The sequence below is a fragment of the Pelobates fuscus genome, chromosome 9 (assembly GCF_036172605.1).
Source record: "Pelobates fuscus isolate aPelFus1 chromosome 9, aPelFus1.pri, whole genome shotgun sequence".
NCBI classification, from domain to species: Eukaryota; Metazoa; Chordata; class Amphibia; order Anura; family Pelobatidae; genus Pelobates; species Pelobates fuscus.
Genome location: NC_086325.1, coordinates 84,309,786 through 84,598,143, shown reverse-complemented (window position 1 = coordinate 84,598,143; position 288,358 = coordinate 84,309,786). Strand labels below are relative to the sequence as shown.

At 43.4% G+C, this 288,358-nt stretch overlaps 1 protein-coding gene and 1 pseudogene across 1 annotated transcript; one reads left to right on the top strand and one right to left on the bottom strand.

Moving 5' to 3' along the window:
- Positions 1-144,264: 144,264 nt before the first annotated feature.
- GAB3 (GRB2 associated binding protein 3) lies at positions 144,265-265,059 on the bottom strand. Its single transcript, XM_063432116.1, has 11 exons — positions 264,860-265,059; positions 189,810-190,113; positions 179,167-179,380; positions 174,574-175,010; positions 173,390-173,445; positions 164,456-164,708; positions 162,101-162,182; positions 153,493-153,595; positions 150,874-150,981; positions 147,669-149,798; positions 144,265-146,818 (listed from the first exon to the last, which is right to left on the bottom strand). The coding sequence occupies exons 1-10, from the start codon at positions 264,929-264,931 to the stop codon at positions 149,682-149,684; spliced, it is 1,746 nt and encodes a 581-aa protein (XP_063288186.1). The 5' UTR covers positions 264,932-265,059; the 3' UTR covers positions 144,265-146,818; positions 147,669-149,681.
- Positions 246,195-259,762, top strand: LOC134572958 (glutamate dehydrogenase 1, mitochondrial-like; annotated as a pseudogene).
- Positions 265,060-288,358: the final 23,299 nt, after the last annotated feature.

Below are 288,358 nucleotides of genomic sequence, written 5' to 3'. Positions count from 1 at the left end.
GGTGTAGTGTTTGTTCCTCTCTGAGATTATACAGTGAATGGTAATATTCCACCGTAGCGTCATTGATTTCCTGGGGTTGGTATATTTTTTGTCCTGTGGTCGTGAAGATGTGTGGTATTTTGGAGTGTGAGTATTTATTTCTCAACATATTGGCCAGTAATTTCCCCACTTTGTTGCCCTGTGTATACGTGCAGATTTTTAGTTTCTGGAGCACATATGAGGATTTCGCTAATTGTATATCATTTAAACGATGGGTGGCCTGTTCCATGGGATTTCTGTTATTGACATTTGTGGTGTCTCTTAGTAATCTAAGTAGTTCCAGGTATTCCTTTTTGGATTTGCGTTTGAGGTATGAGGCTCTACTGATTGTCAGGCCCCTAATTTGTGCGCATGCCAGATAGACAATGGTGTGACATCTGTGGTATCATTTATAGTAAAGTATGTAGAGATTTCATCTTCTAGTGTTTACGCAAAGTGGTTGTCGTGTAAGACCGTATCATTGAAGCGCCACGGTGTCAGTCCTCTGAATGGAAAGTTATTCCTCAAGGTGAGTGTCACCGGCGCATAATCTGACCACAGAATGTCTCCTATCACGCATTGCATGACTTGTGGCAACAGGGTACCCGACACTAGTAATAGGTCAATTCTAGAATGTGATTTATGGACTGCTGAGTAATATGTCAAATCCGGTTGGAGGGTTCGCCATGCGTCATGGAGCCCATATTCTGTGAATAACTTGGTGATAGTTTTACTTTGCTTTAAGATTGTGGTGTGCCGTGGAGATTTGCGCGGTATTGTGGTGTCTATTCTCGAGTCCAGCACATGATTAAAATCACTGCAGACAATCACGGAGGTGATTTCTTGGATATTAGTTATCTTTTGTGCGGTGTGTTTGCACCGCGTATATTATGTGTTACTATTTTCATATTTTATATGGATGGTCATATGTACTGCTGGAAGTTCTGTGTATAGTGTGTCTCCCTCACGGTCGTCTTTAAAGCGGGGCAAACGGGGCAGCTGCCCTGGGCCCAGTTACTCCTGGGGGGGCCCAAAGCAGCTACCACGTGGGCCCCGCTGTCCACAATTTTTTTTTTATTTGCCGTGGCTGCACCGGGAGCCCACACACTAAAGGGCGCTGTGGCCCTTTAACAGCGCGACAGGGCCCCCTTGTTTTGCCGTGAGTCACTTCCTCCCAGATAGAATGAAGCTTTGCGGGATGGAGGAGAAGGCCATCAGGAGGGGGCTGGAGTGCCAGAGCCTCACACTCTCAACTACCTCAGCCTGACACTGAACCCCAGGGAACTCATAAGGTAGGGCTGAGGGGGTGGCTTTATAAATGTAAACTTTACATGTGTGTCAGTATGTATGTGTGTGTGTGTGTGTGTGTGTGTGTCAGTATTTGTGTGAGTCAGTATGTCTGTGTGTGTGTCTTAGTATGTGTGTATGTGTGTGAGTATGTTTGTCAGGGTGTCTGTGTGTCACCATTTCTGTGTCAGTGTGTCAGTGTGTCTGTCTGTGTGTGTCAGTATGTCTGTCAGGGTGTCTGTGTGTGTGTGAGTGTCAGAATGTCTGTCAGGGTGTCTGTGTGTGTGTGTCACCATTTCTGTGTGTCAGTATGTCTGTCAGGGTGTCTGTGTGTGTGTGTGTCACCATTTCTGTGTGGCAGTATGTATTTTAGGGTGTCTGTGTGTGTGTGTGTCACTATTTCTGTGTGTCAGTATGTCTGTCAGTGTGCAAGTATGTCTGTCACGATGTCTGTGTGTGTGTCACCATTTCTGTGTGGCAGTATGTCTGTTAGGGTGTCTGTGTGTGTCTTAGTATGTCTGTCAGGGCATGTGTGTGTCAGTATGTCTCTGTGCATCTTTGTCTGTGCGTGTCAGTTTGTCTGTCTGTGTGTGTGTCCGTATGTCAGTGTCAGTATGTCTGTCAGTGTGTAAAAATTTAAACTTTGCGTGTGTGTCAGTATAACTCTATGTGTCTTAGTATGTCTGTGTGCGAGTATGTCTGTCAGGATGTCTGTGTGTGTGTGTCACTATTTCTGTGTGTGTATCAGTATGTCTGTCAGTGTGTGTCACTATGACAGTGTGTCAGTATGTCTATCAGTGTGTATCTCTATGTTGTCAGTATGTATATCTGTGTGTGTCAGTGTGTATATCTGTGTATCTGTATTTAGTATATCTATGTTTCTCTATGTGTATCTGTATCTGCATGTGTGTCAGGTTGTGTATCTGTGTGTCTGTATGTGTGTCAGTGTGTGTATCTGTATGTTGTCAGTGTGTACCTGCGTGTGTATATCTGTGTGTGCATCTGTATATATTTAGTGTTTTTATCTGTGTATCTGCATGTGTGTCAGTATATGCATCAATGTGTCTGAGTATCCATATGTGTCAGTGTTTGTATATATGTCTCTGCATGTGGGTCAGGTTGTGTATCTGTGTGTCTGTATGTGTTAGTGTGTGTATCTGTGTCAGTCTGTATCTGCGTGTGTGTTAGTGTTTATATCTGTGTATCTGCATGTGTTTCAGTGTGTGTGTGTATGTGTGTATGTGTGGCAGTGTATGTGTACATGTGCATACATCTCATCATTCAAATCGTCAACACTACACACAAGTACACCCCTGCATTCAACCTTCAACACTACATACAAACACAGTCCTGCATTGAAACGTCAACAATACATACAAATACACCTTTGTGTTAAATACCAAAAATATACATAAACACACCCCGTTTAGGCTCGTTGACAGTTCCGCTTAGCTGTGGTTCGCAGCGGCCTTTACTATGTGCCATTCCGGAGAGATTTTCCATCTCAGCTTAGGAACTTGCACAGGTTGGTGGCTCACCAGGCCCCACTCTGCCATCTTGGGGATGCCTTCCTCAGGCATCTTTAGGGCTTTTAGGCTGCCTTCCAGTGTGACAAGGAACTTGGTAGGGAATCTTCATCTATATTGGATGAAGTTGTTCTTGAGGATATCGAGCACCGGTTGGAACAATTTGGGCATCTGAAGCGTGGCTGTGGACAGATCTGCAAATATTTTCACTGATGTATATTTCTCTGGCAGCTGGGTCCTGTTTCTGCTGGCTCTGAGCACTATTTGAGCACTCTGAGCACTATATGTGGAAATAGTGTGCCCTCAGTAATACTTCTCGTGGCACTGTGTCTGGCAGATGTCTGGGTTTAGGTACCCTATGTACTCGGTCAATATTACATTGAGCTTTTCCCTCCCCTCATCTCCACCCCCCTTATGCTGAGCTAAAGCATCTCCATTTTCTAGATTGCTTTGACCCTCCCCCCTACTACTCCCATCTCACCTTATCAGATCTCTATCCACTTATCTTGTGCCTTCCTTAATGCACATCTTCAACTGCTCTCTCTCTTCTGGTGTTGTCCCTGCTGACCTTAAACATGCCACTGTAGTACCTGTCCTGAAAGAACCATCTCTTGACCCGTCCTCCCCCTCTAACTATCGTCCAATTCCCTGCTCTCTTTTTCCTCAAAGCTTCTGGAAAGACTGCTCTTTACCTGTTTGTCTCACTTCCTCAATTCCAACTCTGTCCTTGACCCTCTTCAATCTGGCTTCCGCCCTCTGCACTCTATTGAGACTGCGCTTATCAAAGTTACTAACAACCTAATCGCAGCTATTTCTTCTTGACCTCTCTGCTGCCTTTGACACCGTTTATCATGCTCTCCTTCTTCAAACTCTTCAATCACTCGGTTTCTGTAACTCTGTCCTCACGTGGTTTTCCTCTTATCTTTCCCAACGCTCATTCAGTGTCTCCTTTTCTAATGATACCTTCTCCCCTCGTCCTGTCTCAGTTGGAGTCCCCCAAGGCTCTGTCCTTGGTCCCCTTCTATTTTCTTTTTATTCTGCCTCTCTTGGCAAACTTATTACCTCTTTTTGATTCCACTACCACCTGTATGCTGATGACACCCAGATATATCTCTCCTCCCCAGACCTCTCTCCTGCCGTCCTGCAACGTGTCACTGCTTGCCTTTCTTCCATCCCTGATTGGATGTCCTCCTGCTTTCTGAAACTCAATCTCTCTAAAACTGAGCTCCTTGTCTTTCCTCCTCCTAATTCTGATCCTCCTCTTTTGCTCTCCCTTCAAATTAGTGGTATTCACATAAGTCCATCGTTGCTAATGCGCTGTATTGGCGTCATTCTTGATTCTGGCCTCACCTTTGAGCCTCACATCAAGGCTCAAAGGTGAAGCCTGCCTACCGCCATCAGACTCTCCCCTAGTCTTCAATCGTTCAAGTGCCTAAAAACCCATCTCTTTAGGAAAGCTTATGGCCTCCCAGAGTAACCTCTGACTTACATACCTGTCTCTTGCTCTCTCCTAAAGGGCAGCACTCTACTCTCTCCTCCAGCTCTGCTTCACTCCCACCTTATTTGATTGCTATTTCCTGTCCTATTGTGTTTTACACCCCACCTCCCATAGAATGTAAGCTCGTTTGAGCAGGTTCCTCTTCAACCTATCGTTGCTGTAAGTTTTATTGTAACTGTCCTATTTATAGTTAAATCCCCCCTCTCATAATATTGTAAAGTGCTACGGAATCTGTCGGCGCTCTATAAATGGCGATAATAATAATAATAATAAAAACTTGTTTAACCCCTTAACACCGCAGCCAAATGTACAAGTTGTGAACGAAACAAAACGTAAACAAAACCTGGCATTTGCGCTATATGTCTGTCCAACCGTAATTCACCTCTTTCATATTAAATGCACCCCCCCCTTATTATATATCATTTTATTCCGGGGAAGCAGGGCTTTCATTTAATATCAAATATTTAGCTATGAAACATAAGTTAATATGAAAAAAATGGGAGAAAATAAGATTTTTTTTATTTGTTTAGTTCTACATGACATTTTAACTGTCAATGTCATAATACTGTTTGCTTTTACTGCAATAAAATACACATATTTGTATTCAGCAAAGTCTTACGTGTAAAACAGTACCCCCTATGTACAGGTTTTATGGTGTTTTGGGAAGTTACAGGGTCAAATATAGCGTGTTACATTTGAAATTGAAATTCGCCAGATTGGTTACGTTGCCTTTGAGACTGTATAGTAGCCCAGGAAATAAATGTACACCCATAATGGCATACCATTTGCAATAGTAGACGACCCAAGGTATTGCAAATAAGGGATGTCCAGTCTTTTTTAGTAGCCATTTGGTCACAAACACTGGCCAAAGTTAGCGTTAGTATTTGTTTGTGTGTGAAAAATGCAAAAAACGCCAATTTTGGCCAGTGTTTGTGACTAAGTGGCTACTAAAAAAGACTGGACATACCCCATTTGCAATACCTTTGGTTGTCTACTATTGCAAATGGTATGCCATCATAGGGGTAATTTTCATTCTTGGGCTACCATAGGGTCATAAAGGCAACTGTTGCGGTCACCGGCCCGCCGAGCCTCACGGCCGTGCCTGACCGGCACGACCGCACCGACTACACGAGCTTACCTGCTCGTCGGCGAGCCGGGAACCGCGCACTCAGTTCTTCCGGGCATCACGCCCGAATCCAATATGGCGCCGACCACGTGGTCGCGTCTATGGATAGCCCCGCCCCCGAGAGATATACCAACGTGTGTGTGACGTCACGACGTCAACGCACACGCACGTTTTGGGGTCAGAGGTCGCCCTCTGACCAATCATAGCCTAGAGAGGGGTATTTAAACCCCTAGCTTTTCCCAGAACTTTGCCCTGTCGTGGTTTCAGTTTCCTGGTTTCCCGAGAGTGCTATTTCCGTGTTTCTGATTTCCTGGTATCCTGATCCTTGGCGTTTCCCTGGTTATTCTGATCTCTGGTTTCCCTGACTTGGCTTGTTTTATCGGTATTGAGTATTTTCTGGCTTCCTTGACCTCGGCTTTCCCTTTGACCATTCTCTGTCTCTAGCGTATTAGTCCGGCCATTCTAAGGTCCGGTTTACGCTCTATCCTGTTATTTTCCTTTTCTTACTTATGTATATGTTTACATAGTTTCTGCGTGCTGGACCGCATTACTAGCCGTGACAGCAACGTAAGCAATCTGTCGAATTTTAATGTGAAAAAAATGAAACACAAGCCTTATATTTTACGCTGTAATTTTTGAAAACACCATAAAACCTGTACATGAGGGGTACTGTTGTACTCGGGAGACTTCGCTGAACACAAATATTTGTGTTTCAAAACAGTAAAAAGTACTGCAGCAATAATATCGTCCGTGTACGTGCTGTTTGTGCGTGAAAAATGCAAAAAACGTCACTTTTACTGGCGATATCATGGTTGTAATACATTTTACTGTTTTGAAACACTAATATTTGTGTTCAGCGAAGTCTCCCAAGTAAAACAGTACCCCCCATGTACAGGTTTTATGGTGTCTTGGAAAGTTATAGGGTTAAATATAGTGTTAGCAAATTAAATTCCCTATACTTTCGGCATGGGTGGTCAGGCAGGTCCCGCTAATTGTAATTAATTAGGATACCTAATTATGTAAAATTATTACATAAATATATGTGTAGAATTAATATATGTATATATATATATACATATGTGTATATATACGTATATATATATATATATTTTTTAATATTTTTATTTATATATAGGTATATATATAGTGATATATACGTATATATTTATGTATATCGATATATATATTATTTCGTTCTGTGTATTTTGATATAAATATATATATATTAATATCACAATACAGTTAGAACGAAATAAAACACATCTATATATTTTTTAATATTTTATTTTTAATTATTTTTTTTATTTTATTTTTTTACGTATTTACATATTTATTTTTTTATATTATTTATAAATATATATATAACAATAATTATATATATATTTAATCAGTATCAGTCTACGTGTAATTTGATATTAATATATATATATATAATTATATACATATTAATATTAAAATACACCTAGACGGTGTATGTGTGTGTGTGTGTGTATATGTGTATATATATACTTAGATCATATATATATAACATATATATATATATATATGATCTAAGTATATATTTTTTTTTCACACTTGTTTAAGTTATTTAAATTTTATTTCCAGACAGCAGGGGGACCAACTGTCATTACAGTTGGTCCCCCTGCTGGCAATACAGAAGCCAGCTATACCGGCCATGTGATTGTGAGGTCCTCGCAAGAACCTCACTCTGACATGACCGGGAGGGACCGGAGGAGGAAGATCTGCCGCGGGGGGGCTCCCTGGGAGTCCCCCCAACCGCGATCGCCGGCGTGGGACCGCCGGCGACCGGGTAAGTTACTAAAAACCGGAGGGCGTACTATAGTACGTAATAGTACGCCCTCCGGTCATAAGGGGTTAAAATCTCATCCAACCTAGCCATCCTATCCCCGAGCACAGCAGACCCTCTTCTGTTTAGGTGCAATCCATCACGACTATACAGGTTGTACCCAAGCGCAAAATTGGCCCAGTGCTCTAAAACCCCAAACCATCTTTCCTGCACCAAGACTTGTATTGTATTGGCAATACAAACCCCACACAGGTGGAAATTAACCCCTTAAGACCGCAGCCAAATGTACAAGTTGTGATCCAAAAAAAACGTAAACAAAACCTGGCATTTGCGCTACATGTCTGTCCAACCGTAATTCACCTCTTTCATATTAAATGCACCCACACTTATTATATATCATTTTATTCAGGGGAAACAGGGCTTTCGTTTAACATCAAATATTTAGGTATGGAACATAATTTAATATGAAAAAAATATTACAAAAATGGGAGAAAATAAGATTTTTTTTAATTTTTTTAGTTCCAAGTGACATTCTAACTGTGAATGTCATAATACTGTTTGCTTTTACTGCAATACAATACACATATTTGTATTCAGTGATGTCTCACGTGTAAAACAGTACCCGCTATGTACAGGTTTTATGGTGTTTTGGGAAGTTACAGAGTCAAATATAGCATGTTACATATTTCAGTTTTTTCACATTGAAATTCGCCAGATTGGTTACGTTGCCTTTGAGACCATATGGTAGCCCAGTAATAAGAATTACCCCCATGATGGCATACCATTTGCAAAAGTAGACAACCCAAGGTATTGCAAATGGAGTATGTCCAGTCTTTTTTAGTAGCCACTTGGTCACAAACACTGGCCAAAGTTAGTGTTAATATTTGAAAATGCAAAAAACTAATTTGAACGCAAATTTTGGCCAGTGTTTGTGACTAAGTGGCTACTAAAATAAAACATACCCTATTTGCAATACCCTGGGTTGTCTACTATTGCAAATTGTATGCCATCATGGGGATAATTTTCATGCCTGGGCTACCATACGGTCTCAAAGGCAACCTGGCGAATTTTAATGTGAAAAAACTGAAACGCAAACCTTATATTTGACTCTGTAACTTTTGAAAACACCATAAAACCTGTACATGAGTGGTACTGTTATACTCAGGAGACTTCGCTGAACACAAATATTAGTGTTTCAAAACAGTAAACCGTATCACAACAATTATATCGTCAGTGTAAGTGCCATTTGTGTGTGAAAAATTCAAAAAATGTCACTGTCACTGACGATATCGTCGTTGTAATATATTTTACTGTTTTGAAACACTAATATTTGTGTTCAGCGAAGTCTTCCGGGTAAAACAGTACCCCCCATGTACAGGTTTTATGGTGTCTTGGAAAGTTACAGGGTTAAATATAGTGCTAGCAAATTAAATTCCCTATAGTTTCAACATGGGTTGTCAGGCAGGTCCCGCTAATTGTAATTAATAAAATGACCTAATTATGTAAAATTATTACATAAATATATGCGTAGAATTATTATATATATAGGTGTGTGTATATATATATGTGTGCATATATATGTATATAATTTTTTTTATTATTTTTATTTATATATAGGTATATATTTAGTGATATATACGTATATACTTATGTATATAGATATATATTATTTCGTTCTACATGTATTTTGATATCAATATATATATATTAATTTTAAAATACAGTTAGAACGAAATTTCGCATGTTTATATATTTTTTATCTATTTATTTTGTATTATTTTTTTTATTTTATTTTTTAACGTATTTATATATTTATTTATTTTTTATTATATATAAATATATATATAATAAAAATTATATATATATATTTAATCAATATCATTGTACGTGTATTTTGATATTAATATATATATATAATTATGTATATATTAATATTAAAATACATGTAGACAGTGTATGTATATTTATGTGTATATGTGTATATGTGTATATATATACTTAGATCATATATATAATAAATATATATATGATCTAAGTATATATAATCTTATTTTTACAATGTTTTACAGATTTTATTTGAATTTCAGACAGCAGGGGGAGTACCTGTCATTACAGGCACTCCCCCTGCTGGCACTGCCTTGGACGGCACTGCCTTGGACCTCGCGATCACATGGCCCTGGGGGGCCGAAGAGGACGGAGGGGGACTCCCTGGGCTCCCAGGTAAGTCCCCCATACCGCGATCGCCGGCGTGGGATCGCCGGCGACCGGGTAAGTACATAAGATCGCAGGACGTTCTATGCCGCCCTGCGGATTTTAGAGCCATCTAAATAAGGACGGCATAGAACGTCCTGCAGTCTTAAGGGGTTAAGGGGTACTCCCCCTAATTGGCTCAGCAGCAACAGCAGCACCCACAAGTCTATGATTGAGTTCTCTGTAATCTACACAAGGCCTTAGGCTACCATGTTTTTTCCCCACAAAGAATATACCAACCACTGCAGGAGAAGTAGAAGGATGGATAAATCCTTTTTTTAGGTTTTCTTGTATACCGTATATACTCGAGTATAAGACGAGTTTTTCAGCACGAGTCTTCCAAAAGGAATAGTTGCTCCTGGCAGCAAGTCAATTTGGCAATCATATATCCGACGGGTGGTAATGTCTCTACTCCTTTTTTATAAAACACATCTTGATATTCCTTATAAGCTTCTTGCTCCTTTTTCACGTTGTTCTCTAATATGGAATGAATGAAACCCTTTTGGGTAGTGTTTAAACATGACTTAGAGCAATCATGTGAAGAGATTGATACAGTACCAGTAAACCAGGAAATAGTAGAATCATGTTGTCATAGCCAAGGAATACACAAAACATCAGGGAACAATGGGGAAGGAACCAAATCAAAAGCCAAAGTCTCAGAATGTTTCCCTATTAACACTAATATTGGTTTAGTTTGCTTGGTGTAAGTGGACCAGATTGCAAAAAGAACCCATCCACAGGTTGTCAATGGGGTGCTTTTTTGTGTACAGGAATGAAAAGTAAATGTGCAAGATTAACATCTAAGAAACAGCCACTGGCCCCAGAGTCAATGAGAGCTTGACATACGTAGCTGTTTTTATTCCACTGCAAGGAAATGGAAACAGATAAGGAGGGAGTAGCGGTGACCAAAGCGGAAGTTATAGTAGCTAGGCTGATCCGCTTACCCATGTTTTTTTTAGGACAGGTTCTCACTGTATGATGAGGATGCTGTCACGATTACCAGGAGAACCCAAACACGCAGACAGATCACAGAAACACATTATTGCAATACCGTTCCTTAGAATGGCCGGGCTATGCAAAAGAGATAGAGTAGTCAGGGTACAAGCCAAGATCAAGGATTACAGAAAACAGAGTAAATGAGAAACAAGTTGAAGTCAGTAACCAGAGAATGAACCACAATACAAACACGCTATTGACCTATGAAAGACCACAACAGGGCACCGAGGCATGGGTGGAGGTAAACTTATATACACAGGGTATGTCTGATTGGCTAACTTTCAATTAGTGTTAATTACAACACGTGGGAGGTGTCTTTTCCCTCTCTTGTTATCAGTGAGGTCATCACTATGTGCTGGGTCACATGACCGGGTTTGACACACATATAAGGAAGCTGCCTTGGAGCGAGCAGCATCAGAAACACTGTCAGATTGGGGATCGGCGGCAGGGACAGCCGCAAGCCGTGGACAGAAACTGGAAGACACCGCTCGTGGTGATGGGGTAAGCAAGGACGCCGCGAGCAGCGCAGGGGCAGGGGACCTGACAGGTGCCCACAATAGAGACACAGGTTTTCTCTTCTTCTTCTTTGTAGTTCAGCCAGGGGTAACTCTCCTTGTATTAGGCCTACTTGCATAGGTTCTTCTGTTGAGGGTGCAGAGACCATGGTTGAAGAAGTAGGTGAATAGCCTGAGGAGGGGATTTTAGAAGCTGGAACATTTTCTTGTCTCCGTTCTCTGAGATGTCGGTCTAGTTGGATAGCCTGTTGCAAAAAGGAAATTGAGCAAAGTAATATTTTAATGATTCAAACAAACCTAGGCAAAATTGATTAATCAGCTCGACCTCATTCCAGCGTGTGTCTGTGGCATATCACTTGAATTCTATTATGAAGTCCTTGACAGGTCTGCGGCCTTGACGTAGTGCTCTAATAGCAGTTTAAGCAGTATTTTGTCTATATGGATGAAACATAGCAGACATGGTGGTATTCTAGGTTTATATATATAAATCTTTATTTTCATTTTTAGAAAAAATCCATTCAAGTACAGATACAGCTTTCAACAACTATAAATTTTAAACACAGTACAAAAAGTTACTTTACAATAGTAATACAGTAGTTAATACCGTATTTATCGGCGTATAACACGCACCGGCGTATAACACGCACCTCATTTTTAGAAAGAAATTCCAGGAAATTTCCCCCCCTCCCATAGTATTCCCCCCCCTCATCCCATAGTATTCCCCCCTCATCCCATAGTGTTCCCCCCTCATCCCATAGTGTCCCCCCCTTTCCATAGTATTCCCCCCTCCCATAATATTCCCCCCCCACCCCTCCCATAGTATTCTCCCCCCCTCCCATAGTATTCTCCCCCCTCCCCTCCCATAGTATTCTCCCCCTCCCCTCCCATAGTATTCTCCCCCCTCCCCTCCCATAGTATTCTCCCCCCCTCCCCTCCCATAGTATTCTCCCCCCTCCCCTCCCATAGTATTCTCCCCCTCCACTCCCATAGTATTCTACCCCCTCCCCTCCCATAGTATTCTCCCCCTCCCCTCCCATAGTATTCTCCCCCCTCCCCTCCCATAGTATTCTCCCCCCTCCCCTCCCATAGTATTCTCCCCCCCTCCCCTCCCCTAGTATTCTCCCCTCCTCCCCTCCCATAGTATTCTCCCCCCTCCCCTCCCATAGTATTCTCCCCCCTCCCCTCCCATAGTATTCTCCCCCCTCCCCTCCCATAGTATTCTCCCCTCCCATAGTGTATTCACCCCCCCTCCCATAGTGTACTTCCCCCCCTCCCCTCCCATAGTGTACTCCCCCCCTCCCCTCCCATAGTGTACTTCCCCCCCTCCCATAGTGTACTTCCCCCACTCCCATAGTGTACTTCCCCCCCCTCCCCTCCCATAGTGTACTTCGCCCCCCTCCCCTCCCATAGTGTACTTCGCCCCCCTCCCCTCCCATAGTGTACTTCCCCCCCCCTCCCCTCCCATAGTGTACTTCCCCCCCCTTCCCCTCCCCTCCCATAGTGTACTTCCCCCCCCCTTCCCCTCCCATAGTGTACTTCCCCTCCCATAATTACTTACCTGTCCTGAAGCGTGGGCCGGCTTCACAGCGCGCACCGCGGTACAGGAACTTTAATTTCATGTTCCGGTTTCCGGCGGGACTGAAAGGAAGTGTGCACACTATTGTGCACACTTCCTTTCAGTCCCGCCAGAAACCGGAACATGAAATTAAAGTTCCTGTACCGCGGTACGCGCTGTGAAGCCGGCCCACGCTTCAGGACAGGTAAGTAATTATGGGATATCGGCGTATAACACGCACCCACGATTTTCCCCCTATTTTCAGGGGAAAAAAGTGCGTGTTATACGCCGATAAATACGGTAATTATAAATAACAGTAGGGCCGTGCTTCTAATAGACATCTGCCAGTATTCTGCTGTATCTACAGCCATACAAACATACCATGCATTACATCTTATCCATACATCCCATTTTCTCTATTGCCTGCGGGTAGCTATCTATATAGGGGGGGGGGGGCGGGGGGGGGGGGGGGGGGGGTTGAGTTTTTATGGTTAATAAATCTAACCCAAGGAACCCAAACTTCATTATATTTTTCTCTAGATATCTTGTTTAGGGCTATCCCAGCTTCCATGCTGCGTTGGTAATCAATCTGTGTACATATATCCTGCCAATTTAACGCACCCATATTTCTCCAATTTCTGGCCATAACTATTTTTATTGCCATACAGATGTGAATCATAAGAATTTTTAGTTTTATGTTGCTTTTTGGTAAATCTAAATGAAACAAAAACATTTGAGGCGTGATCGCAGTCCGAACCTCGAACATAAAGTCTACCAATTCCGCTAGGATTAGTTTCATAGGTTTCAGCTCCTCACAGTCCCACCATGCTGTCAAAGTGCACACTATTATCACCCTTCTCTCAGGACCACCGCAAGAATGGGCCCATGACCTCCTGTGCATTAATGATCCCAACGTTTAAACCTAGAAGCATTCTAGGTTTAAACGCTGGCATCATTAATGCACAGGAGGTCATGGGCCCATTCTTGCGGTGGTCCTGAGAGAAGGGTGATAATAGTGTGCACTTTGACAGCATCACAATAATAAGTCCTTGGTTTTAAATCAAATACACCCTGTTCCAAATTATTATGCAAATAATATTGTTCTCATTTACATAAATAATTAAATAATGTAATGTAACAGTCAGCATAATTCTCATGTTATCAACTATTAAACAATTCAAATTTTATTGAACAAACCTCTTAATGATAACAGTATTTTTTTTTAAACATAAAAAACTTACAATGCACTGTTCCAAATTATTACGCACAGTAAGTTTCAAAACACTTTATAGGATGTAAAGAACTGAAAATTGTCATTTGTTGTGTTTGCAGCATATTTACTGAAATCAAAAGCTATTTCAATCAAACTTATAACAACATTTTAACTTTTTAAACATTTTAAAGGTCACGTTACATTTTAACATAGGACCCCTTATTTGATAGCAGCTTCACAAATCTTGCATCCATTGAACTTGTGAGTTTTTGGACAGTTTCTGCTTGAATTTGTTTGCAAGATGTCAGAATAGCCTCCCAGAGCTGCTGTTTGGATGTAAACTGCCTCCCACCCTCATAGATATTTTGCTTGAGGATGCTCCAAAGGTTCTCAATAGGATTGAGGTCAGGGGAGGATGGAGGCCACACCATGACTTTCTCTCCTTTTATCCCCATAGCAGCCATTGATGCAGAGGTATTTTTTGCAGCATGAGATGGTGCATTGTCATGCATGAAGATGATTTTATTAGAGAAAGCATAGTTCTTCCTTCTGTACCAGGGAAGAAAGTGGTCAGTCAGAAACTCCACATACTTTGCAGAGGTCATCTTTACACCTTCGGGGACCCTAAAGGGGCCGACCAGCTCCCTTCCCATGATTCCGGCCCAAAACATGACTCCACCACCGCCTTGCTGACGTTGCAGCCTTGTTGGAACAGGGAGTCAGTCCACCAACCATCCACTACTCCATCCATCTGGACCATCCAGGGTTGCACGGCATTCATCAGTGAACAGGACTGTTTGAAAATTAGTCTTCATGTATTTTTCTGCCCAATGCAGCCATTTCTGCTTGTGAGCATTGGTTAGTGGTGGCCGAATAGAAGGTTTACGGACAGTTGCAAGACTCTGGAGGACTCTACACCTTGATGTCCGTGGGACTCCACAGGCACCAGCAGCTTCAAATATCTGTTTGCTGCTATGTAATGGTATTTTAGCAGCTGCTCTCTTGATCCGATTCATGGATCTGGTAGAAATCTTCCTCAATGAGCCTTTATCTGCACGAACCCGTCTGTGCTCTGAATCAGCCACAAATCTCTTAATAGTGCGATGATTACGCTTAAGTTTTCGTGAAATATCTAATGTTTTCATACCTCATCCAAGGCATTGAACTATTTCACTCTTTTCGGTCCTTTTTCTTCCCCATATTGCATGAAAATGGTGCTCTGCTTAATAATGTGGAGCACCCTCCTTTAGTAGTTTTTCCTTAAATTGGGCTCAACTGGCAATCAAATTATCACAGGTGTCCGAGATTGTTTTCAGTGATCAAAAGAGCCCTGAGACACAATGCCATCCGTGAGTTAAACTGAAAAACAAAATATTTAATCTTTAAATAGAATTTGCATAATAATTTGGAACAGGGTGTAATAATACACAAGCCATGATGAAGCAACGATATTTGGAACTGTCATCTGAGAAGCATTCTGGCAAAGACACTTGTGGTTCTGGTGCCACGACGTGATCTTCTGGCAGAGGTATAAGGTGGGCTGCAGGCAGAGCTTGCAGATATCCAATAACAAGGGAAGAAGCACTTGTCTGTAATTCTTGTACAGCTTGCATTAGTGTAGATACTTGTCTGGTCAGAGCGTTTAGCGTTTCAGCTAACTCTGCGGGCTCCATGTTGTGCTCAGTTATTCTGTTGGGATCTATTAAGTGGAACCCAGGAGACAGTAGTGAGCCAAAAGCGAGGTACAAAACAGGGATAAGACGATCTCGTAGTCAGGGTAAGCCAAGGTCGGGTACAGGTTCAGGAATGGTATAACAGGCAGAAAGGTCAAGGGTCAGATAAAGACAAGATTCACGGAGGCAGGGCTTGACTGCCAAAACGGCCGGACATGCTCTAATGGCTCCAGCATACTCTGGCACAAATCGAACTATTAATGCCATAATCTGCGCTGAAAGCAACTCCACACAACTTGCGACCTGATCTATACCAAGAGGGTACGCTGCACATCAGAAGACATGTATACTTGGTGTAGTGGTACACTTTGATGCCTGAATCGTACCACTACACCAAGTATACACGCCGTCCGACGTGCAGCCTACCGCAATGACCGGGGAAAGCAGCCGATCTCCCGGCATGAGGTATGCATCACATGGAGACTCCCTTCAAGCCCCGTGACCCCCCCTTTGGGGAACTCACCTCACTACTACAGCAGATTCCCCTTCCAAGCCAACATCCATATGACGCGCCAAAGATGGCGGCCACGCCACAGTCTCCTCAGTGTTAGATGGTTCTAGCCATCCAGCAATGGAGGGATAGCTTTGAAGCTCGATTTGATAAGCTCTGTCCCAGTTTTTCGGAGCGCATCCAGGGCATACCACACAGTGATACCCTGTCTGAAGAGCCAGAAACACAGGGCTCAGAGCTATGCCAGTGCAACCCACATGTAGCCCCATGGAGCAAAAGCACAGCTTAGCGGAAAAGGGCCCTGACAGGGGTTAGGAGGCGGGCTTAGGAGGAAGGAAGATAGGAATGGAGTTATGGGTAAGTGGGCTGTCTATTTAAATAGGCAGCCATTTTACAACAGTCACTTTTAATTCCTACCTGGCTAAGTTTGTGTGCACTCCTGTGCTCATAGATTTGGCCTGGTGGGGTTTTCTCTTTTTTCTCCTTCTGCAGGGCCATGGACGAGGTGGAGAGACTGCTGGCGGGGATCCGGTCGGCGGCCCAGAACCAGGGAGCGGATTGGTTGCGGGCCCAACTTGGACCGGCCCTGGCGTTGGTGGCGGATCTGGAGAGAGGACGTCCTGTGCGGGCCAGGAGGCCACCGAGGAGGTTGAGCCCGGGCGCTGGGCATGGTGAAGACACCCCTGGGACCAGCAGAGCGGCTGTATCGGGCCGAGGTGGGACCGGCGGCCGCATGATTGAGGCGCTGCCTCCCGGCGCGCCGCGGGGGCCCGGGAGGATCATCGCCCCTGACCGGGGCTCCAAGGCAAGCTGCAGCAGGTCCGGCAGCCGCATGGTCGAGGCTCGGCCTCCCTGCGCACTGCCGGAACCTCGGATTGCCACCACGCGGCGGGCGGCCGCCAGGACTGGTGCCGGCGCGGCTCCCTCGTTAGGTGAGGCCGCGCCTGGAGCGGGGACTGCGGCTGAGGTCGGGCGGTCCCCCGGAGTACATGGAGGCGTGGGCTCGCGGCCCAGGAGGGCGCCCCCTCCAACGGGAGCCGTGGATGTCGGTAGCGGAGCGGGGCCGTCGCACACTGGACCCCTGGACATGCAGGCGAGTACAGGGGGCTCCGGCAGGGGCCCTCTCGGAGGGCACGATAAAGGGGGTGCCCAGCAGGGGAGCCATAGGCGGGGGGAGGGGAGAGGGGGTAATGGGGGGCCTACTGGGGTTGTAGAAAGGGGGGGTGGTGGGAGTAATAAGGCACTAGGGAATTTAAGGGGACAGGTGGCTGGGCAGACCACTCAGGAGCACGTAAAGGGGATGAGTGAGGGGTTGCAGGGTAGGGGGGGGGGTCCTCTTTGGGGGTGGGGGATGGGCCAGTAAGTCACAGTCTGTCGGGTTCGCATGGGGTGGGTAGGTCAACTTATAGGGCAGGGGCGTCGGGTCGGGGTGGGTCCGTTGGCCACGGGAGGAGTTCATCTTGTAGCAGTGGGCAGTTAGGGGGGCATGGTCTGAGGGGTGATCCGGAGTCTAGCGGGGGTAGTATTTCTCCCGTTAGGGCTAGGGGGTCCGCGGGGGCGGGGGGTAGGCCACGGGTCAGCCGGTCCACTTCAGATAGCTCAAGCGGGGGCAGGGGAGGAGCTCCCAGGCGAGGCAAACGGGGGCAGTCATCAGGTATGGATCGTAGGAGTCGTAGTCCCCGCGGCGGGGCTGCCCGGGCCCATAAGGCGCGCGGCAGGAGAACTAGGCAGCGGGAGGCTTTGGTGTCCAGCAGGCGCTCCCTGGGGCGGGACGGGAGGGTGGCGCAAGGACAGTTCACCCTTCCCAGGACTTCTTCTCCTCGTTGCAGGTCTCGGAGTCGCTCCTCCTCAGTGTTGGCGAGGCACCGGGTTGGCTCCCCAGTCGGCGGGACATCGGCGGATGTCGCTCATCCTGGTCCAATGGCGGTGGACACTGCAGCCCCAGGGGATCCCGGTACGAGGGGCTTGGCCGGTGAGTCCTGTGAATCATTACACTCCTGCACGTTAGTTAACACACTACAAACACTTCTCCACTCACTGGGAGCGGGGGGTGGTACGGGTGGGAACGTAGGTCAGGTGTGGGCGCAAGGGGCTGTGGTCGCGGGTTCGGGGGCCGGGGTGGCTGCCGGAACCGGTTCGGGTGCGGACGTGGGGGAGGTGGCTGGATCGTCGGTCGCGGTGAGCGAGCGGGCTGAGTTGATCGGAGGTGGGGTCTCCGAGGCGGCCCGGCAACACGCCTACGTGTCGTTTGCGGGTCCTCTGGGGGTGCACCTCAAATCGGAGGTGAAGGAAAAGATCTGGAAGGGTGAATTCTGCGAGATCTTTTCCCTCCTCCCTCTGGAGGAATTTATCGACCTCAAAGAGGAAGATAAAAAAGATGAAAAGAAGGAGGAGGAGGAGAAAAGGAAACGGTATCGGAAGATACCAAAATCCTTTGGGAACTGGTTACGGGCGTTTTGCGTGCTGGCCAGTGTCTTGGGCGAGAAATCCCCCAGTTTATGCTCATCCTTATTTTGCTACCTGGATGGGATCTGGGAAGCGTACCGCACCTATGGCGGATTGGCATGGTGGCGGTACGACGAGCAGTTTCGGCAGAGACTGGCGGCAAATCCGGGTATGAGGTGGGACCAAATGGACCTGCCTCTATGGATGAAACTCATGATGGCGCAAAAAGCGCAGCCCTTTCAGCAAACGGCCGGCGGAAAAGGGCAGTCCGCCTCGTCGGCCGCCTTGCAAAAGGGCTTCTGCTGGCTCTACAATGAGGGCCAGTGTAAATGGGGGGCGACATGCCGCTTCAAACACGAGTGTTCGGGTTGTGGCGGCGCCCACGGGCTCCACCGATGCTTTAAGAAGGGGAAGTCAGGGAACGCCGGAGTCCCCACTACGGCCGGTGGTGGGGGGGCGTCCCCTGCCTTGGGGCTTCACTCCGGTGCAGCTCGACGCGATGGGGCCGTGGCTAAACCGCTACGGTAACAGGGCGGATGCCGCGGTGCTCAGGGACGGTTTCGAGCACGGGTTCTTCATCCCGTTCCGGGACAGGGTTGGGATGGGGGGACTGCGCAACCTAAAGTCGGTGGCGGAGTTTCCGGGGGTGGTGCGGGAGAAATTGATGAAGGAAGTGCGGTTAGGTAGGATGGCGGGACCGTTCACGGCACCGCCGTTGGAGGGTCTCAGGGTTTCCCCCTTAGGGGTGGTGCCCAAGAAGGAGCCGGGGAAGTTTAGGCTCATTCACCACCTCTCCTATCCAAAAGGAGCGTCGGTGAATGACGACATCGACAGGGAACTGTGCTCGGTCTCTTATGCATCATTCGACCGGGCGGTCGACCTGGTAAGGAGAGCTGGGCGCGGGGCACTGATGGCTAAGGTGGACATTGAAGCCGCATTTCGGCTTCTTTTCCGGTCCACCCGGTTTGTCATCACCTGTTGGGGTGTTTCTTTGAAGGGGGTTATTACGTGGACCTATGTCTTCCGATGGGGTGTTCCATCTCCTGTGCTTACTTCGAGAAATTCAGTTCCTTTCTCGAATGGGTAGTGCGGATTGAGTCGGGTAACGGTGCATTGGTGCACTACCTGGATGACTTTCTCTGCGTGGGGCCGGCGGACTCCCCGGCGTGCCTGCACATGCTCAGAACGGTCGAATGGGTGGCGGGTCATTTTGGTGTACCGCTGGCAAGGGAGAAGACGGAAGGCCCGGCAGCTTGCCTTAGTTTCCTGGGTCTTGAGATAGATTCGAGGCTCGGGGAATGTCGGCTGCCGGCTGCGAAGTTGGAAGGTTTACGGGCGTGGTGGCTGCGGTGGCGCAGGCTCGCAAGGTGACCCTGCGGCAGCTGCAATCTCTGGTGGGAATGCTCAACTTTGCATGCCGGGTGATCCCGATGGGTCGGGTGTTTAGCCGCAGCCTATCGGCTGCGACGGCCGGGGTGCGCTCCCCACATCATTTCATCCGGGTGTCAATGGCCATGCGGGCCGACCTGGCGGTGTGGGACACCTTCCTGCGGGACTTTAATGGGACAGTGTTTTTTCGGCAGGAGGGTGTATCGGCGTCAGAGCTGGAATTGTTTACTGACGCGTCGGGTAGCGTTGGCTTTGGGGCCTATTTTGCGGGTCGGTGGTGTGCGGAGCAATGGCCAGAGGCATGGAGGTCGAGCCCCCTCATGCGTAATATGGCTTTCTTGGAACTCTTCCCGCTGGTTGTCGCCATGGCGCTGTGGGGAGAGGGGCTGCGAGATCGTAAGGTGATCTTCTTCTCGGACAACATGTCCGTGGTGCACGCGGTCAATAACCAGTCCGCAGCGTCGAAACCGGTGGTTCGGCTGTTGCGGCGTCTTGTGTTGATGTGTATGTCACTAAACGTAGTCTTTCGCGCGCGCCATGTGCCGGGGTATTTGAATGAGGTGGCTGACGCTCTGTCTCGTTTTCAGTGGTCCCGATTCCGGATGGCGGCCCCGGAAGCGCTGGAAGTGGGCCAGACGTGCCCAGACGAGATGTGGAATCTAGGAGCGTCTTGCTTGGGGGATTAGTGAAAGCTTCGCTGGCGCCGGCCACTTGGGCCGCCTACGATAAGGTTTGGAAATCCTGGGAACAGTCGCTACGAGGGCTGGATCAGGCGCGGGTGAGAGAGTCGCGCTTGGACGCCTTTTTGTGGTTTGCCTTTCGGCTACTAGCGAAAGAAGCGTCTCCCGCGGTGGTGGATAGGGCCATGGCGGCAATGGCATTCTGGTTCAAACTCCGGGGGGAGGAGGATCTGACCAAGTCCTTCGTAATTAGGCAAGCACTCAAAGGGTACCGGAAGGGCCGGAGATCTCCTGATACCAGGCGCCCGGTGTCGGTGCGGGCGCTTGGGGACCTAATACGGGTCCTGCCGGAGATTTGTTTCGACGGGTTTGAGGTTTCCCTGTTTCGGGCCGCTTTCCTCCTGGCCTTTTTCGGGGCCTTCCGGGTTGGGGAGCTGGTGAGCTCCAACCGAGTGGTTTCCGGGGGGTTGCAGTTTTCGGGCATCCGGGTACTGGAGAACAAGTTGGTGGTGCACCTGGCCAGGTCCAAGACGGACGTCTTGGGAAAAGGTCGGGATGTGACGCTGGGTGCCCTGCCGGGCTCCGCGCTATGCCCGCTAGCCGCAGTGGCGGGGTACTTGGCTAGGAGGCCCGCGGGGGGGGCTCGTTGTTGGTACACGCGGACGGGTCTTCACTGTCCCGGTTCCAATTTACCAAAGTCTTTCGGTCGGGCCTGGGTAAGCTGGGCCTGCAAGCGGACAGGTTTGGGACACATTCCTTCCGTATCGGGGCGGCCACGGAGGCCACACGCTTGGGGTTTGGCGACGATTTAGTGAAGCGGATTGGGAGGTGGGAGTCGGTGAGGTTCCGATCTTATGTTCGCTTGGGTTTATTGGATTGAGATTTGTGGTCCCGGATGGGGACGGGGTTGTCTGACAGTCTGTTTATTTCTTCCCCAGGCCGGGACGCATGGATCGTGGGACACTCTTTTGTCGTTGGGGCTGAAAGGAGGGCCGCAGCTCGAGCTCAAGGCCAGCAGCTGGGCTTTCCGAGGGAACACCTGTTAGTGCGATGGTTTGGGTACCGGGGAGGTTGCTGGGGGGATGTCTGCGGGGCCGTGTTCAGGATGGTGGCTGGTGGGCGGAGGCCCGATCTGCTGGTCATACATGCCGGGGGCAACGACTTGGGTCTGACGCCGCAGCTACGACTGGTAAAATGGATGAAACAGGACCTCAACAAGTTGAGGGACCTGCTTCCGGAGGTGATGCTGGTCTGGTCGGAGATGGTCCCGAGGCGGCGGTGGCGCCACGCTCGGGACCCAGGGGCCATAGATAGGTGCAGGAAGAAAGTGAACAGCTTGATGGCGAGCTTTATTCGGAAGTTGGGGGGGGTAGTGGTGCGGCACAGTGAGTTGGAGGAGGGGCTGCTAGGCTACTACCACCCAGACGGTGTTCATCTCTCGGCTGTGGGCTGGGATCTGCTGAACCTGGGGTTGGCAGGAGGGGATGCAGAAAGTACTTTTTCTTCGGGGTGGCGGAGCTCAGACGGCTTAAGGGGTCAAGGTCTGAGCTAGTGGCGGGATGGGGAGCTGAAGGAGAAGAAATAGGCTCCCCAGGAGGAACCGGATGGAATTGGAAAATGGTGGACATTGGTGGTTGGTAGGTTTCGAGTCCTGTCGGTGGCTCAGAACCTGGTGGGGTAGGGGTATCCGGGTATACCCCTGCCGTGGTTAATTAATAGTTTGGCACTTTAAATTGGTTCATGTTGGAATAATTTGATATGTTATGTATTTGTATATGCGTGTTATTTATATTGGGGTCATTGCCTTTTATATTGACAGAAGGATACGGGTGCAAGGGCAGAGTATGGGGGGCAATGACCCATGTTTACATGTTAAATTATTTGGTTATGTTATATTATGATATTATTATAATGGTTATTAGTTGAAATTGTTAATAAAGCTGTGGACAATTTTTCCCATATATCTCTAGTGTCAGTGCATTATTGGGTAAGGTATGTGGGTTGGTTGTCCTGGATTCCGACTGCCCATATGGCGACTATACACCGGTCATGTAGCCCCATGGAGCAAAAGCACAGCTTAGCGGAAAAGGGCCCTAACAGGGGTTAGGAGGCGGGCTTAGGAGGAAGGAAGATAGGAATGGAGTTATGGGTAAGTGGGCTGTCTATTTAAATAGGCAGCCATTTTATAACAGTCACTTTTAATTCCTACCTGGCTAAGTTTGTCCCGCCCACCCTCCCTGTGGTTTTGTTTTTAAGGGTATCCCGTTTTGTCACAGTGGCGGGATGGGGAGCTGAAGGAGAAGAAATAGGCTCCCCAGGAGGAACCGGATGGAATTGGAAAATGGTGGACATTGGTGGTTGGTAGGTTTCGAGTCCTGTCGGTGGCTCAGAACCTGGTGGGGTAGGGGTATCCGGGTATACCCCTGCCGTGGTTAATTAATGGTTTGGCACTTTAAATTGGTTCATGTTGGAATAATTTGATATGTTATGTATTTGTATATACGTGTTATTTATATTGGGGTCATTGCGTTTATATTGACAGAAGGATACGGGTGCAAGGGCAGAGTATGGGGGGCAATGACCCATGTTTACATGTTAAATTATTTGGTTATGTTATATTATGATATTATTATAATGGTTATTAGTTGAAATTGTTAATAAAGCTGTGGACAATTTTTCCCATATATCTCTAGTGTCAGTGCATTATTGGGTAAGGTATGTGGGTTGGTTGTCCTGGATTCCGACTGCCCATATGGCGACTATACACCGGTCATGGTCTACAATGCCACACCTTGCCCCAGCCGAAGGCTCTGCCTGACCACTCATGGAATATGTTGAACGAGAGCAGAGGGCCAATTAGCCAAATTCCTCCCTGCGGGGTGAGGCCTGCAAGACCCTTCACAGGCGAGTCAACTGTGAAGGCCACTGTCACTTACAGAGCATGAAAATCTAAGCGGAGCCCCACAAAATGCCAGCAACAATATTCCAGTGAGAATCACCTGACCATCTGCGCTTTCCCGGGGAGGAAGGGGCCAGGGCCCAGGGCCGGCGCCACCTGTAAGGCGACCTAGGCAGCCGCCTAGGGCGCTACTTACCAGGGGGCGCCGGATCCCTGTGCCCGGTGTGGCTCCTCATGCTGCGCCGCCTGAGCGCTTTAACAAGCCCCAGGCGGCGCAGCACTGCTGTGTGAGGGCGGCCGGGTTTGTCTGTCCATGTAGCGTGGCCGGGCGGCGCGGAACGCGGGACAGGAACCTCTGTTTCCTGTACCCGGCCGCCGGCGGAATGACAGGAAGTGCTCACTGCTCGAGTGAGCACTTCCTGTCATTCCGCCGGCGGCCGGATACAGGAAACAGAGGTTCCTGTCCCGCGTTCCGCGCCGCCCGGCCACGCTACATGGGCAGAGGGGAGGGTAAGGACCACCATGGGAGGGAGGGAGGAGGGGGGGGGGGGGGTAAGGACCACCATGGGAGGGAGGGGGTAAGGACCACCATGGGAGGGAGGGGGTAAGGACCACCATGGGAGGGAGGGGGGGGGGGAGGACCACCATGGGAGGGAGGGAGGGGGTAAGGACCACCATGGGAGGGAGGGGGGGGGGAAGGACCACCATGGGAGGGAGGGGGGGATAAGGACCACCAGGGGAGGGGGGGATAAGGACCACCAGGGGAGGGGGGGGGATAAGGACCACCAGGGGAGGGAGGGGGGATAAGGACCACCAGGGGAGGGAGGGGGGATAAGGACCACTATGGGAGGGAGGGGGGGGGGGTAAGGACCACTATGGGAGGGAGGGGGGGTGTAAGGACCACTATGGGAGGGAGGGGGGGATAAGGACCACTATGGGAGGGAGGGGGGGATAAGAACCACTAGGGGAGGGGGGGATAAGGACCACTAGGGGAGGGAGGGGGGGATAAGGACCACGAGGGGGGGGTAAGGACCACGAGGGGAGGGGAGGGTAAGGAACATGAGGGGAGGGTAAGGACCACTAGGGGAGGGGAGGGTAAGGACCACTAGGGGAGGGGAGGGAGGAGTAAGGACCACTAGGGGATGGGAAGGTAAGGACCAGGAGGGGAGGGGGGAGCAAGGACCACTAGGGGAGGGGAGTGTAAGGACCACTAGGGGAGGGGAGGGGGAAGTAAGGACCACTAGGGGAGGGGAGGGTAAGGACCACTTGGGGAGGCGTGAGTCAGGACCACTGGGGGAGGGGGATGAAGGAACACAGGGGGAACGGGGGGGAGGTAAGGGGAGGTAAGGACCACTGAGGGAGGAGGAGGGGAGGTCCACTAGGGGTTTGGGAGAGGGAGGACCACTAAGGGGGGGGAAGGACCATCAAAGGGGGGTAAGGAGGGAGGACTACTAAGGAGAGGGGAGGAGGGTAAGGACCACTAAGGGGGGGAGATTACCACTAAGGGGGTGGGGGGAGTAGGGGAAGGTCTACTAAGGGGTTTGGGAGAGGGAGGACCACTGAGGGGGGAGGGGGGAGTGAGAAGACCACTAAGGGGGGACTGCAGGGGGACAGGGGGCCAAGGGAGAGCACTAAGTGACAGAAGGGGAGAACACAGAGGACAGAAGGGAGGGGGAAATCAATAATTGACCGGAGGGGAGAGCACTATGAATTTAAAAAAAAATAAAAATAAAGAGCTGTTCCCCTCTCAGTCCCTATCCTACCCCACAAACCCTCTCTTTTACACTACACACATACACAATGCATCCCCCCCCCACACACACACACAGAAACATACAATGCATTCCTACTCACACACAGACACACCCAAAACACACAATGCATCCCTTACGTTCTCTTACATAATTAATGCCCCCCTTACAGACACACACTGCATTAAATTACATACACAGAAACAAACCTTGCACCCCTTACACACGCACACAGAAACATACAATGCATTCCTTACACGCAAACACACACTACATCCCCTATAAACACACTACATCCCTTACACAAATTGCACACATAAAACATCCCCAACTCATGGATGGGCCATGTAGGTGGATTTATGGGTGGGCATTGTAGGCGTATGCCCCCTGGGGGCCCAGACCTTGAGCTGTGTAAGGGGCCCTAAAAAATGGAGCTGCTTCCTGTTCGTTAATTGTTGTGAGCACTGTTAAAAACAGTCTCCAGAGAGCCTCTTCTACACCAGACCTGTGGAGCCAGACTGAGCCCATCATCAGCCTCTTGTCCTCATCTGGTGGTAAGTAGGCAATCCAATATATTATTAGTGGCACTAATTTCTAATTTACCTCACATTAAATGGATACTATAGTCACCAGAAGCACTACAGCATAATGTAGTGGTTCTGGTGTCTATAGCCTGTGCCTGTAGGCTTTTTAATGTAAACACACTGTCTTTTCAGATAAAAGACCCTTTGTGAAGACTGGCGTTGGCCCATATGGCAGAGCATATGGGCGGGGCATTGTGATGTCACATGGTGGGCAGGACATATGGGGGGGCGGCAAAATTTTTTTGCCTAGGGCGGCAAAAATCCTTGCACCGGCCCTGGGAAGGGCTTGGCCTTAGCGATCTTCCATGTTCGAGGCTTCATGGCTTTGGCCCTAGAATGGGCCCAGGGCACATTGCTTTGGCTCTCTGGTGCTACTTACCATAGTAGACCGAGCCAATGATCCCAACATAAGCCCTCTCGGGGCATTGACTGACTGTCACTTTTTACAGTTTGAAAGTTGCCTTATTATGTGGCTACCATACCCCTGCACCTCTTGATATTTAAAAACTCCCACAAGTGACCTTCACCCAGTGGCACACGAGCGACTTCTCATCAAAGTCACACATTCTGATTGCTATTTTTCATTGCCTGTTATATTGTTTCTGGTTACACTGTCAGTCAGTTTAGCATGACTTTGTTATAGCTCTATGTCGCCTCTCCCCTGACATGCTTCAACTTAGCTCAGTACTTACAAATGTGTGGGACTGCGCCAGTTAACAAAGTAAATAAATAAAAGTCCTAGCTAGGGTAAATTGTAGTTTGTACAGAGTCCAGAAAAGTGGAACTTGGGTCCTATGCTGGTCTCTGGAGTTGTGAGTTTCCGCTCCTTGCAGTGTTCAGATATATAGGAGAGGGCGATAAAAGATGAAAAGGAATGATGGTGCAGGACGTTCCAAGAGGTGTCAAATATACAGGAAGTAGTAGAAGTCTTACTTACATTTGGTAGAGCTTAATACAGCTCTGGTGTGTATAGCTTGCAGCAGTATAATCCCCGCTTATAGGATATGCAGTGAGTATCGTCTTCGGTGCAGTGACAGAGAACCAAAGGGGAGATAAAAATGGAAACAATAATGGTGCAGTATGTTCCACAGTGGGTAAAAGATGATAAAATATAGTAAATACACTCACATTTGGTAGAGCTTATACTAGCTCTAGTGTGGTAGGCATACAGTGATACAATCCCCGCCTCTTGGATATATGGTGAGTGTTCTTTAAGATGGTATCAGGAGCCCGGAGGGAAGATAATAAAAACAGCAATAGTGCTCTCAATAAAATATTACTGTTATATAAAATATACTTATACAGTATGTAGAGCAGGCTAACTGCTCTATGACAATAGCAAAGGTGGTATGATCCCCACCTAGGATTCTTTGGAGTAATGAAGAAAAGTAAAATGCCAGGTAGTAGTAAAAAATAATACAAATGTAAATAATCAATCCCATTGATAAAGCCTTTTTGGTAAAACGCGTTTGGATATTGTACTGTTTTTTAAATATTGTTAATAAATAGATTTTGGTCCATTTTATTCTCTTGTACCATCATCTTTTATTTACAGCTGAAGTAGTCTGGGTGCCTATAGTGGTCCTTTAATGTGAGGCAAAGATAATGTATATAAGGAGGGATTACAGTTACCCAATGAGATTGGCCAAATGAGCTTCTTAAGGATAGGTATTTTGTTGATAACATGAAGTATAATGGGGTAGTATGCAACCCCTGTAAGACAGATGTAATGCAAATTAAATGCCCGAATGCGGTGCCGAATTAGGACGTGGCATGTTGCCCACTGTGGGGCATATGACCGCACATTGTAAAGGCCTTGTGAGGGCTATGAGTAGGAAATTTCATATAATACCAGAAGGTGTCCCAATATGGTTCCTGAGTTACAGGATGGCTGTGCAGCTGTGTTGGGATTAATGCAGGTGAAGGTAGGATGTGAATCAGAGAATTGTTGTGGAGAAGTTGTATGTTGGTGATGAGATTGTAGAGAAGCTGATAGAGTGACGAATAATCATCTAGTTATGAAATGGCAAACAGAATAGCAACCGTATGTAAACACTTTTAAAGCATCATAGAATACATACCCATGGAGCCAAATAAAACGGGGTGTCAGCAGACAGAATCAAAAACGGGAACAGAGGCCCATGCCTCTAGAATGCTACAATGGCTGAACAGGCTAGCGGCCGTGACAGCCGTACACAATATATAGGAAGAGACAGGAGATATAAGATATACGTTAAAAAGACCTACATGCAGAATGCTTAGGAGTATGATAACCACTTATGCATACACAACTGGCATGGAAGAATAGGGTTGAAGGGTTGAAAGCAACAGCAAATGCTAGAACAATGGTAGAATATCTCAGTAATATCAGCATCAGCCATAACTTCATGCCTAAACTGAACATGACTGAATGAGGTTAACTGAGTGCATTATTTGTAGACCCTACAAAAAAGACAATAAAAGTAATCAAAATACCTGAGCCGGCCTAATATGACTAAATATGATTGACAAGTGATCGTGTAACCGATAAAACAAGCGGCCTAAGTGGGCTGTAATGTTAACCATGTCTAAAAAGTGGATGAGGTTGTACTGTATAAGGAAAACCTGCGCAGTTGAATGCGGACCAAATTTATGGAAGGTGGAAAATTGATGTGCTTGAGTGGTCGAATGAGGACATAGCAGATAATCGAATTGAAAGCCCATACCAGGTGGTAGAGGCCCTGTAGGGCAGGTTAAGTCACTCGTAATGTAGGGCTTATTAAGACTCACTTGTAAATTGCTTATGACAGGAGAAAACTAATTTAATGGGGAAAACTCACTCGAAGGGGCACTCCAGACCCCCAAAGCACTTTAGTGTGTATTTTTTTTTTTTAAGTGCAGTTTTCAGTACAAATTGACACCTCCATAAATCAACCCCCTCCAAACAGCCCAACGGAGCCCAGGAGGCAGCAACTGCCCACACACACACACACACATTCACACACACACAAATTATTATTTTTTTAATTAAAAAAATGTCCACCCAGCCTCCCTACCTGGAGTGCTGGCGTGGACTTGTCCCTGGGGTCCAGTGGGTCGGGCGGCTCTCTCAATATCAGCCGCGGCGAGGGAGCAGAAAGCTCACAGCTCCCTCGCCGCGGCTGATATTGAGAGAGCCGACCGGGGGGGGGGGGGGGGTCGGGTCCATCACCTCTTGCCCCCCCCTCCCATCCATGACAGGGGGGACATGGGGGGAGGAAGGGGGGCGCTGAGTGCCTGCAGGAACGGCGTTCCTGCACAAAAAAAGTGCAGTAACTCCGTTCCTGCAGGACTCAATCCATAGGCGTACCCGGCACACCCCGTGCGCACGCCTATGACTAAGCCCTCAGTGAATACTATCGTACTTTGCTACCCCTACTTTTACCTTTCGTCTCACTATACTCCACTCCCTCTAGCATGTAAGCTCATTGAGCAGGGCCCTTTAACCCTTCTGTTCCTGTGCATCCAAGTTGCCTAGTTACATTTATGTGTCTGTTAGTCCACCCATTGTGCAGCGCTATGGAATTTGTTGGCACTTTACAAATAATAATAATAATATTGAACAAGAAAATAAAATAAAGAATATGTATTTATAACGTCATTCTAAATGTATTTTGAATTTAATATAATATAAATATCAAAATATAGTTAGAACAAATTAAAACCGGTATATATATTTTTTTATTCAAGAATATAGCTAGTCCCATCTACTAAGTTAACAGGATGGTCTCATAGAAATAGTTACACTTATCACACACTCAGACTCAATAGTATTACAACACAATTAAATATATCATTCTTTTTTTTATTTATTATTATTTATTTTATATATCAGTACAAAGAGTTTGCATAAAAACATACATTAAAAATTCAACGTATTTGATTATCGTATTATGTGTTTATATTATAGACCCATTCTATATTTGTTTCTAATAAAGCTAGACAAATACATTAGACATAAACTATGACATAAACAGGTTCTCGTGAGCGCGGGGTCCAACGCCATTAGTAGAGCAACTTAAGTTTTACATGCCTCAAGAAATTAGCTCAAGGTATATTCTCAGAAGCCTTTGGTCAGTTTGATAAGTCTTGTATAGGTAGTTAGGTATTTACGTTTGGAGTATGTATTAAATAGGATTGTGCCTCTCTCCATCTTTAGTTGATGTAACAATTGTTTTTTAAGATATTCTTTTGTCGGGGTGAGAATTTGTTTCCAATGTCTTGCAATTAAGACCTTAACTGCCATAATGCAGTGTGTAATCAAAATATCACATGTTTTAGTTTCTGCATCCGAATTTATGTGTAGTAGGACTATTTCTGTTTTTTTATTTTGATTATCACTCCTCCTCCTACTTTTATTAGTTTAAAAGCGATGTTCCATAACACCATTATTCTTGGGTAACTCTACCAAATATGTATCATGGATCCCTCTTGTTGGAAACATCTCCAACAAATCGCAGGGTTTGTGGGAGATATCCTTGCAAATCTCGTTGGGACCATATACCATCTATAGATAATCTTTATTTGTGTCTCTAGGATGTTTAAGCAATAAATATATTTTTTAACGCTCATAATCGAGCTGCACCATTCTCTATATTGTATATCTACTGATAGATCATTTTCCCATTTTTTTCAGAGACATAGGAGTTGTTAATCCTCCAGTCAATTTCAATCCAGCCTTCAAAACCAAAGTGTGTCAAAATGCCTCTTAAAAATCCCCAACCGACCCTATAGAAGTCCTTTTCTGCATCCACCGACACTGATAGATCCTTTTCCCATTTTTTTTTTGATGTTGCAAGTTACTATTTTATTTTAACAATCAGCTTTATTTAGTATATATATATATATATATATATATATAATATATATATATATTCTATTTTCAGTTCTGCTTGGTTAGATCTATAGCAGAGTTATGTTTTTTTTTAATTCTTTATTTTTGTGTCACACTGCACATTTAACACAGTTAGAGTGCAAAACATATGTTGTATAAACATCAGCTTCTCATGCGTTGCAAAACAGTATTAGGAGAACATTATGCAGTGTGAACTTTTTTGTGTTTTTGAAAAGTAAGGTACAGACAGGAAAATAGCACGAGTAGCCTCAGTGGCGTCACAGTGGTCGGCTGTCTAGTGGCAGTTTGTGTGTGGTCCACTGAGAGGGGGTCATCCCCGTTGCTGCTGTCGCCTAGTGATGTGTCTCTGGTCAGTAGTGGGGATGGAGAGGGGGGGTGGATTACAAGAGTGAGCCTGTTGCTCCTTTGGAAGCCTGTTCTCACAGGTTGGGCCGTACGTGTTCTATCCATGTGTAGTGTCTGGTGAGGTTGGTTGGGTGACTAGTTGCTGCTTGGGAGCCGTGTGTATTGTGCGAGTGCTAGGGTGTAGGTTGGGTATTTGCGTGATGTGTCTAACTACCAAGTATGTCGATAGAGTGTAGCGGTGGAAAGTCATTCCCCAGGCGGGGGTAGATGGTGTATCACCCTCTGGGTATGTCCCTCAAGGTGGTGCAGTGGGACCCTGCACTCCCCGTGCTTGTCTGGGTGCAAACTCTGGTACTTCAGCCAGATTCAGTTGCGACAGGTCCAGACTTCTCTGGTGTGGTGGTGTCAGGATGCCCAGTGTGGTAAGCAGTGATCCGATCTCCTGTGCGCTGTGTACTCTGTGTGTGGTCCCTCCGTGGGAGAAGATGTCCGCTCTTGGTGTTCCCCACTTGTAGGGGATATCTTTATTCCTTAGGTGTTGTAGGCTCGGTTGCATCTCCTTCCTCCATGCCAGAGTGTTCCTGGTTAGATCCGAGAAGATGGACAGTGTCGATTCTTCAAAGGGTACAGGGGTTTTTCCCTGGAGCGCCATAAGGGTCAGTGCCTTGTGTTGGAGCGATTGGAATCTCACTATAAGATCCATGGATGCAGTTGCAGGAGCTCTGGGCGATTTTGGCAGCCGGAACATACCGTCTAGCTGTACGGCTTTCGCCTGTTTGGGCGGTAATATGGTGTTAAGAAGGCGTCTAATAAAATGTGGTACCTCTGTGGTCCCTACTGAGTCAGGTATTCCCCTGATCTTTAAGTTATATCTCCTGCTTTGGTTCTCCAAGGCATCCAATCTGTCTGTGGAGGCCTTTTGATTACGCTGGAGGTCAGCAACTTGTTTTTCAACCGCTGTCAGCCGTGTATCTTGGGCGCAGGAGAGTTCCTCCAGCCTGGAGGCCTTAGTAGCTACCGTGTCTATGGCCGTTTTGTAGTGGGCCATGTCGGCCGCGATATTCTTCCTTAGCTCGCCCAGCATGAATTGGAGCAGGTCCGCCGTTACCGGTTCTCCCGGCTTTGACGCAGCCTTTGCGGGGTCCGGTGCTTTGTTAGCAGTGGCTTCTATATCCAGGTCGTCAGTAAAGTCCTCCGAGGAGTAGGAGTAAAAGTCATCTGCCGTCGCCATTTTGTCCCATGCGGCCTTGTTCGTGCCGCACAGCAGTTCTGCGATATCCCGGCTCGTGGGGGCTTTGTCTGCCCTCTTTTTTTTCGCCTTTTTGCCCATGGTGTTTCTGTGTGCCATTGGCAAGAGGGTTGTTGAAGTTTGGAGTTCCTCTCCACCTTTTAGAGGTCAATTTCTCTAGTCGAGATACGGAGCTCAGGATTATGCGTCCGACCGGTTCCCTAGCTGGCTCCGCCCCCCCTTTTCCCATTTTTTTTTTCAGAGACATAGGAGAAGTTAATCCTCCAGTCAATTTCAATAGCTCCATTGCAATAGAGTATATAACTTTTTGTCTACCACCCGAAAATAAACATTTTTTAAGTATGTTCTCAGTTTCCTTATCTGTTCTCAGCAGATATTCTTTTAAAAAAGCTCTGAATATGAATATAGTTAAAGATCTTGCAGTGGGGGAGGCCCAATTTTTGTTTTATTTCTTCTAAAGGACTAATCTGGGTGCCATTATACAGCTCCCCTATAGTATAGTCTCCTTTTTCAGACCAGTTTTTCAGATCAATATCAGACATAATTAGTGCTTGGGTCTTGATTAGAGTTGAGCGGAAACCTGGATGTTCGGGTCCAGTGGGTTCAGCCGAACTTGACCCCGAACCCAAACCCCATTGAAGTCAATGAGGACCCGAACTTTTGGCCACAAAAATGGCTCTAAAAAACTCCTGGAAAGGGCTAAAGGGCTGCAAAAGGAAGTAAAAGGGGGGTAAGAGTAGGACAAGTGTCCTGCAAACAAATGTGGATAGGGAAATCACTTAAAAATAACATAAAATAAGCAGCCGCTTAGTAGATAACTCCCTAATTCCCACAGTATTAGGGAGCTATCTACCAAAAGGCTGAAAGACCTAAATTGGTCACCTAAATTGGTATTTCAGCCACATTTACTAATACTAAGTAAAGATTACTTAGTATTAGTAAATTTAGCCCCTACTCGCTATACTGCGAGTAGGGGCGTGTCTTAAACACAGAGAGCAGCCACTGGCTGCTCACTGTAAAAAAACAAAAAAAAATCTATTGCCCCCACCCCTGTGCGATGGGTGGGGACCCTAAATAAGAATGTGTAGGGGGGGACCTACTGTCCTCCCCCCTGTCCCCCACCCCTGCGCGGTGGGTGGGGGCCATAAATAAAAAATGGGGGGGACCTAATGTTCTCCCCCCTGGCCCACACCCCTGCACGCCAGGTGAGGGCCCTAAATAACAATAAGGGGGGGGCCTAATGTCCTCCCCCCGGCCCCCACCCCTGTGCGGTAGGTGGGGGCCATAAATAAAAAATGGCGGGGGATCTAATTCCTCCCCCCCGGGCCCACACCCCTGTGAGGCGGGTGGGGGCCCTAAATAACAATCAGGGGGGACCTAATGTCCTCTCCCCTGGCCCCCACCCCTGCGTGGCGGGTGGGGGTCCTAAATAACAATAAGGGGGGGGACCTAAGGTCCTCCCCCCGGCCCTCACCTCTGCGCGGCAGGTAGGGGCCCTAAATAACAATAAGGGGGGGACCTAATGTCCTCCCCCCATCCTCCACCCCTGAGTGGTGAGTGGGGGCCATAAATAAAAATCCCCCCCAGGTGACTAGGGGTCCCCAAACCTCTAGTCACCCCCCTCCCCACAAAAAAAATACCCCTACCTACCCTCCTCATCCTAAAAATAATGAGGGGGAACCCTTTTCTAAATACCTGTAAAAAAAAAAAATAGACTTACCATTTGATGTCTTTCAGCCCCAAAAAGGCCAAATAAAAATCCCAAATAACCGACACACTTTAAAAAAAAAAAAAAAACCAGCGCAAAAAGAAAATAAAACTTCTTCACCCATGGAGGGCTCCACGCAGACTGAGCTCTGCAGGGCAGGGGAAGGCTTATAAAGCCTTGCCCCGCCCTGCAATTAGGCTCAGAGCACTCTGATTGGTGGGTTTAAGCCATCCAATCAGAGTGCTCTGACTGGTAAATGAAGAGACTGACACGAATCAGAGTGCTCTGTGTCATTTTACACAGTGTGGGAAAGTTCTTTGGAATTTTCCCACGCTGTGGAAAATGACACAGAAAACTCTGATTGGTGGATTAAGTAATCAGAGTGCTCTGTGCCCAATTTTTATTTATGGCCCCCACCCACCGCTCAGGAGTGGGGGCCAGGGGGGAGGACATTAGGTCCCCCCCTTATTGTTATTTAAGGCCCCCACCCGCCGCACAGGGGTGGGGGCCGGGGGGAGGACATTAGGCCCCCCCCCAATTTTTATTTATGGCCCCCACCCACCGCTCAGTGGTGGGGGCCGGGGGGAGGACATTAGGTCCCCCCCTTTATTGTTATTTAGAGCCCTCACCCGCCGCGCAGGGGTGGGGGCAGGGGGGTAGGACATTAGGTCCCCCCAATTTTTATTTATGGCCCCCACCCACCGCTCAGGGGTGGGGACCAGGGATGAGGACAATATGTCCCCCCCTTATTGTTATTTAGGGCCCCCACCCCCCGCACAGGCCCCTCCCCTCCCGGGCCCCACCTCTGAGCAGCGTGAGGGGGCCCTAAATAACAATAAGGGGGGGGACCTACTGTCCTCCCCCCGGCCCCCACCCCCTTATTGTTATTTAGGGCCCCCACACGCTGCTCAGGGGTGGGGCCGGGAGGGGACAATAGGTTCCCCCCCTTATTGGTATTTAGGGCCCCCACCTGCTGCTCAGGGGTGGGGGAAGGGGGGGTAATAGGCCCCCCCTTTAGTTTAAAAGCCCCCACTCGCGCTTCACGGGTGGGAGCTCAGGAGGGGGGAATTTTGTTTTTTTTAACAGTGAGCAGCCACAGGCACAGGCTGCTCACTGTTTAATAGACACTCCCCTACTCGCAGTATAGTGAGTAGGGACATAATTTCCTAATACTAAGTGTGCATAGCTTCTATAGAGGCTGGGTCACTTGCTACACTGGCCAATCACAGCCATGCCATTAGTAGGCATGGCTATGATGGCTTCTAAGGGCACACAAGTCAAACGCTTGTTGATTGCCTGCCCTGCAGCCTTTCAAAACGTGTCATTAAATCGTCGAACTCCAACCTGAACATACAGTGATATGTCCGTGTACGGGTCTTGGGGTCCAAAAAACTTAATGTTCGGTACGAACCCGAACTTTTCAGTTCGGGTTCACTCAACTCTAGTCTTGATACTAGCGCTTTTGTGAATTTTATTGTTAATTTTTAATTCTTTCTTAATAGTTTTTCATTCTTGTAATGTCTGATAAAGTACTAAAGAAGTATGTTCAGAGATAATGGGATTTGTTTTATTATTACTTATATCACTCCAAAGCAGAGCTGCTAAGTTATCCAAACCTGTTCTTTTTTATTACAGTTTGCACCCTGGTTGTTCATTTGATTCAATTAGTTGTAATTTGTGTATGTGAACAATCATGTTGGCCTGGAATGTTTCTTTAATTAATGGATACCCCACTCCGCCATGATATCCTTTCCTAGACAAGATGCAAGTATTTATTTGGAGCCTTTTACCTCTCCATATATAGTTTCTGATGCTGTTTTGTATCATATCCAACCAATATTTGGAGATCGATTGAGGAAGCATGCTAAATAAATATTCCCATTTGGGTATCACATATGCTTTTATCGTATTTATTCTGCCACCACGGAATCTCGTAATATTTCCATTCTTTCAAAGATTTATCACTCGCTTTAAGAAGTCTTAGAAGATTAACCTACATAGCTCGTCTGGGATCAGCGGTAATTACAATACCTAGGTAGGGAATTTCTTTAGTTGTCCAGATAAAGTCACAATCTCTTTTCAACATCTGAGAGAGTATTTCTTTCTATGTTTTTAATGAGAACGATAGATTTATTCATATTAAGTTTGTAGTTTGCTATAATGCTATATTTCCCAAACTCCCTTATTAAGTTAGGTAGAGAAACTTCTGGGTTTGTGATGGATATTAATATATCATCTGCATTAACCCCTAAGGACACAGGACATGTGTGACATGTCATGATTCCCTTTTATTCCAGAAGTTTGGTCCTTAAGGGGTTAAGGCAGATCTTTAATTCTCTTTCAGACAATTCAACGCCCTTGATTAGAGAATTATTTCTAATATTATTTGCGAGTGGTTCAATGGACATAACATGCAATAGAGGAGATAGTGGGCAATCCTGTCTGGTTCCATTTGTTATACTAAACCAATCAGAGCAATTGGCCAACGATCCATGCTGAGGGAACTGAGTATAGAGCTCCTATTGCTTCTGCAATCCAACCTTCAAAACCAAAGTGTGTCAAAATGCCTCTTAAAAATCCCCAACCAACCCTGTAGAAGGCCTTTTCTGCATCCACCGACAGGGTCAGAAGGGGAGCTTCCTGATTCTGGGCCCAGTCCAAGCTGTCTACCATTCTTCGGATTTTGTTTTTTTACATGACTGCCTACCCATTAAGAACCCTATCTGGTCTGGGTGCATAATTGAAGGCAGGACTTTTAAAATTTGTTCTGCCAGTATAGCAGCATATTTTTTAACATCTATATTCACTAGTGATATTGGGCAGTAGTTAAATAGATCTGTGGAAAGTTTATCTTGTTTCAGGATTGGATTGATATGTGCTCTTAACATATTCACCGAAGCTCGGCCTAGTCGTGCAATCTCATTAAAAGTAGCCGTAAGCGTTGGGAGGATGTTCTTCCTAAATATTTTATAGAATGTGTTAGTATAACCATCTGGTCCTGGCGCTTTTCTATTTTCTAGTTCAGTAGTTGCAAAATCTATCTCGTCTTGCGTAATATCTAGATTCAGAAGTTCTCTCTGGTTTATCGTAATTTTAGGAATGGCAGAGCTGTTTAAATAGTTATCTATTTCACTAATTGAGGGTTTAAGATTTAGATTATATAACTTGGTATAATATGTTCTGAATAATCTTGCAATCTCGTCTGGTTTAAAATAAGATTTGCCTCTTTCAATTATATTATAGATTTTATTTACCGATATTGATTTCTCTATTTTATTTGTTAGCCAGAGTGTCAACTCTATTGTTCCTATAATAAAATTTTATGTTTAGCTTATGTATCTTATATTCTATTCTTTCTGAGATTTTCCTATTTATCTTTTCTCGATATTCTTTAATTTGGTTAGCTCTGTCAGGCGAGAAATTGATCTTATTCTCTGCAGATAAATTATAAAATTCTATATACATGTCAGATAACTGTGGGTCTCAATTTTTTTTCTGTTGACTTGTCAACTTAATCCAATATCCTCTTATGACTGTTTTATATGAGCACCAAAGACATTCATTAGAAATTTCATCTGATGTATTTTCTTTAAAGAATAGCTCAGACATTTTATCAATATAATCTATATTATCCTTGGATTTTATTAATGTGTCTCCATGGTGGAGGTGTTCTCTTAGATAAATATTTAACTTCAGCTAATACCATATCCGACCATGTATTTTCTTTAATTATGATTGTGTTTATAGCATTTACAAAACTTAAATCTCCCAACATCATGTTAATTCTCTCGGCCGAGTTATGGGGAATAGATCTATGTGTAAAGTTTTGATCGTTTAGGTGAAACAATCTCCAACAACCGTAGAATTCGTGCTTTTTATTCAGTCTATTCAATGTGGCTGCCTGTTTTTTTTAGCTTACTATCAAATCAACTGGACAGACCTAGGAATTTGTCCATACCAGGGTCTGCCACACAGTTGAATCTCCCGCTATCAAGATTCTACCCTTTTTAACTGGTTCTACTAACTTTAACATTTTTGTTAGCAGTTTGATCCTTATTAGGCAGATAGATATTTACTAATGTATAATCTAGCCCATTTAACTGTCCATTCAAAATAATGAACCTCCCACCAGGATCTAATGTTTGTTATTGGCACTGTCACTAGATAAAATTATAGCTACACCACACTTCTTTTTCCCCAGTGAAGCAGAGTATATTGTTGGATATTTCCTATATTTCCATAATAGTCAAGCCTCAGTAATCCAGTGGGTCTCCTGTATGAAACATATTTGAAAGATCTCCTTTATCAATGTATCATACGAGAAACCCCTTTTAAGAGGGGAATTGAGACCCTGAACATTAATTAATATTATTCTAACCATATCATCATTAACCACCCATTGGACTCCGCGACCTCAAGAACATTACAAAAATTAACAAAAATACACAAAACATCACCATACAGCCAATACATAACATATATAATCTAATACATATTGGATAATCTTTTGATCTCCAAGTCCTGAGCACACTGAGATGTACCCACAGGTAGCGGAGAGCTTCTTTAGGAAAAGGGAAAATATAATTATTTTATCTTATGGGTGAGTGGGGTCTGAGGCAGAGGGTAGGGCAGAACTCCCAGACCCCCTCCTTATCCCATTCAACCCTCCCAGTTTCTCTGTATATATGATCCAGTTTGAAGTCCATGCTTTTTCCTTACTTTTCTCTCTACACCCTTCATTATCACACCCTGTCTATAATTAGCTCGATATTCCATCCTATCTCGCTCTCTGAAATGGAAAAATTATGCCATTAATCTATAAACATCATCATCTATACTACCTTCCTCAAGGGAGAGGAGGAGAAAGACAACATCGACCTACATTTTTAATGATTATTATTCTCATTTGCTGGTATTAATCATATGCATCTGTATTTCTATCCCTTCTTTTACACCTTAGTTTTAGCCCCCAGGTTATAACCCTTAAGATTTATAACTTTTGTTTCTCCTACGTGTTTTTCTCTAATTCTTAACTTATCTTGAATAATATCTTATTTTCTTCGGCGCTATACTGTGTATATAACAATGTAACCCTAAAAGACTCTAGAGAGGGGGGTGTATACAGACAATAAATAAATAAATTTAAAAAAATAAACCTCTATACCTATACATGCCCATGTATAACTATATACATGCATGCATGCATGCATGCTTCTTAATAGCTACACACGTTCCCGTGTCATACCAAATTTCATCCCGATGTATCTCAATTGTCCTTCTCTTAAACTCAAGTTCGTGTATATCTACCTATTCAATAATTCTTACAAAAAACTCCTGTGATATAAAAAATACTCCTGTCTTATGTGCCATTATTTTTTCTTCTCTCTTTCTATATAACTCATGTATCAAGGTATTATCCTTGTTGTGCAGTCGAACAGCAACCTTAACATCTTCGAGTGTGTCCAAATTAATTTTATGTGATATTTATGAGGTGTAATATAGTAAATCGAATACAATCATCTAGTACTATTCTTTGGGATTTTTATCTTAAATTTGTCTTCGTGTCTTATCCAATACCTTTTAATTTTAAACCCCCAAAAAAGAAAAACTTCTACAAACATGCAATTTCTTTATTTAGCTGTGGCATCTTATCTTTATTTGCATTTATTTAGTGCCGATTCACATGTATTAAATATCTTAAATCATAATAGCTAGGTGAATACCTTATTAATTTATTACCTTAAAAAATCCTAATATAATCTCTCTCCTATTTATGTACATCCGTGTTTCTATACTTTATTTCAAAAAGAAATAATACAAAATAAATAAAAAAAAACTTTAAATAAAACCTTCTTTCTCCTCCCTTCACATAAGATCCAACCAAAGACAAAGTTTGTGAGGATTAGATGAGACATAAACAATTAAATAAAATAAAATTAAAATACCTCTTTCTCACTTAGTGGTCAGCTGCATATTATCTTTAAGCCAGTCTCTCGCTTGGTCAAATGAATTGAAAGATCGCCAGCTGTTATTGAAGACAATTTGCACTGTTGACTGATAGCCACAGTTAAATTTCAAATTCTATTGTTTTAAAATGGTAAGATAAGAGAAAATGATCTTCTTCTTGTCCTTGTACGATAGGAAACATCTGTTAAGATTTTAATTAGTTTGAATTTATAATCCGTAATATTCTTCTTTTTAAATGTTTGGAAGATCTGGGTCTTAAATTCATGTGAATGGAATGCTACTATTACATGCTGTGGAAGGTTATTTTGGTCTGTTCTTCATCTGTATAGCCTATGACAGTGATGGCGGACCTTTTTGATCCCGAGTGCCTAAACCACAATACATACCAACTTTTTTTCCCTCAAAGTGCCAACACGGCAATTAAACCTGAACACTGAGGTTTAAGTTTAGAAAAATCAACTCATACAGTTGTCTGAACTAATTCTCCACTTCTCTCCCCCCAGCATCTTCCCTTCTCTACCCACAGCATATCCCCGTCCCCCCAGCATCTCCTCCTCCTCCTCCTCTCCCCTTCTCCCCCCAGCATCTCCTTCTCCCAGATTCTCCTCCTCCTCTCCCCCAGATTCTCCTCTTCTCTCCCCCAGATTTACATCTCCCTCTCCCCAGATTCTCCTCTTCCTCTTCTTCCCCAGATTCTCCACTTCCTCTCCCCTTCTTCCCCCAGCATCTCCTCCTTCTCTTCTCCCCCATATTCTCCTCTTCCTCTCTCCCAGATTCTCCTCTTCTCTCCACCCAGCATCTCCTCTTCTCTCCCCCCAGCATCTCTGTGATGGACCGCCTGGCACTCCGACTGGGTACCTCCGCCAATTGATGCTTCTATAGGAATTGCGACCACCCAGACGAACAATTAGAACACTGCGGCGAGTAATGTTCCAAGTTGTTAATAGGTGTTAACAAGCTCTGGTTCATGCGGTTGTTCGGTAATTCAAGGCTATCTACTAGGGAGCCTTTTAGTAGATAGCTCCCTAATACCGTGGGAATTAGGGAGTTATCTACTTATTCATTCCTGTCATTACACTGACTGGCTAAGTAACTTACATTTTATATGAATGTATGTTACTTGATTGTTGTAAGTGTTGCAAATGCTTACAGCTGAATCCTGGCTATGTTTGTATACTTTTTATTTATACTTGTATACAATGTAACATTCTTCTTCTTTCACTGGGTAAGTATATTAGTACTTAGGTAATACTGTGCTTCGGAACTTCGGCACTTCGGCAATTCAGACATTCGGAAGTACCCGAATGTCCGAATTGCCCGAAATTCGGCCGAATTCATATTCGGACCGAAACGAATTGCACATGTCTACACCTTAACAGTTATAAAAACGTACAGTATTACCTACGATAATACTACATTACACACTCTACACGCTGGTAGAATGGGACTACAACTACTGCACACTGGCAGAGTCTCACTACACCTTAACAGTTATAAAAACCTACAGTATTATCTATGATAATACTACATTACACACTCTACACACTGGTAGAATGTGACCACAACCACTGCATGCTGGCAGTGTCTCATTACACCTTAACAGTTATAAAAACCTACAGTATTATCTATGATAATACTACATTACACACTCTACACGCTGGTAGAATGGGACTACAACTACTGCACACTGGCAGTGTCTCACTACACCTTAACAGTTATACAAACCTACAGTATTATCTATGATAATGCTACATTACACACTCTACACGCTGGTAGAATGGGACTACAACTACTGCACACTGGCAGTGTCTCACTACACCTTAACAGTTATAAAAACCTACAGTATTATATATGATAATACTACATTACACACTGTACACGCTGGTAGAATGGGACTAGAACTACTGCACACTGGGAGAGCCTCACTACTTCACTGTCTTATTTACAATAATAACAGGTTCAAAATCAACAGGGGGACAGGGCACAGCTGGGGGTATATAAGCAGACAGAAAATAAATTCTGTTTACTCACCAGCATATAGCGCTATCTCATTGTTGACTCCGCACGAGCACCCAAAGTTGTAAGATTAAAATCAAGACCTCTTTAATTGATCACGTCTTTGCCATGGACTTCTATGTAATTTTGCTATCTCTGGTTTGTCTTGCAATCTTTTTGCAGCGCTGGGAAGAGGTTACCATGACACAGACACATGTTGTTCACAGTAACATCTCCAAAGATTTAATTGCATATCACAGGTTATATTGTGTTGTTTTACTTTTTATCCAATCAGATAGTTACACCAGGTCTTAATGTATAGAGAGGGTAGTAAAATGGGGTTGAGAAGTTTTGGACTTTCCTGCTGTTATTAGCTAGATCAGCCGTACGGAGGGTGTATCTTAAGTGAGTGCAATATAGCTGGACATGTCGTCTGAACCGTCGGTCTATGTTCTTTAGGGATCCAGATCAGGAATTGGGGTAAATCTGCCCCCGTAAGGGAGGTTTCCAGATCTACCCACCTTCTCTCCTCCGGGGGAGAGTGCTAGAACGCTATCTGGGCTAGTTGCGCTGCAATGTAATAATAGTATAGATTCGGGAGTCTCTAGGTTGTTTGTTCTGCCAGACAAATGTGCCTATAGCCTGTTGAAGTGACCCTAACTGAGATTTAGTCATGCGGACCGGGAGGGCCTGAAATAGAAAAAGCATTCTAGGAAGAATATTAATTTTGACGGAGTGGATTCTCCCAATCCATGAGATAGGTTTGTCCAGCCATCGCTCCATATCATTCATTAAATTACGGATCAGTGGGGTGTAATTATGTTGGTATAATTGAGTCGGGTCGGCCGTCAGTCGAATGCCTAAATATTTGATGGAGTCCCGAGCTACGTTTGTGGTAGGTCGATCCTATATAGGTTGCGTCAGCATCAGTCATGCCTATGGGAAGCGCGCTAGATTTGTTCAGGTTTACTTTGTAACCAGCTATATCGCTATATGTCTGTAATTTGTTTGTCAATGCCACCATCGAGTCTTTAGGGTCCGTTATTGTTAGGAGTACGTTGTCTGCAAATCCGGAGACCACGTATCGCTGTCCACCCACTGTAACTCCCTTAACACCCGGGGAAGCGCGTATCATCTGTAGCAAGGGTTCCAGAAATAAAGCGAATAGTAAGGGTGATAGGGGGCAGCCCTGTCTAGTACCGTTGCTCAAGTGAAACGGGGTGACCTTCGCGCCTCAAAGACTTTCTGTGGCTGTCCAATCACATACTCCTCAATGCAGTTAAATGAGAAGTATTTGAAATGCAGGTGCTTTGAGCAATTGCATACATTAAGTTTAGCTCCACCTCCACCAATTTAATCCAGAAAGTAACAGGACTGGTTGTCTAATGGACATCTGTGGGGGAGGATATAACAAAGTTAAATTATAAAAGTACCAATTTCTATTAATATCTGTACTTTTTGTAAAATGAAAAAGAGGGCACACTCTTCAATCATAAAGCACTTCATCAATACAAAATGCTCTTGTGGCCTGGAGTGTGGGTGAGAGCAAAACACATCTTGAAGTAATTTGGGGGCATATATGCTGCCTGTCTGAGGTCCAGTTTCAATTTGAAATCCCATATCCCCTGGGAACTATGAGATTGCTATGCAGGTGGGTGAGCACTGGGTGATGTTGCAATGCTGAGAAGCATTTAATTAGACAAAAGTCATCAATCATAATGACTTCAGCTAGGGAGGGTCAGGCTGCTGAGTCTGACTCAGTGGTGGATTATTGGTAAGTCTCTTTTTTACACGGTGATATAATGATATTTTCCCCATTCCCTTCCAAAGTTCACAAAAATAGAGAAATTGCAAAACAGAAGATAAATAAAGCTTCTAGTTTGGTTGCATTCCTCCATCAGAGTGATATGTTTTAAGGGACACCATAGTCACCAGAACAACTCCCCCCTAAAGGGACACTACCACCAAAACAACTTTAGCTTAATGAAGCAGTTTTGGTGCCTAGATCATGCCCCTGCAGTCTAGAGTGGACTTTAATGCATTTAGGGTGTACTGACACATCCTGCAGTTTTAGTGTGATCCCTGCTCACACCAGAAAACCCACATATCAATCTACCTGCAGCTCCCTTCTGTCAGCTTGGGCCACTTTTAGTGGCCCACACATTTTGACTAGCTGGATGCAGCACTGAAAGTCAGCGCTGCAAGCTGCTCTTTAAATAGAGATTTAAACGCCTATGAATAAATAGTGGTGTGAGCAGGGCTAAATTCCAAGTTACACTTCTCTTTAAAGGCCCATAAAATGGCCACAGGCTCACCAATGGGGCTCTATGCAGAACTGCATTGAGACCTTTAATTCCCTTCATAAGAAAAGGTGTGTGCAATCACACTTAGCTGTGATGTTTCTGGGCACCAGACTTGATAAGGGAGACCCCCTCGGATTTCAGTAGACCAGCCTCATAGGGTTTCTTTACCTGTCCTTAAACTGACTTTAATCAGTGCTGGGCTTTTCCAGCTACCCAGCACCAATCACAGTGAAATTGACCCGGAACCAGGCTCCATTCATAATTGCACAGAAGAAGAAAAAGGGTCCAGGCACTCCAAGGCTTAGGTAGGCAAATTTATTGGAACTAAAGTGTCCAGACGCAACTTTCTCAATCTTTTGGTCAAAATGTTGCTGCTGGACACTTTAGTTCTAATAAATGTGCCTGTCTAAGCCTTGGAGTGCCTGGATATTTTTCTTTCTTCTGTGACTAGAAACTACCTCTTGGGCCTTGGTGCTGGCCCCAGTTTTGGTTGTACCCAGGTTTTTATCTATGGATCAATGCAGTTCCTTGTTTGCCATTTATAATTACAAACTGTAATCCACTATCCACTGTTTTAACTAGGAACATCAGAATTAATATTAGCCACTGTTTTCCTTAGGGTTAGTGGTGGGGTTAGGGTTAGGCTTAGGAAAGAGTTTGGGTTAGATTTAGGGATAAGTGTAGGGTTAGAGTTGGTGTTAGCTGTAGGGTTAGTGTTAAGGTAATGGTTAATGCTGGGCTTGGGTTAATGCTATTAGGGCTGGTTCAGGGTTAAGGGTGAGGGTAGGGTAGATATACAATTAGCATTAGTTTAAGCATAGGGTTAGAATTGGTATTAGGTTGTGTGTTGGTAAAGGATTAAAAATAACTACTAAATATAAATTTTTGATGTTAGACATATGAACCATTTAACAATCAAGTCCGATATAGGAATTTCTTTTGCGTTCTTTTTTTGCAGTTGCACTGGAGGTGCAACTACTGTAGTTCCAGCGAATAAAGGGTTTTAGAACTAACCTTATTCCAGTGCTGAGGTCCTTTGCTCTACGATTGGGGTATCATGCGTGGCAAGCTCTGTGAATTAAGTAGGCATTTCCCATAAGAAAGCATTGACTCAATGCATTTCTATTGGCATTTTAGAGATTCTGGACATTCTCATGCAAAGTGTGAGGACATCCAGCATCGTGTCACAGAGTTAAACTCTGTGAAAGGAAAGGAAGCCCTTTATTGCATACTATGTCTCTACCGCAGTTCATGACAAAATAAATTAATATGCAGACAAAGGCACCAAGGGCAAAAACACTGCATTGCTAAAATATACCACCCTCATTTCACTCTCAAAATAAGGTAGTCGTTAGTTAAGTGTAAAATGTACTATGCACTACTTTGGTCAGACATGTATTACAAACGTCCTGATTAACTTGCCTCTGCGCAGGCAATAAATGGCATTCCTACTCATGTACTGATAACAGCGCCTCTGCGTAGGCGATTACCCGCTTAAAAACAAAACTACGTTTGAAATGGAAGTTATGATGTGATAACAATAAACACAGGCCCGTCGGTACCCGACAGGCAAACCAAGCAACTGCTTGGGGCCCCGAGCTGGCCCGGGGCCCCAAGCAGAGCCGGCAGGGTCGCCATCAGGGCATGCGGTCCTGGTGGGCCCGGACTGCTCAGGTCGTCCGGGCCCCACATTCAGTGGGTACATACCAGGTCGCAGGGGGCCCTGCGACCCCGGTATGTACCCACTGGGCCAGCCTCTTCTCCTGGGGGGCCCAGCAGCCGGTCACCTCAGGGCCCCCCAGAGGCTGGCCCAGCTGACACCCGGCGGGCGCGCGAGGGAGCACTCTCCTCTGAGTGCTTCCTCTTCAGCTCCCTCGCGCACCGTACTGATGCCGGAGCCGGAAGATGACGTCATCTTCCGGCTCCGGCATCAGTACGCGGCGCGCGAGGGAGCTGAAGAGGAAGCACTCAGAGGAGAGTGCTCCCTCGCGTGCCCGCCGGGTGTCAGGGTCCAGGGACAGAGAGAAAATTTAAGTGAGTGGGGGTGGGTGGGGAGAAAATTTAAGTGAGTGGGGGGGAATTTAAGTGAGTGGGGGTGGGTGGGGGGGAGAAAATTTAAGTGAGTGGGGGTAGGGGGGAGGGAGAACATTTAAGTGAGTGGGGGTGGGGGGGAGGGAGGGAGAACATTTAAGTGAGTGGGGGTGGGGGGAGGGAGGGAGAACATTTAAGTGAGTGGGGGTGAGGGGGAGGGAGGGAGAACATTTAAGTGAGTGGGGGTGGGGGGGAGGGAGGGAGAAAATTTAAGTGGTTGGGGGTGGGTGGGGGGAAGAAAATTTAAGTGAGTGGGGGTGGGTGGGGGGGAGAAAATTTAAGTGAGTGGGGGTGGGTGGGGGGGAGAAAATTTAAGTGAGTGGGGGTGGGTGGGGGGGAGAAAATTTAAGTGAGTGGGGGTGGGTGGGGGGGAGAGAAAATTTAAGTGAGTGGGGGTAGGGGGGAGGGAGGGAGAACATTTAAGTGAGTGGGGGTGGGGGGGAGGGAGGGAGAACATTTAAGTGAGTGGGGGTGGGGGGAGGGAGAACATTTAAGTGAGTGGGGGTGGGGGGGAGAACATTTAAGTGAGTGTGGGTGAGGGGGAGGGAGGGAGAACATTTAAGTGAGTGGGGGTGAGGGGGAGGGAGAACATTTAAGTGAGTGGGGGTGGGGGGGAGGGAGGGAGAAAATTTAAGTGGGTGGGGGGGAGGGAGGGAGAAAATTTAAGTGAGTGGGGGTGGGGGGGAGGGGGGGAGAAAATTTAAGTGAGTGGGGGTGGGGGGGAGGGAGAAAATTTAAGTGGGTGGGGGTGGGGGTGGGGGGGAGGGAGGGAGAAAATTTAAGTGGTGGGGGAGGGAGGGAGAAAATTTAAGTGAGTGGGGGTGGGGGGGAGGGAGGGAGGGAGAAAATTTAAGTGAGTGGGGGTGGGGGGGAGGGGGGAGGGAGGGAGAAAATGTAAGTGAGTGGGGGTGGGGGGGAGGGAGGGAGAAAATTTGAGTGAGTGGGGGGAGAGGGAGGACATTTGAGTGGGTGGGGGGAGAGGGAGGGAGGAAATTTGAGAAGTGGGGGGGAGGGAGGAAATTTGAGTGGGTGGGGGGGAGAGGGAGGGAGGACATTTGAGTGGGTGGGGGGGAGAGGGAGGGAGGAAATTTTAGTGAGTGGGGGGGGAGAGGGAGGACATTTGAGTGAGTGGGGGGGGAGAGGGAGGCTATTTGAGTGAGTGGGGGGGAGAGGGAGGACATTTGAGTGGGTGGGGGGAGAGGGAGGGAGGAAATTTGAGAAGTGGGGGGGAGGGAGGAAATTTGAGTGGGTGGGGGGGAGAGGGAGGGAGGAAATTTGAGTGAGTGGGGGGGAGAGGGAGGACATTTGAGTGGGAGGGGAGAAGAGGGAGGAAATTTGAGTGGGTGGGGGGAGAGGGAGGGAGGAAATTTGAGAAGTGGGGGGGAGGGAGGAAATTTGAGTGGGTGGGGGGAGAGGGAGGGAGGCAATTTGAAGGGGGGAGAGGAAGGAAATTTTGGGGGGGAGGAAGGGAGGGAATTTGAAGGGGGAGAGGAAGGAAATTGGGGGGAGAGGAAGGGAGGAAATTTGAAGGGGGGAGAGGAAGGAAATTTGAGGGAGGGAGAGGTAGGAATTTGAGGGGGGAGAGGAAGGGAGGAAATTTGAGGGAGAGAGGAAGGGAGGACATTTGAGGGAGGGGGGAGAGGAAGGGGAGAAATTTGAGGGGGGAGAGGAAGGGGAGAAATTTGAGGGGGGAGAGGAAGGGGAGAAATTTGAGGGGGGAGAGGAAGGGGGGAAATTTGAGGGGGGAGAGGAAGGAAATTGGAGGGGGGAGGAAGGAAATTGGAGGGGGGAGAAGGAAGGAAATGAGAGGGAGGGGGAGAAGAAGGAAATGAGAGGGAGCGGAGAAAAAGGAAATTGACGGGGGTAGAGGGAGAGATTGACATCCATCACACACACACACAGAATGCACCCCTTGCACACAGAAAAACACACAATGCATTACACACAGACACACATACACAAGCAATGCATCCCTTCCACACAGCAACACACAATGCACCTCTTCCACACACTCAGTGCATCCCTTACAGCCAGGGCCGGTGCAAGGATTTTTGGCTACACAGGCGAAGATGAATTTTGCCGCCCCCCCACACACAAATAAGATGTATCTTTAGCGGTGTCTCATATCTAGCCTTTTGAAATCCCCATGTAGTGTATTGTACCCCCCTAGTGTGTCTTACACCCCCTTGTATGTCTCTTACAACCCCCATGTGTATCTCCTTTCCCCCCCCCCAGCCCCTTTGTGTGTCTTTCTTTCCCACAGCCCTTTTCTGTGGGTCTCTCCCCTCAGCCTGTTTTTTGTGTGTCCCTCTTCCCCTCAGGCTCCTTTGTGTAACTTTTCCCTCCCAAGCCATATAGACATAGATATATAGCTACACACACACATACAGGCACATAGTCACAGAAATATGCAGGCACACAATCAAACAAACACAGCCATACAGGCACACAGTCATACAATCAACACATACAGGTACACAGACATACAGTCATACAGACACACACACACACACACAGACATGCAGACACTGACATATAGATAAATAAAAACACAGTTATACAAACACAGACATACAGAGACATGAAGATGCAGGCATACAGAGACATAACGAACAATGCATACAGAGACATATATACACAGACAGTCACACAAAGATATACAGAACAAGGCATACAGAGACATATGGATACAGTCATACAGCGACATACAGGCATACAGGGACATTCAGAAACACACGGACACAGTCATATAGAGACATACAGACACAGACAGACAGTCATACAGAGACATGCAGACAGGTATACAGAGCAGGGGCAGATCCAGAACCTAATCTTGGGTGGGGGTGGGGGGGTGGTAGTGAGTTTTAGTGGGGTAATAGGGGCTCTAATTAAGGAGTTAAGGGCTGTAGTAGAGGGACAGGGGCTGTAGTTGAGAGTTAGGGGCTGTAATTGGGGGCTTAGGAAATGTAGTGGGGAATTGGGGCTGTAGTAGGGGGTTAGGGACTGAAGTAGGTTGATGGCTGCAAGTGGGAACAGGGGCTGTAGTGTGGGGGATATGGGCAGCAATTTGGGGGAGAGGGGCTGTAGTGGGGGTAAGGACTGTAGTAAGGGAATAGGGGCTGTACTGGAGCTATGGGGTAAAAGTGAGTGGAAGGGATGTGAAGTAAGGGAGTTAGAGGCTGTAGAAGGGAGTATAGGGGCTGTGGTGGGAGCAAAGGGGCAATGTGGTTGGAAATGGGCAGTAGAGGGGGGACACAGGGGCAGTAGAGGGGGACACAGGGGCAGTATGGTGTGGGCACAGGCTGTAACGAGGGACACTGAGGCAATAAAGTGGTGTCACAGGGACAGTATGTTTGGGGGTAAATGGGAAGTAGAGGGGGGGACAGGGGCTGTTGAGGCGGGTAGAGGAAGTAGAGGGGGGAGACAGGGGCAGTAGAGGCGTGTGAAAGGGGGGCAGAGGCAGGGGGCAGGGGCTGTAGAGGGAAATAGAAGTGCTGTAGAGGGGCACATGGGGCAGTAGAGGGGGCAGGGGCTATTGAGGGGCTGTAAAGGGGGCAGGGGTAGTATGGTGGGGGCAGGGGCTATAGAGGTGGCAGGGGTAGTATGGTGGGGGCAGGGGCTATAGAGGTGGCAGGGGTAGTATGGTGGGGGCAGGGGGGAGTATGGTGGGGCAGGGGGGAGTATGGTGGGGCAGGGGGGAGTATGGTGGGGGCAGGGGGGAGTATGGTGGGGCAGGGGGGAGTATGGTGGGGCAGGGGGGAGTATGGTGGGGGCAGGGGGGAGTATGGTGGGGCAGGGGGGAGTATGGTGGGGGCAGGGGGGAGTATGGTGGGGGCAGGGGGGAGTATGGTGGGGGCAGGGGGGAGTATGGTGGGGGCAGGGGGAGTATGGTGGGGGCAGGGGGGAGTATGGTGGGGGCAGGGGGAGTATAGTGGGGGCAGGGGGAGTATAGTGGGGGCAGGGGGAGTATAGTGGGGGTAGGGGCTGTAAAGGGGGCAGTATGGTGGGGGCAGGGTCTATAGAGGGAAATAGAAGTGCTGTAGAGGGGCACATGGGGCAGTAGAGGGGGCAGAGGCACTATGGTGGGGCAGGGGCTATAGAGGGGCTGTAAAGGGGGCAGGGGTAGTATGGTGGGGCAGTTTGGAGGGGTAGGGGCTGTAGAGGGGGCAGGGGCTATAGAGGTGTCAGGGGTAGTATGGTGGGGCAGGGGCTATAGAGGTGGCAGGGGAGTATAGTGGGGGCAGGGGCTATAGAGGTGGCAGGGGAGTATAGTGGGGGCAGGGGGAGTATAGTGGGGCAGGGGGAGTATAGTGGGGGCAGGGGCCGTATAGTGGGGGCAGGGGCCGTATAGTGGGGGCAGGGGCCGTATAGTGGGGGCAGGGGCCGTATAGTGGGGGCAGGGGCCGTATAGTGGGGGCAGGGATAGTATGGTGGGGGCAGGGATAGTATGGTGGGGGCAGGGGGAGTATAGTGGGGGCAGGGGGAGCAGGGGGAGTATAGTGGGGGCAGGGGCAGTATAGTGGGGGCAGGGGCAGTATAGTGGGGGCAGGGATAGTATAGTGGGGGCAGGGATAGTATGGTGGGGGGCAGGGGGAGTATGGTGGGGGGCAGGGGGAGTATGGTGGGGGGCAGGGGGAGTATGGTGGGGGGCAGGGGCTAGTATGGTGGGGCAGGGGCTAGTATGGTGGGGGCAGGGGCTAGTATGGTGGGGGGCAGGGGGAGTATGGTGGGGGGCAGGGGGAGTATGGTGGGGGCAGGGGGGAGTATGGTGGGGGCAGGGGCTGAAGAAAGGGGCTGAAAAAAAAAAAACATTTTGATTAAAAAAAAAAAAAAAAAAAATCTTCCCCCACCCCCTCCCAGAGACTTACCTTGGTCCAGGAGGGAGAACCTTACCCCTGGTGGTCGGATGGGATGGGATGGGCTGCACTGGAGGCTGGAGCTGCAATCAGGACCGCTGGGGAGTCTGGGAGCAGTAGAAGTCCCGCCCCCTTCTGACATCATCAGAGGAGGACGGCTGACTTCACTGCCAGGCTCCTGTGTGCTGGCTGCAGGGAGAGAGGTGAGATAAAAATCCGAGTCTCCAGCCAGAGGCAGGGGATTCGGATTTTTGCGCCCCCCTTCTCTGGCGCCCTAAGGCGGCCGCCTGTGCCGCCTTATGGACGCGCCGGCCCTGCTTACAGCAGTGTTTCCCAACCCAATCCTCAAGGCACACCTACCAGTCCAGGATTTAGGGGTGACCCAGTTGTGTCTAAGGTGTTTTTTTCTTTTTTTTCTAAAAACACCTTAGACAAAACTGGGTAATCCTTAAATCCTGGACTGGTAGGTGTGCCTTGAGGACTGGGTTGGGAAACACTGCCTTACAGACACACACACTGCATCCCATACATACACAAACTCACCTTGCAGCCCTTACACATACAAACACAGATTCACACAATGCATTCCTTACACACATCAGGACATCCCCCCACACACACACCCCTGTGAACAAACTCATTGGTGGAACATGAAGGTGGACCCTGGGACCCAGACCTTGAGCTGTGTAAATGGCCCTCAAAAAATGGAGCTGCTTCCCGTTCTCCCAGAACATTGATTTTTGTGACCACAGTTACAAACCGCCTCCAGAGAGCCTGTTCTACACCAGACCAGTGGAGCCAGACGGCAGCTGAAGCCCATCATCATCCTCATCTGGTTGTAAGTAGGCAATCTAGTATATTATTCGTGGCACTAATCTCTAATTAACCTCACATTAAAGGGACACTATAGTCCCCAGAACCACTGCAGCTTAATGTAGTGGTTCTGGTGTCTATAGCCTGTCCCTGCAGGCCTTTTATTGTAAACACGGCGGCACTGCAGCACTGTGTTAGTTAACATGGCAGATCATATGGGTGGGGCACTGTGATGTCACATGGGGGCGGCAAACTTTACTTTTGCCTAGGGTGGCAAAAATCCTTGCACCGGCCCTGCAGACACTGCATCCCTGTGGGCGGAGTCGGGGGGGGGGGACCCGGGTGCAGGTGCCGTGGGGCCCATACCTTGAGCGTGCATGTGGGGGGTGGGGTTGGAGTTTGGGGGGGGCCTCCATGTCTGTTTTGCTTGGGGCCCCCAAATTCCTTCAAACGGCCCTGAATAAACATATTCAAAACAAAATATGTTGTCTACTGCTCACATTAATTCCAGTAGAATGATTGTGTATTGAAGTTGCTCTGCCCCTATGTAATTTGAATGCTGGTCTGTTTTAGAGGGACGTTATCGTGGCTTCTGGCTTCATTCATTCTGTTCCCAGTTTGACTTTGTAGACAGAATCAAACACCAAACATGTTATCATTTCTTCACAGAAACCCCTGGTAGAGCAACCATTCTAAATGTTGCATTTTTGTCATTTAATTGAAATGCATTTCAAAATGTTCATTACCATATGTCACCGCTATCTTATTTCACGTCACTAATGGATTCTATTTTAAGTGAGAAGCACCACATAGAGCATCTAAATGTTTAACTGATTATTAACCCATTGTCTCCAAATTACTGCAAATGGAAAATAGAATAAAAGTATGCTAAGTTAAAAACTAATATCCAGGAGTTTTTCTACTGTTTGCTCAGCTTTGATGCATTCATTTTGGATTGTCACATACACCAAGTACATTGTAGACATTTTTATTCAGGCACACAGGGGGACTGGTGACAGAGTGAATGTTTATTGCAAGGGAAAATGTTCATACTGTCTATAGAGTGTGTTGTGATAGTTGTCTGCTTTTCTTATGGATCTGTCTTCCTATAAATATTTTATAATCCTTTACTAATTTCAACCATTTTCAGAGAAACTGCTATGTTTACACTGCAGAGTTAATCCAGCCTCTAGTGGCTGTCTCACTGACAGCCACTAGAGGCCGCTTCCGCGATTCTCACTGTGAAAATCACAGTGAGAAGACGCTGACGTCCATAGGAAAGCATTGAGTAATGCTTTCCTATGGGCGTTTTTAATGCGCGCGTGGCTATGGCCGCGCATGCGCATTCGGCTCCACTCGAGAGCCAGCGTCGGAGGGGGAGGAGAGGTCACCAGCCCCGAGGGAGCCCAGCACTGGATAAAGGTAAGTGGCTGAAGGAGTTTTAACCCCTTCAGCCCAGTGGGAGGGGGGCCATGAGGGTGGGGGGGACCTAAGGACTACATAGTGCCAGGAAAACGAGTTTGTTTTCCTGGCACTATAGTGGTCCTTTAAGCCCTGAACAGTACTAGTGCAATAGGCACTTCTGGCAATAGGCACACAACTTTAGGTCAGTGAACCTTTTCTTTATTTTTAAAAATAGAGAATGACCTGTAATTATATATGTATAGGTATCCATTATAAAGCACAAATAGCTGATCTGTAAAATTTCTTCAACTCTCCTTAGTAGATTAATTTAGTGAACATATATGGTTATTTTTCCATTTCAGAATGGGGAATTTATGATGGTATGCCTATCGTGGCGTTTAGTGAGTATTTTATGTTATTTAAAGAAAGAACACAATGCTGGTATAAAATATTTCGGAGAGAGAGAGAGAGAGAGAGAGAGAGAGAGAGAGAGAGAGAGAGAGAGAGAGAGAGAGAGAGAGAGAGAGAGAGAGAGAGAGAGAGAGAGAGAGTTGTGCATGCAGTATGTTTGTGTAGTTGATGCAGTGTATATGTGGGGTTGTATAGATACTGCATTCTGTGAGGAAAAGTTTTAATGCAAAAATACCAGAGTATTTAGGCATGCAATGATACCTTTTTTATTGGACTAACATAATATTTCAAAGACAAGCTTTCAAGAGTTTTCTCTCTTCCTCAGGTCTGAAGCAGTGCTGATCAATCTGATAGAATTAGATACTTAAAACAACTGATCTTGGAAAAAGGGAAGGAAGGGGATTGGGGGGGGGGGGGTGCCATAAATAGCAGAAGATGTGCCTGAAAGTGAAAGATTCAGGTTGGCTGAGGATAGCCAGAAAAAGTAAATAAACAGAGAAGAGTCAATAAGCTAGTTAAAAAAAATAAAAAAAACAAGAAAACAGCAGAGCAGGGCATGCAAGTAAATAGCTGCATATAATTATGTATATAAATTGATCCAATAAAGAGACGCGAATATTGAAAAAGAACTATATAAAACATTAAGATGTGTGTTTATAAAAAGTTTTGGTAGTGTGTTAGAAAGCCAGTCATTAAGTCCTTCATTTCTGGTGTTGAAATGTGTGATAATTTTCATCTCAAATGTCTTTTGTTCATGAGAGTCTTTGAAATTCCCTTTAAGAACTTTAATCCTGAGGTTTTGGATGGAGTGACCAGTCTGGGTGAAGTGATGACCAACAGGGGTACAATATCCATTTTCCTTGTGGTTCTTGATTGAGTGTCTGTGTATATTCATTCTGAGATGCAGCTTAAGGCCAGTTTCTCCAATGTAGCAACCTTTGTTACACACTGTACACTGTATCATGTACATCACATTCGCAGATGTGCACAAATATGATCCCTTAATGCTGTATGATTTGTTTTTGCGTCTGGCTGTGTTATTGCCACATATATGTTGACATAGTTTGAAGAGTAATTTGCTGCATCGTACAGTGCCATGACTGCTGATACCTCCGTGATAATATATGTACATAAACCCCATTGACTTTATCCCCAATAAAGAACGCAACACCATAGTAGTGGGTAAGGGCAACGGCCACAGCTTTATTTCCATTACAACCAGCAACTTTACTGTCATCTGTCAGCTACACTCATGTTATCCGTCCAGAACAGGACCTGAGTATTAGCGAAAACCGGACCCCACAGTTCCACTGCTATAATGATAGGGAATAACTCCAAGAAGGTTAAGTTACGGAGCAAAGTCCCATCACACCAATCCGCGGGCCATCGACCCGCACACCAGTGACCCTGGGATTTGCACCGAAACCGATAGACCCTGAAGCATCCGTAAAGAGCTTGAGGGACGAGTTAGAGACAGATTCGCTACGCCAATATGTGTGACCATTGTACCCTGCTAGAAATTCCCTCCACACGCTCAAATCAGCTTTTAAACTACGCGTTATGCGTATGAAGTGGAAAGGAAGCCAAATACTCACCGTTGCCAAAGAGAGACGACGACTAAAGACCCGGCCCATCGCCATGACCCGACATGGAAAATTTAAATGTCCCAGAAGAGATTGAAGCTGTTTAAGCTGGACTTTACGAGAACCCTTAACCAAGTTCACCATGGATGACAATATCCTTACCTTGCTTACTGGAAGACGAAATTTGCGTAGAACAGAGTCGATCTCGAGACCCAAAAAGGAAATAACTGTGCTAGGGCCCTCCGTTTTATCTTCCGCAACCGGAACTCCCAAATCCCTCATGACATACCGAAAGTGACCTAACAGGGAGAGGCAGGCCGTAGAGTCCGCAGGACCAACAAACAAGAAATCGTCTAGGTAATGAAGAAGGGAGATACTATCCGACACCCGGGACACCACCCATTTCAGAAAAGAACTAAACAACTCAAAGTAATAACAGGAAATAGCACAACCCATGGGCAGAAACATGTCATAGAAGAAATCACCTTGAAACTGGCAACCTAGAAGGTGGAAACAATCCGGATGAACGGGTAACAGACGAAAAGCAGACTGGATATCAGATTTCGCCAGCAGGGCCCCTTGCCCAGCTAGACAAACCAATTCTAATGCTTTATCAAAGGAGGCATATTGAACTCGACAATCAGCCTTGGATATGCCATCATTGACTGAGGACCCCATGGGGAAGGAGAGGTGATGAATCAACTGTAAGAGCCCAGATCTTTTTTAGGAACTAACCCCAAAGGCGACATCCTTAAATTATGAAAAGGAGGAACAGAAAACGGGCCGGCCATCCGACCTAAACTAACTTCTTTATATAATTTTTCTGCTAAAATATCCTCTTTTCCTCTAACCGACACTAAATTAGGCGCAAACGCAGCCTCCGAAGATTCGGTAAATAGAATAATAAAACCTACTGTGAAACTCTCCCAAAGAATCTCTGCTTCTCTGTGTTTATGATACCGCACGAGCCATGGACGGAGTCTTTCCACCTTCACCGGGGTCCTCACGCCTAGGAACGTCATCCTTGGGCGCCACTCTAGGCAATGGTTTTCCCCGCCTGAAACAGCGCACTGCTGGATGTGCTCCTCCACACTGGGAGCGCTCGTGCCTAAAACGGCAGCTACTGTACCATCTGCAATGGCTCTCGTTGAAGAGCCAGCAAATGCCTTTCTTATGTCCCGCCGACCCTCCAGCAGGAGCGCCGGCGGGTCCAGGAAATGTCGCAGGTCTACATGGCGTCATCAACAAAAGCCATAGGTTGCCAACCTGCACACTAAAATCCATTGCAGGCCTAATTGCCATTTTTTGCCTGAATTGTTGGTCATATTTTAACCAACATTGACCCCCGTATATCTTATAGGCCCCCCATATTTAATCCAAATGAGCAAATAAAGAAGGGGCCTTTTCTGGGAATTTACTGGACAAAATGCTAGCAAAGGTAGCAAAGCCCTGAAGCCAATTACCAAAAGAACGGGGGAGCTGCTTACCCTTATCGCCCTCTACTAAATCGCGGCAACGCGGTCTGTCCACTGTTTCCTTATCCAAAGGAACCAGGGACAGAAGGTCAACAAATTCACCCTTAATTATTTTCTCCTTAACCTCTGCTGCAACATGAAAGCCTAACGGAGACACCTTGCAAACTGAACCGAGCGAAGGGGGATTAACAGGTGCCTCCGAGCCTAAAGAACACAAATTAGTATGAGTCAGTAATGATCCGCTGCTAACTGCCTGCGCTGAGCCAGAGGACAATCTATCTAGTACAGCTTTAAGCAAATCTAAGACTTCGCTTTCCAACCCTGGCTGTGGCTGCGTTGATTGCCAAGTGCGAGCGCAATCATACTCACGCGCCTGAAGCAGCGAGCTAGGCCCATCCATCCTCTGAATCACCGACCTGAGCGTAGTATTCCTTTCACCTGGCTGACTTGCACTTGTCGCAGACATTCGGCGGATTTCCTAATCCGAAACCTGGGGTCTAAGTTGATCTGGACGTAAATCTGTTGGTGAATCCTGTTGGTGAGGAGTAGCCAACCCAGTGCACTCCTGTAGATCTTCCCCGTACGGCCCCCGATTGGGCCCCATCAAGCAAATCCCTATCTGATTCACCGAAGTTCGTCAAACGAACAGAATCCAGGTCACAAATGCCATCCATTCGTCTGCGTTCGGCATGAACCAACTCACGAACACCTTCTGTTCGGCTCCGTTCGCCACTGACACTCTCCCGAACCTCCTGACGACCAGCTCGTTCGGGACTTTGAAACTCCCGAACACGTTCCGACCTTACCCGTTCGGGAACCTCCAACGCCCGAACACCATCAGTTCATCTACTTGCGTCTACAACCAGGGTCTGTGACGTACATGAAGACTCCTGAACGGACGCCACGTACGCGACCTGTTGATTTTGACGAACTGCAGTTCGCCGATTAGAGTGTGCAGCCGCACACCCCTCCGTCACTTCCTGTGAAACCGGAAGAGAAGAGCGCGGGCTGCGAGACCTCTCCAGCCCTCCAGCGCCATCTTGCTGATTGGGACAGCCATCTTGGGAAGGAATCACCTGCCTGGAACCTCGACGCCTGTAAACTCTACCGGCTTTTCTTCTGCCACAGGAATTAATGGAATCATGCCGCAAACCAGCATCGCTCGGTTATGCATTCCTGGGAGCCACAGGTGCAGCCCTAGGACGCCTCACAGGACTTGGAGACAGTCTGGAAGGAGGCCTGGAACAACGTGTACGCCTACCAGCACGAGGGGAATCCACTTCAGTCACCGGTACCATGGGTTCAGGATCGGGAAGGACCCCCTCCAGCAAAGAGGCATAGGAATCAGCTCCATGGGTCCTAAGGAAGGACTGCAGTAGGGTAAGTAGAGTCTCCCTAGACATATTAGCTTTACCAGCCATTGCAGAGTGGTACAATAACTAGGAATAATGTAAAATGAGAATTAACTAATAAATCTTTCTGACAGGAAGTGTTGATGGAAGGCTGTGCAAGTCACATGCAGGGAGGTGTGACTAGGGTTCATAAACAAAGGGATTTAACTCCTAAATGGCAGAGGATTGACACAGAAAAAGCACCACCAGGATCCCTCGGCTGTGCTATAGCAGAATGGTGAGTACCCCCAGAGTTTCTTGCACTTAGCTCCTGTAACATAACTTGTAACAATTTGTGTTACCATGACAACTACTCCGGCCAGCAGTCATTTTCCTCCCTCCTTATTCAGTCCGTGGGTTGGCCTTTCTGTGTGAGCTACTGTTCTGTGGTCAATTTGCTGCAGACCAATCTCTATCTCAGGTTAGGCGGTTGTTTGAATGCTAGTATGGAGTTTCAGGAAATATTTTTTTGTGTGTGGGGTCCTCTGAAATTAATGGTTCTAGCTCTTTAATAAGTTGACTTACCCCTAGAGTTGGGTTGTATGTAACTACTAAAGGGATTCTTGTTTTGTTTTGTTTTCCTTTTCTTTGTATTGTAGGAGCCTTTCCCGTGGTGTTTTTAGGGCAGATTTTATTTTTTTAGATATTGGCCTTTCCTTGTAGCCCTTTTGCCTAAATGACTCTGACAGTGTACTCAGGTGCTGATCTCTTTCATTTGTGTCAAAGCAAATGCGGTGATATCTGATAGCCTGGCTGTAGATAATACCTTGTTTGGTGTGATTGGGATGGAAGCTGGAATTGTGGAGGTAACTGTATGCATTTGGTTTGTGGGGCTGTGTACATAAAAATCTGTTTTCTAGGTCATTCTGGGCAATTATTGCGCTATCATATTTGTGTGTTGGTTCGTGGGATGAGAGAAATTGAATGCAAGCCTCCATAGCATCCTTATGTGGGATGTTACTGTATAAATATTCCACATCCATTGTTACTAGTATAGTTTTTTCAGGTAGTCCATTTATCTGGTTAAGTTTATTGGGGAAGTCTGTAGTATCCTGTATAAAGCTCTAAGTCTTAATAACTAGAGGCTTAAGAATGTTTTCTATTAGGCCAGATATTTGTTCAGTGAGTGTTCCCATACCTGTTATAATGGGCCGTCCTGGGTTTCCTGGCTTGTGGATTTTGGGAAGCATGTAGAAGGCTCCCATCTGAGGATTGGAAGGCATCAGATTTTCTAATTCTTGCTGTATGTGTTTAGGAAATGATTTTGCGAGTTTAGCTGTATATCCCTTGGGGTCCTGGTCCAGTTTTTTGTAGTAGTTTACATCGGACAACTGTCTGTTCTCTTCTGTAATGTAGTCCTGGGTGTTCATGACCCACCCTTGTCTGCTAGCTTGATGATGTTTTTATTATTCATCAAGTTATCCAAGGCACTTCTTTCCATAGGTGTGAGGTTGTATGTGATTTTTTTTTCTCTTGTGTGGTAACAAGGGATGCCACTCTCAGGCGAAAACTTTCAATGTCGCTGTCCAATTTGATGTTACGTCCTGCTGTCGGTGTAAAATCTTTTTTTCTTTTTCCTACCATTATTAAACTGATCGAGAGTGGTGTTTTGTCATAGAAGAATTCCTTGAGTCTCATTCTTCTGAAGAAAAAAAAAAATATATGATTTCATATTTACACACAACTATTTCAGTTTAAATAACAATAACTACCTACAAATGACAGGGACAGGGACAGGGACTACCAAAACCGGAACCTTTCACTTTCAGGCACATCTTCTGCAATTTATGAGACCCCACTCACCTCCTCTCTCCCCTTCTCTAACATGGGTTGTTTTAAGTATTTAACGCTATCAGATTGATAGTATTGCTTCAGACCCGAGGAAGATAGGAAAACTCTTGAAAGCTTGTCTTTGAAATATTATGTTAGTCCAATAAAAAGGTATCATTGCATACTGCAATACTCTGGTATTTTGGCATCTTGTCTACTGGACTAATAAGGCTTATCCAATCTACACGATAGATAGATAGATAGATAGAACTGAAACGTTGATCTACTACTGGCAGATGCCTGAATAAAATCTAAGTTTTTTCACAATATATTTCTTTGAAGTCCTTAAAGTGCTATCATTACTACATTTCTATTATTTGGCTGTTAAGCACCGGGCTCTAACTCCCTATCCTGGAGTGCAAGCAATTCAAACTTTATATATATATATATATATATATATATATATATATATATATATATATATATACACACACACACACGATTTCTACACAAAGCTACTGTTAACTGAACATGTTTATTATTTATTTATTTTGTTTGCAATTTTTTTTTTTTTTTATTAACCCCTTAAGGACCGGACTTTTTTTGCGATGTTGTACATTTGCGACCAGGCCTCTTTTTGACACTTTTGTGGTGTTTGTGTTTAGCTGTAATTTTCCGCTCTCTCATTTACTGTTCCCATACAAATTATATATTGTTTTTTTCAGGACAAAAGGGGCTTTCTTTACATACCATTATTTATATAATCTCATGTAATTTAATTTAAAAAAAATGAAAAAATATGATGAAAAATTGAAAAAAATACATGTTTTTTGACTTTTATGTAAAAAATCTTTTACTCATCTACAAAAGCGAATGAAAAAAACTGCTAAATGGGGGGCGGGGCCTGGCCGCCGGCCGGATCAGACACGCTTTGTCTGAGCTCCTGCCTCGGAGCCGGTAAATCGGCGCAAACTGCGGGCCATGGGCACACACCAGCCCGAAAAAGCAATCCCGACATCACCCAGGCGATGGCGATTCGAGGGGTACCCGACAGGACCCCCAACGGCTTCCAAGTCGCCCGATCGAGGCCTGAGGCCTATGGGCTTGAGCTCGGGTGGGACGGCCGCTCACCCAGTTCTCTGGCCGGAGATCCGCCACCCCCCCCCCCCCTCTGGGCCGGGGGGGTCATCCCGGTCCCCACGGGAGACCACCACCGCACACAGCTAATTCTATACTTGGGTCGAGCACTGTGAAACGGATGGCGAGCACTGTGAAACGGATGGCGCACACCAAGATGGCCGACCCCCACCTAAACGGCATAACCACAAGCAGCGCACTAACGAGTCTACAACCTCGTGGCGAAGAACTGCTGCGGCCTCCCCACCAAGCCCATCTAGTGCCATCCGGGCTAACGACCTCCCTGGGCACTCCTCTTCAGGCAAGGATGCAGACACACAGGAGGATGTATACCGACCGGATGAATATCAATCTGCCCACATAAAGCAGCGGACACAGCACACAGGCAGCGCTCTGCACCCAAAGCTGAGGCTGGAAGAAGCATGTAAGACCATGGCTAGCAAGTCCCAAAGCGATCAAGCACCAAGCGGGAAATTATAAAGGACTTGACGATGCCCAGGATGCCAGCCGAACCAGCGCAGCAGCAAGAGTGGCTAAGCGGCTGAATATATATCTCAATATATGCATGTAACTATTATTCTAGCAGAGCACTGTTTCTTATTGAGTCTGGCATACCCCTCTTATTATTATCCCTATTGTAAATGCAATACTTAGTACTACTGCTACTCTGCATAGATATCACCTAAATTGCCTGAACCTTGTATAACATCCAAACCTAGCTAGCCCAGTGACTCGCTGCCCCCTGGTGGTCAACCCTAAGCAATGCGAAGAAACTAGCACCCAACTCAAATTTATGTTAGCCTGTAACCTACTACTGGTAGCACCCCTACTTAAACAAGCATGTAATAGCTCAGTTGTTAAATTTCATCAAAGTACACCAAAGCGTTTTGTTATATATACAAGTTAAATGAGCTGCCTCTTATACCATAACTTTGTATGACGCTATTGTTTAACACTGATCGCCTTAAAAAAAAAAAAAAAATGTATGCATGCCCAACTTGTCACAATATTGATATCGTATGTCTATGATAATCGAGCCTGTCAATGCTATTGTTGTAACTACCTGCATACCAAAAATAAAGAATTTAAAAAAAAAAACAAAAAAAAAACTGCTAAATAGATTCAAAATTTTGTCCTGAGTTTAAAAATACCCAGTGTTTACATGCTTTTTGCTATTTTTTTGCATGTTATAGGGCTATAGGTACAAGTAAGATATTGCGGTTTCAAAACCTATATTTTTAAAATGCATCAATAGTGACATTGTAACACTATTATCTGTCATAAATCGCTAAATAACACCCCACATGTACATATTTTTTTTAAAGTAGACAACCCAGGGTATTCAATATGGGGTATGTCCAGACTTTTTTAGTAGCCACTTAGTCGCAAACACTGGCCAAAGTTAGCGTTCATATTTGTTTGTGTGTGAAAAAAGTAAAAAACTAAATTGAACGCTAATTTTGGCCAGTGTTTGTGACTAAGTGGTTACTAAAAAAGACTGGACATACCCCATTTGCAATACCTTTGGTTGTCTACTTTTGCAAATGGTATGCCATCATGGGGGTAATTCTCATTCCTGGGCTACCATACGCTGTCAAAGCAACGTAACCAACCTGGCCATTTTCAATGTAAAAATATGACCCATATATTTGACCCTGTAACTTTCAAAAACGCTATAAAACCTGTACATGGGGGGTACTGTTATACCCAGGAGACTTTGCTGAACACAAATATTAGTGTTTCAAAACTGGAAAATGTATCACAACAATTATATCATCAGTAAAAGTGCTGTTTGTGTGTGAAAAATGCAAAAAAAGTCACTTTCACTGACAATATCATCGCTGTGATATGTTTTACTGTTTTGAATCACTAATATTTGTGTTCAGCGAAGTCTCCCGAGTAAAACAGTACCCCCCATGTACAGGTTTTAGGGTGTCGTAGAACGTTACAGGGTAAAATACAGTGATAGCAAATTAAATTCTCTGGACTTTCGCCTGGGTTGGCAGGCAGGTCCCTTAAATTGCAATCAATAAAATAACTTAATTATGTAAAAATATTACATAAATACGCACGTAGATTTTAAATATATATGCATATTTATATATTTGAAGTCTACGTGTATATTTATATAATTATTTATGTAATTTTGTATATGGACATATGAATAGTTCGTATTCTTTTTATTTATTTATATATACATAGATATATATACAATTTCATTCTAAGTGTATTTTGATATAAATATATATATATTAATATCAAAAAACAGTTAGAATAAAATTTCGTATAGATATATAATTTTTTTTTAAATTTTTATTATTATTTTTAATTTTTTTAGTTTAATTTAAATTACTTATTATTTGTAGTTTATAATAATATATATACAATATATATAGTTATTATATATATTATATATATACACGTGTGTAATTTAATTATAAGTGTATTTTTATATTAATATATGTACATATTAATATAAAAATACACTTAGTATGACATTATATATATGATATTTAGACGTATATTATATATATATATATATAATATACGTCTATATATCATATATATATATATATATACACACATATATAATTATTATTTTTATTTATTAACTTTAAACTTTATTTTTTTTATGATTTTACACTAAGCAGGGAGACTGCCTGTCAGCACAGACAGTCCCCCTGCAGGCAGAGACTAGGACACCTATTGTGACCATGTGGTCGCCCTGTTGGGCGATCACATGGCCACAGGGGTCCTAATTCGCCATGGGGAGACTGTCTGGGCTGCAGGCAGTCTCCCCACAACGGGAGCACCGCCGATCGCCGCCGGGGGAACGACGGCGATCGGGTAAGTACATTGGACCGTTAGGACGGTTCAGGACCGTCCTCGGTCGGCAATGCAAAAATGCCGATGACGGTCCAGAACCGTCCTCGGTCCTTAAGGGGTTAAGGTAAATGCACAAAATATAAATGCCTGTCAGAATTTTTTATGTTTTCAAGAATATATGTGTGTGTGTAGTGGATGCAGTGAGAGTATTTGATTAGTGAATGCAGTGTGTGTGTGTTTGTGTAGTGGATGCAGTGTGTGTGTTTGTGTACTCTCTGTGTATAGTGAATGCAGAGGGTGTGTTTGTATATAATGAATGCAGAGTGTGAGTTTGTGTAGTGTGTGTATAGTGAGTGCAGTATGTTTGTATAATGTGTATATAGTGAATGCATTGTGTGTTTGTGTAGTGTGTGTATATATTATATGCAGAGTGTGTGTGGTGTGTGTATAGTGAATTCAGTGTGTTTGTGTCTATATAATAAATGCAGAGTGTGTGTGTGTTTGTGTAGTGTGTATAGTGAATGGTGAATGCAGTGTGTAGTGTGTGTATAATGAATGCAGAGTGTGTTTGTGTAGTGTGTATAGTGAATGCAGTGTGTAATGTGTGTGTGTGTGTAGTGTGTGTATAGTGAATGCAGTGTGTAGTGTGTGTATATAATGAATGCAGAGTGTGTGTAGTTATGTAATGTGTGTAAAATGGGGGGGTCATTTTTATTTTTGTAACTTTAAAAAAAATAAAAAATTGTTTTTTTTTACATTTTGTTTTAGTGCTTCTTACCTGGTCAGGGAGGGGGGATGTGGCATTCCCTGGGGCCCGCAGCAGTCGAAGGGGGCCCAGCACACTCGTACTTACCTTCCCAGCAGCTCCCTCCAGCTCCCCTGCCTAACTCTTCTGGGACTCGCAAGAGTTAGACAGGACCCCCGCGGGCCCCCCAGGACCCTGATGGCGGCCCTGGTCTGCATTATCGTCAATATCGGTATCTTTATTGGCCGATACCGATATTTCTGAAAATACAGAATGTCGGCCGATAATATCGGACACACCGATAATTGTTCGATGCCTAATATATAAATAGTTAATACAATGTTAAACAAAAATCTTCTCCCCAGTCAAGCCATAAAACTTGCTTTTCCCACAGAAATCCCAAATCTGCAGTGATGTTACTAGCGCAAAGGATTCTGGGTGGGCATTTCCAAATTAGTTTAACAAAGAATCACATTTTTGCCTCATTCCTTTTTAAACATGGATTCCTTTCAGTCTGTGTTTGCTGTATGCAACAGCTTTGAAACACAACTTGGGAAAAGATGGAAAGCCAGTGAACCAATCTATTGAGTGAAGTTTTTCCTTCCCAAGCACTACCAAGCCTCAATAAGCAAACCAGCAACCAACCTCACGCTGTTGATTTGCATTAGCAATGTAACAGCTGTCCATGAGATGTTCACTGGCTTTGCATCTTTTCCTAAGTTGTGTTTCAAAGCTGTTGTATACAGCAAACACAGACTCATATTTTTATTTTTTTTGGGATAAGAACTTTTTGAAGATAGTGCTTTTTTGGAGGTCAGACAAATTTTAGTGCAGATGAGGAATTCTGATGTTGGTGTCTCATATTCAATAAAACACAAAGGAAACCACCAATAGTGTAAGCCGGTATATACAATGTCTTCGGTAAAATTAAGATAAAAGACACTCACAAGGAAAGAGCTTCCAATCAGCTCTTAGGGCGCTGAGCGGTACAATTCCCGCTCAAGGATAAATTTGGAGCTGTCCTCTTTTGATGTTCACAATGTAAACGGCATATGAAAGGAATAAAACAAGATAAAGTGCTAACTGGTTTAAACAATAGTACTTTTAAAAATATATATATATAAAATCTACTCACAATTTTAAGAGCACCTTTTGCTCAATATCAGCTTAGGTGGTATGATCCCCACCAAGGATATATGTTGGTAGATGTGGAGGGTCCTTTAGATTAATAAAATAAAATGCAGGATAAAAAATACATAAAAAAGAAACTACATTTTGAGGGTAAAAACAATGTTTACTGTAATATACCACGCAAAATAAAAACAGATTTAAAAAAAGTCCTATATAATCACAACTCGTGTTACCCATAGGCTTATTCAACTGATTTTTTTTTTTTTAGCAAAAATTGAAATTGTGAGTAGATTTTATATATTTTTTAAAAAGTACTATTGTTTAAAACAGTGAGCACTATATCTTGTTTTATTCCTTTCATATGCAGTTTCTAAATCCCTGTCTCGATCCCAGCTAGCAGCACCCCCAGTACCTGTCTACCTACCAGCTAGCTGTATTCTTAGTCCCTGTCACACTCCCAGCTAGCAACACTAGACATGTACAATTTGCTTCGGTACAAATGTAAATTCGGATGAATTTCAGCAATTCGGACATTCGGATGCTTCCGAATGTCCAAATTGCCGAATTTTGGAAGTGCCGAAGTGCTTCAGATTTCTGACAAGTGGTAAAACAGGGAAAATTAAGGGAATGATGACAGAAATCTAATCCTAATCTTAACCCTAGTCCTAACTAGGACTAGTAGGTGTAGGGTTAGAGTTATGGCTAGGGTTAGGGGTAGGCTTAGGGGTAGGGGTCAGGTTAGGGAATTGCTGAAGTCCCGTAGTACAGAATTTCGGAAATGCTGAACCGAAGTGCCGAAGTCCCGAATTTTGGAAGTGCAGAACCGAAGTGCCGAATTGCCGAAGTTCCAAATTTAGGAAGTGCTGAACTGAACCGAATTTTTTTGCCCATGCACATCTCTAAGAAACACTGTCTGTCCCAGTCTCCCTTGCAGATACCAGCTCCATCACCCTCAAACCTGGCAGCACTCCTAGGTAGCTAACTCTCTCTCTGTCTCCCCCCTAGGTAGGTGTCTACCTCTCATTTTCCATCGCTTCAGGGTCCGTTTTCCTCCCAGTTAGCAACACAACTAGGCCTTAATCTCTTCAGCTCTCAGCATTTCTTATACCATTTCCCTCTAGGATTGCAGCACAACCTGACAACAAAACATTTACACCATAACTACAATTGGCTGTAGTGGTTATGGTGCTTAGAGTGCCCTTTTAGCTCTATTTCCTCAGGGATATCACAATGACCTGAAGATTTGTTTAGAAAAAAAGTTATCTACAATTAGAGATCCTTACCAGAACTATTCAAAGTTTGGAAGTAATAAATAACATACATACATTATGATATAAAGCCCTGCTTTGAAATCCGTGAAATGTTTTTGCTTACGCTGTCCTAAACAAAAATATTTATAAGTATACTTTCCACCTTAAAACAGTTTGGGTGTTAACTGGCAAACTACTGAGAAACACATGAAATTCTTGGTAACTATGTTGTAAGCTGGGTCTGGTGCAGAGTACAATGAATTCTATGGCAGCTGAGCAGAGTGAGATATTGCTCAATGACTTATCATTCAAAAACACAGTATTAAAGGCAACTGTCAACAGTAAAAAAGGAGATGATTATATGTGGTTTAGCAGGTTTACTCCAATGAGTGGCAGTCATGTCACACTGTCTGGAATTGACAAAGTGGGGGCCTTTTTAACCCCTTCACTACCATTACGTTTTGTTCGAAAACATTAGTAGAACATTTATTTCAGCGGTGGAACTTATGCAATTAGAGGCCTGGTGCAAGAAGTTTTTCTGGCCCCCATCTAGCGTAAGGGTGGCTAAAAGGTAGACCAACATCATACAACACCCATAATGCAAGAGTATTTATCGTTTTCCCATTCTTGCATGGTTGCATTGGTGAGCAGTGTTTGTGCGTTTGAATGTAATTATGTTTTTTGTATGGAGTATGTTTGAGTGCTTGGTGTATTTTTTCAAGTAACATTGCGACTGGAATTCTATGTGATATTAGATATTGAATGCAGGCATGCATTTGTAGGTAGTGTTAGCGTTTAAACATTTAATGTAATTTTGTGTATAGTGTTGGTCTTTGAATGAAGCATGTGTGTAGATAATGTTGTCATTTTAATAGAGGGGTGTGTTTGTAATGTTTGTGTTAAAATTCATTGGTGTGTTTGCATGTATTGGTGGCTTATTAATGCAACCGCACCGCACACTTTACTTAGGGCCACCAAATGGGTACGTGTACTGATGGCACCGTGGCACATTAATAGCCCGACCTGGCCCCTGTTATATCGGCTGTCAGCGATGAAGTGACAGACACTGAGAGAGTGCATTATTCTAAGGGAGGAGGCACAGTACAGGCAGCAGCGTGGGGAGAAAGATGGACGGCGTGAGCTGCTGCTGCAGGGCCCACACACATCAGCTTTCTCTAGTAGCAACCCAAGCAAGTCACCCTCTGATAGAAAAAAGGTATGACAGGAGGGTAGCTACAAGTATAAAAATTATGACATTTTATCTGTATATGTCAGTGTGTACATGTTAGTGTGTGTATCTGTGCATTTGTGTGTACATGTGTGTATATGCCATTGTGTGTCAGTGTTTGTATGTGCCAGTATCTGTATGTTCCAGTGTGCGTATCTGTGTGTGTGTGTGTGTGTGTGTGTGTGTGTGTGGCTCTTGATCAGGTCAGGTAGAAGACGATTGCCAGAGTTACCTAAAGTGGCTTTATTTGCAGGTTGTGGCATATCACCAGTATAATGTATATAATGAAATAATAAGGGGAAGGAAAGGGAGAAATAAACATTAAAGCAATATGCCCTATGTAGATAATAAACAGGGTTGCAAATAATAAGACAGCTAGAGATTAAAGGATAGAATAGTGAGGCAGGTATAAGGAACAATAAAGTTTCAAGTTTCATGTTATGAAAATAACACCTTGTAAATCCGAGTGAGCAGTAATGTCCAGATAGCGGTTATGCTGGTTTGCATTAATCAGGTAGGTTAGGAAAATGCAGAGTTGAAAGTAATCCAGGATGGTATGTAGCAGGGTTGGTATGTAGCAGGGTTGGAAGTATAACAGGTTTGCAGGATAAAGTAGTGTTGCAGGCAATCCAAGTTGTTATGGAGCAGGGTTGGACTTGGAAGTATAACAGGTTGGCAGGATAAAGTAGTGTTGCAGGCAATCCAAGTTGGTAAGGAGCAGGGTTTGTAGCAAATCAGGTTGGAAGCATTGAAGGCAAGTCAAAGGCTGTTTCAGGAGCGGGCATCTGAAGTCTTCAGTATTAACATCAACTTCAATGTAAAGGCCACTTTCTTTGTTGGGTGTGTCCATAGCAGAACTTTATTTCATGTGATACAGGTGAGAGTCGGAGGAGACTAGTGGCTAGGGAGGCCACTAGAGGCGAGAAACAGGTACTGTATTTAAAGGAACAGAAATAAACGGAAAAAGTCTTGCTAGTCAGGATAGGAACCTGACCGTGTGTGTGTCAGTGTATACACCACATACAAATGCACACCTGAATTTAAAAGCCAACATTCACACACACATACTCCATACAAAAACATGCTTTCATTCAAACACACAAACACTGCTCAGTGCTAAGTACAACCCTGCAAGCCTTGCGGCTAAGTGACATGCTGGGCTGGCGGGCGGCTGGCAAAGGGAGCATTTCCTCTGAGCTGTCTGCTCAGCTCCCTCGCGCGCCGCAGAGTGAGGCTGGGAGCCTCTACCCCCTACCAGTCTAGAATTTAGGGATTACCCTGTTGTGTCTAGTGTTTTTTTAAAAAACTTTTTTTAAACAACTTAGATACAATTGGGTAATCCCTAAATCCAGGACTGTTAGGGGGTACTTAAGGACTGGGTTGGGAACCACTGCTCTAAACAACCACACACAAGGCATCCACAACACAAACAGTGCATTTGCTACATACACACTCTGCCTCCACTCTACACATACACGCTGCATCTTTGTGGACGGATTCAGTGGTGGGCTTTGTGAGCGGACTTAGGAGTAGGCCCCAGGCAGCCCTGTATAATAAAATACTTTTAATACTTTTATATTTTGTATTTTATCTTTATAGTTCCTTTATTAATTTTGTAGCTTTGTTGTAAATCTATCACCCAGTTCATGATGATAAATTTGTATTATTCATACATGAAAATGATAAATGTTGCTCGATAGTTAAATAAGAACAATTTCCTTATTTGCAACAATATCTTGTTAATTCCCCATAGGAAAGCATTTAAAAGCATTTTCAATGCTTTCCTATGGAGAGCTCTTGCCACGCATTAGGTCTCCTCAGCCGGCGAGCGGGATCAGTCTCGCCCACCGGCTGACGTAATGACTGGGAGGAGCGGCGGCGACCCGAAACCACCCTCGAGGGACATCCGTGGGGTCTCAGGTAAGTGACCTTAAGGGGTTTTCACCCCTTCAGCAACCGGGGAAGGGAGGTGTGAGGGAGAGGGGACTGGCAGTGCCAGGAAAACGGAGTGTCCCTTTAACAACAATACACATCGTGCACCTATAATGGACACAGGGTGCCTTATACACACGAGTCATCCTGGGACCTACATAAAGTGTCTGTCTTATGTTCCTGGTGATGTTGGCTACCGTCACAACATTATTCTGTAAAAATTTGTAATAGAATTTCAATTCACTGTTTCCTTTTTGACAGTGAGCTGTGAAGACCCCAAGGCAAAATAATAGTCCCACATCGTGATCTCTCCACCAATGTGCCTCTCCTTGCAGGGTTGTATTTAGCATTGAGCAGTATTTGTGTGTTTAAATGTAAGCATATTTTTGTATGGAGATAGAGAGAGAGAGAGAGAGAGAGAGAGAGAGTGTGTGTGTGTGTGTGAATTTAGCAATGTATTTGTGTGTTGTATTGGCATTGGAATGCAGTTGTGTGTTTTTATGTACTTTTGCCATTTGAAGCAGTGGTGTACTTGTATGTAGTGTTTGTTTTTGAATGATACACACAATGACACATGTGCCGATACACAGACACACAGACACAAATACTCAGACACACAGATCAACACACACACTGACACACATGCAGATACACAAACACACAGATACAACCACTAACACATATACAGATACAGAAACACACAATGGCACACATACAGACACACATGTTGGTCAAAACTGACACATTTTAGCCACCCTCATTTTTCCTACGTTTTTGGTGCAGGAGGGTGGTTCTCTGAGGTCCTGTTTAATATGCTGAAAATGAGTCAGATGCTGGCTCTCATAGTTTGCACCTCCATCTCCTCTCTGTTGTCCTCTCTCTGCCATGCGGCTCAGTCTCTGTTATCTAGGAGAAAGTGACATATGATAGTGGCATATGACCGGATATGAGGTGACATATGACAGGGGCCTAGTCACGCTGTTAAAGGGCTGCATTGCACTACTGGCCACTGATCACACATCCCCAGCGGGTACCCTCCGCATGCGGGCACTGGTGCAGCTGCACCGGCTGCAGTTCCTCCACTCCATCTAGCTATAGTGATTTGTTCCAGACCATCGTGAAATAGCTATATGGTCTTTTGCAAACATGAAAAATCAAGACGGACAATGTTTCCACCAAATCACCCATTAACACAACTATAGTCCAGCATATTACTTTACAAGAAAAAATATATATATATATAACACACGTGCGCCCCAGTGGGTAAAACAAAATATAAAATAAGATTTACCCTAAATAAGATTGTAAGAAGATCCCTTCAGTCTTCTACTTCAGTATACATACAAATGCAATCTATAAAACAATATAACAAAAGGATGGTGTAGAATGTTTAAAACACCATAAAGTGTGCAGATATATAATGCACTCACAGAATGGAGTTAAATTGCAGACGGAAAAAGGTTTCTTTAAAATTCAATGAAGGTCAAAATCTTCTTTTAAACCTTAAATATAAAGGAGAGACACAAGGACATAGTGCACCAATCTGACAGATGACAAAATAATTTATTCAAGTTTCCACTCACAAGATACGAAGTAAAATGCCAGCATGTCACAAATCTCAAAAGAAGTTCAGCTCCAAAGGTGACCTCCTGGATATGCAGATTGGATGCAGCAATCAAAATAAATAAAAACTAAAAAACGAAAACCATACATATAAACATAAACTATAAAACAAACAAAAAAAAAACAATAAAATAGTCTTTACAGCCTTGGTCTCTCCGCCCAACGCGTTTCGTCCTGAATAAGGACTTCCTCAGGGGCAAAATCAAATATGTTGTGTCCTCTCCTTCGTCTGCTTTTTAAATGTTTGAGAAAGTAGATTCCCGCCATAAACGGACGCCAATCCTGTCGGATCTCCGACATCTGTGCTCGTTAATTGACTTCCGGGTTCCAAGCCTCGTTTTCAGATTTGCGTTCCGGCAGTGAAAAAGTTCCGGTATTGTGTGGAATATTACTTGTTAGTATATTACTAGCATATTACTTGTAGTGAAAAAATAAGTAAAGGCTCTGTCTGTTTCTTTCGTCTCTTTCCAAGATCCTACAACTGCCCATTTGTTATGTGCACTCTTCGAAATTTGGCATATTTTCTTGCCGAAGTGGTTCTGGTGCTTGAAATGTTCCTTTAATACAAGCAATACGTGATTGTCAATGTTTTATTGAATGGAATAAAATAGAGTGAAGTGACAGTTCCCCTTTAAGAGTCTTCACTGTGCTGTAGATTAATGATTTCATAGTGCATCCTGAGGCAAGTGTCTATCCTCCAAGGCTTAAATGGTGATGTCTGATTTAAACCAGCTTGTTACTGTTGGTGTCAAAAAATAAATAAAATTAAACTTCCAATAAGTACTTCAATCCTAAAGTGTGATAATTGCTCAGTTATTAAACAGAATGTTTCTAACATGCAATGCTTTCAATTTCTTCATTTACACCAGTGATTACCGTATATTCATTGCTCACGGTGAACCTTGTATCTAGGTACACAGTCCTATAGTTACAATATCAGTTGTGGTTGAAAGAGTATTTTATCACTTGTTTACAGGCAATTAGTCATCAGTCCAGTTATCTGGTTAGATTTATTTTATGTTTCTTATCAGTCTTGTATGTAATGTGAAACATCAAGAACCTGGTTATCATTAGAATTACTCACTGAGCTGATGGGTTTAATTACATTTTATGTGCTTTATCTATACTTAACAGGAAGTAAAAATATGTTTAGTATGAACATGTTTTACCACGGAGCAGTGTTTTAATTGACTTCCATATGATATTATCTTGGAGCATTGTTTTAAATGACTTGTATGTGGTATTAGTTTGCTTACAGGAAATTTCCTGAAGATAAAAGCCAAATGGCTTATGTAGAATGTAAAATTAATTTATTACCCACGAGAATTTTACTCTTCCTATCATGGCTGTCTTTAATAATGGTTGGACCCTGGGCAAGCATTTGCTTGGGCCCCTTGGACCCTGCCTCCCCACTCCCTGGCATGCAATCACGCCCTCCACTGCAACACAATGGCTGAATTAAAGTAGAAAGGGCTCTGGTGCAAGACTTTTTTTGGGCCCCGCCATTGCAAGGGTGGCCAAAAGGTAGATCCTCATCTGTCATGCAACTCCAACAATGCTTTGACAGCTGGGACTCTACCATTTCCCCATGCTTGCAAGGATGTATTTAGCACTGAGCAGTGTTTGCGTGTTTGAATGTAAGCATGTTTTTGTATAGTTTGTGTGAATGTAGGGATGTGGTGTTGCTGTTTGAATGCAAGTATGCGTTTATGTGTAGTGTCTGTTTTTTGAAGGGTGCAGGGGTGTGTTTATATTTAATTTTGGTGTTTAACACCGAGGTGTGTTGGACTTAGAGTTAACATTTCAATGCAGAAGTGTGTTTGTATGTAATGTTGAAGTTTGAATGCAGGGGTCTATTTATGTGTAGTGTTGGTGTTTGAATGCTGATAAATATACACATACACTGCCACACACACACTGTGATACACACACACACACACACACACACTGGTACAAATCTTGATATACAGACACACTGACTGATACATACACACAGATACACAACTTGACACTCATGCAGTTACACAGACACAAATATACACACATGCAGATACACACAATGACAACATACAGATACACTGACACACAGATACACAACTTGACGCACATGCAGACACATGTAGATATACAGATACACACACTGACACACATACAGACACATACACTAACTACATATAGATACATACAATGACAACATACAGATACACACTGACAAATACAGATACAAACAGTGACACACATGTAGATATACAGACAGATAAACACACTGACTATATACAGATGCACAGATATACACTGACACCTACACACAGATACACACACATCAACTACATACAGATACAGACACACACAGCAACATACATGCAAATACACAGACACAAAGCTACACACACTGACACATACACAGAGATACACCCACTGGTACTTACACACATTGACACACAAACATCTGTTGGGTAAGTGGCATAGGGTTTGGGGAGTAGGTGTGAGGGTGGGTGAGCATACCACAGTTAGGGAGTAAGCGTGACAGGGTTAGGGGGTGATAGTGAGATAGGATAAGGGGTTAGTAAGACAGGATTAGGGGGGTTAGAGAGACAGCTTTAGGGGGCTAGAGAGACAGGGTTAGGAGGGCTAGAAAGACAGGGTTAGAAGGGCTAGTGAGACAAAGTTAGGGGAGATAATAAGACATGGTTAGGGGGGATAATAAGACAAGGTTAAGGGGGATAATAAGACAAGGTTAGAAGGGCTAGTGAGATAAGGTTAGAAGGGCTAGTGAGACAAGGTTAGAAGGGCTAGTGAGACAAGGTTAGAAGGGCTATTGAGACAGGGTAAGGGGGTTAGAGGGTTAGTGTGACAGAGTGAGGGGAAAACACACAGAATTAAAATATATTTTGCTTTGCCCCCTCCTGCTTACCTTCTGTGCAGGCAGGGGAGGCAATAAATAATTTCAGGGTGGTCCAGTGGGTCCCTGGTGGTCCAGTGTGCTGCTGGATTGCTCGCTGGCGGTCCAGTGTGCTGCTAGTGAACTCCCTGGTGGTCCAGTGTGCTGCTGGGGCTGCCTCACTGTTACGGTGCTCTGTGATGTCAGAGTACAGGCTGGGAACCCGGCGCCTGTGTTCTGACACTCACAGTGTGCTTGAAACGCGTGGGAGTGCAACTGGACCTCCAGGGAGTTCACTAGACCCCCCCACAATTTAATTGTTGGGGATTGAGGGCAAATGGGTCAGCTGCTTTGGGCGCCCCAGGAGTAACTGGGCCTGGGCAGCTGCCCTATTTGCCCCACGTTAAAGACGGCCCTGCTTCCTGTGGTAAGTAGAGTCAGCTGGCTCTGACAGAATGTTCGAGTTAGGGATCAAAGTTGAAAAGTGTCATAGGCACTTCCTATTTTTGTCTCTCCTCTGACTATTCATTTTCTCAAGCTCTAGTTCCTCAATGAATTAAGCAAAACAAATACCAGTGGAATAGCTAGGGTCAAATACACCTGGGGCTGGAGTCCAAAAATAATTAGTTGATCGCGTCCAAAGCCCATGCCCATTATTCCATTTAACATGCCTCTTGGCACACTCACAGTTTTTACAGACACGCACACTTATAGATGCAGACACAAACATGCACACACAGATACAGACACACACAAACCCAGGCACAGACACCCAAAGATTTTGACACACAAACATATACAGGCACACATAGGTACACTCGGACACAGACTGATACAGACAAACATACTCATACAGAAAGGCACACACAGACAAACACAGATAGGTACACACAGACACAGAAAAATAACCACACACATACATACATATACACAAAAAAGATGGCTCTGTAGTACCTTGGTTGAGGGAAAGGAAGGCAACCAGTCATTATTTCAGCATGGGCAGCAGCTGCAAGCCTTCTGTAGGGAGAGCTCTCAGGCAGCATGCTGATGGCCAAGCACTACATTAGTCTCTCACTCTCCTCGATCTCCTCTGCTGCCAATTCGATACTGCTCCTGAGCCAGTCTACCGAGCGTAGTGATGGCGACGCAAACAGAGAACATGACACTCTATCATATTCCCTGTGTATCTTTATCATGATGCAGCTAACACCGGCTGACATCTAGACTCACAGAGGAGACCAGGACATGGCAAGGAGAGCAGAGAAGGACCAAAATATGCATGGGTTTAGGGGGCACACATTCTGGGCTCATCACGCCCCAACCTCTTCCGTTGATGCCCCAGGAGCTGGAAATCCAAGTAATTCTTTGCACATGACTACCAAAAGGTTGCCTATCCCGGTTTTAATTTAATTGGAGGAATGTGATGGCTTGCAAGGAGGCAATTGACTCCCCCCCTCCAGGACCCCTAGTATATAGGGACTGAGGGATTAAAATAGCAGGAGGTGTGTTGGGATGTCTGTTGGCAGAATACTACAGGAATGAGACCGCAGGTTTAAATTGTACATATCCTTTGCTGGTTCAGTATTGCATGTGATTGCAGGACGGCAGGCCGTTCTCAATCTCAATATTGTCAAGGCCTGGACTGGCTGGCTGTGGATTGTATTATCTTGGGAATGACGAGGCTGCCAGACTATGATAAATATGTATTATGGAGGTGTTTACAAGTGACAATAGGACGAGATGTGACAGGGCTCATGACATTCATCTCACATGCCAGTTTTCGTTAAATGTTCTATCATGTTGCACAAGTCATTCTAGTCACATTTCACAACTACAAGAATCTCCACAGGTCAAACCCATATATCCCATGTATGTACGTAGCGGGGAATGTGGTGCAACTAAGAGTAAGGAGACTACCCCAATTCTTCCCCCAATAATGACAAACAACGAATATTGGATGAAACAGGCCACAGCATTTATTAAACTTACAACTGTAGAACTCATCCGAACTTTATTATTTTTCTTTAATTCAAATATAAATAAACACATAAATATATATATATATATATATATATATATATATACATACCATAATTAACATCTAAATTACACTTATTGCCCTACAGCCTCCAACTTAAATAACCGTCCTTGCCAACAAACTTAACCAGGTGCCTATGCACCAAAACTTTACCCACTGGTGTCTCGCCTCCCCCCTCGTCCAAACCAAAAATTCCCATCATCTTAAATGCTCTACCGCCAGACGGCTTTTTGCTCGGTGGGCACGTCCAATTCGGTAACTTAAAAGTTTACCTTCCAGAGCAGGGGAGGTTGAGACCCACCATGTCCATCTCCTGACATTCCATCTGCTCCCCAACCCTGTTGGAAAGGACACAAGGCACTGAGGTAAGATGATCCCTGCCCCACTACAAACCCATAACCACTCCCCTAAACACATATAGCCAATCACTAGCACCATCCCCACACTCATACATGTACCCTTGTCCGTTTAGCTGTGCTGACTCCCCAGGGCCTTGATCAGCATAAGTAGGGTCGAACCACATTCCACTGTATACCTATGTATATAACACTCTCGCGAATGGCATTGTACTCTGGAAATAATAGATGGGACCTAATGGTACCTGAATCAAAAATATATATGACCCTTGCTACCTGCCCTTTATGTCTAACTAAAGCAGCAGTTTAGGCAGGACATATAAGTGATAAATGCTTTTAAAGTGTTCTGCACAATGAATGCATGGAGAAATCTGCCCCCACCCATTTTCATGTAAGAGTAAGGCTGACTAAAGCAATATTTTGCTCTTTTTACTCTTCTCACGTAATATTTTGGCCAATTCTGTGTTGCCAACCTACGGGTCCTGGTTGTAGAAAAGAAAACCAGAAACTACATTTTCTTTGTTGAGTGAAAATCTACAGTGTTTGTGAATATGTAGCTTTGTCAGTTCCATAATCCAGCCCTGCTGCATGAATATTGGGTCACACAAGTACACCACGCATTGAATTGAATTGGTAGGAGTAGTTTGGAGGCAGTGAAATGCAATTCTAATTGCATAATATTCACACATAAGATTCTTTTTTTCGTTTGCAGATTATCCCTAATGTTTTTTTTGATAATGTCACTGTGTTGAAATATGGCCAAGGCAGAAAAATAGACCAGCACAAGAATGTTGTGTAAACATCTCTTACATAATAATTGTTATATGCAACAGATTGCCTCGACTTATATGTTTGATATTTGATATATAAAAAAATATATATATTCTCCCCCCCCCCCTTTTTCTGCACTTTTTTTTTAAAATTTCTTCTTTTTTTTAAATAAATTCTTTATTTTTAGCGTGCAAGGTAAAACAAACAGGCTGGATATGCCATAACAGTATAAACAAGATTTGATGTAAGTACATATGGTTACATTTTCATGGCACATAAGAAAAACTGCACATTTTATATTTAGGGTAATCAAGCTAAACAAAGTGTTTTTTTTTTCATTTTTGAGTGATAAACATGCTAAGACAAAGGATGTCAGTTGCCGATGAGTCAGTAAGCTTATAGAGAACGTCTTGTACAGGCTGACAATATTTCCAAGCTGGGAAGAAAACAGAGCATGCTAGACTATGTGGGGTTAATTTTAGGGCTTGGTAGCCACTGGGTACTTAGGTTTACGGCATCGGGAGGTAGCCCTTGGGGAGCTAGAAACAAAAATTGCTTCATAACATGGTACCTAACACATATAGGGAGTTTGTCTGGCCTAGAGGCTTATTGCCGGTTATAATGGGTATCTCTGAGTAGCTGGTTGGGCAAAGGGAGTGGTGGGGGTAAGCTGTTCCTTAGGCGGTCAATAACCATTCCTCGAGGCTGCTAAACCTACCTGGGAAACCATAGTCCATCGTGCTGCGGGGGAGGGCACCGCTGGTCCCAAGTGCTTGTGTGGTCTTGTTCTTTACCAACCGCTGCGCTGCTTAGTCCAATGGCCGGGTCATGGCCTCGAGGCCGATTTAGTACCCTTGATTTATGGTGCCATATGTGAGCTCTCTGATTGTGTGGAGTTGGCTTCTTTGTGCAGGTGGCACAGTGCTTGGTTTGTGATGTTGTGCTGCTGTGCGGCTCGGTACTTGTAGGGTCCGCTGATGGACACGCTTCTTCACGTGGGCGCTGGATCAATAGTCAGCTGCTTCAAGGTCTTTCCCCTGTGTGGTAAGTATAGCGGGGTGAGTGACCTTATACTCTATGCGCCTCCAGAAGTCCTGGCAGATGCGGTCAAACTGAGCTTCAAAGTGCTCCCTCCACATCTGTATTTCTGGGCTTTCTCCGGACTGCAGGGCCAGACATGCAGTCTGCGGTCCGACCAAGGAGTTTCAGGTTTTAAGCCCGTTGGTGTCCCCAGCGGGGACCGGGATAACTCCATAGGGGGGGATGCAGGTCGCCAGGAGAGCTGCTGCTTCTTGCGGTTCCTATGGCGGGAGATTGGCTGCCTCCTTCCATGCTAGGCCGCATATGTAGAGTCAGGATTTTTGCTTCTGATTTCCACTAGGTAGGTATCCCCGGGTTTCCATTCGTTCCAGCACTTCTTTTTAGTTGAGCTGAGTTGCTTATAAACGAGAATGTGGCATACATTAGCCTATAGTTTATGCCGGAGCTCTCTTCAGGCACGTCTGGCTAGCTCCGCTGTCAGACCCTGCCCCCCTTTTCTGCACTTTTAACATGTATTTCAACCTATTTTTTAAAAGCTAACTGTTGTAAACAAAGGGGAGGTGTCATGGGAGGCCTATCAGCCAAGTGTGGACATGAAGGGATTTGCCCAAAGCACCTGCCTTGCAAATATTTCTGATTGAGCTGCACTGGAAAGTCTGTGATTGGACAGTCACTAAAAGTCTGGGCTGGGGAAGAAGAGGGTGTAGCAAAGTTTTAGATATATCCCCCAAACTACATAATTAAACGCATGCATGTTTGTTATTGCTATTGTTATATTAAGCCATGGAAAAGTTTGTGAATCCAGATACTACAGAGAGAATTATGTTATTAATAACTTAATAACAAAAATACAATTAAATGTTACACAATGCCAAAAGTACATAAAACAAAAATACTGTATATACAAAAACAAAACAGAAAAATAAAACAACCAGGTCTTCAAATAAAAAGGGACATTAACAAACCACAGAGCCTACACTAATGCAAATATCACTGTGTATCTTACAGTAGGCAAAGGGAACTAGTACTATTTGTTCTGATGTTGATCCAATAAAGTCCAAGAGAAGTTCAATTTAATCTGGGCTGGCATTCAGTTATACCTCTCAGCAGGGCTGCCATCAGGGCATGACAACCATAACGTTTGTCATGGGTCCGGCGGTCCTTTTTGGCCCCGACTGCTCTGGGAGTCCCTTGCCCCATGTTTAATTTGTGCACATATGTAGCGATTATCGCTATATAAATGTGCACCTTAGGGCCACTGCCACAGGCTACCTGTATAATGTAGAAAGGACCCTGCCTGCACCAGCTTAACTTTCCAGCAGCTCCTGTGTCTGTAATTCTCGCAACGCTGCGCGCGGCACGCAGGCAAAGCTCGCGAGACTTACAGACACAGGAGCTGCTGGAAAGTTAAGCTGGTGCTGGCAGGGTTCCTTCTACATTATACAGCAGCTGGCTCCCTCTACCATAACACCGGACCACCAAGGATGCAATCTCCCCCGTCCTTGGCCAGGTAAGAAGCAGGGAGGGGGGAATAAAATAGTGTGTTAAATAAATGTAAATACCACTAAAAAGGCTTCCCTTCCCCCAAATGCAGCCCCTATTTTACACATTTACACACAATAAAATCGCAACACAAACACACCATATACACACTACATCCACAACACAAACACACACTGCATCCACCATGCACACACTACATCCACTACACAAACACACACTGCATCCACCATGCACACACTACATCCACTACACAAACAATCACTCTGCATCCACCATACACACAATACACAAACGCACACTGCATCCACCATAGACACACTACATCCACCATATACACACTACATCCACTACACAAACACATACTGCATCCACCATACACACTACATCCACTACACAAACACACACTGCATCCATCATACACACACTACATCCACTGCACAAACAAACACGCCATTTACCATACACACACTACATCCACTACACAAACACACACGCCATTCACCATACACACACTACATCCACTACACAAACACACACACCATTTACCATTCACACACTACATCCACTACACAAACACACACTCTGCATTCACTACAAAAACATACACCCATTACACAAATGTGCAATCAGTATCCACTATACACACCACGTCCACTACACACACACACGGCATCCTTGTTGGCGGACCCAGAATGGGCCCTGTGGGCGGACTCGGGGGTGGGCGCTGGGGGCCCACTGTGTCAGGGTCCCCAAAATTTCTGATGGCAGCCCTGCCACTCAGGCTTCTTTATGTTTCCAACAATGCCAACATGACCAATTTAGAACACCTGATTCACTCAGATTGCTGATGTGGACCCATCTCTTTGATCCAAAGATGGAGCTCATGTAAGATCCTGATCTGTTAGGTACCTATATTTCCTGGCTAATCATGGCAGCATCACTTATGGATAGCTCCGTCCCCAAAGAGGAACAGGACAGGAATTTGTTTTTAAACCAATCGGAACAAGTCTGTCGGCCTAAAAGGTCCCTCCTCCTTCTACCCCACATTCTTTTTTTCTGTCCTTTCAGGACATACAGGAAAATTTTATTTTGTGGCCACCTTCCAATGTGTACCATGGGCTTCCAGATGAAGTTCAGCCTCTCTTCATCTGAAGAACTCAGTAGTCAACCTGCATGGGCAGGACTAACTGAGTTAGGAACAGATTAGTATCTGTACTGCAACGTGGGAATTTGGATACATCCTTTATAACAAATTTGGGCTAATTATAATTAATTCTGGATGTTGGGTTGGCTGTTGCCTTAAAAAATCCCCTTGCTCTATCAATATCCTCCCTGATCTGATTGCAGAGCTTTTGCAGAAGCCATGGTAAGTTGCTCTTATCTTTTTTTTTTTTTCTCTTGTTTTCCCCTTCTTTTCTTTTACAATAGGTAGCTTTTTCTCTTACCTGGGAGTTCTCCCTGCTTTCATCGGCTCGGCGCTTTTCTCGAAGCTGTGTTCATAACCGGCGGTGGTGTTCATCTGCTCTTGGGTTTCCGGCGGCCGAAATTTCGTCTGCATATACGCAAACTAACTTTTGTGCTTAAAAAAACATTGCACCAAAAATTTGAAATTCCAAAAATCTTAAAAGACAGTACTTCTAAGCTGTAAGGATATTCCGATAAGCTGCCTTATCCTGTCTGAATTCTTCTAAAAGTAATTTTAACTTCTTTTTAAGAATTTTTAAAAAGAGAATTTCCTGTTTCTTTTTAATATTCTTAGTATAATTTCTTTCTCAGATGGCTTCTCCCTCTGCCTCAACATCACTCTTTAGAAGACATAGGTGAGCCTCTAACTCTATATATAAATTTTGTATGGTGGGGGAAAAATAATTCACTATAGGCCTATAATATATTATATATTGGCCTCTCTTAAAGATAGCAAGACGATTCTCGAAGGAAGTATAAAGAAAAGTCAAACAGATGTACAAATTGCAACCAAGTGGCACCTAATGGAAGGAATCTGTGCAGAATATGCCTGGTGGAGGCGGCAGAAGAATGGGAGAAAAAAACGTACACCTCACGATGATCTAAAAAAGTGGATCTCAGAAGCTATTAAGGGAAGGCTTTAAGTCTCCGTCGGAGAGAATTGTGTCATTGAAACGTCCTAGAGTTGAAAGAAGTTATGCAGACTCCAATGAAGACTCTGAATTGTTAGAGGATTTATCAGAAGAAGATGAAGAGATTACCTCTATATCCCTGTATTCCAGGGCAGTGGATAAGTTGGTTTATCTGATCAGAGACACCTTGAGAAATCCAGAGGAAAGAACAGATAAAAGAGTCTGACAGATATTTTGAGGATCTAAAAACTAACAGACCTACGTTTCCGGTACACTCTGCTATCAAGGGTGTTATCCATGAGGAGTGGAATAGTGAAAAGCAACTCTAAAAATCAAGACATCCAAACTATAACCTTATGCTCATGAGGACTGCAAGTCATGGATCTCAGTTCCAAAAATTGACACAGCAGTTATTCACATGGTGTAAAGAACAACTCTTCCCATAGACTCCATGGCTTATTTGATAGAGCCGATGGAAAAGCGCTTGGACGTCTAGAGCTCTAAAATGCTCAAGAAGAGCATTATGGCTACACTTTCGGGGAGCAGATTATGCTTAAAAGGCTTCCCTATGAGCTCTCCTTTTTAAAGGAGACTTACTTTTTGACAAAGTGCTAGATGATGCCATTCACCAAGCGGCTGATGGGAAAAAGGCCTTTCTCCCACAAGGCACAAGAAGATTCGGTTCATCTTTCTGGAAAGACAAAAATTCAGAGACCGATCCTTTCGGGACAGTAGAGCTTATAGGCCTGGAAGGGAATATTCCAGGAATACTAACTTTAGGAATTATCAATCAAGCTCATCTAAACCAGTTAGAGCAAGAGAATCTAGGCCTACAAATAAAAGCTTCTGAACGTTTGCAGGTCCAGCCAGGTGTTATAGGAGGCATACTTCACCTCTTCTACCCGGTTTGGGCCAAAAACATTCCAGATTCCAGATTCCTGGGTTCTCAATTCTAAAGGAAGGTTACAAGATCAAATTCAACTATTTCCCTACAAAGAGAGTCTTCACTCGGTCACGGATAGCCAAAGGAGTAAAATAAATAGCTATGAGGAACTGTATTTCACAGCTCCTGGTGAATCAGGTTATAGCGGAGAACGTTTCAGCTGCCATTATTCTACAATCTTTCTGGCACCAAAGCCTCAGGGGAAATGGAGGCTAATCTTGGATCTAAAGACGTTGAATACAAAGTTAAAATCAAGAACCTTCAAGATGGATTCTATCGCTACTATTCTTCCAAATCTAAAGACGAAATACTGGATGACGTCTATCGATCTAAAATATTTTCAGATATTATCAGATCCCTATTCATGACAGTCATTGCAGGTTCCTGAGATTTTGGATCCCAGTGAAGCATGACCAATTCAAGGGTCTTCCTTTCGGATTGAGCTTAGCTCCGAGGACATTCTCAAAAATTCTCATTGCCCTCGTGGCTTTTATAAGGAAAAAGAACATTGAGATATACCACTATCTGGATGACTTTCTGATCATAGGCTCATCCAGTCAAATAGTGAGTCTACATACCAATACTGCTATCAATTGTCTCTGGGAACATGGTTGGATAATAAATATGGAGAAGAGTTCCAGCCCAGAGAATTAATTTCTTAGACCCAAACATAGATACGGTAAAAGGAACCGCAACTCTGTCTACAGAAAGAGTGGGAAGAATTATGACTAGGGGCGGAGCCTGACAGCGAAGCAGAGCAGTCGCCATATTCCTCAGCTCCGACAGACCGGGAATAAATCCACCAAATAACGGGCACATCGAGCCAATACCACTCACAGGCGGGCCAGACCTCGACGGCATCTTCCTGAACCCGCTGATGCCTTTCTTTCACACTGAAAGGGAGGCCTTCCAATTGATGTGGACTGGGCTCCCCAGGTGTCGTTAAGGAGGGGAAGACATACAAGGCCTCAGACCTGACGGACCGCACAGCCTTACTGGCAGCAATGGGTCTTACTACACAGGGACTACCCACACCGGGACTATCCAGCACACACCCAAGAAATGCCGAGGAGATCCCCACTTTCGTGTCCAGGGAGAGTAGCAGCCCTGCACCCTGAACCCAAACAAGCAAACCGCAGGCCACAATATTTGTTTCTTTTACTATGCCAAGTTACCCACACTTTATTTCAATTTAGTTTATAGTCCCTTCTGTTGGAACAGGTTAATATAACCCGAGTCAGTATGGCGGTTGTCCCACGCTCCCATTGCAAACCCCCCCCATGCCCCGGGGTCAAAGGGCATTGTAAACAATGGGGCACTACACTCAACACCACAAGTCTAGCTTATAAAGGACACATAGCCTCACTAAGCAGCCAATATGGGCCAAGTCCTGCAACTGCACAGACACTCATGCTCCGAATTGCACTCCACCCTCGCATAGACGACTTCCCGATAACTAGCCCTATTTCCATTACTTAATCTAATCCAAACGCATCACTGCGGCACTGAAATACGTGTCCTACACGACTCAAAAAGAATATTCCTAGACCTGCTGACACACAGTGCTGACAGGCAAGCTTTATTGCGACTCAGATTCATAGAATAACCTACGCCACTTAACGGGACAGGTGGCTTACAAGCGCAAACCCTGTACCAGTGCTACGCCACCACTTATGTGTCGAACCAATGCATCATTATCTATATATAAAGGAGGTTTTCTTATTTCATTATCTCTGGGGTGGTGTCTCTATTTAGAACGGAGGATTCTTATTACAAGATTGTAATCTGTACACGTTGTGGAAACTTTTTCTACAATTTAGTTTCCTTTTTCCTCTACTAAATCCACTTTTGTTGCTAATATATTAAAGGCAATTTAGCCTGCATGCCACCAAACCAAACGGTCTACCATACAGCCTCATATTGTTTTTTATCCTTCAATACTTTTGACACTTGTTTTAATGTTTTCTATTAAAAGGTATATTTTAATATAATTTGCACTACTTATGTAGTCTCATGGGTTGCCACAATGGTACCAGTTCCAGACAGGGGGTTGAGAATGAGATATTTCCTTTGGCATTCCTTCTCCTCCTTTCTGGTTAACTAGTACATCTTTCTACTATTTCTACTTCCCATAGGGGTTACCCCCCAATAAGTTTATGGCAACCTGACAATCTCTCTCTACTCAAATTTTTCGTCTATTTCTCATCATTATCTATAGCCTCCGCATTCACCACTGGTAAACGCGGCCAACTCGTTATAACTACCCAGCCCAATATAACTAAAAATGTGCAATGTTTGTTTCAGCCTAATCTAAAGATTGACATGTTCATTGTTATATCTCATGCATATGCTGTTGCGGCGTATCCAAATGTGTCTGTACCACTGATATTGTACTGAAAAATAAAGAATTAAAAAAAAAAAAAAAAACACATACAAGAGACCAATATAAAAAAAAAATAATTTACAAGAATTATGACAAAAATCGAGAGTCTCCATCTCAAGCATTACATCTCTGCAAGGGAGTTCATGAGCCTTTTGGGATCTCTCACATCCACGATACGTCTAGGTGAAGTGGGCCATTTGGAAGATACGCCCTATTCAGATGCAGTTTCTTCACCAGTTGAAGACGAAAATGGGCAATTGGGATCAGAGAATTTATCTTCTTCCGTGCCTTTCAGACAATCTGATTTTGATGGACCAGAGAGGAGAACCTGTCTCTAGGGTTTCTACTAGAAGAACCAAGTTGGATAACTATAACCACAGATGTCAGCCTTCTAGGTTGGGGAGCGCACTTAAACAACATATGGATTCAGGGAACATGGTCTATAAAGGAGAAAAAGCTTAATTCGAATCTGAGAGAACTAAGAGCAGTTTTCAAGGCTCTGCTGGGGTTTCGTCGTCATCTGAGGAATGCTTGGGTAAGAATCCAGACAGACAACAGGGCTGTGGCCTTGTATGTAAATCACCAGGGTGGTACCCGAAGCAAGTCTCTTCTTAAAGAGTTGAGTCTTCTAATGAATTTTGCCATTCCAATTTACAAGGCCAGTATACATTCCGGGACTAGAAAATGTGTTGTCGGACTACCTCAGCAGAATGATGGTTCGACAAAGAGAATGGAAGCTCAATCAAGAGGTTTTTCAGTTGATTTCTCAGGGGTGGGGAAGACCTCAGATTGACTTGATAACTTCATACAGGAATGCTCAGGTTCCCAGGTTTTACTCTCTTCATGCGGACCATCTAGCAGCAGGACAAGATGCCTTGCCCCTCCCATGGGAGTTCGATCTGAGGTACATATTCCCTCCCCTACCGATGATTCACAGACTACTGAGAAAGATCTGGGAAGAGGGACAGAAAGTGATTGCTATCATCCCTATTTGGCCAAGGAGGCCTTGGTTTCCTCTCCTCAACAGAATGAGCCTGGAACATCCTTGGCCACTTCCTCAGAGACCATATGTACTAACTCAGGGACCGGCAGTTCATCCCAATCCCTACTAGCTGAACTTGGGGGCATGGCTCTTGAAAAGGAGAAACTCCTAGCCCAAGGGATACCTGAGTCGGTGATTGATACACTCCTGAAATCTATCAGCTTGCTATCATAGGATATGGGAAACTTTTCGTTCCTGGTCTAAAGATAATGCTATTGATTTTCATCATCCTAACAGCATTCACATGTTAAATTTCCTTCATTCAGGTCTAGATAAAGGGCTGAGTCTAAGTACTTTAAGAGTTCAATCATCAGCATTGTCAGCCCTATGCAACTTTTCATGGACATCAGATCCACTGATTGCTAGATTTTTTAAAGCAGCCATCCGTATCAGACCACGAACAGGAATTATTCTCCTCCTTGGGATTTGCCTATGGTGCTCGATGTTTTATCTGAATCCCCTTTTGCTCCATTAGATGAGCTGGGTATTGTCTTGCTGACTTGTAAGACTCTGTTTCTAGTGGCTATAACCACAGCAAAATGTATGTCTGAAATTCATGCCTTTTCATGTGATGAGAACCATATTCAATTTTTCCACGACCGGGTAGTCTTGAGACCTAGGCAAGAATTTCTACCTAAGGTGGTTTCTAATTTCCACATTCTCCTGGAAATTATTCTTCCTTCATTTTATCCATCTCCTTCTCCATCAGAAGAAAAACTTCATCAGTTGGATGTCAGACTATGCCTGATAAAGTACCTGGAAGTGTCTCAACGGAACTTCCAACACCTATTTTTTCTTCCGATAGGAGACAGAAAAGGAGAAGTAGCCGCTACTTCCACTATGAGGCGTTGGATTTCAAATCTTATAATCAAGGCTTAGCAATTAAAAAAAACTTACTCCTCAGAGTAGAATTAAGACTCACTCCACGAGGGCTTTGGCAACCTCCTGGGCTAACTTGGCAGAGGTTTCAATTGAAGACATCTGTAGGGCAGCTACCTGGTCTTCCCCAATGACTTTCATCAAGCATTATAAATTGGATCTGGCTACACCTTCTATGACCTTTGGTAGAGGTCTACTATCCTCTGTTGTGTCTCACTAATACATTTTGTTGAAGCATCATCAGGCATTATAAATTGGATCTGGCTACACCTTCTACGACCTTTGGTAGAGGTCTACTATCCTCTGTTGTGTCTCACTAATACATTTTGTTGAAGCATCATCAGGTGTATGGAGTATCAATTTACCAACCCTACAGTTGAGCTTGGGTATTACCCATAGGTGATGCTGCTATGATTAGCCAGGAATATAGAATTTTTTATCATACTAACCGCAATTTTCTTTTCCTGGCTATTATTCATGGCAGCATCAGCATTCCTCCCTTGTTTTGTTTTACAGCTTTTAAACTAGACTGTGGGGTAGAAGGAGGAGGAACATTTTATGCCTACAGTCTTGTCCCTATTGGTTGATTTATTTTCCTGTCCTGTTTGGGGGCGGAGCTACCCATAAGTGATACTGCCATGAATAATTTTTTTGGTGCTAAATAGTACATTAGTGGAGTGCACTTCATATCTGACAGTCAAATAGAAGTGTCAAATACTGCTGTCACATTGCAGTTTTAAAACTTACAATTTTTGGGGTGCTAAAAAGTACATTAGTGGGGTGCACTTCATATCTAAGAGTCAAATAGAAGCGTCAAATACTGCGCTTACAGCGCAGTTTGAAACATTCTTATTTTCTGGGTGCTAATCTGCTAAATAGTAAATTTGGGGCGTGCTCTTCATATCTGAGAGTCAAATAGAAGCGTCAAATAGTGCGGTTACAGCGCAATTGAAAACATTCTTATTTTCTGGTTGCTTATGTGCTTAATAGTAAATTTGGGGCGTGTTCTTCATATCTGAGAGTCAAATAGAAGCGTCAAATACTGCGCTTACAGCGCAGTTTGAAACATTCTTATTTTCTGGGTGCTAAACTGCTAAATAGTAAATTTGGGGCGTGCTCTTCATATCTGAGAGTCAAATAGAAGCATCAAATAGTGCGGTTACAGCACAATTGAAAACATTCTTATTTTCTGGGTGCTTATGTGCTTAATAGTAAATTTGGGGCGTGTTCTTCATATCTGAGAGTCAAATAGAAGCGTCAAATACTGCGCTTACAGCGCAGTTTGAAACATTCTTATTTTCTGGGTGCTAAACTGCTAAATAGTAAATTTGGGGCGTGCTCTTCATATCTGAGAGTCAAATAGAAGCATCAAATAGTGCGGTTACAGCACAATTGAAAACATTCTTATTTTCTGGGTGCTTATGTGCTTAATAGTAAATTTGGGGCGTGTTCTTCATATCTGAGAGTCAAATAGAAGCGTCAAATACTGTGCTTACAGCGCAGTTTGAAACATTCTTATTTTCTGGGTGCTAAACTGCTAAATAGTAAATTTGAGGCGTGCTCTTCATATCTGAGAGTCAAATAGAACCGTCAAATACTGTGGTTACAGCGCAGTTTGACCAATTCAATTTTTTTTTGGTGCTAAATAGTACATTTGCGGCCTGCACTTCATATCTGACAGTCAAATAGAACCGTCAAATACCAATATAACAATATTGCAATTTGACAAATTCCCATTTTTTTGATCCTAAGAAGTAAATTTGGGGTGTGCACTTCATATCTGACAGTCAAATAGAAGAGTCAAATACTGTGGTTACAGCGCAGTTTGACCTATTCAAATTTTTTTGGGTGCTAAATAGTACATTTGCGGCCTGCACTTCATATCTGACAGTCAAATGGAACCATCAAATACCAATATAACAATATTGTAATTCGGGGGCAATAGCCTCAGAAGTCAAACTGAGAGGTCAGTTTATAGGAAAACTGTTGCCTGCAGGGCCGGACTGGCCCACCGGGATACCGGGAAATTTCCCGGTGGGCCGTCGGCACCTGGGGCCGGGTTGACCTGCGGCCGCAGGGAGAACTTGAAAGGCGGCCGCAGAGGAAGCTCTTCATGAGGCCGGGAGCAGGCTCTTCTGGGGGAGCAGGCTGTTCTGTCTCTGCTCCCCCTCCCTCGCGCGCTAGAAAGAGACCGGGACCGGAATATGACGTCATATTGCGGCTCCGGTCTCATTAAGTTGCGCGTGAGGGAGGGGGAGCAGAGACAGAACAGCCTGCTCCCCCAGAAGAGCCTGCTCCCGGCCTCATGAAGAGCTTCCCCTGCGGCCGCCTTTCAAGTTCTCCCTGCGGCCGCCAGTACAGCAATCAGTCTGCCCACCCACAGGTACTAAAAAATATGTATGTCAGTGGGAGTGTGTGTGTGTGTGTGTCATGCTGTGTGTGTGTGTCTGTCTGTGTCATGCTGTGTGTCTGTCTGTGTCATGCAGTGTGTGTGTGTCTGTCTGTGTCATGCTGTGTGTCTGTCTGTGTCATGCTGTGTGTGTGTCTGTGTCATGCTGTGTGTGTGTCTGTCTGTGTTACGCTGTGTGTGTCTGTATGTGTCATGCTGTGTGTCTGTCTGTGTCGTCTGTGTCACGGTGTGTCTGTATCATGGTGTGTGTGTGTGTCTGTCATGGTGTGTGTGTGTGTGTGTGTCTGTGTCTGTCATGGGGTGTGTGTGTGTGTCAGTCGTGGTGTCTGTGTGTGTTTTTAAAAATAGTGTTTTACTAACCTTTTTTTTTTCCAATGTCGTGCTGGTCTCTGCCTCTATGACTGAGATCATCAAGCTTGATGATCTCAGCCAATCCGCACTGACACAGGAAGCGCCTCTAGTGACCGTCTGAGTGTCTGTCACTAGAGGTGTCACTAGGAAGCAATGTAAGCACTGCCTTTTCTCTGCAAAGTCAGTGTTTACATTCAAAAGCCTGCAGGGACAGGCTACAGACACCAGAACCACTACATTAAGCTGTGTGTGTGTGTGTGCCTGCTAGTGAGCTTGCTTGCTTGCATGTGTATGTGTGTGTGTGTGTGCCTGCTAGTGAGTGAGCTTGTGTTTTTATGTCAATGAGCTTATGTATATTAGTGACATTGTTTGTCTATGAGGCTGTGTATCAATGAGCTTGTGTGTGTCAGTGAGATTGTCTGTGTCTGCATGTGAGTATGCTTACTGTATAATTAAATGTTTTACTCTGAAAGGACCAATATATTATATTAGAAAAAGCAATATATATATATATATATATATATATATATATATATATATATAAATTGCGACAATATATGGCGCAATGACTTATGGGGCTGGCATAGATTTATTTTTTTCCAGGGCTGCTTTGTATCCCCAGTCCGGCCCTGGTTGCCTGTATACAATTCTAAAACAATTTCCATATGTCCTTTGCAGACTTTACATGCTGGAAAAACACAGGTGCCAACTGCTGTGGCTTTCTGCAGTGTGCATACCGGCAAGGAGGGAAGGGTTGAGGAGTGGGTGGAAGATGATGTGGAGGATGATGAGGTCCTTGACCCCACATGGAATCAAGGTCATGCGAGTGACGTGTACAGTTTGGAGGAAGAGGCGCTGGTCGCACAGAGGCACCAGCACAGCATAAGAGGGAGCAGGGTGCAAAAGCGGAGCGGCCCTCCCCTAGCACTCGTCGGCATGTATTATCTTTAGAATTCCCACAGTTATCAAAGTAACAGTTGAAGTGATAAAAAGAACCATAATAGTTTTAACAAGCCATTCGCAGTTTCGCAGTGCGGTGACTGGAACCCAGACACTGTCTGGGCGGTGGTCGAACGACCTTGACCCAGTATGCCTGATGTTGAAGTTAGGAGTCACAGTGTGGAATGGATTAGCAGGGTCCGGTGCAGGGTAACCGCACACCCCCTGGTGTTGAGCACCAGCGTTTGTGCGGTCACATACCAGGACCCTGATGCAGCTTCAGTAAAAAGAGTACTGGATACCAGAAGCCATCACCAGACTGATCCGCAACTTGGAACAGGATGTGACATTCACTGTAGCGGCTGTGCGCGCTTTCGGCGTTCTCACCCTGCTTCTGCTCGCCTGTCTGCGCTGCAGCGTAACTTTGGCCTTACCGCTCACCGCCTCATATGCGACGTGCCCACAAGGTGGAACTCCACCTTGCACATGCTGGAGAAACTGTGCGAGCAGCAGCAGGCGATAGTGGAGTTTTAACAAAAAAGGCTGCGCCAGGGGAAGTCAGTATATAAACGACAATTAGTCCAAGTAAAAAGAGAAAGTCTTATCTAGAGTATGATCCTGTGGGGAATGGAGGGTCTGTAGATCCACGGTCAGGGGAAAGTTCCTCGTTGGTCTCCTTCTTAGGAATTCACTCGTATTTATAAGAGCTATAACTCGCTCTAGTGTTGAAGGCGTACAGCAGTACAATCCCCGCTTATGGGATATAGGGAAAATTTCCTCCGTCAGTGATATGTTCCACGCTCAAAGATAAAAGAGAAACAACCAATAGTGCTCACTGGGTAAAATAGTGATAAAAAATATTTTTGTATAAAATGGTACTCACAAGGGAGGAGCAGACCGACTGCTCCTTGAAGATAGCGCTGGTGGTATGATCCCCACCTCGGATTACTTGGAGTCCAGGGAAATAAAAATAAAAATAAAAATGCCAGATAACAAATAAATATACAGTGTAAAAAAGATAAATGGCACTAAATAAAAAGTGTCCAAAAAATCTTTAATATTAAAATACACAGTAAAATTCCATAAACGCGTTTCACCAATGTGGCTTTATCAATATGGATTAAGCCATATTGATAAAGCCACATTGGCGAAACGCGTTTATGGAATTTTACTGTGTATTTTAATATTAAAGATTTTTTGGACACTTTTTATTTAGTGCCATTTATCTTTTTTACACTGTATATTTATTTGTTATCTGGCATTTTTATTTTTATTTTTATTTTTATTTCCCTGGACTCCAAGTAATCCGAGGTGGGGATCATACCACCAGCGCTATCTTCAAGGAGCAGTCGGTCTGCTCCTCCCTTGTGAGTACCATTTTATACAAAAATATTTTTTATCACTATTTTACCCAGTGAGCACTATTGGTTGTTTCTCTTTTATCTTTGAGCGTGGAACATATCACTGACGGAGGAAATTTTCCCTATATCCCATAAGCGGGGATTGTACCGCTGTACGCCTTCAACACTAGAGCGAGTTATAGCTCTTATAAATACGAGTGAATTCCTAAGAAGGAGACCAACGAGGAACTTTCCCCTGACCGTGGATCTACAGACCCTCCATTCCCCACAGGAGCATACTCTAGATAAGACTTTCTCTTTTTACTTGGACTAATTGTCGTTTATATACTGACTTCCCCTGGCGCAGCCTTTTTTGTTTTTTCTTTTGTCTCATCTTTTAAGGGTATTTGAGGGATTCCCTTATTAGGTTGCTGCCTTTTTGTTACTTAGCGCTTACTCTCTCTCCTTGATAGTGGAGTTTTAGCTGCAGCACGCACGGGTCAGTCGCTCTGCACCAGACTTGAAATCCTTCAGCTCTGATAAATTGGAGGGCAAGTGGACTCATTACAATTACAGGGCCTCTATAGAGTCCTGTATTGTTATTTGTCGTCACTACCTTCTCGCGTCAGGAGTGGGTCATTTACGCGCCCGCTGCCTTCCTTGCATGTGGTAGCCTCTCTGGAATCGAACCCTGATTCCCCGTTACCCATGGTCACCATGGTAGGCGCAGTAAATGGCATCGAAAGTTGATATGGATGACATACGAATGCGTTGTCGCCTTGTCGTGGGGGGGCCCATTGAAAAAGTGCTCTAGCATGACGAGCTGGGTGATCTCCTCTGGGAACTTGGCTTGATGGGAGTTGAGCCAGTTCTGTGTGGCCCTTGTGATGCGGCATGCCCACTCCGCATGGGAGTCCTTCTCCCCTTTCCGGGTCTCCCTAAACTTTCGGCAGTATTCCTCGGGGATGACCGCATACCGGGACAGGAGGATTTGGGTAATAAAGGGATAGTCTCTGATCTGCTGTTCTGGTACAGCCCAGTAAATATCCGCTACCTTCCCCACTAGTTTGCTGGCCAGGATGGTGACCCAGTCGCTGGGGTCCACGTCTTGGAGTAGGCACTGGCGCTCAAAGTCTTGTAAAAAGTAATCGATGCCTTCTTCTGCTTCCTTGAAGTCTTTGAAGGCATTGTATGGTAGCTTGTGGGTCAGGGTGGTTGTGCTTCCCGGAGCCTTCTGCTCCCTTCTTCCTTCATCTGGGTTCATGGAGGTTGCCCTCTGTCTATTGGCAAGGACATAGGCTTGCACCTCTAAAATTGTACTGCTGACAATCTACTCTGAGGGTAGCTCTCGGTAATATGCTGTCAGGGTACCTGCGGTCTCTACCTCCGAAAGAGGTAGAGACTTAGCTGTTCCTCCATCCAGACGGCCTGATGGCTCCCTTTCCCACGGTCTATCCGGTCATGCAAGGCCGGCCGCGAGGGAGTGACTGCCTTTTACAGCATCTAGGCAGGAAGTTGTCATCAGGACACTCCTCCGGAACGACCTGTCACTCAATTGCTGCAGGACCAATCAGGACGCCTCGGAGGCGTGGTTACTGCTCTGAACAGGGTATTTAACAGAGCTTCTTTCATTAGCTCATTGCCCTGTCGTGGTTCTAGCTTGTTCTAGTCACTCAGTGCTTGTGTATTCTATTATCCCTTTTGGTTTTGACCCGGCTTGTTTACCTTACTCTGCTTATCTCTGTTACCCTTGATTCGGCTTGTCTCTCGCTTACCTGTCTTCTGTTACCCTCGACCTCGGCTTGTCTTTGACCATTCTATACTGTACTACTTACGTTAGTCCGGCCATTCTAAGGTCCGGTATACGTATCTGGCTACTGTTTGTACTCTGCGTGTTGGATCCCTGTCCCGATCCTGACATTACGACAGGGCCAATGGATCCTGCAAGTACAAACAGTCAGCTTGCCTCTCCTGATCCTAGGTTTGAAGCCATGGATCACAGAATAGATCAGATGGCGCTTGCGCTACAGGCTCTATTATCTCGTGCCAATAACCCACCAGAGGAGATACGTAATACCCCTGTTTCTCCTGTCGGTTCAGGTCTAGAGGTAGCCACAGTGGGTGCTTCTTCTCGCATTACCCCCCCAGTACGCTATGGTGGGGCTCCTGAGAAGTGTCGTGGTTTCTTAAACCAAATTAGTATCCATTTTGAATTGCAACCTCGCTCTTATCCTACAGATAGGGCAAAGGTAGGATTTATTATCACCCTACTTATTGAGAAAGCTCTGAGATGGGCCAACCCATTATGGGAGAACGATAACCCATTAGTTTATAACTATAACGCCTTTGTAGCTGCTTTTAGAAGAACATTTGACCCTCCAGGTAGAAAGGTTAATGCAGCCAGATTACTGTTGCGTCTGAGACAGGAGAACCAAACACTGGTGGATTATGCACTAGAGTTCAGGTCTCTGGCGTCAGAGGTCAAGTGGAATGAGCAGGCGTATATGGATGTATTTTTGAATGGCTTATCTGAAGTAATCCTTGATGAGGTTGCTACCAGAGAACTCCCTGAGAATTTAGAGGATTTAATTTCGTTCATCTCTCGTATAGATGAACGTTTAAGAGAGAGACAGAACACTCGAGAGAGGAACCGGAGACCTTCTTTTAGGTTAGCCCCCGCTTTTCCAAGTCCTGACTCCACGGTATCTTTGCTTCCTAAACCTATGCAGATAGGGTATACCCGCCTCTCTGAGGAGGAAAGACAGTACAGGAGAAGAGAGGGTTTGTGTATGTATTGTGGAGCTAAGGGTCATTTACTCTCGAACTGTTCTAACCGCCCGGGAAACGCTCGCACCTAAGTCTCTCTAGAGGACAGGCCTTGGGTGTTTCTATTTTGTCCTCTACTCCTAATTATAAAGATCACAGGCTTCCGCTACCAGTTTCCTTAACTTGCGGGAGGGAAGTAGTAAGGGCTATGGCATTGATAGATTCCGGTGCTGCTGAGAATTTTATCGACCAAGCCTTTGCTAGTAAAAACAATTTCCCATCCCAGCTAAGGGAGACACCCTTGGCCGTTGAGGCCATAGATGGTAGACCACTACTAGACCCTGTTATCTTTCGTGAGACCATACCCATTGAGTTAAATGTTGGTATCCTACACGTGGAGAATTTATCTCTTCTGCTCATTTCGTCTCCTTCCGTTCCCATAGTTCTGGGGTACCCATGGTTGAAAGAACATAACCCTATTATTGATTGGGAGTTAGGGGAGATACTCTCGTGGGGCCAGGGCTGCCAGGATCGGTGTTTGTGCAAGGTTTCTCCATTAGCTAATATTAACATACAGGAGAATCCTACTCAGTCCACAGAAAGACAAATACCAGACCTTTACCTAGACTTAAGGGCAGTGTTTGACAAGAAGAATGCCGATTCTTTGCCGCCACACAGGTCATTTGACTGTAAAATTAAGCTTCTACCCGGGACTATGCCTCCGAGGGGCCATGTATATCCTTTGTCTGTTCAGGAAAACTCGGTTCTAGAGGAGTATATTCAGGAGAATTTAGAAAAGGGATTCATCAGGAGGTCTTCTTCTCCGGCCGGGGCGGGGTTCTTTTTCATTAAGAAGAAGGATGGCACGCTGAGACCTTGTATCGATTACCGAGGCTTGAATAAAATAACTGTCAGAAATGCCTATCCTATCCCACTGATTACCGAGTTATTTGATCGTCTAAAGGGCTCCAAAATCTTCACCAAGTTAGATCTCAGAGGGGCTTACAATTTGGTGAGAATCCAGCAAGGTCACGAGTGGATGACGGCATTCAATACCCGGTATGGCCATTACGAATACACTGTTATGCCATTTGGACTATGCAATGCTCCTGCAGTATTTCAAGAGTTGATTAATGAGGTACTTAGGGAGTTTCAGCATGATTGTGTTATTGTTTACCTGGACGACATACTAATACACTCTAAGGAGATTGAGACTCACCATAGACAGGTCAGAAAGGTGTTACACAAACTTCTGCAACATGGTCTATACTGCAAATTGGAAAAGTGCAGTTTTGATCAGTCTCAGGTAGACTTTCTTGGGTACGTGATTTCTGGGGAAGGTTTTAAAATGGATCCTGGTAAACTCCAATCTATTTTAGACTGGCCTTTGCCCAAAGGACTCAAGGCTATCCAAAGGTTTATTGGTTTTTCCAACTACTATAGGCGCTTCATTAAGGGTTACTCCTCTATCATTGCGCCTATTACCAATATGACCAAACAAGGGGCTGATACTAAGTTCTGGTCTGAGGAAGCTCTTGGTGCTTTTAAGACTCTCAAGGACCTTTTTGCCTCAGCTCCCATTCTAGTTCATCCTGATATGACTCTGCCTTTCTTGCTCGAGGTCGATGCTTCTGAGACAGGAGTTGGGGCTGTTCTGTCTCAAAGGTTAGGGGTGGATAAACCGTTACACCCTTGTGGTTTCTTCTCTAAAAAAATTTCTGGGCCTGAGAGCAGATATGACATCGGGGAGAGGGAACTGTTAGCGGTCATTAAGGCTTTAAAGGAGTGGAGACATTTACTGGAAGGGACACTACACCCTGTTACTATCCTAACGGATCATAAGAACTTGTCTTATATTGGGGAGGCTAAGCGCTTGTCCGCCAGGCAGGCTCGCTGGGCTTTGTTCCTCACTCACTTTAATTATGTACTTACGTATAGACCTGGTTCTAAGAACTCTAAAGCCGATGCTTTGTCTCGTCAATATGAACCATCCACTATAACTGAACCACTTCTGTCCTCCATAGTTCCTAAGGGGAATATCATCGCGAACACGAATCTCAGGATTCACTCTCCATTGCTTTCTGAGATCATGAAGTTTCAGCATTTGGCACCCAAACAGACTCCTGGGGATCGACACTTCGTTCCTGCCGCTCTCCAACTGGAGGTGCTACGCTGTCTCCATAACAGCAAGGTGGCTGGGCATCCTGGCATCCGCAAGACCTATGCGCTGGTCTCTAAAGATTTTTGGTGGCCTGACTTACGCAAGGATATTAAAGAATTCATCGGGGCATGTGAAGTTTGTACCAAGACCAAGCTACCCCATTCGCTTCCATGCGGATTTCTGCACCCTTTAGAGGTTCCTGAAAAGCCTTGGTCCTGCCTGGCAATGGACTTCATTGTTGATTTGCCTATCTCTAAAAAGCAGACTGTCATCCTCACTGTGGTAGACAGATTTACTAAAATGGCTCACTTCATTCCCTTACCTAAACTCCCATCTTCGCCCGAATTAGCGGAGATATTCGCCAGGGAGATTTTCCGTTTGCATGGGATACCTTCCCAAATTGTCTCTGACAGAGGCTCCCAATTTGTTTCCCGTTTTTGGAGATCATTCTGCTCCCAACTAGGCATCAAATTGAATTTCTCCTCTGCCTATCATCCTCAGTCCAATGGAGCTGCTGAACGCACTAACCAAAAAGTTGAACAATATTTACGTTGTTTCGTTTCAGAACACCAGGACGATTGGGTCGGTTTGATTCCATGGGCGGAGTTTGCACATAACAATCTCATTTGTGATTCTACGCATTCTAGCCCTTTTTTCTTGAATTCTGGCTTTCATCCTTCCATCCTTCCTTCGGAGTCTTCTTCTCAAGGGATACCGTCGGTGGATGTTCATGTTGCCAATTTAAGAGAGTTGTGGGATCAAACTCGACAAATCCTTCTGCACAATTCTACGCTGGTTAAAAAACACGCTGACAAACGTAGAAGGGCAGCACCGGTGTTTGTTCCAGGCGATAGAGTATGGTTAAGTACTAGAAACATTCGGTTAAAAGTGCCGTCCATGAAGTTTGCTCCTCGATATATTGGACCTTACAGGGTACTGTCTCAAATTAACCCAGTTGCGTATCGTTTAGCGTTGCCTAATGCCTTACGCATTCCTAATTCATTTCATGTTTCCTTGCTAAAACCATTAATATGTAACAGGTTCTCCTCCACGATCGCCCCTCCCCGCTCAGTTCAGGTGGAGGGTCAGGAGAAGTATGAGGTCAATTCCATCGTTGATTCTCGAATCTCCCGGGGGAAACTGCAATATCTGGTCGATTGGAAGGGTTATGGTCCTGAGGAGAGAAGTTGGGTACCTTAGGAGGAGGTGCATGCTCCCCGTCTCCGCAGGGCGTTTCACTCTCGATTCCCTTCTCGCCCTGGTGTATTCCTCCCGGTGGGCGTATCTGAGAGGGGGGGGTACTGTCAGGGTACCTGCGGTCTCTACCTCCGAAAGAGGTAGAGACTTAGCTGTTCCTCCATCCAGACGGCCTGATGGCTCCCTTTCCCACGGTCTATCCGGTCATGCAAGGCCGGCCGCGAGGGAGTGACTGCCTTTTACAGCATCTAGGCAGGAAGTTGTCATCAGGACACTCCTCCGGAACGACCTGTCACTCAATTGCTGCAGGACCAATCAGGACGCCTCGGAGGCATGGTTACTGCTCTGAACAGGGTATTTAACAGAGCTTCTTTCATTAGCTCATTGCCCTGTCGTGGTTCTAGCTTGTTCTAGTCACTCAGTGCTTGTGTATTCTATTATCCCTTTTGGTTTTGACCCGGCTTGTTTACCTTACTCTGCTTATCTCTGTTACCCTTGATTCGGCTTGTCTCTCGCTTACCTGTCTTCTGTTACCCTCGACCTCGGCTTGTCTTTGACCATTCTATACTGTACTACTTACGTTAGTCCGGCCATTCTAAGGTCCGGTATACGTATCTGGCTACTGTTTGTACTCTGCGTGTTGGATCCCTGTCCCGATCCTGACATATGCCAGGCGCCGTTCCACCTCCTTGCGCACTTTCTCCTCATCTCCAGCCCCTGGCTGGGGTTCGTTGCCTCACTGCGTGCCTGGTTGTCCTCCATGAGCGCAGCAGTCAATTCGGCCTTGTTACGCCCACCAGGTGTTATTCCTCTGGCTCCACACAAGTCCTGCAGTGTAGGTCACTTTAAAGCACTGTAGTCCATGGGCCTGTTGGCAGGGACATGGGATCCCGCCGCTTGCCACCAATTGAAGCGGGACCTGGGTAACCGATGGTTATCCTCTTTGATTAGAATAGGTCAGACCCATTTCCCCAGTAACCGGATGGGACACAGTTCCAGGATACAACGTTTGACAATCTTTATTTGGGTACACAGCTTTGCCTCCTGTTGCCTCCTACTCCGCTTCCTCCTCCTCTACCACCTCCTCATCCGGTCAGCATAACACCTTCACCACCAACTTCAGCACAGCCAGGGGTAAACGACAGCAGGCTGTTTTAAAACTCATATGTTTGGGTGAAAAACCCCACACCGTGCAGGAGATGTGGACAGGTATGGAACAACAGACCGATGAGTGGTTGTTGCCCCTGAGCCTCAAGCCCGGCCTGGTGGTGTGCGATAATGGGCAAAATCTCGTAGCAGCTCTGGGCCTCGCATGTGCTGAATTTGGTGGTGCAGAAATTCCTGAAAAACTACCCAGATATATCAGAGCTGCTGCAGAAAGTGTGGGCCGTCTGTGCGCGCTTTTGGCGTTCTCACCCTGCTGCTGCTCGCCTGTCTGGGCTGCAGCGTAACTTCGGCCTTCCCGCTCACTGCCTCATGACACTGTGCGAGCAGCAGCAGGCAATAGTGGAGTTTCAGCTGCAGCACGCACGGGTCAGTCGCTCTGCGGAACAGAGTTTTCTTTTTTTTTATGTCCCAATATTTTGGGGGCTACCCCAATTAAAAATATATATATATATATATATAAAACAGTGTTGGCTACCTCCTCCTCCTCCTCCACCGCCGCGTCTACCTACACCGCCACGGTCACCGCCTCCTCAACCTGTGGGTCACTTAGTATAAACTATGTACACCATAGCAGAGGCTTGTAAAAGCCTTTTCTCCATGCATCAGGAGTTGAGCATTTCTCCATGCATCAGGACTGCAAGAAATGCATCGCAGGCCGCAAATGTTTCTTTTTTTATATGTCCCAATATTTTGGGGTCTACCCCCAATTCAAAAAAAATATATGTATAAAAAACAGTGTTGGCTACCTCCTCCTCCTCCACCGCCGCTTCCACCTACACTGCCACGGTCACCGCCTCCTCAACCTATGGGTCACTTAGTATAAACTATGTACACAATAGTACAAAAAATCAAGTAAAAAAATGGCGCTATACAATTAATGAAAATAATTAAAATATCACAACAAAGGCTAGCAAGCACTAATAGAAGTGAAAATAACTCTAAAACCACTCAAATAGTAGTCTGTACATAAATTTAATAAAAGGATAATGAATAAAGTGCAAATACAATAGGTTATATACTTAAAGTGCAAATATATTAATTCCAACGTTATATATTGAGTGAATTTGTGCTTTAGTGAAATATAACCAAAGGAACAAATTACTCCTCACAATATTGAAACAGCTGCAGATGAAGGAGTAATTTTTAAAACGCTCCACATATAAATAAAGGGAATAAAAAGACAATATAGTGTAAATCCATATGATGAATATAAATCAAAATAACAAATAGATTGGCAACTCACAATGGTAGAGCAGAAGAAAGTCTGCTCTAGCTTATGATGCTTTGAAATCCTTTCTGTAGGATTCTGTAGAAGTCGGATGGTGTGCTTTAAAACAAGCAGGACGGCACCAAAATAAAAAAAAAAAAGCCCTTTATTGGTTCAAAACAATATAAAATTAATCACCCCTCTCCCTGGAAAGCTTCGATAGATCTCCACACACTTTGGACTCGCGGCATGCACTTGCGGTCTTTCCAGTGTTAGAATGCTTCCGGGAATGGGAGGTGCTAGTAGCACGTACTGACGTCGTGCGTCCAAAAAACGTGATGACGCGTTTCGCCTTGGCGGCTTCCTCAGATCACGTTCAGGTGGTTGCCGTCACTCACATAATATACCCATCACTGTGGGCGTGGTTTCTTTTTAAATGCACATAATTAGTCCCAATAATAAAAACAAGTCCATGAACTCAAGGGCATATCGCCTAAATGTCTCTTTATGCAAATGTCTCTTAATGCAAAAACGTCCACTATATGAAATGTAAACTGATAATATCATTGGATCAAAAGAAAATAATGGGTTCAAATATGCATATACAGATAAAAATATCCTACTTCAAGAGGGATAAAAAAAGAGAGATATAAATGTTACTTAATAGAGAATTACAAAACAAACACATAATAATATAGACCAAAAATGAAAAAATGTATATTTAAAATCTATTTAAAAAACAGAAGAAACATTAGAATAGTACCAGACAGAAAGGACTCATCATAAGAAATTATATAAATCAAATTCTATGTACACAATAGCAGAGGCTTGTGAAGGCCTTTTCTCCATGCATCAGGAGTTGAGCATTTCTCCATGCATCAGAACTGCAAGAAATGCACCGCAGGCTGCAAATGTTTCTTTTTTTTATATGTCCCAATATTTTGGGGCTACCCCCAGGGCCGGCGCTACCTTGGGAAGGGGCGCCGCCAGGAGCACCGGCCCCCCTAATGCTGCAGCTGCCTGAGCGCTCTGCAGAGCGCGGCTGCATCTTTGCCTGGGCTGGTGCGTCCATGAGGGCGCACCGCCCGGGCGCAGCCAGAAGAGAGGGGCTGACAGGAGGGAAGCGCTCAGCGCTCCTTCCTGTCACTCCCTCACTGTAGCGTGGCCGAGCCCTGTATGGTCCGCGGGTACAGGGAGCATCTGTCTCCTGTACCTGACCGGACTTACAAGAACTGCACACTGAGTGTGCACTTCCTTTTAGTCCGTCCGGGTACAGGAAACAAAAGCTCCCTGTACCCGCGGACCATACAGGGCTTGGCCACGCTACAATAAAGGTAGGGGAGGGTGGGGGGATAAACTGAAAGGGGGGGGGGATAAATGGAAAGGGGAGGGGGGAATAAATTGACAGCGGGGGGAATAAATGGATAGGGAGGGGGTAATAAATTGGCAGGGAGGGGGGGTGATAAATTGAAAGGGGGGGTAATAAATTGAAAGGGGGGAATAAATGGAAAGGGGGGGAAATTGACAGGGGGGTATTAAATTGACAGGGAGTGAGGGGGGATATATTGACAGGGAGGGGACTAAATTGACAGGGAGGGGGGAATAAATTGACAGAGAGGGGGGGAATAAATTGACAGAGAAGGGGGTGGAAGTAAATTGACAGGGAGGGTGGGGGGGAATAAATTGAAAGGGAGGGGGGGGATAAATGGACAGGGAGGGGGGGAATAAATGGACAGGGAGGGGGGGGATAAATTGACAGGCAGGGTGGGGGGAATAAATTGACAGGGAGGGTGGGGGGGAAGAAATTGACAGGGAGGGGAATTGATGGGAATGGGAGGGGAGAAGAGAGTGACAACGGGGGAGACGAGAGTGACAAGGGAGGGGGGAGAAGAGAGGGACAAGCAGGGGAGAAGAGAGTGACAAGGGAGGGGGGAGAAGAGAGGGACACGGGGGGGGGAGAAGAGAGTGACAAGGGAGGGAGAGGGGGAGAATAGAGTGACAAGGGAGGGGGGAGAGATTGACATCCATCACACACACACAATGCACCCCTTACACACAAAGACAATGCACCCCTTGCACACAGAAAAACACACAATGCATTACACACACAGACACACACACACAAGCAATGCAACCCTTACACACAATGCATTCCTTACACACACTCAATGCACTCCTTACACACGCTCATTGCACCGCTTACAGACGCACACACTGCATCCCGTACATACACAGAAACACACCTTGCAGCCCTTACACATACAAACACAGATTCACACAATGCCTTCCTTACACACATATCAGGACATCCCCTACTCCACCTCCTGTGAACAAACTCATTGGTGGAACATGAAGGTGGACCCTGGGACCCAGACCTTGAGCTGTGTAAAGGGCGTTAAAAAAATGGAGCTGCTTCCCGTTCTCCCAGAACATTGATTTTTGTGGCCACAGTTACAAACAGCCTCCAGAGAGCCTGTTCTTCACCAGACCAGTGGAGCCAGACTACAGCTAGAGCCCATCATCATCCTCATCTGGTTGTAAGTAGGCAATCTAGTATATTATTCGTGGCACTAATCTCTAATTTATCTCATATTAAAGAAACACTATAGTCCCCATAACCACTTCAGCTTAATGTAGTGGTTCTGGTGTCTATAGCCTGTCCCTGCAGGCCTTTTAATGTAAACACGGCGGCACTGCAGCACTTGCGTTAGTTAACGGCAGATCATATGGGTGGGGCATTGTGATGTCATAGGGGGGGCGGCAAACTTTACTTTTGCCTAGGGCGGCAAAAATCCTTGCACCGGCCTTGGCTACCCCAAATCAAAATATATATGCTCCATACATATTTCTCCATGCATCAGGAGTTGAGCATTTCTCCATGCATCAGAACTGCAAGAAATGCACCGCAGGCTGCAAATGTTTCTTTTTTTATATGTCCCAATATTTTGGGGGCTACCCAAATTTAAAAAAACAAACAAAAAAACAAATAAAAAACAGTGTTGGCTACCTCCTCCGCCTCCACCGCCGCTTCCACCTACACCGCCACAGTTACCGCCTCCTCAACCTATGGGTCACTTAGTATAAACTATGTACACAATAGCTGAGGCTCGTGAAGGGCTTTTCTCCATGCATCAGGAGTTGAGCTCAGTTTGAACAATGAAAGAGAATACCCTGCACTCCAACCCTCTCTCAAATGGATAATTCTGGTGATCCTCCTGACAGCCATGCTTTAGATTTTGATTTATGTTCTTCCAAAGCTAAAATCAAAGATTCTATCTAGTGCTATTTTATGGCTCAGCTGTATTTGAATTTATTTATTTATTTATTTATTTTTTTAATTAAAATTCTTTATTTTTGCATGTGCATATAAGTAACAGACAAGCGTGCAGGGCCACGACAGCAGCTGCAGGCATATTCATGGCATTTCAATGAGTGGCATTTGATACAGCACATTTTTTTTTTACATGAAATAGCAAGTTTTGTTTCATTCTAGACATGCATATGACATTCCTAGGTACTTCTAGGGTTAATAATATGTTTAGTGGATTATCAGTTAATTTTCAAGCTAGGACAACAACATTACTATCATTTTATTATGATTAGGTAGTCGCTATGAAACAGTGTTAGATTAGATTAACCATGCAAGTGAGGCTGTCGCTTATAAACATGTTATGCAGTATAGTAGTAGATGGAAAATGTGTGGTTGTCACCCTGGTGGATCGGGGCTCCCCGAGCTGCCTCCGTGGGAGAGAGTCGGCATCCTAGTGAGTCCAAGACTTTTCATAGAGGGGCAGTCCAGTTTTACCCCGATACCTGCTCTGTGGTGTCTGTGTAGTGGAAAGCAAGCGTCCTTCAGAGCAGGGCTCGGAGCACGGGTTGTCGGAGTGTAATACTGCGTTGTTCACTGTGGTCCTCCGAGGTGTAGCCTGAGCATGGTGGGCTTGTCGCTTTCGGTCATCTGCAGGTTGGTGTCCGCCATGATTAGGCTCTGGGGGGTATCCATGGAGATCTGTAGCTCTCCGGGGTATCCTGTCAAAGGCTGAGTAGTAAGCGGGTACAGGGTTGGTCTGGTAGCAGAGGTGTCTTGCTGGGTAGATGGCACCCCGGACGGGAATGGTCGCTGCTTGATAACCTATCTCCTCGGTGCCGCTGCTGTCACCCGCACCCTCAAAGCGCCTGTTGCTTGCGTTGGTGGTTTGTGTGGCTGCGGGGATTAGCATGAACATTGCTGCTTCCCTGTGTGTCGGGATCTTCTATCAGAAGCTGTTTTGTGGGTAGTGGACACTAGGAGGGAGGTTTTTCCTTCATGCAGTCGGCGCACGTGGCGCCCGCCATCTTGGAGGCAGCGATCAGGTTCCCCGGCCTCAAATGCAGAATCCCGCTTATGGCCACTGGGTGAGGACTGGGATCACCGGGGGTCCATAGGGGGGGGGGGGGGCGGAGCCGTGCCTGCGCTGATCAGTGCTTTTGGCCGGGCTCTGTGGTGCAGGATAGCAAGGCAGCGACCGTCTGCCTCGCTCACCGCCGGAGAAGGCCCGGGTTAGGGCACCACGATCCTCTCCCCTAGGGGACTGTAGCGAGGCAGCCTCTCCCCAGGTCCAGCTGTACCCCGGCACTGGGCATCTGAGCTGTCGGTCCGCTTTAGGTGAAAAATACATGTTTTTAGCATGTTTTCAGTGGTGTTTTGCCGGAGCCGCTCTGACTTGCGACCGTCCAGCTCGGCGGCCCGGCCCCGCCCCATAATTTTTTATTTTATTTTAAGTGATTTCCCTATCCACATTTATTTGCAGGGCACTTGTCCTACTCTTACCCCCATTTTACTTCCTTTTTCAGCCCTCTAGCCCTTTCCAGGACTTTTTTAGAGGCATTTTTGTGGCCAAAGGTTCGAGTGCCCATTGACTTCAATGGGGTTCGGGTTCGGGGTCAAGTTTGAACCCGAACCCGGACTTTTTTTCAAAGTTCGGCCGAACCCACCGGACCCGAACATCCAGGTGTTCGCTCAACTCTATATATAATCAATCATGACACGTGCATTCTGTTTTGAGGTATGAAGAGAGGGATCTCTTAAAGGACTTTAGGCTTCGGGAAGATTTGAAAGTGTTCGGGAGGTTGTTCCATAATTGCGGTGCTCTGTAGGAAAAGGAGGACCGGGCTGCTTTCTTTTTATATTGAGGTAGACTAAATAAAGTGCTGTTATTTTCTCCCAAAATTGCCATTTTACATCTTGATTGGCCCAAAATGTTGCAAAAAGATGGATAAATAGCCACTCATATCCTGATAGTAGCAAAAAAATGTATTGTTAAATTGTGGAAGCAGAGAGAGTCCCCAACATGGACAATACTAAAAACACAAATCTACTTCCAATTAAAGATGGAGAGAGAGACCGCCCATAACTAAATATAGATGGAGAATATGGAACAATTTTATCCAGGAAGCCTAGATATATACCCTAAAATAAAAGCTGAGAGAATTCCCTGAATGATTGTATATTATTATCTATTTAGTATCTTTAGACTGACCAATGTTGACTGGATCAATGCGTATATTGGTATTGTTAGTGGTATTGCAATGTCTAACTTTGTACTTTTGATGATATGTGATTGTATGTCTTTTTTCTTTATATCTGAATTTTGTTTATATATATTTATATTTAAAAAAAAAAAAAAGTGCTGGTACTGGATCGGAGGTTATAGGAGGTGGGAACAGCCGGGGAAAAGCATTCTGCTCAAATAGGGTGGGAGCTTCCCAGAAAAGCTCTTAAACACAAGGCTGGAAAGAAGAATGGTGCGTCTGGATTCCAGCGACAATCAGTTTAGTTCTTTTAGCATGTCACAATGGTGGGTCCTGTAATTACATTGTAGCACAAATCGGCAGAACGAGTTATACAATGTTTATTATGGTGGGTTTGTGGTGCAGGTGCATATACTACATCCCCATAATCAATGATTGGCATCAATCTTTTCCTTTACTGTACGGCTTAGGCAGGGTATTGTTTCTGTACAGGGTGCATATACTACATCCCCCATAGGCGTGCGCAGCCTGTTGCATTAGGGTGTGCACCTTAAAGCACAAACACGCCGCGTGTATATGTATTTTTATATACACATTCATATACATATACATACATTCACACACACACACACATATATATATATATATATATATATATATATATATATATAAATAGGTGCAGTGTGTGTGATTGTGAGCGGTGCAGCGTGTAAGGGGTGCAGTGTGTGTGATTGTGAGGGGTACAGTGTGTGTGTGTAATTGTAAAAGGTACAGTGTGGTGTAATTGTGAAGGGTGCAGTGTGTGTAATTGTAAGGGGTACAGTGTGTGTAATTGTGAGGAATGCAGTGTGTGTGGGGCACAGTGTGTATGATTGTGAGGGGTGCAGTGTGTGGGGGGTAAAGTGTGTGTAATTGTAAGGGGTACAGTGTGTGCAATTGTGAGGGGTACAGTGTGTGTGTGATTGTGAGGGATGCAGTGTGTGTGGGGTACAGTGTGTATGATTGTGAGGGGTGCACTGTGTGGGCGACAGGGGTTAGGGGGGTGGAGGGGCAGTGACCGGGGTTAGGGGGGTGGAGGGGCAGTGATAGGGGGTAGGGGGGTGGAGGGGCAGTGACAGGGGGTAAGGGGTTGGAGGGGCAGCGACAGGGGTTAGGGGGTGGAGGGGCAGTGACAGGGGTTAGGGGGGTAGAGGGGTAGTGACAGGGGATAGGGGTGTGGAGGAGCAGCGACAGGGAGTAGGGGGGTGGAGGGGCAGCGACAGGGGGTAGCGGGGGTAGACGGTTAGGGACAGGGGTTAGGAGGGTAGAGGGGCAGTGACAGGGGTTAGGGGGTAGAGACAGGGGTTGGGGGGGTAGAGGGGTAGTGACAGGGGTTGGGGGTAGATGGGCAGTGACAGGGGGTGAGGGGAGTGAAGGGGCAGTGACAGTGGTTGGGGGTAGAGGGGTAGTGACAGGGGTTGGGGGGTAGAGGGGTAGTGACATGGGTTAGTGACAGCGGTTAGGGGGGTAGATGGGCAGTGACAGGGGGTGAGGGGAATGGAGGGTCAGTGACAGGGGTTAGGGGGTAGGGGGGTAGAGGGGCAGTGGCAGAGGGTAGGGGGCAGTAACAGGGGGTTGGGTGGGGGGCAGTGAGTGACAGGGGGTAGAAGAGGGTGGGGGCAGTAAGTGACAGGGGGTAATAAGGGGGTTTAAATACCTTCCCTGGTGGTCCAGTGGGCGCCCTCTCTCTTCAGTCTGCAGCTCCGCCGGGAGTGAGCTGCAGACCACATGGTGAGTCTCGCGATCTCCAGGCAGAGCGTTGCCGCGGCAACGCTCTGACAGTCTGGAGATCGCGAGACACCTCAGTCTGCAGCTCACTCCCGGCGGAGCTGCAGACTGAGGCTGGATTTCCGTCAGGGCAGACGGACAGGAGGGGCCTCGCACCCGGCAGCACTGTGGGCAAGCCGCCGGCCCCCTCCTGTGTCGGGTCCTTGGACCCGACATGTTAGTCTGCCCTAAGGCGGTGCAGCACGGAGGTGTGATTAGGGTGTGCGCAGGCACACCCGGCACACCCCGTGCGCACGCCTATGACATCCCCATAATCAATGATTGGCATCAATCTTTTCCTTTACTGTACGGCTTAGGCAGGGTATTGTTTCTGTACAGGGCACCTAGTTTTGGATAAAGTTAAGATGCAAGTGGAGGCCAAAAGATAGATTGTGGTCTAACAACATATCCAAGTATTTAAAAGAGTGGACTGCAGTGTTATTTGACTCTTGTGTTATTTGAGTGGACTCTTGTGTTATTTGAATTTGTTTTGATGGATAGGTGGGAATTGTGTAATTTGTGAACACCAGAGCAGGTTCATGCTCTGGAAAATGTAAGTAGGATACCTACTTTTTAATCTATGTTACTGTTTGTTGTTTTATTGTAACATTGGATATCTCCACTTTTTGTCTCCACATTATCCAACCCTATGGAGTTATGCCATCACTGCTGCATTATATCCTTAGACGGGGATTATACCGTCCACGCTGAAAATAGCAGAGCTCTTAGTAGCTCTACAAAGTGTGAGTGTATCCCTGTTACACTATTATATTTTAGTCTATTGTTAAAACGTATTACACTATTTTATGTATTTTGTTTCCTCTCTCCCTGGCACTACAAGCAAATAGTGTATGTATATATATCCATTGTCGTCATATTGCACTTAGAGGTTATTGATTTTTTTAGGCGCAGTCTACTTTCTGTTTGTTTGATTTGTATGCTTTCACAAGTTCAGGGAATCTTTGTAAGACTTGCTGCCTTCTTACTGTATTTAGTGAGCACCTAACTTTTGCACGTTTTTATTATTTCCCCAAACCTCCCCAATGTAGCAAGGAGACATGGACAACAGATTGGAAGGGAAAACCATCGCTGGTTGCTTTAATAAACAATTATTAAAATGCATCTAACAGTAAACTCACAAATAAATATCATATTAAGTTGACTAAGGTGGCGGCACTGAGGCCCTAACTTTATGCCTCAGACCACAAAAACATGCGGCTCCCACCTAGTCCTGCAGCGGACCCCCTGTGTTTCCACCTAAGCAGAGGCATAATGGACCACAGGGAAGATCTTAGGCCCAGCCCCTCAACCAAGATGGTCTGGAAGGGCTTCCCACATCTCCCAATAACATGGGTGAGAAACAGCCCAACCGAAACTTGCCGGCACTCCCATCCTCCATCTCTGCATCACCCTGGAGTTGCACCCTCTCGCAGGAGAGGGAAATAGAGCAAAAGTCTCACTCAGCAGAGCAGTGGCGATGCCAGGCTGAAGAAACAGACAGCTACCACAGGAGAGTCAAAAATTAAAACCAGGCAGAGCAGCGGGCTTGAATAAGCAGGCCTCGCACCGGGCAACTAACCACTCCAACTAAGGAGAGGTGAAACTCAGTGCCGCACCCACAAAAAACTCAGTGCCGCACCCACAGAAAACTCAGTGCCGCACCCAAAATCCATGGCGGGAAAATCTGCAGAGGAGAAAGCAGAGAGAGACTGGCAGGCTGGAAGGGCCCTCAAATAAGGTATGAAGAGGTCCCTCCCTCATGCCACATAAAGTATCTACTCTTTAAGTTCAGCCTTCCTAAGTTTAGGTAATACCCATTGTATCTTTCCTACTATGCCATTTTGGTTAGGTTGCAGTTTGTACTTTAATGAAGGATGCTCATCATGACAGAGGGCTAGATATATAAAATAGTCTATTACAGAATATGTTTTCAAGACTTTCATAAACAATCCATGTGTTCAATCCACCTATAATGACAAGCGTTGCTGGCACAAGGAACACAATGCTCAGAGGTTTATAATTGTGTTGACAGAAAGAGCACTTGAGTTAATGAGTTTTTTTAAGTTAATGAACCAGCGGGTGGTCAGTGTTTGGGAGGAATAAAAAGGGGAGATGAATCTTTTGTTCAGGAAACGAACAAGGGGTATACGAGCAACCGAACAGAGAGAGGACCAAGTCTGCTACAATGATGTCATTGCCACACCAACTCACAATTTGGGCCCATATATATATATATATATATATATATATATTTGTGCTCGGAATCTCTATTATGTTAATGGATGTAGAGAAGGAGCAAAGCTGGTTGAGGTGTGCCGAAACCAACGTACGAGTAGGCCTGTAAAAAAGAGGGCCCACAAAGAGAAATGTGTAAAGGAGGGTGTAGGTGGTGGGGTCAAAACAGCTTGAACGGCAAAGGTAAGTAGGGGGGTAGAGTTTATATAGGGTCATAACTCCTCTCACAAATTCAGGCCAATTGGCCTTTCAACTTGTGCTCGGAATCTCTATTATGTTAATGGAATGTAGAGAAGGAGCAAAGTTGGTTGAGGTGTGCCGAAACCAACGTACAAGTAGGCCTGTAAAAAAGAAGGCAAAAAGGAATTCAAAGTAAACACACTTTATTACAAGTTTAAATTGCGAGATTTCTGAAAGCCTGCCTGAGCTCCCTTTCTGGTTGAGGGATGTAGAAGTTATATATTGAGGATTTCCAGCATCCCAGCCTCTTAATGATGTGTACCGGGGTGTTAGTGCTAGAGGCTGATGATGCTGCGCCGATGCGAAATGAGGGACCAGAGAAGGAAGCTGGGTTGTAGCCTAACCTAGACAATAGAATTCTGATGTGTGACATAAATGTAGCTGTGGTGAGTGGGTGTCCTTGGAGTAGAAGTAGTGGAGTATCTGGTGAGTGCGTGAGGTGAGAAACCAGGAGCATATCCAGAACATGTACAGGGCACCACAAATTCTCGGTAGGGAAGAGGGGAATGATAGTGGGATAGGCAGAGTGATTAGTCTTGGTAGAAGGCAAAGAGAGTACAAAATGGTCGTCTACTCTCTTTAAGTAAGAAAGTTTGAGGCATCGTGCTGTGTCTCCTTGACGTACCACGGTAAACTCTCTAGGTCTGAAGAACCCATAAAAGGCCAAAAAAATGGCAGATTTCATAACTAAATTGGTATTGTGGTCAAACGGAGATTTGTCCAATAAGTCACTTAGGAGCCGGAATATTGGACCGTCTATTGGTAGCCTAGTCATACTAGGAGGGACTGAGACCTTGAAAATACCTTTGAGGATTTTCTTAATGGGGTAGGAAGACAGAAAAGGAGCGTGGTTAGGGAAGTTAGTGAGGATGTGGTGTTGTACTCCAGTGAGGTAGAGTTTGATGGTATTATGAGAGAGTTTAAGGTGTAAATGGCAAAAGGAGGCAAAAGCCACCATGGTTTTGATGGAAAGGTCACCTTGTAAGCAAAACTCGGCTGTGAATTTGTTAAAGATAGTCAGTGCCCTAGCGTAAGAGATAGTGGTGTTGGGAGACAGTGCTTGGTGCGTGAGTGTTTGTGCGTGGAGTAATAGTTTGTTTAAACCAGGGTTAGCCGTAGGAACGATGGCGTCCTGGCTGATTGAAGGTGTGCCGGAGGGGGAGCCCGGCCGGAGCCCTGTAATTTAAGAGCATAAAGAGTGTTAGCAGCTGAGTAGAGGAGGTGTAGAGAATGAGGTATAAGATATATCTATATTGCTTAAGAATGTAGGCAAATTACAACAAAATGTATACATTGGTATGACTGAAACTATTCCATGAACTGGAGGAAAAGAAGAAGGATACAAAAATGTCAAATCACACTTTATTACTTGGAGTGCAAGTAAGCAGCCCCCCGAGATGAGTAAGGTTGCGAAGAGAATGTGCCATTAACTGGACGTGGTGTAGTCGTATAATTAAATGAGTGCTGAACCAGCTTATTTGTTAGGTGTCAGACGGGTTGGGCACATAGACTTGGTGTGGGCTCTGAAGCATATGGAGCAGATGTGCAACAACCTGCATGCTCTGTAGCTGCATATGCCTGTGTTAAAGTTATTGCACACCTGCGCCTTGCCCAAGAAGGTGATGGGTCTGCCCAGCTTGTCTCTCTGGACACCTCACTGTCTAGGGAGTGGGGTGAGGGAGTGGTGGGGTGAAAAAGTGGACGTGGAAGGGTGAAGTAGAACCACAAGAGGCACAAGATGGGGGCCTCAGACCAGAAAATGACGGCAGAATAACTCGGTATCTGACACCAATCGATTCTAATATTGAATTGTGTCAGATGAGTAGCTGCCTTGGCCGAAACAGATTTGTGGTAATCGTAAAATGAGGACCCTCCATGGATTGCAGATTGGCCAGTATAGCCGCCAGAGTTTCCTGGGTGGAATCAGAAAAGCCAACTGAAGGCACTTGTGAACTGGTGCCGGGCCTTGGTTCGTTGGCCTGAGTCGTCACCAGTTTATAAAGTTCTGCTTTCCTGGCGGTGGCTGTAAAGGGGATTCCCCTGAGCCTAAGTTCAGCCGATACTTTTGGAATGGTCCAATATCTGGGAGTAGAAGGAGTGAGGGATTCCACCGGAAACCCAGGCCTGGCTGGCATGCTGGGTATATCGTCTGATGGGGGATCGATGGTTGGTTCTTGCGACATCCTGAAAGGAATAATGATATGGCTAAGCAGAGTATAGTGGAGGTGGGATGAAACCTCCGGAGAACTGGCCTGCTAGCTAATGCCGAAGCGAAGAATTCAAATTAGAACCAAGTGACAGATGAGGCCCTGCTATTGCCAAGCGGCGGTGAGAGGCTCTACCTATGATTTGGGCCGAGGGGATTTTGTGGCCAGCAGAAGGAGGTGGCAGGATGTCGGCCTCTCGGTGACTGTAAGAGATTCAAAACGTGTGGCCGTGACATGGGAAGCCCTGACTGTAGCCCTAAAGAAGAGCGAGCGAGGTGGCTAGCTATGATTTGGTCGTGGGGCTGAACCTCTGTGTATGAAGTAGGGGTGTAGACCTCGCGGACCGTAGTATTATTGGGGGAAGCTAGGGCCAGCACCTGACCCTGAAAGCCAGTTCTCTACCCTGACGGGGGCTTGTCTCTTGCAGGAAGTATGTAACGTATGTGGATACTGACCTTTAGTGTTAGTTCTGTATATTGGAAATTGCTCAGGTGACTTCAATATATATGTCAAAATATACTTTGTATAATCAGGTCCAGTCCAGGAACCTAGGGGTAATAAAGATGCTAGTAGGCCAGAGGCGTGCAATTGGTAATCCAAGTGTAAAAATGTAGAACGTATGGAATGGTGTGTAACAGAAAAACTGTATCATAAACGCTCGTGTAATGAGAGAGACCTGAACGTAGGTCCCAAAAAAATTTTTTGGAGACAAGCCCCTGGGATCCCATAACTGAGCAATATTATTTGACAGATATGAAGGCGAAGTGAGGCCTTAGAAGGACGTAATAGTAGTGAGTAAGATTAGGGATACGTACTAATGGTAGACTGATGGACGTTGAAGGCGTAGTGAATCTACGCAATGGTGCAGGTCTACGTAAAGATAGGTAGAAATTAAAACAGAATTTAACATTTAATATAATAGTAACCTGGAGAGTGAGGCATCTTTCAACCTGATGTGTTTAACCCCTTAAGGACCAAACTTCTGGAATAAAAGGGAATCATGACGTGTCAGACACGTCATGTGTCCTTAAGGGGTTAAAGTTTTGAGCCCACTTTGGGAGGTGGGAAGGTATTGTAAAAAGGCCGTGGAGGCTGAAATGAGGCCTCAGGAGAAACGTTAATTTTTTTAACCTTATTTACCTGATACCGTGGTACTGGATACTGGAACCACCTCCTGGAGTCTTCTTGACAAAATAAGTAGTACAACCTAAAACATTTTTTTAAATTAAGGAACCTGAGTATAGTATTTATAATTAACAGATATTTAAAAAATAAGAACTACTAGAAAAAGTGAGCGTGGAGTTTGATAACTTTAAGAGTTTTTTTTGTGGGGCTAAGCCCTTTAACCGTAAAGGGGAAACTGTTCCTTTAAGAGAAAAACGCCTGGGATATATACATAGATTAAATGTGACAGTGTGGTGAAATAATGACATTAAGAATAAGGAAAAAATGTAGGTAGTGTCGTGAACATAAATAAAATCATACATAGAGGAACATACTTCAATATAAAAATTTTTATAAAATGCATAGAACCTTATGCATTCATCTACCGAACGTGTGAGAGAGATATAATATGACCGGTGGGTTTAGATTAATGAAAAAGAAATGTTTAGTGACCTAGCCATTCATATGTGTTTCGTCTAACGAAAGTGAGAAACAGGCGAACGTAAGGTGAGTATAAGCGTATGGTAAAATTTTATAACGTAAGCAAGAACGGAATTCGTGTGTACTCTGCGGTCGGCTAAAAATGGCCCAAACGCAGAAGTACATGAACGGCGGATTAAACGAACGGGTAAGTTATATATCTAGGGAGCCTATCCCCGCGTTTCCCTACGTTGAAGCTTACGTTTGCGTGCCGGTCTCGTGACCGGAAGCTCGACAGCCGGGTAGCGAGTCGGGAAAGCCGTGGGGCAGCCGGTGGACGAGCCCTGAAGTCTGCGGTAGGTGCTGCTGGAGGGAGACTGCTTGCTTGCTGCAGAATTTGGGCGGGAACGGCTTACAGGAAATGCAGGTAACTATGGTGACAGTCAAAACAGCTTGAACGGCAAAGGTAAGTAGGGGGGTAGGGTTTATATAGGGTCATAACTCCTCTCACAAATTCAGGCCAATTGGCCTTCCAACATATGAATTTAACAGGCACTTAAGCACGTTATTTTATCTGTATTCCTGATATTCTTTTAGCCTTACCAGGTTAGCTCTTGTCTCCAGCCTGTAGATGCATGATGTGGGCCTTCCTTTGTTTTCTATTTGGCCCTGGGCTTTAAAAAAAAGAAAAAAAAAAAAGGTGTGTGGGGGCATAATATAATAATATAATTATAATATTTTTTTTTGTTATATCCTGGAATCTAATGGACCACAGACATGTATTATAAACAACATTATAATAATTTTCTTAATGTTACTCATTAGTCAACATAGAGTGCCTAACGAGTTGTAAACTAACATTTTCACTCGGGAGCTTTTAATATGAAGGGGAAAAAAATTCTTGCATTCTACTGCCTACAATACAGAGAAATTAACACAAAGCCCTATCATGAGGATGAGATAAGATTAAAGCTGCAAACGGAAACTTAAAATTCCAGTTTGCAGAATTCCTAAAGAGAGAAAAAATAGTAGTTCAGCAAAGTACGGTAGTCTTAAAACGGAAAAATATGCAATACTGTGCATTGTTAACATCTAATAAAAGCATTGATAATAATTATAATATGTGGTTAATCAAACTATAAAATGTAGTAAATTATGCAGAAGTCTACAAGCATTTTGAAAAGAAGGTTGCTCCCTCCAATAAGAGGGTTAGGAATCCTAGTGAAGAGGAAGAGATTAAAGGAACATTATAGTGTTAGAATAGCAAAATTGTAGTTCTGACACTATAGTGTCCCTCTGTCCCCGCTCCTTCGTGCCCACCACCCCTGTGGCAATTAAAGGGTTAAAAACCCTTTAAAACACTCACCTTATTCCAGTGCCAAAGTCTATCCCTCTTCCAGCATCGAGGGGGGACATAATGTGCATGCACTGTGAGAAATCAATGCTTTCCTATGGGGGATTTGAAGAAGCAGAATGTCCACATGCATAGCTTGACGATGACCAGCTTTGTTTTCACAGAGTTGGTAGAAAGAAACTAGAGGCAGTCTTATTACTGCAATATAAACATTGTAGCTTCTCTGAAACTTCAATGTTTTAGATCGAAGGGTTAAGGGAACAGGGGCTATGCACCCAGACAGTAGTCACCATCATTGGGAGCATAAGACGGACAAGTTGGACAAGTCTTACCAGGCCTTACGTGAATGTGGTCAATCAATACCCATGGCTAGTCTATGACGACCCTCTGGAGGTTACGGAATATGATGGCCCTGGCCTATTGTGGAAGTTTGCAAATCCTGAAGAGGAGAAGTTTTGACTCTGGAACATCCAGGGTAATAGGGAAGACCTACTGGATCTTGCAGAAACAAAGGACTTGGAGCCTCATTTGACCCACCTGGCCACCATGGAATGGGAGCTTGAATTGTATTACATGCAATTGTTTGACTCTGTACAGCAGTGGGTCCCAGAGACTGGGGATTTAATTGACTTTACACCCCTGGATATTGGTCAGGTAGATGTGGAGGGAACCATAATCTCCACACCTGAATCACCAGATCCCCAACCTCCTGGCATGGGGACACTAATCACCCCGCTAGCTTCTCAGCAGTAGATAATTCTCCTGGGAGAGTGCGATCCAGGGAGAAAAGGTAGCTGGCCTCCTTGGCCAGTGGCTTATCACAACCAAGGGAGAGGAGGTAGCTGGCCTCCCTCCCCAGCGGCAGACTGTAACCCAGCGAGACGAGGTAGAGGTAGCCAGCCTTCCTCCTCAGTGGCAAATTGAAACCCAGCAAGAGGAGGTAGAAGTAGCTGGCAGATTGGGCTCCAGGGAGCAGAGATAGTTGGCCACTATACCCAGTGGCAGATCACAACCAAAAAAGCGAAGGTAGAGGAGTTAGTCGACCTCCCTCCTCAGCAGCAAATTGCAACACTGCAAGAGGAGGTAGCTGTAGCTGGTCTCTCTCCCGGCAGCAGATCACAACAGAGGAGCTAGTCGGCCTCCCTCTCCAGTGTCAGATTGTTACACTGCAAGATGAAGTAAAGCTAGCAGGCGCTCCTCACCAGCAACACTTTGGGTTCCAGGGAGTGGAGGTAGCTAGCCTCCCCAACCAGCGGCAGAAGGAACCTCAGGAGGTTGGGGGGCGGGATGCAGTCAGCTTCCCTCCCCAACAGCACAACAATATTTAATGCTACAACAAGAGGCTGCCAGGATGAATTGACTTTTTGGGGCTGGCTACCCGCCTGTCATGTATTCATCCTCACCTTGTGATATTTGCACTGAAAATCGCCTTCCTAGCGGTAATGGAGGTGCCACTCAGCGGTTCTGGGCCAGTATGCCTGACTGCTGCAACATGTCTGTGGACGATGTCACGCAAAAGACGCACGATTTGGGCGGAGCCAGCGCCCAAACGAGCCGGACGTGTTTCAGAGCTGCTCCGCAAACGGGCCCGAGAACGGAGGCATACAAGCCGACACTGCCCTCGGAAAAAGCCCAAGCAAGCTCCTGCCCGATCCCCAGAGACATGGGGAAGAAAAATAAGAAGCTGCGACCGCACCCGGGCTCGGGTTCCCAGGATATCGGCACCTATATGCGCGCAGCCACGCGACCTGCACCAGCCAAGATGGCGCCCGCAGCAGCATACGGAACACTGTCCTCGGAGGAAGACAGCAGCTCAGCTGATATCTCACCTCAACCGAGGCGGAGATTGGGACCACCAACGACCACAGCACAGGGGGACTCAGCACCAGCAACAAGGGCAGATATTAAAGCCCTAGTGACAGAGATCCAGTCCATATTTACAGCAGACCTAGCCCCAATACGGGACGCAGTGTCCTCTCTCACTACACGCGTACACAAAATGGAAGACGGCATGGCAGGATATGAACTGGCACAGTCGGCCACAGAAGCAGCCATGGGAGCGCTGCAGAAACAGTGTGCTGAACAGCAAGCCCAATTAGCCAACCTGGAAGATAAAGCCAGGGCACGCAACCTGAGGATCAGGGGAGTGCCAGAAACAGTCTTGGGAGCAGAACTCCCTCATTACTGCAGGAGGCTCTTTGCCACTCTCCTCGTGCCCAAACAGGCCAAACAGATGGCAGTGGATACCTGCTTCAGAATCAACAAGGCGACCAATGCAGCCCAAGAGGTACCCAGGGATGTCCTACTAAAACTAGTGCGGGACTCCGACCGTGGAGTTATAATGGGGGCGTCAGAGACACCCCGCTGGTGTCCTTTGAAGGAGCACAACTAGCATTTTTTCGGGACTTCTCCAGACATACCTTATCCTGGCAGAAATCCCTCAAGCCTATAACCCAGCTTCTCCAAGACAACTCCATTGTATACAAGTGGGGCCCCCGCCGTCTGCTTGCCGAAAAAGCGGGGAAGACACACACCATATCACACCCTGGTGAAGCGCCATCTTTCCTAAAAGCTTTAGGCCTGCCAGTGGCACAGACAAGGGCAGCGGAACACCCAACCTGGAACGTAGCAAACGTTATCCCATTTGTACCCAGAGAGGGAGCACCTGCGGCGGCAGAACCACCACCCTGAACTTTGGGACTATACTCACATGTCTGCTACCAAAACTGTTAATTGTTACCTTTCTTCACTGTTTGATTATATACCATACCTCTGTAGTAATACTGCTGGCTCCGTAAGCTTAAGACACAGCGCTAACGTAGAGTAACCATGTCCCCCCCCCCAACAGCACAGGGTCCACAAGCGACACCAACGCACAACACAGCAGACCTCTGAATACACTGCACACGACTTCAGCCACCTATACCAGCACCAACATTCAAACATATAGTATAGCCGTGGGAAGCTACAGGCCCGCTTAAACCTTAAAATAAACACCTTATTAAAGATTACATATCAGGGCGCACCGCGACATAGCCACAGGGCACGAAAAGCCTTTTACCAGCACCCCCCCACACTACAAGCTGTAGGTCCATTTACCGATGAGCCTGGGCGCACTAGCATCCAACTAATAAAAAATTGAGTAGGTCCGGCTATGTGATGTATATATAACTGCAATGTCTAAATCTTATACCTGCTACTTACAAAATATGTTGTATTACATGCCGTTACTCGCAAAAATAAAGAATTAAAAAAAAAAAAAGACGCACGATTTGGGGTCAAAGGCCGGTTGCGGCCAATCGGACTGCAAGAGGGTTATTTAAACTAATTTCTCCTTGTACTCATTGCCCTGTCGTTTCCCTTAGCTGGTTATGCGAGAGAGTGATCCTGTAGTATTTCTGTTATTTGACTTTGGCTTCATTTGATGTCCCTGGTTTCTAGTATCCTTGACTTTTGGCTTTCCCTCTTCGTTGTGTCTCGGTCTGTATCCCTGACCTCGGCAAGTATTCTGACTATTCTTGGATACGTTAAGTCTGGCCATTCTAAGGTCCGGTTACACGTTATCCTTAGTCCTAGGTGTGATATTATTCTGCATGCTGGATCAACTAGTAATCCTGACACCGACTAACTCAGGCACAGACTGGTTGGAGGTCTGGTACCTGGTTAGTTAGTATACTCTGGTGACAGTAGTCACCATCAATGGGAGCAAAAGACAGACACACTTTAAGTAGGTCCCATGATTACTCTTATGTTCAAGACACCCTATGACCATTGTAGGTGTATAGTGTGTATTTTGTGCTATCCTGTCCTGCTGATGCGCTCTTCCAAGGTAGAGGTGGATTTAGCTGTGGAGCCTGTGCAGTGCCATCTGTTGGTTGGGAAGATCTTTAAACTGCTATATGCACTACTTGCATAGCAAGGCTTGTTAGTTTGCATATTCAACTAGATTTGCATATTATAATTTCTGCAGACAGGAAAAATGTTTTGTTAAATATTAGGTATGTGCATGGGGAAAATTTTCGGTTCGGTTCGGCATTCCGAAATTCGGAATTTTCGCAATTCAGCACTTCGGAACTTCGGCACTTCGGCAGTTCGACACTTCGGAAATTCGGCAGCTTCGGAAATTCGGCACTTCAGCACTTCGGAACTTCAGCACTTTGGAACTTCAGAACTTCGGAATTTCGGGGATTCGGCACTTTGGGACTTCTATTGCAGCCGCTTAGTAGATAACTCCCTAATTCCCACAGTATTAGGGAGTTATCTACCAAAAGGCTGAAGACCTAAATTGGTCTTTCAGACAAATTTACTAATACTAAGTAAAAATGACTTAGTATTAGTAAATTTTGCCCCTGCTCGCTATACCGCGAGTAGGGGAATGTCCTGTGGCTGCTCACTGTTAAAAAAAAAAAAAAAGGGTACCCCTTCCCGAGCCCCCACACGCGCTTTTAAGCTAAAGGGGGGACCAATTGCCCCGCCCCCACCCCTGAGCGGCGGGTGGGGGCCCTAAATTATAATAAGGGGGGACGACCTAATGTGGCCTGTGGCTGCTCACTGTTTAAAAAATAAATAGAAAATAGGCCCCCCCGGCGGGTGGGGGCCCTTAAGTAAAATGATGGGGGGACCTATTGTCCCCCCCGCCCCCACCCCTGAGCGGTGGGTGGGGGCCCTAATTTGGTATAAGGGGGGGACATAATGTCCTCCCCCCTGGCCCCCACCCCTGAGCGTTGGGTGGGGGACCTAAATACTACTAAGGGGGGGACCTAATGTCCTCCCCGCTGGCCCCCACCCCTGAGCGGCGGGTGGGGGCCCTAAATATTAATAAGGGGGACCTAATGTCCTCCCCCCTGGCCCCCACCCCTGAGCGGCGGGTGGGGGCCCTAAATACTAATAAGGGGGGGACCTAATGTCCTCCCCCCTGGCCCCCACCCCTGAGTGGCGGGTGGGGGCCCTAAATATTAATAAGGTGGGGACCTAATGTCCTCCCCCCTGGCCCCCACCCCTGAGCGGCAGGTGGGGGCCCTAAATACTAATAAGGGGGGGACCTAATGTCCTCCCCCCTGGCCCCCACCCCTGAGCGGCGGGTGGGGGCCCTAAATACTAATAAGGGGGGTAACCTAATGTCCTCCCCCTGGCCCCCACCCCTGAGCGGCGGGTGGGGGCCCTAAATTGGTATAAGAGGGGGACCTAATGTCCTCCCCCATGGCCCCCACCCCTGAGCGGCGGTTGGGGGCCCTAAATACTAATAATGGGTCCTCCCCCCTTACCCCCACCCCTGAGCGGCGGGTGGGGGCCCTACATTTGACTCATAACAACACTCTGATTGGTTACTTAATCCACCAATCAGAGAGTTATGAGTCAAATTACACAGCGTGGGAAAATTCCAAAGAACTTTCCCACGCTGTGTAAAATGACACAGAGCACTCTGATTGGTGGATTTCAAACCAACCAATCACCTGTCAGTCTCTTCATTTACTTGTCAGAGCACTCTGATTGGATGGCTTAAACCCACCAATCAGAGTGCTCTGAGCCTAATTGCAGGGCGGGGCAAGGCTTTATAAGCCTGCAGAGCTCAGTCTGCGCTCAGTCTGCGCAGAGCCCTCCATGGGTGAAGAAGGATATTTATTTTTATTTTTTTTATTGCGTCGGTTATTATGGTTTTTTATTTGGCCTTTTTTGGGGCTGAAAAAAGAAGATTTTAGAAGAAAGAAAACATCGAATGGTAAGTTATTTATTTTTTTACAGGTTCTTAGTTAAAGGTCCCCCCCTCATTATTTTTAGGGTGAGGGGGTAGGTAGGGGGTCATTTTTTTGGGGGGGTGAGGACGTGACTAAGGGTTTGGGGACCCCCTACTCACCTGGGGGACACACACATTTTTTAGGGCCCCCACCCGCTGCTCAGGGGTGGGGGCCGGGGGGGAGGACAATAGGTCCCCCCATATTAGTATTTAGGGCCCCCACCAACCGCTCAGGGGTGGGGGGCCAGGGGTGGGGGGCCAGGGGGGGAGGACCTTAGGTCCCCCCCTTTTTTAGTATTTAGGGCCCCCACCCACCGCTCAGGGGTGGGGGCCAGGGGGGAGGACATAAGGTCCCCCCCTTATTTTACTGTAGGGCCCGCACCCACTGCTCAGGGGTGGGGGCCAGGGGGGAGGACATTAGGTCCCCCCCTTATTAGTATTTAGGGCCCCCACCCACCGCTCAGGGGTGGGGGCCAAGGGGGAGGACATTAGGTCCCCCCCTTATTTTACTGTAGGGCCCCCACCCACCCCTCAGGGGTGGGGGCCAGGGGGGCGGACATTAGGTCCCCCCCTTATACCAATTTAGGGCCCACACCCGCCGCTCAGGGGTGGGGGCCAGGGGGGAGGACATTAGGTCACCCCCCTTATTAGTATTTAGGGCCCCCACCCGCCGCTCAGAGGTGGGGGTCAGGGGGGAGGACATTAGGTCCCCCCCTTATTAGTATTTAGGGCCCCCACCCGCCGCTCAGGGGTGGGTGCCAGAGGGGAGGACATTAGGTCGTCCCCCCCTTATAATTTAGGGCCCCCATCCGCCGTTCAGGGGTGGGGGCGGGGCAATTGTTTTTTTTTTAACAGTGAGCAGCCACAGGACATTCCCCTACTGGCGATATAGCGAGTAGGGGCATAATTTACTAATACTAAGTAATCTTTACTTAGTATTAGTAAATTTGTCTGAAAGACCAATTTAGGTCTTTCAGCCTTTTAGTAGATAGCTCCCTAATACCGTGGGAATTAGGGAGTTATCTACTTATTCATTCCTGTCATTACACTGACTGGCCAAGTAACTTACATTTTATATGAATGTGTGTTACTTGATTGTTGTAAGTGTTGCAAATGCTTACAGCTGAATCCTGGCTACGTTTGTATACTTTTTATTTAAAATTGTATACAATGTAACATTCTTCTTCTTTCACTGGGTAAGTATATTAGTACTTAGGCAATACTGTGCTTCGGAACTTCGGCACTTCGACACTTCGGAAATTCAGTAATTTCGGAACTTCGGGACCTCGGCAATACGGCAATTCGGAAGTACCCGAATTTCCGGATTGCCGAAATTCGTCCAAATTCATATTCGGACCGAAACTAATTGCACATGTCTATTAAATATTGTCATCCCCACTACTTTATAAATATGTAATTGTGTTGTTATGTGTTCCTGTATGTTTCCTCATATGATTTGGCTATATGTATTATACTGAGTGTGTCACCATAAGTTGAAGGGATCCTATAGTGTAAGACCAGGGTGCCCAAAAGGTAGATCACTAGATATTGTAGAACTACAACTCTCATGATGCTTTGCATGCATCTAGAATGTATTTGATATGTCAAAGCATCACAAGAGCTGTAGTTTTAAAACATCTGGAGATCTGCCCTTTGGGCACCCCTGGCATAAGGAATACAAAGTTGTATTCCCTATACTATAGTTTCCTCAACCCACCCTCCTCAACACTGCCCCTCTTCCTCCCTCCCCCAGCACAGAAAGGATTAAAAAACCTTTAATTACTCACCCAATTTCTGCACAGATCTCCCACGGCGCTCGGCCGGTGCTCCGCCTCTACCGATCAGTGAGCGTAATGCGCACGCGCTGTGAACGCATTTGGCCTTCCCCACAGGAAAGCATTAATTCAATGCTTTCCCATGTGGGTTCCTGGATGTTCTCATGCAGTGAGCAAAAGTCTCTTAGGATCAAGGACGTGTCTCTAGTCTGACTGGCCCTAAAGGCAGTTTTAGTCCTGCAATGTAACCATTCCAGTTTCTCTAAAACTGCAATGATTTACATTGCCGGACTAAGGGGGACAGGGACACTGCACCCAGATTACTTCAATGAGTGTAGTGGTCTGAGTGCCTATAGTGTCCCTTTAAATGTAATGCAGATAGAGGCCAGTCTTGAGTGAAAATAAATGTGTATTAGTTCCATAGGGAACTGCATGTCCTGTGTGTTTTGTTCAGGGATCTCAGCAACAGAGTCTTCAGACCTGTTGGCTGGCTGCTTTGGTCCCTGATTCCCTGCACAAGTTAAAAAACACTAGAGCTGAGGGCCACAAGTACCTTTATATAGGCAGTATCTGAAAAGGCAAAGGCAGAGGGGACGAAGGAGAGAGCTGTATCCTGGTGGGAGAGGTCATAAGAGACCCCAGTCAAGCTTTGACGACTCAATCTAAAATGCCCCATGGCCCAGAATACCAGCTAGGAAGCTGACCTGGTGGAGGTACTCGATCAGAGTACGGAAGCTTGGTCACAGAGATGAAGTAGTCTGGTTGCCTATAGTATGCCTGTAAAATTTAGGTTTGTCGAAACAACCAAAATCCTCTTGCTAAATGGCTGAATAGTCTAAAAACTCATGTCATATGGCCCTTTCCTGTATTGTGTTTGGTCACTAATAGCAACCCAGCACTGAATGGGACTTGCAAGAGGCTTTCTTGTAGAATTCCCATTTTGATTCAGTATATTTCCCCAGATTTAGCAAGCAGCAGAACCGTACATTTGAGTGGTCATATCATACGCTAAATACAGTGGGGCCTCGGTTTACGAATGTGGCGAAACCAACCTCGCCACTGTGAACTGGAGAAGCCTGGTTGCCCGCCTGCTCCCTTTGGACTATGGACCAGACTTTAAAAAGGTTTATTTTCCCTGCAGAAAGGCTTATTCGTGCCTTTCTGCCAGGGTGTTCGGTAGATTTTATCTACCGAACAAACTACCGTACGAGGGACCACCTAGGAGCTGGAGTGTGCCATCAATTGACCGCCCAGAAGCTGCGGTTAACCGCAGCTTAATTGACGAACGCTGGGTGGCCTTTTTAACTCCCGAGCGGCCAGCGGTTCAGCGCTCAAACTATGGTACTGAAAATGGACGCTTTATTGCGCGAACACCGCTGAGCTGCCAGCCTCCTTACCTCTGCATTCGGTAATGGAACCAACTGGCTGTTCATTCGGTAGTTTGACCATATGAACAGCCTCACCCCAGATAGCCATGCCATGGAGCCTATTCGTGTAACGAAAGACTATGGGAAAGCCTTTGGCTCCATGGCGATTGAACTGTATGTATATGATCTGAGCACCATTCGGTAATAATGTGCGCTCAGATTCAAGCTATCTGGGGATATGTAGAATGTATATGTTTTATGTCCTAAATGTATCAGTAGGTAATTTTATGTCTTTTACTGTCTTTTGTCTGCCATGTGTGTAATGGAGTTTGCCTCTGTCCTAGGAGATAATTGGATTTCTTCCCCAATTATCTCCAGGCCAGAGGGGAGGGATTGGGAGGCCTTGTGGGAGGTAACTCCTGTGTGATTGGTGTATTATGTAATCGTTGTAAATCCCTCCCTTGCATGGGAGAATCCTTTATAAGACAGTTGTGTGAATAAATCAGTGTTGTTCCTGCTTAACCCTCAAAGTGAAGTGTTGTCTCATTCTTGGGGGGGAATTTGACTGTATGCCGATTGCCAGGAGTGTAAGCTGTTCATAGGGCTTTTCCTGTTTGGCTGCTTCCAGGGTTCGTGTGTCTCTGGTTCGGAAGTTGGTGACTTCATGCAGTTTGCAGTTTAGGAGATTGGTGATTGCAGTAGCTGTTAGTTTATATGGAAGGGGATTATTGCCTAAACGGTTTTTATCCTCTTGTGGGCGAAACGGTCCGTTACAACGAATTTAATGCGTTCTCCGGGGCGTTTCATATAGCGAAAAATTTGTAAACCGAAACGTGCTTTCCCATAGGAATGCATTAAAAACCAATTAATCCGTTCTGGAGGTCAGAAAAAAAGTCAAAATGAGCTGGCATGGAAACCAACCCACAATGCAGAACACACAATAAAAGGCATGCAAATGACAAAGCTCAGCTCCCTACCTTTCCACAGCTTGAAAAATGCACCAAAAAGTCCCAAAACAACTGCAAACAATTTCCAGAATGGCTTCAAAACTCGATGCCGGGGGCGGGGCCGGCCGCCGTGCTGAACGGACGCACAGAGGGAGAGCTCCTGAAACTTTGCTAACTTTAAGCTCCTAAAAGCCCGCAAAATTACCACCCGACAACCGACAGCTGAGCACCGGTGCAAGAAGCAGCCCTGGTCCCGAGGAGAGGCTTGCCGCGAGGTTCTAGTCCCTCGGTGGGGTGATCCATGTCCCGTAAGATGGGGATCGCTCGGGCGGTGAGTGGGGTGGACGGCCGCTGCCCAGCTATCCTGCCCACCAGCGGTACCGCGGAACCGGGAAGTTAGGGGGTCCGGCCCTGTCCCCCCCCCCCGGGCCGGTGGGGGTGATCCCGGCCCCCACCCTATGCTCCGTCGAGCACCCGCTCCCAAAATGGCGGAGACCGCATGGCAAACAACCCTGGCGAGAAAGCAACCGGACGTACCTTCCTCTCCTGATGCTGCACTCTGCATTGATTTAATGCCAAAGGCTCGCACACGAGGGAAGGGCAGCACCAACCCCCGCAGTGCCAGAGGGGAATGACCCTGAAACGGGACAGTGCTACCAGGCCCTGGTATACCCTACCATGCCGCTCCACCTCTTATAGGAGGGTAGAAACGACAAGCCTTACACCCTAAAGTCAACATGCAGGGACTCTAAATTCTGAGAGAAGATGGCACTAAGGGAGCAGTAAGCTCAGACAGCCAAACTACTAACTACATTCCCACAACGGGGCTGGCAAGCACCCGACATGGGCGCACACTCCCTCCGGCGGACAGAGTCCACCAATGGCGATGAAAGAGACGAGGCCAAGTAAGAGGCCGCAACCCAGCGCGCAAGATCCAGTTACAAGCGGTATCCCACCGCATCAGAGACCCTGCAACACTCAGCCTGCCACCTAGGCAAGAGCCAAAGACCCTCCGGAATAGACACTCTACCCCACGGTGGGACCAGGCGTTGCCAAGGGAGCCAAGACAGCACACACCGCACAGCACTCCCCACCACCACCCAGAAGCGGGTCCCCGAGATCAGCAGGACAACCACACCAGCATACTGACACCTAGAGACTGTCCCAGAGCACAGAGCCGTGGCATCGGCTGAAGTCACCATATTACACAAGGTGTGGCACCCGCAATATTTAGGACATATCTTTAGGACATATCAGGTGCTGCACTCCTGGATCAGAGCAGGACGCTCCAACCTTACCTGCACCCCCCGCACGCAGCACACCACGCCAGAGATGGGGTCTAAGCACCATGTCCCCTCCGACACCCCGGACACTCTACGCAGCTGCCTTGGACGCTCACTGTCACATAACCTGTCGGTAACCACCAGGGATGTAAATATGTTAGTTACTGCACTAGCGAGTCTGATAGCATTCCTACTGTTATCTTGCCAAGCATAGTCATAAATGCAACTAGTTTAGCAATCTATAGCCAGAAGCAACTTGCCTAGATTAACTAATGACATAAGTATAGACACAAGAGCCTGGACTGGGCCAGACAAGCCTCATTCTAAACCTGTGTGCCTAGCTTTACTCACTCTTACGCCCCTAGGGAGCACTGCATGATTCGCGATTAAGGGTGGACACCTCAACGAGAACCATTATAATAGACGGCATTAATCAGTTTGAACTTAGTTTGTTTTATAACTTTGATGCAACTGTTCATAATCAACCTCGTATGTGACTAGGCTTGAAATATCACTATCATAACCTATAGTTCAGCATATATTCTCTAGTATGTTAATAATTTAACGGCACAGTGCATAATCTGTATATTAATCACTCTTCTCTAAGATATCTCACAATTGCCGATATAATTCTTTAATTCGCAACGACCTCACTAATGTCTACAACCTGCTTTATATAAAATTGTGCAACTGTATATTGTCGCGACCTTGTCTGCATTAACCCGCCTGTGTCTGCTGTTGTGGCACCATAGGCTTGCTTGTAAAATCTATTGCACCAAAAATAAAGAATTTAAAAAAAAAAAAAAACTCGATGCCAAAGCCGCTCCAACACCTCCACACTCAACGCCACGTGCTACCCACAGGCTCCAGCATGCATGGGGCGGTGCTATATATCTCCCCGGTGCAATGCATCCTGGGGAAACTCCCTTTGTATTGCGAAAAAAAATTGTAAACCGATGCATTATTTTCAATGGATTTTCATTTGTAAACCAAAAATTATGTTAACCGAGGCGTTTGTAAACCGAGGTCCCACTGTACATTTATTGTTGACTAGTGGTATAAAATGTTTTTCATGTGCAGTTTTTGCAACACATACTAATATTTAATGCTTCAACTCATCTGAGCTTTGGTAATTGAGGCTGTTTTCTTTGCCCATCCCTACATTCAGTCTCCTATTATGAAAATAAAGTCATTAACTTTGTGTGCGTACCAAACAGGTTCTTATTGAGTCAGACAATTTTGTGTTTACTCAGAATATTAAGGTAAGACAGGTTGTACGTATAGGTGTAGTGCAGTGCGTGCTTTGTTAAGCTATGTGCATATCTTTCATCTTCACTAGGAAATGAATCCATACAATAACCCTTTACATATAGTCTGTTTGCAACACAAGATGGTGTTTGCTTCCACAGCGTTTGAAGTTCTATACACCTTCAGTGACAGATCACACACAAGAAAATACATAACAGCTGTTTGCTTTAAAATATAAAAACAAATAATATATATGATGAGTAATGTAAATGTGCATTGTATAGCACAGATGCTGAGTGACACGAGATGCTACTAATTAAAGGAACATTCAAAGCAATATAACCATCGCTTGTTGTGTTGACAAGAGTGTCTTAGTTCCACCTGTCAGTTTAATGTCAAATATAGGGGACAGAAGAGAAAGGTAAAAAGGAGAAAGATGGGGTAAAACCTTGAACCCAAGGGAAAACGTTTTTTTGTTGTTGTTTTTTTTAATACAAATAATTTGAAAATGGTCTGACAAGGCACTTTACACATATCCTCCTGGTGGCACCATAACCACTACAATAAGCCATAGTGGATCTGCTGCTTGGAATGTCCATTTTTAAAATTGTAGAGGGGGTGTACCAATAGATAACTCTGCCCTGAGTGCCAAAAACTCATTGCTGTTTTACATTGCAGGACTAAGGGGGTCATGGACACTGCACCCAGACCACTTCAATGAGTGTAGTGGTCTCAGTGCCTATAGTGTCCCTTTAAATGTAATGCAAATAGAGGCCAGTGTTGAGTGAAAATAAATGTGTATTAGTTCCATTGGGAACTGCATGTCCTGTGTGTTTTGTTCAGGGATCCTAGAGTCTCTAGTACGGTGTAACATTCAAGGAACCTTAAGCCAGGGGCGTTTTAGCCGCAAGGCAAACAAGGCATTTGCAAAAAAACGCCGCCCCCAAATGCCCAGGGCAAGTGCCTTGTTAGCCTTGCGGCTAACTGGGCTGCCGGTCGGGCTGATGGGCTGGGCGGGCGGGCGGCTGGCGAGGGAGCTCTTCCTCTGAGCTCTCTGCTCAGCTCCCTCGCGCGACGCAGAGTGAGGCTGGGAGCCGGAATATGACGTCATCTTCCGGCTCCCAGCCTCACTCTGCGGCGCGCGAGGGAGCTGAGCAGAGAGCTCAGAGGAAGAGCTCCCTCGCCAGCCGCCCGCCCAGCAACCAGCCCAGCAGCCCGACCCGCAGCCCCACTAGACCCCAGGGAGATAGAGAAACCCCCCCCAGCATTCCCAAAGGTAAGGAGGCTGGGGGGTAGGTTAAATTAATTATATATTATTATATTATATATATATTATATTATATTAATTATATATATATTATATATTATATTATATATTATATATTATTATATATTATATATTATATTATATATTATATATTATTATATTATATTATATTACATTATATTATATATTATATTATAATATAGTATATATCAGAGAGTGTGTGTGTCTGACAGAGAGTGTGTGTGTCTGACAGTGAGTGTGTGTGTCTGACAGAGAGTGTGTGTGTCTGACAGAGAGTGTGTGTGTCTGACAGGGAGTGTGTGTGTCTGTTAGTGAGTGTGTGTGTCTGCTAGTGAGTGTGTGTGTGTCTGCTAGTGAGTGTGTGTGTGTCTGCTAGTGAGTGTGTGTGTCTGCTAGTGAGTGTGTGTGTCTGACTGTGTGTGTCTGTTAGCTAGTGTATGCGTATCTGTCAGTGAATTTGTGTGTGTGTGTGTGTGTGTGTATTTAGAAGGCGGGACGGGGGGGAAGGGTTGGGTGGGGGTGTCGCGGGGGGGACGGGGGAGAGGGGCGCCTGAGTTTTGTCCTGCCTAGGGCAGCACAAAACCAGGATACACCACTGCCTTAAGCCCATTTATCTGTAGAACTCATTGTCTTCCAGAATGTATATAAGAAAGACAGACTTTGGCCCAAATTGGTATTCTATTAGGAATAAGCCTTGGACTTGATAAAGGCTCAATAGCTGAGCCAAAACATTGTTATAGATCTTGAGTCCTAATAATCTCTGTGCACAGGTACTGCTTTGAATGTTTCCAAATACTTTGCTGGGGACTCACCCTCCCTTACTGGCTGCACCTGAGCGCAGGAATCGTTTCTGTCTAGTGACGTGTTGAACCTCCTATGGATTTCTTGTTTTCCAGATTGTAAGGTACCTGTTCTTACAGAGAAGTAGATTCTGTCTTAAGAGATAATTCATGATATTTAACTCTGGTAAATGAATGGACATTATAGTATGGATATCAATGTGACAATGTTCTACCAAATTATCTTTAGGGACTTCAACACAAAAAGCTGCCACTTTAATGACACCTCTAGTCTTTTTGAATATATTATCCCACAGTGATTTGCCACTGTAACTAATTGTTAAATTAATGATGTTGGAGACTGTCTTAGGAAGTGGGGTATGCAACTGCTATGTTGTATGATGCACTTGCTCTGCACTTTCTGGGGGTTATAACATTTAAAGGGATACTATAGGCACCAAGACCACTTCATTTCATTGAAGTGGTATGGGTGCAGTATCAATGTCTCCCTTAGTCCTCCACTGTAAGACATTGCAGTTTTGGAGAAAGTGCAATGATTACTTTTCAGGACGAAGACTGCCTCTAATATCTATCTGACAGCCACTAGAGGCGCTTCCTGGATTCTAACGGAGTTTGACTTACACCCTTAATGTGTTAAATGGGGAACCTAACTATAGTGTTAGGAATACCGATTTGTATTCCTAGCACTATTGAATCCCTTTAGGTAAACATTTGTTATGGGTTATATATTTAAACATTGAATTATTCCAAAATGATCATATTTGAGCACAATTTTTCTCTTGTTTTTGCTTAGGGGTTCCATGAACTTTAAGGCGTGTTGTCTTAAATGAAGACCAAAGTGCTGCTTCCTGTGATCCAATTTATAGACACCTGACTTCTTGTTTTGTTAAAACTCGTGTTATGGAAGGCTTGTGATTTTTTTTTTCTTCTTCCATTAAGCAGGAAAAAGGTCTGCAATTTTTTTTGCAAGTTTGTGCAAAATGTGGCACAAACAATATACACGAGGAAATGAGTCAGGTTAAGGAGAATGCTATATTTAAATGGTAGAGCTCAAATATTCTTCAGTTAAAAAATAAAAAGGCATGACCGTTTTAAAGGTCAGGGAAGGTTGTTCAATAACAGTGAAATAATCAAATCGTCCATCTCTGCTTTATTCATGCAGTTAGTGTAGCCTAACTAGCCAGTTTCAGTATAACCTTTTCAAAAATAAACCCTTTACAAATAAATATATATATATATATATATATACAAATATTAAAAGGAACACCACATTTTACGTACACATCTGCGTGCTTAAAAATCCATTTAGATTGCTAGGCCCTCCAATAGTTAACTAGTTAACATGCCTTTAAAGGAACACCAATATATAAATATCCCAGTAAGGTTCACACTGTTTAAAAGTTAAATGTCAGAGAACCTATTAAAGATAACTTGTTTTGCGCTGTAATAACTACTCTGAGTGTGTGCGAGTGCATGTAGTTATTCTGCTGATTTTGGTTGCCGGGCAAAGGGCATGAGTGCACTAGATAAAATGGCAGATGTAAACAAGTTTTCTTTCGAGCAACGTAAGTAGATTTTAAACGGTTTTTGGAAATGTGAGAATGTGATTGAGGTGCCGAGATGGAGGACAGAATTTGATTGTGTATGCCACAAAGCCACAGACATAGAGAGGATATTGTGACTGCCTGTGATTCTATTCCCAAGGAAACAATATCTAATGTTTGTCAATCTGTCCTACAACATTGCAGACGATATGTTGCTGCCAATGGCGGCCATTTTGAACACCTTTAACTTTAAGGTATATCACAAAAAGTTCATGCTTCCTGCTATTTATGTTGAAGTATGAACGTTCAAAAAGTGTAAATATTATTTTGTGACACTGTGTGTGTGCATATATATATATATATATATATATATATATATATACACACATTTATATATGTATAGTATATATACAGGGCCGGCGCTACCTGTAAGGCGACCTAGGCAGCCGCCTAGGGCGCACTTAGCAGGGGGTACCGGATCCCTGTGCCCGGAATCACCGGTGCGACTCCTCATGCTGCGCCGCCTGAGTGCTTTAGCAAACCTCAGGCGGCGCAGCACTGCTGTATGGAGGGTGGCCAGATTTGAGTGACCGATCTCTCAATGTAGCGTGGCCGCACTGAGTGAGCGCTTCCCTTCAGTCTGGGAGAAGAGAATAATGACCACTGAGGGGAGGGAGATTACCACTAAGGGGGTGGGGGGAAGAGGGGAAGGTCTACTAAGGGGTTTGGGAGAGGGAGGACTACTAAGGGTGGGAAGAGGAGAAAGACCACTAAGGAGAAGGGAGGAGGGTAAGGACCACTAAGGAGGGGGAAGAGGGTAAGGACCAATAAGGGGTTTGGGAGAGGGAGGACCATTAAGGGGTTTGGGAGAGAGAGGACGACTAAGGGGAGGGAGGGAGGACTACTAAGGGGAGAGGGGGGAGTGAGAAGAGCACCAAGGGGGACTGCAGAGGGTCAGGGGGCCAAGGGAGAGCACTAAGGGACAGAAGGGGAGAACACTGAGGGACAGGAGGGGAGACCACTAATTGACAGGAGGGGAGATAAAAAAAAAAGTTTTGCCTAGGGCGGCAAAAATCCTTGCACCGGCCCTATATATATATATATATATATATATATATATATATATATATATATATGGGAAGGCGGAGCCTGGAGTTGTGGGAGGGGGTGATCCGGCCTATATAAACACAAACTTACCTCCATACCAGGCCAACGTTGATTGGTCAACCCACCCACTGCTCCACATATACATACATCTATAGATTCAATCCTTGGTGGGCCCTCTTTATTTTACAGGCCTGCCTGTACATTCCGTTTCGGCACACCACAACCGAATTTAGCTTATAACACAATCAATGCTTACTCGGCTAATTTTCCCTGACCACAAATATATATACCGTATATACTCGAGTATAAGACAAGTTTTTCAGCACATTTTTTGTGCTCCGCGCGGCACTCACACCGCAAGACTTGCAGATGGAGCTGACCGGACCGGAGGTGAGAGAAGGGAGCTGACAGGAGCTGCAGGAAAGGTAAGTAAACGCTTCCTGCCAGCCCCCCTCCACTGAACTGCCAATGCCACTGGACCACCAGGGAATGAGAGCCCCCCTCCCTGGCCAGCTAACAAGCAGGGAGGGGTGGAACGAATAAAAATATAAATACAAATTTAAATAATAATAGAATTAAAATAATATATAAATAATATTAAAAAAATAATAATAATATAAAAATAAAATATATATACATTTTTTAATATTATAATAATAATAATTTTTAAAAAATAATAAAAATGCCCACCCCCCAGCAAGGCTCTGCATCACACACACACACACTGCATTCATACACAGACACTGCATTCATACACGCAACATTCATACAAACACACTGCATTCATACACACTGCACTCATACACACACACACACACACCGCATTCATACAAACACACTGCATTATATACACACACACACACACTGCATTCATTATATACACACATGTAAATAAATATTCAATTAATGTGATTTTTTGGGGATATAATTTTATTTAGAAATTTACCAGTAGCTGCTGCATTTCCCACCCTAGTCTTATACTCGAGTCAATAGGTTTTCCCAGTTTTTTGGGGTAAAATTAGGGGTCTCGACTTATATTCGGATCGACAGAGGGACTAGTAGCTCAGCAAAGGGAATTAGGTTTTTAAACTTGTTAAATGACACCTTCATGTCACAACTAGTACAAGCACCAACTAGAATGGACACTTGTCTGGACCTGGTTTTAACAAACAACATTGATCTTTTGACCAACATTAAAGTAGGTGAGCACTTGGGAAATAGTGATCACAATATAGTGTCCTTTGAAATAAACTCAAAAAAAACAAAAGCACATAGGGTATACTAAAACATATAATTTTAAAAAGGCCAATTTCAATAAGTTAAGGGAAGCTTTACAATATATTGACTGGCATAAACTCTTTAGTGAAAAGAACACTGAGGATAAATGGATCATCTTCCAACAAATATTAGAAAGGTACATTTCTCAGTATGTACAATTGGGAAATAAATATAAAAGAAACAAATTAAAACCAATGTGGCTTACTAGAAAAGTAAAACAAGAGATTAAAAATAAGAAAAGGGCATTTAAAGCATTTAAATCGGACAAATCAGATGCATCTTATAAAAGATATAAGGAAGCAAATAATGCGTGCAAAAAGGTAATTAGACTTGCTAAACTTCAAAATGAAAAAATGATAGCTAAAGAGTGCAAAACCAACCCTAAAGCATTTTTTAAGTACATAAATTCTAAAAAATCCAAAAATGAAAGTGTAGCTACACTAAAAACTGAAACGGGGGTGTTAGTCAATGAAGACCAGGAAAAGGCAGGAATTTTAAATAACTATTTCTCCTCTGTATATATTAAGGAAGAACCCATGGCAATAGATGTGCAAATGATTGCTACTAAAAACTTGCAGAATAATTGTAATTGGTTAACTCAAGACAAGGTGCTGCAGCAACTAAAGAAAGTTAATATAAACAAAGCTCCAGGGCCTGACGGTATCCATCCACGTGTACTTAAGGAACTAAGTGTAGAAATAAGTGAACCTCTGTTTTTAATCTTTCAAGATTCTTTTCTTTCAGGAAGTGTTCCGGAGGATTGGAGGAAGGCAGATGTTGTTCCTATATTCAAAAAGGGTTCAAAATCCTTGCCTGGAAATTATAGACCTGTAAGCTTAACTTCTGAGGCTGGTAAAATATTTGAAAGGTTATTAAGGGATTATATTCAAGAATTCCTTGAGAAGAACATGGTTATCAGCACGGTTTTATGAAGCACAGGTCGTGTCAAACTAACTTGATTGCATTCTACGAAGAAGTAAGTAGAAGTATAGATCAGGGTGTTGCAGTGGATGTGATCTATTTGGACTTTGCCAAGGCATTTGATACAGTTCCACACAGAAGATTAGTGTTCAAACTCAAGGAAATCAGTCTAGATGAAAATGCTTGTTCTTGGGTAGAACATTGGCTTAAAAACAGAGTACAAAGAGTTGTCGTTAATGGTAAATTTTCAAGCTGGACAGAGGTGGCAAGTGGTGTCCCTCAGGGGTCTGTTCTGGGACCCCTTCTATTTAACATGTTTATAAATGATCTTGTAAGACCGCATTGAAAGTCATGTTTCAGTGTTTGCAGATGACACAAAACTTTGTAAAATAATACAATGTGAGCAAGATATTACTTTGCTGCAGAGGGATTTAGATAGACTGGAGGACTGGGCACTCAAATGGCAGATGAAATTTAATGTTGAAAAATGCAAAGTTATGCACTTCAGCGTAAAGAATACACAAGCAACGTATACCCTTAATGGAAGCGAATTAGGGATAACAACACACGAAAAGGACTTGGGAATTGTTATAGACAACAAACTATGCAACAATGTGCAATGTCAATCAGCAGTGGCCAAGGCCAGTAGGGTATTGTCATGCATGAAAAAGGGCATTCATTCTCAGGACGAGAATATCATTTTGCCTCTTTATAAATCACTGGTAAGACCACACATTGAATATGCTGTGCAATTTTGGGCACCTGTTCTAAAGAAGGATATTATGGCACTAGAAAAAGTGCAGAGGCGGGCTACAAAATTAATAAAAGGAATAGAACATATCAGCTATGAAGAAAGGTTAACAAATTTAAACCTATTTAGTTTAGAAAAACGTTGCCTGAGAGGGGATATGATAACATTATACAAATATATTCGAGGCCAATACAAACCATTGTGTGGAAATCTATTCACAAACCGGACTTTGCATAGGACACGAGGTCATGCGTTTAGACTAGAAGAAAGAAGATTTCGTCTAAGGCAAAGGAAAGGTTTTTTTACTGTAAGAACAATAAGGATGTGGAATTCTCTGCCTGAAGAAGTGGTTTTATCAGAGTCCATACAGATGTTCAAACAGCTACTAGATGCATACTTGCAAAAACAGAATATTCAAGGATATAATCTTTCAATGTAACTGCTTGATCCAAGGATAAATCTGACTGCCATTCTGGGGTCAAGAAGGAATTTTTTTTCCTAGCTTGTTGCAAAATTGGAAGTGCTTCAAACTGGGTTTTTTTTTTTGCCTTCTTTTGGATCAACAGCAAAAAACATATGTGAGGAAGGCTGAACTTGATGGACGCAAGTCTCTTTTCAGCTATGTAACTATGTAACTATGTAATACTCGAGTATATACGGTATATATTTGTGTTCAGAATTTCTAATAGGTTATGAAAGTATCAGAAGATGCAAAGTTGGTTGAGGTGTGCCGAAACCAACGTACGAGTAGGCCTGTAATAAAAAGAGGGCAAAAGGAGGATTCAAGGAAAACACACTTTATTGCAAGTTACAAAGCTAGACTTCTGAAAGCTTGACGAAGCTCCCTCTCTGGTCGTAGTATGTAAGTATTGTAAATAGAGGATTTCCAGCGGCCCAGTATCTTAATAAAGTGGACTGGTGTGTTTGAGCTTGATGCGGAAGATGCTGCGCCTATATGGAAGGAGTGACCGGAGAAGGAAGCCGGGTTGTAGCCCAACCTTGAGAGTAGAGTCCTGACGTGAGTTGTGAATTTAGCTTTGGTGAGTGGGTGCCCTTGGAGTAGTAATAGTGGAGTGTCCAGTAAGTGTGTGTGGTGAGATACAAGAAAAAGGTCAAGCACTTTGACTGGACACTAGGCATTCTCGGTAGGAAAGAGAGGAATGATAGTGGGATGATTGGTGTGGTTAGTTTTTGTGGAAGGTAAAGAAAGTACATAGTGGTCATCGACTTTCTTTAGATGAGATAGTTTAAGGCTTGATGTAGTGTCTACCTGTCATACTACTGTGAACTCCCTAGGTCTAAGGAAGCCATAGAAAGCAATAAAGATAGCTGCCTTTATAACCAGGTTAGTGTGAGAGTCGCATTGGGGATTTGTCCAGTAGGTCGCTAAGTAGTCTGAAAATAGGACCATCTATTGGCAATCTGGTAGTGACAGGGGGAACTGTAACCTTGTGAATATCTTTAAGGATGTTCTTAATAGGGTATAATGCTAGGAAAGGTGCGTGATTAGGAAAGTTTGTGAGGACGTGGCGTTGTACCCCTGTGAGGTAAAGCTTAATAGTATTATGGGATAATTTCAGTTGTAGGTGACAGAAGGAGTTAAAAGCCACCATGGTTTTAAGGCAGAAGTCTCCTTGCAAGTGAAACTCCACAGTGAACTTATTGAAAATAGTCAGTGCCCTAGCGTAAGTGGTAGTGGTGTTGGGTGAGAGTGCGTGGTGCGTAAGTGCCTGAGCGTGATGTAGTAGCTCAGTTAGTCCATGATTAGCTCGTGAAAAGGTGGCTATCCTGGTAGGTGGTGGGCCGTGGAGAGTGCCTGGAAGAATACCTGAAAATGAGAGCGGGAAAGAGCGTCAGCAGCTTGCATCCCTTACACGGGACCATCCAAAGTAATTGGGCAGGAGTCAGGCACCCCATGGAGTAAACACAGTAGCATAGAGATGAAAGATCTGCCGTGTGGAATGATCCGCATCACGAAGTTAAGGGAACCCAATAAGGACTGGAGTCCCTTCTTGGTGCATGTATCATTCCCCAGGAACAGACCGATTTAGTCCCTAATGCGGTTCAATTTCTCGAGTAGTAGGCTGGCTTGGAAGGATACTGTCCAAGACGATGCCCAAGAAAACCAGCTTGGTAGAGGGTCCAAGCGTTTTACTTGGTGACAGGGTACCCCTAGTGTAGTGAAGAGGGCTGTGATGTTGTGAATACTACTTGGTGTGTGTGAACCCGGTTCTACCAACAAAAAATTGGCCAAATAGTGGATAACGAATGGACACCTAACTATGTTTAGGAGCAGCCAACAGAGTGTTTTAGCGAAACAGCTTAAGGCAGGGCTCAACTTTTTATCTAAAACACCCGACTGGTCAAATAATGGAGCCGGCCGTCCACCCGCTGGAGCATGTTGCTGCCCTGAGCTTCATGGAGGCGGCCGGCTGAGTGAGCGTTGCAGCCGGCCGCCCTGCGCTTTATGGAGGCGGTCGGCTCAGTGAGCATCATGGCGGTTGGCTGGGGCAGCGTGCAAGGGAGCAGTGCTCTTCCAGCGGCTCCTCTCTGCTCCCTCGCGCTGTGTAATGATGCCGGGTGCCGGAATATGACGTCATTCCGGCCCCGGCATCACAGGTAGCAGAGAGGAGCTGCATGGTAGATTACTGCTCTCTCTCACACAGGAAGAGAGAGCAGCCCCACTGGACCCCAGGGAACGTCCACTCAGCACTCCCAAAAGGTAGGGAGGCTGGGTGGATAAAAATGAAAAAAAAAATGTAAATTTATGTTTGAGAAAGTGTATGTGTGTATGTCAATGTGTGTGTTATGCCCCTGTCAGTGTGTGTGTGCATATGCCTCTATCAGTGTGTGTGTATGCCCCTGTCAGTGTGCTTGTGCTTGTGCATATGCCGCTATCAGTGTGTGTGTGTATGTGTGTGTGTGTATGCCCCTGTCAGCAGGCCCGCATTGGCCATTGGGCAAACGCCGGTGGGTCGCGATGGCCACGGGCCAAGGCCGGCCGGTCCATGCAGGGTCGGCCCTGCTGTGTTCCATGAAGGGCCGGTGGGGAGATCAAAGATCTCCCTTACCGGCCCACATGCAGTCAAACGCGGCCGCCGGCGGGGAGACAACCAGCTAGCAGAGGAGGACCCGGCCGAGCTCTAACTTGCAGCTCCGCCGGGATTCTCTCACGAGATCCGGACCGTTGCCATGGCACACAGGCTAGAGTTCACTTACCACAAGGACCACCAGGGATGGATGGCAGCAGCCCCTCCCCCCCCCCTTCCAGGCTACAGGTAAGAAGGGGGGGGGGTATAATGTGTTTTTTTTTAATTAAAAAAATAAATACATCAATATTGGCCTCCCCCAACACACAATCCTTACAAACACACACAGCACCCTAACAGACAGCACCCTAACACACATCACATCACATCACATCACCCTAACACACACACACACAGCACCCTAACAGACAGCACCCTAACTCACACATCACCCTAACACACACAAGTGGGCAAAATAGGGATTGCCAGAGCCTGAATGGCCCAGTAGGTCACCTGGGGTGGCTATGGCAGATTCCACTGTTTGGTTGGCCAGAATAGATGACAAGGTTTCCTGCATGGAATTGGAGGTGCCGGTAGACAGCCCCTGGGAGCTAGTGCCAGTTCTAGGTTCGCTGGCCTGAGACGTCAAAAGTCTATAAAGCTCCGCCTTTCTAGCAGTGGCTGAAAAAGGGATACCCGAGTCTAATTTCGGCTGCGATTTTTGGGATAGTCCAAGATCTCAGGGACATGGGGGTAGAGGGGGTAAGGGATTCTTATGGCGACCCGGGCTTGGCTGGAGTGATGGGTACTTCATCTGAAGGTAAATCATCAATGAGAATGGATTCTTGTGACATTCTGAAAAAGGAATGATGATTTAAATTAGATAGGGGAGTGTGGAGGAAGAACGAGACCTCCGTAGAACTGGCTTGCTGACTAGTGCCGAGGCGAAGAACTTAACTATAGTCTAGTGACAGGTGAGGCCCTGCTATTGCCAAGCAACAGTGAGAGGCTCTACCTATGGTTTGGGCCGAGGGAAGTCGTGGCCACTGACGTGGTGGCGGGATGTTGGCCTCTCGATATCCATAAGAGATTAAAATACGTGTGGCCGTGGCTTGGGAGGCCCTAACTGTAGCCCTAAAGAAGGGCAAGCAGGGCGGCTAACTATGAATTTGGCCGTGGGGCTGAACCTCCGTGTTGAGGTGGGGAGTAGGCCTCGTGGGACCGGTAAAACTACTTAGGTACAGCTAAGGCCAGCGCCTACCTGTATGCCAGTTCTCTAAACCTGCTGGGGCTTGTATCCTAAATGGTGTACCGAACATATGTAGATACTAACCTTGAGTATTACTTTTATCACTAAGTGCATGATACAGTAAGTCTTGGATACAAATTTGTTTTGGAAGAATAGCTGGTCCGGCCAAGGTATCCTAGGGGCAAGATGGATGCTGGTGGGCCCAAAGCGTGCCACTGATATACACGATGTATGTAAAAATGTTAAATGTATGGAGAGGTGAGTATCAATGATACTGTAACGTAAGAACCCGTGTAAGATGAGGGACCTGAACGTTGGTCCATACATAGAGACAAGCCCCTAATTATCATATTATTATATCGTAATCGTAGTGAGTAAGATTAACAATACCTGGTATTGAAATACAGTATACCAGGTTGGCAGTCCGTGGTTGAAAAGCACAGGAAGCTTGCAGGGACTGCAGTATTAACGCAGGTCTAGGTAATAAGTGTAGTAATAAAACAAGTTATGTACAGTTATTTTTTCAGAAGCAGTGACATTGGTTGGGAGGTTATTATGGGTGAGCTCGTAGTGAGTGGTCTCAATGTGACCCATGCTGTAGTTTGAAAAACCCACCTGGGGGGGGGGGGGGAGGTTGGGTATTTTACCGTGGAGGCTGAATGAGGCCTCAGGGCAAGATAGCTGTAACAAGTTAATCACTGTACCTGATACTGCAGGACAGGATACCGGGTTGACACTACTGAAGTTTTATTTGAAGGAATAGCTGAGGAGCCTAGAAACATAACATAGAACTAAGTACTTTCATAAGTTTGAGGCTGAAAGAAACAGTGAGTGAGTAATCGTGCCTTTGTTAAGAATTGTGCATGACATAAAATGAACCGTGGTGGTTGAATTTGGGAGATAGATGCATATTACCGAAGTGACAAACGTATGACCTATGTATTAGACAAACCGCTGTTTAGATGAAAGGCTAATCATGCAGTCAAAAGAAAGGAAGACTAGATTAATCTTAACCTGCGTACCACAAATTTTAACTTTAACGAGAGAGATGAAAAAATGAGGACCCCAAACCTGTATGAATTTATAACATGCAGAAAAAAAAAGGAATGATAATATGTAGTGCTTTGTTCGTTCGTTTGAACGAACGGTATAACAGGAACAATGTAATACAAGATAAGGGATTTATAAGCAGGGAAACAGGCTGGAGTTCGGCTAAATTAACTTGACATGTAGAAATTGCATGAATACATAGTGACTGCGTTCATGACCGCATGAAAGAAATGAACAAACGTAAGTATATTAGGTACAGTGATCAGTTCATTCGTATGAACGAACGGTATAATAGGTTAACTTAGTGCACGAAAAAGGAGTTTTAAACAGTGAGACATGCTGGCGTTCGACTAAAAATACACGAATCATAAGAAATGCATTCACAGTATCTGCGGCCTGTGGTTTAACACACGAATGACTGAACGAACGTAAGTATACCTGCGTTCGACTGTTTAGCCGCACAAACGGGTAACTATGCACAAATAGACACTTATAGTAAAAGGGAGCTGCCCGTGAGAAGTCTTGCAGGCGTGAATTTGCAATAAGGGTGCGAGCAGCAGACAGTAGAGTGAAGAGACTGAGGGGGCATACCCTACGTTTTTAGGCCTGAACGTGGGAAATAGCCGAACGCTTTTTCCACGTTAAGCTTACATGCATGTGCCGGTCTCGTGACTGGAAGCCGGGTACCATAATCGGGGAGAAGCCGGGTGGCAGGACCGGAGGTCGGAGGCAGAGAATACTGCTGGAGACAGGACTCCTGCTGGAAAAACCTGAGCGGTTTGGCAGGAAAATGGACCGGAAGTGCTGGTTGCTAAGGTGAGTTAATCAGCTTGAACGGCAGAGGTGAGTAGGGGCTAGGGCAGGGGTAGGCAACCTTCGGCTCTACAGATGTTGTGGACTACATCTCCCTTGATGCTTTGCCAGCAATATGGCTGTAAAAGCATTATGGGAGATGTAGTCCAAAACATCTGTAGAGCCGAAGGTTGCCTACCCCTGGGCTAGGAGGTTAAGTAGGGACCATAACTCCTCCCACAAATTCAGGCCTAATGGCCTTTTAACATAGGATATATATATATATATATCCTATTTGCCATCCTGAGGAAGGCTCCTGATGTGAGCCGAAATGTTGATGTATATTCTCTCTCTTTTTTTTTTTTATATGAATTAAAAGTAAAATTTTATTATAACTTCAAAGACCCTGGAGTGCATTCCGTTTACTTGGATACCTACAAATTTTGCTGGATTTGCACCAGGCAATTGTGTCATTCACACCTGGAGTGCAAGCATACTGGATATTAGATAGATAGATAGATAGACAGACAGACAGACAGATAGATAGACAGACAGAGATAGATATCACAAGATCCTGCACACTCACTCATCCACTTAACAGAAACTTCAAAGCTAACAGATTTTTTGTTGTTTTTTTAAAAACACTTAATCTAAGCAAAAATAATAGGGGTTTAGTTACAGTATATGCTCATAGACTGCTCATATATGCTGCATATATACTGCTCGTATATGCTCATAGTACAAGGCTAAATAGGGCCCTGGAACGAGGCACCTGTAGGGAAATGTCTAACACTGTTTGCTTATTTATTATTTGGTAAACAAATTTTTTTTTTAAAGTTTTTTCCCAGCCAAAAAGTGTTCATTTTTGACACTGGTTTATGTATACATGACTGCCAGACTAGGCAACCAAGGTCCACAATTGTGTATAAACGATTAGCACAATTGCAAATTACATTTATTGCTAATTAATTTAGTTTGCAAATTATGCCATAACTACGGTTCTACTTTTTACAAAGACTCAATGGGGAGTCGAAATGTTCCACTTGTTCTAATAAAGGTGCCTGATGACATTGGTATTTTTCGAATACTGGTATTTAGAACTACAGAGAGATCACAACACAGCAGCACAGGAAGCCACAACACTGCAAGCCTCAGAACAATGAATAGAGAGACTAGCCTGGGCTTCAATATAACTATAGTTCCTTAGACACCGAATACAACCCCTATTTTTTATTTTAAAAATTCCTGATCAGTTTAAATTTTTGATTTAATTATGATTATAACATACTGGATTGGGTATATTTTGGTGGGGGTAGCATTTCATCCATGGACCCAGGCAGCACAATGTTTTGGGCCAGCCCTGGAACAAAGCAATCCAGAAGAGCACTCTGGCTGCTTTATTATGTACAACCATCAGGGTGCAACCTTGGAGCTTTATTTAAAAAATAAGAAACTTTGAAAATCAGCATTTTCATATAGTTAAAAAAATGGGACACTCTGTAAACCATTAAAACAAACTCGGGGTGATTCTTCCTTCACCCATGCTTCTTGTCCTGAGTTGTATACGGTGTTCGATAACCAGTACAACATTTAACCAAACTGTCCCATTGCCTCAATGAATTTGAACTTTATAAAAGAGAATGTTCTCCAACTGCTGGGCTTAATTTTTTAACATGGGTGATAGAATAACGTTTATGCTTTTTCCATTCTGTCATAATTTTATAACATTTTTGAATGATATTGTTGAAAGCCTGCGTAACGAACACAAGAAAAAGATCTGTGTGTGAAATTCACTTTTATTAAAAAAAAAAAAGGAAAAAATAAAATAAAAGTACGTGCAAATATATACAACAAAAGTAACACGTTAAACAAAGATATATTATGCTCTTTAATACAAATATCTTAGGCAGAGATGAAAATCAATTTCCAGTGATTTTTACATTAATATGTATTTATATACATGTGTAATGCTTAATTTATTGTGGGTATATATATATATGTATACTGTATTTTCAGTTTTCTGAAATTGAATACACCTTTCACAATATCCGGGTTAATGCCATCAAATGCACTAATAACATTCTTCAATAAGCCCTGAGAAAGTCTGACATTTTTACCTTTGATGATCCTTCAACCATAGAAAACCCCTATGTGCTGCACAACTGATCACATTTTAACCCATACAATACAAAATAGATTGTCATAGGGTTCTAGATCAACACAGTCAACCCCCACGCAATGGCTTTTGTAATGACGAGCAGAGATAGGAATCTGTTGGCATTATAACTACTGTGGACTACACATCCCTTAATACATTTTTTTTAAAGGTCTGCCAATGATTACCCATCCCTGGTCATGAGCATGAATGGTATTTAATCACATGGTCAGGATGCAAAGTTACAGAGACATTGAAAGTAAAACATATACAATGGATCAATGTGTCAGTCATTTACATTATGGCTTTCCCAGTATCTAATTAAGTAGTATTGTTAGTATCAGAACTAAAAACCTTCCTTTTATAAAGTTGAACATTTTTTTATTTTTTTGTACACTCCTGACCTTTTAGCTGCCACAGAGGACTTAAAGTAATACCTCTTACTTTATTTGGGTCAAGGAATTGTAACCAAGTCTAGCCCACATAACACTTTTACTTCATTGTACTCACGTTTGCGAGTATACAAAGCCAAATAAATACACAAATAAAAGCAAACATACAACACATGAGGCTGGTTACAGAAGCTGCAGTACATGCGGTCACAGAGGTAAGGAAGACTCGGAGAAGTTTTTGCATTCAAAGAAATGGAACGTCTGCTTGAACAGACGTTATGTAGAGCATTGGTGAGCATTATAATTAAATGTATATTTATTACACACTAGGGCCAAATTAGCCAAGAAATTAAGTCAGCTTTGTGTTTGTTGCATCTATTCATATTCTTGGTTTAGGCCCAGCACTTGGTAAGCAATTGGCAGAGCATGTAAGTGAAAGATTAGTACACTTGCATTTACATCACAATTTCAGTCAATACGGATGCAAGGTTCGAGTGTACCTGTCATGGTACACGCAACTTGTGCTCATTTGAAAAAGCTTTGCATTTAATCCATATATTGTTCTAGCAGATCTATAGCTTGTTCGTTATTTCCAATTTAAAGTTCTTCCCCCACCTGTGAATTATTTAACAGCACATACCTCTACGCTAGAGGCATACCTTCTGTGACAATGGTAGAGAGACAAGTAGAAAACCCTCCCACATGCTGTTCTGCTAAACTCACAGCAGTGCTACAGTGCTGTACAAGCTGTAATAATTGCTCCAGCAAGTATGTTTTGCACTTTGCTGATGGGAGCAGCCTTTCATAATAATGTATGCTCCCTGTGGGGGTTTGGGATTAAGGGTTATGCATCATAACCACAATTGGGTTGCCTAAAAGGTAGATCCCCAGATGTTGTAGAATTAAAAGTCCAATGATGCTTTGTATGCCTTTAAAATGACTCATTAAAGTGGTAATTTTACCTTTTGGGTACCCCTGCACTACAGTGTGCTGTAGTGATTATGGTGCTAGCACTACTATGGCCCCATTTCCCTATAATTGTTCAAATTGTTTTGCAATTGTTTGCCCCATACCTAGATCCCTCCCAGGTGCTTGGCCTCCTCTGGTGCTGGGTGACGTACATCTGGCTTCAGCATTGCTGCAGCAGCCGGATGTCGATCCCACTTCCATTCACTGTGAGAGAGTGGCAGTTTAGGCTCTAGGCCAATGAATGTATGTGCATAGGAATGTCAGATGTCAATGAGAGCAGGGTGAGGGAATGACATGGGCAGCACGGAAGGGGTGATGCCAACTTACTGTGCGTGCTAGTGTCAGATGACAAATTTGCACAGAAATCACATTAGGAACACCATGACTACTTCAAACCTCTGAACTGTGAAGTGCTCATAGTGCTTAACGTAACCCTGTTAGAAATACAGTGTTTTACAGTGGCAAATTGACATTTCTTTGAGTTCTGAAATCTCTTTAGAGAGGATGGGTATAACCAATTAATCTAAAACAAAACAAAAAAAATCCCACTTGTATACTACAGTTTTTAATGTATGGGACAGTAACACCTACAAATGTACTTTTACACAAGATGTACTTCCAGTCAGCTACTCTGTTACACGTGACACAGTAGCCTTAAAAATACAGATATCTGTTACCTTTAAACATGACAACTCTTCTCAATGCAAAAAAGTCACATCTGATGCCGATTTTTTAAACAGTCTTTGCATCTTGCTGCTGGTATGTACATACAATCACCAATACTACAGTATTGGTGGCGCACAGCTTAAACAATTGCAACAACATAAATAAATGGAATGTTTTCTTTCAAACACTTGTTTTTCAACACGGAGGATGTACCTTATTATTTCAACTCGGATATACTAGCCCCATCACATTAGCTGACTGCTCTAATAGAGAACCATTGTGTACAACGCCAAAAAGGAACAGTCTTGCACTCAGATTGTTACATATTTTGCAATCTCAGGTATAAAACATTACATTTAAGAAAATGTTATTTTGTCACAAAAGGCTTTAGAGAAGTGAGCAAATGAAAGTAAACACAATTGGTCTATTCTAGATGACCAGTGCTGACAATTTTTCTGACATGACCAGAAGGCAGGCCTGATGAGCCTCATTATTTTGCCAATTCCCTTGCTTGTGTGTTTATGGAGAGTGTACCGGGATTCGTGAGACATAGGATATCTGCACAACATGCCAGGTTTTGCCATAATAAAACAACAGGTTTTGTTGATAAATCAACAACAACAACAACAACAACATTACTAGCCAACTTATTAGGCTATTTTCGGTCTTCAATGTTGCAGATTTTCACAGCCGAGCAGGACTTTCACCTATAAATATCCCATTTATATAATTATAAAGACTTGTGGAATATTTTGTTGCTCTGTTAAGAATACATTTTGGATTTAGTTTGAATATCTTGGTAAACAACCAAATCAATATATCTGGTATATTCTGCTTTTTACAGAGTTGATGGGTTTATATACAATTTTTACAATACGTTAGCAAGAAGTAATTGTAATTAATTGTAGCCGAATCTCAGATGTTTATTATAACTAGTGGAAGTCCTTGTTGTGAGTTTATTACCTTTTATAGTTTGTCTAATACTTAGAAATACAAAGCAGAAGACCTTTCTATATTAGGTTTCTAATTACAAAGTAGTTCTAGAGATATTTGGGAGAGACTAGTTCACCTCCACATAAACAAAACACATAGGATGGAAGCTTATCCTCGTTCACTCCACCTACAGCCCTATAAAGGGGGAAATAAACTAGTTTTAAGGAACACAAGTGAAAATCTGATTTAAATATATATCCCCAGTGTCTTACAGATTCGGGATTGAAAGACAAATTCTTACAGGTTTTGTTGTGCATGATTACTTGGGTGCGGTAAGCATGTGCTTCAAGTCTATGGGTGCCATACTTTGTTTCTCTCTAAAACCATTTTGGAGCAGTTTACAAAAATGAGTGATCTCACTAGCACCCATAGCATGTCCCCTCTTCAACCACTTAGATAATGCAGAAATGCATTAACCATACGAATAGTTGATCACTGACATCCAAAGTTGGATGTATTTGATGAAAAGTGCCCCTTTAAGTTACACACATGCCTTTCTCTAGCATGGAAGGTCTTTAAGGCCTGTTGTAAGCTACGGGTTTGAGTCAGATTAGTTTTAAAGTAGGGCTGTACACAGTTCTTGCATACCCTCACACAGCCTATCCCCCCCAGGCAATGTTATCCCACCATATCGTTTGCTCCTATTAGAAACACAGATTTGAGATGTTAACGTGGGGGAGAGGTTCCGGCAAAAACCTTTGAGAACTTTTTGCACTGCCGTAGTAGTGAGTAGACATTTAATATTTACTTCATTGTTTTGTGAATGAAGGATTGGAAGTACACAGAGATCCCTATGACAAGTAGGGGAACCATTTTGGAGTGCAGGTCAATCAGCTTCCCATAACATTCCACGGTTTTGACCTTTAGCTGCCTATAGGTAATGCCCCTTTTACGAGAGATGCTAATGTCAGGTGCTGCTATGTAAAGAAAAATGAAGTGCTCCAATGTAACAATATCAGTTAAGAAATAAAAGTAATAAAGACACAGGGAGGACTTTGCAATGGAAGTGTCAAGCTCTCCTTAGGATAATGTGAAACCTATCAAAACAAAGCACTTTTTCGGTTTCATTTGCATCATTTGCCATTACGATTTATATGTTCATTTCAACCTGGCAATATTTTCTTGTGGAAGATAGAAAAATGGCTAAATCCTAATAAGTTATAAAAGAAAGTGTTAATCCTAGCATGATATCTGCTGCCACAAAATTATGCATAGTAAATGTACATAAAAAAACCAAAAAATAATAATAATAAAAACAGTCTTAGTGGTGGCAAAGTCATTAGTGCACTTCCAAGAAGCTATTTTTTTTCCTTTTTAACAGCAGGGCAGGCAGGCATATCGAACAATCATAGCACACAACATAACACTATATTGAAGAAAAAAATTAAATCAAAATCCAAGTTTAGAGTTCTAGCCCTTTCTGAAAAAAAAAAAAGTAACACGTTAGTAGACTTCAGTTAATGTACAAATCTTCTGTGATGCCCAAATAAAATATTATTCAACTTAATCCTTTAAGTTTTCAATTTTGGAGGTTTAAGATCTGACCCTGTTCCCGTCCACAAATACAAAGCCAGATGTTATTTACAACGTACATATTATACAGGAGGTGAAGTGCCATATGCTTTTTCCAATGGAGTAAGCTACTTTAGTTGGTCCATACGTTTAAACAGGTTCCTCCAGAAGATATTGGTAAGCCCATTCCAAAGGTTGTGTAGCCCGGCTCAGAGCAAATCCTATAAATATTCCCTTCAAGACAAGTTTGTCTTACTCCTTCAGTAATGTCCTCATCTATATGAATACTACGTCCCATGTATGCATGCAGTCTTATAAATGAAGGCAATTAATAAATACATGGGACCAAACACTTTCTGGAATCAAACAAAAACAAACAAAAAAGAAGAGCGTATTCAGTCCTCCGTGTTTAACTTGCCATAAACAAATTGCCAAAAATTCCATGAGAACTGCTTTGGAGAGAGTATATGGGTTCTCTCTTGGCTTTAATTTAGTTTCTGCAAAGAATGCAGCAGTTTAAAAACAAAACAATTCAAAAAAAGGCATATAACTGTGTTATAAAAATGTTCTAGTGCAAAAAAAACAAACAAAAAGCTAAACTTTTGATTGCCTTTCATCCGTCCATTCTTGTTTAGTGTTCTGCAAGGCTTGTGTCTTTTTCTCATCCACCTGTACGTAGTCCACTCTCTGCTCTTCCGAAAGGAAGGGTTTCTATGGAAAAGATTTAAATCAGGCATCAAAGTATTCATGAAAGTTAATAAAAAAAAGTCTACAACCACATTTTCTGCTACAGCATTACACCATTACCTTATACAGTTGAGAATCCATGATGTGCTCAGAAAATGTGTGAATGGAGAAGGAAATTATACAAGAAAGCATAACATTTTGAAGGAATTGTATATCATTTACCTTCAAGCAAACCTTCCGACCATGTCCCTCGGCCATATTGGTAGTGGTATATATAAAATACACCACTGAAAAGCATATATGATGGCAAATAGAATAGCAAGCTGCCTCGCTACAGAAAGTACTGTAATGCAATTAGAACTGTATGGGCTAAAGGACATTGAGACCAGATCTAGGGTTTATGCACCTTTAATGTGTCACTGATATATATGCTTGCTCGAAGCATACGGTCAACACTGGAGCTTCTCTTCTGTAGATGTCAGGCAAGCCATCGTCTATGTGTGGTCATGGATGAATGCCAAATTAGGTTCCCTTCATTCATATGAACATATTCCATGTGTATTTGCATACATGGTATATGTACAAAAGGAAGACTGCACATGCACTCACACAGTGAGCAGAAAGCAAGATCAACTTGTGACTGATGCAACATTGACTCACTTTTTATCTGTCACAGATTGACCAAGACAGTAGCAACACCGTTGATGACAGTCCGTGACGACAAGCATTTCAAATAAATAAAAAATGTAAGCCTCCTAATGGTAAATGAGATATGAAAACATATTGGCTCAGACATTGCCAACATGTTTCTAATACATCTAAAATGTTTTTCAGTAGATCAGGTCCAAAGACTAACCGCATACAGAAATGATATAAAGTGTTTTAAGACAGTTTCTTAAGCTGATATGTGTACCAAATTACATTTACAATTTAATGACGTTTGAAAGCATCAGGGGTACTTGTGAAAAAAGGCTGACATGCTTGAAAAATAATAAAAAGGGTTGCAGAACAGTGCTTTCCCCAATAATAGGAAGAAATGTTCTTCTGAAGGAAATGTACATTCTTGTAGAAAGAAAGAATTATTTTTTATGATGCTTACCTTTTGTACAGGCGATGGAGATGCAGAATTAAAATCTAAGGCCAGATAGTCGAGGTTGAATTTCCGAGGCCATGGAAAATTTCCACTACTGGGAGATGATCCCGGCCGCTGGTGGAGAAATGACAAGCAATGGATTATTTAGGAGTAAGGACTAGAATAAAAGGAAGAATAGGTTTTCATGATGGCAAGGAAGGAGGTAATGTATATAACTCCAGTGGACACAAAACAAATAGCACAAAATAGTATATCTGCAGATAAATAAAACATACAAAAAGGCCTTTAAAGTAACAGAGCTCATTTGCACATATACCCTCTGTGCCTGGAGCAAGCCATTAACAAGACGTTTATATTAAAGAATCACTATAGTGTCAGGAAAACAAACTCTTTTTCCTGACACTATAGTGCCCTGAGGGTGCTTACCTTATTTCAGTGCCGGGCTACCTCAGCACTGGTGACCTCTTCTCCCCTGCCGACGTCAAGCTGTCAATAGGAAAGCATTTTTCAATGCTTTCCTATAGACGCTCTGCGCAATGGAGGCATAATATGCCTCTAGCGTCGCAGATGCGCCTCTAGTGGCTGTCCGTAAGACAGTCACTAGAGGCTGGATTAACCCCAAATGTAAACATAGCAGTTTCTCTGAAACCTGAGGGACCTGGAACCCAGACCACTTAATTGAGCTGAAGTGGTCTGGGTGACTATAGTGTCCCTTTAAGTTTTAAGCTCAGATGCCCACTTTAAATATTGTAAACCATTTCCACTTACATAAAATCTCTTTTTAAATTGTATTACAAAGGTTTGTAGCATGTTTTAAGACTAGTACATAAATCAAGAAAGTGCCCATAATGACCTTAACCCCTTAAGGACACATGACGTGTGTGACACGTCATGATTCCCTTTTATTCCAGAAGTTTGGTCCTTAAGGGGTTAAAGTAACAATGTTACATTTGACTGTCCAAAAGTCACCAGTACAAAAGACGGATTAAAGTGCTAAATGTGATTTTATTTCATCCTTTAAATGCTAAATATAAGAACTGAAACCCACTTTAGCTTTAAAAAGTGTACCATTCATAGTGCACATTGCTTGTGCTCATTTAAAGGAGCATAATGTTGCATGTCTATACTGTGCCTGCAGAATTGATAGCAAATGCATAGATTGGGAGAAATACCTATACAATAACACTTCCAATCAATTCTTCCACTTAGACATTTATGCTAAAGAAAGTACTGCTCAGCAGTGCAGTAGAGAACTCCTACAGGCATTCCTTCTGCTCTCTAAGCCCACAACCACAGCATGGGATTCCCCCTTCCACACCAATATCTATGTTCATATAATTTTCCCATAGTGTCCAGAATGCTTCTTGGCAATATTTGATTGGACACTGCCTAGAATGAACAAGGAATTTTGCGCTGGGCAGAAAAAGAAAAAAAAGAAAAGGGGGGTGGATCATATGCAGAACTTGCAAAAGAGGCATGTTTTCAGAGACAAACAATGTATTTGTATGTTTTGTTTTTAAGGCTCACTGCTGTATGTATTTCTAATCCAACAGTGAAAGGGTCTCCATTCCAGAGCTCCCCTCTACCACCAGGTAATCATTGCTTGCAGTGATTTCCAACCTAGCGCTTCTCACAATGAAGTATTTAAACCATTACTTCTCTATGGGAAGCCCCAACATCTGCGCCTTGAGCAAACATCTCTTGAAATTGTCACCAATATAAAGTAAGAAAGAGGAGAGTCTGTGAACCCCTTAATCACTCAGCAAGGGGCTTAGTGTTCCTTTAACATAATGGAACAGTCCTTTCAAACTCCTCATACTTTGCAAGTTCATCAGGGTACATAATAAATTCTACTTTGACTCTATATTGTAAACTTTTGAAAGTTTTCACGTTAAAATAAACCAATTATTTTTCTTTTTTTAAAAAAAATAAAAAAAAGCAAAAGAATACTTAGCCACATAGAACAGAATGTGAGCAATCTCTTATTAATGAGCAAAAGAACAACTTGCTATTTTAGAATCTGTGCTATAATTAAAGAGAAACAGATGGTGGATATTAAATGTAAAGCATCATCGCTTTAAATCCTCCCCTTTACAAAACCAGATATAAGAACAGTAATATGTTATTTATGTAAATCACTGTGCAATCGCAGATGGAGATCTGATGCTTTGCCTAATAAAACTAACAACTCATTGGTATCTACAGCTTGTAGCTGAATCTACATAAGCCCAGTAACAAAATATAGCATAGTATAAGGCTTGCTGCAAACAAAGAATGGGAGGAACAAGGCCACGTATTTTTATGGAAGTTTGTAGAACACACACTGAGCTATTCACTGTAGAGTAGACTATGAGGATGATACTTACCGGTAAGTTACCGTTAGAGACATTAAAAGGGCAGTATTCAGTATATTTGTAAATAACTTTTTAATACATTTATATTTATTTTTTTAAATGTTTGTAGCATCTTTACTTTCCAAATTTTGAATATTTTGGTGACTACCTGGAGGATATTCTTTATATTTGAAGAAAAAACAAACTAATAAATAAAAACAAGCTTGACCCCACCATTTAAAAATCAAATAAAAATATATATTTTTTAAAAGGGCAAAAAGGCAAAATTTACCATTAGATGAAAGCTTTCCTCCTCTTCTCCTGAAATAGTACTGCCAAATATACTTGCTGAGCTAATACCATCACTTTCTGAAGAGATAAAGCTGGTCCGATTGCTATAAAGAAAAACACAGCAGAGGTCAGAGGGAAGCATGTTACAGATGCTCTGAAATGCAGCCAAATCCTGACATTGCACATATGTTCAGAAAACATAGCTCTCCTGGTATAAACAACTGTGAAATCTGCTGGCAGACAATCAGCAGAATACAGCCGGCACAAAGATGGAGATTTAGATTATTATTGGTAGATATCCAGCACCAACTTCTTTTGCAGCGCTTTACAATATGAAAAGGGGAAATCTAACAAATGTGACGATTACAAAACATTACTGGAACAATAGGTAGAAGAGAACCCTGCGCAGGCGAGCGTACAGTCTAGAAGAGTAGCGTATAAAGACACAATAGGAGGGGAATCAAAGGGGACAGCAAACAAACAAGGTGGAAAAGTATCAGAACTGGAGGTTAGAGAGGAGTGTGGCTCTTTGATTTCTCTGTCACAAACCTGTCCCTTGCTCTCTCTTACTCTGGGAGTCCATAAGCATTTCTGAACAGATGTTTTGAGGGACATCTTAAATGATTGGAACAACCTGCCTACCCCATCAGACTCTCCCCCTAGTTTTCAAAGGAAAAGAAGCGCCAGTGAGAAGTTCTACAAGCACAAGCTAGCATTAAGGGACAGGAGAAGGTCACTGCGGACAGGAGAAGGTCACTTCCAAAACGGAGAGACCGAGAAGGGGCATACCCACGAATCAGTAAAGAAATATAATAATATTGATAGTTGTTTAGAGCTTTATAGGCAGATGGTAAATCAACCAGTCGTTGAGACAAATTGGCTTATCAGAATTTGTCCACCCAGTACAAAGTACACCAGAAACAATCGGTTTAAAAAATAAAAAAAAAATAAAAGGAGGCAGATGTGTCCTCATGAAATATTACCAGGGACAGTATTCCAAGCAAGAGTTTAGTTGCTTTCTACCCTTATGGTGATACTTGGTCACACCAATTGTAAAATTTGAGTACCGTATATACTCGAGTATAAGCCGACCCGAAGATAAGCCGAGGCCCCTAATTTTACCCCCAAAAACTGGGAAAACCTATTGACTCGAGTATAAGACTAGGGTGGGAAATGCAGCAGCTACTGGTAAATTTCTAGATCCTAAAAAAATTATATTAAATATTTATTTACAATGTGTATATAATAAATGCAGTGTGTGCGTATAAGTGCAGTGTGTGTGTGTTGCAGAACCTTGGTGGGGGGGTGGGCATTTTTATTATTTTATTTATTTGAATAATTTTTTTTTTGTATTATTATTTTTTATTTTATTATTTTATTTTATTATTATTATTTTTTTTCGGCCTCCCTCCCTGCTTGATACATGGCAGGGAAGGGGGCTCTCACTCCCTGGTGGTCCAGGGGCATTGGCAGTTCAGTGGAGGGGGGCTGGCAGAGAGCACTTACCTCTCCTGCAGCTCCTGTCAGCTCCCTTCTCCTCCGCGCCGGTCAGCTCCCACTGTAAATCTCGCGGCCGCACTATGACCCCGCGGCTCTCGCAAGACTTACACTGGGAGCTGACCGGACCGGCGTGGAGGAGAAAGGAGCCGACAGGAGCTGCAGGAGAGGTAAGTAAGAGCTTCCTGCCAGCCCCCCTCCTACACAGCCCCATTGTCTGTATTATGGCAATATAAATATAGTGTTCATTTAATACATAATTAAATATAGTAATATAGCACCAACACATTATGCAGTGCTATACAAAAGGGAAACAAGGCACACAATTGTACCAAAAGGTGTTCGACATACAGGAAGAGTAGGTGAAGAGGAGCCATAAAATGTACTCTAATGATCAAGCCCTGAATCTGTTTGCCCCTGCAAAAAGCAGTTATTTTTTCAGTGTGGCAGAGGTAGCCTAAATACCATAGTGCTAAAATTGAATGCATACCTACATGCAGTCTACACATGAAAGCTTAAGTCATCCAGACCACTTCATTTCAATTACGTGGCCTAGGTGCAGTGGTCCTGTCACATTAATCCTGCAATGCAAAACATATCCGTTTGGTAGAATCTGCAAGGTTTACATTTCAGGGTTAAGCACAGCTCTAGTGGCAGTCTTCCTGACTTCGATTACAAGCTTGAACAATTTACCCCAAAAGTGAGAAAAAACAAAATCTCCTAAACAAAAACAAAACCACAAGCAACTGTACCTGGCTTTGTAAGGTCAGCTTAAAGTGTTATTGCATAAAAAGGTGTTTCTGTGGTTTAGGTTTGTAACTGAGCTCTGACTTCTAAAAGCGGTTAGGAAATTTTGAAATGAGACATTGCTGCAAGAGGAAATACTTTTACTTCACAGAAATTACTGTTACTGGTGTGTTCCGAGTCCTCTCAATAGTACTAGAGTAATCCAGCTGCTAGACAGACAGTCAAGCAATGAATGGGTTAATAATTAGGTTTCTGATTTTCACATTTCTCTTTTTACCAAATTAAATTTGGTTGCCGCCTAGTTACTACGTTTTAGAGCACTAGAAATCCTACTGTAAAAGCCAATACATAGGAGATTTCTGCTGGCTTCCAGTCCCTGTAAAACACTTTAAAACTCCCAGATGTGAACCAATACAGATCACAAGATACAAGTTTGCCTCAAATGACTGGTTACACTATATGCTGCCCCACCTTTTGGGAAAATACATTTGTTAGAAGGAAAATGTGCACTCGTATATCTACTTAAAAGGACAGTGTAGTCACTGTAACCATTGTCATCTTAATGAATCGAGTCCCCTAGCACTACATTCAAGCAGTTTAACACTAAATAAGGCTCCCCAGCCACCCACAGCACCGAGCCCTACTGCAGGTCCGACTAAGGCTGAAATTACACACTTCCTTGTGGTCATACAATTCACACCAGCAATTAGCGCTCTGATAGGCTAACAGCCAGGGCAGCCATCACGGAGGTACAGGTAATACACCTGCAAGGGGTCCATCCCCATACTATCTATGTGTACAGATTTTTTTTTAATACAATTGTGATGAAGGGAGGCCATGTCATTATTCCCTGCTTAGAGAGTGGCAGCCATGGAGGCTTTCTGTATCCTCCCCCGCCTTGCGCATCTTATTTGATGGCTGAATAAACTTTCATTTCAACCTTACCTGCGAAGGACTTCAATTATTTGTAATACTCCCAGCCAATCACAGCTGCCCATTACTACTCAGGCCAATATTTGCCTTTTAGCCCAAGCAGCACAGAGGGGATGGGCTGCTGGGGACTCTTGTTTAGCATTAAAAACTGTTTTACACCGGAAAAAAGGACAGCACCAGGGGACTCCCGACACTAACTAGTCTAATGATATGAAGGGGTTTCAGTGTCACTTTAAAGGGACACTAAGCAACAAACCCACTACAGCTTAATAAAAGGTCTTGGTGTGTAGATACTACTGCTGCAGGCTGGCAAATGAAAGGCAGGACCGGCGCGGCATAAGTAGACGCCTTAAGGCGCACCGACCCGGGGAAGGGGGGGGGGGGGACACGGACAACACTAGATTGGAGTGACTGGCAGGAGGAGGGCGCACAGCACTCCCTCCTGCCTGGCACTCTGTGTAACATGGCCGAGCGGAGCAGTGCGCACGGCGGTACAGGAACGTATGTTTCCGGTGTCTGGCCAGATACAGGAAACTGAAGCTCATGTATAGCAGTCCACTCTGGCACGCTACAAGAAAGGTGGGAGAGAGAGGGAGGGGAAGAAGGCTATGGGACAGGGTGGGGGGGGGGGAGAAGAAGGCTATGGGACAGGGGAGGGGGGGGGAAGAAGAAGGCTATGGGACAGGGGAGGGGGGGGGGAAGAAGGCTATGGGACAGGGGAGGGGGGGGGGGAAGAAGGCTATGGGACAGGGGAGTGGGAAACGAACGCTATGGGACAGGGGAGTGGGAAACGAACGCTATGGGACAGGGAAGTGGGAAACGAACGCTATGGGACAGGGAAGTGGGAAACGAACGCTATGGGACAGGGAAGTGGGAAACGAACGCTATGGGACAGGGAAGTGGGAAACGAACGCTATGGGACAGGGAAGTGGGAAACGAACGCTATGGGACAGGGAAGTGGGAAACGAACGCTATGGGACAGGGGAGTGGGAAACGAACGCTATGGGACAGGGGAGTGGGAAACGAACGCTATGGGACAGGGGAGTGGGAAACGAACGCTATGGGACAGGGGAGTGGGAAACGAACGCTATGGGACAGGGGAGTGGGAAACGAACGCTATGGGACAGGGGAGTGGGAAACGAACGCTATGGGACAGGGGAGTGGGAAACGAACGCTATGGGACAGGGGAATGGGAAACGAATGCTATGGGACAGGGGAATGGGAAACGAATGCTATGGGACAGGGGAGTGGGAAACGAATGCTATGGGACAGGGGTGGGGGGAAGAACACAAAAGAGGGAGGGTTGAGGAACACTAAGGGGGAGAGAGGAACATTAATGGGGGGGCACTAAGGTACAGGGGAGGGAAGGGAAAATTAACACTGGGGTAGTGGGGGGACCACTAAAAGAGAAGGGAGAGGAACACTAAGGAGAATGGGGGCACTAAGAGACAGGTAAGGGAGAGGGAAGAGGAACACGGGAGGGAGGGGAGAGGAACACTATGGGGAATGGAGGGGAGAGGACCATTTAGGGATGGGAAGGGAAGAGGACCACTAATGGACATGGAGGAGAGGAGAGGGGAACACTAAGGGACATGGAGAGGAGAGTGGCATAGAACACAGATGGGCCTGGGGGTGAGAAAGTCCCCAGAGGGGCTGTGGATGAAAGCGGTACACACAAGGGTCTGTGTGTGAAAATACAAAGGGTCTGTGTGTGAAAATACAAAGGGTCTGGGGGTGAAAGACAGAGGGTCTGGGGGTGAAAGACAGAGGGTCTGGAGGTGAAAGACAGAGGGGCTGGAGGTGAAAGACAGAGGGGCTGGAGGTGAAAGACAGAGGGGCTGGAGGTGAAAGACAGAGGGGCTGGAGGTGAAAGACAGAGGGGCTGGAGGTGAAAGACAGAGGGGCTGGAGGTGAAAGACAGAGGGGCTGGAGGTGAAAGACAGAGGGGCTGGAGGTGAAAGACAGAGGGGCTGGAGGTGAAAGACAGAGGGGCTGGAGGTGAAAGACAGAGGGGCTGGAGGTGAAAGACAGAGGGGCTGGAGGTGAAAGACAGAGGGGCTGGAGGTGAAAGACAGAGGGGCTGGAGGTGAAAGACAGAGGGGCTGGAGGTGAAAGACAGAGGGGCTGGAGGTGAAAGACAGAGGGGCTGGAGGTGAAAGACAGAGGGGCTGGAGGTGAAAGACAGAGGGGCTGGAGAAGAGGAAATTGACACAGAGGGGCTGGAGAAGAGGAAAAAGAGACACAGAGGGGCTGAAAGGAGATAGACGGGCTGTTGGTGAAAGAGAAACACACAAAGGAGCTGGTAAGAGGAAAATACACAAAGTGACTGGGAGAGAAGAGAAGGAGACACAGATGCTGGGGGGAGTAAGAAACACAAAGGGGCTAGTAAGAGATACACAAAGGAGGTGCAAGACTAAAGGGGGTAAGACATTTAAAAAAGGGAATAAGAAACAAAAGGCGGGTTGAGAGGCACACAGGTGAAGATGCTTTTGGGGAGAGAGGGGGCGCCTTGCACCTGCCCTGCATTTCAGAGACGACAATGTTCACATTTGTAAATGTGGAAGATCAACATTGTATGTCTCGGGACAGAATTGCTTAATTATATTGTTACAGTTTAGGATTTAGATAAGAGTTCTCTAAAAGTAGCCATAACCCTAGAAATAGAAGTTAAAAGCTATAGCACTGAAAACCATAACTTTGCTCAGAAACTTTGCCAACACATTTCAGCTTTTCTATATTAAAATAGTGGGTGATGGCCCTGACCTGATTCTTACAGGCTCGATGTTTTAGATCACACAAAACGCATCACAATAAAACATTTTTCCAAAGTGGCAATAAAATAAAGAGAAAGGAAATATTTTAAATGTGTTCGTGCCGCCAAATAGGAGTGCTAGATCAGGTAAGTGAATTATTATTAAAACTGCAGAACATATAAGAATCAAAAATACACACACTTAAAATAAACTTGTTCACTAGTCAGTGCATCAAAGTGTACAAAAAGTGCTCTCTATAGATAGAGCAAATATAGATTAAAAAATAAACAAAATTAGAATCATATGCCTCAATCTTTAACACGAACTGCAGAACCTTTTTAACAGGTAAGTGAACGTCAATTAACAGCATTTATACAAAAATCCATATATGGAAGCACAGATTTATTTTGCAGCTGTACATATTAATTTATAGGACATAGATAATGTGATAACTATATTATACATATAAATATAATTCATTTTTTAAAACAATATTAAATGTGGAGTTACTGTATTTTTTTTTTTTTTTTTTTTTTTAGCAGTTTACATAAGTCAGAGACAATACTCTGCACGCCGAGGCCTGGCAACCACAGTTTGTCTATATGGCGCGTGACTTATAATGCTTACACGAGCGGATGATGTGGGGTGACGCTCGTCCACCCGGACACTGGAACCTCTCGCTTCTTTTCTTCTTCCACTATCTCTATTCACGTTGCTCTCTTCCTCCAATTTTATTCTCATGACTAGAGCAGGAAAGGATTGACACTCCCTCCGAATACTTATATTAGCCTAATTGGCAAAGGGAAAAATCTGGCATGTGCTACTGCTGGGGTGCGCTTGGCGCACCATGCCTCATTATGTACATTGTACAACGCAGAGTTCCATACAAAACTCGTATAACGACTATTAACCGGAATAACTTGTTAGCCACTGCGGTTTGCTTCATCCTAAGGTTGTGGTGGGAAAACGATACTAGATTGTCCAGGAAACCACATGTAATAACATTTAGAATTTTCATAATAACCGTTTTAGGAATGATACTTTGTTGCGATGCATGCGCGCTTTCATATGTTTGTAATCATTCAAAATCTGAAATATGTACTCAGATGGGAGACTTGGGGGCCGCAGACCTTACTACATTGACATGGAGGTGGGAAGGACTGACTTTCACAACTGACACAGGAAGCCTTATAGAACCACAGGCAGATATAGACATAAGCTATCATTGGGGAAGGCTCTATAATTTTACTTAGAATGAAACAGGAGTACCACCGCCCGCAATTATACAACACCTGATAACGTAAATGGATCTGTACAAGCTGTATAGCTGTAATATCCGCATGTATGTATGTGGTGGGGCCTAAGTGCCTACAACTCTTGTTTCCATAACTACAAAAACTCAATAAAGAGAGATTTCACAAAAAAAATTTTTTTAAAAAGCCAGAAACAATAAATATAATAGGCAATTCAGTCCATCTGACTGTTAGTAGGCAGATTCGACCCTGCTTGTAGAGTGCCAACACCTTGACCTGTTACATCAGCAGGAGACCGTTACTTTGTCATGACCTCTTATGCATTTAGTCAATAAACACCAAACTGTAATCAATTGAATAGCAGAGTGCCAAACCGGATACAATAGCTAAACTGGCTATGCCAGATTTAGGGGAATATTTCCAAATCTGCTCATTTTGCCTAGAATTTGATACTTGGATTTTTGTTTGCTAATAGTATTTGGTGTTTAGAACCCAAACCCCTCAGTGATTTTAGAAACCTCATTATTGAGAGAAAGGGACATGAAAAGGACACTACAGGGTATCAAAACAACTTTAGCTTAATGAAGCAGTTTTGGTGTATAGTTCACGCCAAGTTTTTATCTCCCAATGCTAAGGAAATACATGGGGCTGGTTAGGGAGAGAAGGGAACACTGGTCCAATTATGTTGCACTACCACTGTAGACCTATGTTGATTGCATTTCACACTGATAGAATCTGACTGTTGGTTATGTGTACCTACAAGTATTGATGCAGAAATATTACTCTTTATTACGTATGTGCTCTTTTACAAAATGTTAATCCTGAAAACTCTTCCAATAAAATTTATTTTTAATTTTTTTAAATGTTTATCTCCTGCCCTGTAACCTTACTTTTAATGACATACAGGAGGTTAGCTATTAACAGTGCAGGATACATTTTAACCCCTTAAGGACACAACTTCAGTCAACATTTCAGTCATGTGTCCTTAAGGGGTTAAATTAAACAGAATTAGCAATAATGGAAGTGTAAACATTAGATGACTCTTTACAGAAAGTGTTTAGGAAAGCTGTGTAAGTCACATGCAGGTAGGTGCGACTAGGGCTACCCCAATGCAGCTTACTCTGCCCATAAGGTTTGCTTTATACATAAAGGCATGCAGAATTCACATTCTACAGGAGAAAAAAAAATGGTACTCAAGGAGTTACCTGAAATTAACAAACCTAAGTGATCCATTGATTTCCTCCTGCAGGATATAAAATTCTATATACTGCAGGGCAAATACAGGTGTAATACAGCACCAAAGAGATGGGCAGATAAGCCGTAAAACTGTTTTATGTACATTCATGGTTTGGCAATATGTTTACTATGAACTTCATAGATTATAATTTCAAAACAAAAGAAAAATATTTAGCTTGTGTCCACTTACTAAGGCACAGTCCACGTCCGGGTCACAGATGGATGCTCTCTAATTGTAGACAGGCTCCGCAGATCCAATGGTGGAGGACGCACTGCAAAACAGAGTCTTAATGTTATCAATAAAATAAAATGTTTTTAACTATAGGAGCAAGTAATTTCAGAATTCTAACATGTTTCAATGTAAAGATGTCATTTTCCGATTTGGATGATAGTAACCCCGACATCTTCATTTGTGCTGGAATATCATGAAAACATCTAACAATATAGCATTATAATTACATCGGTATCAGCTTGTGAGAGTAAAATAAACCCAGAGGCTCCTCTTGCATACATAGGCAAATATTTGTTTTCCAAGGACCTCTATATGTAGAAATTCTACAGTTATCGTGCATTCCAAGGAGACCGTGAACCACTAGTCCATATTAGATGTATACTACAATTAATGGACAATTAGGTTACACCAACTTTTCAGGGGAGACCACCTGTGTTTTGGATTACTGCTCACCAACTTATATTTCAGTGTGTATGTTTTTTAGGATTGTGTCTTCATAGGATCCAATTACCGTATATACTCGAGTATATAGTCGAGACCCCCTAATTTTACCCCAAAAAACTGGGAAAACGTATTGACTCGAGTATAGGACTAGGGTGGGAAATGCAGCAGCTACTGGTTAATTTCTAAATAAAATTATATCCCCCCAAAATTATATGAATTGAATATTTATTTACAGTGAGTGTGCGTATGAATGCAGTGTGTGTGTGTGTGTGTGTGTGTGTGCGTGCGTGCGTGCGTATGAATGCAGTGTGTGATGCAGAGTGTGTTTGTGTATGTGATGCAGAGCATTGGTGGGGGGTGGGCATTTATTATTATTTTTTTATTATTATTATTTTAATATTAATTTTTTTGTTATATTAATATATATTTTTATTATTATTATTTTTAATATTATTTTATTTTATTATTATTATTTACATTTTTATTCGTCCTACCTCCCTGCTTGTTAGCTGGCCAGGGAGGAGGGCTCTCATTCCCTGGTGGTCCAGTGGATGGGCTGTGTAGGAGGGGGCTGGCAGGAAGCTGTTACTTACCTTCACAGCAGCTCCTGTCAGCTCCCTTCTATCACCTCCGGTCCGTGCAGCTCCCTTCTCCTCCAGCGTAAATCTCGCGGCCGCGCGGAGCGTCGCTCTGACCCCGCGGCTCTCGCGAGATTTACAATGGAGGAGAAGGGAGCTGCACGGACCGGAGGAGTGAGAAGGAAGCTGACAGGAGCTGCTGTGAAAGTAAGTTACAGCTCTCTGCCAGCCCCCAACAGGACCGCCGGGCTTGTAATGAGCCCGGAGGTCCTGGTCTGTATTATGGCAATGTATGTTGCCATAATACAGACATTGACTCGAGTATAAGTCGAGTTTGGGTTTTTCAGCACAAAAAAAATGTGCTGAAAAACTCTTATACTCGAGTATATACGGTACATATTTTTAGCAGCATTTTATTAAAATATTTTCAATACAATGCAGTAATGTTATAAGATTACACACAACTCATATTTGTACAATATTTGTTTTTACTCAATTTATATAGTGAAGTGGTTAATACAAATATAAATTTTATTGAAACCATTTTAATTTTCATGTATTTTGCAGAATGAAATTTATTCCATAAAGCCTTACACTTGCATTTATCATCTAGTTTTGATTACCAGCTTGTCAAGTAACACATTTCTCTGCCAGAAGCCACTAGTCATTGATATATTGAATGCCTGCTAAGTTGCTGAACATGTCAGCTCACCCACTTCTTTAAAAAAACAGTATAGGAATCTGCAATGGATCATATAATTCCTACAGTCAGGGACCTTACAATTCCTATGGTAAAGGTATTTGACCATTTTTATTTATCTATTTTTGTTAATCTATCGTATGCAAGAAAAATTGCATTTCTGCTTTTATAAAAAACATTTTAAACCGTGTGTGAAGTATTGCAAAATAAAGGACATTGTATACGGTCAAAAGCTTTTTATTTCTTAAATGAATAAGTGAAGGATAAAAATTTGGTAAACTTGCATAACTAATTTTTTAATTTGTCTGTACAGCAAAATATGCACAAAACGGTGTTATGCCAAGGTTTAAATGCCAACTATGCATAGGGCTCAGGGAAAGTACTTTTTTTCACCTGCACATTATGTGTGTCCTTAATCCAAAAAGAAACCGGAAGGAACTGGTGATAGTCTATGGCATTCTGTCTATAGAGCAAATATGGACCTAACCTTGGGCATAGAAAAGTAGGGGAAACTCCTGACTTCATTTATGTGAATTTAGCGAAAATGCAAACTTTGGTTTATAGAAATATACCAACGGTAAATCAGCGTACTTTTTCTTCGAGGTTTGAGGTCCCGATTCACTGGAGGTGGTTCCAGGTCAGTTGGAAGTTCAGGCAATGGACTGGAAACCTTTGAGCTGACAGGAGCATTGAACGTAAAGGCTGCATTTACTGGACTCATAGGGATATAACCATCTGAGCTAGCTTCTGACTCAGAAACTGGCGGAGAAGCGTTTGGATTCATGGGGACGTAGGAGTCTTCAGAGCCATCTGAAGACATCGAGTACACAGGTACAAATCTGGGCTATAGGTAAAAAACAAACAAAAAACCATAAGGTAAGTGTCCATCACCTGTGATCTGAAACTATAGGCAAGAATTATAAACTGGTAAGCAAACACATAATACATACATGGAAGGAGATCCTTAGCAGCTGCAGAGGTAGTGTCCATGTTTGGCAGATTTATAGGTGATAAAAAAATAAAAAGCTATAAATTACATTTTTGCCACTCTTAAACAAATATCAGGGAATCTAAAACAAATTAAGATATCAGGTAATTTAACCCAGTGTTTCCCAACCCAGGTTTTGTCATTATCTCCATTGGAATAAAAGAGGGAAATACATAAATCCTGAGCTGTTGGTGGTCCATGGAGAACACTGAATAAACCGACACAAACATGCCAGCATATCTAGCAGGCACGATCGATTTGTTTCTCTAAAAAAAAAAAATCTTTCATAGTAACATTAACAGACAAGGAAAAAAGGTGAAAGCCTAAGGAATAGAGAGAGAGAAGGATTACTAATATGTGAGGTATCTGCCAGTGAGCTAAATACTGCAGCAATGATTCAGTAATGAATTCAAGTTTTCAATGAAAAATGGGTGTTGAGATACAACATAAGTCTGCTAGACCTTCGATTGACTTTATTGAAAGGTAATGCAAGAAGGGTAAGAGCCGAAATAAAGCCTGGAATGGCCTCCAAACAACTCCGGAGTCACTGGAGAATGACATTTCTTCAGCAGACTATATCTACAACCTCCAGTTAGCACTGGGTCAACTTGTGACTCCTCTTCCATGTCCCATGTTACAAGGGGTAGAGGGAGGTAGATAGAATAGAAAATGGACATTAGTTATGAAATTCTCCTTAAGTGACACTTTTGCAAGGCACATTAAGTATGACTTTGGTAGTGGTATTCACTACTAAAAACACAAACATATCTTATAGAATGTATCCCAGTTTACAAAGCACAAATACTATGCATAGCCCTATAAAAAATACAATATAATTCCACAAACATAGTAGGTTATGTAATGTTTTATATGACTGCACAATAGGTATGGTTATTTGTCCGTTGAAATCAGACTTGTATTAAGTAAACGTTGTTGCAAACGTAACTATGCCATGAGCTCTTGAAGGAGCCTGCTAACTAGCCTCCTGCTCAGGGACTATGGGCCATATACAAAGACCCTGTTTGGGAGTTAAATCTCAGCCACCATTATTAGCTTTCCCTGGGGCCCCAAGTTGTCCTCAGCAGTACTTAGCCATGATCGTTATGGAACTAAATTCGGCATAAGGACTTCGTGAGTTCCTGGTCACCTCAGCAGGACTTAGCCACGAACATTATGGAACGGTTTTCGGCATGAAGTGACCATGCGGCTCCCAGGCAACTTGGTCCGGGGGTTTTGAATGACTTTGCAACACGCCAGGAGAGCGCGTTTTGGGGGGAAAATACCTGAGACTAAGGGGAACAAACGCTACCTGAGACCCAGGCAGACCACCCTGTGTTGTGGCTGCAGGAGCTCCCGAAAGTTGACCGGCCAAAGCACCAAACACCCTGGAACGTTTTAAGCATAGGACCACGTGTGCGGCCAGTCAGAACTTTAACACAGTGGAGTTTTCCCTATCCTGCATTGATCTGAGCGCTATTTGGATGCTGTAAGATCAGGGCCATTTGGGGCTGTATTTTTGATGGAGTTATTATATATTTTTATGTTGTTTTGGGGTAATTTTAAGTTATGTATTTTTAGGTTTGCCTGTCTGTTCCTGGGAGATAATTATAGCTTACCGGTCTTTAACACAATTATCTCCCAGGCACAGAGATCTTTGGGAGGGGCTTGCATTGTATTGTGTGGAGACCCCCTGCTGGGGGTTGTGTATATAAGCAGGCAACTTAGCCATAATAAACCAGTTCCTTTACACCCTTCACTCACTCTGGGATAGTGTTTGGGTGAATCAGCTATACTCTGCAGGAGATCTTAATCACTTACAGCTGTACCCAGGACCCTGTTCCAGGGTGGAAAGCAACAGAGACACCCCAGCCAAGCTGCGTCCCAGAGGAGAGCTAGAAAGAGAGCTCGACAGAGGTACCTAGTCTGGGTGCCAGGCGGTCCGTTACAAGCGTTAAAATCTTAAATATATCAAGAAAATAAAATGGTCTAACACAGTCAGAAAACCACTCATTAAATATGACAAATGGGTATGAATAGTGTATATTAAATCTGAACATGGAGGCACAAAAACAACTGTATATGCTTCTTCATATACATGAAAGTCAGCAATTGTCCACAAGGGGGCCCTCCTGCTTCATTAACTTGATATGATTAGGTTTCGGATGCACTAATCTAATGCAACGTTTTAGGTCTCTATTACCACAATATCATTATGTTTTATTTCTTCAATCTTTAAAAAAAAAAAAAAAAAAAAGTTTAAGGAAAACTAACAAACTTTAAGTAATCGTTTTCTTTCACACCATTTGGAAAAATAAATAAGAGAATTTACTTTACCTACCAATTACACTTGGCTCGAACACTATTTTTGCACACTGAAAATTAGAAACCACACATCCTTTCCATACAGGGTAGGATAGGATTGGATTGGAAAATGCACACAATTTAAAATACAACACTTTAGTTTGGGTGGTTAATCCTTTAAAGACAAATGGTGGAAATGTTCTGTCATGCTGGGCTTTTACTTTGGAAGTTGGGTCCTTAAAGGGTTAAATTTAATAACCATTCCAATCATGGTACTATACATTGTGTTATTCATTTCCAATCCTCCCCTACTTGGTAATTTAATGTAAGTGCATATGACCCCCCTCCCCCCACCCAACCCTCCCCCCCCCATCCCCTCATATGACCCCTCCTCCTCCAATTCACTAAATCAGGTGAATAACTCCCTACAGTACCTGACTTTCAGAAGTTTTTTTTTTTTTTTTTTTGTTCTTAAATTATCTACTATTTTCTCTGTATTGTTCTGGTACAACCTTTGGCCTTCTTGTGTGTTTATTACTAAACTTTTTAAATGGACATACCTACCTGTCCTCATCAACTTCATGTTCCTGGCTCCTACATAGCTCCTCTAGTGAGACACTAGAACAGAAAAGTCACATCAGGGGACATAGTGTTTCGATGTCAGTTATTGCGTGGGAGCCAAGTAAGGTGTGCATGGGAATTTCCGGTTTGTTTACTGTTCATTATTTTAAAAAAAGAGAAACAACACATGCACAGTTCATCATCACTTCTTACTCATGGGTAATGCTTCCAAGTGCGGTTTTCGCAGTTGGAACCTCTGGGACGCTTTATTGCTGAAATATATGGATCTTTGCTTTTTCGCTCACATACCATTGAAACAAAGGCGGATTAATAAAAGTCTATTATTCTTTCCACAGGTTTCCTTAAAGTATATAAAATTAGTGTGGGGTACTGTGAGATTGTTCACTTTTTTGTTCGATAAGACTTTTCTCCCCTTCTCATCATTTATTGCCATTATGTGACACCCACTCTTTTTACTGTTCATTATATGAGATAATGTGCTGAGATTTCTTCTCTATTACCTTTGGAACTTCCTAGTTCACTACAATTAGACTCATGCTAGGGGTAAATAAGGGCTAGAAAGGAAAACAAAATTGGATTTGCAGAGAGACACCTTTACAGCTCATCTAAGTATCTCATGGGACAGATCCAGAACCTTCTGTACTTCATAATCTCTTCTTTCTTAGTTAATTTATTTTCTGTTATCTTAACCTCGACTCTCATGCTTTATACCTACCTCATAGGTTCTTTCAACATTATTCCCATCTACGAATAACAAGAATGACCTATAATTCATCCCTTCTAGAATTCAATTTATCCAATTTCTGGACACCCCATAACATTAGCCGTTTTACTCCTACACCACATTGCTGCTCTAGTTAATGCTTACAGTAATTCACTCGCAGTCCAATCTCAATTCCATTCCATCCCGTCCCTTTTTCTCTCTACATTGGAAACACAACAACCCTTACGGTCAGACTGGTTTTCCAGAAGAGTAAACTAGGGATGCACCGAAATTTCGGCTGCCAAAATTCTTGCCCGAAAATGGGCCTATCCCGTTTCGGCCCAAATAATAATAATAATAAAAAAAAATGTGTATATATATATATATATATATATATATATATATATATATATAAAATAAAATAATTTTTTGGGGCATGGGGAAAGAACACTATGGGACAGGGGCGGGGGAGAAGAACACTATGGGACATGGGCAGGGGGGAAAGAACACTAAAACAGAGGGAGGGGAGAGGAACACTAGAGGGGGGAGAGAGGAACATTAAGCAGGGACCACTAAAAGAGAAGGGAAGTTTTTCATATTAGATTAAATTAATTAAAAAGTCTAATATTAAAAAAATTATAGAAATATATATATATATATATATATTTCTTTTTTTATTTATTTTTTATTTTTTGTTAATCATTTGGGGGGAAAAGTCATTTTCGGTTTCGGATTTCATCCTGAATTTTCAGTTTCAGCCCAGAATTATCATTTCGGTGCATCCCTAGAGTAAACCCATATTTTATGGAGAAGCTGAAACCATATATGTTGGACAGATATTACTGGCACTTTCGTTTGTTGGAGCCTCCTCAACTTGTAGCCTTCTTTACAATGACTAGTAGTCCAGAATGGTTTGACTCTGTATTGATAACCTCTTTTTGTATTTAAATTAGGTTTAATGGAATGATTGCTGGCAAATATGCCCTAAACATCCATATATAAACCCAGCTACATAATATTATTCTTTTCATTAACCCTTCCTACTTTTGCTAAGTACATCATGCTGCCAATCTACAACTTTTTATGACCTTCCACTCGGATGAATTGTTTTGTAATTTGCACTCAATTTAGCCACTTTGTTTCATTATTCAGTCCTGTTTTGTACTATGTAATAAATATTGATCACACCAAATGTAAAAAAAAAACAGCATACAATTAAGATGTAAAAATTATACTAAAAGCATGGCAAATGAAATATTTATAATGTGAAGATTATTCCAGTTCCAATTTGGTGTAATTATAGTTCTAAAGAGCCATATAGCCTAGTAAACCTCACATTAAAAGGGACGCTCATCCAAAATACACACAGGTGGCAGATACCTTCATGTAAGTATACACCTCTCTGTACATTGTATTGTCAAGAATGCTGTGGATATATCAGACAAACAAACCATCCAGTTTTTGAATCTTGGCAATGGAAGTTTGTTATAAAAAAAAAAAAACGAAAAAAAAAAACACACACACATTATATATATATATAAAAACACTTGGAACTTGGGGAGACTAGGATTAAAAGTGTCAAAAATGTAAAATATAAAATAATTAAAACCAGGAGAGAGAGTGCTTCTGGTGCCTGCCTTGTGAGTTGTGTACAATGGTTAGCCTGGCTCTAATCACTTTAATTTGTTTATGCATTCCATGAAAAGATGACAGCGAGGGTCCTTCCGAAATTTGAAACGCCCACACCAGCACATTCTGAAGGTGTTGATCGGTTAAGATTGTAGTACTCTGCTGGGACACGTGACTCAGCATGCCTGATACTGGCGGGAGTCACACTCCCAGGCAGCAGCTGCAATTCACACACATTCAGTTCTTCTTGCATTGTTAACATAAAATGAGAGGCTGTGTTAAGATTTGACAGTCTGTAAGCACAAACACACACAATGGATCTCATTTGGGTTTTGGGGCATTAATGGGTGGCTGGCCATCACAAGAAATTAACAGCTACAGTGCCAAAGGTTCTGCCATCAAGGATGTCTGCTGTGGACTTTATTTTGGGGTGTCAAAGGTTAGCCTGTATGGATGTTAGTTGTGAGCTAGATACACAGGACGATTAGTCAGCCATTAAACTGGCCAAGCATTCTGTGGAACATAAACCAACACCACCCACACTATTTAATAAATACACCATTTTTAGGATATGTTAATCCCTATGGTAACCAAATATAAGGGTTTCCTGTACTGTGTGGTTTAATTAAACTATACTGCATACATATCCATTCACAAACATATATTAATTTATACCTTTCAGAAGGTTATGCAAGTGCATATTTAGAAGAAAAAAAATCTGCAACCCACACCTTTTAACTCTTCTGTGGACTACAAAATTAGAACCAAAAAAATAAAAAGGTAAACAACTACCCATGTCTATGTAAGGGGGCATGGGATTTTCTAAATAACTTGTCCACCCATAGTTTATTGTGGGATCCTAATTCTATACTGTTTGACGCACTCATCTCTATTTGTAACTGTATAAAAATACTTCATAACCGGAACGGATTTGTTTTACAGATGTATAAAGAAAGAATGAAATTAAAAAAAAAAAAAAAAAAAAAATTAAAAAGGTACACTGTGTTAATATTAAGTGCATCATCACCTTTGATATTTTTATTCCATCAAAGATGAAAATTCTACATAATTATTTACTCAGCTGCCCTGAGCTTCTCTCCCCATTTTCCCTGCGGCTACAAGGACAACAACAACTTCCTTCAAAAGGGATGAAATGTATTAAAAGGTTTGAATAATCATGCAAATCAAGTTAATGTGGAAATGTAGAAATGCTGCAAGGTTAGCATTTGGAGAGTTGACAGGCTTACATTATGCAAATGTAATATGGTTACCACCTTGAATTCTCTTTATGTAACTATTTGAAAGCAATGGATTACAATAGAAAATTAATTGTTTCATTTCGAAAAAGACAAAACCAGCACTAATGTAGCCTCTACTTTGGCTTTCTGAAAAGCAAGATGGCTATCCTTCACGAATTACCTTTGCAAAAGTAAGAAATGAAAAAAGACCAGAGTTTGGTTCCAGACTACTGCAGTAAAGCAATTCACAGGCATTTAAGAAAAAAAAAAGAATTTAAAAAAATATAATAATTGTTGGTACATACAACAGCCCTAAATCATGTTTATACTGTAATACTTTATATATTAAAGCAACACTACAAAACACCATAACCAATAGAGCTCGCTGTAGTAATCAGGCACCCCCCACTGTAACAACGCAAATCGCTTTTGAATGGTTTGACTTCACCTGGGGCCTTCTGGGTACCACTCCCTTCCTACCATGCACTGCAAAGCTTAGCTTGGATGCCAAGGTCCATGCTGTGAATAGTTAGTGGAGGAGTGCAGTGCCAGACTGATTCTCATAAGAAGTCAAATCTCTGGGGTAGGTTGGTGAATGTCAGGGTACGCCTGCCTCCATAACCAGTACAGCAAGATGTAATAATTAAGGTGCCTAAACAAAAAAGGTACTAAAAAACCAAAACAAATGTAAAACTATAAATAAATTAATAAACATATGCTACCACCTAGATATTGTCAGTCTTAAAGGGACACTATAGTCAACAAAACAACTTTTGCTTAATGAAGCAGCTTTGGTGTATAGATCATGCTTCTTAAAGGGACACTGTAAGCACCCAGACCACTTCAGCCCATTGAAGTGGTCTGGGTGTCAACTCCCATCACCTTTAACCCTGAGCATGTAATTATTGCAGTTTTTATAAACTGCAATAACTGCAATAATTACCTTGCAGGATTAAGTCCTCCTCTAATGGCTGTCTACAAAACTTCCAGGTTCTTAGACAACTTTTGTTTGTCTAAACAACGCTGGAGGTCCTCATGCTATGCATGTCTATGCATGAGGACCTCCAGCGTCGCCGGAATCCCAATAGGAAAGAATTAAATAATTATTTCCTATGGGGAAATCCTAATGCGAGCGCAGCCATTGCTGTGCATGCGCATTAGGTCTCCTCCACCGGCGGGGGAAGAGCGTAAGCGGAGCTGAGCCAGCGACGAGGGACATCAGCGCTGGACCCAGGTAAGTGACTGAAGGGGAAGGGGGCGGGAGGGGACCTTGACAGAAGGGGAAGCTACAGTGCAAGGAAAACGAGTTTGTTTTCCTGGCACTATAGTTTCCCTTTAAGTCTTACTGCTCAATGCTCTGCCATTTAGTTAAATCACTTTTGTTTCTGTCCATGCAGCCCTAGCCACACCTCCCCTGGCTAACAGATGATGCTGACCTGGCTAATTATCCCTGGGAAGTTTAAAAAAAAAAAGAAATGACGCACAAGAAAGGCACAATGTTTAAAACTCCATCCCGCATGGCAGAGATGTGTATTTGTGACTTATCTTCCTGATAAGCAACCTCATCAATTTGAACTAGATTTTGTTTACTGAGAAGTGCTTTTGGCTGAATAGTTAAATAAATTACAGCTTCACAGTAGGTACTGTGTGAAAAAGAAGCCTCTCAGGAGCTATCTGCATTTAATGTCTTAAAGCATTCATACATGCTGTAGAGGTTATGGGGTTTGTTGCATCCCCTCACTACTCTAAGTAGTCAAACCATTTGAAACTCTCTCGACTTCTTACCTGGGCTCCGCACTGTACCTCCACTTCCTCAGACAGAGCTGGAAGCAATCAAGTGATGCTTATAGAATGGTTTGACTTACACCGTGAAGGTGCCAGGGTACTCCTGGCACAGTAGTGATTATGCTGTTTGGAGTGTTCCTTAAATAGTTTACTTAAAACAGTTTTGTGCCTGTATTACATTTTTAATTCTGTAAATCTTAAGAGAAGAGATATACACACACACACACACCCCCCGTTCTTCCTTCTCTCCCCCCCCCCCCTCCCTCCCCAATATCAGTAAGAATGTATAGAATACTAACCAGGTTTAAACTGAGACGCTTATCCCTGGTCCTTAAAGAGCTTTCTTCCAGGTCACCTGTAAGGCAATATCAGAGTTTACAGAAAAAGAAAAAAAAAATATTGCATGATTAGGAATTTAGATTAAAAGAAAATAAATAAATTCACTCACTACAAAATATATGGTGGCAAGTAAGTTATTATATAAATCACTTGGGGTTACTCACTAAACTCCAAATTGTAGAAAATTGAAATCCCACTAGCACCATTAGCTATTTTAGTCAAAATGTATCTAATCAGATTTACTTTTTCTACAATCTAGAGTTTTGTGAATAAATCTCACCGTTTGAAAATTAATTTGAAGGAAAGAGTTAAATTTTCTGCATATCCGATACTTGTTTCCATCTTCATCGAAATGTGTGCAAACTGTAATGGCTTGTGATATCTTTACCCGTGTCTATAGGATACTAAATCTAGTTAGTGTAAACCAGGGGGAATACAAAATACTTTCAACATTAGTAAATCGAAATAAATGTTGTGTTGATGAAAAAAAAAAAAAAAAAAAAAAAAAACTGTATTTTTATTTTGCGGTATTCTAAAGCATAGTTAAGAGATGGAAAAACCACTTCAAGAAAGTTTCACTCTTGCCGACCTACACGGTTTTTATAGATGTGGCAGGCATAGTTTCATTCTGAAGCAAAAGATGTGCTGTGTGATCATGAACTAGCCCCAGTTCTAGGAAAGTGATGCCTTGTCTCAAGAGTGTCTATTTTGGATTATATTTAACACGCAGAATAAAACAAAGTGCACAGAATTCTAGAAGTTAAAATAAAAGTGTAATAAAAAAAATAATCACTTGGTTTTAAGCAAACAACCCTGGGTCTAACCAAAGAACCAAAACATCAAAAGGTCTGTTGCATTAAAATAGATATTTAAAGTTTACAATGGCAATGACTTACATCTCATGTACACCTAGGCAATCTTCATAGTTGACTCTACGTCATATACCATGAAACAAAACGTTCACAGAGAACTGCAACACAATGGTCACATTGCTTTGCCACTTAGTAATTGTAACTTGACCTGGAACTGTTTTTTTAGTGACATGGATTAATTCAAAATTGAAATGCTTTGAGTTGAACATTCTAAAGTAATTCTAGACTGTCCATTCACAGTTTAGTAGTGGAAATCAAGAAAATAAACTTACCTCTCCAGTTTCTAACATTGTCCAAAGTGGCAAGTGAAATTCGCCTGGGCAACATTCCAGACAAACAATGTCCATTTTGGATGACTCCACTGGAAATCACTTCAGGTCTTGCATCAGAAAAATGGTTTGGCTTGGGCGGTCTTGGTGGTGGGGTGATGGCAAGCACCTCGGCATCATTGACACCACAGTGGTTTTTCTCAACTGTAAAGTTCTGCGATGAAGAAGGTCCAAGAAGTGGAGACGAGGATGAAAAGTCACTAGAGGAACCATTTGATTCTAGGTCTTTAACAGCAATAAAACTTGTTGCTTGTACATGATTAGGGTGAAAGTTGGCACTGAAAGTCTGGTGAAAAAAAGGTGGTGACTGTATGCAGTCAAAGAACACGTCATCAGATGTCTGTTCTAATGACTTTTCAGAATTTGACCGTGCATCATACCTGAAAAATAAAAAGGGAAACACATACGTAGTTTACAATTTAAATATCTCTGTACACCGTTAAAAACAAACCAAGCTAAATCCAAAATAAATACAAATAATTTAAAACAAACATTAAACCAACCAATATCCTGGTACCAAGCCACAGATGTGCATTATTCAGAATTTGATTAAACACCAAGTTGGTTAATAAATAGCTAGCATTCTAAGTAACAGATCAAATGTTTATAGTGGACTAGTGACATCTTATGCATTTGTTCACCGACGTTGACCTTTAAAATGCTGTAAGGTCTTTTAACCTCTAGTATAATTGTATGACCTGTTCCATTATGAGTCTTCATTTTGTATGTCAAATCTTGTATAATAGTTTTGCCATACCTACAAGTATACTTGACGTAATGGCTTATAATCCTTTATAGCCAACATCTGTATGGTCTAAGATTATGTGCTACTACAACTTTTCTAAATTTTTCTATTCTGTTCGGTTTATGAATCTCATGTAAAACCAGACAGACACTATCTGTATTAGCCCCCCCCCCCCCCTAAAGATCAGGGGAGGCGCCGTTATGTGATATATGGCTACTTGTTGTGGGGGCCATCTTGTGATAGTGCTAAACTGCACTGTTTCCTGTATTACACTGTTGCGTATTTCTTTCCTATAGATTTCACAGTTATCCCCTACTAGTTATGTGTGCCATATTGTTTGTAAGGCAACGTACTGGGGAAGACTCCTAGGGAAACAGTCATAAATTCACTTTGCACCATGTTGGGAAACATCATATGCTTTTGTTTTATTCTTGCAAGGACATTTTAGAAACATAGAAAGTGATGGCAGATAAGAACCATCATACGGCCCATCTAGTCTGACCAATTTTCTAAATACTTTTATTAGTCCCTATCCTTGTCTTATATCTAGGACAGCCTTATGCCTATCCCATGCATGCTTAACCCCTTAAGGACCAAACTTCTGGAATAAAAGGGAGTCATGACGTGTCAGACATGTCATGTGTCCTTAAGGGGTTAAACTCCTTTACTGTGTTAACCTCTACCACTTCAGCTGGAAGGCTATTCCATGCATCCACTATCCTCTTAGTAAAGCAATACTTCCTGATATTTTTAACCTTTGCCCCTCTAATTTTTTTTTTTTTTTTTTTTATTCTTTATTTTTGCAGTGCAGGTATTAGGTACAAACAGGCTTGAGGTACCCCAACGGCATTCCTCAAGCTTTGTGACATATTTCACAAGTGGGGGTTAAGATAGGCAGTGCACATTTTTATATAACAGGTACATGTGAAAAAGCAGTATGCTTTGGTAGTGTATGTTGCATTGAGATGTCAGTAGTTGCTGTGTCTAAGATGCTTTCCCAACCCTGTGCCGTAGAAAGTGGAGCGGTGGAGGTGTTACGAGTGGGCCCATAGTGTGGTGTGTCAGCGTATGAGGTGCCCGAGTGCGTGCTGAAGGTATAATGCTTGTACTTGTGTTTTGGAGGTTTTAACAAAGAGTTCCCAACTGTTGCTTAGTGTCTGTAATGAAAGCTGACGTACGGTTACACGTTTTAAGCAGGCATATGTGAGTTCTAGTTTACTTCTCTCTGACAGGCTAGGCAGTCTGACCAGGCTAGGAGCATATGTATATTGTGTTTCTCCGGCAAGTTAGGCTAACTTATGTTGAGAGCAAGTTTAAATTAGGCTATTCTGGTCAGCCAGGGAGACAGAATATGCTAATGAAAAAAGAAAAAGAGAAAAAAAACCAAAAAAAACAACACATTTAAATCTTAGGCTATTCTGGCAGGCTAAGCAAACGCACAATGCAAGTAAAAGCAAAACATTTATGTATTAGACCACTCTCACCGGCTAGGGAAACATCTAGCTAAAACCAACTGTATATGCAGTTATTCTGGTGAATCAGGAATCGGCAGTGTCCAAGTCCTGGTGGTTGTCACCATGAATTTAGCAGGGCAAGCAGGGTTGTGGCGTTAGCCTGTGGCATCCCACCTCTGCGCGTTCCGTGCTGGCCGCTAGCCCAATCCATTTCGAGGCTGGGTTGTAGAGTCCTTCGCTGCAGGGGAGACAACCGTAAAAGAGGCGGCAAAGTAGTGGTGTTGGGTGAGCTCTTGCTTCTCCGATGTGTTGGAGCGTTTTGTGGGCTGATAGGAGCTCAGTCGCTGATTGGCTGTCCGCATGTAGTGCGGCGGCGTCGTTGCCGGTCGTGGTGCGGTGTGTCGCCATCTGGGTGCAGCGTTAAGCATGGGAGGCCGGTTCCCAGATGTGCCAGGGGTTCCCGCTTCCATGCCTTGTTTTGTAGTGGGTTCTTCTGTAGTGCGGGAACTGGCTTTGAGGTAAGCGCTGTGCTGGAATGCCTTGGCGGGTGTTTACCGGTGGTCGTTGTGGGGTGTCGGTTTGCTTGTGCCAGGTTGCTTTGCCAGGTATTGTGGGCGTCTGGGAACCACATTTTCTCATGCTGGTTTTGACGCACGTGGCGTCCGCCATCTTAGGTAGGGTGCCCAGGCTGCGGATCAGGCTGCAGATGCTGCTGGGCCCAAGCTGCTTTGCTGCCTTCGGGGTCACAGGGTGGAGACCGGGATCACCCCCGCCGGCCCCGCCCCCTAATCTATTTTTTTTATTTGTTTTTTGATAAACTTCTTAATTTTTTTTTGTGCAAAAAAATACAAACTGGCTTGCAGTGCCATGACAGCCATAGCAAGCAATAATACCACATAATTATATAGTATAATGTAGCAGAAACGAGGTCTCATGTGATGGAACTGGAAAACTTTGCTATTAGACTGCCATACTAGAGTTGCCCTTGAGAACATGAGTTATCAAAGCTCGAGGTGCAAGAGATGAAGAGAAGACTAAGACCAAACTATAGCGACCGACACACTGAAAATGAGTAACATGCTTTAGATTTAAAAACTACACCAGCGTAGGGAATGTCCCTCTAATTGAAGACTATGTCCTCTTGTTTTATACTTACAGGCAATTTTCAGCTAGTTAATGGCAGTGTGGTACACTGTATCAAAACTATATGGCTTGACTAAAAGACAAAAACAATGATTTATTCCATTTGAAAAAATAACAGCAGTTGTAAATTGGGAAAGGAATAATGTAACCGAGAACCGCTATAAGAAATCTCCCACTCCTTTCACTGATAATTGGATACTTTTGGCATCCTGTACAGATTTTTTTTTTTTTTTTTTTTTTACAGTTTGGAGACAAATGTTCTCTCGTACCAATGTTTAAGTTTTAGATAGCATTATTCCCATACTTGTCAGCACACAAGATGGCAAGGTTCTTTCTCATATGATGAAACACACTTGTTTCAGCTGCTCGAGATGCATTTGGCTATTTTTAAACTGAAGTCAGAGTTTTCCATCCTCCATCTGATTCTCACAGATGATATCAAGTGGGAGGGACGCTGATCTTTTCAAGTGTCATTAAGAGAGAACACTCAGTCCTTGGTTTGGATACAGCGTAGGGCCTTTACTCTTTGAACCACACATAGTATATGTAATTACTGGTATGTTATTTCTGATAATATGCAAAACCCAAAGTAGGGCAATATATGAATGATGCTGGTATCAAGCCTCTTTCACTGCCTGTAACAGGAGGTTCAGTCTCCATTGCCCCACAGTGCCTGCTGAGGTTATACAGCCAATATTAACTTGAAAGTGATTTTTAGATTTTTGACCAAAATAAGCAAGCAGGTAAAGCCGTGTGGATTTCTACATCTAAATCAATTTTTTTTTTTTTTTATGCCTCACAATTAATTGTGTGTGTTCAATATAGGGGGAGAAGTGCACACATTTAAAACTCCGCTTTTAATTCTCAAGATTTTATATATTTTTGTTTTTATAGATGGTAGAAACAAAAAAAATTAACTGTATATTCAATTTTTTAAATGTATATGTAACCCCTTTAATTCCACTAGGTTAAATTATAACGTTGTCTTACAAATACAGCCAATTTCGAAAATATAGTTTTTAATGCTTATAAATTAATAAAATATGATTTTTTTTTATTTTCTGTGTTTGAAAATTAGTAAAGTCCCTATTTCACATCAAGGTTGATTACGCTGTAGTATCATGGGAAAAGCGTAAAATAGGTTTTTAAATTTTCTGTCCTGTAATGTTTACATAGACTGTCTGTTTCACATACCTGGCGTTATTGAGCTTCCCACTCTCACAGTTGGATAAAATCAGATAGTCCGGGATGGATAAGAATTCTGATTCGCTCCTGTTCTCTTCGGTGGGGGTATCTGCAGAAATGCTGTCCACAGAAAAGGATGGGTCTGTGATTCTTGACGTGTGAGTGCTTACTGCTGGGGACGCTTGGATTGATGAGTTGGTATGAGAAAGGCTTTCAACGGAATCTGTTTAAAAAGATTAATCCCAAAGTTAACGTGTTTACATGTCTGGAGACTGTACACATGCCATTTATTATGTATCGAGACAGGACAAAGTGGAGTCCAAATCGTACCAGGTGTTTATATTTCCTAAGAACATTGTTTTCCTGGACGATAAACACAGTCCGAGGAGCCTGCCAATAGTTGAGCGAAACACACTGTTGATATAAGTTCTTCATAATATGAAGATCTGCAATAGCTTGTACTAAAACCACTACCTTATTTCTAAAAAAAAAATTATAAACCATTTAAATTCTTGTGAATTCAATGTAACATTTCCCAATTGCAGCATGAAAAAAAAAGAAAGAAAAGAGAGTTTTAGAAACATTTCCCGATAGCATGCACACACAGACACAAAAGTAAAATAGTCACAACTTTGTGCACTCCAAGTGTAATATTTGCAATTTAAGGCTGTTTGTTTTGCTTGTGCTGTGTCCATGATACATCACTCCATTTAAATCACACTTACGCTAATTCGCTCGATGTGCCAGTACCAATTGATGGATATGGTAGCTTGATTTTTTTTTTTTTTTTTTTTTTAAATCACAGTGCGCAGGCTTCCAGTTTGTACTTTGTTAGTTTCAGAGTACACTTTCTATATTTTTTTTACTGTAGCAGAAAGGAACACAAGTTAAAGTATCTGCTGCTGAATATCCCAGTTAGTGGTTCTATATTGCACAACCAGCAAACATTGACATCAGAAAGTGTATCACAACTGTATCTGTGCTCTACATAACTGTCATTTCCTGATGCGAGCTACATTTTTTTTTTTTGTAGAAAGAGACAAATCAGCTGTATATACATTGTTCGATGCAGACAAATCCCTTGACAAAAGAATGTTTTTATTGGGTTGCTTGTACATCCTAAGTGTACGGGGTTCTCATGCAGAGCTGGAACTGATTTTAATAGTTGTACAGTTCACATGCGAGCATGACGTTTACAAGTTTGGAAAAACAGAGTTTGGCATGATTTAGGCTCAAGATTCCTATGGTTTTACACAGTAATAACTTAAGCCCTCACATTTTGCTTTATTTAGACAGCAAGACATCTACTAGCTGACTATTAAGAATTCTATTTTTATGTTACGAACGAGGAAAAAACAAAATCCAATAAAATAAGATGATTTTATTTTATTTTTTTTTTACAAACAAATGTCTGACAAGTCAGTCACTACTACTGGGTTATGCTCATTAGATGGGCTTTAGGAGTCAAGGCAACAATAAGTGCCAATGTGTTGCCAGTCCCTGAAGCTTCATAGTGTACAGCAGAGGTGATAACGCATGGCGTGGGCCTGAAAGCAGTAATAACGTTGTAAGGACTTGGTCTATGGCCAAAAAAAAAAAAAAAACAACACAACTAGCTTATAGAATAGCAAAACCAAAAATTCACATTCTGGCACATTCAATTAGCAATGAATGTGTTGGTTTCGTTCTTTAGTTTCAAATGCTCTGCACCCTAGTTTCATAAACCATTTTTTATATGCAGCAGTGGTCAATTTTTAATATGTACACAGAAGTTGCTGATAACCATTGTAGGCTCTGTTTGCATATTCTAAAAATAAAATAAACCACCAGTACCAATAAACAGATGTTAGCATTCCTTTAGTAGAGCATAGCTTCATGCCGCTGTAGTGTTTGTGCAGTACTGTAAGAGAATGTCGGTAAATCTCTGGGCACAGGAGGAACAGTGTCAAGTTTGTTGAAGTAGTTATGGTGCAAAGATCCAAAGCAGAATCCAGGGCATAGATGATTACATTTTCACCTGTATATCCATCTTCTGGTTCCCATCAATCACCCAGCCTGAAAATGTATTTCTGGATTGGCTATATCAATTTTATCCTAATCGAGGGCTATTTTCTTCCTGGAGAGAACCTAGCCATCGAACAAAGGTCTGCCAAGAGGTGCATATAGCCAGGTTTACTAAACTGCGAGCTGTGCGTAAACTGATCAGGTTACAGAGCAGTTCCAATCACCGTAAGTGCAGAGTTAGCATTTCTTGTTGGTAAAGACAGTTCATTAAGCAAAACATTAAAAAGGAAGTAACTTTATTTAAAAAGAACAAAAAAAAAATCCCAAAAAACCTAAGAGGCATTATATTTATAACTCATTAACAAATCCCTTTTACCCCATAGTTTTTCTTTAAAGTATTCTGTTTAACATGTGATTAATGGATTCAAAAATAAATGTATTTCAGTGTATATATTTTTCAGGACGCAGTATTATGCAGTGAATAATAATAGTTACAAGGCTTGTGTTTTGCGCGTTCTGTCTCCAAAAGCCACCAGATGGACCACATAGCAAGCAACAGTTGTGTCCTGTCAGGAAGTGTCTGGCTGCAGATGTCCTCCCTGTATTATTCTCCCAACAGTTAGTGTACATTAATAACAGCAAGAAGCCTTTGCACATTCCCTTAAGACCAAAGTGCAACACACTTCAGCTTTCTTCGTTTTATATCTCAAGTTCTACAAGAGACCATTTTAAATGTTGAATTTTACCCCCCGATCTTCACACCTATGACAAACGTATTCTGCATGTTACCCCATTATCTCCCACCTCATATGATTTAATCAGAGTTTACACAATATTTTTTTTTTTTTTATTGGTTTTCTGGTAGTTCTAGTAATGCTTTAGGAGCTTACATCAAGATTGTTATTGCATATACTGATACTACAAAAGGGAATGTGGTTTTAGTTTGTTGTGGAGTTAAAGATCATCACTCAGGGGCAGGGCCAAGCAACAAAATTGAGCAGGCGCCATTTCTAAGCACTCCATGCCCAAAAAAACTCTCAATCTGTCTAATATCACCCAATTTCGGGTGAAAAATCGGGTGATATTAGAGCCCACAGGGAACACATCGATGCCCTTCACTTATAACTCGAAGATCAAAGCACCCCCTAAGACCAGGAGGACTCTAAGGCCACACGACCTGAGGAAAGTCGCTGAATACGCCGAGGCCTTTGCCGACTGGGCCTTGTACTCACCTTCACCAGGGGAAGAGCAGTTTCCATCGCTGATGGGCCGCACGAAGCCTAGAACACAGTCAGCTCCACAGGGGGAGAGCGACATCTGCAAGATGCTCTCCAGCACACCAAGACTGTCGCCCCAGGAACGGCTTGATAAGGATTTCCCCATGGACCCATCAGATGACGAGGTTAGTCAGCCTCCCAGCAAACCAGCTGACTCACAACCCTCAACCAAGCAAGACATATCTGATCTATATGATCGCATCAGAAAGTTATTCAATGCAGACATAGCTCTGGTAAAGAAAGAGGTTCAGGCCATCACTGAGTGGATCAGGGTCACGGAGGAGGATGTGACAGACCTCAAAAGAGGAAACCATGCACAAATTGCACTCCACGCAAGCCAACACTAACCTCAGAATAGACTCCCTCGAGGATCGAAGCCGGAGGGAAAAAAAACCCAAAAAAAAACAAGAAACGTCAAAATAAGAGGTGTCGGACACAGTGGCATCGGAGGAGCTACCCCACCTCATACGAAGACTGGTAGCCTCAGCTATGCCAGCAAAAATGGCAAAATCGATTGTACTAGATTGTGTCTACCACATACCAGTCAACAAGAGCACCCACTGCCTCCTCATGAGACATTCTAGTCCAATTCCAAACCCATGCAGATAAACAAAAGCTACTGCAGGCACTATGGGATAAAGCACCCTTAAATTTGAAACGCACCACTTGACTTATCAAGATCTCACCCGTTCCACCCTGCAATGGAGACAAGCCATGCGGCCTATCACCCGGTGGTTGCAAGATGTGGGCATTGCATATTGCTGGTCCACCCCAAGGGCTTTAACGCATTTACAGCAGATAAGACCTACAGAGCTGTGGCACCCGAAGAGGCAACAACATTCCTGGCTCCCCTCGGCCTGACAGATACTCCACCAGAGGCCCTACCTGACCACTCATGGGACATCCTACCTGCCGGGGGACAGAACTCAGTGACTTGATTTCCAAGAGGCTCCTACTTAGACTTTTGTTATACAGTTGCTTTAGTTCCTTACTTTATTTTAGATGGTTCACAACTCATCCCCCACATATCCAATTATAGACGGCCCACGGACAAGCAGCACAAAGACCGCTACCCTACACTGTAGCAGGCCATGGTGAAACCGCAAAAGCGGACCTAGATTGAAAGCCTCAATAAGCCCCTGAAACCAGACTAAGGTACACTACACCACCTCCCCCTCAGAATTTACATTTTTTTTTTTTTTTTTTAAAAGATCACCACTATTTATATTTAGTTCTGACATTCTCTTTTTCCCCAACTACCGCCACGGTGTACACCTAATTCAGACCAGGTAACCAAGAATGGTGCAGAGATTTCAGATGGCCCAGGGAAATATTTAATTTTCTACTAGTCATGTGCCCAATATAGGGCTGCGAGCCAGGCTATGAAAGTTACTTTGTTTCTCACCACTGCAAGCCATAGTAGCCCCACCAAGGGTTGGATTTTTACCTAGTCAATAGCTAGTGGAAATTTTAAGCCTTGTCCAATATCTGCCATCCAGCCTTATCTCTCCTTTTGATAAGCTTAACTTTTTGACTGCAATGCTTCATTCCGTCTTTCCTGTGGCCTCTATCATGATCAAACACTTTCTCACACCCAGTTTTATTACCCTCTGCCTTCTGACCAGTTTCCCATGCCCAGCTTACTACCTTTTTTTTACTACCCTGGTTTCTCTTCAATTTTTAGATTCCATGCCCTCTATCTGCAGACTGCACTTATCCCTTACTGCAGGGATGCCCAATAAGTAGATCCCCAGATGTTTTAAAACTACTGCTTCCTTGATGCTTTAAAATTCTAAAGGCATGCAAAGCATCATGGGAGTTGTAGTTCTACAACACCTAGGAATCTACCTTGTGGGCACTCCTGCTTTACAGCATTGTCTACGAGTATCAGATCCCGATCTCTAATTAGATTTCCTCTCTTGGTCTTTTTCTATGGACTATTTACGTTTTTTTCTCCCACTTTTTTTTCTTTTTAATTTATTTTCTTCTTACTATTATCTAATCATTTCATTCCGTCCATCCCTTCTGTCACCCTCTACAGACATTTAGACATGTCATGGTCTTTTATCCAGCCCCCTTTTCCCCAGACTTTTATACATTCCCTATTCATTATCTATATTATCTGATCTCCTCCTCTGCCCCTTTTGTTCAGATGTCTGAACTAATTGCATTAATGTTGAATGAGGTTGGCTGCTAGGAATTGCTGCAAGTGGAGTAGAGTAAATCTGCTACTAAACCTCTCTCCGTCTGCAAAGGTTGTTAATGCGCTCAACATATATAAAAATCTTTGCAATAAATTAGCGGTTATCACCTAAACTTTTCCTGTTAAAAATAGAATATACACACACACACACACACACAAATAAAATACACACTAGTAGCCTCCCAAAGCATCAGAGTGGCTGAGATCATCAAAATGGATGATCTCAGTGACTGAGACAGGACCAGCGTGACAAGACCGTCGCAGTGTGGGAGAAGAGACTAGTAAAATCACCTTTAATCTCTGGAGAGAGGGGAGACTGACCTGATGCTGCATTACAGCACTATAGTGTCAGGAATAGAAGTTTGTATTTGTGCTCCTTTAAAAGAAAACAGTAGAGTATCTTATAAAAAGGCACAATAAAGGTTAAAGTATTATAGATGAATTTCAATGTTGTACATTCCACAGTTCCCCTTTAAAAATGTGTAAATGTAGAATTTAAGCATTGTAAAATAACACAGATTTGAAAACTATTTCACCAGGTTTAATGGGTATATTCTCTGGTTCATTTGCACAAAATCAGCACAGACTGGTATATGGGGCAATAAGGCTAATAATGCAGGCGATACCAGGCCTTATAACAGCTATGAGAGTGTGCCATCTTAAAAAAAACAACCTTTCATTCTGCAGTTGGAAAATGCTTATACATAATTTATTCCTCCAGCTGCTGCAATATAACATTAATGCACACTGATACTATTACCAGACTCAAAGCAAAGCGTGGCGAGGCTGCCTTGTACCTAAGGGAACATAAAGGAGATCTGAACAGCCTGAAGGTTAGGTAAAGGGTATCAGAGCTGTACGGTGATCAAACAGTAATGGTAAATGGAGTGTAATAAGACTGTAAATAATAGAGTAAGCTAGAGATCATAAAGCTTTTACCATCATAAAACAATTGCCTGTGAACAAGGAAGGCTCTGTATGTGGAAGTTAAAATTGAAATGTTGAACTAAGAAAAAGCACAGACAATCATGATCCTTGTGACGTGTTCATTTTGTTCCTGCTTCAGTCGAAAAAAAAAACAAAACAAAAAAAAAAACAACCAACTACTCTGGCTCTATGCTGTAGGATTTAGATCCTTTTGTATCGCTTTCCTACAGAGCCAGTGTAATACCCAGAACAAAACCAAGGCCATTTTTATCTAAATTTAATACAGTCAGTTACAGTAAGATCACTAGACAAAGGAATTTTTTTTTATTATTATAGGAGCTGCTGTGGTCTTCTATAATTTACACACAGAGGTGCCAAGAACAGGTGAACACAATTGTGGCATGCGGACGATCAAGAGAAGGCACCAAGAGGGTGCAAGCGCAAGAAAGAGGCTCAGAGAGAGCGCAAAAGCGAGCGGGTGGGGCAGAGAGCGCAAAAGCGAGCGGGTGGGGCAGAGAGCGCAAAAGCGAGCGGGTGGGGCAGAGAGCGCAAAAGCGAGCGGGTGGGGCAGAGCGCGCAAAAGCGAGCGGGTGGGGCAGAGCGCGCAAAAGCGAGCGGGTGGGGCAGAGAGCGCAAAAGCGAGCGGGTGGGGCAGAGAGCGCAAAAGCGAGCGGGTGGGGCAGAGAGCGCAAAAGCGAGCGGGTGGGGCAGAGAGCGCAAAAGCGAGCGGGTGGGGCAGAGCGCAAAAGCGAGCGGGTGGGGCAGAGCGCAAAAGCGAGGGGGTGGGGCAGAGAGCGCAAAAGCGAGAGGGTGGGGCAGAGAGCGCAAAAGCGAGAGGGTGGGGCAGAGAGCGCAAAAGCGAGAGGGTGGGACACAGAGCGCAAAAGCGAGAGGGTGGGACACAGAGCGCAAAAGCGAGAGGGTGGGACACAGAGCGCAAAAGCGAGAGGGTGGGACACAGAGCGCAAAAGCGAGAGGGTGGGACACAGAGCGCAAAAGCGAGAGGGTGGGACACAGAGCGCAAAAGCGAGAGGGTGGGACACAGAGCGCAAAAGCGAGAGGGTGGGACACAGAGCGCAAAAGCGAGAGGGTGGGACACAGAGCGCAAAAGCGAGAGGGTGGGACACAGAGCGCAAAAGCGAGAGGGTGGGACAGAGCGCAAAAGCGAGAGGGTGGCGCAGAGAGCGCAAAAGCGAGAGGGTGGCGCAGAGAGCGCAAAAGCGAGAGGGTGGCGCAGAGAGCGCAAAAGCGAGAGGGTGGCGCAGAGAGCGCAAAAGCGAGAGGGTGGCGCAGAGAGCGCAAAAGCGAGAGGGTGGCGCAGAGAGCGCAAAAGCGAGAGGGTGGCGCAGAGAGCGCAAAAACGAGAGGGTGGCGCAGAGAGCGCAAAAGCGAGAGGGTGGCGCAGAGAGAGCGCAAAAGCGAGAGGGTGGCGCAGAGAGAGCGCAAAAGCGAGAGGGTGGCGCAGAGAGAGTGCAAAAGCGAGAGGGTGGCGCAGAGAGAGTGCAAAAGCGAGAGGGTGGCGCAGAGAGAGCCCAAAAGCGAGAGGGTGGCGCAGAGAGAGCGCAAAAGCGAGAGGGTGGCGCAGAGAGAGCGCAAAAGAGAGAGGGTGGCGCAGAGAGCGCAAAAGCGAGAGGGTGGCGCAGAGAGCTCAAAAGCGAGAGGGTGGCGCAGTGATTGCAAAAGCGAGAGGGTAGCGCAGAGAGCGCAAAAGCGAGAGGGTGGCGCAGAGAGCGCAAAAGTGAGAGGGTGGCACAGAGAGTGCAGGGTGGCGCAGAGAGCGCAAAAGCGAAAAGAGGGTGGCTCAGAGAGCGCAAAAGCGAGAGCGAGGCACAGAGAGCGCAAAAGCGAGGCATAGAGAGCGCATAAGCGAGAAGAGGGTGGCGCAGAGAGAACGCAAAAGCGAGATAACGGCGCCGAGAGCGCAAAAGCGAATGTAAGGCGAAGAGTGTGTGTGGGAGGTGCCGAGAGCACAAAGCTGATGCAGGACTACGTTCATTGCCTAAACACGCTCAGCTGATGCTCTCCACAAAGTATTGTGCTCCTATTTTACTTTAAGCAGTCACATCTGGTTTCTATCCCGGTGAAGAAAGGATGTAGCTAATGCAAGGAGCGGAGCACCCATCGGGACCTAGGTAAGTTGCTAAAAATTTCCACATCTCACTGTGAGTGGCACTTTACCTCATCAACATCATGTATATCACTGGCAGTCATTAACATGACGACAAATATCAAATCTTAAATTGTAATTTTCATGTTGATTCTCATTGTAGTAGCTGCTAACCTATTGGAGTGCTTCTTAGAAATAAAGATCTTAAAGATTAAAACAGTCTGTTAACACAATAATGATGTAATTTAGAAGACAATATGAATAACTACTTACAGTACATCAAGTACCTTCAAAGAGATCCATCATCACAGATTACCAACCTCAACACAATTAACACCACATAGAATTATTTAAGAATATATAAAAATGCATTAAAGAAAACACAAGTTATTGAAATCCTTCAAGACATTTGAAAGAATTTATCATAGGACATCTTGAAAAAAATAAAACCACTTACAAAACAGTCCACAAACCTAATTGCCAGGTTTGCATCCAAAGACAGGAAAGCTAAAAATGTAGCCTTATTCAAACGTGCACTAAAGCATTAGGAATACAAACCTGTATTCCTAACATAAGTATTACACTACCTGCTTAGGTGTCAAGCTCCCACTGGCCCCCGTCGGGATTTAAAAAGGTACCGTATATACTAGAGTATAAGCCGAGTTTTTCAGCACATTTTTTGTGCTGAAAAACCCCAACTCGGCTTATACTCGAGTCAGAGTCTGTATTATGGCAATTTGCATTGCCATAATACAGACCGGGGGAGAGGGGGGCTGGCAGAGCTGTACTTACCTGTCCTGCAGCTCCTGTCAGCTCTCTCCTCCTCCGCGCCGTCCGTTCAGCACCTCTGTCAGCTCCCAGTGTAAGTCTCGCGAGAGCCGCGGCTCTCGCGAGACTTACACTGGGAGCTGACAGAGGGAGCTGCACAGACCGCGCGGAGGAGGAGAGAGCTGACAGGAGCTGCAGGACAGGTAAGTACAGCTCTGCCAGCCCCCCTCTCCCCCCCACTGAACTGCCAATGACACTGGACCACCAGGGAAGGAGCCCCCCTCCCTGCTATGTATCAAGCAGGGAGGGGGGACGAAAAAAAAATATAATAAAAAATATAATAATAATAATTCAATTAAAAATTAAATAATAATAAAAAATATAATAATATCAAAAAATAAAAAATAAAATAATTAATAAAATAATTCATAATATATCAAAATGCCCACCCCCACCAACACACACTGCATCACACACACTCACACTTCATTCATATACACACACTGCACTCACACACACACTGCACTCACACACACACTGCACTCACACACACACTGCACTCATACACGCACACTGCACTCATACACGCACACTGCACTCATACACACACACTGCACTCATACACACACACTGCACTCATACACACACACTGCACTCATTATATACACACATTGGAAATAAATATTCAATTAATATATACGCACACACACTGCACTCTAACGCACTCACACTGCACTCTAACGCACACACTGCACTCATACACACACACTGCACTCATACACGCACTGCACTCATACACGCACTGCACTCATACACGCACTGCACTCATACACGCACTGCACTCATACACGCACTGCACTCATACACGCACTGCACTCATACGCACACACTGCATTCATTATATACACACACTGTAAATAAATATTCAATTAATATAATTTTTTTAGGATCTAATTTTATTTAGAAATTTACCAGTAGCTGCTGCATTTCCCACCCTAGTCTTATACTCGAGTCAATAAGTTTTCCCAGTTTTTTGGGGTAAAATTAGGGGCCTCGGCTTATATTCGGGTCGGCTTATACTCGAGTATATACGGTAGTTTTTCCTTTCCTTTAATCCTATGCTGCACTTGCCTCACAGCAGCTGCCCACCCCCTCCTTGCCGGAGATCGTCAAGATTGAAAGGAAGCTGCACCCAGACCACTTCATTGAGATTAAGTGATCTTGGTGTCTTTAGTGGTCCTTCATAATGAATAAACCGAAACCTGTGTTTCCCCCCTCCCCCTCCCAACCTTGAACATCTAAAGAAACAATAAAACAAAACAAAAAAAATGCATAAAAACACCTCATCTTGTATTACTCTTATTACCTGTGCCATCTTCCAGCTGTCCAAAGTTACAGATCTGGCTGATGTTGTACACCCACTTTTGCATTTCCTCCTCTGTTCTGGCCACCAAGTAGAACGTACGAATGTTTGTTTTCACAATGAAGACAAAACTATTTTGGAATTCTTTTTTTATGATGTTCACACCAATGTATTTTTGCACCTCACATTCATTAAGGTCAATAGTTCTGATGGGTCTCTTTGAGTGATTATTTCTGTAGTATTCCAATACATCCGGATTTCCACTCATCCGACCTCGACGTAATACAAACCAGCGCTTTCTCCATACCTTGGAAAAAATATAGAAATGTGTCAATAATAACAGGCATTAAGCACAGATCAGAATTATCAAACACATATTTTTTGTTAAGGTGACCATACATTTCTAGAAATGAAATTCTTTGTTCTAGCATGTGGAACATAGAGTCTCTGTCTAGCAGACACATTTTGCCATTTTGTACCTTTCCATGTTTTACGGCAGCTATAAGAATTGGAGCTTTGAAAGAAAGATATGCTAGGGTCTCTAGTTCCAGGTTCACTGAGACATGTGAAGAAATTGCAGCTAGCATAGAGAGGAGAGACCAACATGATGCTCCCTCACGAACAGTGGTTAGTTGGCTGGTATGTTGGGCATAGGCACCTTGGATTTTTCAGCAAACATTTTTCCCATACCGACAATCAAAAGTCACTACATTTTACAATATGTTCAAGAATAAATAAAAAAAAATGACAATAAGTAAAAACCTAAAAAACTAACTTTGGTTATCTGCTGTAGCTTAACGATATTTGTGTTTTTTTTAAATTTGCATCCTTTCATTAGATGAGGTTTCACAGTGTCTTTTAAAGTGTCACTTTAAATATCATAACCACTAGAGCCCACCATGATGGCTTCATGATGAGCGAGTAGCTTGGCCTAGGTGCCTACAAAAGAATTGCTGTGCAACTAAGTGAGTAATTATACTGGACAGTTATCAAAAAAACAAGACACTGAAGGGCACCACACTTTAATATATAAAACTAAACAAACAAAACAAGAAAAACCACACAACTAGAAGGGGAACCCACACACAACTTCCCAGAAATACTCCTGTAAATATTTAAAAAAAAAAAAAAAAAAAAAAGGAAGTCTATAGTAATAAGTTACTAGAGGATATGGCTACGGACTGAAAGTTCTAATGCCTTTTACTACATTGTGTGATAAGACCGATATAAAAGCAGTGATGTTCCATAAAATGTACGCATAAAATCAATCCACCTCTTTTCAAAGTTTTTTGATAGCTAGGTAGAGGCTAAACTATTTAAAGGACCACTCTAGTGCCAGGAAAACACTCGTTTTCCTGGCACTCGAGTGCCCTGAGGGTGTCCCCACCCTCAGGGACCCACTCCCGCCGGGCTCTGGGGGGAGGAAGGGGTTAAACTTACCTCTTTCTCCAGTGCCGGGCAGGGAGCTTTCCTCCTCCTCTCCTTCTTCCTTGCGACGTCATCGGCTGAATGCGCATGCACGGCAGGAGCCGCGCTCGCATTCAGCCGGTCGCATAGGAAATCATTTACAATGCTTTCCTATGGACGCTTGCGTGCCCTCACTGTGATTTTCACAGTGAGAAGCACGCAAGCGCCTCTAGCGGCTGTCAATGAGACAGCCACTAGAGGTTTTGGAGGCTGGATTAACCCTCAGTATAAACATAGCAGTTTCTCTGAAACTGCTATGTTTATAAAAAAAAAAGGGTTAATCCTAGAGGGACCTGGCACCCAGACCACCTCATTAAGCTGAAGTGGTCTGGGTGCCTAGAGTGGTCCTTTAATCTGGGAAAAATCCATTTACCGTTCAGCATTCCCACTAACATCAAATTACACCATGTGTATCTTCCAGTTTATAAGATTAATTTATATTGTTACATTTTGCTTTTCAAATCTACCAGAGCGCAGCTCTTGACAGCAATTCTATTCTTTTGGGATTTCCGTTTTACAGCATTTAACATTTGAGAGGGTTCCCTCCCATACGATTCTCAGTATTCTTTATCACCAAAAAAAACCCCACAAAATACTAAAACCAAAAAAAATATAAATTATATCTATCTATCTATATATATATATATATATATATATATCTCAATCAGACTCATGTTTTCCATACGCAAAACATGCTGTCTTATTGGAAAGTAATGTGCAATCTAAAGTAAGAGGAGAAAACACAGAAAGCAAGAGCCATTTCTAGTAGGTTTAAATGTATATTAATGGGGTTGGAGGGGGGGGGGGGGGGTAGGGGGAGGGGGATGTGAGGGCAGGGCCTGGCAGCCATGCTGAGTGGAAGCAGATAGTGTGAGCTCTACAAGAACTATCAGTACTTTACAGTTTTTCACTGATTTACCCTGCAAATGTTCAGCCCAATTGGCAACTGTCTGTATTAGCCTACCAGCAATTGTTGCCCGTAACATATCTCAGCTGCCGTCCTTTGAGACCTAGTTGGCTTTCCTGGCAGGAGAAATGGCTGATCTCTCGCCTGGAGAACTTGACCTGCACAACTAGCTGACTCAGTTCTTCTTGGGTCCTCGTTCCAAACCGTTTTTGCAAATAAAACTTTGCATATTTTTCTCCTTTTATTTTCTCTCTCTTTCTTTTTAACATTATCTGCTCATTGTCTCCACATCTTTTCATATGCACACTCAAGTACCCTTTAGCCTGTATATGCTTTGTCCTAATGTCATTTATTCTCTATACCACAGGTTGGTAACCTTCGGCACTTGTGATGTCGTGGACTACATCTCCCTCAATGCACTTACAGCCATAATGTTGGCAAAGCATCGGGGTATATTTAATCCATAACATCTGGAGTGCCGAAGGGTGCCCATCTCTGCTCTATACGATTCTCTAAAATGATGTTTTAACAACTAGGAATGTTACGCCTTACTCTCTGTATCCTCGGTACAATACAATAATGGATTTACAAAAACAAAAAAGCACACTTACTAACTATGAATATACCATGTTTGAGTAGGATGTCCCAGGCAATACTTAGCAGCTAAGTATGTGCACACTATACTGGTTATCAGAGGGGGAGAAAGAGGAATTGGGGCCTACTGAGAGTAATCTTTAAGGCATTGTACCCTGTAGCATGATTGCCAAAATAATGTATTTATGAATACAGGGGGAAATGTAAACTACCTCCTTCCCCAAGGACACTTAAAATACATAAATTATCCCCAGAAATGAAATCCACATGAAATAAGTATTGCTAAGAAAGAAGAACAAAAGTAAAATATTCAAACAAACCTCTCCATTCCCCCAAAACCTTTTAAGATACTGATTGAAGGCATGGTGCTAGCAGGTACTAGCAGACAATTGTGTAAGAAATGGTACCTCAACTGTAACAATACATATCTTGTAAATATTCTAAAGAAAAAAAAAATATATCACTTCTAAGAAATAGCTTGATGGCTTCATTATGTAGAACAGGGTGCCTGTGGCAAACCAACAGTTTTGGTCTAGGTAGACTAATGGAAATTGTAGTTATTTCGCTTTAGAATAGAAGAGGATCAGAATGGGTTCTTAAAACCTAGATTTACAATACTTATGGCTCCTGAAAAATCCAAGAAACTGTAGCATTTCAGCAGTGAAATATCAGTTGCAGGTTATATTACTAGTTGGACTAATAGGAAAAAAAAAACACTAATATGTGTACTAAACAATGTAGATTGACCAAGTGTAGATCATGCATCTTCAAAATTGCCTTCTGTAAGAGCCTGTACAATATCTCCCAAACTGTTATATAGTTTAAAAATGTACTACAAAGGGAAACAAACATTTTGGAGACAAACTCAAAATGTGAGATTCTCAGTTATGAAGTTGACAGTGTGAGCAAATGTTCATTGCTGACCAATAAGGAGGTATGACCCACTGCCCCAATAATGCCAGTTTTATGAAGGCATTTACATTTTTTCCCAATCTAAAATTGTTACAATATTTTTAGGATTCAAGTGAATCATATTTCTACTTCCAGCCCCCAGCCTCCTGACAGCCAATTCAGGCCCTGGGGCCGGTGCTACTTACCTTTTCCTACGTTGTGCCAGTTATGCAGAATCGTCTCTCACAGCACCCACAACTTTGTATTCATAAGATGGTGGCGTTGGGAATACCACGCATTGTCCTTTCTTGGGTGTGCCCATCAAATAATGTACATGCCTAGGGCCCCCAATGGATCGGTGTTAACCCTCATGATTGCAAGAGACTCAACACAGAGTGCACTGCAGTGACTGAAGTGACACGACGCTGGAAGGAGGTTATAGCCAATGACAAAGTTGACAAAGGCCATGGAACTTGACTAAAGCATCACCCATTGTCAACCTTCAAGTTATCCGAAGGAAAAAATAGAGCGATCTGCTTTAACAACCACTAAAGTGCTGGCCCATTGGAGCCTTAAAGCAGAGAAACCTTTGTGTTCTATAAAGTACACAGAAAACCTATCTATATGAAAAATGGGAATTCTGGACAGAATGTCAAAATCAGGACAGCTGCTCTAAAGGAAATTCAGATTCACCTTTTGACAGCTTTAAATAAGCTTTCAGAACTAAGAGCATTCATGGACTGACTCCAAGCTACATGTGTACGCTTTAAAGCGATTGTATAAGAAAAAGAGCTCATCTCTGCCGCTTGGCTTAAAGGTTTTGCAGCTGAATGTAGAGGAAGTGGTCAATACACATGCAGGTGGCTTTAGGGATAGGATATTACACCCTCCTTTCTAGATTAAGACAAGTAGAATATCCAAACAAGCACGGAACAAGATGCCAAACTTTTTGGGTGTTGGGGAATAGACCAAATGTAAACTTCCACAGACTGAAAACACACATTAAATAAAACTCTACAAGCATGACAGCCAGGGCAACAGATATGCTTAACTAGAACAGAAAGGGTTAAAATGTAGTCTAATTACATGGTTGTCAAAGTTTCTAATGTTAATGCTATTCAAACTGTTATGCTGACCAAAAACTCTAGTAATGGTTTTGGTGCCAAGTGTGTCATCCAAAAGGTTAGAGTTCAAATGATCTTAGTACAGTTTGACAACTTATCTGGGTCCTGCCATGTATCTTTGGTGCATCAACTGCATCTAGACTTCTCCATCAGAAGCCGGATGTCACTGCTTAGATTAAGATGAAAGAACTAGCCCAATGCTCTCAGACAATAGAGGATGGTCCTGCACCAACTTGGTTTATTCTGCAGAGCAATCCAACTTCTCCTGTTGGACAAGACCAGATGAAGCCTAGATGCCAGACACGGAAATTGTCACACTGTGTCAAGAAGTTTTGTCAGCTTACTGTGGGATGGCACCAGAACTCCTGGCATCATGCACACTGGGTGTGCAAGGTGGCCAATGTACACACTAAGCAGCCAAACTGCCGGCCGCTGCACAAGCAGGCAGGGAAATCAAAAGATCACACTTACTGCCCATGGAGCCCTCACTGCTGCCAGGATGGATAATCTGAAGCCACTGGCAGGAGCATTCCCTCTCCTTACACACACTATAAGAGCATATTTCTACTTTACTACAAACAAAAAAACATTAAAAAAATAAATTTAAATTTAAATTTAAATTTAGTGATGAGGCTGGAACAAAAGGTTCCACACATATCACTCACAGCTATCCAAACATAATGAACTGCAACACATTATTAATATAGCGCCAACCAATTCCACAGCACTTTATACAACACTCAAAGGTGCCCACACATTACACACACTGCTACAATACTAACAATCACCCCACACACGTGCAACCTTTTAATAAAGATTTGCTTATAGGAATCAAATAGCATACAGAAAGATTCAGGAGGTGCAATCTAATAAAATGCAAACCTATGACCATAACCACCACTGCAGATATGTTCCAATCACACTTTTCATATAGTTGTACACAGCTACAAGGCATCCTATTTTGGTAAAATTTTACATGCTAACAATTTTCCCATAGTTATCTGTAAGAGAGGCTACTTAAAACCCACAAACCATTTTGAGATATTTAGTAAGAGTTTTATGATGTGTCACAAATATTTGGGGCAGATTGACTGCAAAAAAAAAAAAGAAGATTATACAATTATATCTGTTACTGTATACGATTGTTGCCAACGGATAGCATAAGGTATTTACCTGAAATTGACTTTTTTATAGATACATTTTGGAAACAAGTCCATTTTAAAGGAGATCTATTGAAGTTCTTAAAGGGACACTATAGTCACCTGAACAACTTTAGCTTAATGAAGCAGTTTTGGTGTATAGAACATGCCCCTGCAGCCTCACTGCTCAATTCTCTGCCATTTAGGAGTTAAATCCCTTTGTTTATGAACCCTAGTCACACCTCCCTGCATGTGATTTTCACAGCCTTCCATAAACACTTCCTGTAAAGAGAGCCCCATTTAGGCTATCTTTATTGCAAGTTCTGTTTAATTAAGATTTTCTTATCCCCTGCTATGTTAATAGCTTACTAAACCCTGCAAGAGCCTCCTGTATGTGATTAAAGATCAATTTAGAGACTGAATTACAATTATTGAAGGTAAATTACATCTGTTTAAAAGGGAAACCAGTTTTTTTTTCATGCAGGCTCTGTCAATCATAGCCAGGGGAGGTGTGGCTAGGGCTGCATAAACAGAAACAAAGTGATTTAACTCCTAAATGACATTGAATTGAGCAGTGAAATTGCAGGGGAATGATCTATACACTAAAACTGCTTTATTTAGCTAAAGTAATTTAGGTGACTATAGTGTTCCTTTAAATGAACAAAAGCAGGACTCTTGCAGCCAAGTTATTCAAGCATTTGACAGCCCAGTCTGCCCCAACTACCATGAATTTACCTCCCTGGTAATAAGTAAACCGTTATGTTGGCCTACAATAAAAATCAAGTAAGTATGTAGACCTCAAATGAAAAAAACAAAACAAAAAAAAAAACCTTGTGAAAGTGATGGGGCCATGAATACAAAGGCCGAATGCCCTTGAAATATATTTTGCTTCCTCATGTTCGCTACAAATTGGAACGGTGGCTGATTTGTAAATAGAAGCTGAGTGGGTTAGAGGTGCATCAGAGATCGCAGAATGAATTTGGAGATCTCCATAAGGGCATTTGTTTTTTTTTTTGTAAAAGCAAAAGAAGTCTACATGATAGAGCCTCAAGTCAAAACCAGCAATATCTGCTGGAGAACTACAACACAAACCTTTTGCAGAGCAATTCATTTTTGCATGCTGGGATTTACTAACACTGAACTGTAAGGAACATTCCAAATAAGCAGTTTCTGCATAAATTTGCAAACATTCTCCAACTTTTATTAATATAGCACCAACACAATCCCCAACCAGATTAAGAGTAAGAGCAACAGAAAGTTCAGCTGTTTCAATTTTTGTATTACATCAATTACCCCGGAATCTTGCAACTGTCAAGTAGTGATGTACCGAACGGTTCGTAGGCGAATAGTTCCTGGCGAACATAGCGTGACATATTCGTCATCATTGAGTAAACTTTGACCCTGTGCCTCACAGTCAGCAGACACATTCCAGCCAATCAGCAGCAGACCCTCCCACCTCCTGTACAGCATCCATTTTAGATTCATTCTGAAGCTGCATTCTTAGTGAGAAGAGGGAAAGTGTAGCTGCTGCTGATTTGATAGGGAAATGGATAGCTAGGCAAGTGTATTCAGTGTCCACTACAGTCCTGAAGGACTCATCTGATCTCTGCTGTAAGGACAGCACCCCAAAAAGCAATTTTTAGGGCTAGAACATCAGTCTGCTTTTTTCCCCTGTGTAATCTAATTGCAGTTGCCTGCCTGCCAGCTTCTGTGTCAGGCTCACAGTGGATACTGTGCCCACTTGCCCAGTGCCACCACTCATATCTGGTGTCACAATAGCTTGCATTTAAAAACAAAACAAAGTTTTTGACTGTAATATAATAGCAGTCAGTGTCCTTCAAGCGGGTGTCAGGACTACAGCGTGTACTCTGCCAACCTCTGCCAGTGTACAGTGCCACTCATATCTGGTGTCACAGTAGCTTGCACACATAGTACCACTAATCCAAAAAAAAAAAATGACAGGCAGAGGCAGGCCACCCCGCAGGGGCAGTCGTGGTCGTGCTGCTGTGATTCCCTTTTGCCCTAGAATAATGCCCAGTTTTCAGAGGCCACATACCCTGAACTTGAAAAGTTTGAGGACATAGTTGACTGGCTAACACAGGACACCCAATCTTCTACAGCTTCCGCTCGGAACCTTGACGCATAATCCTCCTCCAGCTTAGCTTCGGGCACCTCTCAAGATACCACTCACCCGCCTGCCACCACCACCAACACTAGCACCACAGCCGCTTCACTTGGTATGTCAGAGGAGTTATTTACACATCCGTTTGAAGAAATGAGTGATTCGCATCCATTATTGCCAGAGGATGTAGATAACAGGGATATGTCTCAGTCAGGCAGCATTACACATGGACGTACAGTGTGATGATGATGTTGTACTCGCTGCTGCTTCCTTTGCTGAGTTGTCAGATACAAGTGAAGCGTTTGATGATGACGATGCGTCCATGGATGTCACGTGGGTGCCCACTTGGCAAGAAGAAGAACAGGGCGAAAGTTCAGATGGGGAGACAGAGAGGAGGAGGAGGAGACGAGTTGGAAGCAGGGGGAGGTCGTCGCAAGGAGCTAGTGGCACAGTCAGACAGCATGCATCGGCACACGGGGTCAGCCCGAGAGCACGCCAATCAACGCATGCTGTGTCCACCACCAGAATGCCGTCATTGCAGAGCTCAGCAGTGTGGAATTTTTTGTGTGTGTCTGCCTCTGACAACAGCGATGCCATTTGCAACCTGTGCCAAAAGAAACTGAGTCGTGGGAAGTCCAACACCCACCTAGGTACAACTGCTTTGCGTAGGCACATGATCGCACATCACAAACTCATATGGGATCAACACATGAGTACAAGCAGCACACAAACTCAAAGCCGCCATCCGCCTCCTGGTCCAGCATCTTCAGCCACATCAACCACTGCTGTCCTTCTTGCCCCCTCTCAACCATCCGCCACTACGTCTCTCGCCTTGAGCAGTTCCCGCTCATCTGCCCACAGTCAGGTGTCTGTCAAGGACATGTTTGAGCGTAAGAAGCCAATGTCAGAAAGTCACCCCTTTGCCCAGCGTCTGACAGCTGGCTTGTCTGAATTATTAGCCCGCCAGCTTTTACCATACAAGCTGGTGGAGTCTGAGGCGTTCAAAATATTTGTAGCTATTGGGACACCGCAGTGGAAGGTACCCGGACGAAATTTCTTTTCACAAAAGGCAATCCCCAACCTGTACTCGATTGTGCAAAAGGAAGTAATGGCATGTCTGGCACACAGTTTTGGGGCAAGGGTCAATCTGACCACTGATACCTGGTCTGCAAAGCATGGTTAGGGCAGGTATATCACCTACACTGCGCATTGGGTAAACCTGCTGACGGCTGCCAAGCATGGAATGCTTGGCTCTGCAGAGGAGTTGGTGACACCGCCACGACTTGCAGGCAGGCCTGCTGCCACCTCCTCTACTCCTCCTGCTCCATCCTCTTCCATAACCTCCTCGGCTGAGTCCTCTTCTGCTGCTGCGTCTTGCTCCACATCAACGGCACCCCCCAGCTCCACAGGTACTATTCCACATCCCGGATACGGCAGTGTCACGCCGTCTTGGGTTTAACTTGCTTGAAAGCAGAGAGTCAAACCGGACAAGCACTCCTGTCCGCCCTGAACGCACAGGTGGAAAAGTGGCTGACTCCGCAGCAACTGGAGATCGGCAAAGTGGTTTGTGACAATGGAACAAATTTGTTGGCGGCATTGAAGATGGGCAAGTTGACACATGTGCCGTGCATGGCACATGTGTGTAAACTGATCGTACAACGCTTTGTGCACAGGCTTACAGGACGCCCTGAAGCAGGCCAGGAAGGTGTGTGGCCATTTCAGGCGTTCCTACACGGCCATGGCACACTTTGCAGATATCTAGCGGCGAAACATGCCAGTGAGGCGCTTGATTTGCGACAGCCCGACACGTTGGAATTCAACACTCCTAATGTTCGACCGCCTGCTCCAACAAGAAAAAGCCGTTAATGAATGTTTGTATGACCGGGGTGCTAGGACCGCCTCTGGGGAGCTGGGAATTTTTTTGCCACGTTACTGGACGCTCATGCGCAATACCTGTAGGCTCATGCGTCCTTTTGAGGAGGTGACAAACCTAGTCAGTCGCACCGAACGCACCATCAGTGACATCATACCATTTGTTTTCTTCCTGGAGCATGCCCTGCGAAGAGTGATGGATCAGGCCATAGATGAGCGTGAAGAGGAAGAGTTGTGGTCACCATCACCACCAGAAACAGCCTTATCAGCATCGCTTGCTGGACAACGCTGGCGGCAACGCTGGAAGAGGATTGTGAGGAAGAGGTGTCAGAGGAGGAATGTGGCTTTGAGGAGGAGGAGGAGGAAGACCAACCACAACAGGCATCCCAGGGTGCTCGTCGTCACCTATCTGGTACACGTGGTGTTGTACAAGGCTGGGGGAGAAGAACATACCTTCATTGAGATCACCGAGGAGGAGGAACGGGAAATGAGTAGCTCGGCATCCAACCTTGTGCAAATGGGGTCTTTCATGCTGTCGTGCCTGTTGAGGGACCCTCGTATAAAAAGGCTGAAGGAGAACGACCTGTACTGGGTGTCCACGCTACTAGACCCCCGGTATAAGCAGAAAGTGGCTGACATGTTACCGAATTACGTCAAGTCGGAAAGGATGCAGCATTTGCAAAATAAAATAAAAAGTATGCTTTACACAGTGTATAAGGGTGATGTCACAGCACAACGGGAATCTAACAGGGGAAGAGGTGAAATTAATCCTCCTCCTCCCACAACCACGCCGGCAAGGACAGGACGCTTTACAGACGTGTTGTTGATGGAGGACATGCAGAGCTTTTTAAGTCCTACGCATCGCCACAGCCCTTCGGGATCCACCCTCAGAGAACGACTCGACCGACAGGTAGCAGACTACCTCGCCTTAACTGCAGATATCGACACTCTGAGGAGCGATGAACCCCTTCACTACTGGGTGTGCAGGCATGGCCTGTGGCCTGAGCTATCCCAATTTGCGATAGAACTTCTGGCCTGCCCCGCTTCAAGTGTCCTGTCAGAAAGGACCTTCAGTGCAGCAGGAGGTATTGTCACTGAGAAGAGAAGTCGCCTAGGTAAAAAAAGTATATATTACCTCACCTTTATTAAGATGAATGAGGGATGGGTCCCAAAGGGACTGACAGTGGGCGATACATTCGACTAAAAAAGGCCTGATGAGATGAGCTGCCTTGGGCTAAAAATGGTCCACATGCTGCTGTATTTTAGCTCTGAATGCCGGTTGACTTGCGTGACTTATCCGCCACCAACTAGGCTTCAAGCCGCAATGTTTTAGGGCACTTTCTGCCTGGGAAACAAACATCAATTTTTCTGGCCACTGCTACAGCAGCGGCTGCAACAATACCTAATTTTTCAGGCATATGTACATGCCTAATTTTTCGGGCCTCTGGTGCTGCACTGTGGCTTCAAAAACCAAACCAAAAAAAAGGCACATAACAGGGATTAAACTGATCGGAATAGTACTCCTATCTGGTGGCACATTAGATTGCACGTGCGGTGCCCCAAATTTGAAGTAGGAGGTCCGACCAAGCATCTTTTTCCATCTCCCGGTTCCTAAAATCGATGCCATATACACGTCCCCTGATAGGGCGCCAGCTCGTTATTCTCTTGGGCGCCAGCTCGTTATTCTCTTTTTCACTTCACTAGGGACACTTTACTGCACTATGGGCACTTAGACCCACTCTTTGTCTTGCACAGTGTTATTGCCAGCATCTGTGATGGGAAATCAGGCAGTCATCTAAACGTTTAGATTGAGCTTTAGCTTAGAACACCCTTGAAGGTGTTTAAGGAGATTAGGGCGAGTTTAGAGGATTCTTCTTAGAGTCTTTATAGCCCTTCTACCTATCCAGCATTTCTGGAAACTAGCTAAGAGAAAGGGTGGCTGTGTGTCTGATACATTTAACTTTATTTCACCTTATTGACACTTTTTATGACAGCATCACTCCGGTCTCCATACTCTGCCTATACCCATCTATTTAGAGGGAATTCCCTTGCCCCTGGCAATATATTATATAATAGGTAATAGTATTACCATTATTAAACAATTAGCCACTATAGGGGAATGAGTATAGTATCCCTTTGTTATTTATAAATGATACAATAAAGACTTTTGTCCATTACTCAATTTACTTTAACAAAGGGTACTAACCACGGTATTAGGAAGCATTACTCTGCTTTCCCTTTCTCCCTCTATTATGCACCTATGCTCACTAGGATTTGTAGGTATCACTTTATTATAGTTGTCTAACCTTTTCCTATGTCAGTTTTAGATCTCCTTGGGAGATTTCTTTTTTCAGTTTATTAGCATACCTGGGTACAAGCCCTCGGTGGGGCTGGCACCACCACCTGACCACATTTCCTCGTTTCTTCCACTCATACCGCTTTTTCCATCTTTGAAGGGGTTTGGCGAAACAAGGAAATAGTCCTCTACTCGTAACAGGGATTAAACTGATAAGAATAGTACTACTTAACACACCTTATAATAACGCAGAGAGAGGCAACGCAGAGAGAGGAGTCTGAAGAAGAGGAGTCAGGTGGCTTTGAGGAGGTGGAAGACCAAACACAGCAGGCGTCCCAGGGGGCTTGTTGTCACCTTTCGGGGACCCTTGGTGTTGTACGTGGCTGGGTGGAGGAAGAGACCTTCAATGACATCAGTGAGGACAAGGAATGGGACATGGCTAGCTTGGTATCCAACCTTGTGCAAATGGGCAGTTTGCGGTTGTGCAAATGGACTGTTTGCGGTGCGTTAAACGGGGAGTTTGGTCTGTCACTGTGAAGCGGGCGTAACCCTTACACTACCTGATCGATACAACATCATACAGTAGGTCCCCCCCCTCATTTTTATGGCCCCCACCCACCGCTCACGGGTGGGGGCGGGCGGGGGGACAGTAGGAGGACAGTAGGTCCCCCCCCATCCTTATTTAGTGAATATTCCCATGTATAACAATGTTTGGCATTTAGTGAATATTCCCTATTCTGCTCTGTGTCAGTGTGTTTCAGGGTCTCTGAGGACAGGTGTCAATACATATCTGCCAAGTGACCCTATGTAGGGGGAACAGTCCCTATTCTGCTCTGTGTCAGTGTGTATCAGGGTCCCTGAGGACAGGTGTCAATCCATATCTGCCAAGTGACCCTATGTAGGGGGAACAGTCCCTATTCTGCTCTGGGTCAGTGTGTATCAGGGTCTCTGAGGACAGGTGTCAATCCATATGTCAAGGTGTCAATATGTCATATGTCAGGTGTCAATCCAGATCCATTGTGATTTAGGAATGTTAGGTGATTTATGCCCTTGATGGATTAAAACCAGACTCTGCATCAACTGTGTAATTTTCCATGGGAGTTTTGCCATGGATCCCCCTCCGGCATGCCACAGTCCAGGTGTTAGTCCCCTTGAAACAACTTTTCCATCACTATTGTGGCCAGAAAGAGTCCCTGTGGGTTTTAAAATTCGCCTGCCCATTGAAGTCTATGGCGGTTCGCGAACATTTGCGGAAGTTTGTGTTCGCCGTTCGCGAACCGAAAATTTTATGTTCTCGACATCACTACTGACTTGGTCATTAAAAGAAAGCTTTGCATGAGGACACTGAACATAAAGAACTTTAGAGTGTTCCTTACTTTGAAAGTTAGGAGCTGGAGGAATGTATTCTAACACAAAATTAGCTGGTAAACTCCCCAAGTGATCCAGTATTTTATCTGCGGCAGTCGTTCCTTCATCCAGATCTTAAATCCAATTTGTTCTCATAGTTCCTACTGGGCTTGCATGGCAGGCAATCACTTCTCAAACAGAAGCAATGATTCCAATGAAGCATTTTGAGGTCAAACCTGAAGGTTTTCAACTAAATTAAAGTCTTCACAAGTAAGTGTCTGATTGACAACCCCTAGAAGGATCTAATAACAGATGTATGCTGTCATTTGTGAGGAATGGTAATCCTTACTTTTTTCTGACTCTAGACAAGGTTCCTGCACCAAAACCACTACATTGTGGTGTTTTTTTAAAACTTTTGGCGCAATACCAATTGGGAAACGCTGCATTAGAGTGCTTCTACCAGCCATTTCCACTGTATATCTTTTTTTGTTTTGTGACTTGTAGCACTTAGTGGAAGAAAAGGTTGATTTTTCAATTTTATGAAGTTATAGGATATATCAGCATCACTTGGAGATAGCATGTCTGTGTGCAAAGCCACTCCGTGCCTACTTTCTTTGCTGATGCCATAGTGGTAAAATTAAAAGGGAAACCATCAATTCACAGGATATTCATTACGTTTACATATTCCCTATACCAATGGTTCCCAACCCAGTCCTCAAGTACCCCATAACAGTCCAGGATTTAGGGATTACCCAGTTGTGTTTAATGTCTTTAGGGAACAAAATAAATAAATAAAAATTCTTTAGACACAACTGGGTAATCCCTAAATCCTGGACTGGTAGGGGGTACCTGAGAACTGGGTTCGGAACCCCAGCCCTATACTATTCACCAATATGCATTGTTAAGAACTGAAAAGAAAAATGAAATTTAGAACTTCACACCACTGTATTTACTTATCCTACAAATGAGTGTCCATCTTGGCTCCCTGTCAAATCACTATAAGCTCTTCCCTTTTCTATCATTGCAAATACCATTGGGGGTGGACATACAAACCAAAATGCTTTGGTTTGGTTTTGTTTTTTGGCAATGCAATGTGTCCTCTTGTTGTGCTTGGACTGAAATTAATTGTTATGCATATTGTACATTTTTAATATGCATTTGAAAGCAAAACAAGCATCAGAACTGAAAATAAATTAAAAAAAATTAACGAGGTAATTTTCAATGTTTTATTCAATTGTGTAAATTGCAGAGAAGTTACCATTTTCCTTTAAGGAGGTGAAAAATTAATAATGAAATAAAGTTTCCACTTTTTCACAAAAGACACGCCCATTCTATAGACTACATTCTATTCACTATATAGTGACACCATGGCATGTTTTGAATAACATGCATGCTTTAAATATTCTTATCAGCTAGGAAAATATATTGTGAAACAGTATGATTGGATGCTAGCTTTTGTAGCATTAAATATTTCAAATAATAATGCCCCTACCCGGTGAAAATCAAAACAGGCAGGTGGAAAAACAATTTGTCTAAAATAGAAAAATAAAGTAAAGTAATACATGGGATAAAACCTGATACTGGTTACAAAACGTTTGACAAGGATTCATCTTAATCACATAAAATATTACCCAAGTGAAATATCCCATTAATAAGAGGTGGTAGTATAATGACAGTAATCATCACAAGGGGCTATATTTAACTTCCAATTTGGCAGGGGAGGGAGGATCCACCCTTACCTAGCCTTTTAATGCACGTTGGTTACGTTTTTTTTAATTTGATAAAGCATCCTCGGCCAGATGAGGTTTTTTTTGGTCTGTTTTTTTTTTTTTACCTCCCCACCCTTCTACTTGATGCAAGGACCCTATATGTGTTTGTTTGCTCTTTGCTGATTTTTTTTGCTATGCTATGCAATATATTTTGTTCAATAAACCAGCACAGCAAGGAACGCTTCGTATTAAGTGGTCTATTTGTCTTGTGAGTGCAGCATTTGGATCGTGTTCTACAATTTATGAATTTTGGGAATTAGGGCAACAGAACGTGAGAGACTGAAATCCTGTGGGCCTATGAAAAAAAAGTGTTTATATATCGGCACATGACTAATACATATCCTTAGTAAACCACTTTCCCTTGTTGGAACTGGGGCAGCGGCCTGCCCATATTCTCAGTGCTTTAATCACCATCATTAATGTTGTAAAGGCAACACATTGTTGAAATCTATACGCAGCTGCTCAACAGCATATAAAACAATGGTCGGCTTTTACAGCCTTGAAGTACCACTGTAAAGTACTTCTCTTACAGGTGTCCCATGGTTTTAAGTTACTTTGCATATGTACACTGCAAGAGCTCTACTAATCTCACTAACTCTTTCAGTGCCACATCATACAAAAAAAAAAAAAATTATATATATATATATATATAAAATTAATCTACTCTAGAAAGAAAAAAAAGAAAAAAAAAGGCTAGTTGTCATAACAAGTCAAGATAGTATGGAGTAGAACAGGGATAGACCACCTTCGGCACTCCAGATGTTTTGGACTACATCTCCCATAATGCTCTTACACCCATAATGCTGGCAAAACATCATGGGAGGTATAGTCCAAAACATCTGGAGTGCCGAAGGTTGCCTATCGCTGGAGTAGAACATTGTTTCATCAGATGAAACAAAGAATTGCTTTTAACGTATAAGTTGTTTTCCACAGTCTTGAAATGAAAATTATTTCAGTGTTAATTCATGAATGACACCCCCACCAAAAAAATAAAGATAAAAAGTGAAATTACGTTGATTTTAAAACAGGCCAAGTAGAGTTCACTGGTTTGAGATACGGATAATCAACCTATTGTTCCTGTAAGTTTTTGTAATGGTCTAATTTATTGCTAAATCTCCCCCTCTTATATTATTGTAAAGCGCTGCGACATTTGTAGGCGCTATATAAATGTCAATAATAAATAATAATCAGCAAAGGGTAAGATTCAAAGGGGTTAAAGGAGCACTTTAATTCTGTGGACAGCATGTATGCATTAAGTAAAGAGAGTTCCCTTAATGTGTTAACAAGCACGGTGGCTGTTCAGGTTTTGCAAGTAAAACAGCAGAATTTAGCCACTCCTTTAGCTTTTGATTCCAACAGACAATTACTGAAAGCAGCAGCAAATACCGTGGGACATACATGAGCAGTATCGGCACACAGATCTCAACACAAAGCTCTAGTGACAGTCCCACGTAATGAAAGCATTGAAATATAGCATGCGCACGTGATGTAAATACAGCAACATAAAACTCCACACCTACATTTAATATGTGATAGCATGATTGACTGAAAGGCTTACTACGGACTTTGCATCACACCTCTTAGGAAGGATCTCCGCTTTAAAGGGATTGTGCAAAGCTTTTGTTTTTATACCCTAAATACACAGTGTGATTTATACCAGGTTGTTCTTCCCAGTTATGTTTGCATTAATTTAAGAGTTGTTCTTAATCCATAGATTAAAACACAAACTGGAGTCCCCTTTCTATTTCAGTGGGTCCCCAATATTTGGAAGAGGCAGATCAGGCCCAATGAAATGGGCTTCGTCACTGTAGTGGATACCATTTTAATATTTGGCAGAATTTCCATGTAGATCAAGCATGTCGAACTCAAAATCTAGCACGGGCCAAATAAACATGGTTTAAGTTTATGTGGACTGCAAAAAAAATAAATAAAAAATAAACACCCTCTACTAAATTCCAGTCCGCCCCATATACTAAATCCCAGCACCCCCCCCCCCCTTCCCCGTGGAGCACGTTGATGTCACGTTGAAATGTGACGTGGCGTTGCGTGCCTCCATGCACCTCTACTGTCCAGCCGCGGCCATCGCAACAAATTTCTATGGTAAATTTTCCCCCTCCTTTTAGTCCATTTTTAGGGGCTCCAGGAGGATTATTATTGTCTCCGGTTTCATACTCTCCGTTTTTTCTACCTACGATTTTTTTACTGCGTAGGTGGCGTTTTCACACCCTTTTTTCTCAAAATTTCTCATGGTCGCGGCTTTTTTCAGTTTCTAGTGTTCGCTCATGCGTACTGCTCTGTACTTTTGCCGTTCGTTTCTTTTCTATAGCTTTTCTGTTTCCCTGCGAACCCATGTCCGGTACTTTTCACCATTCGTGTGTTTCGCACAAACAGTCCATTCACACGAGTCTGTGCATGCGCGCAATTCATTTCTTTCAGATGTTCATTCACTTCACAGGAGTCGAATAGACTTTACATGCGAACGAACGGTAGATTCGACAAATTTTAACGCTCCCCCCTCCCAGATAGTCTTGCCCCTTCCCGTTTCACCTTGTTGGGGTTTAGTAGTTTTTGGCGAACAGACGGCTTTTACTCTCTCTGCACTTATTTCAAATTGTGAGTTTAATTGTGTATTTTCAGCTTTTTCTCCCTTTCTGTGTTACTCAACACTATATTCAGGTTATTTTACGGCTTAGTTTTATTACAATAAATTCCTTCATTATGCAGTCTGACAGGGATTTAACTTTGCCCTCTCGGTCTCAGGCGACCCCTCAGGTTCCCCACGGTAACAAGGGGGAAGGGACTCTGTCCTCTGATTTCTCTGCATCTGCTGACATGCAGGCGCTCTTCAACGCTTCAGTCTCTAGGTCCATTACGCAGGCTATCTGCTGTGGGCGCAGAGTCGACCTCTGTCGCATACTATTACCCAGGCCCAACAGTCTGCGCAGCAGACAGTTATGTCAACTGCATCTACTCTGACACCGGTCTCTCAAGGTCGTAAAGCTTTGGCCAAGACCAAACATTCCTCCAAAACTGTATTGACTGACAGTCTGCCTGCTGTCACTGATGGCATGCAACCACCACCGCGCAAAACAGCCTCTAGCCGGGCAAAATCGGCTAAACTATGGAAGGGGGCAAGAGCCCAGCTTGATTCGTCTGAGTCAGATCTCAGCAACGTTGAGGAAATGGACGAGTCCGAAAGAAAGGCCTCGAATGGTTAGTCCGAATCAGACTCAGACTGTGCGATTGGAGAGGCATTCGCCTCCTCTCTCAGCACTTTCCTCGCTGCGATGTCAGGGGGCCAGGTAAGTCTGTCGGGGTCTGGGGACTATTACAGAATCCTGGATCCTTGGGGTTTACCCCTTTTTGATCCTCACATGCTGAGAAATCCGCATTCAGCGGAATGGTGTCCTGACCATGTGGCTAAATATATCGCTTCCAGAGTCGTAAGCTCTTGGATAAGGCTACTCGGAATAAATTACGGGCAGAATGCCACCGTCCCACATGACACGTGTAAAACGCCTATTGTTGACCCCATTTTGTCCAATTTCTAGGGAAAACTGGGTGGAAGCCTAGAAAGGGTCTAGATTTTGCTCTGTGAAGACAAGGTCTTGGACATTTTGAGCCCTTCGGCCATAAACTTCAATGGAGTCGAAGACGACCGGGATCTGGATTTCATCCGTGGTTGGATCCAAAGAATAATTTGCCTAGTGGCCAACGTAAAATCCGTGCTGGCTACCAAGCGCCGCACGTCCATCTTGCTGAAAATTGAGCCAAAGCTAGTTAATCTAGCTCTTAATGAGCCAGATGCCCAGGCTAAATGACTATTATTTGGGGACTCCTTTGTGAAAGAGGGTCTTTTGTGCACACCTTCACGGCTTTAGGTAAAGCCCAAAGCAACATGCGCAAAATCTTTCACCAAAAGATTTTTGCCGGGGCCGAAAGAGGAAGGAGCCATCTGTCCGGCTCTATACAGAAAGGTTCGTATAGGCAGAACCGAGGTTCCTATTCGGAACGAGCTGGCTTTCAGTAGCAAAAAACAGCAAGAGCTTTCTTCCCACAAAGAGGCAGACCCTGGGTCGCTAGGAGCATTCGAGGAGCTCCTTCTGGACAACAACCTTATGGTAAGAGTCTACTCTCCCCTTTCTTCCCTTCGGGTTGTAGGGGGAAGACTCACACATTTGTCTCATGTGTGGTCGCATCTGACGTCAGATGCTTGGGTCCTTCAAGCTGTAACAGGTTATTGCATAGATTTTGTGTCGCACCCAATCCAAATCTCCACTCCCAGAGAGATAGTTTTTTCCCAGCAGCAGTACACAGCCCATCTCCGACTCATTCTCAATGCACAATTCTATGGAAAATGGACAGTGTTTCCACAGTCAGATACATCAACCATATAGGAGGCACGAAATCCAAAGTTCTGGCGAACATGGCACACGATTTCTGGCAATATATTCCTGGCCTCTCCAACACCACAGTGGATTGGTATTCCAGACATCTCAAGGACTTCAGCGGCTGGACCCCTTGACATTCAAGAAAATTACAGACACTTGGATACCTCTGGGAATAGATCTTTTTGCCTCTTGTTTGAACACAACTCCCTTGTTTTTTCAGTTAGAAAGCAGATCCTACGGCTCTAGCAAACAACTTTAGGCAAAATTAGTCATGCTTTTCTGCCTTATCTCATGCAAAACAGAGTTTATGATGTACGAGCTCTTGACACAGGCGCTTGTTCCTTAACACCGGAAGGTGCCCTCTTTGACAGCTCTAGAAGGACCAAAGATCTCTTCAAAGTCCGTACTCTACCAATCATTTCCAGAGAAGCCTCTCCTTTGCCCAGTGGCATGTCTATGGTATACGAACTCCATACGGCTTCGCTCCGGAATCCTAGGAGACTTCAATTATTTATCTATTTCTGCAAACCACAACTTCTAGTATCCTCGCCAGATGGGTCAAATGGATGACATTGGCCAGCGTGTCTTAATAAAATTACCAGATTTTACCATTTACATGACGTAAAGTCATGATTTTATTAATGACACGGAGGAGAGTATTATCCCTCTCATTTCCAGAGATCTGTAATCTGGGTAAGTTACATACGGTAAATTTCTTTGATTTGTGCTTGTTCAAAATAAAGGCGATTTAGGTTTGAACTTCTCATGTCTGTATCCATCTCCAACAATATGTTGACTGAATACAATTTTAAAATCAGATTTTGCTTATTCATTTACACAATGTTATTTTCTGCATGAATCCAGTTTTATAATTGGATATTACCATATTCTACTCTCTCTTGCAACTTGACTTGGAAACCCGTTTGCTTTATCCTCTTGTTGGAGTTCCTTTTACGGTTGGATGGTTGTCAGTGTTTGGGATCGCAAGAAAGAGTAAATAATTTAGTGAACACCGCCTATTATGCCGGAGAGTGGAACCGGATTGGCTGCTGTTGGTTGCCATGGAAGATATAGGTTACTGACTGTTTCCTGTGTTGATTTCACTGCTAAAGTTTTTCTTTGCTGTGGAGGGAAATAAAGAAAGAGTGCAGCATAATAAGCGCCCCTGTGTCGTTAATAAAATCATGACTTTACATCATGTAAATAGTAAAATCTGGTAATTAAATCTATAAAATCAACACATGTTATCCTACAATTGGGGCCTCCATCTTAGCTCTGTCGATGGTATAAGCTATGTCCTTTGATCGTGGCAGTCAGCGTTGATAAATCACACCGATAAGAGGAAGAATTAAACAAAGTTGCAATTTCTCTTCCTCCCCTGCATTGTGTGCCTGGCTTTGCCTTGTCGGATTTTTATGTACATTGACGCTTTATTTTGTTGTGTAAATTCCAGGGACCACTCTTTTTGATAAGAATATAGTAAAAAAAAAAGCCAAGCGCCGCACGTCCATTCCCCCCCCCCCCCCCCCCCACCGTCACATGATGTAGCACCGACCACCAAGCGCGGAGAGACATTGGTGAAGTAAATAAAATGTTTATTTTTAACCCTTTATCTACCAGGGAGTGACCTGAGGGAGGGGGACCAAACGGCACTATAGTGCTAGGAATACATATTTGTATTCCTAGCACTATAGTAGCCTCTTAATTTAATTTTCTAATCACTCTGAGAGGAGGCGGAGGTGGAAACCTCCCAATGTATGAATACACTTGAAGATTCCATTTGTAAAGAATATTTTTTGCAGGCTTTTTAAAAAACATGTTATTTTTTAAGCCAATGTTAATAGCAATGGTTGTGTTTGCTTTTACAGACAGGTATGATCACAGGTCATGCTGCTCTACCACTTAAGAAAGATTGCAACGTCAACAAACATTGTTTATTGTACCAACTGACAGAATGGCATACTTTTTAGAGACACCACCAAAATAGTGAGGGGGCTGTTTTGTTAGTGACTATTTTCTCAGAGTAATACTGCTCAGGGCAGAGTTTATTCATTCAAACAATGTACAACACTAAAAGTCACATGATCACGAGTTCTAGGTTCTATAGAAGCAAATCATTGTTCTGCTTACTGGAACGACATACCACAAGCAAGTACACCAGCAAATACATGTGCAGATTGTCAGAGCCACTATTTACCATGCAAAGCAAGGCCAAATTCAAATCAATAATTCTTACTCTGCATGTATGTACATAAACCCACTTTACATTTAACTCTTTGGCCGCACCATTGGGAAAATCTTAACGAGTTTCTACAACCCTAATTTAAGATGGAACCCTAATTTAAGGTGTTACTGGCATTATTCGATTGGTCCCCCACCAAAAAATTCTCAAAGAACGTGTTCAAAAAAGCTTTAACTCCCTTTAATCTGCTGTCTGATGTCCTGGGAGCCACATCAAGGTTGAAATCGACAAGCCTTTGATTGGACCATTTTACTCAAGCAAATTCAAAAAACAAAACCAAAAACAATTGATAAAAACATCTAATATGTAAAAAGTACAACCCGTATACTATGAAAGTGATATAGATCACCAAATTTATTCAATTTAAGACTGTACCTTGCAATATAGTCACAATAATACATCATTAAAAAACAATTTAATATCCATAGTCCAAGAGAAAAATTTATGAAATATAAATCTCGTTTATCTTTGTATAATGAACTTAAAAATTTCCTAGCTAAAGTTTACAGTTTGCTTGGCAAATTTAAGTTAATTTAATTGGAAAGGTATAATTTGAAAAGTTAATTTGCATTAAAAATCCTACATGGACAGTGTGCATCTGTAACTTCTGATGATCTATAGATTTTAAACAAATACGCAAATAATTGTCCCTTCTATTTTGTGGATTGAAAATTCAAGTCCCTCCTTCCCCTCCCCCCTCACAGATGTTATAGATATGCCTTAATGACAAACAAGGTTCTAAGAGGCATTTGTTTTAATACTTATTATCCAAAAAAATGTCTGATGTCAGATAATTCCATTCCTAGTTTAGACGCTTGTTTGCATAAACGGCATTCCATTATTACATATTTCGCGTTACTTACACCCACCATTGGTTCACCGGTTCAAGGATGTCTGAAAAGTATTAAAAGAATGTCCACTCCAACTTGTTAAAATGTTTCATTTCAGAATATATGTGAAATGCCACAGTCCTCTGTGTATTTCTACATGGTAGTGGTAAAAAAAAAAAAAAAAACTCCAAGAGAATTTTACTTGTTCTAAGCTAGAAACGTACAGAGAACATATACAGAGTTACATTATAACGCCCCCTTTCTAAAATATCAGATGTCATTTTTGTATAATATATCATCTAAAACTGAAATGGTATAAGGTACTCAAAACGATGTATGTAAAACTATATTCTTACTCTGTTAAGTACGTTGGATACCTGCTGAAGTATTGCCAGACACTACTATACACAACTTTGATAATCTACTGTAGAACAAAAGCATGCCTTACAAGCAATCTAAACCCACTACAAACCTTGTAGCCTTGATTGCTATGGCGCCTTTTAATTCAGTGATTCTATGAGCAGTCAAATAAGTTTCCAGTTGCATTGGAAGATTTTTGCAAACAGTAATTAAGTGCAGAAAAAGAAATGGATAAAAAAAAAATATGAAATTGTTATAATACTGTAATGTCAGGATGTAGATTTACCTTATTAGGTTAGAATTCCCACGAAAAACTAGAGTAGATGTGTCTTGTTACACTAGGCTACTATATACTTCATCCAAGGTCTACAATAACAAACTGAAAGAATACTAAAAATCTGCAATCATCAAGGCAAAGATCAAAATTCTAAATCCTGGGTACTTGATGATACAGAAATGTTCATATTGTCTGCCTCCGGTCCACCCTGCTCCTTTTCTATTGCAGCACAACACTATTCGCTCCTCAGCCTATAAAAAAAATAAATTAAAAAAATCCTTGACAATTAGGATCCTTAATGTGGCTAAAAGCCGGACACCACTGTAATGGAGAGACATTCCATCTCTGCTTAACTTGTGGTTCCAAAGCGCGGTGAAGTCTGCTTCATGGAGGACCTCATTTTTAACACCGAGCACCAAAAGAATATTCACTAAGCTAGAAAACGCTCAGCTTCTATCGACCTCCTAGGTTTAGGATTTTCACTGCACGATTTTGTGAAACTCACAGTTTGATTGATACCTGCGCTTTATACATTTTACACTATTGTTAAAAATCACAACCTCAAAAATGTTTTTATTTATGGGATTCACACGTGAAAAAATGAAAACCTCAAGGTTCTTTAACCCCTTAAAGAATTAGTTTAAAGATTTGCTGCATCCAGTCCTAGGATTCTGTATGTCATAGGGAAACCGAGTAAAGGTTGATTAAAATAACAAAAATTATAAGCTTTAGTTTTCAGAGTCAGGGAAAGCATTGAAATTATCTAAACTTTGTCTTAGGCGACAGTTGTCCTTTAAAGTGAAAATAAACGTAGTTTATCAAAGTCAGTCTTGTAGCTATCTAATCTATCCAACCACAAGTGTTTCTAAGAAAGATGTATATCGGAATTTCATCTAAACAGAAAATACTCTGGGTCATTTCCTGACAACAAGCAATGGCTGGAAGAATTTCACCTCATGGCTTGTCAGGAAATGAGTAACAATAAAGTGAGCTAGGCACTGAGTGGGAATGCAATTTACACAAAGTAGATTGCTTGAAAATGTAAGATTTAAAATTTCCCACCCTAAACAAAACCATTCTATGAGAAAACAATCATTTTATAATAAGCTGCAGTTGAAGGATCAGTTGCCTGCAATGAGCACTATAATGCAAGCTAGACTCAGTCACCCATCCATGCCAGCTTCTTATTGTTAGGTAGCTTTCTGAAACACTTCTCAATAGGTGTTCCAGCAACCGACAGAGTCCTCTAACACTCTCCTCGAGAAGAAGACCAAGGGAAAGAGCAGACGGACTCCGAGGACCACATAAGGGTGAAACCATTCACAAAATGTTCAATAAGATGGTGTTGTTAAAGGGGTGGAGTGTTCAATTGACTTTACACAAAATTGTAAGTATAGGCATCAATTGGGGGGGGGGGGGGAGGGAGGGCAGGGGATCTTTGGAAAGTGTGGTGAGATCACTTTGAATAGCTTACTGTGAAGCATGAGCTTGTTTCTGACATTGAAATAATGCAGAGCATCGGCAAATGACTGCTCATGGCCAGAGAGGAGGGACCATGACAAGACATCTCCACCACTTCTCTATTAATATAGCTTTAAACTTAAGCCCCATATGTTTCATGAATGTAACAATGCTGATTGTAAGGACTGGTACAACTTTCAATATAAATTCACAAATGAAAATTTGCCTATTGGGGTTATAGGTGGAGTTTGTTCTGAGCAAACATTTTAAATTTTATCTTTTATTTTTTATTTTTTAAATCGATCCATGAATTTTTCCTTGAATTTACTCACCTCCATCAGCCAATTCATCATTGGAAAGGTACATCAAAGAAATGAAAGCGGACAGAAGCCTCTGAATCTAGATAAATCAATCCGTGATCAATAGCAGAAGTCACTTACCAGTCAACAAACAAGATGGCTCTGTGGACAAATAAATATCCTCCAAGGATCAGGCCCTGGATACACTAGGCAAGATCCAGTGCAGAGAAACCGTAACATAGCTTCGTCAGATGACAAAAACACCAAGATCTCCAAGTTATTATATGGATTAAAAAATAAATTAAATAAATAAAAAGCATACACTTTAAAGCAATTCTTTTGTATTCCTAATGCTATAGTGTTCCTCAGTCTTAAACTCAATTTCCACCCGCCTGGGGGATGAACGGGATTTAAAAAACAAAAACAAAAAAAACAACCTATAAACTCTTGCCTCTTTTCAGCTCTGAGATCCTCAGTGCTGGCTCCGTCTCCACCTCCTCCGATGTCAGCAATGGATAGAATCCAATATGTGGCAAACGCTACATGTGCATTAGGCCTTCCTCATAGGAAAGAAGGAAATCAATATTTCCTATGGAGGTTGTTTCCAGTCTTAACCCAGCAATATCAACTTTGCAGTATCTATGAAATTACAATGTTTTACATTGCAGGGCTAAGGGGACAGGGAGAAAATGCACCTAGACCACTTCAATAAGATGAAGTAGTCTGGGTGCCTATAGTGTCCCTTTAAGTGTCCACATAAACTTATTTTATCCACCCTTCAATGTCTGGCACGGGTCCCCTAATGATGCAGATATTCATGCTTCATTAGGTTTACAAGCATCAAAGGCAAGCAATAAATCAACCTGCAGTGTGTCATCCTGCAAACAGACATTAGAATAGAGAGTCTATGCCGATAATATGGCGTGTTAGTGGTGGTGAGACAAGATTTTCTTGGAGTTTTTTGGGGAAATCCATACATTGGCTAGCACAATGTATAGATATGATATAGCGAGATCTCAAGTGAGATAAAGTAGAAGGTACCTAAACAGGTGCAGGAAATTCAGGTAATATTCCAAGCAAATCTAGATGTGGACAGAGTGTAGATCCATGCAAAGCTACATAGCGGCAACAGAAAGTCATAACAACCTGGAAGCTGTGACAGCATCTACAACAATCCTAGGCTAAACGGTCACATCGTCAGGAGGTAGAAGACAACACACACCCTCCCTCTAGATTGTAAACTTGTTTGAGAAGGCTCCTCATCAATCTATTGTTCCTGTAACATTTTGAAATGGTTTCATTTATGGTTACATTTCTCCATGCATACTTTTGAAAAGTGCTGAGGATTAGGTTGGTGCTATATAAATGGGAATATTAACAACAATCCCTGAAGTTATGGAGACGGATTATCTCTATTTCCCATGCTACATGATACCCTCCTTATGACTTCCCTCTCAAGCTGCCACCATGGAGGACACTACCCAAGTCTCCATCTCCTAAAAGGTTGCCCAAAAATAAAATACATTTCAATGCACAGCTCAAAATATTCACACAAAAAAAAAAAAAAAAAGTGTATGTGCCTCTGAGAATGACCAATTATGAAATAACTACCTCTGAAAGGCCACGGTACAGTGCAGCCAGTTTCTGACCAGTATTAAGGGAACAATACAGCATGAATGGTGCCAAATTGCAATCAAGTTGTGTTGGTTCCCACAGTGTTTTTAAGGACAGAACCACCCACAAATATCCTCCTTCTAGAACATAAAGTAGTGGTCAGGAGTAAGTAGACAAGTGAAGCAAATCTCTATTTTCTTTAAAGTGTCCAGGAGAAGCAGTACACAAGTCGTAAATTAGCAATATCACTATCATATACGGACATTTTAGAGTTTTCGGGTTTTAAAATGGTGTTTCAAAGTAGCCAATTCTCAAGTGAATTCTACATATGATGTAAAGGAGGCTTTTTCTTCATGATGTTGTTCACAGGTAACATACAAGACAACCATTTTTTTTCCTGAATACATTTCCTTGGACTTGTGCTCTTAGATGTACTTTATCTTGTTCTGGGTGGAGGACTGGGTGGATTAATTCAAACCCTAAAGTTGCTGAACATTATTAGAAGGGAGAAGATTACAATGAGTCACGCTTACTAGAATTTTTCCTGTATGAGTCATTCTACAAGCTGCCCACTTTTTTTGCTACTCATTCCCGAGATCGCAATAGAAAGCATCCAGTGCTATAGCAAGGTTAAGAGATCACACTGACCACTCCCTGTTGACGTCCTAGAACATTTGTACATCCATTTAGATAGGTGTAACCTTCTGAAACTATTTGGTTATGGACTTCAGTTAATGTTTCTCCATCATATGCAAAAACACTAACGCAGAACACAATTCTTCAGGGTTTTTTTTTTTTAGGACATGTAAAAAATTAGGTGGTAACAGCTTAGCTGTAAAAAAAACACAAAAAAAAAATTGAGCTGGAGAATATTCCCAGTTCAATTATTTGGCCAAAGAAAAATAAAATTAAGATTAAATCCGTGATCAGGTCTAGTGAACTAAATTGTAATTTTAGAAACCTTTTTTTTTTTCATTTTCTAACATTTTTGATGATCTAATAATTTTATACTGAACACACACATGGCTCAAAATGTCAAATAATATGCTAAAAGAGCTACTGCAAGCCTGGAAGCTTCATGACACTTCAGAAGGGGTGAATTTTTACTCGCCGATAACGAGTGGGCATGTAGAAGTTCTGAGCTCTATTTACATACATTACATACAATTAGGTTATAAGGTGGCAGTCAGCACTGATTAGTGAAGAGACCAAAAGCTCTTTACTGCCACATTAGATCACACTGAACCTATTTAAATAAACATATTTGCAGTTCTATATCTGAATCTAAAGAAGAACTCTACTAGATATCATTTAATTCAGTTGCATATTGACAAACCTCAAAGGGAACTCTTCTATTGTGAACTGAATGTTATTTGTAAATGCAACAAACTGCATTCCAACACACTCTACAAGGCAAAGTTATAATGCTCTTTTTGAAAATAACATTAATATGTTTTACTATGTATGGTCTCATTTTGCAGAACTCTGCAAACTATCAATATTTTCAAATAAAACTAAAATAAAACGTAACTTACAGTTTAAGAAGTTATAACACACACATCCTGCTTTTTGAACAGCATTCTTTATTAGCCATGTGTAGGTACGCCTGACATAAATCAAAATATAAAATGTCCCAATGTAATGTTATTTTGAGGAATTTCCAGAAAGCAATATCTATCTAGTGTCAAAACCAAGTAGTGGTACCTTACCAAAATAGAAATACAAGCTGTGGCAATGGCATCACCTTAAAAGCTGATTATTACTTGTTAGTTCCTTGTTTGAAAAAAAAAATAAAATAAAAAATACTTACAATACAATAGACCAAGATTGAGGAGACCAAGAAATAAAGGATTATAATTTGGATGCTTCTGATTCGGCTTGTTTGTTAAGGAACCAATTTTTATAGAATCTATTCATTCGAAGAATGCCAGGAATGTTTTGTTGGATGAATCACTTCAAATTTATTTTTGTGTCCAGTTTTTTTTTAAACTTCTAAAATGTATGTTTTTATAATTTAGATACACTTACATTTTCTGGTAGCATTACAGTTATAGTATGCTTTTACGCTCTCTAAATTAGAGATGCAGAGGTCTTGCTCTCTGACTTACATCATCAGTGATACTGGAGCTGAAGTATGTTTTGTTAAAAGGAACACTCCAAGCAACCATTACAGCATGCTGGCGTCCCCGCGGTGTAAGTAATCAATCGGTTTGCTAGTTGTTTGACTTCTCAACTGTCTGCCAGTCACTAGTCTTTGACCCTTGCTGTGCAGGTACAGCTCAGAGCACCAGCTGATTGCTCAATCACGCCAAGTCAGTTAGCAAAATCCTGAACCACAGACGTGGCCTCCGCTCTTGCTTGAAGTGCTTTTCATTGGGCTGAGACAGGTGCTGGCAGACCCCAGTTAAAAAGGCAGCAAGCGTTTGTGTATTCAGGTAGATATGGTGCTTTGAGTGTTTCTTTAAGTCCAACTTTGCAATTTTTTCAGTCAGGGAATTCAAGATCAACAGTGTTTCATTAAACTGGAAACCGCGGCTATAGCAACAGCAGCTAGCAGAAAAGGTACTTACCTTTATATACACTTGGGATTAGTCTAACGAATAAAAAAATTAGGAGCTACATCAGGAGATATTTGGGTATTTAAACACCCTAGGGTTATAAACAGATTCATTTATACAATGCTGAACTGTTGAATGCAATCTACTGCCTAAAATACCTGTAAAATAACCCCCATCCTACCTAACCTGTAAAAATAAAATTAACTTTAATGTTATCCAGCAACGACAAGATCTCCTTGCCACAGCCTTCGTGTGCCCACCAGGAGATCATCCGCACTAATGAACCCCCAGCCAATATAAAGATTCTCACAGAAGCACTAGGATGCAGGGCTTATGGACAGCAATTGATAGATCACTTCTCAGAGCAGAGAGCTGAAAGCGTCATGGGATCATTGAAGGGTGTAGCTTAGCACCTTTAATAATGTGTCAATTTCTTTTGAATCTGCATTTTTTATCGTGTGGAAAAGGAGACACTGTAAAACTCCAAAGCAAGCTTTTAGTGCTTTAGGGGTTGGTAGCATTCCTTTAATGAAATTATTAGTTTTAAAAATGTGTGTGGGAAGCTGTGGGTGTAACTGGTTTTCCTCAGAGATGCAATGCACACAAAATAATGTTTGAAATATTCATATTTGGAATATTCAACAGCATGTAAAGCTGCTATTACAAATATTCTACAGACTGCAGTCTCCCTGCCCTTATTCTTCTAAGCATGACAACTTGCACCATAGCCACTACAATCAGCGGATGATGCTATGGTGCACGGTGTCCTTTTAAGAAGAAGCCTGTGGGGTCCAAATGTCTATGAGATGCACAGTAACTGGGGAGGGAAATTCATGGCAGTTCTTAAAGACATGATTTCTACAACTTTCCCAGAATGCCATGCTGAACATGCAGCTGAGCTCAGACAGAAGTCGTTTTTTTTTTGTTTGTTTTTTTATAAAAAGACATCTAACCCACAATTCTGGAAGAGCTGTAAAAATAATCTTTCAGAATTGCTGTGTGAGGTGGTTATTTTATAAAACCTCAAAAAAATAAAATAAAATAAAATAAAAAATAAATAAAATAAAGGAGGCACATCAAAATAATTGCAATGTTTAAAACATAAAAACAATCATGCTAAGCAGTGACAAGGTTTTTTACATTTACAGCATTAAGTAGCACAGACAAATGCCTATCAGTAAGTGAAAATGTGTAAAATAACATCCTACCCCTAATGTTTCAACCTTTCTCTGGGGACAAGTGTGCAATCCACTCGCTGGTCTGGTAATATACACTCTGAGGAACAGCTGATGGTCATCAGTGTAATCTTGCAATGACCACATACACAACAGTCAGAAAATCCAACATACATAAAATGATCACAATCATAACCTAAAAATAAAAATATGTACAAACCATACACATCTAAAAAAGTTAACTTATGTGGGGGGGTTGGAAGGGGAAAGCAACACATTTTACATATAGTACAATTGTGGGCACCTGTTTAGGATATTGCAGTCACAACTAGAAAAAGTGCTGAAGTGAGCTATAAAACTAGTAGGCGACTTGTCTCCCTCCAATTCAACGGTGCTACCATCAGCTCCACCAAGCAGGCTCCCTGCCTAGGTGTTCTCTTTGACTCCGACCTCTCCTTCACGCCTCATGTTCAGTCTATTGCCAAATCCGGTCTTTTCCGTCTCAAAAACATTGCGCGCATCCGACTCTACTTAACGCCAGATGCAACTAAAGTGCTGGTCCATTCCACTGTCCTTTCTCGCCTTGACTAATGTAATCCGCTTCTCAGTGGTTTTATGTGCTCCCAACTTGCGCAGTTACAGTCCATAATGAATGCGGCGGCAAGGCTCATCTTCCTGTCCGCCCGCACCTCCCACTCCTCACCCTTCTATCAGTCCCTACATTGACTTCCTGTAAAATATAGGACTCAATTTAAAATTCTGGTTCTTGCTTTCAAATCGCTACATAATGCTGCTCCCACTTATCTATCCTCCCTAATACACAAGTATGTCCCGTCTAGGCTTTACACTCTGCTGAAGACTAATGTCGATCTTCTGTCCGTACTCCCCCCTCTGATGCTCGCCTTCAAGACTTCTCGAGGGCTGCACTGTTCCTGTGGAACTCGCTTCCCTCCTCCGTTAGATGCTCACCCAGTCTCCATTCCTTCAAAAAAAAAATCATTAAAAACCCACTTCATAAAAGCGTATCAATTAAACTGTTCATAGCTCCCAACTGATTCCTCTCTTGCAAATGTCACTAGTCTAATACTATCCTTACCTTTTTGTGTCATTTTACCCCACTCCCTCTAGCATGTAAGCTCATTGAGCAGGGCCCTCAACCCCTTTGTTTCTGTGTGTCCAACTTGTCTGGTTACAACTACATGTCTGTTCACCCACCCATTGTAAAGCGCTGTGGAAATTGTTGGCGCTATATAAACATTAACATAATAATAAAGAACATTGGTTATTAGGAAAGGCTAAAAAGTCTGGATTTGATTTAACTAGAAAAACGGCACCTCAGAGGGGATATGGTCCCACTATATAATTATCTATTGGGTCAGTACAAACCACTATGTACTAATCTGTTCATTAGCAGGAATATTGAGTTACATGCTTTCTTTTGGATCTACAGCCTAAAACAAGCATGTTAAACTCAAAGTCTGGCACGGGCCACATAAACAAGGTTAAAGTTTATGTGGGCCGTAAAACAATAAAATAAAATAAAAAAAATAAATACCTTAAATTTTCATCAAAACGTAGGTTTATTTTAAAAAGTACAGTATAACATTTTTTTTTTTATAATATATATATAAAAAAAAAAAAAAAAAAAACAGCATCCCCCTCTACCACCCTGTGCCAAATCTGATCCTCCCACTACTTCTTGAAACCCTGTGAAGGTGGAGTACGTCGATGTCACGTGGCGTTGTGTGCCTCCAGGCACCTCCAGGTACTCCACTGTCCAGTCGCAGCCAATGCAACACTGACAGACACACTCTTGCACTTACATAATATAATTTCATTTATTGTTCACTACCTTTGAGAGCTGGTGTGGGGATCTTCTATCTATAGATCTCCTTCCTGTTCCTTCGCGCAGTTTAGTGATGCCAGGCGCCAGAATAGGACGTCATATTCCGGTGCCCGGCTTCACTACAGACAGCGCGCGCGAGGGAGCTGTGAGGAGCAGGAACACTGAGCTCCCTCGCTGGCCCTCCTCCCTGGCCGGGTAAGTGTTAGCTGCCGCCCATCCCATGTGTTCCCTAATAAGGGTTAATAAGTATATAGGGGTGTATATAAAAAACACCCCTCTGTCTCATTAGAGATATCTTTGCCAGAAGCTCAAGGAAGCAAGGTGAAGGATCAATGTAGGACCCGCTTTGTGGGGTCTGCCTTGAGGTTGGCAGGCGGGCATTCCCTCCAATGGCCATTGGAGTAACTAAATGACCTCCATTTGTCTAAATATACATAGGGATTAAGGAGAGAGCACAGGTAACTTTTTTCCCTTTGGTTTTGACTATATATTGGAGCTGATGTGTACTGTGGTCGTTGCTGCCGCCCAGGAGTGTTGGGAGTGAGCACAGGACTTATTTTTTGTATTAGCAGAGTAGGCACCTGCAATGTGGGGAAAGCAGGTGTCTACTCAGCTATAACACCAGCATGTACTCGCGGCTCGCTGGGCCCCAAAGATGGTCCTTGTGGGTCGCATGCAGCCCGTGAGTTTGACATGCTTGGCCTAAAAGAATGGGCTTCACAGTTGACCTTGATGGACTTCAGTCTTTTTTACAACCTAGACAATTATGTAACTGTGTAACATATTATATACGATATACCACGCGTCTGACCTCTCCAAGTTTCTTCATGTGGAATATTTTCCGGAAACCTACCTCTGGTGGGACTTTCTCTTCCTATCCCTCCTTTTTTGCCATTGTTAGATCGCTGCCTCTCACCTTGACAAAGCAGTTTATAGAACATTCTCCTAATCCACAACCCCACATGTAATGCCCAAGGGCCTTTAGCAACAAAAGGACTCTAAAAAACACACACCATACACTTATCCACTTTGCTATCAGCAACTGAAGGACACGTACACATAATTTGAGCATGCATCTATATTAGTTGTTGTGGGTCTGCTGCCCTTTTCTAGGTTTCATTACTACGTACCATACTTCATGCCCACGAATCACATGATAAAGTTATAGGAGGTGGTATTTGCATTCATGCAGGATTTGAGCAGAGTGAAGAGTTGGTTCTATTTTTTTTTAAATAATTGGTTGCCAACCATTGTGCTTTACAAAAACAACTTTACGTCAAAATTGATCATTTCTATCTATAGGTTCAAGGCATCAGGATGGGGTTGAATCTAGCCCCATCGTATACAAACCTGTTAGGCTTCTCTTAGAGACTCTTCAAAGGCAAATCTGTGATTGGACCACCGGAGGCCAATATGACGTCAGATGGAGGAGTGGAAATCAGTACCGAAACGTGATCTGGCGCTGGATTCCAGGTAAGTAAAACTTTACTTTTGCAGGTTATTCCGCAAGTCGAGGGCAGGGGTGGGACCTTCTTTAAAGTGCCCAATAGGGCATTTTACAGATAATAGGTCTCCCCCCTTTGAAAAAGAGCATTGCAGTTGGCATAACCCTTTAAATCAGCGTATATAGAAATATCCATAAACCTCTCCGGATTATTTGCTAAAATGAGAATTCAATGTAAATTTCTAATTATGTTTTCAGTTTGCTTTTCAAGTCTAAGGGCAGGGTAGCCATTTTCAGTTCTCCCTTAGTAAGTAACAGTCTGTCTTTGTAGCAATCTGAACTAAACAGTTAAACTTCAGACAGCAGTTTGCTTCTGTAAATGTTTGAAATGCTGGCAGACTCAAAGACAAGCAGCTTGAGCAGATTTGTCTAAAGAAAAAGGAGAATTCAATTTTATATTTTTCTTTTCCACAATTTCCAAAGCGGCAACAAAAATCTGGGCTAGCTCATAGCTTTAAAAAACATATGGGAATCGGAGTCCGTGGATCATCATTGCAACATGGATTTTAAAAAGAGTGGTTTATTAACAAGGGCAAATGATAAAACAAAAAGGAGTGAAACCTCATGTGTACACCTCTCACCAAATTTAAAAATGCAACTGACTTTAGGTGAATTTGTGTTTTTTTGTTGTGTTTTTTGTTCCCCCCAAGAATGCTTATAAAACACACAACTTTTACAATGTTTGCAAATTCCTATAGATCACTAGTTTACTTCACCATAAAGATACAAAACAACAAATAATCTGGTAAAGACTGCAATGTTTATCATCGCATTCCATTTAAAATCCTGCCCCCAGCTTCTCTAATAAAGTCGCTGCTCTTGACCTGCTTCCCCTTGACTGCTCCTGTCCTTATTAACACCCTTTATCTTTCTGAGCCACCTTTCCTTCTCAACCCATCCTGTTCCTCCCACCCGCTCTTGCAATTCTCAGCCTCCTGTCCCATCCCCTATTCTCCCTTTTTATCCTCCTCAGTCCTAGTCAGATCCCCTCCTGTGCCTCAGTTCCTAACTCACACACCCCACCCCCTGCCTGTTCTTCTCAGCATATCTTACCACCTCTCTTTCAATGAAAGCCGCCAGGGACCCTCAGTTATTTGTATTATTAAAGCGGCACTGTCATGCCGAACTTACCTTTCCTCAATCTCTTCCTCTTCTCCCCCTCTCTCAGGATCTGTCATTCTTTTCTTCCTGTCTTCTTTAGTTTTCTTTAAAATCATAAGACAAAGTAGGGACTCTTTGCCTTATGGAGGATTCCTCCACTTGACCAGCTCTGACCAGCGAAGGAGCAAAGTGTGCTTCATTTCCGCTGGTCAGAGAACTTTTCCCATAATTCTCACCTTTCCTCAGTGTTCCCACGATGCTTCCTGTCATTTTAGACGAAACTGCCGAATTGCGTTCTAACTGAATGAGAACAGTATGTTCGTTTCTTTTAGAACGCAATTTGACACTTTGTTCGGATCGCAATTTCATTCTAATGAATATAACTCCGATCCTATTCATGCATCTTGCAGCCGCTTAGTAGATAACTCCCTAATTCCAACGGTATTAGGGAGCTATCTACTAAAAGGCTGAAAGACCTAAATTGGTCTTTCAGCCAAATTTACTAATACTAAGTAAAGATTACTTAGTATTAGTAAATAATATGCCCATACTCGCTATACCACGAGTAGGGGCATGTCTAGTAAGCAGTGAGCAGCCTGTGGCTGCTCACTGAAAAAAAAACAAAAAAAACAACCTAATAACCTTCCCCTCCCCCCCCCCCCCTTGCGCGGCTGGTGGGAGCCCCCTAAATAACATGAAAACCATCCAATCACAGTGCTCTGTGTCATTTTACACAGCGTGGGAAAATTCCAAAGAACTTTCCCACGCTGTGTAAAATGACAAAGAGCACTCTGATTGGCTTAAACCCACCAATCAGAGTGTTCTTAGCCTAATTGCAGGGCGGGGCAAGGCTTTATAAGCCTTCCCCCGCCCTGCGTAGCTCAGTCTGCGTGGAGCCCTCCATGGGTGAAGATGGATTATTTTTTTGTGCTCGGGTTTTTTCTTTTTCGTCTGGTTTTTTTTTGCGCTCGGGTTTTATTATTTTATTTTAAGTTCGACGGGTATGATGGCTTTTTATTTCCCCTTTTTTGGGGCTGAAAAATGAAGATTTTAGAAAATAGAAGACGTCAAATGGCAAGTTTCATTTTTTATTTTTTTTTACAGGTTAGTTATTTTATTCCCCCCCTCACTATTTTTAGGGTGAGGGGGGGTAGGTAGGGGATAGTTTGATTTGGGTGGGGGGAGGGGTGACTAGGGGCTTGGGACCCCTAGTCACCTTGATTGGGGGGGGATTTTCATTTAGGGGCCCCACCCGCCGCTCAGGGGTGGGGATTTTCATTTAGGGCCCCCACCCGCCGCTCAGGGGTGGGGACCGGGGGGGGGGGACAGTAGGTCCCCCCCCTCTCTTTATTTAGGGCCCCCACCCACCGCTCAGGGGTGGGGGGAAGGACAGTAGGTCCCCCCCTTATTGTTTTTTTAGGGCCCCCACCCACCGCTCAGGGGTGGGGGCTGGGGGGAGGACAGTAGATCCCCCCCCCTCTCTTTAGGGCCTCCACCCGCCGTACAGGGGTGGCGGCCTGGGGGGAGGACAGTAGGTGTCCCCCCCCTTATCTTTATGGTCCCCACCCGCCGCCCAGGGGTGGGGGCCTGGGGGGGTAGGACAGTAGGTGTCCCCCTCATTATCTTCATGGCCCCCACCCGCCGCCCAGGGGTGGGGGGAGTACAGTAGGTGTCCCCCTCATTATCTTCATGGCCCCCACCCGCAGCTCAGGGGTGGGGGAGGACAGTAGGTGTGTCCCCCCTTCATTATCTTCATGGCCCCCACCCGCCGCTCAGGGTGGGGGAGAGGAAGGACAATAGGTCCACCCCCCTTATTGTAATTTATGTAAAAAAAAAATTCTACAGTGAGCAGCCACAGGCTGCTCACTGTTTAGTAGACATACCCCTACTCGCGGTATAGCGAGTAGGGTCTTTCGGGAGATTTTAATCTCCCTTATGCTATTATGCGGATCATATTGACCCTCATAGAGTGAGAAGGACATGGGGTGGCTTATGAAGTGGCGGGGAGCACTGCTCCCTGCAGCTTCTATCTGTACATATTACAAGGAGGGAGCTGCGTGCCGGTAGCTCCTTCCTTGTAATAAACCGAATGAGCAAACTTACACTGATACACAGTGTTAGTTTGTTTGTCTGATTTTTTTCTATTCATTCATTCGTCTGTCTGATGAATGAATGAATGGATGAAATTCCCGTTCGCATGCCCAAGTGTTTCACTGGGCATGTGCGGGAATCTCACAGGCTATCTAGTGTGGGCAGATGACGTGTCCCACAGGGACTTCACCTACCCACACAAAGATGGCAGCGCCCTGAATATAGATCGGGGCAGAAAATAAAGATTTAAAAAGAGGTAATCTGGGGGGCTTAGGGGTATTTGGGGGTGACTAATAGGTCAATTGGATGTAGTGGAGGCAGGAGGGGGGTTTAAAAAAAAACAAAAAACTGGATTCGGCAAAACAGTGCCGCTTTAATATTAAAGGCTGTGGCATGCTCCATTGTTCAAAGCCAAACCCTTAGCTTAGCAAAGTACGGTTTTCAGTTAAGTGCAAAGTATTACAAGCTTTGAGGACACCAACCTGTTCTCTATTTAAGTGCATGTATTATTTTATGGGAAATGAGAAATAGATAATGAGAGCTCAAATATGCCCAATGCCCATTATCACAATCAATGGACAAGCACTGTTTAAATTAAGAAAAGAAAAAAAAAAAAAAAGAAGAAGAGCAAAGGTTCCCATTCAAACAGACAATACAATTTTAGAATGAGAAACAAACAGGGCTCGAGTCCTGCAGGAACGCATGGGAACGGCGTTCCTGCACTTTTCCCACAGCAGGAACGCCGTTCCCATTACTAGTCCTGCAGGACCCAGGGCTGGCACAAGCGGCTGCCAGAGCAGGGGGAGCACAAATCCGAATCCCCTGCCTCTGACTGGGGACTCGGATTTTTAACTCACCTCTCCCCCTGCAGTCAGTGGAGTCTTCCGGCCTCTCCTGATAATGTCAGTAGGAGGGGGCGTGACTTTCTCTGCTCTTCTCACAGGACCGCTGGGGAGCAGATGAAGCCACGCCCCCTCCTCCTGACATCATCAGGAGAGGCCGGCTTACTCCACTGACTGCAGGCTCCAGATCCTGTCCCACCCCTCCTGGCCCAAGGTAAGCCTCAGGGAGGGGGGAAGGCACTTTAGTTTTTTTTTTTTTTTGTCCCTTTCCCCAGTCCCTGTCCCCCTCCTCAGGCCCTGTCCCCCTCCTCAGGCCCTGTCCCCCTCCTCAGGCCCTGTCCCCCTCCTCAGGCCCTGTCCCCCTCCTCAGGCCCTGTCCCCCTCCTCAGGCCCTGTCCCCCTCCTCAGGCCCTGTCCCCCTCCTCAGGCCCTGTCCCCCTCCTCAGGCCCTGTCTCCCTCCTCAGGCCCTGTCTCCCTCCTCAGGCCCTGTCTCCCTCCTCAGGCCCTGTCCCCCCATCCTCAGTCCCTGTCCCCCCATCCTCAGTCCCTGTCCCCCCATCCTCAGTCCCTGTCCCCCCATCCTCAGTCCCTGTCCCCCCATCCTCAGTCCCTGTCCCCCCATCCTCAGTCCCTGTCCCCCCATCCTCAGTCCCTGTCCCCCCATCCTCAGTCCCTGTCCCCCCATCCTCAGTCCCTGTCTCCCACCTCAGTCCCTGTCCCCCTATTTAAGGCCCTGTCCCCCCCTCCTCAGTCCCTGTCTCCCTCCTTAGTCCCTTTCCCCAGTCCCTGTCCCCCTCCTCAAGCCCTATCTAAGGCCCTGTCCCCCCTCCTCAGTCCCTGCCCCCCCTCCTCAGTCCCTGTCCTCCCTCCTCAGTCCCTGTCCTCCCTCCTCAGTCCCTGTCCTCCCTCCTCAGTCCCTGTCCTCCCTCCTCAGTCCCTGTCCCCCTATTTAAGGCCCTGTCCCCCCTCCCCAGTCCCTGTCTCCCTCCTTAGTCCCTTTCCCCAGTCCCTGTCCCCCTCCTCAAGCCCTATCCCCTTACTCAGTCCCTGTCCCCCTCCTCAGTCCCTGTCCCCCTATTTAAGGTCCTGTCCCCCCTCCTCAGTCCCTGTCCCCCTATTTAAGGCCCTGTCCCCCCTCCTCAGTCCCTGTCCCCCTCCTCCAGCCCCTGCTCCCTTCATCAGCCTCTGTCCCCCTCCTCAGCCCCTGTCCCCCTCCTCAGCCCCTGTCCCCCTCCTCAGCCCCTGTCCCCCTCCTCAGCCCCTGTCCCCCTCCTCAGCCCCTGTCCCCCTCCTCAGCCCCTGTCCCCCTCCTCAGCCCCTGTCCCCCTCCTCAGCCCCTGTCCCTTTCCTCAGCCCCTGTCCCCTTCCTCAGCCCCTGTCCCCTTCCTCAGCCCATGGCCCCTTCCTCAGCCCATGGCCCCTTCCTCAGCCCATGGCCCCTTCCTCAGCCCCTGCCCCTCTTCCTCAGCCCCTGCCCCTCTTCCTCAGCCCCTGCCCCTCTTCCTCAGCCCCTGCCCCTCTTCCTCAGCCCCTGCCCCTCTTCCTCAGCCCCTGCCCCTCTTCCTCAGCCCCTGCCCCTCTTCCTCAGCCCCTGCCCCTCTTCCTCAGCCCCTGCCCCTCTTCCTCAGCCCCTGCCCCTCTTCCTCAGCCCCTGCCCCTCTTCCTCAGCCCCTGCCCCTCTTCCTCAGCCCCTGCCCCTCTTCCTCAGCCCCTGCCCCTCTTCCTCAGCCCCTGCCCCTCTTCCTCAGCCCCTGCCCCTCTTCCTCAGCCCCTGCCCCTCTTCCTCAGCCCCTGCCCCTCTTCCTCAGCCCCTGCCCCTCTTCCTCAGCCCCTGCCCCTCTTCCTCAGCCCCTGCCCCTCTTCCTCAGCCCCTGTCCCCCTTCCTCAGACCCTGTCCCCCTTCCTCAGCCCCTGCCCCCCTCCCCCCTCCTAAGCTCCTGTCCCTCTTCCTCAGCTCCTGTCCCCCTCTTCAGCCCCGTGCCCTTACTCAGCCCCTGCATACAAGCGTATCATTTTTTGGGGGGTGAGGGGGGGCGGGGAGTGGATCTTGGGTGAGTTCCTGCACTTTTTTTTACCCAGGACTTGACCCCTGGAAACAAACAAACAAAAAACTAAACATGTTTTTAAGGCAAAAGGTAGACCTGCCCCATAAGCTTGGAGGTGCACTCTGAACAAACAGTGTTAACACAGCTCCCAACTGTTCAGTACTAAGCATTATAACTGCAAGGTTGCTAGTAGAAACAGGGGTAGGGATGGGTTGAGAAGGGCATAGAAAACAGCTGACATGTAGGTGTCACAATCTGGTATAGTCAGTCAGTCTTTTGTGTTGCCAAGAGTAGTTTGTCAGAACTGATTTCATCAAGAATGGAACTATTTGAATGCAAAAATGCAGGAAAGAACAGGTTGAGTCTGTTACTCTAGTCTAGTGTCTAGTCTATGCTGAATACAAGGAAGTCTACAACCATGGAACTCATCAGCTGTAACGATTATTTGCATGTATAACCTAGATCTTACAGAATTTCATCACAAAAAAAGCCAGCTGGAATGAAAAATAAATGTATGTCTATGCAGAACTGGATTATCCTCTAGATACTACAGACAGGCAATTTTTAATTTTATTTTTTTAATGTGGGGATCGGGGAGAAAAATTATGTCTACTGTACAGGTTTATAGATCTAAGGTTTGTGTTTGTATGCTCTCAGATATGCAGATATAAATACACTCTTACTGTGTCTGTGGGTGGGTTCGCAAATGCATGTGCACCCACAAGGTACGAAAAAAAAAATGTCTTATAGCATGATTATCAAAGCTGGCAATTACTCACAAGATATGAAGAATAATATGAGGATTAAATAACTATTAGGAATTAAATTAAATGCTCGCTAGGAAGGCGATTAACAAAATAGACTAAATCTTATGCACTCCAAATCTCAAACATGGAACATGGCTATTACATCCAGAGAGGATACCAACATTAACCCCTTAAGGACACATGACATGTGTGACATGTCATGATTCCCTTTTATTCCAGAAGTTTGGTCCTTAAGGGGTTAAAGGGTCACTATGATCACCAAAATAACTTTTGCTTAATGAAGCAGTTTGTGTATAGATCATGCCTTTCGCTGCTCAATTCACTGTCAATTAGGAGTTAAATCAGCTTTGTTTCAACCTATACAGCCCTTGTCAAGCCTCCCCTGGCTGTGACTGACACAGCCTGCATGAAAACAAAAACGGTTTCACTTTCAGTCAGCTGTTGTAAACTTTTAAAGCAAGTATCTCTGCTCTGTAAATTGAGCTTTAATCACAGACAAGAGGCTCCTGCAGGGTCTAGAAAGCCATTAGCGGAGCAGGAGATGAGATATTGTAAATGAAACAGATATACAATAAAGGAAGTGTAAACATTACATGACTCTTTACAGGTTGTTTAGGAAGGCTGTGCAAGTCACATGCAGTGGGGTGTAACCAGGGCTGAATAAACAAGTGATTTAGCTCCTAAATGGCATAGGATTGAGCAGTGAGACTGCAGAGGCATGGGCTATACACCAAAACTGCTTCATTAAGCTATTGGCGACTATAGTGTCCCTATAAAGAGGAACTGTCACTTTCTTGTATTAGGTTTAGTTTTCCCTATATTTAACAAATAAGTATGTGTGAAAAATAAATTTAGGAGTAGAAATCCACAACTCTTTATTCTGCAACTGGTTGCCTCCATTTTAGCTCTTTGTCAACCACTAAAAAAAATAAAAAAATAAAGCGCTGTGCTTTGCACTGGATATCAACCCTGCAAAAGCAAACAGAAGAGGAGAAATTAAACAAAATGTTTCTAATTCTCATCTTCATTTGCAATGGTTGCGCTGATTTTGCCTTGTCTGAGGTGGATTGCCATTATGAGTCATAATGGGCCAAGCATTTTGCTAGCATTTTCTGCTGCTCTATTACATTGTCTGCCTACCTTTAAGCCTTCTAAAATAATTACCCCTAAATCCCTTCCCTCAGATGTTGAGGTTAGGACTCTATCAAATATTCTGTACTCTGCCCTTGGGTTTTTACGTCCAAGATGCATTATCTTGCACTTATCCACATTAAATGTCAGTTGCCACAAGTCTGACCATTTTTCTAGTTTACCTAAATCATTTGCCTTTTGGCCTATCCCTCCTAGAACATCAACCCTGTTACATATCTTAGTATCATCAGCAAAAATACATTCCTTACCATCAAGACCATCTGCAAAAATCACTAATAAGAATATTAAAGAGAATGGGTCCAAGTACAGATCCCTGAGGTACCCCACTGGTAACAAGACCATGCTTCAAATAGACTCCATTGACTACTTGCTGGTCACTTAGCCACTGCCTTACCCATTCTACAATATTGGAATTCAAACTTAAAGATAGAAGGCTTATCAATAAACTGCAATGTGCAACAGTGTCAAAAGTCTTACTGAAATCTAGGTAAGCAATGTCTACTGCACCACCCTGATCGAATATTTTAGTTACCCAATCAAAAAAAATCAATAAGATTAGTTTGGCATGATCTCCCTGAAGTAAACCCATGTTGTCTCTGATTTTGAAATCCATGTGATTTTAGATGTTCAACAATCCTATCCTTTAAAATGGTTTCCATCACTTTCCCCACTACTGAAGTAAGGCTTACTGGCCTATAGTTGCCTGACTCCTCCCTATTACCTTTCTTGTGAATTGGCACAACATTCGCCAACTTCTAATCTTCTGGGACTACTCCTGTTAACAATGATTGGTTAAATAAATCTGTTAAAGGAACACTATAGGGTCAGAAACACAAACATGTATTCCTGACCCTATAATGTTAAACCCACCATTTAGGTGGCTTGCCCTCCCCCCCCTTCCCCCCCCCCCTTAAAGGAATTAAAACTCCCCTTATTTCCAGCGACGCGCAGGTCCGCCAGTGCTGGCCCTGTCCCCGATCCACCTCCTTGATGACATCAGAATTGCTGTTTAGCCAATCCAATTCTTTCCCATAGGGATTGGCTGGAGACGCTTAACAGCAGTGCTGCCTACTATACAACACTGAGCCAGGTAGAACCTCCAGTGGCCATCTGAGGAGTGGCCACTTGGAGGTGTCCCGAAAGGCAATGTAAACACTGCCTTTTCTCTTGCAGGCAAGGATTATACTGACCAGAACAACTACATTAAGCTGTAGTTGTTGTGGTGACTAAAGTATCCCTTTAATGGTTTTGCTAGTACACTACTAAGCCCTTTTAATAACTTTGGCTGTCTTCCATCAGGTCCCATAGACTTATTTGTCTTTACTTTTGACAGTTGAAATAGATCCTCTTCCTCTGTAAACTCACATGTAACAAATTATTTATTAGACCTCTTTCCTAACTGAGGTCCCTTTCCTTCATTTCCATTGGTAAATACAATACTGAACATATAGTGGGAACTATAGTGTCCCTTTAAATGTGTAGTAGACCAGATTAATCATTAGGCATGTTGACTTCTCTATTTTTTCATTAAATATTAACTCCCCCAGTAAATCTTTATGTTAAGTTATTTACATCCATTACTCATCTAAATTCTTTTTCATATAAAAGCAAAGTCATACAAATGTTATGTTCAACAGTTCAATTTGCAAATTAGATGGAGTAAATTTTATTTAATATATTTTTTTTTTTTAGCCTCTCGTCGCTCTGGTAGCAGGCATAACTACCATCATATGACGTCATATGACAATACAAGTACAGATCGATCACGACCTATCAGTGTGACATGATGCTACAGCAATCACATGCCTCACAGATCAAGCCACAAAGGCCAAATGCTGCCTCTATACTTTTTTTTCCATTGTTTAATATACATATTCTAGGAACAAATAAGGTTTCTTACAACTGACTGGTTTTCTTTAACAATAAACATACTAATGCACACACACCAAGTTAAAATGTAACAGGCCATAATTATGTTTCATTTTGCACAAACACGGAACAAACTCCACACTATTGCTTTGGTTCTATTTACACTATAGTAAAGTAAACATGTGGTTTTAAAAACACATGATCGAGCTAAAATCTGATATGTGCTAAATGTCAATAACTACAGAAATACTATAATTGCTGCCCTTTCGGCCTGGGAATTTTGCAGGTACTGCGTTTCCACTTCTACTACAACCCCTTTCCCATTTTTTTTCCTTCTCTCAATCTCACGTATTCGTATGGCGAAAGATACAACTAAGCATTTCTCTTTTTTTATGCTCAATGTAATGATTTACAAAAAATAAAGCAAAAAGCAGAAATGTCAATCAAGTTTATTAAAATCTTTGAGGAATTATATAAATAAACTTTATTTAAAAATGTATACATTTTCCATTTATCCATCCTGCCATTTCCCATCAGGCATTGCTCATGAAACGGGAATAGCAATCTTATTACGCAAGCAAGAAAAGATCTAAGGAGAACTCTGATCTTGCAGCCTTTTACACATTTGCAACCGTACAAAACGAATTTATGGAAGAGTACTACAGGGATGCAGACTACTGGCAGTTGAGTGTTATATGAACCTGCGAGGAACATGGTGTCCTTTAGGACTGGGAGCCTCATACAGCTATAACCCATTAACACTGCTGGCTAGTTGCCCCATGCAAGCAGTCTGGTAACCTGGTAGGAGGAGGGGTGTCCATTGCAAAAAAAAATGGATGGTTAAAGATTTTATGATCATAGAAAGGAGAGGGAAAAAAACATTTATTGGGTTAAGCAAACATTTACATATTTCCTTAGACAATATTTGCAAACTAAATCAGTTAGCCAGGTGATTTTCAGTGAGCACCATGGAAAAGAAGTCCCAACTTCTACCCTTTAATTGTATTTGCATACAATGACGAAAATATTTACATGCGTCAATACACAGTATAAGTAAATAGTTGAAGAAAAAATAAATTTAGTAAAACAGACTAGAGAGTTTCATTCGGTACATTGGACTACAAAGCAAAGCATTCCAGGACTTCAATGTTAGGATACAAACCAGGAGTGCACAAATCAGAGTGTAGAGAAAGATAATAATAATAATAATAATAATAATAATAATAATAAGCAATTCTTCTAGCGCTTTTCTCCCTGTGAGACTCAAAGCACTTTACAAATATACAAACCTAAAGCCATACAAGTTAGGAGTTTCTGATGGTCAGATGAGTGGACTGAATGCCTGATGTAAGAGGGGAGTCTTTTTATTTATTTATTTAAGTCTGTAAGGTCAGAAAAGCGTTCCAGAAGATAGGGGCAATGTGGCTGAATGCCCTGGAACCAGAGTTTGTCTTTATTCTTGGCACTGACAGGAGGGATTTGCTGGTTGACCGAAGTGAATGAGATGAAATATAGGGTGTCAGGAGATTTTTCAGGTACTGTGGGCCTTGATTGTTTAAGGCTTTGAAGCTTAGCAGGCCAACTTTAAAATATGTTCGCCCTATAATTGGAAGCCAATGGAGGGAGTGGAGAACAGGTGATGTGGCAGGAGATAGTTTGATTGATCAGTAGCCTGGCTGCTGCATTTTGTACTGTCTGACGGTGATGGGCTACTATGCCCGGTGCACAAAATGCATAACCTTGTCCCTATTTGATGTTATCAAAATGTATATTGACTACCCAGACATGGTGCAACCAGTTTCAGTAAATGAATAGAACACTTCATCACATTGGAATATTATGTGGTCAAAGTGTAAGATGTGTAGAGCACATAATCGGAACAAAACCCAACCATGAGGTCAAAGAAACTGCCCGCAAAAGGTCAGAGAAAGGATTGTGTTAAGGCACAAATTTGGGGAAGGCTAAAAAAAAATAATAAAAAATAAATAAATAAATTATATATATATATAGGTCATAAAATCTATTCTCTAGTCTGATAAAGCAAAGATTTAACGGTTTGGAAACAAATTTAAAGAATTGGGTCTTGGGAAAACCAAGCATTCTGTTCCTACAGGCAACCAACCTGGGCCTGAGAACTAGAATCTTGTGTAGTTATGGTACAATTGTAAGTAGTCAAACCATTTTAGAACAGTTATACTCTTACTTGAGGTCCGCTATTCTCTGCTTACATTAGCTCCTTCAGAGAGCTGTTAGATTCTATCATCTGATCGCTTTTCAGCTAATGACCTAAGCCCAACACCCCTGGGCTTGGGCAAGAAAGCTTATAATGTCTGTTGTTTTAGTGGAAACATGGAGCAGCAGGAGTAAGAAGTCAAAACATTCTAAAACCGGTTATTAATTACTACAGGGGAGAGGAGGTGCGCGAACACCCTTTTCACCATAGCCACTACAGCATAAAAAAAAAAAAAACACGTTTATTCAGTTCTATTACTATAGTATTTTTTTCTTAATGGGCGCCCACTGAAAGGCTCATAGTGCCACTGCTCAACCTATTATCTCTCATTAAAGGGACACTCCAGGCACCCAGACCACTTCTGCTCATTGGAGTGGTCTGGGTGCCAACTCCCACTACCCTTAACCCTGCTAGTGTAATTATTGCAGTTTTTTATAAACTGCAATAATTACCTTGCAGGGTTAAGTCCTCCCCTAGTGGCTGTCTACTAGACAGCCACTAGAGGGACCTTCCTGGTCCCTAGCACAGATTATCTGTGCTAGAGCATCGCTGGACGTCCTCACGCTGTGTGAGGACCTCCAGCGTCGCTCTATTCCCCATAGGAAAGCATTGAAATTAATTTTCAATGCTTTCCTATGGGGTGCGCCAATGCGCATGCGCGGCATTGCCACGCATGCGCATTGGACTCCTCAGCCGGTGGGCGGGATCAGTCTCGCCCACCGGCCGACGGAGGAAGAAGGTGGAGCGGCGGGGGAGGAGCAGGCAGCGACGTGGGACATGTCGCTGCCTGAGGTAAGTGACTGAAGGGGTTTTCACCCCTTCAGTAACCGGGGATTGGGGGGTGGGAGGGAGAGGGACCCTCCAGTGCCAGGAAAACGGATTGTTTTCCTGGCACTGGAGTTTCCCTTTAAACTTCAGTGCAGAGGAGTAGACGTTGGAAGGTAGAAGAAGTCCTTAAAGGACCACTATAGGCACCCAGACCACTTCAGCACAATTAAGAGGTCTGGGTGCCAGGTCCCTCTAGTTTTAACCCTGCAACTGAAAACATACCAGTTTCAGAGTAACTGCTATGTTTCACAGAGGGTTAATCCAGCCTCTAGTGGCTGTCTCACTGACAGCCGCTTTCGCGATTCTCACTGTGAAAGCATTGAGTAATGCTTTCCTGTGGGCAGTTTGAATGCGCGCACAGCTCTTGCCGCGCATGCGCCTTTGGTGCTGACGTCGGCAGAGGGAGGAGAGTTCTCCAGCAGCGAGGGAGCCCAGCGCTGGAGAAAGGTAATTAACCCCTTCAGCCTAGTGGGAGGGGGGTCTAATAACCCTATAGTGCCAGGAAAACGAGTGTGTCCTTTAAGATTTTATGGGGCTATGAGTGTTTCTTTAGCTCCTCTACCATGTTTGTAACAGTTATGACCTATATTTCCCACGGTGCTCACTTACCAACAGCAGACATGCCAAAGGTTAGTAATCATTGCTCAAAAACAGTTTAAGAATTTTCATATAAGTTTTCTTCAACATGCAAATAAAACACATCTAGATCACAGTCTTTCCAGGAAGTATTGCGCTGCAGCCTGCTTTGTCTCTTATATTTGAATGCTGAACTCAAATATCCAGAGAGCTGATCTGTGCCATATCTCCTCACTAGGGCAGTGCAAACAGTTCCCACACAGTTGTGTGGGAAATTTTCACACAGTTGTTAACCCCCGTAAGGTCCAGGCGCTCTGTTTAATCCAAGAAACAGAGTGAAGGGAAATCTCCTAATGTACGCTTTTCATTCCGTTAACATGCCTATTAATAGTAGCATAGGCGGCATTGGATTAGTAGAACTAGGCAAACATTTCGGCAAGGATGTATGGGAACTTTTTTTGTGCAGCCCTGTTTCTTACTACTCATGACTTTATGGTGAAAAATAAAAGCTATGCAAAACAATTAGCTGAATGAAGGCCAGCATGAATGCTGGAGTGCAGTTCTAAACATACTTTAACGTTGGTTACATGGAGAATGCCAGGAGCTATGGAAAACACACTCCACTGCCCAAATACATTGACACTTTTTTTCCCAATCACTATTTAGTAAATGTACCCACAATGAAAACATCCATGCATTTAATATCCATTTTTCTCATTGGGGGTATATCTAAAAACAGTTTGCCGATGCTGCTGATCTCACATAGTGAAATGTTTGGAGGGTTCCATTAAGCGGGATAGATTTATTTTCTAGTGCAGGGGTAGGCAGCTTTCGATCTTTACAGATGTGGACTACATCTCCCATGATGCTCTTACAGCCATAATGCTGGCAAGGCATCAGGAGACATGAGAACCACGACATCAGGAGTGCTGAAGGTTGCCTAACCCTGTCCTAGTGTTTTACAGTAACAAAACCATAAAAAGGAGTACAAATGCAATCCCTCTTAAACTCTCCTAAAAAACATACAGATTTGTAACAAGAGACAACAAAGAAGAGAATACGCTACAGTTCTATTAACTGATAAACACTTAAGAGGCATTCCAGGCTGGCGTTTGCGTGAAGAGTACATAAAAAAATAAATACAAATAATATCTGATTAATCTTACCTTAATGTTATCACATTATTTGCCATAACAATGCTACCATTATTACCTCTAGTTTACTACTGTAATATTTTGTACTTGCAGTTCTATGTAGTTATATTTTGGCTGGTTGAAATATTTGCCAACCCAAAAAAATAAAATTCTATTTTATTCAAGAAATGGCTGCTTTGTAGCCTTCCTTCTCCATGACTCTCCGAGCTGTAAATCCTTCAAATAACTATTTCTTCCTGAGGCCCAATTCCACAAATTAATTTCATTTTTACTAAGCACTAAACCCTGGTTCCTCTAAGTTTATAGCATGCTCTTCCAGCTGTTTGGAATCAGTCAGTCAGCTCCACATTCCTCTGTTACCAGTTACTGCAATTATACTATCACCAGCGCTGTATTTAGCGCAAGGCTGACAAGGCGGTAAAAAAAAGTCGCCGCCCCAAACGCCTTGTCAGCCTCTTGTCCAAGGGAGCCCAGGAGCTGGCCACCCCTAGTGCCTCCTCAGAGGCTGGCATTTGCTTGTGATAAGGGCGGGCGGGGAGGGAGCACTCTCCACTGAGCTCATCATGCTCCGCTCCCTCACGCGCACCACAGTGATGCCGGAGCCGGAATGACTTCACACCGGCCCCGGCATCACTAAGCAGTGCACGAAGGAGCCAAGCAGGGAGATCAGAGCTCCCTCACGCGCCTGCATTGACCGCATGCCCAGCTGCCCCACTGGACCCCAGGGAAAGACTCCACGCCAGCACTCCCAAATGTAGGGAGATTGGGTGAAGTGAAATTTAAAATAAATAAATGTGTGTGTCTGTCAGTGAATGTGTGTGTGTGTGTGTGTGTCTGGCACAGTGTGTGTCTGACATTAAGTGCATAGGTGTGTCAGTAACGGTGTCGGTCAGTTAGTATATGTGTGTCTCAGTGTGTTTGTCTGACTGATTTGGTGGGTTTCTGATACTAAGTGAGTGTGCATCTGTCAGTGAAAGTGTTGGTTAAACAGTGTTTGTGCCAATGACTTTGACTGACATCTCTGACAGATACAGAGTGTTCATTTTAAAAAGTAAGAGCAATTAAGATATGGTGGGTGTGGGGGAGGGGTGACTCAGTTTTGTCATATCCTCTGATAGCCCCGACCTGGGGGACCAACATATCCAAAAATCACCCAGATCGATTCAGGGGTTTAGGATTTCCATGGAAGTCATAATTTTGACCGACCGTGCACATGGTCCTATGCCCAAAACAGTTCCAGGGAATTAGGGCCAATGGTCGGTCTCACTTTCTGGAGTATAAAAGTACATAAATCACATAAGTTTTTAAAGGGCCCATAGTCTTTCGGCAGGAGGCTGGCAAGCAGGTCCCTCCAAGAACACGCGGCAGAGGCATTTCTACCATACTGAATGTCAGTTTACAAGAGCGTGGGTTGGGAAACCAATTAAAAAATATATATATATAATAATAATAAAAAAATAATATATATTTTATAATTACCGAATTTAACCCCTTAAGGACACATGACGTGTGTGACATGTCATGTCATGATTCCCTTTTATTCCAGAATTTTGGTCCTTAAGGGGTTAAAAAAATAAAAAAATAAGATTACAAAATACACTGACAGGCTAAACTACATGTACAGAATACATACAAATTGATTAACTTTCCTCATGTTTACCACTGCTTGGAGGAGTTAATCATCACTGGTCAGATGTACCACTGATCTGCAAGGACCATGCTCAATTTGAAGATCTGAGATCTTCTGAAAGTGCATTTATGAGATGTCCAGTTTAACCCCTTAAGGACCAAACTTCTGGAATAAAAGGGAATCATGACATGTCACGTGTCCTTAACCCCTTAAGGACCAAACTTCTGGAATAAAAGGGAATCATGACGTGTCACACACGTCATGTGTCCTTAAGGGGTTAAAGGGAATCTCCAGTGCCAGGAAAACAATCTATTTTCCTGGCACTGGAGGTACCCTCTCCCTCCCACCCCCCAATCCCCGGTTACTGAAGTGGTGAAAACCCCTTCAGTCACTTACCTGAGACAGCGACGATGTCTCCTCCTCCGCGCCGCTCCTCCTACTGTCTCCGTCAGCCAGTGGGCGAGACTGGGCAATGCCACGCGTGCGCATTAACGCTCCCCATAGGAAAGCATTGAAAAAGATTTTCAATGCTTTCCTATGAGGAAATGAGCGACGCTGGAAGTCCTCACACAGCGTGAGGACGTCCAGCGACGCTCTAGCAAAGAAAATCTTTGCTATGATCAGGAAGTGACCTCTAGTGGCTGTCTATTAGACAGCCACTAGAGGTGGAGTTAACCCTGCAATGTAATTATTGCAGTTTATAAAAAACTGCAATAATTACACTTGCAGGGTTAAGAGTAGTGGGAGTTGGCACCCAGACCACTCCAATGAGCAGAAGTGGTCTAGGTGCCTGGAGTGTCCCTTTAAGGGGTTAAAGCTACCATGAACCCACCACAAACATGCTTTAACAAATCATAGATCACAGAGATAAGTTATGAATTCAATGTAAAATTTCTGATCATCACGCAACAGCCATTTCTTCAGCTTTGTGGGTTCTTTAACACCCATCTCCAGTCCCCCGGTATCTTTTGTGGTTTGCCCTGCTTGGGGCAAGTCTCCACTGTGATGCCAGTGTCTGAACTGTGCGTTCTGGTACTCATTCAATTCCTATACTCAAGTCAGTGCAAGTAGCATCGGCTTGGGCGTTTCCATAGCAACCACAACACATGCGCTGTGTTTGCCATGTGTGGAGAGCACCTGTGGGAGTTTTTTCTGCTCTCCCTTGTCAGTCAAATCTTCAGCATAGTATATGCGAAGGGTTTACTGTCAAATGGAAGAAAGATCTATTTTTAAATAGGGGTTTCTCCCAAACTATACGTGTGTTCACAAAACTGCTAGCACAATGTATAGATGTACTTGTATGCTCTTTAAAAAGAGCATAAGTTCCATCTAGCATGACAGGTACCCTTTAAAAATGGTTTCCACAACAGAGCATAGATAAGTTAGACATTAAAAATTAGGTATTCACATGTATGCACACATAACACTTGTAATAGGCTTTCTGTATGACCATCTGTATAAATCTGAAGAAGTCCAGTAGGACGTAACGCATAGGATTTAATCTATTGGATTTTATTTAACCCCTTAAGGACATGACATGTCATGATTCCCTTTTATTCCAGAAGTTTGGTCCTTAAGGGGTTAATTTTCTTTGTGTTATATGTATGTTTTTTCCTCTTGCACGTTTTTGGATCTTGGAAGCTTATCCTGGAGACCCAGTTGCTTCGTTTGCAACCACTATTTGTGGAGACATACGGTTATTTCTCCTGAATTCCTGTAAGTGCATATTTGTATTAAAAAATGCACTGTATTCTACATTTTCTTCATCTTTTTGAGTGATTATGAAGAGTCACCACAGCATTTTCGGCTACCACCATTTCTTTTAAGGGAGACATGCCTCCTAGTGAGTTTTCTACCAATCCCTCCCCCATATCTTTGTATTTACACTATATATTTCTTTTTCTGAAGATTATAGAATATTTTGATCTTCCTATACATCCAACCCAAGTTGAATTTTTCATGTGATATACATTTTGGTGTTACTTTTACGTATTCTATTTCACTTTATTGGTGTTCTTTTTATTTGACTATTGGTGTTGGAGTGTTTGCAGGAACACTTTTCTTTAACCCCTTAAGGACCAAGCTTCTGGAATAAAAGGGAATCATGACATGTCACACATGTCATGTGTCCTTAAGGGGTTAAAGGGGTATCAAACATTTATTCTTCAGGATATAGTGATTTGTGTTTGTTTTTTGCTTGTTCTATATTATGCAATGTTTTTATTTAAAATACATTTTGGTAACCAACAACACATCGCTTTCATACGAACTGTTTGTACTGGCTAGAATAGCATTTAAATATAGTTTACTGAGCAGGTTAGGATCATTGAAATATTTTAATCCTCCCACTTTTAGAACGAGTCTAGTTTTCATGTTTTTGAGTAAATGCAGAGTTTACTTTGCCACATCAACTTCTCTTCCTTGTTGCAATAGCAGAATGTTAGTTATTTTTCCCATGCAATTTTTTTTCTTCTCAGCCTTGACTATGCCTAAGTTCACAAATAGCTGAAGGCAGAAACCACTCAAAATTAGTTATTTGGAGTTTGAAAGAAAGAGATTCTAAAAGTAGACTTGTTCCCTGTACAGGTATGCTTATGAAAAAAGAAATAAATAAAAAGTAGTCTTAAAACTACCACTAGTGCCCCAACCTCCCCACCTATAGCACACCCACTATAATCTGCTACAATAACCCAGGCGGGAGAGGTTCCAGATCAAGCCCTAGCACCCTCATTATACAAAATAAAACCTCCGTTTGTGGCTTATCGATTAAATGTGTCAGCCGACCGACCTGTTCGTACAGTAACACTGATTGAACAATCTGTCTCACACATTAGGTTATCGTGAAATGTTTTATATCAGAGCTATGACCGGAGACAAAATAAAATAAAAATAAAAAAAAGCTTAAAAATTATAGACTATTAAAATGATATGCGTGGATGTGATGCAATAAGGTTCTCTAACTGGATTTTGAAGTTGATTTAAAAAAAAAAAAAAACACTTAACCTACCCTGGACAAAATCAGTTGCTCTGTCGAGTCAAAAAAATAAAAATAAAATGTATCTAGTGCCAATTATTATTTTTAAGGGGGGAGGAATGACAGGGTATTAGTGCATAATGTAATTATTGATGCACAATAAAAAAAAAGTTTTTTTTGTTTTGTTTTGTTTTTTAAAGTGTACCATAATTCACTGTGGCAATTGCATAAGAGGAGTTAAGAATACAGAACAAGTTCCTGGGATCCATGTTTGTGGGGACCCCAAAAGGTGGGACTGTCTTGTCAAAAAGCAGGATTTTTGGCACCTACAGCAGTACAGACACACAGACTAGCACGAAGCCGCATAATGTTACCCTTGTGACTTTTTTTGCGCTGTTATGAATCAGTAGGATAACAAAAACAGGACATTATAGCACCATAACTTATGCAAGGAATTTAAAATGTTATGGGTGCTTGAAGAGTCCCTTCAACTCCCAGCTTGTTTTATTTATTTATTTTTAGAATGGAATGTGGTGTTCTCATAAAAAGGAGTGTGAAACTGCCATAGTTCTATTTATACAATACATTTATAGAAACAAACTGTTGTAAGAATTGTAGGTGTGTTTAGCAACATTGAATGCATGGAATACAAACTTCACTCCTGAACACGAATTATTGCCCCAGTTTTAGATTCTAGTTAGGCCTACTATACTAGATGCCAGTGAATACGCATACTGAGGGCCAGAAGCATAGCCAGGTCTAGTACAAAGGAGATCAGGAATGTTGGTAAAAAAAAAAGGACTGATACACAAAGGTACAGTATTAGACAAGATCAGTGTTAAAGATGTAGCCGGATGAGAAACTGCAGTATGTGGAGTACCATACCAATATATTTCTTTTACATTTGAAGAGAACACACGCACGAAGTGACATGTCTATAGTTATCTTTTTTATGACAAGATTACTATCTGATGCCAATATGTACATAGAAAACACAGGGTGTGCCAGATTATTATTTTGGGAAGAGCAAAAGAGTGACTAGAGAACCCAGACAATACCTACAATAACCAGAAAGCCAGATTGACCTTGATTACTACGGATCCTCTCTAGTGTTTGTACGTTGTTCAATACAAGAACACAATGTTACCTGATCTTGAAGCACTTTAATGCCCAGAGACAAGGTCAAACATGAAAGACAAAGTATGCTAATTAGGATCACACTAGAGACGTAACTGTAAGCAGTTTTTAAATGTGCACCAGCTTTGTTGCAGAAACAATGATGCCATGACGGAAAAGAAAATGTTTTTGAATAAGTATTTGTTTTTACAGATTATAAACTGAGATTCTTGGATGTTGTATGGTATATTCATGCAATAACTGTTATACTAGCGCACTTGCATAAACATCTACAGTAACTTTCCAAGTGTTACAGAGCGTGGTTTCCAATCTTTTCATGAACATTGAAGAATCATATAGGCAATCAATGTGGTGTCTGATTCAGAGAAACTTGCCAGAGCCCATAAGTAACTTTGTTTCATTTACTTTTTAGAGTACCATAAGTGGCCATCAGTTTATCCATAAGTGGCAATCAGTTTATCCATAAGTGGCAATCAGTTTATCCATAAGTGGCAATCAGTTTATCCATAAGTGGCAACATTTTGCTCCAATTATAAAGCACATCAGACTCAGTTTTTCACAACTTATCACAATTTTAAACTGCAAATGTTTACTTCTTTTACGTGTTTCAATAAGTTATAACACCGAGTTATGAGATTCCCACTGCATTGGACAATGTCATTAAATGAATATCATCTTTAAAGGACACCATCAAGCATGATACTCTGCATGACTGTTCCATGAAACATCTCTAGTGGATGAATGAATGAAACAACCATCTATTCTAGGGGATGTAAAGTGAAACCCACTAGAGGTGCTCTTAGAGGGAAATGGAAACCCTGCCTTTTCACAAAAAAAGGCTGTGTTTACAAATTAAACTGCAGTGACAGACTCTTTACAGGAAAACCATTACATTAAGCTGTATCAGTTCCGGAGGTCTCTTTAACAGTGTTGGAATATCATTGCAACTCCAATGCAATACAATATTATGGGAAACTGGTTTAAAAACCTGTCCACAGATCTTGTTCAATCTCAAAGCCAGGGCTAGCAGCAGACATTTGTATGCATTACGAGAATTGGGCTACAGAAGAAGCCATGAATTCACAGGATCCCCACAGACCTCAATTCTGCACTCACACAAGTAACAGGAGTGGGTGTGGGAGATTGCCCAGAGGGAGGGCGGAGAAAGTTATGTCTGTATATCTAACCACTGGGCAATTAAATAGCAAGTGAGAAAGTCACCTTTTGGGGCTTTTTGGAAAGACACCACATGGTTCAGAAGGTGAAAGAGCTGCTTTAAATAATAGGACAGGCAAATTTTATATAAAAACACACTAAAACGACTACTTCCGCACATCCATCCCTTTATTACAAAAAAAAAAAAAAAAAAGTTACCAAAAAAATCCGCCACACTGATAAGGCGTAAAAAAGGTTGAAGTAAAATCATATGGCTGATATGATCCTATTTCCTCCTTATATCTCTTTGCACAATTTGATTTGACTTTTCCATTCATGGCATCTTTTTGTGTAGACAACGGTAATCCCCTTATAATGATCTTGCGGACATCTAGAATAATGAGAAGTATTACAGGGAAATTATAAAAGAAATTTTATAAATCTAAATTTGTGAACCACCATGCATATTTATTAACACACAAATGGAGATTCATGAGTTTTGCACAAACATTGGGTAAAATTATGCAGAACCGCTTATTTTTACTGGAAAATTGATGCAAGCTGTATAAAGCAGCAGTAGAAGATTCTAAAGTTTGTTCATTATTTCATTCCTACACGGTCTCTGAAGTCATAATGTAATGATGACAACTCCACTGATGCTATGCCAAATCATTTCATGTGTAAAATGACATTAAAATTGACATCATGCTGCCGGTCACTGTTCAGTCCACCCACACTCTCTGCCGCCATGTTCCGCTACCTGGGGGAGCTGGTTACCCAAAATAGGAGAGCCCTGGCCTCCTGCGCCGCCGACTCTGCTCTGGCCGCCGCCCTCCGCCGGTACAACCAGGCCGTGGACACGGAGGACGAGCCCAACTTCTTCAAGATGGTGGAGGGATTCTTCGACCATGGTGCCGGCATCGTGGAGGACCTGCGGACCCGGGAAACAGAGGAGCAGAAACAGGTCCGGGTGAAGGGGATCCTGCAACCATGTCCTGAGCATCAGCTTCCCCATCAAACGGGATAACATAGAGTGGGAGGTGGTGGAGGGCTACGTTGGCTTCTTTTATGACTTACAAATGTGCTGTAGTAGATGTGCCTTGTGGTGGAACCAAAGCGGGTGTCAAAATAAACCCGGGGGGGGGGCGGGGCCGGGCGGCCATGCTAGCAGGCTGCAAGTCACTGTGGCTCCTGAGAAATCCAGCAAATATCGGGTAAATACTTACCTTACTCTGCTTGCAACACACTGGAAGCCCTTAGTAAAAGGTCCTGGAGTGTCCCGGTGCAGCTGGAGCACCTGAAAATCGGGTGATTCTGGGTCCTGGAGAGATGCTCTGGGGCTTGAGGACTGAGGCCTACCCGGGAGGAGAGTGGGACAGACGGCCGCTGCCTCACTTTCTGCCCCGGCTGCTACTAAACTACAACGTACCCGAGGCCCTCCTGGACCCGTTCACCCCTCCCCCTCCCACCCCCCTTTGGACCGGCAGGGGTTATCCCGGTCCCCACCAGGCAAACTACCACCTCAACCACCAACCTGGGCGGCTCAACGCCGAAAGCAAAAGGCTCCCACACGACCTCACTAAAATGGCTGACGGCGGCGCAGCAATCCCACTGGCCACCAAGGACGAACCCTCTGTGGTGCGCTGCAGCAGTGCTCGTACACTTCACAATCCGAGCTGACATCGTGGGGATTCTCAGATGGCTCTCGTCATTCAAAGTGAATACTCCTGGAATAAGTTGAAGACAGGCAAGAACCACAACAGCCTGCATTTATTACACCTACTCACACTGCAGTGGCAATCCCTAGACGCTGGCTCAGTGCCTACTCCGACTGAGTGTGCCTGACCACCGGTCCTCAAACCGACGCCAGAGACAAACACTGGAAGTGCACTCAAGGAAGTCATCCCCATGCACCAACTCCACTATACTGCAGCCCGCACCTGTACACTGTGGCTTTGAAAGTACTGCGACCATAACCATCCAACAGCCGGGAAGCCCGTCAACAACGGTCTGTACACACTGTGGCCTTTGGCGGGACTTTGGGACTCAGCGGGCCTCTTAGGTGCATTACAGGGACTCACCTCATGTCTAGGAACAGGCTGCTTTTTCCTATCTTACGCATTGCCAGAGCCAGCAGCAACCCCAGTTTCAGATAACATATACGAATCAAGACACACAACGTGTATTGTACCACTGTTAGCCACATCAGAGGTCACTTAGGCTGCATTTACTGAGTGTGTGTGTGTGTGTGTGTGTGTATCTCCTTAGTTAATGTTAAAGTAAAAGTTATTTTTTGATGCCTTCTGCTGATGTCTGCCCAGTATGCTACACTCTACCTGGTGGTAACTTGCCTTTATACCTATTTTGGCTAAGCTTGTGACCCAATAACCCACAAAAAATGTCAGTATGTTTCTCTGTATCCGTACCTCATATGTCGTAACCTGTAACTGACACAGAAGTTTAACCCTTGATGAAACCACATTACTTTAAAAATAGTGCTGTGAATCAGACATGTGATGCTCTGTACTGGATGTGCAATGTCTATGTTTATATGTGAAATCTGCAAAGCACTACAAAAATAAAGAATTATTAAAAAAAAAAAAACCCTAGGAATTACTCTGACGCAGATCTGGAAAATATTACGAGGAGGTTCGCAATAGAACTGGCAATGAAATGCTTTACCAGGCCTGGCATTGATGTCCCTGCTCCAGATAGGAGCACAGTAGAGAGAGAAATGTCCTGGATAGTCTTATGCTAATACTATTGGACACACCGATATTAATGCACATGCCTGTGTAACTGGTAAGCCAATAAGCCAGGGAGGAATTCATGGACGTATATCTGCATCGGTCGGGGGATATCTTCCATGGGATTGAGGACTTTATAAATTAAGCTTTTTACATGGGCCATCTGGGCATGACTCCTGGGTTTGGTGACAACACCCTGGTCATTCAGGGATTTGGTAATGTTGGTCTGCATTCCATGCATTAACTCCACCCTTTTGGTGCCAAATGTGTTGGCATTGGTGAGATTGATGATACCATCTGGAATCCAAATGGTATTGCCCCTAAAGAACTTGAAGACTACAAGCTGCAACATGGAACAATAGTGGGATTCCCGAAGGCCCAGCCATATGATGGAAGCATTCTCAAGGCAGATTGCGACATTCTCATCCCAGCTGCCAGTGAGAAGCAACTCACAAAGTCGAATGCACATAGGATAAAAGCCAAGATTGTATTGCGAACACCAGAAGCCGATAGAAATCTTCCTTGAAAGGAACATGGTCATTCCAGATCTGTATTTGAATGCCGTGGTGTAACAGTGTCTTACTTTGAGTGGCTGAAAAACCTTAATCATGTTAGCTATGAACGTTTGACCTTCAAGTATGTACGTGACTCAAACTACCACTTACTAATGTCTGTACAAAAAAAAGTCTAGAAAGGAAATTTGGGAAACATGGTGGTGCTATTCCAGTTGTGCCAACCACTGAATTCCAGGTGAAAAATATTGAAGACATGCATTACAAAAATCGACATTCATTGAGGCTATATTGCATGCAATTTATTTTAAATAAAAAAGTGACAACTTTCCTTAATGAGAATAAAAGCAAATCTAAATATTGTGAAATAACTGTCTGGAAATTTGTTTGTGCAATGTATTACTTTAACTTTCTGCTTTCAAGATAAAGTACGGGGTGGAAAAAAAACAAGCAATTTTAAGGTTTCATTCAATTTTGTAATTTCCAAAGTGTCAGTTCCCCTTTAACCCCTTAAGGACACATGACATGTGTGACATGTCATGACTCCTTTTTATTCCAGAAGTTTGGTCCTTAAGGGGTTAATTGTGTCCTTGTCATGCACACAATTTGTGGCTAACAGATTACTGTAGGAACATTATTTACAGTTTTTACACTGTTGCGCTCTGTCAAAAGCTAGATATGTACTGCACTTTTTATATGTTGGACACATATAATTGGACATATGTTGGACAGTAGTATTTAAGATATTTTTTGCACATATTCATAGGATTGAAGTGGATCAGCCTGTACAGAACAGAACAAATTATGAAGATGAAACTTGGATTAGAGCACACAGATTTAAAGCATTAGTATAACAAGTGAAATAACAGGAAGAAAATAAATGCTGAATAAAACAAGTACATTGAATGTAACAGTTGATATTGAGTTCATGAGCGGTCACCTGCTAATACAGAAAGAATCCAATAAATTCTTTAAAGGAACATTATAATGTTAGTAATACAGCTTTGTATTTCTAACAGTCTAGTTTCCTTCTGCTGCCTCAACTCCCTCCAAGGCTATAAAGTGGTTATAGACCCTTTAAACACTTGATTCCAATGTAGAGGTTCCTTGGCATTGGCCCTGTCTCCGCCTCGGCTGACCTCATTGCAGGAGGTACCTAATGTGCATGTGTGGTGAGCGACGCTCCAAGAAAAAGGCCTTTCTCACAGGAAAAGCATTGAATCAATGCTTTCCTATTTGGATTTTGAAGATGCTGGATGTCCTCATGCAGAGTGTGCGGACAATCAGTGTCATTTCACGGAGTTAAACAGCATGAAAGAGCTGGTAGACCGCCACAAAAGGCAGACTTAAACCTGCAATGTAATTATTGCAACTTTTCTAAAACTGCAATGTTCTCATCTCCAGGGTTAAGGGGATGTGGCAGTGCACCCAGACCACTTCAATTAGATGAAGTGGTCTGATTGCTTCTAGTGTCTTTAGTTCACACTTGTTACATACAAGCAGACTTGTATAACCTTTAAGAATCCTTTTCAGGACTTACAGCTGGTTTAAAAGAGCTTTTCTCTGCTGCCTCTTACATAACATCAAGTTACATTAGTATGTAAATATGTGTGTAACAGACTATGTTATACGGTTTCCATATTAATCTGCACTCACATTTGTATTATTGATTTCTCCAAACGTCTTCAAATTGTTGTTAAGGCTAGTATATAGTACATGGTAAATTAGTAGGTAGGATAGGTCCTTAATTTTATTTACAGTTCCACATTAAATAAGGAAAGTATGACATTTGCATATCTGTATTAGAGTTTCCATAGCAATGCACAATACTGTTAGACTAATTTCAAATACGGTTAAATTACTCATGTAGAATATATGTTTCTATGCTGCAAACTGGGGTGAGCGGTGGAGAAACTACTGCTGGTGCAGCTGCACTGGGCCAGCACGCTCCGGGGTCCATTGGATGGCCCATGCACTTACGGCCACCAAATGGACATCTTTGATCAGGGGCCTTGTCAGGTGCTGCGGCCTTTTAACAGTGCAACCAGGCCCCCTGCTCTGTATAAAGCCACGATGCTGGAAGAAAGTGAGTAAAAGTCACTTCCTCCCAGCTTACTACTGAGGAGAACGCGAGAGAGGGGAGGACAATAGAGAGAAGCGAGGCTGGTCAGATTCCAATCCAAATGCCACTGGACCCCAGGAGAGCCACCCTCCTGCATAGAACAATACGGAAGCAGTGGGTGGCTAAAAATATGTAATGCAATCTGAGTGCGTATGTGTTACCCGAGTGCGTGTATGCATGCATGCGCATACATCCCAGCAAATGACAAATCTACATATAGACACTAAACAAGTCCACAACTGCTTTCAAATTGCAACAGTACAACCATACTTCATTCAAATGCCAACACTACACACATATACAAACACACAAAACATGCTTACATTCACAAGCACTATTCACAAATACAGCTCTGCAAGGATGAGCACATTGTAGATCCACAGCTTGAAAAGCATTGTGGAAGTTGATCATAGATAGCGATCACATCCATAGAACTCATAAGCGTCCTTTTACAACTTTCTCACCAGGGGACTTCTATTTGTATCCACATTATATTCGGAGTCCTCATTTTGAATCTTACTTGTGTACATGTATTTTATTTCTCATTTCTTGTAAGTAAAAATCGGGTTGTCATAGTAATACCTGCCTAACTTCATATGGAGCTGGCGTTCCTAGTATAAGGAGCATTATTAAAATTCATAAATCTAGCAATTAAATTATAGATGCAAAAGAAACTCTAGTTTCAGTCTAGCTCTAGTTTAGCTTCTTGGTGTTCAAATAGTAACATTGTATCTAAAGCAAGAAACGGGATGTGGTAGCAACATCATATCAAAATCGAGAGAATGGTAACATTGCAGGCAAAGCATAATTGAACTATAAATTGTGGCACTTAAATATGATAAGTCCATTTCTGACTACTCAGACTTCCAGAAAACAGGACTTCAAAATGTGTGGTACTTGATTAACTGGTTTTTAGAATGATTCAGCACAAAATGAACTTTTTTCTGTTAAACGAGAAAAAAAAAATAATAATCCAGTTTTCTTGTGAAATGAGACAAGATCTCTGCACACGAACATGTGGATCTTTTGCAAGTCATAGTTAAGGCCTGTCGACTTAACATGCGTGGCAATAGAACTTTTCTCCTCTTAACAACAAAAGTTCTTATACATATGTCAACTAAAATCACTTGATTTCCCCCCCCCCCCCCCCCCCAAAAAAAAAATATATATATTTTTTTTTAACCATATAACAAACCACACAATATATAAATAGAAGGATTTTAAACATCACGCCCTACTATCATATACAATAATTTGTAGGGCATTGTGTAGTATAAAAAAATAACACAGGGTTCTGGAGACATAATAAGCCAGTGGTAGGAAGGTCAAAAACCACACTCCGAGTTATTTACTAAAGTGACAATTTTCAGGAATTCAATGTGAATTAAAGGAAATTTTAAAATTAAGGCCGAAATAGTTGAATTAGAACTTTAGCAGACTTAAGAGATTTTTTCCAGTTCGGCTATTTTACCCCCCTCCAAAATGAGTATTTCATAGAGATACAACTGTATGGAAATACTCACATTGACGGTTTTGCAATTTCACTGAATCTCCAACCAGGTCAACAAGATACACAGAGGCACAGTATGGTTTCCTTTGTGTCAGCATTTTTCCTTTGTACTCCCACGCATGCGCAAGAATACAGCACCAACGATGGCTCCTAGCAGCTAAATAGGACCGGACAGAACAGGATGGCAGCGCCAGGTTCAGGCAAGTAAAACCTACCATGCCCTGGCCCCGTGGCTACCCGATGCCAAGCGGTAAAGTCAAGGTCGGTGGTCTTTACATTATTTGTAGAATTTTTTTTTTTTATAATATCTGATGCATATATTTAAAGTTATACACAACTACTCCTCTCCTAACAGCATTGTGTCACTTCTAGTAGTAAAACATAGTTGATACTATGTATTGACTCTCGTGTGATCCTGAGAGTCATCACAGGTCCGCTGGGCATAATTTGTCATGCATGCCCAAGAAAATGCAGAAGATGGAATTTAGGGCAACTGGCATTTTTGAAACACAAAGATGGCGATGCCATGAAAGAAGATGGGGAAATGCATAACGCTAATGGCAAGTTACACTAGTCTCGGGTACGCTGTAAATAGGTGGGTGTCAGAGCCACTGTAAATTCACTATAAATTCCTGTATGTAACATATGTAACATAGATGTTCGTAAGCAGGATTAATGAGAAAATCTAAATCTTAGCACTGGAGAGTTAAATCTAAATACCAAAACAAAGAATTCTTACACAAACTTATGGTTAATGAGAAGACAGTGAAATGCGCGATTTGGTCTGTAGTAGTTAAATAAGACTTGTGTCTAATTGGATGCTTGTCAACTAGCAGACTAGCCATTCTATTCACCATAACCCATGTATCATGGCTTTCTGCTTATAAACAAGCAGCAATTTGGCAAAGGGTGAGCAGTTGTTTCAATAATGTCTTTTCATGAATTAAAACCAAGGAAAGGTGCAGACTGAAAAATTCCATTGAATACCAGTTGGAAATGGTCTATTCCATACCACTAAGTGACCCTATTTAGGAGTGACAGTTCCTACTTTGTTTTCAAATCTTTCTCCCTCTTTTCTAGGAGCTCCATATTGTCGGTGTGCCTTAATGTATATCCAAAGCACTAAAACAGTAATGTGTATTTAATTTACAATAAATGTTTTTAGAAATCAGTCTGTGCAAATAAGATACATTGTTCTTGTTCTAAATTCCATTATAGTTGCACAAATTGTTAATAAGCCACCTAAAAATATATTTCTTAACAGCACTGCTCCTGGCCACACCCAGAAACCTACAATTAAAAAAGTGTTTGGCCATTTGAAATGTTGGGAGGTATGGGTATATGGAATATGTTCAGTCATGTTAGAACCATTGGTGGATTTTCAGCCTGGTCAAATCTACTATGCAGCAACCGTGTAAATAATAAAATGGCCCAGCTACAAAAATGTAAAACTCAACTCTCACACACCCATGGCTGGCTTTCTCATGAGGACAAGGCCTTGGGGTGGCAGTCAGGAGGGGTGGCACAGTCGGTGGGGAGATTAAAGGTCTCCCTCACCAGCTGGCCCTTTCCCCTTCTATGTGGGACTGGGGAGATTTCCCTACCGGGCCCCTGCAGGGCCGGTGCTGAAAAAAAGACGCTGCACTGACTATCCTCAGCAGACCATGTCAGAGTATTGTTGAAGGTTACCACAACAATGCAGTGAAAAATCCCAAAGCTGACCGGAGCTGTCTGCACCCAGAGTGGAAGATCCTACATCCCCCACTACAGCCCGTCACCCTACTATACACTCCACAAAATCCCCTTTCCGCTCATTGTAGCCCCTATTGCACCACTATAGCCACAACACCCCCTAAAGTCCCTATTGCCCTACCCCATAAGCAGCATACAATACCAGAAGCAACTCTCTCTCAGCCCTGTCCACCTAGTCACAGTCACCATGCACTCATACCCCAAACTAGCCCTATAAATGCATCTAATATTCCAAACTATACACACACACACACACACACAGGAAAATGGCCTTGGGCAGAAATTACGGTAAATCTGGCCCGTATACACCAACAAATTTAGCAGCAAAAGCGGTGTGTGGTTTGGTACTTACAAAAAAAATGCATTCAGTGAAGGTTGTCGGTAAAAAGCCTACACGAGCAAAGTGAGCTCATATATGAGGATTTGTTTACTTTTTTGTAAAGCTGATTCACATATCTTATGTCCAATTACTGGCTTTGCAAAACCAGATGAACCTTTATAAATATGTATGTTCAGCACAAATGAAAAGGACACAGTGTGGAAACAGGAATAGTAGGCAAGATTAGCCATCCACCTCAAGGTTACAGTAAGGTCACTGCAGTGCTGGGTCATGTTCTCAAAAAAGGGGCAGCTATCCTTCTATGAGAGTTATAGCAAAAGCACACATCAAAGCCATGTTTACTCTAACTCCTGTCTCCCTTCAATCAATTCCGAAAGTTAGGTATGACTTGCCGCATTTTCTATATTCCGACATGGGATCATTGGAAATATAGATTGCACTAGAATCATACAATGCATGGCTTGCTTAGCCCAAGTGACTTATCTATCTAGGAGAAAGAAGTCCAGACGATATAAACATCAGGAGTGAAAGCTTGCATTTCATAACCAAGATTGGGGAAATCAGGATACCGGTACATAAAACTATATTTAAATAGGTAGTGGAACAGTTGTGCTTCAAAAATTCAAACAAAAGAAGAAAATAAAATGGCACAAATTTATACATGAATGTTGTGGCCTACAAAGTGCTAACAAGTAATATTGGAATGACAGTTGCAGCTTAAAGCAACACTTCAAGCGCAATAACCACTACAGTTCACTGGCACCCACCTCATTGTAAAAAGACAAAACGTTGCTTAAAAAGTTTAGCTTCTTACCCGGGGACCGCTTGGTGCGGCTTCCTTCCTCCACTACTAATACTAGAGAGCCAGAAGTTCCCACGTAGTTAGCACTAGCAGATAGGTAAAAGGAACATGCGCAGAGCACCCCTTCTGCACAGTGACCTACTGTAACAAGGCCACATTGGAGCCGAGTGCGGACCTGCATCTCAATTCTATAAAAATCTTGAGCTTCTCCTCAGAAGAAGATCTGATGCGTTGTGGGTGCCAGGAGGACCCACATAAATTGTCAAGCCTTACTAAAAATAGTTTCACTACTTACTGTGTAACAGCCCCTTACCACTCCTGGCACCATAAACAGAACAGCGGGCTGTAAAGGTTATGGTGCGTTGAGTGTTCCTGTATTGTCAGGCACTGTAAATGTTCAATAACATCACTGGAGTAATAAAAAAAAAATTGTAATCAAACAACAAAGAGAACAAAAACAATAAACTTAGCATATTGTTTCAGCAAAGTTTAAATAAAAAATAAATAAATAAATAAAAAAGGTACCCAAATAAACAGGTTAACACATGGTGTTTCTTGGATTTTTCAATCGCCTTTATCCAAATCAGCATTTACCTTTTAGAATTACAACAGAAACAATACGCAAACATATGGTGGTTAGTGGAGAACATAAGAACAAGTTGGCCTTAGCTGGACAGACATTCCAAACCCCGCTCCACCCAAAATTATATCAAAGGGAAGTGATTGTGTTGAGCATAGTGATACTGAGCGTGCCAAGAAAAGCAGGGTTTATTATATAGTGCTAAAGAAGCACAGGTCAATGTTAGCTTGAACATTGGAATTTCTTCCTTCATATATTGTTATACCATAATGTAACACATGAAATAATTGTGTGAAGTGTAACTGCATGAAATTTCTTATGCACTGACAAAGTTTACTTAGGAGAGCAGATTACAGTAGAGAATTTTTATAATATAATATATATATATATATATATACATATATACACACACACACACACACACATACACACACAGTAGTGTCAGGAAAACAAAGCTGTTTTCCTGACACTATAGTGCCCTGAGGGTGCCCCCACCCTCAGGGTCCCCCTCCCGTGGCACTGAAGGGGTTAAAACCCCTCCAGCAGCTTACCTTAATCCGGCGCTGGTGACCTCTCCTCCCCAGTCAAGTGAGCCACATGCGCGTCAAGTGCCGAGCGCGCATTCAAAGTGTCCATAGGAAAGCATTTCTCAATGCTATCCTATGGACGCTCTGTGCGATGGAGGCGTAATGTGCCTCCAGCGTCGCAGATGCGCCTCTAGTGGCTGTCCGGAAGACAGTCACTAGAGGCTGGATTAACCCCAAATGTAAACATAGCAGTTTCTCTGAAACCTGAGGGACCTGGCACCCAGACCACTTCATTGAGCTGAAGTGGTCTGGGTGACTATAGTGTCCCTTTAACTTGTGGTTGATGGTGCACACATTCTAAAATTATAATTTAAAGTTATTCTAATATATTATTGTAGGGCTTGACAAATCCCAGGCGTCAGTTCAACATGACTAAATTTTGCCTGAGCATTTGACAGCCCTTCAGTGTAGGCGGACAGCTAAGGGAGCAAGAAGGTGGCCGGTAATCTGAATAAATGCCGGCTGAGGCAGAATGGAGGTGGCAAGGGAGCATGGAAGTGGGCAGCGAGGGAGCTTTAATCTTCCTGCAGTTCTTGCTCAGCTTCATCGTACGCTGTTTAGTGATGACGGAAGCTGGAATATGACATCACTCCGGCACTGGCATCACTACAGAGGGCGTGCGAGAGAGCAGAGCACGAACTGCAGGAAGATTACAGCAGCCACACTGGATCCCAGAGACAGGAGCTACTCCAGCTTTCAATCTTGATGATCTCAGCTATACCAATGTTTTCCAATAGTAAAAGCTGTGCCAATCAGTATCTCAAAGAGATGCATTGTATCAAGGCATTCCTATGGGGAAAATTCAGTGCCTTCACAGAAAGCGTGGAGATGGAGAACATAGGAGCAGGAAAACTAGGGCTAAATTGAAGTGGTCTGGGTGAAGTGGCCCACTCCCCTTTAACCCTGCAAGTTTAAATTATTGCAGTTTCTTATAAACTGCAATAATTACCTTGAGGTGTTAACTCCTTCTGGGTGGTTAGGCGACTTTTGGTCGCCTAAGTGATGCTGGAAGTCCTCAATCTGTGCATAAGGACATCCAGCGTCTGCTAAATCCCCATAGGAAAGAATTAATACAATGCTTGCCTATGGGGAAGCGTAATGCAAGCGTGGAGGAGGAGCCTGACCCAGCGCTGATGTACTTCGGCACTGGATCCAGGTAAGTGACTGAAGGAGTTTTAACCTTCAGTGCCGAGTAAGGGGAGAGAGCAAGAGGGAGGGGGGCACTATAGGCAACTACAGTGCCAGGAAAACTTTCCTGGCACTATAGTATCCTTTTAAAAGGAGTAGGAATAGGTGGAGTCTAAAGAGGAAGGGTTGGGTTCTTAATCAGGAAGAAGTGCGGCAAAATTAGATTACGGGGGTGCCCAGGTTTAGTCATGCCTAGGGCAGCACCAAACCAAAATACACCACTGACAGGATATAGACCCCAGAATCACTGGTATCTATATCCTGTCCCTGTATTCCACTGTAGTGGTGCTGGTTCCCTTAAGAATTGTATTTTTGTTGTTGTAAAAAAAAAAAATTGTTTTAAAAGAAAAAACAACTGGCTCCTAGCGGTTTTAGCTGGCTGCTAGATTCCAAGCCCTGTATTATAAGGCCATCTTTTGTTTGTTTTTGTTTTTTTAAATGACACACACAAACAAAACAAAAAAAAAACAACAACAACAACACAGATGTGAAAAGTGAGCACATAAGAAATTGGGGAACATAATTCCAGTAAATGTTGGGTGCTCATCTTTTTTTTTTCTGTGCTGCCTTTTATTATTTTATGCTTTGATGATCTCATCCAAATAGCAATTTTCAGAAAACTGACTTCTGTCTGACAGTGCAAAAGTTATTTCAAAATAGATACGGTTTGATATATTTAAAGATGGTAATTCATTGATATTGCATACCCCAACTTCCCTTATGTGACAGTTTAAGTGCAGTTCACACAGGGGAGATGGGGGTGGAGGGACAAACACTTAAAAAAAAAAATGTGAAGCAGGTGTATAACCAATACTATATTCCCCAGAAATTCAGTAATCATATACAGGAAGGCTTTTTTTCCATTTTCTGATCATCAGTCATTACAGTTTGAAATCCATATACATTTGTAATTTGGTTTTACGGTCTGCCACCATAAAAAAAAAAAAAAAAAATATATATATATATATATATATATATATATATATATATATATAAATAAAAATAAAAGACACGCGTCACTTTTACACAAATATACAAACTAAATTGAAGCATGAAAAGTATATAAGTAGTTTAATAAATGTTTACAAACTTCCTAAAAACAATGTCAATTTACTTTGCCTGGCACACCTCTCAGCTAAGGAAGTTACCGGGTTCTCCACTATGTAAACTGTAGGTTTCTTTTCAAAATGTATATTAACACTTTAACAAATAGGATTACAATCCAACCTGGTTAAGGCACATAATGCAAAGGAGAAGAAGAGGAATACTGTTTCAGTAACTAATATCAGCAAGAAGAAAAAAGGAAACATTTATTATGGATTGACAGGAGCCAAGATGTCTAGTTACTGGATGAAGGTAAATACAGCAGTCTGAATTTCTATTTTTAAATGTTTTAATTTATAAGATTTTCTGACCTCAGAGAAACATACTTGTGAATCACAGGGAATAAGTAAACATTCTAAAACACAAATCTATAGCTCTTCATTTTTCTTTATGTAAAAAGGCAATCATTTTATAACATTATTGTGGATCTTTTAAATACTGTATCACACCCCAAAAAAAAAGCCAAAGTTGAATATCTGTAAACTTGATTACTGCAATCAGAAAGAGTCTTAAAATGCAAATAATGTTTTATTTTAGACATGGTATACAGGAAGTTATCAAACTCTCTGTAGTTACTGGACACTTCATACATATTCATGAGTATTAATGTGAAAGCAATAGAATGTTTTCAAAATTATTTCATTATGGAAGTGGAGAAATAGAGTGGGGAATTCCATGCTCCTGTCACTTTATGTGAAGATTGTGTTGGAAATTCGGAATTTGTCAGTTTTATACTGCTCAACAACTGACAGTGTGTGTGGAAGGGGGGGAGTAGAGGGGAAGAGAGGGGAGGACAAGGACAAATTTAAAGAGGCTACAATCTTCATACATCACAGATTAAGTAAAAATGTAACTAACTCAAAATGACTTTCAGGTTCATACCAGGCTCTTCTCCCGCTACACTGTAAATTTAAAAAAAGGAATTGGCCTACATTTTTAATATCAATCATCTTTCTGCGTCAAGGAGTATCAGTGAACATATCACCTCTGCGCATTGTTATAAATGTCTCAACAGGGTACAGTGACGGTCTATTTCAGCAATGGAGCCGTTGAAGAGCAGCGCAAGAGGTAAAAAAAAAATAAAGAAAATAAAGAAATATATATATATACATATTAGAAACAGGTGCCACTTCACCACTTGGACTATATAAACTATAATATAGACTGTAAGCTCGTTTGAGCAGGGTCCTCTTCAAACAAATAATTGCTGTAAGTTTTCTTGTAATTGTCCCATTTATAATTAAAAGCCCCCTCTCATAATATCGTAACTTGCTATGGAATCGGTTGGCGCTATATAATGGCAATAATATTTAATAATAAAAATAAAAATGACCATAGCTGCATAAAAGGGAGACTAATCCTGAAAATAAGTCATTATTTACTGTACAACACAATACCTTCTGTCCACCCCTTTTGCCCTGCACAATAGAGAGACCATTCACCTTGCTTCTGGCACCAGGGACTCCTCCGCTGCAGCCTCTGGTGAGGTCAGCAAGAATGCTGACGTCATCCGTGATCTCGTTCAAAGATTGTATTGGAGTGCTCATGTGCGTCAAAGCACTGTCACTGGATTTTCAGACAGAGTTTTACTTGCTTTGGCGCCTCTAGTGGTGGTCAGGAAAACAGTGTTTTACATTGCATAACAGGACCAATTAAGTTAATTTGAGAATTGAAGGCAGCATTGCATTAAGCATTAGCACCACCATCATTTATATAGCACTTTACAATATTAAAAAAGGAAATAAAAAAAACGGAAAAACCCCCCAGCAATTTTTGTAAAGAAAATGAAGTCTCTAAAACCATGAGTTGAATGAATAAGGCCTTGCTCAAAAATCCAGGAAGTATCCGGGAGAGGAACAGGTCCTTAGGTTTTGTTCAGGATCACCCACTTCCTCTTGCGTATTCTGAGACATTTTAACCCCTTAAGGACACATGACATGTGTGACATGTCATGATTACCTTTTATTCCAGAAGTTTGGTCCTTAAGGGGTTAAAGGATTCTTTGACCTACATTTCAGTAACTGAAAATGTAATTCAGAAGACCAAAGCATCTTGCTTACAAAGACGAATTTCTTTTCACGTTTACTATAAAAACAGATTACTTATTTTATGGTTATTGCTGTGAAGCTCTAGTCCAGGCATAGGCAACCTTCAGCACTCCAGATGTTTTGGACTACGCCTCCCATGAGGTTTTGCCATTATTAATTATTATTATTTATATAGAGCCAACAAATTCCGTAGCGCTGTACAATGGGTGGACTAACAGACACATAATTGAGATCAGACCACTGGACGTACAGGAACAGAGGGGGTTGAGGGCCCTGCTCAATGAGCTTACATGCTAGAGGGAGTGGGGTATAGAGACACAAAGGGTTAAAGTAGGGGAATAAAATAGTTTGTTAGAGAAGGGTTTATGGAGTGCTTGGTAGGTCATTTTTGACAGTTGCAGGAAAGGAGTCATGGGGTGGGGGATGAGAAGCCCGCTGACAGTTTAATTGATACGCTTTAATGAAGAAGTGAGTTTTCAAAGATTTTTTTGAAGGAGTGGAGGCTGGGTGAAAGTCTGATTGAGAAGGGAAGGGAGTTCCACAGAATAGGTGCAGCCCTAGAGAAGTCTTGAAGGCGAGCGTCAGAGGTGGGGATCCGGGCAGAGGATAGGCATAGGTCTTGGGCTGAGCGCAGGGGTCTCAACGGGACATACTTGTGTATGAGGGAGGATAGGTGTGTTGGAGCAGCATTATGTAGGGATTTGTAAGCAAGCGCCAGAATTTTGAATTGGGCCCTATATCTAACTGGAAGCCAATGCAGGGACTGACAGAGCGTGGAGGCGTGGGAGGTGCGACCGGACTGGAAAATAATATGGGTGCAAGAGCATTATGGATGATGTAGTCCACAATCTCTAGAGTGCAGAATGTTGCCTACCCCTGATCTAATTTATGCTTGATATAAACAAAAACTTGAAGCTTGCAGAGAAGAAGTACATGAGGAAGAAAATAAATTAATTATTTTAATTACAAAAAAAAAAGACTGAGATATTAAAGGGACACTATAGGCACCCTGGCCATTTCAGCTCACTGAAGCGGTCCGGGTGCAGTGTCCCAGTGGAAACTGCAATAATTACATTGCAGGACTAAGATGGCCTCTAGTAGTCGTCAGACAGCTGGACATCAACACGCTCTGCATGAGGACATCCAACATCAGTTAAATACCCATAGGGGGATACACACACAGCTCTAGCCATGCATGTGCATTAGCGGCACCCCGGTCGGGTGACTGAGGATGCTGAGCAGATACCCAGTAGGGATGAGGGACATCTGCACTGGAATCGTGTAATTGACCAATGGTTTTTTTCAACCTTTTAACTACCGGGGGTGTGGCCACAATGTAAGGTGGTACCAGAGGGCACTATAGTGTTATGAATACAGATTTGTATTCCTAACACTATAGAAACACTTTAACCAAAATAAGGTATCCTTCCCTCATAACTAAGGACAACCTAAGCTTTAATAATGAGGTAACCCAGCAACCTAGAGCATCCTAACATGAGTTAAGAGTTCTGTTTCACAACTCCAGCATTTAAAAAGGTTACAAATTTTACTCCTTGACATGAAAAGCAACAAAAAGCACAAGACAACTAAAGCTATGCTAGTTGTGGAATGTGTTACCCGCCCTAGAACATACTGTATTTGCAATCTGAGGGTAAAACAAGTTCAAATGAGTGATTGTGACTTCTTTCTGACGAATACACACACACACACACACATACACACATACATACATACGCTTTTAAAACAGATGTTTTTAAATTCTGTCTGCTAGAAAGAGGTAGATATAAAATAGTAATTGGACAAAATATTATGCGAGAAAAATAGTAACTGATAATTAAGAAAGTTTTGAAATAAAAGTGTGATGATATATCTTTGCAGGATTGGGCACAAGAAACCATTTTTTATAACAATTTTATCCTTTTCTATAAAAACAAACGTATTCAAAAGTGTGTTTTTACTAAAATGTAAAAAGGTGGCAGTAGTAATTATGTATTTTTTTAAATAGTCTATATTCTGTCAAGACATTTAATAGTGGGAAAAAAAAAAATATATATATATATATATATATATATATACACACACACACACACACACACACACACACATCCCCTATTTTATTGTACCACTCATTTTAATAAATGCTATCTCATATTGCTTGGCAGTACACATATCAGTGATGGATGATCTAATACAAAATATGGTAAATAACACTGTACTACATGCACTTTACTGTAACCACTGTAGTGGTGAAATGAAGTCATAGAAAAAATTAGTAAGGAGGGAAACCATGCACAATAGAACAGTCAAATGGTAGAGATAATACAATTACAGCAATAGCAAAGCACATTAACCCTTTCTTCGTAAACTCAGTCCTGAGCCATACAGTATACTTCTGAGGAGTTCAAAAGGTGCTTTTAAAAAGGGGAACTGTCCCTTCCAAATATTTTATAATGTTAAGTTTCCTTATCCACATTAAACAAATATGTGTTAGTGATCTGTGGGAAAAAAAAAAAAAATATGAAATGCAGAACTCTATTAACACTATCCGGCAAACTGCCACATTGGCCAATATTTGTGCCATGTCACTTACACTTCTAAACGCTGTATTTTTTTTGCACCTTGCAGTTTAGAAAAAAGTGTTTTGGTTTCTCTTTCTCATTTGCAATCTATGCCTTGGCATGGTCTTTCTAAACAAATGATTATGTTATTTTCAATGTTTTACTCAATGGTATATTTTCAAAGACGCGTTATAATCTAACAAACACAAAAAAAAACCAAAAAAAAAAAACGAACAACTTAAAAAATATTTAAAAACTAAAATGCAAGTTTTTTTTTTTACAAAGACTGTAGAAGACATTATGTTAGAAAATAAAGAGGCAAGTTAATATTTGGGAACATCTACACAGCAGGCATTCAGACAGCAAAAGTATAAACACAGGTTTAGGTCCTCATACAGAATGCCTGATGTCAAAGGCCACAAACTGTCATGATCCAACCCATGAATAAACAAGGATGTCATGAGCAGCAAATTCTAGAGTGAGGATCACAACATTGTATTAGAAACTTGAAGTTGATCAGGGGTATCAAAACACTGTCTAATGGGTGGGACTTGTTTACAATTGTCATGTCCATGAGACACACAAATGACTATGAGTCACAGGCAATTATGCTGCTATACAAGCTAAAAAAAAATATTCTGGTCGGTATATTTGTTCCTCAATTTCAGTTGAAAAGCTAACATCAGCAAACAAACATGGTAGTATGAAAGAAAATAATTGTACTAGTCAAATAACAGGAGAGAAATCAACTGCTGGAATATCCCCCTTTCATAATTTATTTTTACAAACAAACAGGGGACAGAGGCTTTTTTCCCCCTCTCCTTTCTTTTATGCTCACCCCACACAGTTCCCACAGAATAAAACAATAACACTATGTCTCAGCCTATGTGGACACAAAAAAAAAAAAAAAAAAAGGCCCCTCAATTATTTGTGACTGGAATGTAAATGTCTCCCTTGCAGGCCAGCATTGACACAGTTTCCAGTAAAGACACCCAGGTTTCTTCCCCCACCCCCAAAAAAAAAAAAAAGCTGGTCAAGTAAAAAACTGAGGGGTAGCTGAGCAAAGTGCCCTCTCTCCCCCGCATCCTTCACAGAAGTCACTCTCTGGAATCCCCACCTCCCTCCATTCCATTATGTACTCAAAACAAAGATTATCAGACTGTACATCTAGTTATATAAAAAGTACAACATGTACAGTGACACCAACAAAACTTCGTTATCTGAAACATAATGGAGGATGACAACATGCTAAACCATAAACCACATCCATAACAACAAAACAAGTCATCATAAAACTTCTATACATATAAAATCCACGCCTAAACATTTAAGGAGTTAAGTGCTGGGCTGGCAATATATTCCCATCCCACAATGGCTCTACACACAGTACATATGATGCAGGCTGCAAGTATAGCAGGTTGATGAGTTAGTGCCTAGTGGCACAAGTGCCCTGGCTGCAGGATTTAGCTCGTTCTATTCACCGCACCGATACATTCAGGAATAGAATGCTCGATGTATCACTGAACAATCCAAGTGATGATGTCTGGGTAGCCCAGTACTTACATATCTTTTCAGCTTTTTCTCAGGGGGGGATTTGATGAGCCAGCCAGTGCAGACCACGTCCCCTGCACTCATTTTCTTCCCTTTCCAAGAGACAGACAATCCAGTGTATGTGTGTGTGTACGTTGTCCCTGCTAATTTCAAACTGAGGGCAATCAGCTTCCTTCAGCTGTGCTCGCAGCCTACTGCATCACAAGAAGGAAGTGAAGAAGACATTGATTACTAAACAAGCAGAGATCCCCTCCCCAGCACGTGATCAGGGACGAGGTGCCTTATAAACACAAATGAAACACGTGCATATTTAACACTTGCTTGTTTATAGTATAAGGGTAGTAAGTGCAAGGGGGAGGCTGGGAGAAATGCAGCCAATTTTTATTTTTTTTCTAGTTCTGTGGGTTGTAGAGCTATCTGCTAGCTGGCTGCAAAGTGCCAATTCTCATGGCAATGTTTTAGCAAGGAGGGGGATGGAATACAGATGAAGCAAGATGAGAGAACAGGGGGAGAGTAACCAAGATCTCATGGTACATATCTAGGATAACAGGAGTCCCAGTGATGCTCTATAGATGTCTGAAGAAGCTACTGTCCTGCTGGAACATGAAGTTATTATTATTACTACTGGTATTTATATAGCGTCAACCTATTCCGCAGTGCTTTACAATATTATAAAAGGGGGATATTTAACTATAGATAAACACAAAAAGAATTCAGCGCTAGTAATCACAAAATTAGTCAAGGTAGGCAGCAACCCAAATGAAGGAAAACCCCTCGGATCCTTCGGTGGATAGATACAAAAAGATATGGAAGGGCTGCGCCAAATAAGGGTAGATAGTCCAGTAAAGTATTGCTAGGGTGCCAATAGATGGTCTAGGATACTTGATAGAGTTCTTCTGTGGATGCGTCTAGTGTAGACCGTTCCGTATATGTAAATACAAGAGAGGTAGAGGCGACTAATGGTATAGTATGAAAGTTCAGGGTGTGATAGGTAACAGAATGTAGAGAACTCACATTCAAGAGAGCTATGGCCAGCTCTGGTGTGGATTGCATACAGCGGTATAATCCCCGCTTATGGGATATGTAGGGAGGGGGTCTCCGTCAACACCGTCTGGTAGTCCAGAGCTCGGAAAAGAAAAACAGAAAGCGACAATAGTGCTCTCAATTTTGATGTGGTTCAGTGTGCAGATAAGAAGAGGTAAAAAACTCACATTTGAGGGAGCTATGGCCAGCTCTGGTGTGGATAGCGTACAGCGGTATAATGCCTCTTCAGAATGGGAAGAAGCCACTTATGGTGAAACGCGTTTATGGTTATTAATTCTGTATTTTATTGTGTATTTTAGATCAATAAAAGTTTTTTGGCTACTTTATTGTACCAATCCTCTTTTTATTGCACTCTCTATGCACTTTAAACTTTTTTTACCTATTCCTGGCATTTTAACCTTTCCTGGTTACTTTTACTTCCACTGGCAATTTTAAAGTTCCAGTACTCCAAGAAATCCTAGGTGGGGATCATACCACCAGCGCCTATCCATAGAGCAGTACCTCTGCTCTATCTTTGTGAGTATTATTTTATTTCCTCTACTACTCTCTTAACCTATCACAATTGAGAGCACTATTGCTGCTTTTTATTTTTCTATATTGGAGCCCTGGATCACCAGACGGTGCTGACGGACGTATCGCCGCTACAAATTCTATAAGCGGGGATTATACCGCTGTACGCTATCCACACCAGAGCTGGCCATAGCTCCCTCAAATGTGAGTTTTTTACCTCTTCTTATCTGCACACTGAACCACATCAAAATTGAGAGCACTATTGTCGCTTTCTGTTTTTCTTTTCCGAGCTCTGGACTACCAGACGGTGTTGACGGAGACCCCCTCCCTACATATCCCATAAGTGGGGATTATACCGCTGTATGCAATCCACACCAGAGCTGGCCATAGCTCTCTTGAATGTGAGTTCTCTACATTTTGTTACCTATCACACCCTGAACTTTCATACTATACCATTAGTCGCCTCTACCTCTCTTGTATTTACATATACGGAACGGTCTACACTAGACGCATCCACAGAGGAACTCTATCAAGTATCCTAGACCATCTATTGGCACCCTAGCAATACTTTACTGGACTATCTACCCTTATTTGGCGCAGCCCTTCCATATCTTTTTGATATTTAACTATAAATGACACAATTGCAAAATGTTACAGGAACAAAATGCTGATGAGGACCTTGCTTAAATGACCTTAACATTGACAAATACAAGGTGGTATTAAAAAAGCAGTAAGGATTATTTTTTTTTCTTCAGCTGACAAGGTGTAATATAAAATATACAGGTTGAGTTAGGATCCTACAGGTGAAGATAAACATTTACACAATGCATTTATTTTTTTCCACATCCACAAGTCTTAAATTAAAAGTTATTAAAGGCGATGGCATGAATTCAATTTGAGCATAACTTGGTATTATACAATTTGTATTCTTTTCAGACACTATGTGATATATTTTTATTTAGAGCGAAAAAATCAAAACATATAGAAGTGATGAGGGCACTGTCAAAACGAGTTTACAGCCTTACATTTATAGAGCATTCTATTAATTATATACATAAAGGCGATGATCAATATTAACGTTACTGGAGCTATTGTTATGTCATTATTGCAGAAGACAGTTAAGGTAATCTAGTACAGTTACTGCAAGGTAGAACATCATTAAAGAGTATTGTGTGCCCCGAATGTAAACCTTTGATTTGTATTTTTTTCATAAAAATACATTGAATGTGTTGTTAATTAGTCTGTACTTATCTTATGAATTTGCCAGTTGAAACATTGCTGCAGCACTGCTATAGCTAAGTGAAATCTGTTTGTTTCAAACAGGCTGCCCCCTGTAGGCTAATATGTGAACTTCTGTTAACATGAAAGAGATGTATGTTATTATAACAATTTTTATTACTGGCATTTATAAAGTGCACTGAAAGTCATTATAGGTAAGACACAAACGATAATTCCTGCCTTTTATTATAGGCAATATTTGTTGAATAAATGATTATATCTCCACTGAAATCAGATTTATTTATAGAAATCTACATTGTATGGCTGTTTGGACTAATTTTAGGTAATTCAATCAATAGCCAAATTAAAACTGCACATCTGAAAGACACAATTTGGGCCTCATTGCAGGTTGGAGGTAATTAACAAAATGGAAAAGCTCTTTCTTTGAATTGTTATGAATTCTTGCAAAGATGAAGGCTTTGTTGATTTTATCAAAATGCCACCAAATTTGTATAAAATGCCTTCACCAAATTTTTGTTGAATTCAGCCTGTCTTAGGAAGTGCAGATTACTATATTTTGTAATTATATCCTCATCCCACAGAAAACTACAGTCACTTAGCAGTAGATTTGAAACAGGTTATGGTAAGTCTCTTTATGCTACTATCAAAAATTAAAAACTGCCACTTCTACCACTCAAATGTTTCAGCTACATGCAGATCAAATAGGTGGCCTCTCACTAACCCTTAAAAAGGTTGGCATAGAAAGTTAAAAACTTAGCACCCATGTTGCTCAAAGGAGAAAGCTGACTGCCATCATGGAGTCAGTGGTGTATCCTGGTTTTGTGCTGCCCTAGGCAGGACAAAACTCAGGCGCCCCCCCTCCCCCCGCGCCACCCCCACCCAACCTTTCCCCCCGCCCCGCATTCTAAATACACACACACACACACACACTCGCTAACAGAAACACACACACACTAACAGACACACTCACACTCACTAACAGACAAACACACTCACTCACTAGCAGACACAAACTAACATACACACACACTCACAGGCAAACACACACTAACAGACACACACACTAACAGACACAGACACACACACTAACAGACACAAACACTAACAGACACACACACTAACAGACACAAACACTGACACACACACACACTAACAGACACAGACACACACTAACAGACACAGACACACACTAACAGACACAGACACACACTCACCCACCCACATTAACCCTTTTTTTTTAAATTTATTTTTAACACATTTTTATTTTTTTTAACACATTTTTTTTTTAATTTTTTTTAACACGTTTTTTTTAAATTTATTTCTAACACTTTTTTTTTAAATTAATTTTTAACACATTTTTATTTTTTTTAATTTAACCCCCCCCCCCCCCCCCAGCCTCCTTACCTTTGGGAATGCTGGGGAGGGGGGGTGTCTCTTCCTCCCTGGTGGTCCAGTGGCTGCTGGGTGATCGGGCGGCACTGCCTGGCCGGCGGGCGGCTGGCCGGCGAGGGAGCACTTCCCCTGAGCTGTCTGCTCAGCTCCCTCGCCAGCCTCAGAGTGAGGCTGGGAGCCGGAATATGACGTCATATTCCGGCTCCGCCTCCCAGCCTCACTCTGCGGCTGGCGAGGGAGCTGAGCAGACAGCTCAGGGGAAGTGCTCCCTCGCCGGCCGGCCGCCCGCCCGCCAGGCAGTGCCGCCCGATCGCCCAGCAGCCCGCCGGCATGTCTGTTAGCCGCAAGGCTAACAAGACATTTGCCTTGGGCATTTGGGGCGGCTTTTTTTGCCGCCCCCTGGAAAATGCCGCCCAAGGCAAATGCCTTGTTTGCCTCGCGGCTAATACGCCCCTGCATGGAGTCATGAAGGATTCCCCACTTTTTGTTGCAAAATTGGAAATGACTGCAACTGGGTTTTATGCCTTCTTTTGGATCAGCAGCATTACATAATCGGTCTCAAGGTTGAACTTGATGGACTTTGGTATTTTTTCAAGATTACTAGTTAACTACGGCATGTAAAAAGTGGCAAAAATAAAATTTTGGTGGCCTTCCATTGATCCACACTCCATAACAGTAAGAATAGTAATGCAGAGCGGTAAGTTTGTTTTCCCTACATAGCACTTTTTCAGCCTATGTGCCTTCTCTTAACCTCTCCTAATCTTTTGAAGTTCATTGTATCTTGCCTTTTCACTTCAATCTCTGTTCTGTTATCATCTACTAACTTGCTGGCCATCGTCTCCTTTTCCTTGGTCGTTTCTGAGGGTCATTTCCCAAATTCCTCTTTTCTGACAATCCTTCAGAAAGGGTGTCTGTAACATTAATTCAAGTGTTAGGGGGAATTTTAGTGGGGATGACATACATTCTTCCTAAATAATGAGGGTAATAAACCACTAAAGGGTGCCACTCTTATCACCAGGAGAAGAAGAGAACAGAGATTGTCTTGTTTACATAATAAACAGTTCCAGTAATTATTTTCTATTGACTTGTTATATGTTATATGAATGACACAAGCTAATCGAGTGGTACCTAGGAAGTCTAAAGCTGCCTTTTAAAGATCATCTACTTTATGGACTCCATGCAGTATTCAACCCATTTGAAAAGTTCTACATACATGATTGTATGCTTTAAACATGGGATATTTAACATTTTCTTTTGTGTGTATATACATATATACGTGTGTGTGTGTGTGTGTGTGTGTGTGTGTGTGAGTGTGTGTTTGCTTTTATGCTATTTGTGTAATAATGTAGTATTTTAATTACCTGCCCCTTCTACTATTTTAGGCCCTTATTCATAGATCCCATTCCTTGGAATCTGCACCTACATTAGGACATACAGCATGTTATCTTTGGCTTACATATCATTGTTGCAACTTTGGCTGCTGATAATTTGCACATGGTACTGCATGGCTTCAATATGGAGAATACAACAGAGACGTCCAGCAGACACTTCCCAACAAACTTGGTAGCATATTGCACACTTTTGTATCTTTGTTCTGCTGCCGTCTTGCAATTCCTAAACGGGGTCATTATCCAAGGAAGATTTGCAAATTCCTTATCACCTGTACGTAATCAGAAAAAGGCTATAATTATTGTTACTATTTACATAGGTGAGATAGGGACTGACCCAGAGCAATCCCTCAGGCATGAATGCACCTGTTTTCAATTGTTTGAGGTATGAGTAAAAAAAAATTGGTGTCATCATGAGTGGAGACAGGATTGCTTGCCTTTACACTCAAAATTAATTGATGAGCATCATGCAATACTAGAATACAGAATCGCTCCTTCCTACAAGATGGAATACAGCCTGATTTTACATTTTGTATTTAAAGGGTTCTCCAACCTCAATGACCACTTCTACTTTTAGAAATGGTCATGGAGTGAGTAATCTATGAGCAACGTGACTTAGGAACTCTGTTCTGGGCTGCCTAATGTTAATTGTGAGCACAAATTATGTCTGTCATAAGCACCCATTGTACGCTGGCAACTGTGAGCACATCGGCGAAGAGAAGCGTGTACTGTCCACCCCACACTTCCTAACTCCCCTCCTTGACTCAGACTGTGTGCCTTTGCTCTGAGCCTGAATATTAGTAAAATTAAATGCTTTTTCATGAAACCTAAGTGGTAGGGGAGAGGGGAGGGCAGATGGGCAAGTCCCTAGTGCCCAATAGTGCATTCTAAATTGAAAAAAAGATAATAAAAAAGGGCTGGATGGGTTGGAGTAACCCATTAATTATATACAATGTGGACCCAGGACAGAACCCTGAGGCACTCCACTAACCACTTGGGTACGTGTAAGATCTTGCATTGTATGACTCACTAAAACCTAAAGTAAGTTGGTGACAATAGTAGTTATACTCTGGTTTTACTTGTTTTATTGTATTCTTTATTTTCTCTGCTACAATTAATGACACTGATGTCCTTCTTCTGTAATAACGCATATGTGCTTTAAGAAATATTACAGGTTGTTATTGAGAACTTTCTTTTTACTACACGTCACAAAACCATTATAAAGAGTGTATTTAATACAATTTTCAAAAATAAAATATATGGTATATTTATTCACTTAAGCAGTTTATCCAGAGATTTCTGGCTAATATTTCAACCGGCTTTTATTTTCAGGGGCAGAGTGTAGTGATGTCCAAAGAGTGTGTCCTTCTGTACTGTCAGTCACACGCTTGTTATAATTGTAAATCACTTAATAGCTCTTCTATAGCCCAAAGTACACACAACCTGCAGTAGACTAGCATTTAGGCAAAAATAAGGGGAACAGATGTGTAGATTTACTTACTTCATATATGCCTGGGTGTTTTTTCTGTGTGATGACTCGTGCTGTCATTGGCTGAGCTGCTGTTGTGGTTGAAAAGGTGCAAGTATATTAGAATGGGGCAGTGTGACGAAGGGGCAGGCATTTACTGCAGAATTCTGCAATGTATTTATTTGCTTTTAGCACAGACCGTACATATTGTAGCATGTAAAAAGGTATTTAAAACTCCAGTACCCCAAAGATTAATTTTATTCTCCAGTACAAATATATGGCCAATACTTATACAGGTTTTTCCTCATATATGTATGTATATGTATAAATAATGTGCACTATACACTGATCAGCCACAACATTAAAACCACCAACTTAATATTGTGTAAATTCCCCTAGTGCTGGCGAAACAGCTCTGATGCATCGAGGCATAGACTTTACTTGTAAGCGTGTTCTGTGGTATCTGGAACCAAGACATTTGCAGAAGACCATTTAAGTCCTGCATGTTGCAAGGTGGAGTTTCCATGGATCAGATTTGTTGTTGCAGCACATCCCACAGATACTCAGATGTCCCGAACCAAATCCAAAGGGGTGTCGATATACTTTCACAGAGATTGGGTCTTTACCCCCACAAAACAATATATCAGTAAATATGGTAGATTACTTATCCTGGTGGGCTCCCTGAATGGTCTCCAAATAACGCTTGTCTCACTATATGCCCCAAATGATACACAGAAATCGTTCCTGATCATGGTATTTCGTAAAATAGAGTTGTACAAAGTAGGACACACCATCATTTGTGGGGATTTTAATTGCTCCCCGGACCCACTTATAGACATACAGAGGGCACAAAACCGACCCCCTAAGCACACATCGACCTCCCTTGGCCGCCACTTAGCACACTTACTACATAAGCATGACTACTACTATGTATGGCGCAACTTATACCCTGGCATCAGGGACTATACATTTTACTCCCCAGTACACCTGACCTACACTAGAATTGACCTCTGCCTGTTCGACAAACGCACACTGCCGCACGCGAGTAACATGCATATTGGCCCTATCACGTGGTCGGATCATGCCCCATTGGTGACTACCATGAAAATCTCAAATCCAGCTAGGGGAAGAGGCTCATGGCGCCTCAACGAAGCTCTCCTCGATAATGCACAACATCTTCCCCGCATTCAGGCATCTTTAGTTGCTTACTTCGAGGCGCATGTACACTGTGACACTGCACTAACCACACAATGGGTAGCCCACAAGGCAGTTATGCGAGGCAAGCTCATCAAACTGGGAGCCAGCACCAAAAAAGCAGCACACACTGAGCAGACAAGACTACATAAGGACATAGCGGACGTAGAAGCTATTCATAAAAAAAAAAAACCCAACTAAGCAGACACACAAACGCTTACAAACCCTTAAAACAGCACTACACGACCTACAACTTAAGCAAACAGAAAAACGAATGCGCTATATGAAACAAACACATTACACGTTAGTGAACAATGCAGGCAAACTTTTAGCAAAACGGCTGAAACAACAATACCTCCAGGCCAAAATTCCCTTTATAATCTCGAAAAGAGGTGAACTAGCGGCGTACTATGCAACGCTATATCAACTACACAAAGACAACACAACCCATCAGCCCTCAACCATAGAAATAGATGCCTTTTTAGACAGAACGACTATTCCCCGCATCTCCCAGGACCAGAGCTTGCACCTAGATACCCCCTTTACTGAAGAAGAACTCAGGGACGCCATTAAATCACTCTCCCAACACAAATCCCCAGGCCCAGACGGTCTCTCCAATTATTATTATATAACGCTAGAGGACCAACTAGCTCCCCATCTTCTCCGCCTATTCAATCACATAAAGAATTCTGGAACAATGCCCAGGGAAATGCTAGAAGCGTTTATCGTTACGCTGCCTAAGCCTAACAAACCCCCCACGAATTGTGCAAATTTACGACCAATTTCCTTGCTTAATTCGGACGTCAAATTGTATGCCAAAATGTTAGCAACCAGGGTGAAAACGCTCTTCCCCACACTCATCTCCCCCGAACCGGGGAAACAGGTCGGGGTCAACACCCGACATTTCCTAAACCTCATCGACTGGGCCAACAGATCCTCGCAACAGGGACTGGTGCTGGCATTGGACGACATGCACTGGGGTTACATGGAATGCACACTGAGCAAAATGGGATTCATTCTCGCCTTCCTGGCAAGCATAATGGCCCTTTACCAACACCCATCAGCTAGAGTCTTCAGCACGGGTTTTTTATCCGCACTCTTCTCTATAACAAATGGCACACGTCAGGGATGCCCGCTGTCGCCACTCATCTTTATCCTATGCCTGGAACCCCTGACACGCCTTATCAACGACAACGCACACGTAAACGGCCTGCTGACCCCAGATGACATGAAAAAGTTGGCATTATTTGCCAACGACATTCTCCTGTTCATCACTTAACCCACAGTCTCCATTCCCACACGAATCCTACACGAATACGGTAAGGTATCCTACTACAAAAACAACACCTCCAAGACACAAGCGCTACTGATCAATCTACCGCACAACTTACTGACTAAGCTGACTACCGAGTACATTTTTGATTGGCGCAAAACATCCCTAACATACCTGAGGATTAAACTGACGAAAACACATCAGTCCATCCTAACAGAGAACCACTACCCAATAGCGCACAAACTCAAAACGACTTTAGAGAAATGGGAAAACCTGGAGATATCCTGGCTAGGCCGGGTGAACACGATTGAAATGATGGCATTACCCCACATACTCTACCTCTTTCGCATGCTACCCATAGCGCTACCAAACAAACTGATCAAACTATTACAAGCCACTATCAATGCACATGTGTGGAAGCGAAAACCCCCAAGAGTAGCCCAACGCAACCTAGGGCTTAATTATGCCAGTGGAGGGCTGGGAATCCCAGACGTCAAGCAGTATTTTAGAGCCTCGGTCCTAGCACAAGGGGTACATATCCTGAGGCTCACAAATCCTGCCCAACAGCCACTATGGCTAGCATTGGAAGATGCCACACAACACGGTGCACTCACTATGGGCCAGTTTGCTTCCCACACAGGCAGGGACACACTCGTTGCACTGCTCTCGCTTTTTGCTGCAATCATGGCAGCTGTGGAACCACTTAATCATAAACCCTCACTCACTATTAATGGCAGCACCATTAGCGTCCTTGACTACACTTTCCCCAGACTTACCCACGACAGGTTGGACAACCAGGGGCATACACATGGTGCTCGACCTACTGGAAGGTAACATGATTAAATCCTCCCCAGACCTCCAGCAGCAATATTCCCTACCTCAAAGGGATATGTTTTACGTCACATATAAGGGGAACACAAGAGGCCAATAGGGAATCACCCCTTCTACTCACCCAGGTTCTATCACTTAGACTGAGGAAGCCCCTAGCTATGTGCTACAATGCCCTCCTCGAGGGTCAGTCGTGAGTAAAAACGACCTACATGTTACAATGGGAAGAAGAATTGGGTCACCAATTTCCCGTATCTAGCTGGCATACGGCAATGACAAATAGAAAAAAGGCCTCAAAGAGTCTCTCACTATCGGAGGCATAATGTAAAATAATATGCAGATCTAGAGCTGGCAGGGATAGGGGACGCTATGTCCCCAGACTCCAAGTTATTTCTCCCCCCTCCCACCCCATCCCCTTCATGTTTCCGGTTACCAACTAAATCGTAAAACTAGATGCTATGGGGGGCGTGGCCGACCAAGAAACCTACAGGACGCATATCAAGGGAGCTCCATAAGGGCCTCACCGTAACAGGCACACAAGAGCTGAAAAAACGAACTTCAAGGCAGCTGCTCACGGACCCCCACCCAGAGACAACCATGGGAAGAAAAAACAAGAAAATCCAGAAACCGGAGACACCTAGGCAGCCTGATATCAGGCTATCCTTCGAGAGGCCCACGCCGCTGCCGCAACCTAAAATGGCGCCCGCGCCTCGATACAGCCCAGAGACCTCGGACGACTCCGAGGCAGAGAGGGAATCCCCTGCCTCGCTAGACCCGGGTGGAGCCGCGTCAGCTACAGACTCGGAGGACGATTATTTTCCCTCCACAAAAGGAGATATAAAAAGACTCCTTGCGTCCATGCAGCGGATCTGGAAAGCTGACATACAGCAGACCCAGGCCGAAATTGGCAAAATCCAGAGAAGAGTGCAGGAGGTGGAGGAGAAGGAGGCTTCCAGAGACCTACAACACAGCCACACCACAAGCCAGCTGGAAAAACTTACCACTGAGGTCCAGATGCTGCAGAAAGCGGTGCTCGGCCTGGAATCCAGACACCGCCGGCGCAACATCTGTCTTAGACGTGTGCCGGAGGGGATAGGAGACGAAGCCCTACTCCCAACTGTGAGGAGGCTGATAGCCTCCATGGGCATTGAAGACAACCCAGCGATCCCCCACATAAAAGTAACCTTCCGGATTCGAAAATCGGCGACAGCCCCAGAAACAGCCCCCAGAGATGTCATCGCAGTGACCAGCGACATACAAACCCGCAGCGTGATTATGAAATGCTCCAGAGAGATGGGCACAGTGCGGTTTGAGGGGCAATCAGTCGAGATTTACAGCGACCTACCCTTTCAAGTCCTTGCGGAAAAGAAAAAGCTGGCGCAGGTAGCCAAGCGACTCCGAGACAACGCTATCAAATACTGCTGGGACACAGGGGGCTCTTTGGTGGTACCCCGGGGGAAGGACACACTCACCCTGTCCTCCACGGATGACCCACAAGCACTTCTCCAATCCCTCGGGCTGCTGGTTGAGGACCAGGAAGCAACAGAACCCATGGAGTTGCAGCCGAATGCACAAGAGAGTCCAGCAGAGCACTCACGTTCTGACAAGAGATGGACCGCGACAAAGATCAGTAGACTAGCAACCAGACCGTTCATCCACAAGAAACCGTGACCCTTCGACCACCGCCCTTCTGGCACCTATGTAATCTCTGGCCATGGGACCTAAAGTCCACTAGGACATGCTATGCTTTCAGTTTTCCTTTTTTCTTCCCAAAAGTTCCTATGATACAATTATACAACATATAGTGTCAAATGTGGTATTACATGACAAAATATTTCAATTACCATACTAATACTATGACAAAGATGATTAATGTAACAATATTTCAATAAAATTTAAATTGGGCAAAAAAAAAAAATAGACGCTACCACAGTCCATGCTGATAATACATACCAGGGCAGGTGTGAATTGTAAAATGGGCAAACACCAAATGTTTTATATGTATACTCACTGCATTAGACCATGTCAAACTGTTTCTGTGTATTACCAAGCAACATTGTATGTACCTAACAATATCGGCTGAATGTATTGTATGACGTTATCCTGCTTACTACAATAAAAGACTATATATGTGGAAAAAAAAAAAAGAGAAGGCATATGTAAAAGTGATGAAAATAAAATGTGCAGATTAATACTAAGTATGCGAATAATCATTTTGAAGAAAAGAAACAAGAAATATGTTCTATGTTAAAAAATTGCATTAATTATGTCAAAATAGCCCAAATCTGTGTTAGAGGCATTTTTTTGTGTGTTTATACTTTCATTTGTACTAAACATTGCCACTGTTCAGTTATCCAAAGTTTTAACCACAATATTTATACTACGGTTCGACTGTAGGGTTATATATTTGTTTATGTATGGTTACAATGCATTTTAGAATTATTTTATGCAAGATTCTAAGTGCATACAATGTTTACATTGTGTTACACGACAACAAAAATGCTTTTATGTTTTGTTTTTGTGTCAGTGTACTTTAAGAGAAATGATGCCTAAGATAGTAAGTAAGGGGGTGAAACTGAGTTTTACTGTCCAGCTTCTATTTTACAGTTAGTGATAAGCCACACTTCCCTTTATCCACTTTGTGTTTGTACTGGTAAAAGGTGTAAGAGTGATTTATCTGCGCTTGTGAAAGCAATCGTGTTTGAAAGAGGAAGGGAAGGGGGCAGTTACAAGAATGTGCAGATAAATAACAGAAAAAAAGATCTGATACTTTAAAGTAAGAAACCTGGGAATGGCTAATGACTTTTTGTTCTTTTTTTAAATGGGCAGACATTTATATTTTATTTTGCAAGATTTTATGGGTTGAATGGAATTGGTTATGATTAATAAAATTATGGCTACCAATTGTTACACTCTTTAAATGTTGTAGGGAAATAATGTGTTCCAATTTCTGCATTTGTGCATTGTTTGTCTGTTTGTTTTTTCACACTGAATGTCCATTCCTTTTGGAGTTCTGCTTTGAATCCTAATTGTAAAGAATCTTTGCACACGTGAGTCAGGCAGCAAGGCAATGCAAACCAATTAAAGGTTGCAAACTATTTGGTTACAGTCATAGCTACTAGAGCGAGCATGACCAGTTTTAGCCAAAATGCACAATTTACAATTTGACAAAGGGTGCAAATACCTGCAGGGTACAATGAAAATTAGAATTATTAATGTAGCGCCAACATATTCTGCAGTGCTGTACGATAGGAAACAAGACAAACATTTAATTCTAACAAAATGGCATATGGAAACAATAGGTGTAAAGGGCGCTTCCCAAACAAGCTTGTTACCTAAAGGGATGAGGGACAAATGAACAAAGGGAAGTAAGGGAATCAAGTGATTTAACCCCATAAGGACCAAACTTCGAGAATAAAAGGGAATCATGACATGTCACACATGTCATGTATCCTTAAGGGGTTAAAGGGCCACTATAGTGCCAGGAAAACATACTCGTTTTCCTGGCACTATAGTGCCCTGAGGGTGCCCCCACCCTCAGGGCCCCCCTCCTGCTGGGCTCTACGGGGTGGAAGGGGTTAAATTTACCTCTTTTTCCAGCGTCGGGCGGGGGACTCTCCTCCTCCTCTCCGTCATCGGCTGAATGCGCCACGAGCCGCGAGCGCATTCAGCCAGTCTCATAGGAAAGCATTCTCAATGCTTTCCTATGGACGCTGGCGTCTTCTCACTGTGAAAATCACAGTGAGAATCGCGGAAGCGCCTCTAGCGGCTGTCAATGAGACAGCAACTAGAGGCTGGATTAACCCTATTATAAGCATAGCAGTTTCTCTGTAACTGCTATGTTTATAGAAGAAAGGGTTAATCCTAGCTGGACCTGGCACCCAGACCACTTCATTAAGCTGAAGTGGTCTGGGTGCCTATAGTGGTCCTTTATATATACCTGAGGATGGGAGAAGTGTTTGGGAGGAGGGAGCACAGGAGATGGGAGATGGCAGCACAGCATTATTAATCATAAGGTGTCCTTAGGTGGCTGTTTAGGGTAGACAGGGGCCCAGGAACCATGAAATGACTTAGTCCCATTCAATATCCCTATGGGAATGTGTCAGGAGTGCTATTGTTGGTCTGTCTCAGATATCAAGGTGCCCAGTAGCAGTATTAACCTGCCGATCACTGGTGCCAGAGAGATCTGGGACTAATTTTAGGCATGACAGAATTATTTGCCAGTAGAGGTCTCTGAAACCATATGGTTCAGATGGAAGTTGGATGCCAATGACAGAGACCAGTTCTCTATAGTTCTCTGTTGCTATCTGACCCATAAGGAAAACTGTAAGCATTAGATCCAAAAATACAATTTGGTTGACATCGCTTTCATAAGAAGTCAATTTTAATTATCGTTAAGATTATCCACAAACGGAGGGCGTGTCCAGCGGCTGAACCGAGTGGACGTCTCTCCACGGAGCTCTGTTTGCAATCATATCACGGCCCTATACCACGGGAAAATACCAAAAAAAAAAAGAAAATATATACACCCGAGACGAGCAATACCCCCAAACAGAGACAATGGGGAAAAAAAATAGGAAAAAACCTGGGCTCAGCTACGCCTCGGCAGCCCGATATTAGACTCTCCTTTGAGCCTCCACAAAGACCCAAAATGGCGCCTGAGGCCTGTTACTCACCAGAAGCCTCCGCAGAAGAAGAGGACTCACTGCCCTCGCCTCGCTCGGAGGTCCGAGACAGCTCGCCGGACCCTGAAGCAGACGAGACCCCAGCCACAAAAGGGGATATAAAGAGGCTCTTGCTCGACCTAAGGCAGATCTGGAGAGAGGACCTCCAGAAGGTCCAGACAGAAGTAGAGGACGTGCGCCGCACAGTCCGTGACCTGGAGACATGGGAGACAACCAGGGACAAAAAACTGTATGACACGGATCGGAATCTACAGGAGCTCACACTACAGGTACGAGACCTGAGACGCTCGGTGTCTATTGTAGAGGCAAGGCACAGGCGAAAAAACCTGCGCCTTCGAGGTGTCCCCGAACACATAGAAGACGCACAGCTCCTGCCCTATGTCGATGATCTCACGACAGCCATGAGCATTAGAGGCCTTACAGACAGGGCACAAATCACCTCGGCTTTCAGGGTGCGAAAATCCGCAGCAGCGCCCAAAGAAGCGCCTAGAGACGTCATCATTGTCACCAGGGACATCTCTGTGTGGGCCGCAATAATGACCCAATCAAGGGAACTAGGCACAATGACCCACGAAGGCCACAGAGTAGCAGTGTACCCTGATACACCGTTTTCGGCGCTAACCGAAAAACGGAAACTGGCGCCTGTGGCCAAGAAACTAAGAGACGCTAACCTGAGATACCATTGGGGCATGGACGGATCCCTCACCACTGTCATCGCAGGGGAAAGCCGCACGCTCACCTCAACAGATGACCCTGACAGCTTCTTACAACTCGCAGGGCTGATGACAAGGCAACAGCAAGGGACCCCTCCACCCGAAGATGCACTAGTGGAACCGGAGCACTGTCTCTACCACAAGCACAAGCAAAACAAGGCACCGGGCAATGCGGCAATAAAGAGATTGATACCTGCAGCCAAAGGGGAGCCAGAACGCAGACTCACTAAGTGACCGATTCAATTTATTGAAAATGTGTCTACTACCCAGGACTGCTGCTAAAATAGTGAGAGTTTCCTCCTCACATACCTATCCACCTATATATTAACCATATGTTTACTAATTGTATTACATAAATGGTCCTACACCTATATACTAACCATATGTATACTAGTTGTTTTATATCACTTGTCACATACGACTCTATGTAACATAATACAGATAATAATGTTAAACTATCTAAAATTTTCAATAAAACATAAATTGAAAAAAAAAAAAGATTATCCACAAACATAGTAAAATCCTCCATTGTCTCCTTTTATATCAACAACTGTTATGTGCTATGACATCAAATCGGATCTCTAAACAAATTACCATTTTCAAAGAGGAGCATCTACCATCCCATAAAGAGGTTGGTTTATGAAGGTACAAAACATGCTCCCATTGCTGCCCTATGCCTTTGGAGATATATATTCTCATTAAACAAAATATAATTATTGTCACAATCCCTAGGGAACCAAACACGCAGACAGGACACAACAGACAGAATTGCAATACCCGTCCTTAGAATGGCCGGGCTATGCAAAAGAGTAGTTGGAAAACGAGCCAAGGTCAAGGGATACAGAGAGACGGATAAACGGAGAGACGAGTCAAGGTCAGGGAACGAGAAAACAGAATAAACGTGAGACAACCTAAAAGATCGGTAACCGGAAATCCAAACACAGTACAACGCTCAAATATGGTTAATAAAGGCCCACAACAGGGCACTGAGGGGAAGGGGAAGTGACTTTAAATATGTTTAGGTTAACTTTGATTGGCCACTTTCGAATCAGAGTTAACTATAACACATGGGGAGTGCTGAGGTCACTATTGTGCGCCGAGTCAGGTGACTGACTTGGGTGCCTATGTAAAGATGCTGCACGCGAGCGTTTGAATTGCTGCAGGAGGGGGCAGCCAAGAGCGATGTGAGGACACTGTAAGCAGCCACTCGCGGCGAGCACGAGCATGAAGAAGCCGCGGGCGGTGCACGAGGATCGGGGGCGACCGCTCGTGGCAATTGTAACAGAGAGGCTGCAGCAAGTGGCATGCGGTCGGCACGAGCTGACGCTTGCTGAGCCCTGACAATTATGGGATAACAGAAGATCCATACTGGCCAACAGAAATTTATAAAATCAGAAGGAAGGCCAGTTGCTCCTTATCTGCCACTACAGAATACACAGTGTTTGTTTCTGTTATTTACCAGTAAGCCACTGGTATGTTAGTTAGTATGTTAGTATCTATAGAGGCAGCTGTTATTAGCGATAAGCTACAAAAACAGTGCAATAAGGTTGTAAACATGGTGGACATTTTTAGCCAAAACAAGCTATGAACTGTTGTTAATAGTGGCAGCTTATGACAGTTATTTACTGTCATGAATCCTCCTTTATTGGGATGCCGCCGTGTCACACACATTGGCATTGTGCTTCACTCTGGTGTCAGTTTAGATGCAGACTACCTTCACTTTTTGGTGTCTTATACCTCCATGAACCCATTTTCTGGAGCGTTAGTGGTTCGCGTCAAAACAAAGACACCACTACCGTACATTTCGGCATCATTACTGGACTATTTAAGACTATTACTCAGTCATCCCTGTCACCCTAGGTTTGCATTTTGGGGTATGCTCAAGGTTGTAGTTGAGCCATATGAGGGAGATACAATGTTGATTTTATTTTAATCCATTCCACACCACTGTTCAGCTAAGCTAAATTAGGTGGGAGCATTCCATCTGTGGAATAAGAAAAGGTTTGGTCTTAAATTTATAGTAAGGTAAATTTAGATGACTCAATTCATCGCTATTTTTAAGGAGACTGAACATACCGGGTTATTCATTAAAGCGAGAATTCAAAGCAAATTCAAAGTGAATTTCAAATTAAAGGTATAAGCAGCTGAACTGCAACCATTTTGTAAGTTAGCTTTGCCTCTATTTTGGTTACTTTGGCCTTAGATTTGAAATTCACTTTGAGTTCACTCTGAAATCTCACTTTAGTGAGATTATTTTTCTATAAGACGAGACAGGAGGGATATGATAGAAACATTTAAATACATAAAGAGAATCAACACGGTAAATAAGGAAACTATATTTAAAAGAAGAAAATGTACCACAATAAGAGGACATAGTCTTAAATTAGAGGGGCAAAGGTTTATTAAAGTATTACTTTACTGAGAGGGTAATGGATGCATGGAATAGTCTTCCAACTGAAGTGGTAGAGGTCAGGGCCGCCATCAGGGCATGACAACCGTGACAATTGTCGCCTGGGCCCCACGTGTATCAGCAGAACTGCCGCCGGTGCATCTGCACCGGGCCCCACACGCTGATGGGGCCCATCAGGTGGCCCAAGCATTTAGGGCCACCTGATGGGCCCTATTATCTTCAGGGGCCCGGTCAGCGCTGTAATAGCGCGACCGGGCCTCTTTAAAAAAAAAAATGCAGCCGGAAGCAAGTGCTGCTGGGAGGAAGTGACGTCCGGTCATTTCCTCCCAGTTTACTCCGCGCGGGAAGGAGGAGAGAAAGGCCGCGAGGAGAGGCAGCCGACTAACATCATCCCCAGCCATCCTCCTGTGACGAAATGGTAAGGAAGAGAGGAGGGTGGCTGAAAATGAGGTGTATGTGTATGCCAGTGTGTGTGTGTATGCCAGTGTATGTGTGTATGCCAGTGTATGTGTGTATGCCAGTGTGTGTGTGTATGCCAGTGTGTGTGTGTATGTGTATGCCAGTGTATGTGTGTATGCCAGTGTGTGTGTGTATGCCAGTGTGTGTGTATGCATGCCAGTGTGTGTGTATGTATGCCAGTGTGTATGTATGCCTGTGTGTGTGTGTGTATGCCAGTGTGTATGTATGCCAGTGTGTGTGTATGCCAGTGTGTGTGTGTATGCCAGTGTATGTGTATGCCAGTGTGTGTGTATGCCAGTGTGTGTGTATGCCAGTGTGCGTGTGTATGCTAGTGTGCGTGTGTATGCCAGTGTGTGTGTATGCCAGTGTGTGTATGCCAGTGTGTGTGTGTGCATGTGTATGCCAGTGTATGTATATGCCAGTGTGTATGTGTGTGTGTATGCCAGTGTGTGTGTATGCGAGTGTGTGTGTATGCCAGTGTGTGTGTGTATGTCAGTGTGTATGAATGCCAGTGTGTGTGTATGCCAGTGTATGTGTGTGTGTGTGTATGTATGTCAGTGTATGTGTATGCCAGTGTATGTGTATATCAGTGTGTATGTATGTCAGTGTATGTGTATGCCAGTGTATGTGTGGGTGTGTGTGTATGCCAGTGTATTTATGCCAGTGTGTGTGTGTGTGTGTGTGTGTGTGTGTATCTCAGTGTGTGTGTATGCCAGTGTGTGTGTGTATGTATGCCAGTGTGTGTGTATGCCAGTGTGTGTGTGTATGCCAGTGTGTGTTTGCCAGTGTGTGTGTGTGTATGCCAGTGTGTGTATGCCAGTGAATGTGTATGCCAGTGTGTGTGTATGCCAGTGTGTGTGTATGCCAGTGTGTGTGTATGCCAGTGTGTGTGTATATCAGTGTGTATGTATGTCAGTGTGTATGTATGTCAGTGTGTGTGTGTATGCCAGTGTGTGTATGCCAGTGTATGTGTATATCAGTGTGTATGTATGCCAGTGTATGTGTATGTCAGTGTGTATGAATGCCAGTGTGTGTATGCCAGTGTGTGTGTATGCCAGTGTGTGTGTATGTCAGTGTGTATGAATGCCAGTGTATGTGTATGCCAGTGTGTGTATGCCAGTGTGTGTGTGTGCCAGTGTGTGTATGCCAGTGTGTGTATGCCAGTGTGTGTATGTGTGTGTGTATGCCAGTGTGTGTGTGTGCATGCCAGTGTATGTATGCCAGTGTGTGTGTATCTCAGTGTGTATGTATGCCAGTGTGTGTGTATGCCAGTGTGTGTGTATGCCAGTGTGTATGTATGCCAGTGTGTGTATGCCAGTGTGTGTGTGTGTGCCAGTGTATGTGTATATCAGTGTGTATGTATGCCAGTGTATGTGTATGCCAGTGTATGTGTGTGTATGTGTGCCACTGTGTGTATGCCACTGTGTGTATGTCTGTTTCAGTATTTGTATCTGTTAGAGTGTGTGTGTATTCCTGTGGGCGGGATTTGGAGGCGGGCCCTGTGGGCGGGCTTGAAGGGGGGCCCCAGACCTTGAGCTGTGTTAGGGGCCCCAAAATTTCTGATGGCGGCCCTGGTAGAGGTTAACACAGTGAAGGAGTTTAAGCATGCATTGGATGGGCATAAGGCTATTCTAACTACAAGATAAGGCCAGGGACTAATGAAAGTATTTATAAAATTGGGCAGACTAAATGGGCTGAATGGTTCTTATCTGCCGTCACATTCTATGTTTCTATGTTTCTAACCCTGTTAGTTTGCAGAAACTAATGTACCTAAAAGTGGAATTTGTAGAAGAATAACAGATCCAAATTTGCCTTGGAGAGTTAGATCTATATCATTTATAAATGCTGAAAACAACCTGAAAAATAGACTCAAAAAAAAAAAATGCTGAAAAAGGGAAAATTCTCATCTCTGTAGATCACATTTTGAACAAAATGTTCTTTAAATACACTTCATCTAATAATATAACAATGAAATAGTCTTTACTAATATATGAGAACAAATATTTTAAACAAATATTTGTTAAGTCGATGAAACAGTGCCACCTATTGCATCTACTCTAAAAGGTTTAAGTCTACTCTTGCTTTAAGTAAAATATGTTTAGGAATATAAGCCAACACATAAAATAGAGTTTACTGTTTTCCTGCTAGAAGATTCGTTTGACACTGCAAATGATCACTGCAAATGGTACATTTTTTTTATAAATGAATATGCATGGGCATAACTAGGAATCACAGGACCTCAGTGCAAGAATCAAAGACTGGTCCTCCTAACAAAATGAGTGGGATGTGTGTGGTGGCTGAGTGTGATTGTGCAGGGGTTGGTTGAGTCTGATTGTGGAGTGATTGGTACTGCTTGTGGTCACTTCCCAACCAAATGCAATCCTTTGTATTGAAACTAACATGCTAGCTTCACTGCCAGCACACTGGCATCAGTGCATTTTATATTCCCACAGCAAGTGCCTGCTGGGGGAGTAACACAGTGAAAGGAAGCAAAGGGACCGTCTGTCACTTAATCTATGGCATTAGATCTTGTGAGCCACTAGCACACTTCTAATGTTGACAATTTAATTGACTGGTAGAGGAGGGACCATATTTTTAAAGAGCTTTAACCCCTAAGTGACCGCGGACACATCAGGTAGTCCAACAAAAATTGTCGTTAACGACCTCGGACTTACCTGATACGTCCGCGGAAAATTTGAGCGCTGGAAGCGATCGTGATTGCTTCCCACCGCTCTAACAGTATTGCAGCGATGCCTAAATGTCGAGGCATACTGCAATACCTCATCTGACTGCCGGGCAGCCGGGTGATTGTGGCGCCCGGCAGTGAGGCAGAGCATCGGAAGCCCTCCGGCAGGCTTTCCATGCTCTGCCTGTCTGCTAAGTGCCTCGAGTGGCACTCCGTAAAGTAAAATTTAAAAATTATAAATAAAAAAAAATATATATAACTAATAATAATAATTCCCCCTAGGACCTCGGTATGTCTGAGCTATTCCTGAATTACTTACCCGATTGCCGCCATTCCCCCGGTACAGTATCTTATCGACCAAAAACACTAAAACAGTCATTCTTCTCAAACGTTATGTATCTCGTGCAGATGTTGCCAGAGGGAAACTCATAGGATGCAGCTATAAGAAAACTCAGTTTCTCTTAAAATATGCTTTTATCTTTCAAGTAAATCCATACCCCCTAACAGCAGTGTCCAGTGAAGCAGGAAGTCAATGAGCAGTGTGAAAGAGTGGGTCACTGACGCGGATCATGTAACCAGAACTCCTGAAAGGGATGAACATGCCCAAAAAGGAGGCATGTCTGCCCAAAGAATTGGAAGGCTGGCCAACAGCATCCTGCGCTTGGCATAAATGCGTCTGATGATGCCCTTGCTCCATGCTTTCTAAAGACTGTCCCCTAGCACTCACATGTCCACTTGTCTCCTTACCTTCTTACTAGCAGGCAGAAGCTCCTGGTATACAGTCTGAGACAGAGAAAAGGTGGATGTAGTGAGTGTAGAAGAAAGGGAACATGCCACAGTGTTAGAGTGTCACGGTAATATACCCCAACACGCAGGAATAGTTCAACAGTCACGGGACAAGAAACAGAGTTCGTCTTACCGGACCTTAGAATGGCCGGACTAGGACGAGAGAAAGACAGAGTCAGAACAAGCCGAGGTCAAGGGAACTGAGAGACAGCGTAACGTAGAACAAGCCGAGGACTGGTACACAGAGGACAAAACAGCGGATAAGCAAGCAAGGATAAGGAGAGAGCGGAGTCAGGAACAAAGCCAAGGTCAAGCACCAAAAAACCAACTGAACGATACAAGCACTAAAGGGAACTGGACAGAAACCACGATAGGGCAAAGAGCAAGGGAAACAGGTGAGTATAAATACCCTAAGGTTCACTTTGATTGGCCCCTGTCATATCCACGCCCCCAAAACGTGAGTGTATGGGGAATGTGGCCTGACAGGGGCCAATGGGAGACTGATTCTAATTTAGTCTCCCACTGTCCCTTTAAGAGCGCGCCCGAGACGCGCGGCGCGCTCTTAGTGTCGGGCGGGACATGTGACCGCTTCTCGCGGTCACTGCCCGCCTGACTGATCCCATCGTTGGCTGAGCCGCGCGCGGCTCGTGCAGGAGCAGGACCGCGCGCGGCGAGAAGAGAGGACCCCGGCCGGCCCCTGGAGAGGGTAGGTACCGCTACATAGAGAGACCAAAGTCAGCATTACCGTAACTAATTTTATTTCAGCTAGTCCACACAAGTTTTGTTTCCATATATCCCTCTTAAGTTTCCATACTTAAGCAAGAGTATGTGAAGAGTAGTTAGGGTTGCCACCTTTCTTAGAAAAAATACAGGCCGTACCAATTTGCATAACTAATTATGTATGCGTGACATGACATGATGTAAATCACAAGGAATGACATAAGAGACAATTCTGTAAAATCACCAAAAAACTACTTCCAGTTTGATTCTGCTGTATAGTTGGATTGCTCCCAGTTTCCCTATGTCGCCCAGTGTCCCCTACAGTCTGTGTCCCCATGTCTCCCAGTGTCCTCATGTCACTAGGGGACACTATGAGTAATGGGGACACAGACACTTGGGGACACTGGGAGACTTGGGGGACACCGAGACTATGTATTACAGTGCCCTTATGTATCACAGTGTCTCAGTGCCCTATGTCTCTGTGTCCCCATGTTACCCAGTGTCCCCTAGTGTCTGTGTCCCTATGTCTCCCAGTGTCCCCATGTAACTAGGGGACACTAAGAGACATGGGGACACTGAGACACTTGGGGACACTGGGAGACATGGGGACACTGGGAGAAATGTGGACACTGACACTGGGTTAACATGTGGATAATCCCAATGTGTCTCAGTGTCCCCATGTGTGTCTGTTTACCCATGTCTCAATGTCCTCAAGT

What these genes read in the sequence shown, in the direction of transcription:
- GAB3 (XM_063432116.1), bottom strand. Translation starts at nt 264,931, where the DNA reads ATGAGTGCAGGGGACGTGGTCTGCACTGGCTGGCTCATCAAATCCCCC. An exon ending in CGGACGTGGACTGTGCCTTA is followed by an intron (nt 153,596 to 162,100) that starts GTAAGTGGACAC and finishes TTTTCTTTATAG; the next exon opens with CAATCGGACCAGCTTTATCT. An exon ending in CTCCATCGCCTGTACAAAAG is followed by an intron (nt 149,799 to 150,873) that starts GTAAGCATCATA and finishes TCTTTTCCATAG; the next exon opens with AAACCCTTCCTTTCGGAAGA.